The sequence below is a fragment of the Blastomyces gilchristii genome (genome assembly GCF_000003855.2).
Source record: "Blastomyces gilchristii SLH14081 genomic scaffold supercont1.17, whole genome shotgun sequence".
NCBI classification, from domain to species: domain Eukaryota; kingdom Fungi; phylum Ascomycota; class Eurotiomycetes; order Onygenales; family Ajellomycetaceae; genus Blastomyces; species Blastomyces gilchristii.
Window position 1 is genome coordinate 599129 of NW_003101666.1, and position 218798 is coordinate 817926.

Genomic DNA, 218798 nt, shown 5'->3' on the forward strand with positions numbered 1-218798 from the left:
ATTACGCAAGAACTCATTATAAGTAGACTGGCCGCTGAGATTATGAATTTCACATTTGATTCTATTTAATCTGATCTCATACATTTCTTAGCATTAATCTCACTAAGACTAGTCATTAAAAAAACATGTAAAGTAACTATATATAAGATCTTAAAATGAAATCATGACTTGAAAAAAATGAGAAAGTGATCTCATTTAATTCTATTTAGTCTCATTCTTGATATAAAGTTACTATTTTTAGATATTTTAAGGTTTTTTTTAGACTATTTTTAATTTTTTAAAAAGTAACACTTTTTGATAACACTTAAATAAGATTTAAAGTCATTTAAAGCAATAAAAATAATTTAAATTGAGAAGTGAAAATCATGATCTTATTTGAAAAATGTGATAAGAGTAGACAGTAAGTCTCACTGAGACAGTATGAGACTACTATCTAATGTTAAAACCATGTAATGAAATTAGTTGAATTGATAATAAAACTATCAAAAAATCTGATTCTGATCTCAGACACAGTCACACAGTCAGCCTAATTATAAGCTTCACTTATATATAAGTATAATGAAAGAATAATAATAATAATAATCTATATTCAGATAAAAATAATATATTCAATCTTTATATCTATAATATAAGCTATTAAATCAGTAATGAGATTCTTCATTAATCTGACAGAGAATGAAAAAACACTTTTTAATGAGAATAACACTCTTACTAGAGAGAGTGCAAGCTACTAATTAAGTATAACAGATACTATAATCTGTTATAGATAAGCAATTCTTATAATAAAAAAGAAAAAATCTATCATAAGATTAATAAATTTCATTATAAATATTAAGATAATTATATAATATTAAGTTGAAACTCTACACTGAGATGATGAAGAAGAGTTTAAAAGTCAAGAACTTAAGACCTACTATTAGAGTAAAGAAATAGTATATGAAATAACTATATCTGATACATTACAATTAAATGACTCAGTAAAACATATAAATTAAATAGTTACAGAAAAGATATAAAGCCTACTATTTAATAGTAAATTAGAAAAAGAACTTTGAGATGAAGTAATATAAGTTATAATTATAATAATTAACACATTCTCAACATTAACAAAGATATTTAAATATATGAAAGAAACATTACTTATATCTTTTAAAGCTTGAACTGAAGTGTAATCTTCTATTCATTGAATATAGAGATAAGAGTGCAAGATCTATAAGAAGAATTTAAAAGTGTTAAACAAGCTTACAGATAGAACTGATGATAAGAAATAATAACTAATTAAATATCAAGAATTACATTAATATTATATATGAGATTCTGTTATATACTGTCTTAAGATTGTATAAGATGTTATATTTAATAAAGCTCTTAACATAAGTGCAAACACATCTGTAAATATAGTGAGAGAATTCAATGAATTATCTAATGAATTAAATATTCTGAATATCAGAGAGAGATAATAACACTGTCTTCTAAGAAGACTTATAAAGAAAAAGCCAGATATTTTAAAGATAATTATTAATAAGAACTTAGAGAGTGTAATTGATTCAATCTATCTTCTAAATAATAAGACACAGTTTATTATAAATAAAGAGTCTAAAAACTCTGTTAATAAGAATAATTCTATTCTAAGTATTCTAACTGACTGATTAACTACACTGATGAAAGTCAAGAGAAGTTCAGACTGAAACTATTAACATAAGACAATGAAAAAGAAGATTAAGATATTTGAATAGAAGAAGATATATATTATTATTAAGAAGATCTCAGAAATGAATATTTTTACAGATAAATGAGTATATAATCAGAAGTTTAATAATAAGAGAGAAATCATTCATTTTAAAGCTTACTAAGTAATTAGAGAGTTCTTATAACAGCAGAGTATTCATTATATAAGATTATATACTACAGTGATATCAGAGTCTATATTATATAGTCTATTTATTATATTAACTGTTAAAGAATGAAAGATTAAATTAATTAACTATATATTCATATTTTGAAATGATATATTATCTCAAAATGAGATAATCTATATATAACTACTCACAGATATTAAACATAATAGAGAGAGCTTGATGAAATTACTCTATCAGAGTCTATATAAAATGAAGTAAGCTGTGAGAGTATAATATTTTCTAGTAATAGAATATTTCATCACATTAAGATTTAAGATATTATCTTATAACAGTGAATTTCTATAATACTCTATTCATAAGATTTATCTGATATTATATATTAATAATTATCAGATGACAGAATCTCAAGAATAGTAATTAAACTGAGTATTAAAAGAGATTATAAAAAGATTTAAGATAAAGAATATTAAAGAGATTCAGTTATATCTTAAAATAAAGATTAAATATCAGAGAAATAATAATCTAGTAATTACACAGAGTTATTATATTAAGAAAATTCTTGAAGATTTCAGTATAAATAAAATGAATCCCGCAGAGATCTTTATAATAATAAGTATATAACTGAAATTTTCATCTGATAAGAATAATGAATTAAATGATAACTTTACAGCTATAAGATATTATCAAGAATTGAGATTATTACAGTATTTAATCTTAAGCAGCAGATCAGACCTAGTATTTACAGTTAACTATCTCTTATATTTTAACTTATATCTGTCAGGTCACGTGATCTGACTTACTAATTCTTCCATCATATAACTTTCCACAAGCTAGCAACCTTTCAATCACATGAGCTTTACACCTTTCACAGGTTATGAGACCTGTTTTGTGCAAAATCACTGTCAATTCAGAATTCCTTGTCAATATAATTATTATTTAACTACTGCTTCATTCAACCACTCATCAGAAGTTAAAATTGTCTTATTCTATCAGTATTGATGTGTTTGAGATCTTGATGATCAATAATACTACTGCTCACTTAAAAAAGAAGAGGCTTGCAGAAAATGCACTACATTTGTAAAAAAGTAAGAAAAAGAGAACAATATTGACAAGAATTCAATAAATGAATATCAAGATAATGAATTTAATACAATCTCATTCTTATACATATTCACAATCTCATGTTCTTTTCACTGAATCAGTTACAGATGATGATGATTCTTCATACTTATACTCTGTCAGTGAACATTCTTCTAAAGTCTTTGAAAGCTTCATTGATGAACACTCTGAAACACTCTCTCAATTCAAAGCTGATTTGAATACAGCTTCTGACACAGTCAGACCGGCCCTCTGATCTACTTAACAGCTTGATAAAGCTGGTTCTCATGAAGTCAACAGTTCAGATGAGACAATATCAGATCAACAGATAAAGTATCTCAAGATGATATTTGAGATGAAGAAGAAGAAGTGAAGAGTTCTAGAACTTGAACTACAACTGGAAAAACTCTGTCAACAGAGATTCTCTACAGATTGATCACAAAATGTTAACAATTATTCTGTTATCATCTCAACAGCCTGTACAGCCACATGGAATTCTAATCTCAGTGAAAGGTTGAAATTCAATCTTCATGAACTGAATAGCTGTGTTGACAAGGCAATCTCTCAATTCAAGAAAGATGTTAAGAATACTGTGAGATTAAACAGTCTAACTGATACATTCAATTACATCACATGAAGCATCTTCATGAAATCAAAACTGGTTGATGCACAGTGTTGATATATAATAGAGAAATAACAGACTCAGAATTCTCTATAAAGAGATGATAAATGAGCATCATTCTGAGATATCAGAAACTGATGACTCTACACATTCATCTCAAACTTCTTGAGTGCAGAAGTCAGATCACATTTCTTCAAATATGATGAAAATTGAATTACTTATACTCTATGAAATGCAATCAAATAGAAATACTCTGTTCTTAAAACATAGTTACACTGTGAGACAGTTCTGAAATTCATGTCACTTGATAACACACAGATCATCAATCTACACACATTCTTTGATAAGTTCTGATTCATTATTATGAAATTGAAGATGTTGAATGCTTTCTTCTCAGATGTGTGAATATTTAATATCTTCTACTCAGTTCTACTTAACAATTGAAGAAATTATGTTCAGAAGAAGATAGAGAAGATACAGAATTTCAAATTCACAGCTGTGATATTGAATGTTGATCTTCTCATGAAGAAGATCTGTTCACAGCTTAATTCTTCAAAAGATAAAAAGAATCTACAGAATATAGATTCTGCAGTCAACACTACTACAACAGCTATAACAATTACTACATCTATCAATTCTAACAACAATATATTGAATTCAGCCTGTGAAGGCTGTACTGAATGTGTTTGTAGCAGTTTATAAGAGAGCTCTTGAAACTATCAGAGATCAGAAAATTCATCTACATATTCTGAATGTGAGAGATCTCACTTTGACATCTATTAATTGATCAATTCAGACAGTGCTTCAGATAATTGAAGAATAAACAATACTGTGAGAATAAAGAAATTTAAGGAAAAGAAGAAAAAGAACAATAGTGAGAATAGAACTCAACTATTTATTACAGATGAATCAGAGATCTATCAGATGATAAATCTCACAGAGATTATCAATATATCAGTCTATTTCATGAAACCTCACAAGAATTCTCTCACTATATGAGATAGTGATACTGAATGTCACATAGCAAGTGATAAATCATGATTTTCAAAACTTATAGCAATCAATGATTCAACAGTTCAAGTGATCAACATGGTTATTCTGAAGATTCAGAGTGTCAGCACTGCATTCATCTCAGTGAGTGAAAGATTGATAGAATTCAATCATGTATACTATATGTCAGAACTATTCACAAATCTGATCTTCACTGAGCTTATGAAATGTCAGAGCTATATTCACTGTGATATGTAAGTTGATACTGAGAACTACTTTGAGTTTTTATTATCTATCAACAGTGATATCTTCTACATTAATCTGTTTCACAATAATATTTACATTCTATTCAACAGCTCACTGACATTTCATGAGATAATGAATGACTCAATGTATGAAGCAGTGACATATGTGACTGTTCTGAAATCAAGAACAATCTCAATAGATTATAATCTGAATGCAGAATCTTTGAGATCTTTCAGCTGTGAGAAAATTGAACAGTTAATCAACTCTAAGAATTCAGATACTAATTTCTTTATTATCTCATCTTCATCTTGATTATCTGCAGTTCTTTCAAAACAGCTTTCAATAGATGAGTGACATTGTTAACTTGATTATATCAGTGAAAATAGTATATTAAAGATAATCAGAAACTCATGATTTAATATTATCATTATCAGTCTGAAGAAATTATCATTCTGTATCACATATATTAAGACTAAACAGAAATGTGCTTTCTACAAGTATTCCACATCACATCATATCACTCACAAGGCCTTGAAGATTTGAGTGAATATATTCAGTGATGATGAGACTCTTGGAACTGAAAATGATATATTATCTTACACTGGTAAGAAGCTTGCAATAATGATAACAGATGATGTCACTTAAATGAGATGAATATTTCTATTGAAATGCAAGAATGAGACATTGAGATATCTACAGATCTTTAATCAATTCATCAAGAATCTGCTGAGATGTGACATTGCAATCATTCACTTAGACTGTGAAGAATTGAATTTGAATGCAGTCATGACATATATACTCAGTGAAGATATAAAATGAGAGCTGACTCTTCTCTATACTTCACAGTAAGATGAAGTATTCAAATAATTAATCAGTTTGATCATTGAGAAGTTCTGATCACTATTAATAGACTCTTCAGCTCTGAAAAAGATGTGAAATGAGACAGTTATTACAGTTACAAAGCTGCTTAATCTTATGTCAATCTCAATGATATTGTATAAGAGCTCTGAAAATACAAAGCTGATTACACTGTATAAGATCTGGCTTGAAGCTCTATCTTCTGCACAGGGCATTCACTGATGAGGTTGTAAAGCATTCTTGAAGATAGTCTTCAAGCTCATTAATAAGATGACTTCTCATTTCAAAGAGTTGATTTTTGTGAGTTATAATGATTTTATCAATTATAGATTGATGAACTCCTTCAATAGATATTTATACATATTAAAAGACATTATCTTTCAGAAGAATCTTTATCTTACTGATTCATTAATACTGACAATGAACAATCTGAAGATTCTACTTAATACAGTTTGTAAAGCAGCTGTAGTAATTTCTACAGTAATTTCTGATTCATCAATTGATAATCTATTCATTGATGAGAAAATTCAACCTGAGTGTTCATTATTTCTTATACTCACTAATAATTGATGAATTGACTATGATATCTTCATGAGAATATCTATCTTTTTAGTGCAGAATACACTGAACTTCTCAGAACTTACAGTTGAATCAGATAATTCTCTGATATCTACAAGGAAATCTTCAGTGAGAGATAGTCTTAAAGATCTATTTACTGATCCCAAGATCACTACACTTCTGATTCTGAAAAATCTCACACATGTCAAAGCTTTCATGAAATGAAAGTATTATTACAAGACCTGTATTAAAGAGATCAACTGTTTGAAACAGATAGAGATCTGACAACTGATTGAGAGAACATCACAAATGAGTGTTCTTCACAGTTAATGAGTATTTAATAAAAAGTTCAACAATATGAGTGATGTTATCTGCTGTAAGACCTGCTGAGTCATCTGCAGAAATCATCAATAAAAGAGAGTTAATTACTTAAGAATCTTTATATCTGTTATCTCTGCATTCATCTTACAAGCTCTCATGACAATCTCAGTATCTCAGAGATGATATATTCTGCAGATTGATATAATGATCACTTTTTTGAATGCTTAACTATCTGCTGATGAACAGATATATATGAATCAACTTATAAAATTTCACAAAGATTATGATGATCTTGTGTGTGAGTTGATACAGAGACTCTACAGTCTTAAGCAAGCAGCACTCTTATAATATGAGAAGCTGTAAAAGATGCTATTATACTCAGACTTCTGTGTCAGTCTCTATGATACTGAACTATTTATTCATGATGAAAGACAGGTCTATATAATTATCTATATGAATAATGTTCATCTCTACAGCCTGAAAATCAAAGATCTGAACTGAGTCAAAGCTGAAATCACTGCTAATTATAAGATTAAGAATATAGAAGATTTCAACTGCTATCTAGAAATAAAGATTAATAGAGATTCAACTTCATTGATATTGTCTTAATCTCTCTTTGTAAGAAATCTTCTGAAGAAGTTCTCAATGAATGACTGTTATTCTACATTCACTTTTATAAAGAAGAATGTCAATTTCATGAATAATAATGAGAAACTGATTGTATACACAGCAGAATTTATTCTACAGTTCTATCAATTCAGTATCAGATTCCTGCAATATCTGATATTTAATACATATTCTGATATAAGCTTCACTGCAGAATTTCTTGAACAATTCAGCTCCTGGTCTATATCAAAGAACTGAGCTGTATACAAGTGTACACTCTGATATCTACAGAGTTCAATCAATGAGAGTATAACCTATCACAGAGATGCCGAAATTGAACCTATAGCATATGCAGATGCCGATTGAGCTGGTAGAGATTCAGAATCTCATTCAACCACCGGTTATATCATCTACATGACAGGTGGCCCTGTTGTATGACAGAGTTGCCGGCAAACAGAGATCTCCAAGTCATTAACAGAGGCCGAATATATTGCATTCTTCAAGGCTGCATATAAGCTTGTCTGTCTCTGAGAGCTTCTAGAAGACACTGAATTCATTTCATCTCATCTCAACAATCTGAATGCTGATGATCACTTCATTCTCATCACAGTCAATGATCTGACTTATACAATTCATGCTGATAATAAGTCTGTTGTAGAGCTATTCTCTTTCAAAGCAATTTCACATCACTCAAAGTATATAGAGATCTGTTTTCACATTCTTCAAGATCTCATCTGCAAGAATGAGATATCTATCTGATATGTTTCATCTGCTGAGAACACAGTGAATGAGCTTACTAAATCACTTAGAACATTGAAATATACATGTTGAAAAGAGAATATAAAGAAGATAGAGAGATAGAGGGATAAAAAATGATGTATCTCATGACTGATTTTTCATTACTACACATTTTCCAGTCATTTTTTGTATCTGTACTTGATTTGAAGGTGAATTTTGTATATAGCATTGTGTATAGTTACTCTGGTGAGTGAGAATATCAGGTCACATAATCTGGCTTACTAATTCTTTCATCATATAACTTTTCACAAGCTAGTAATCTTTCAATCACACAAGCTTTACATCTTTCACAATATCTGTATAAGATATGTTAAGCAGCATTGAAGCATGTTCTATATTATATCAAGAAGATAAAAAATCATAACATATTATACAGAAAGAAGATTGATAATAAGAGTCTAAGTTCTGTAATATACTACAATTCAAACTGAGCAGAGATGAATTCTCAATACAAATTAACTATTAGCTATATTATATTAATTAATAAGTCACTGATCTCATGATAGTTACAGAGACAGATATCTATTACTAAATTAATTATGAAAGCTGAGTATATTACAGCTAGTGAGACAGCTTATGAGATAATCTGATTGAATAATATGTTATGTAACACTGAGTTAATGAATGATAAAAAAGTGAAAATATGCTCACATCTATAAGTTAATAATAAGAGAGTAATCAATCTAGTAAAGAGAGAATTCTTAACATGAAGATTGCATTATATTAAGATTAAATATCATATTCTTTGTGACGGGCTGCGCCCGATCAATGATATAGACTATTTTATTACACTTCACAGATTTCAATCACTTTATTCTCAAACATGTATGCTTTGATTCTCAGCCATTCTTGATCACTGATTCTCAGCTATTATAAACATATATAGATTCTTCCGCCCTGAAGCTTCACTGCATACATTATTATATACATGTATAAATATTCACTCTAATTGCTGATTCTCACACTTTCTCTTTCTTTTCTTCTCTAACATTTTTCTCTTTATTATATAAGACCTATCAATATAATACTGATCTATTCAGTGTAGGCCTCTTACACTAGAAAAACATTTATCATCTTCTTATTAGAAATGATTATTCATATATCATCTTCTCATTAGAAATGATTATTCATTGAGAGATATTCAAACATATAATAACATATAAGAAAGAGAAACAGTTAAGCAGACACTGAGTTCTCAGATAGAAGCTTGCTCATCAGTCACTCTGACTCTGTAATAAGATTTTATAAGAGAATGTCAGTGAAAGATCTGAGAGTTCTGATACTCAGATATATAAGATATTCATATAATTACACTTCTTCAGATTTCACAGATATTACATATCTGATAAACAATATAATCATATCTAATGATAATATAAGAGAACTCTTGAGTATAAGCATAGATATAATATCACAGTGACTCTGAGCAATGTTGAAACTATAATAATAATAGATAGCTGACATGCATACCACTCAACAGCTTCAATATGAAGAAATTCAATGATTAATTCATACAACTTCAGCATCTATAAAAGTACTGAAAGAATACTTAGATATTTCTGTATATTTTAATACTTCTGATCTCACTCTCTACTTATTATAAAGAATGAAAATGCTCATGAAACTGAGTGTAGATAAAGATGTCATCAGTTCATTAACTAATCAAGATTAATATATTAATGAATAATTGAAGAATTATGTGAAATAGAAGTTTCATTCATGAATGAAAGCATGTGAATCAGTGTTATAAATATCTGATAATATTATGAAACATCTTGATATTCTGTTCTGAGACACTGTCATATAATAGAAGATATTAAATTGATTACAGAGTATCTGATAGAGAAACACTTCTCTTATAATATTCATTTCTGACTTCAATATCAAGATTCTAGAAGCAGATGATCAATCTTGAGAGAATTAAATGAAGATTAACATGCTTAAGAAGACATTAACTTTCAAACTCTTACAGACTCTTATAAGTATAGACAAAGATCAGACTTATAAAGATTTCTGCACACAGCTCTGAATATTAAATAACTGTCTTATCAAGCTCAAGAGTATACAGAACAGTGACAGAAGATATTATATCTCAGTCACTCATACACTCATACTGAAGAATAATAATAATGCAGATATTATGAATTGAGTAGACTTAAATGTCTATATATAAGCAAGAGTCTCTGCTATCTGAACAGGCTTCTGAGTTTCTGAAATCACTTCTGAAGAAGTTGCTGATCAATGTTAATAAGAAGTATGTATCAACTGTAACTTATCAGAGTATATTACTTTTAACTGCTGATCAGCTCATGTACCTTCTCACTTAAGAAATGAATCAGTGTCTGTTCACATCAATCACATTACAGTGAAGAAAGATTCAGAAGATAACTATGAAAATGCTCTGATAAAACAGGAAAAAGATTAGCTTCTGTTCAAATTTACAAACAGAAGCTTGAAGAGATCAAATGATAATAATTTAAAGAGAAAATGACAATGAATATAATTCTTGTATTTACTATGATTAATAACATGTATAATATGAAAGCTATGATAGATAGTAGTCTATATCACTATACAATGATAAAATCTTCAGTTGTAAGATATTATAATCTTCACTGTTCAGTATATTCTCTTATTAAAACTCTAACTTCTCATAGAATTTAATAATTCAAAAGATGTTTACATCTGTTACATAGTGAAACTAAATATAGATATTGAAGAACATCAGTGTGAAGATATCTATGTATATAAAGTTGATAATCTTGATTATATTCTAATATTAGAACTTATCTGACTATCTGAACAAGGCATCTTATTAAACACTTAAAACAGAAGTTTAATATTCTCTAATAATAATAGAATTTATGAAGATGATATTTACAAGACTATGAATCTTACACAGATCTCTGTCAATACTTATGAAATACTCTGAAAAAGAAGTTATTAAAACTACTAACAGAGTTACTGATAAAGTCATTAATAGCAGAATTATATATTAATCTATTTCATCAGTCTGACTGATATCAAGAAAGCTCTAGAAAAGTTATCTTATACTACAATAACAGATTCTTATACAAAACTCTCTTAATAATATCATGAATATCTAGATGTCTTCTGATAAGATAATATTATAAATATATCTTCTTTACAAGACTCAGAAGTGAATCACAGTATCAAGTTAGAAAAGAAGAATGATAAGAACTCTGAGTTACTGTAAGACTCTCTTTATAAGATATCTTGAGATGAACTTCTTCTTCTTTGAAAGATACTCAATAATCTGTTGAATAAAAGATTTATATATATTAGTAGCTCTTTCACTGCAGCTTCTATTCTCTTTGTAAAGAAGTCAGATAAAGAACTCTGATTCTGTGTAAACTACTGAGATCTGAACAGATTGATAAAGAAAGATCATTATCTCTTATCTCTTATCAATAAAACTCTAGCACAGATCAGATAAGCTCAATAATTTATAAAGTTAGATATTATTATCATATTTTATAAGATTCATATCACTGAAGAAGATGAATAACTTACAGTATTCTGAATATATTATAATCTCTTTGAATGAATAGTCACACTCTTTGAACTGACTAACACTCTCAGTATATTTCAGAAGTATATCAACTGAGTACTCTGAGATTTTCTTAATAAGTTTATATCTACTTATCTAGATAATATTCTCATCTTTATTAATGAATTCAGAAAAGAGTATCAAGAGTATATACAAAGAGTATTATAATAACTATGAGAAGTAGAACTATCAATTGATATTAATAAGTGTAATTTCAAAGTTAAGAGTATTAAATACTTAGATTTTATTATAGAAACTGATAAGAGAATTCAAATGAATTCTGAGAAGATCTCTGTTATTCTCAAATAAGAAGCTTTATATACTGTAAAAGATGTATAAAGCTTCATTGAATTCACTAACTTCTATCAGTGATTTATACAAAACTTCTCAGATATTATAAGATCACTTATAGAACTTACTAAGAAAGACTTAGTATTTTAATAATCAGTGAACACTGAAGCTGCATTTACACAGATAAAGAAGATATTTATTAATATCTCTCTACTGATAATATTCAATTCTGACTGTAAGATAGTTGTTGAAGCTGATTTCTCTGACTATGTAATAGAAGAAGTGATATTATAATATAATGATGAAGATATTCTATAATTATATGTCTTTATATCTAAGAAACTGAGTTCTGCTGAATACAATTATGAGATCTATGATAAGAAACTTCTCACAATTATACACTGTTTAGAAGAATGAGACTCTGAACTTTAAAATATCTCTGAATTTGAGATAATTATAGATTATAAGAATCTTAAATACTTTATAACAATCTATAAACTTATTAAATAATAGATATAATAATCAGAGTTTCTAAGCTGCTTTTATTTTACAATACACTATTACTCTGACAGTTAGAACTCAATAGTAGATACTCTCTTATAATAAGAATAAGATATACTATTCAATATAATAGATATATACTGAATAAATCAAGAACACTGACTCTATACTTTGCTGATCAGAACATTCTCTGAATCTACACTGAATAAATTATAATATATAACAGCTTAAACTGATGAACTTCTTCAAGTACTTACTGAAGCAGTATGTTAAGAAGTAATCTGATTTTCTTCAGAACTATGTATAAGAACTGATATCTCAGAATATTCAATTGATAATAATAACACTTTATAATTTCATGAATAATACTGAGTCTCTCACTCTGAATTCTTACATACTCAAATAATATAAGAGATGTATAATTCATGTATAACTAATTATTCAGACTGTGAATAACTGTATAGAATAATCTTCTAAGAGTTCTACTGATCTGAGATATTAAACAGTATCAGACACTTTATCTGAAACTGTAATTATTATTCTTTTATTATCTTATGAAAGAACTGTAGAAAAGATCTGTTAAAATCACTCAATATCTCTGATAGAATTTAATAAGATATGATAATTAACTTTACTATTAATCTCTCTAAAAGTAAAGATTATAGAAACATTCTGATTATTATAAATTAATTAAATAAAGATATAATATTAAAATCTTGTAATAAAATAAATACTGAATAAGTTATTAAAGCTTTTCTATAGAGTCTATTCTACTGAATATATAAATTACTGAGATCTATAGTATCAGATCAGAGCTGTTAATTTATAAACACTCTTTAAACAAGAATCTATCAAGTTCTCAAGATTATATACTATCTATCAACTGTTTATTACTCTGAAATTAATAGTATATTAGAATAGATAATTCAGACTGTAAAGAATTATCTTTATAAGTTCTATAATTATTTATAAGATAACTGATATAATCTTCTTCTATATATAGAGATTACTATTAATAATCAAGATACTATTTTAATAGATATAAGTCTGTTCTTTCTTACACATGATTATTATATAAAGATATTAAATCTTTTAGAGATTATACAATTTATACTGAATCTCTGCAGTTTTATTCAGATTACTGATAATATAGTAATAAAACTCTAAGATACTTATAATTAAGCAGAAGTCTTCATAATGAGTATTAAACAGAATTAAGAAGATTAAATTAATATTTATTAAGACTCTATTAAATAATATAAGATAGAAGATCTGATATGATTAAATCTTAAGAATATATAAATTATATATTTATCTCATACACTAGATTATCATTATATTAGATATAAAGTGATAGAAGTTCTAGATAGTTATAACTACTATTTTAATACATTATCAGAGATTTATAATATCTTTTATACAAGCTTACTCTGTTATACTGTCACTGACTTATTCTCTTCTCAACTGACTTCTGACTAACAGCTGCCAGATATTATAGAAGAAGACAATGAGCTTAAATAAGAGATTAAGAATATTCTTGATAAGAGATCTCACAGCTGTAACTGATAATATCTTATGAAATATATCAGATATAATTATCTGATCTGAACTCTGAGTTTCATATTATTTAAAACAGCAGCTCTTTACTGATGAGAACTGCTTCTGAAAAGAGAGAACTAATGTAGTGAGCTGTACCTGATCAATGATATAGACTATTTCATTATACTTCACAGATTTCAATTACTTCATTCTTGAATATATATACTCTAATTCTCAGCCATTCTTAATCACTGATTCTCAGTTATTATAAACATGTATAGATTCTTCTGCTCTGAAGCTTCACTGCATACATCATCACATACATGTATAAATATTCACTTCAATCACTGATTCTCACACTTTCTCTTTCTTTTCTTCTCTAATGTTTTTCTCTTTGTTATATAAGACCTATCAATATAATACTGATCTATTCAGTGTAGGCCTCTTACATTCTTCATAATTTAATTGAAAAAGAGAAAATTATGATGAAACATGTTAATTCTACAGTGAACATAGCTGACAGGCTCACCAAGCCACTGGCAAAGCCTGTGTTTGAAGATTTTGTCAAAAGAATTGATTTGAAAGAGATCAGAAAGAAATGATTGAATGATAATAATAATACAGTGAATCAGTGGATTTTGCATGTATTTCTTGATTTTTACAGTTATTACTGTACAGACGCCTTTCCTAATGAGGAAATCAGGGTCTGATTGATGTAATTAATTATTATTGTGTTTTTGAAAGATTTGAGGATGGGAGAGGCCCCGGGTGGCGGCTTATAGGCCACGGCGTAGCAAGGGGGGGTGTTGGTGATTACTACACCTACCCTAGTCACGTGCCACCCCAACCTATCCATTTAGTGTAACTCGCGTAGATAGATTACACACACACAACACAACAACGTTATCCTCCAAGAAGAATGGTGAGAAGGATGGGATCGAAACACAATTATTATTGAAAAATGCAACAGCTGTGTTGCTCCAAAACCTTTACCAAGATTAGAAGATGAAAACATCAAAGTCGTATGGTCGATGGCTTTGCGGATCCGTATCCGTACCGCTTGAATCCTTGCTATTCGCCTATCTCCCCTCGGTTTCCTCTCGCTTCAATGGATCTTTCGGCTGTTCTTTCGTATTTTCTGACGCCTTCGGCAGCCGCCTTCCGCCGGCCTGCCTCACTCATAGATCAGAACCCGCGATTCAGTGCTAAAGAATGGAGCTTGCTGCCTGCTGTCGTTGATTTTTCTAAATTTTTTCCCCTTGCAGAGCTTCAATTGCGCTACCGTGTTCCACTCTTAATCCGCCTAGGCACGTTGGAGATTCGGCGACGACGCGGCTCTGAGACTTATTGGATCCTCGAATCCCACCTCCATTATGATTAATCTCCTCCTCTTCCAGCTTCGCATTGCATATTCCCCGCGACTTCTTCCATTTAAGTTTAATGGACAGCCAGTCTCTCTCCCCCTATCACATTTAGGTCGATGCCTAAGGTGGGACAAGCGTACCGTTCTACAGTTACTGGATAAGCAACTTATCTATGTCTTGTGTAGCACGTACAGCTGAGACGTTCCGAACCATTTCGCTAACTTCATATTCAACCAGACCTTCCATTTTCTAGAAAGGGGTCATCAGAGGTTCTATAGGAGGCCAAAAAGTCGCCCCCCCCCCCCCTTCCCCCAACCCCCGATTTAATTATTTCGTTTCCGGATGAAACACAAACTCAACATGATCTACATGCGGAATTTAGCAGACCTCCGGTGGCTCGTTAGAACCTATTCGACTTCGAAACACAGATTGGCTCATTGTGGGATATGCTCTCCCGATGTAGCACTGTATAGTGGTACTCAGAGGGTTTCCCGTTAGAGCACCCCTTGAAACAAATAAAGAATGCTCCGTCAACAACCTATATTGAAAGTATTTGAGACGCCATGAAGGATGCTTCAAGCTGCTTGCCAGATCAAATGATCTATGGTCCATGAACTTGCAGCGGCTACTCAACCCAAAACATCTATCAGCGAAAGACCGCTTCATTATGTGTACAAAATATGGCCAGGGACTGGCCGAGAGCAAGGGATAATTAATGAGACGTCATTCGATTTTCGGCCTTAATGAACGGATAGTGGCTTGAGGGTCCCTTCAATACTAAAAGAGCCGAGACAGGGAAACCAAGGCAAGGGCTTCAGCACCACAAACTTTGAAGGCGGGAAAGATTTTAACATACACAGAATTATAAAAAGAAAATTTCAAATGCGCATCCTGCTGTTATGAAACTACCAGAAAATATTTATGCTAGAATACCACCTGCCAATGTTGAAACCTAAAAGACACTCCTAATCACGCCCCCATGCTGTCTACCAATATCGATCAACCCCTACTAGGCGGAAGGCAATGGGAATTGACATATACCGTTCACAACGGCCCGGTAACAGGAATTATTACTTCCCACGTTATTAGGGGGGGAACAACGCTCTGCTCCTACGATCAATCAGGGAAGGCGGAATCGGACAAAGGACAAGGGATATGTCTAGTTGGGAATTACAGCGCCATGTTTATTTCTGGAGGTTTGATGGCCGTCATGACCGTCAGATAACAACATCCGCATATCAAGAGAACGCCCAGGGCAAGGTATCACTTACGCAATTGCACTGTCCGGAGGGGCACTGGCAAGAAGCACCACAAGCACAGCCACAGTCACCTATTTATCAACGTAGACATTGTTAATATGGTGCTGAATATATGAAAGATGATGCAAAATCTCTCCTGCACTTGGAGACAACAAAACGGAGCCACATGAAACAGGGAAGTTCACATACCCATGATGAAATGCGGGGTAATTGATGGAAAAAAAATCGGTTGATAACTTGGTATATCTGTAGGTATGATGTTGGATTCTGATAAAACCTTGGGGCTGACGAAGGAATAAGGAAGATAAAACAGATTCCCCGAGAAAATCTGGGATCTAGTGGTCTATTTATATGCGCGCACGAAGGAAGGACGGGCGAGCAACCTTACGACCACATGTTGCAAGGCGGGGTACAATCCCGCTAGAATATTTTAGCAATTGGTGGTTGGTTGGTCGATAAATCCCCCCAGATCCATATTAACTTGCTTGCCTTGCCCAACCCACCAAAATGCCAAAACATAATAAATCAACAAACAAATCATGCAATCATCCCATCCCGCATTCCCACACGCTCGGGCTTGCATCGGAGGGGCGCGGGTTATGCTCCTGTGTGCGCCAATCGCTGGAATCCACTTGAGCTGATGATAACTCACATTCCGGCGTTTTTGGGCCCGGAGTAGGTGGAAACTGATCCGACTCGTAGATACGTCGGGTGAGTTCTACGGGATTGGATCATTTCTCTCCCGTGTTTTAGTCGGCCGGCTTTCTACGCTTGGTTTGTTTTTTTCTTTGTGATTATATTTGTGATTATATCGACAAGTAAGATTTGAATGTTGGAGCACGAAACCGGTTACTTGGTTTCTTTCTTGGTTTCTTTCTGACACATTATGGTTTTATTTTTTAGTTTAGATCTTCATGTGGATGTTGGGTATTTAGCCCAGGGCTGACGAGTAAATACAAAGTTCATTAGGGATTCAAGGGCGATTCGTTGCTGTTGGGGACTGGCTGATACAATAGAAATAGTTTATTGTACAGTCAGCCCGATTTAAACTTCTAAAATCATGGTATACTAGAATTATTTCCCCTAGGATGGATAGGATTACCTATCTATCAAACATGGCAATGACACATCATACCGTGCCATCCAAAGTATTTAAGGAAAATCTTCACCTGTTTCATGCATCACATATCCGAAAGTATCCCCGAGGCTACCGCCGTATTCAACACTTCGCACCATCCATATCCAGAGGGCAACATCTACCCTACCGGGGTCCCACCCAACCCCACTGAAGCCCTCCTTTAAGAATCTTACCATGCCCTTATCCAGTGCGTGTTCCTCGAAGCTAATCCGCCCAAGCTCCCAATGTAGCCAATCATCAATCCTTACCCTAGTCTCCGCTCTCAACAGCCCGACACTCACGTCCACCACCTCCGGTCTCTCATCAGAGTGCCAGAAAACAGTAGCGCCACAAACGCCACAGAATTCTCTATAGACTCCGGGAGAGCTTTTATACTTCAGAGTTCCCAAGTCATCGTAGGCTAGGTTCGAGCCGTCTGATGTTTTGAAGATGTTTAACCGTGAAATAAACGCCCAACTTTGGATCGGGAAGCCAGATGCTAGCCGGCAGGAGTTGCAGGCGCAAAGGCCTGCGAGATATTTTGTGCCATTATCGCACAGCCACCATTTCACGTCATTGGGATTGGCAGCCGCCGCAGAGGGGGGTGTGGAGGAGTGGTAGGGAACCAAGACATCAGACCATGGGGACGTGGGGGAACGGGATGTGTGATTGGGGGCGGTCATGAAAAACTTGACGCCCTCGCACTGGCAGCTTGCAGCTAAGGTTTTGGTCGAAGAGGGTGCGGAGTTTGGGGATTCCTGCTGAGATTCGTTTGATTTCTGGTCACTCGTCCAGCTAGTGGGAGTGTAAATATGCTGGAGCAGTGCGGGTAGCTCCTGTGAAACATGTGTTGCGTTCCGTTCCGCTCTGAAGAACCCCTCCAGCTGGCTTGGGCAGACCGAAGATGCCTCCGTCAACTGTACTGGCTAAACACAGATGTGATATGGACTCCGTCTGAGGTCCGCTGTCTTCTATGGTTCTCCGCGCTGCCATGAATTTTGCCTCATACTCTTCGGTTCCCTTGATCTGGAGAAAGACATGGGCGCCGCATGTTCCGCAGAACCAGAGACTCGAAGTGGTATTCGACAAGGCCATTAAGATCGGGTCCTGATTGCTTGCCTTGTTTCAGAGGGACATAGGATGTGCAGAGTAGTCCTGCTGTCCGACGACAGGTATCGCAGTGGCAGAAGGGCAGCACGGATGGGCTACGCATCACTGAATCTGGTGACCAGTCCAGGATCACGGTTTGAGATGAGCGATTGCATAGACATGCAATTCGTGTCGCCATGGTCCCTTGATTCCGCACACTGCAAGTGGAAGAATGATGTGCTGCCAATGCTATTGAATACTGGGGACGAGCACGTTAGCTGTGCATGTAATCGCTTGAATATGGATAAGTTGACGAGAGTGTTTGAATGCGATATCTATTCAGGCGATGGGAGATGCAACATACCCCCTTCAGACCCACGTCATCTAGGTAAGCACGAATACGAGATATTTAGTAGTACTCCGTAGATTGCTGCTAAACATCCTTGATCCTCGAAAACGAGAGCGCTTCAAGGATTGGTAACAAGCGCAGCTTGAAATGCGCCTGCGGTGCTGCTTCACCAACGAGAAGCCAGGCCAGCCAAACGTCAGAAAGATGCTTAAAGGCCAGTGGTTAATGTATCTCCTGCAGCTAGGTGATTGCCTCTCATCCCACTAGTCCGTAAGTGCCCTTAAATAGTGGATGAGTAAATTCAATTCGCCCAAGTTTATGTATTTAGCTTCCCGCTTATGAGAGCAGGAAGATATCATCTCGAGCTGGGGGTCTGTCTTGACAGTTGGCGTTAGTGTTAAATGGCGATGAAAAGGCTTGAAGAGCCTCCAAAAGATTGTATCGATAATCAACCTTGTAATTCTCAGAGCATTATATTGCCTCGATAGTTCCTATTTTGTGTATTGGATACGATATCTTTGGAGCTGATATCAATCCACAATTTGTTTTATTATAGCTTGTTAACAGCCTTTTTCAACTTGAAGCTACTACGTCTTCGGCTATGCTCGATTTGCCTCGGAGAGACTTCGCACGAAGTTCCGGAGCAGTAATGGTGGCCGACTTTGAAACTGGAGAGACCATTCTGAGTATTTTGATAAGAACGTGGAATTAAAATTTTATTCTGGAATAACTAGCTTTCCTCGCAACAAAACAAAATATTCGCTGTCTGACGCTGTCTGATATCCATCTACTCAGTTTTGCCTCCGCTGAACATCTTGGCAAAAAATTGCTCGGCAGTCATTAATGACTTTGGCTCTCCTGGAGCGACCACGTCTTGAACAGATTTCTTAAGCGCCTTCGCCTGCTCTGCATCGAACTCCTGATTCGCGAAATATCGACCATCCGCCCATTGTGTGAATGAATACATGTCCCTAATGCTTTCGAGTGCTCTAATGCCGCCCATCGTAGGGAACTTTTCTATTTCGAGGGGAACATATCGTGATGTTTTGCCGGTAACTATGCAACTCCGAAAATAAGGGCTTCTGGTTAGCCTGTATAATTTGTTGGCATATCGCGAATGGGGCCGCACCTTTGGTAAAATCTTCAATGATCTCCTGAAATGTTGCTAGATGGCCAAATCCTTGGATGGTTTTTCCGCCCCATGTTTCTGGGTGCAGCAAAACACCATGGACAAGATCTCCGAAGTCTTCCTCGATTGCAATGTATGGAACCAATCCCGGGCCACCAACTAGAGGCTGCGAGAGTGTGACATAACCTTCAGAGTCCGTCGCGAGGGGGAATCCGCCGAACACTTCTGCAATGAATGGAGACGTGAAGTTTTCGAAGTACCAACCGGCACACACAGCTGTTACAGTTTTGAAATTAGGACTATTTCGGGCGAGCTGTTCGATTTTATTTTTGTCTGGATAAAGAGTTAGTAGGTAGGCGAAATAGAATACGGAAAATTGATACTAACTGTCCATCATATCTAGTTTGACGGCCCCTTTAGTAATTTCGTAGATATGGCCTGCTGAGCTATACACGAAATGCTCCACGCCAGCTTCGTTTGCAGCATCTACAATGACGCGACCAAGGTCCAGCTCAGTGGGTCCATTGGGATCATCAAAAGCCTTATGATTAACTGTTAGCATCTCGCATCGCCATACTCTCAATTTGAATGGTCCAATGGGCTACAGTCCTCGCAGCTCTTACCGAATCGTCGGAATTAGTATTAGCAAATACTGCCCAGCTGTCTTTAAATGCATTGGCCAAATCGTCTTTCTTAAATCCATCTACTCCCACAACCTCAACGCCAGCCTGAGCCAATTCTTTAGCTTTAGGGGAGTCAGGGTTCCGGGTGAGTCCTCGGACACGGAATGCCGCTTTGTTGCGAAGAAGTGATCTGACAACAGAACCGCCTTGGTTACCTATGGAAAACGAAGATCAGAGTCGGCCCAGTCATGAGGAATGGTAAGATGGTAAATTTCAAAAGTTTACCTGTAGCACCAAAAACAGTGACAAGTTTTGGGGACGCCATTTGATTTTGGGAAGTATAGAAATATATGGAAATAATTAATATGATTGTCGTTTTTTCACTGTAGTAGAGCTGGATCGGTGGATTCAATGGATTGATTCTCTCTTGTTTCTTGCTGATACCATCCCATTTATATATCACAAAATTCGACACCCTTTGGGTGTCTTTCGCTTTACGCACTGTCAAGGTAGGGTAGGGCTTTCTCGAAATTATTCTGCCTGAAAAGCACGACACGTTGTAGACACTGGTTCAACGCTGAATGGATATTAGGAATAGCATTCGAGAGTCTATGGAGACACGCCAAGTTTGCCGAGTGTTGGGAGGGGGGGTGGAAATTCGTATCGTGTACTCCGTATGCTTAACTCTATCTAAATCCCACTTCGCCAAGGCTGACGAAGATATCCATAGGAAAACGACGTCATGCTTCAAAACGCTGGGAATTGGCACAGAATGTAACATCTCGAATGCCTTGAAGAAAGTATGTGTGGAAGGAGGACACTTCTCTCGGTATCGCTCGCTCCGATTACCCAAACGTCCCTTTTTCGGCAAGCCGGAGTCTTGAAAGCATCATCTCGGCGCCGGCATTTTCTCTCCCGGCAAATAGGGATAGAAGATTTGGTGGTCTCGTCTGCCATTCTCCTTGACAAAGTATGAGGTACTTTTTCGCTTCACGGCGACATCATCAGAGGCAAAGGGGACTTATATTGGCACGTTCCACCCGTTGCTAATGCATGTGCCGTTCAATAACTGGCGCCAACCTTCCAACAGGTTCGTATTATTTAGGCACCACATTAATTTCAATTCCTAAAAGACTCCTGATCACGAACATCGTTGTGATGGGTAATGTCTTCGAGAAGTTAATGCAGGCTTCGCGCTTTGTTGATTCTCTGACATCCCCAGGCAACAGCATTAACATTATTTACGGCAGCATATCTGTAGCAAGCATCCCATCCACCATACGGCAAGGAACCCCGCGCTTAGATTCCACTGGCTTTTTTGCGCGGAAACTACTATCCCCAGAACTTTCTACCAAGCCGACTGACATTTGGCAGATATCGGGAAGCAGATCTCAAATACAACTTCCTTATTATATATAACTTTCCGACATCGGTGAAGAACTCAGATCGATTTCTCAGGTAAGCCCAAAACTTGCGGCCCGTGCGATTTAACAGTCGCACCACGGCCCCGCGCGCCAAGAATTTTGACAACCTGTCCAAGTGGGACCAAACCAATGGCAGGAAGAAGTGCAGGGAGTCAAGGGTTTGGAAATAGTGGCGCACAATACAGCCTTATCAATAATAATTATTAAATCTAGCTTGTCTGTTTGGGATGAAGCAAACGAACCCTAGTAGGTGATCAGAAGCTTGGGTTGCTGTGACTTTCCTTGCCAAAAGCCCTCCGGTGACGAGAGAGCCCCTCGAAGCCAAATTTGGTTGGTTGGTACTTGCACAATCTTTCTACCACATCTGCTCCGTCTGAAGGGTCATTATTGCCCTGTTCTTCCACTTCATCTCCTTGCCATCCACTCTGGCTTTTGCCAAGCTGCTACTGGGAAATGCTGGAGCCTGGTAGCGAGATTCTCAGATCAGCCTCAGATTGGGGTCTTCACGGTGAAACCAAATTTGATCATTCCGTTAAGCTAGCCAAGTAGCTGGCTGCCTCTTTAAGTAGCCAGATATACGTCAATTGTCATCGAAACCAGCTTCTCGCCGAAACCTCAAGCAGAATGACAGTGGCGGTTAGGACCGTAGTGGACAAAATGTCATTATAGTTACGTCCATTGGGACGAAATCCTGAACTTTGCATGGTTACTTCAATGGGAAGCTAAAGCGCCGCCAATAACGCTGCACGGAACATCCTTCATCCCGAATGTGGATGGCTCTCTGTGTTCAGGGCGTCGAAATTTGAGAATGTTTTGATTGAAGCGCTGGGCTGAGCCATCAGTCTTGCACAGCATGGAAACTGTTTTTAGAAGTAATTGCACCAGGCTGCAGCCCCCCACTGCAACGGGGAGTCTCTGACAATTTCAACTGCTGTTGAAGCGCGCTGGCTTAGCCAGTTAACCTTGCCTTTGCATGGCCGGATGGGTGTGGAAGTGGAGGAGAGAATCAAAAAGGCTGCTATCTGCTGTGGAAATAATAAATACAAAAGAAAAGAATGAAATTCCAAATTGTCAATAACCATTTTCCCCCAGTACAAGTCAAGGTTCAAGCTTGCTCTGGTCAAGGGATGGTGGTTGGTTGCAAAGATGGAATTTTTGGTGAAGGGGGCAGATATACATTCGACTATCTTCACCGCCTTCCTCTTTGCGAAACTGCCGTCCCCTTTCACACAAAATCCTCTCAACTTCACATCGAAAAGACTCTGTGACATGCAAAAATCCTGCGACAACGCCCTACCCTACCATCGACACGCTGTGTAGTTACACATTCCAAAGGAAATTGGGATATCGCCAGACACAAATAATCTGCCACCATGCCCCCGCAGTTCGAGTTTCGCGGGAACAGGCAGGGGGGAAGACCCCGCCAGCAACCTGAATTCACGTTTCGATCTCGGTTCCCCAAAACTTCGGCGCGACCATTATTGTCAATGTCGCAAAGAGAAACGACACCTGAACTCTTGTGTTGCCCGCAAACCACAGAGCAGAAAGCAAGAAAATTTATGTCTTTAGAAGATTTAACTGATAGCGACGAGGCAGAGATGGAGGTTTCTTCTGCAGATGAAGGGTCCCAACCTCCACGAAAGAAGCAGGTTACCGAGTCTAGCGCAGGTCCCGTTGCAAACGCCCCCAGATGGTCGAATCCGGACCCGTACACCGTTTTGCCGCCGTCTGATGAGAATCCAGTGAAGAGGAAAGACTTTGTGAAGCTGATCCGCAAGGCAAGAATACAGTCGACCCCACAACCTAAACCTGATGAGCACAATGCTGTCGTTTTGAACGATGATTTTATATCCTTTGGCATGGATGATATGGAAATGGATGAGACACCTGAAAATGCGCCCCGGGGGCCAAAAAGCTCGATGAACCAAGATGGTGACCCTGCCCTTGGCAGCAGAAAGCGAACCCATGACGACGAAATAATCGGGCAGTCCAGGCGCCCTGGCGCCGTGGGAAAGTTCTTTAATTCTGATGGATCAATACTTCTCAAGTGGAAGCCGTTCGAAGACCAGAATACGACTCCTTGGATAGATTCCTTAGGCCCTTCTATCGTCCATTTAGGATCCAGGTAAGTTAAACAGTAATTCCCTGGTCGGCATCACCACAGCTAATGCCCATTTCTTCGTCAGGCTGCACAACGAAATTCTCAGTTTTTACCACTGGGTCAAACCCAAACCTTTCGAAAATTCGATTAGGAATGACTTGATCGCGCGGCTCCAGCGTCACTTTGAAAGAAGACATTATAGCTCCCAGCTCAGGGCTTTTGGTTCATTCGCCTCTGGACTCTATCTTCCGACAGCAGATATGGATCTTGTCTTGCTCTCAAGGCAGTTCATTCGACAGGACCGCAAGGTTCTTTGTCAACGGCCACGTGAAATCTACTCGTTTGCCGCATATCTCAAAGATCTCGACATCGCTGTGCCGGGATCCGTTGAAACCATTGCTCATGCTAAAGTCCCTATTATCAAATTCGTAGACAGGCTTACCGGCTTGAAAGTTGATTTGTCATTCGACAACTCCACTGGGATAGCAGCGAACGAAACATTTCAGGTTTGGAAATCTCAATTTCCCGCCATGCCTATCATTGTCTCCGTGATAAAGCAGTTTCTGCTGCTCCGCGGCCTCAATGAGGTACCAACTGGTGGTTTGGGTGGATTCTCGATCATTTGTTTAGTCACTAGCCTCCTCCAGCACCTCCCGTACAGTGGTGCAGAACCTAATCTGGGCGGTGTTCTCATGGACTTCTTCGATTTCTATGGTAATAAGTTTGATTCCAGGAGAGTCGGCATACAGTTCGACCCGCCCGGCTATTTCGATAAGGTATCAACCAATGTCCCCTGTCAAGTCTATGTAAACTAACCGCTCTCTCGCAGAAACTCCTTGGCGTCTATCAAGCAAACAAGCAACAGCGACTTGCAATTATGGACCCTAACAACCCTGATAATGACATCTCTGGAGGAACAAAGGAAATTCCACTAATTTTCAGGGCCTTTGCGGACGCTTATCAAATTCTTAAGCAAGATATGGTGCAAGCGGCTTTCTTCCCGCAGAAACGCATGAATAGCCTTCTAGGCTCGATTATCGGGGCGAACTATGAATCATACGACCGTCAGCGCACACATCTGACTAGTCTATGTGAAACTGATCCTCGATTTGCACACTTCTTCCAGCCTCCTCCCCCGAATAGCCCTCCACCAGAGGCGCCCGCGACACCTCCCCCACCTCCGCCAGAAGAACCGGGGACTGTGGCTGCAAGAGGGACCGAGCACAATAACTCATCACAAAATTCCAAGCTATCTAAAAAGCAGTCCACAGCATTAGATCGTGCCAATCGACTTAGGAAGCTTCGACCTGATTTGAAGAAAGTTCCGAAATTCGTGGCCCTCGACGCTGCTGTGAAACTGGGAGGGTACTCCTCAATTGTAGAAATGGATAGCGACTTATCCCGTAGGGGAAAGGCTCCTTTTCAGCAGTGAATCTATGCTACCGATTAAGCTTGTTGTGGACCAGTTTCATGTTTTGCAGTTTGGCAATCAATCAACGACACGTACCAGGCGTATCAGACATCTTGCCCCCAGCTCTGACTTCGTTAGATGCCCTCGAGTCCTTCTCGGGATTATGTGGGCGGCTTTCGCCTACCTGTGTAGGCTCTCGTGACTTATCGATTCCTTCCTTTCTGTTATTCAAACTCTTTTTCCCCCTTTTTTTCCCCCCCTTGCTTCTCTTTTCCCCCTCAAACGGCGTTTCTGTATGATTATACTGGAATGATACCCATAACTATTAACCACAGGGCAAGTGGTACCGGCAGGATGGAGGATTTTGACTTTATTTTGCTTCTCATTCATGGTTCTGTGCTGTAGCGCACCGGACGGTTTCCTTCCACTGTTATACGCAATTAACATTACATATTCTATTTCATGTTTACCGCCCTCTCTCGCATACCGCATCGCGGTCGATCATTCCTTCCCAACGCTATTATTTTTCTACACCCCAGCTGTTAGCTGGATACCAGGCTCACCCTAGTTTCAATCGACTGAGAATTTTAAGAGGACCTGAAAATACGACAGATGAAGATTTTCAGGAGTAATTGACAATTATAGATCGAGCGCCCGGTTCCGCGGACATCCTATCCGTACCTTGTTCTTCAACTCTCCCGTTCCTCCCTCTATTGAAATTACCACGGCCTCCTCGAATGAATTGGGGCGAACATGCACAATCCACGAATCTCGACGCAATGCGATTAAGGTTAAAGCCACCCATTTTCTCATCGTCTTCCACCCCCTTCTCCAGTTCGCCCCTTAGGACTCGCCAACCCCCTCTTACCTTCCTTCTCACCATATGGTTCGCTATACGCGAGCATATGGAGAGGAGTCCATAATTACTGCCGTTTCAGCCCAATTTCCTATTCGCTTCCTGCTTGCTCTCTTGAAAAACAAAAATCAGCATGATTTTTTTACGAGGAGCGGAGGCATATCATATGTATTGTTGTTCTATTCTTTTCAGATCTTTCACATATCATTGTTTTTCTTCTTTTGTTTTATTCAATTGCCATTATCATTGCATCCTAAGAAGAGAGAGAGAGAGAGAAAAAAAAACCCCCTTTTTGCGTATCTATCTTATACCACAGGGCAAAAAGAGGAAGCCGCACAAAGCCTCAAATTGATTGCCGTATCCCATCACTTCACATATTCCGAATTTGCTTCTGAATCATAGAACCATTCAACAGAAAGATAAAAAACGGAAGAGGGAAAGGCAAAAATAAACACCGCTAAACCGTTAAGCGCTTAGGAATCGGGATACTATCGTCGTTGACTGAACCTCTTTTTTTTTTTTTTTTTTTTTTTTTTTTTCCTTCGCTCTAGCCCTCCCCTTTTACTTGTTTACGCAGATGTTTCTCTATTTTCAGGAGCCATTCATTAGTCCTCGTTTTCTGATCCTGCCCTTTCACCACATTTCCCCTCCACTCCCCCGAAGCGAAGGAAGAAAACGAAAGAAATAACACTCTCAAGCGGAGACCATCAAAAACAAAAGTAACTATTAACTATTACTTACAACAGGATCACAAAAACAACCACCCTCACAATCCTTCGCACTTCCGCATTTGGTCTCTTTGCTCTGGCAGCGGTTATCGAGCGCCATCTATTTTTCACACACATTTAGTCCCGACGTCATCTCTCTCTTGAGCGCCGTACTCTCCCCAGATGTTCGTTCCCTGGGTGGGGATCATTTGAGACGGCTTGATTCAGCATTGCTAAAGAAACAAAAAAGAAGAGACTCACAGCAGTATCCCGTCTAGCCGGGCTCCTCATATCTTCTTCCCCCATGATCGGACTCGCCGTCACAACCCCGACAAAGAGAGCAGCAAGTACCCAGGTGAACTTCATATTCGCGGAAATTCCTCTTGATTCTGGGGCCGGCGGGTATAGTATATAGTCAAAACTAGTTAGGGCACGTCAATTTAATAGCCAGACGGGGGGGGGGGGGTGGCGCTTCCGCCTTCTTGGGGGGAAAACATAAGGGTTAAAAAACAAAACCCCGAGGAGGTAAAAGGCACAGTAACATGTATAAATCATACCTGTTGTCTTCTTGTCTTGTCCCCTCTATTCAGGAGATAGAATAATAGGGTCAAAACCCCAGAGACAATGTAGATAACTAGACTAGGCGCAGCTGATCTTCAGAAACAACGTGGGACTTTTGTGTGTCTGAGGATGGATCCGGGGAACCATCAAGCATATATAAATAGGGGCCGGGAAGGGGGGAGATCTCGCCGCGGGAAAAAAAGGAAAAAAAGGAAAAAAAGGAAAATTTTACCTGGATGGTCATAGACAAGTGAAACTACAGACTATAAATGTCGTCACAGGCAGGGTAAACAGCATATAAACTTATATACGGAGTATACATACATGCATCGAACACGTCCATCTTCTCATCTCATCTCATCTCGCACAAGCGCGGTAAGCCACGCTCAGTTCTCAAACGGACACACAAAACAAAACACAAAACACAAAACACAAAACACAAAAACCAAGAAAAAGAAAAAGAAAAAGAAAAAGAAAACAAAATTGCAAAACGCAAATCAAATCCACAAGCAGCTCCCTCCCACCCACGAGCGAGTGGCGCAGATCTGCACCAAGCGCGAACAAATTCCAAGTTGTCCCAAAACGTCATACTATACTCGTAGCCTCTTTTTTGGCCGTGTGCGCGAACGCGATGTGCTACGTGAGAAAATAATAAGTTAAGTAACTAGTTAGTTAGCAGGCATGATTAATTAACTATTAACTGTCCTCTGTTCTGATGGAGTCTGATTCTCGCTGTTCTTGCTGTTGAGACCCCCCCCCCTTTTTTCGCTGCTCACCGCCGTTGTGATTTTCCATCAACTAATAATTATCCCATTCAATCACTGATGTTTATGTGTACAGCGTATGCGAGCTCAAGCAAGTCAACTGGGGGAAAAGCAAGCTAAATAAGCTAAAGAAATTAGTAGTTGTTTACTTGAAAGTAGTTAGTTATTATTCAGGATTCAACAGCCAGCTTCTTTTAGGAGTGAGTTGTCAGCCAGCCAGATTATTTTATTATTACGCTGTACTAACTACTCACTCGACTTTGCAGCAGCAGATAGAAGGATTTTCTTCTCCTTTTCTTTCCGCAGAAGAGAAGCCTTCTCTTGTTTTATGTTTTATTTAACCCGGGAAACCCAGGTTGTGTTGGGTTGTGTTGGGTTGTGGTGGGTTGTGTTTTGCCCCTTTTCCCACACACCTTGCTTGCTTCGGCGATTTCTTCTTCTCTTCTTTTCTTTTTTCATCACGCCCGTCACACAGCAGATCGAGCTATGGGAATCCGAAACAATTGCAACCGGGGGATGATCGTCCCCGCCCCGCCCAGAAAAGAATATATATATAAAAAAAATACTAATAACAAACACAGCAACGAGGCAAAGCCTAAGACGACCCTGGTATATTTATTTGGACATACCACAGTCCACAACCAGATAAATATCCCACGGACAACGAAGCAGGCATGGAAGTTTGAAACCATGAACGAATCCCAGATTCCCTCCTCCAATCGCCTCAGTTGGCCCAAGATTTCAATATCAACAGGCAACGGGGAGTCACAGTCCTGGTTGGTCGTTGGTTCCGCAGTGGCAGTCTCAACGCGATACATAGCTAACATATCCTGTTTCGCGGTGAAGGGTAGACAGATAGATAGTCTATCGTTTGATCGTGCCCATTCGCTGCCAAGGGATAAAGAAGACTTCATGATTTTTTATTTTATTTTTCCTGCTGAGGAAAAAATATGGAGTCAAGTCCCAAACCTACCTTTCTGGCATCCTTGTTCCAAGCTTGCCTTGCAAATCATGATTACAGACTTCACAGTATTTCCCTTCTACTTCTTCGTCTAGCATATCCATGGATACCGTGGATGTTTCACAACCTCGAAGTTGTACGTTTTGGCCATGGCATAGGTGAATGCTTCGAAACAAAGCGATTAGCTCCAGCTGGTGGCACAAAGACTGCAATTGTTTCTATCTAGTTATTATTATTAACGGCTGTCGCCTCCGTATAAAAGCTACCTAAAAAAGAAATTAAGAAAGAGCAAAAATAATGACAGGCATGCGCAATTTGGGTGTAAAAACCCAGCAGTTCTGCCAAACATGTGGGATAATCTGATAACGAACTGTACGCCCCAATTAAAAACAGAACGAAACCGACTAGCAGGAAACAACGAATGAATGAATAAAAAAAAAGGGGGGGGGAAGGGGGGGGGATATTATAAGCGAAAGAAACACAGCGGGGGAAGAAATCAACCTATTAACAAAAATGAGCGAAAGTGGTAAGACAGCATCTAATATCGCTTTGTTCCAAGGCACTATACACATAGAAGTCGTCAGCTAATGCTTGAGTGGAATAGCAATCAGAAAATGTTCTGGGCTACATACCAGGAATTAAGCCTCGAAAATCGTCTTCGAGAACACGCCACTCAATCGCAATCCCAGAAATATGCTCCCTTATCCGTACCGAACGCCTGATTAACCGGAGTTTCCGATATTATGTGTATACGCACTGTTCGGGTTTGATCCATCCCAGTGAGGAAAGATGCCGGAAATGATCATTGTAGGAAGCGCTCCCGGGAAATCCACGCTTGCGCGTTTTCGTACTACTCCGGTCTCCCCACATCCGCCAACCCCTGAGTCTCCTCCTGCGATCGCCGCATTGACCGAACCGGCGACTGCCCTTGCGGGGGGGAAACACGTCGGCCGTTTCCTTTGGATTTACACTCCGGGCATTTATTGGTGAGGAGGAAACGCCAGGCCATTGTTACGAAAAACCAGAAGCCCCGAGGTGTTTCTGGGTCCCGTTTCTTTAACCAGTAAGCCCACCTGGTTGGTAAAATACTACGGCATTCCTTGCACAAACGATAGGATCTCCCATTCCGAGCTGGATCTAATTCTGGAGCGTTAGCAAGGAAATAGTACCTGCTACTGAACATGCGCGGAGGCGTACCATCGACCATTTCATCCCTAGATGCAGGAGAAGTGCCCCTTGGGGGTGAATAACCAGGCAAAACCTCAGCTGCATCATTGCCTGGTGTGCTAGTGTTATTAGGCGCGGGTGGAGAGGCAACACGGCCATTTGCTGGAGCTGGAGCCGGAGCTGGAGCCGGAGTCGGAGCCGGAGTTGGGGCTGCAGCGGCCGCGTTTTCAGCCATGCTTGCAGCTACAGACAGCTGTGTAGCACGTAGCTATAAGGCTAAGTCCGATATAACGAAATGGACCACTTCCTTGTTTTCTACAGCCAATACCCTCGTCGAGAGCAGTACTGTGTTGAGCCTGTGAGAAAGCGTCATCAGAGAAATGAGCAATAAGGCTCCCTCTATCCCTCTCCAATAACCCAAATATGGGTAGTGGAGGAGCCATGTTTTCATCTGTTTCCAGCATCCAGCTCGCCTCCCATCACGCGTTGCACTGCATCTCTCCGGACTTTTAAGGGGGATATAACTTACTTGGAAATCGTCAAGACGCTACGAATCTCCAAAATCGGGCAACTGGGCGCCGCTGCCGCCGCTGCAGCAGCAGCTCTGTGCAATGGAGGAACAAACAATATGCAGACAACTATATTGCAGTATATAAATGTCAAGATACAGATTTAACGAACGTGCTATACGATACGGCTGTGGGTGTTGTTGTTTTTGTTGCGATTGGGAGTTGGAGAATTGCGGAGATAAACAATCTATTTCCTATGTCTATGCATCGCGCCTTCTTCCGGTTTATCCATGGATTCCTGCGGCAGTTGCGACGGGCATGAAGACCTAGAAAGGTAAATAAGGAAGGCAGCACATCCCTGCTGTGTTTACCGATCGCTCGGTCACGCCTGCCAGATATCGCAAAAAAGAGATTCCTTGGAAGGTGCGGAGATGGCGAAGATAGAAACAGCAAAAGACAATATATGTAACGTGAGGGAGATCATTCAACAATCTGTGAAATTGTATGTTGAACAGAGAAGAGACTCCATATATTGATGGATAAGCGGGTCGTTTCTTTAGTCTGTAAGTCTGGCTCTCCGACAAGGTAAATAATTTATGTAACTGAATTTAAGCAAATTTTCTGTACGGTGTGAGAATTGGGTTGTTGTAGTCGTATCGCACGTCGCTGGACGAATTTCGACGTACATGAAGGTAGTAAATGCATGTCCTACAATGCCACTTAAATAAGACTTGAAGTCATGGGAGAGCAACCAAAAAGCAAGATAAAAAGCGAGTCGTCTACCCATAAAACAACGGAGAGAGAAGAGGATTATCTCAAAAAATAAAATGCGTCGTATGACGCTTGTATACCAGAAATGAGTGGGTGCGCTAAGGATGGCAGCAAGAAGAGAGAATCAAATAACCAAGCATATCATTTATTCATCAATTAGCCGCCCTAAAATAGCCAAGTTAACGGAAAACGCGCTTTCATTTGACAGCTGGCTCCAATGGAGGTGTAAGCAGTCTGCCCTCCAAGTCCTTCATATCAATATCTCCTTCGCCTGCATCCGTCGTAGCGATCCCTTTTCCTGCCAGCTCGTCCATGTCGTCAGGGTGTTCGGGAGGGATATTTACAAAGCCTTCTTCCGGACTCGCCCAAGTATAATTTACCCACTCCGGTCCGAGAATCTCGCGAATTCCCTTGGTGAGCTTTAAAATGCGTTGTCGTCTACCTCGAGACCACTTACGATCGGTAATATCACCGCACGGAGTGAGAATGGCGGGGGGTTTAGAGGTGCCTATAAAAGGTGACGGATCAATGTCGTCGCCGTCGTCCGTTGTCGCATTTGTTCCTTCCGGGAAGTATCCAACCTCTTCGGAGGGGACAGCATCGTCATCATCATCATCATCCCCTTGATCCTCAAGCCCATCGACAATGCTTTGCCACACACGAAGAGTTTCATTCAACTCATCGATATTGCTCACACCTATGACACTAACACCTAGCCGTCGTCCAACACCAACGGTAGCAGCGGAGATGAATCCCGGATCAGCATCTGGGGAAGGTGCAAGTGGCGGCCCAAGAGCACCGACACATGAGCCCTCGCGCAACCATGACTCGAGCGCATATCGTATAGCAACAACTTCGATTTTCTCTCCCTGCTGCTCTACCCATTCGCTTGCCGTATGTATAGCTTTGCGCAGTCCATCGAGCGCAGGATGGAAATCACCCATACTTCCGATAGGGACGCCTTTACGTCTTAAAAGCCCCATTCCTAACGGGGAGGCGTTGGGAACCACATCGACTCCCGCAGCAACAAGACGCGGTAGGCCCTCCAGAGCAAGCTTTGTGTTCTGCAACGTAAAATTGGCGTAAGACATCACAGCGTCCAGCGGCTCACCAGTCCTTTCCAAAATCATTTCTGCCAGCGAGCACAAAACGTCCACAGGGTACCCTGATATTCCGACATAACGGATTGCCCCCTCAGTATCCCGTATTCTGCGCAACTCCACAACCGCACCTACGACTTCTTCTGGCGAAACAAACTCGACATCATGGCAGTATACGACGTCTAGGTAAGAGGTATCAAGGCGGGATAAGCTACGCTTTATGCTTTTTCGTATCCATACCGGTGAATAATCGAAGGATTGCGCTGCGACTCGACCAACCTTGGTAAGCAGGCGGTAGGTGTATCTTGGAAAATTGGAACGAGCGAAGCTAGTGGAGAGAGCACGTCCCAGTAATTCTTCCGCTGGACCGTAGTAAGGAGACGTGTCAAAAGCCCGAATTCCCGCAGACAATGCGCGGTGGACTATCGCGGTCGTGGGAAGTGCATATGGGTCAGCATTGTACTGTGAGGAAAAAGTTGCAGTTCCGAAAACGAGCGGTGGTAGATCCGCAGATAGCGGTACAGAAGGCTTCCCCATAGCCCTTCAGCTTAAAGGGTAATCTGTCTGATAAAAACGAAGAGGCGGTGATGAGGATGCACAATGGGCCGCCTGCAAAAAGAATAAACGAGTGTAAAGCTCAAGCCTGCATGTAAGAATGGACTGAGAATTTTTTGGTCAGAGAGGAGAGGGGTAAGGAGACGCGGAGAGGGCGAGGGGCCAAGTGATAAAGAAAATCTAAACTAACTACCCCTGATCGCCGTGGAGGAAAGAGAGCGAGTGCGAATATCCTAGAGAGTCCATGCTGGAATGTCCTTGTCCGTCCCGCTCTTGACATGGGAGGGGGGAATCGGAGTCACTATTAATAAATCGTTTTCCGCGCGGAGGCGCACCATGGAACGGGGAAAGGGTAGCTAGCCCGAGAGGGCAGGGATAGTTTTTTTGAAAGCCAAAACCAGCTCCAGAGGGGGGCAAAGGTTCTCCGATTAGTTCAGGGGAATAATCATTGATTTATTTGTCGCAATACACCTTCAAACTTCATTTTATCAAATTTCGTTAAAACAGGCGAACACACATATGCTTGTCGTGCTTTGAGGTGATCCCAACGCACCCATCCCTGCGGGCCTGGAGAGAGACATCCTCTATTGTGTAGCTCAATACGGGCCTTTTCCTTTTAGTATTTCCTGTGGCTTGTTATAGGTTTATCGCTGAGGGATTTCACAATTGAGATAGATGTCTGACGACATAGGCGTGGACCAAGATTGGGCTGTTTGGCGCCACCCTCGTCGATTTGGAATCAGAAAAACAAGTCTGGATTGTCCTCAGCTTACACAACAGGCCGATTGCGCTAGGGAAATCAATAATATGGACGCTTGAGTTAGTGAGGGGTGGTACTTCGGGGTTTGAAATGACGACACTTGGATTGGCTCGTTGATATGCCCTTCATCTGCCTGAGATTCCCTGCGACAGGCTATCTCTGGTCAGCGTGGCACTATGAAGCATTCTTGTAATGCGGGGCGAGTAACATAATCAGCCGTGCTGGTGAGATTGATAGCTTTGTGGTCGACTGGTTGCTGAGGGAAGGGTTAACATAAAGGGAGAGATGGAGGGGAGCAATGTGAGAATGGAGGCAGAGCCGCGTCCGGCATTTCAGTTGGATAATCTCGCCCCAAAAGGGTATATTTATATAGTAATGCGCTCTTGTACTGTGGTTTGCATTGGGAATCTCTCATTCATTTAGCAACTCTAACTTCTAACTTCTCCATATCAAGCAGATAGATAGTCCATCAGAGTTTCGTTCTATTCTATAAATCTGATTTCCAATTTTCGCATTCCATCGTCGCTCTCGTAACGTAGACAAGAGCTGACTGACTGGTCGCTTCTCGCGTATTCAAAGGACTCTATCACCCTCCATCCCTTGCATTGACGGTTTCTTCTTCTCTCTTCTCTTCTTCTCCTCTTACACACCCCATCGTCGCCAATACTGCAAAAATTCCAAATAGCTAATATGTATAATACATCGAACGCCAACCCCAGAAGAAAAGTCTTTCAAACAAATAAGAGTGGAGAAAATCCAGCAGGCAACATATGGATGGCAGAGCAACAAGGGAGGAAAATCTCTCCTCTCATGATTCGTCCACAAGATCGCCACGCTGAAGAGCAAAAAGGGATATTGTATACAAAGGTGCGCCATACCTTCCAATACCATCGTGTGGAAACAGTCGTCAAACGTTTCGGCGGTATCCAAGATATAACAGGACCGTCTGTGTCTGTCGTTTCGTCAACGCTTCACAAATGATACCGATAGGACCGGAGGGAAGTAGGCTAGTTGAAATAAAAATGAAATGCGGTATCGTGCGTTGGGAGCAAAACGCTAGACGGAAAAGGGAGGATGAGAGGCACAGAAGCCGAACAATAGGCCTTAAAGGAGGGGGAAAAAAGCCGAAGACGCCTGTGCTATGCAATAAAAACTAGAAACAGTGGCGATATATATCAACAAGAAGTATTTTGTGCGGTGGCTGTAGTCGACACCATAACCGAACTCATATATCCAAGCAGGTCGCTGGGATCTGTCGAAACGTCCGCGGAATGGAGCTGGATACGTCGAAACGGGTGGGGCGAGGCGTTATTGTGTATAAGGTCACCGATCCTTATAAACCTTAGGTTTCCAACCCTCCTTCACTTCTTTGTCCATAGCAGCCTTCCGTTCGGCTTCTCGAACCTCCATCTCAATCCGCTCGCGGGCTCGAAGGATTTTGCTTTGTAAGTAAAAGCTCCCTCCCTTCTTCGGGTCATTTGCATCGAACAGCTTCTTGAAACGTTCCATTGTGTGTTCCAGGTTTGTCTCGCCGCCCATTGGCGGCTTCACATTTAGGATCTTGCAGGCTTCGTCGAGGGTAAGACCAGAGGAGGCGAAATTGTTTGATGCAGTTCCGTCGCTCTTTTGCGCCTGGGCTGCATATTTCGACGCGGCTGAGGCTTGCTTGTATGCTTCCGCAAAGGCTCTTCCAAAGACCCGACCGCCCGTGAGGACTATCTGGGCTACAATCCGGTGCGCCTGGAGATAGACAGACTTGTCAGTAAACTTGAGTTTGGTCGGGAGGCAAGGGAAGCTGGGGTAGAAAAAGAAAAGTGCTGGGAAGAATTAAACATACCATCCCAATTTCTTCCCAGAACTACTCAGTTATGAGAATAGTTCTTCCAACTTCTACTTCCCGAAAGATCACTATTAGCGAGTAAGGGCGCGAGAGCGTGGATAGCGGTGTTCAACAAGATGGAAAATGTCGTTGCCGGTTTGGTGGTGGAAAGATTTCTTGCCAGAGGAAATTTCAAGGCCTAATCCGGTTTAGCTCATTTGCGACAGCCGCTTTGCTGTTTTGAGTTTAGAGCACAAACTTAGCTAGGAGGTAGCCTTGGCATCAAAATAAGCCAACTCCAACAACCAACTCTCGCCTCTTTGTATGGCTATTACCAGCAGTACAATGGGTGATTTGTCCCATTCTCTCCGGAAACAATGTCCTACGTTTATGATTGACGGGGTTTTCTGGAGTGTATACTCCTTGGGAATTTCTCTTTCATGATGAACCCTCGAGTTTCAACTGCCTTGGGTCTTGTGTAGCTACCAATGGTGGCAATTCTCAATGAAACAGTCACCATAAGGAATTGTATATTTTTGATGGATGATGAAGCTCCTTGCAGTGGCATATTTCTTTGTCGGACTATTATCTTATAGAGAAACATAAAATTTAGTTGGTTTATGGGATCCCGTCAGGCAGCCTATTTCTAGGGGTCTCTTACATAACATCTCACACTTTCATTGAAAGGTGATCAGCGCAGGATGCAGGTTCCCATAGGCAGCATGTTTCTATAGGACTCTTTCTATAGATAATGCTAAAGAATTTATGCGTTCCATGAAGGCCCCTAAGGTGGCGTACCCTTTGGGGATGTTCGCACTCGCGAGGATCCCCAAGAGTTTCCCTTCGGCGGCTACTCCTTCCAGTACTACCAGGATATATAAAGGGTATATATAGCCCTTTAATATCATTGAGACTCTTAGCGCTCTTTTGACTTCTCCATCGTCCTCAATTGTGTTTTGCGCGGTTGATCCTTGTTCATTACTTGCAGTCATTTTTTATTATTCGTCCTTCCGTCCTTCGATATCAACTCCGCCTACTGGAATTCACCACAATGTCTTCGTTCTTGTCTAGGACGAACACAGACGGGGGAGAAAAAGTGACCCCCTCAGAGGCTGAAAGCAAAAAGGAGGTCAATCCTGATTGTGAAAGGAATGCTTTTTACACATCTAAATTCAAGTCACTCCCATCCGAATTCTTATGCAAGATCACGAAAGCTCATGTTGAGGTTGTCCAGTGGCGCCTGGGAAGGGCCGACCCGGGGACCCGCCCACCGTGGTGGCCTGAAAGCGTAGATTATGCCGACGTGGATAAGTTGAGTGAAGAGAGTATGAAGTCAACCGATCATTTTTTTTTTTTTTCAATGTCCTCGACTGGCCTCGCATGTATGCTGATTGGCAGCAGGTCGCGTCGTCGTTAACGCCCACATATTTTCCAACCTTAGGATTAAAGGAGAGGAGCTCGAGGGCCCATTTAAACGAATGCCGAAAATACCCAACGAATGCGAAGCCGTAGAAGATCTCAGCAAAATATATGAAAAGAAGAAGTCGGAAAGCTAATCAAAGAGGAAACCTTGGTAAGTGAAATGAATTTTCCCATTCAACATTTTTGATATCACTATATTAATTACTCTCAATTAGATGAGTCCGCCGAAGCGTGAACCAGACAATAAATTCGGTAGTTTGGCAACTGAAGAGATTGATGGGACTGGGATGGTAATCGGATACTTGCAGTCCCCTTTTTCTTTTCCTCCGAAGGAGGATTTCTTTGCAGGATAATATATAATTAATACGAGGCATGCTTATCTCAACTTAGTTGAATATCAATTTCATTTTTCCACCCTGAGCTCTTCTTTGCTTGTATTTTGATAAAAAAGATCGTCAGACGCACATGACAGGAGACGTGAAGGTTTGGTTGGTTTCACGATACTTGGGCGAAGGGCATGAAGGATGAAACAGTTCCACCGGCAGGGTATGTCCGTTCTGTTACGCAAGTCACTGACCGCAGAGTTATTGGGTGGGTAACTGCCATATGTACATTACATGTACATCAATGACAACCATGAGGCTTTGAATTCTATATCAACCTATATACAATGGCCCACCCAAAAAAATTGACCTGTTGCTTCAATAAGATATTCCTTGTCACAGTCCTACTTGTCTTTGAGCTCATCAAAAGGCCCCTTCAGATCACGGAGAGAATCTCGAAGCTGATTTGTAAATTTTGCTAGCTATAGTAAGCAAACGGAAAAAAGATTCATACATGATTGGGCCTTACCATCGAAAGTCCCGTCCAGTGTGATGGTATGAGTAGCTCCAAAGGTATGGAGAGTGGCAGGGCTTGTATTGGCATCAGACTGGCGTGGAAGGTCCTGAGGAATTACAAGCCGAGGATATGGTAACGATTCTAGAAACTTGGGTGTTATTCAGGAAATGCAGAATTGCCCACATGACTTCTTACCATGTGCAAAGTATCGAGAATCATGATAGAAAGTTAGGGGACACTGGTCTGAGTCTCTCGCCAATGAGTGGATGCCTGCTCGGAAAGCATAACCAGTTTCTTTTGGGAGCATTGTGAAAGCCTCGTGGGCATGCCCCAAATCAACATTGACATTCTGTGTCACCAGGGATCCTTTATAGTCAAGGGTGATAAATTCTGCCAGCTTGGTATGTAGAGAGCGATAGATGCAAGCGCGCCTGGTTGTGAAATTAGATAGTTGTTTCAGTATGGAAGTAGGGAACTGCATGATGTCAAAGATTACAGTGAGGAGATGGTTCAAAGTTGGGTTTTTAGATTGGGAGCGCAGGAATATTTATCCACGCGGCGTATTTATTTATTTACGCTGCGTAGACAAAATGTTGATGGTCTTTCTGTAACATTATTTATTATCTCAGTAAACTCAGCCACTCCACTCCGAGCTAACTCAATCCGAACTACTGCTACTTTCTGTCAAGTCCTGCTAACATCTGAGTCAATCAACTGTCACAGGGCTTACACTAAATCTAAATGAGATATTCTCAGCAAACTCTTTACAGAGCATCTGAGAAAAAATGATTTCTGTTTATTAGTAATATAAGAATAATTTACTCTAATTATAATATTTAAGATAGAATTACTGTGTAATATCACTTATAGATCATTTCTCTATTATTTTATAGAATTAATTTTTCAATTTTCTATTAATTGATATAATTTTTATCTGAAAATATATATATTCTGAGTATGAAGTGTTATATTAAAAACTGTTACTATGATTTTAAATACAGGAATAATTTACTAATTTTTTAATCATAATTATATTTAGTTATTCAATATCTTGATCTTGCTATCAAAACATCTATTCAGTTATCAGAGACTATAGTCAAAGTACTGAGTATATTTTTCAGTAATTTCTGACAACTTCTGATAACTTCTGAACTCTTAATAATCTTATATAGTATATTAACTTATGATAACTTCTGATAACTTCTGAAATCTTCTGATAACTTCTGAATTAATTATATAATACTTCTTTTTAACAGCTGAGTTGAACAATATTTCATCAACTGTATTAAATATAATCAAGAGAAATTGAAGAAAATATATAAGTCAGCTATAATAGCAGCTTCAAAAGTCATTATTAAAGTAAATACTTTTAATAAATATTGAAGATATATTATAACTTATTATAAACTATATCAGATCAGATAGTATTAATAAGTAATAGAATATTATTCAGTATTATTTTTAATGAATACTTCAAGATCTGTGTTCAGATTCTGAGTGTACTCTTCAGTTATATATAGACTGACTGCTGAGATCATGAATTTCACGTTTGATCTCATTTAATCTGATCTCATACATTTCTTGGCGTGAATCCCACTGAGACTAGCCATTAAAAAAACATGCAAAGTGACTATATATCAGATCTTAAAATGAAATCATGACTTGAAAAAAATAAGAAAGTGATCTCATTTAATTCTATTTAGTTTCATTCTTGGCATAAAGTTACTATTTTTAGACATTTTAAGGTTTTTTTTAGACTATTTTTAATTTTTTAAAAAGTAACACTTTTTGGTAACACTCAAATGAGATTTAAAGTCATTTAAAGGAATAAAAATAATTTAAATTGAGAAGTGAAAATCATGATCTCATTTGAAAAATGTGACAAGAGTAGACAGTAAGTCTCACTGAGACAGTATGAAACTACTATCTAATGTTAAAACCATGTAATGAGATCAGTCAAATTGATAATGAGACTATTAAAAAATCTGGTCCTGGTCTCAGACACGGTCACACGGTCAGTCTAGTTATATATAGAACAAGTTCATATACTTCAGTGCATGATATATAAATATAATAACACTTTATTCATTATCAGAACTGACTATGAAAAGAGTCTTATTCTTCAATTCTATATAATTCTGATAGAAAAGATAATCATTTAACTGATTTCTTTAAACAAGCTTAGTAATCAGTAAATAAGAGATATAGTATAGTTTTCTGATATTAATTCTTATCTAATCAGTACTGATAATCTTCAGAGATAAAAAGACTTACTTTGTAAGAAATCTCACTCCTCGCGGATTCTTTACCTCTATTTCTATCTCTCACATAATCAATAGAGTTAGCCGCCCTTGGCTATACACAACTATATAGACTGAAGTTCACAAATACTATTCATAACTCAGCTTGAATGCTATTATACATTTGATCTCTACATTTATCTTTCTACTGTGAATACTTCTAGTAGTTAACAGTATATATCATATCAAGCTGCAAACACCTGAATAATCACCTGCAAGCACTTATTCTTATATTTCAAGCTCTGTCAGTCAGTAATCATCTGTTATGACTGAAAGAACTAGAAACTTGCATACTTCAATCTCTGTGAACTCTACTACAGACACTCAGAAGCAGTCACTCAAATCATGAATAACTCTTATAAAAGAAGTCTCAGAGAACTTATCAATTACTCACAGAATATTATTCTCTGCATCTGTGATAGAGAAACTCTCTGAACTGACAAATGAATCAATCTTAGTAAAGAACATTCTTAAGCATCTTCTATAAAATTAAGTTATTTTTCTATAAGAAATACTTACTGTCTGTAAACACTCTTGAACTGAGTCTCTAGACATAATCTTCAGAGATATCTACAAACTGAAAAGAAACTTTCTTAAGCTGTGACTACTTAAGATTACTTACTGAATCACAATCTATAAAAGCTTTTACAAGTTTGTATTTGAAATTGACTTACAAGCTCAGCTGTGTGATATAAAAGATGAAGAAGCTGTTATCTATATAATAACAGATCTCTACTACACTGAAGTCAAGAACTGACTGAATTATCTAGAAAATGATTATAAGAGATCTCACTGATCTATTCTTAAGATCTATCTAGAGAATAAGTTAAGAGACTCTGTAAGTTGAACAGAGAATATCTGAACTGCAATTATCAATATTAGAAAAAGAGATGAGAAATCTGATAAAGACTACTCACAGTACTTTATAGAATTATGATATGAATTAAGATCTATGAAAACAGAGCTCTGAAATAAGATCTGAATGATAATATTTATAAAGAGACTGAATAAAGACATGCAGAACAAGCTTATTAAATAAGACTCTAAGCTCTTAACTCTGAAGAAACTGATGACTCTCATTCACTACTTACAGATTACTGTGAGAGTCACAGATCTGCAGAGAGTGAATTATCAATCAGTCTCATAAGAACTAGAATAACAGAGAACAGATTTATCAGAGAAAGATAATAAGATATAGAGAGATTCATATCTGACTGCTGAGCAGAGAGAGAGAGCTTCATAAGCTCTTATAAATAGAGTGTATAACAGAGAGACTAAGAAAAAGAGTCTCTACTTTATCTGTTCTAAATTAGAATATCTCTGCACAAACTATTCAGACAAATCAAAATAGAAATTTGAGAAATTATGAACAGAGTTGGTAACAGTCTTCTTAAGAGTCTTGAAGCTGACACCTGAATCTGTTACTCTCTCAATAAAAATACTTACTTATAAGAAGAGACTGCATCACAGTGCTGCTATCTCACAAGTATGAAAAGTATTGATGAACTCAGAATCTCAGATCACTGTAGTGTCTCTAAAGCTTATAAAGTGAATAAGCTAAGTGATGAAAACTGAGAATCTGCTCTTATAATAAGCAGAGTATGAGAACTCAGATCTGAGAGCTGAGAAACTTATGAGAGTTATCTTTGAATTACAAGATCTCTTCAGAATCTGAAGAAGATTTATGAAAACTGTGATTATTATAGATATCACAGATGATATATACTTAAGACTTGTATAACTTTAAAGACACAATTCATACATAGCTGTCTGTGAGTCAGGTTTATACTTTCAATCAGTGTTGATAGACTTATTTACAGAGATAGAATCAGTTAATACTGCAGAGTTAATTAGAGAAGATAAGCTCATCTATATAATAACTTTATAAATATCTGAGAACTTTGCAGTCATGGAAACTGAGCTTCAGATATCAGAGAAATACTGAGATCTTACAGAGATATTCAGTTCAGCAAAGACAGCTGAGCTTTCTTCTCACTGTAAGAAGAATCTGATAATAGATTTAATAGAAGAGCAGAAATTCTTCTGAGAATTAATTTATAAGCTCTCTCATTATAAGACAGAGATCTTACAGATCTATATAAAGAAGAATCTGAAGAATGACTTTATCTGATCTTCACAGATCTCTGCAGAAGTCTCTGTGATATTTATAAAAAAGAAGAATAAAGATCTCAGATTATGTGTAGACTACTATAATCTGAACTTCAAGATAATAAAGAGTCACTATTCTCTGTCTCTGATTGAAAATGTAATCAATCATCTTACAGAAGCTGTTATATTCATATAACTGAATATGATTAATATATATACACAGCTGTAAATACAGTCTGAGAATGAATAAAAGACTATCTTTAAAACTGTACTGAAATTATTTGAATATCTAGTAATGTTTTTTAATTTAACTAATACTTCTATGATATTTCAGTCTTTTATTAATAAAACACTTTACACATATCTGAATATCTTTATAATAATATATCTGAATAATGTGATAATGTACTCTGTGAAGAAGAAAGAACATACTGAGCATGTGTGAAGTGTGTTAAAAATCTTAAATAAAACAGAACTGTATATTAAGCTTATAAAGTACAACTTCAGTGTCTGTCAGATTAATTTTCTAGAATATATAATTACTGCAGATGATATTCAGATGAAATCTTTATAAGTTGAGACTATTCTATTATAACTGAAGTTAACTAGTATTTATGAGATTCAGATCTTTCTGAGCTTTATAAATTTCTATAGATGATTTATCTTTATATTTGTAAGAATCTTCTTAACTCTTACAGACATGCTGAAGAATGAAAATAAGAAGAAGTCATTTTATAAATAGAGAATGAAAAGATTGCTGAGAAGAGAGAGCTGTGAGAACTTTCTTATTTCAGAAGCTTACAGAGTCTTTGCAAGATTGAAACAGATATTCACAGACACAGTGATACTGTTTTACTTTAATCTCTTACTCTTAATCAGATTAGAGACAGATATCTTCTTCTTTACAATTTCAGAAATAGTCTTATAACTACAGTTAAATAAGAACTGAGTTTCAATGATCTTTTTCTCATAGAAGATATAATCTGTGAAGATCAACTATAATATTTATAATCAGAAGCTTCTCATAATAGTGAAATTCTTTCATCACTGATATCACTACTTTGAGAGTCTCATAACAGTGATTACTGTTAGAACTGATTATAACAGCTTATAATAGTTTACTTTAATCAAGAAACTCTCACAGCAGCAGATTCACTGAGCTCAGAGACTGAGTGAGTTCTGATTCAAAATAGAATATATCAAGAGAACTAAGAACTCAGCAGATAAACTCTCTCACAGATCAGACTATGTTAAGAAGATCAGAGTGATAGATACAGAGAGACTAGAGAAGACAGAAAAGCTTCACAGAATACTTGAACTGAGTATTATGAAGAGATTGACTGAAGAGTCTCTCAATCTCTTATAAGAGAAGAGAGAAGAGAGAGAAGAGAAGCCTGTATAACTACTCTTTATAACACTGAGAGTCAACACTCTGAGAATCTCTATGAGAATTCTTGAAGAGAGTATCTATAATCTGAAGAGTTTACAGACTTTGAGAAGTACTGCAGAAGATCTGATGTAAGAAGAAACAGAGTATAAGTCTTCATAAGATCTTCTATTCAGATTGTCTGAACTGCAACTGAAGAATAAATATACTTAATATATTTAGAAACTACTTACAGCAGAGATCAACCCTGCAGAAATAAAGAATTGAAGAGACTTAAATAATCTCTTATAAAGAGAGAGCTGAATTTATATATCTATAAATAAGTTTCTATACATAGAACTTATTAAAAGGCATCATGACTCTTCTCTAGCAGGTTATTTTATAGATACTAGAACTCATGAGTTGCTTACAAGAAAATACTTCTAGTCAAAGATGTAAGAACTTGTGAAGAAGATAGTGAATTCTTATGCTGTTTATCAGAATTCATAGATAGTATGATTCAGATTATATAAAGAACTTACTTCTCTACTCATTCTGCAGAAATCTTGAGAATAGCTAGAAATAAACACTCTTATAAATCTCTCTGAAAGTAAGAACATATATGATGTCTGCTTTGACAGTTATTATTATTATTCTTCAATTATAGATATATGCAGTCAGAGACTATGACATCTACCTGAGAACTTTTAGTTCTCAGAGTTTTTCCTATATCTGTAAAGTTAACTATTATACATTCATCAATTTCAGATATACAAAATCAGAAAATTCCAGCTCAGAATACAAAAACTGTTTACAAATTACAGTGTTTTAACATCTTCTGATACTTTGAAATCATTTGACAATATCATGACAAAGGAAAAGAGAACACAGTCTTAAAGATAGACACATTAAATAGATAGATAGAAAGAAATTGAAAGAAAAAGATAAAGTAAAGAGAGACTGTAATAAAACAAATTATTAAAAGATAGTATATAGCTGTTTTAACAGACTATATCTGATTGATTTCCTCCTCTTCATATTCAGATATTTCTGAATTTAGTCATTTTCTTGTAGCTGCTTGAGTTTCTGATAGAAAGTCTATTAAGTATTTAATTCCTGTCTCAGTTGAGAATAAGAATCTCATATTTAATTGATTTAGATCATACTTCTCTTTCAATCTGGCTCTGAGACTATTGTATAATGCACAGTGCATTACAATATGCTCAGAATTCTCATTTGCATTGCAGAATAAGCATTCTATTAAGTCAAATCTATCATTAAATCTTTGTATATAAGATTTGAAATAGTCATATCCTAGTTTCAGCTGTATTATAGATGAGAATATTTTCTTTTTACATTTAATTGAACAAGATTTTCACTTGAGTTTTGTTTCAAATCTTGAATAATGTATACTCTTCTTTTATTTCTGCCAGCTTTTATTCCACTTATCTAAATAAGATTCTTTTATTTTTCTCTTTATAAAAGATCAGAACATAATTTTTTGAATAGATCTGCTTAATTCTGCACTCTTTTTTGCAGCTGAATCAGTCAATTCATTGCCATGAATATTCATATGAGCAGGAACTTAGTGCAGATGAATTATCAGCTTTAATATTCTTCTCTTTTGAATTTTCAAAACAGAGTTTAAGATCAGTTCAAGATTTATTTGATTATTATGAATCTGACTATTTCTAAGTCTTTTTAAAGCAGCTTGACTATCAGAGAATATTCATGTCTCTTTCAAACTATTTTCTCTTTTATGAGATTTTATTTCAATGAGTTTGAAAGCTTTCACTATTATAAATAGTTCAGTATCAAAGACTTCAGATTCACAGTCTAAATTTCAAAAATCTGAGATAAAATTGATATTATCTTCAGTATAAGCAATGCCTGTGTCTAATCTATTCAAATTCTCATTTTTAAAGTCATCTGAATAAATCAGAATAGAGTCTTCTATATTGATTGTAGAAATTCTCTTCAAATGCTGTTCATATTCTTTCTCCTTAGATAGTTCACTTATTTATAAGTCTATAAGAGATTCAAGCTTTTCTCTTCAGAGAGATATCTTCTCATGATCAACTTTTTCAATATTTAAAGAAGAAAATTGATTTTTAATCAGAGAGCATAGTCTGTACAGTTGAGAAGGCATTTTCTTTGAAGAATTATTTTCATTTCAATCAAGAAATCTATTTCAATCCAGTTCATTTTCAGAGTTAATTGATGAAAATGAAGAAGAGACTCTTTCTCTGATTATATAATTTGAGCTCATCTTTATAACTCTCAGAGTATAGTTCATACAGGTCTTTTCAAATCTAATAGTAGAAGAAGAAATTGAAGCTTCAATTTCCATTACTTTAATAGAAGATGATTTGAATACTCTCAGAATTCTTCTCAAAGCTCTGTTTTGCAGACTTTGAAAGAGTTCAGTGAAATTCTCTTGATTATTTCATCAAACTTGAACTTCATAATCAGCTACTGATGTAATACAGGCTATATATAACTGTCTCATAGTCTGGAAGAATAGACCTCTCTCTGTATTTAATAGTCTGATTATGTTGTTCAATAGTCTTTCTGCCTTGACAGTTCTTTGTTGAATATGATATTTAAAATTCAACTTGAAGTTTAATTATACTTCTAATCATTTGACATTTACACTGAGTTTAATCTCTCTATTTAAAAGAGTTAGAGATAGTTCTTTCTCATTGAATCTAGAAAAGAAATGAATTAACTCAGTTTTATTCATATTAAATTGAATTTAATTGATATCTGCTCTAACAAAGATTTTCTTTACAGCTTCTTCAATTACTTTCAAATTCTCTTTGATAGTTTTTAAGCTGTAGACTAGATCAATATCATTCATATAACTCAGAGATCACACTATTCTCATATTTCTATTTTTGAATAGATATGCAGTGTATATTGTAAATAAAATGAATGAGATTGAAGATTCTTACAGTACTTCTATTTTTATCTCAGTCTTATCTTATTTCATTCCATCAAAGAAAAGTTGTATAATTCTTTTAGATATAAAACAGTTAACTCATTTTATTAGAGAAAGTGGCAGTTTTAACATCTTCAAAGTCTGAATTAACTTTGACTTTGAAACATGATTAAATACTTCTTTTATATCAATAAAAACTGCAGTTGAGACCAGATCTTCATACTTTGCTATTTGAATATTATAAACAACTGAGAGAACAGTATCAATTGTAGAACACTGTTTTCTATCTCTCATTTATTCACTGAATAAAAGAGAATTACTGATAGAGCTTATAAAAGATAGTTGAGTAGCTATTATCTTTTCTAAAACCTTTTCTAGACAGTTCAATAGAGATATTACTCTATATGACTTAAGAATTAAAGTTTTTCTATTAGGTTTTACAAGAATCACTTCAGTGGCTTCTCTCCAGCATTCAGAATGATAGCCATTTTTCAAGAGATTGAAAAAGAGCTCAAAATATTCATTCTTTAAGTAGAAGTATGTATTTTGAATAATCAAGTGATTAATTGAATCAGGCCCTGCAGCAGTTTTAACTGAACTTGAGAAGATAGCTAACTCTAATTCATCTTAAGTAAGATCAGGCTATTCTCAGTCATTTTCATCAATATAGTTAAGAAGTAACATATTCTCTTTCTCTGAATCTGAATCTGATGAGTTTTGAAAGAGAGTTCTTATAAAAGCTTGATATTTTTTCTTAAAAGAGTTTACTGTATATGATTCATTCTGAAACTCATATTCTAAGGTTGGAAGTTTTGCTACACTTCTTGTTTTAGTATAGTTAAAAGCTTTAAAAACTTTCTTTTCTTATACTTCTTCAAGAAATTTATTTCAGCAGTCTGTTTTAGCTCTTTTAATATCTGAAAAATATTCATTTCTGACAGCTTTGAACTCTTTATCAGAAATTATATCATTCTTTCAATCTCTTCTAGCAGTAGTCAATTGTTTTCTTTTAGATGTAATATTCTCATTTCATTAAGATTTTGAATACTCAGAAGACTTTCTCTTTGAAATATTGTCTTTAACACTTACTAGAATAATAGATGTAATGAGCTTCACTCTATTCTCAAGCATTTCATTTGAGATATCTTGACCAGGATTTCAATATAGCTCACTCTGTCTTTCAGATTTTAACAGTTTTATGCTTTCTTCAACTGTCTTTCAGTCAGCTTTTTCAAAGTTAAACTGATTAGAGAGAAGAGAGTTTTCACTTATTTATTTCTCACTCAGTTCAATATCAAATTGAATAATTTCATGATCTGATTCTGATGTCTCATTTAAATCAATAAACCAGTTTATAAGTCTTTTTTTCATTAGATTTTATGATATGAAGACTAGATCTATAATAGATTTCTGTTTCATGTCTTTTCTAAAGAATGTTTGTTGATCAGACTTGTTAACTAAATCTATTGAATACTCAAAGATTCATTCAATCAGATTATCAGCTCTTACTGCTCTTCTACATTCTGAATTTCATTAGAAATGATGTGCATTGAAATCTCCTGCAATTATAGAGTTTCTTGATGAAGTTATGTTCAGAAACTCTCTATTAATTGTTCAGATATTATTATTTTTCTTCAATGACTTTTCATTATAGACATTTATAAGCTGTATAGTATCAAACTCATTCTCTTTATCTATAATATCACTCACCAGAATATCAGGGTCAGACATGATATTAAATCTTAGATTAAATTGATATCTTGATCTCTTTCTTTCATAGATCACTACTCTTGACTTTATCTCAGACTTTTGAGATATAAAGCAGTAGTAGCTTAAATGAGAAATGACATATTTTTGCTCAGCATCAAAATTCAGCTCCTGAAGCAGTATAAAATTAACTTTTTATTCAAATGCAATTTGAAGACAAGAATAAATACAATTTGAGTTTCTATTCACATTATTTTGAATAAATGTGATTTTTGAAGAGTTTTTAAACTTTTTTTGTTGTTTTTGTTGTATATTCATACTAAAAGAGAGTAGAGTAGAATCTAATCACTATCATCAGATAGTAGATTATAACTATTCTGAAAAGTAGAAATCTCAACTGCTTGCATTATATCTAGTTTATCATCAGAGTCATTTCTCAATTCTCTAATCTTAACAGAAGTTTGAAGATTCAAATTCTATTTACATTTAGCTGGAGAATTGAAGTTTGAAGATTTAGATAGTTGAGAGTTTCTTCTTTTTAAGCTTGCAGTTGTGAGTTTACTGACTTGACTATTCTCTTCAGTTCTAGATTTACTTTAAGCTTCATCTTTTCTCCAGTTCTTTTGAGTTCTTGAAGTAAATATACATTCTTTTGAGCTAGATGCATGTTTTTCTTTGCAATTAGAGCATTTAAGCAGAGTATATTGACATATTTCATCTCTTTTTAAGCATGTTTCACATTTATGCTCACTAGTTTTGTAATCTCTGACACAGAATGCACATTTTGAGTCTCTAAAACAGAAGATTGCAAAGTGTTCATATCTTTAACAGTTTGAACACTGTGTTTGAGCTTTGAGATTCATTCTTGAGTCTTTGTATTCATGAACTCTCATTTTCAAATCTGCTACTCTTACTTCAGAGATCTTTGACTGTTCAAGTGTCTTTGTATATACTAGAACAGAGGCATTTCTTCTGCTTTGTCTGAACTCAATTGAATTTAGTCATACAGGCTCTTTTCTCAGTTGAATAGAGTTGTATTCTTCTAATTCATTTTTGAGAAGTAGCATTCCTTCTTCACAGTCAAAAATTTCAACTGAAATATCATGAAGAATGAATTTGTTTCACTTTTCATCTCTCTCAGATAGAATTATTGTGTTTAACAAAGATTCTACTGCTGATTTTCAGAGATTCTCATTCTGAATAAGGAATTCTGCACTGAATTCAGGCATTATAGTCAGAATGATGAAGTTTTCAAAGAAGAATGACTCAATTGAAGCTATAACTGATTTTTGAACTTTAATATCAGTTATTAACTGAGAAAAGAACTGCTGATTAATTTCATTTCTGATTCTGAAAATGAGATTTGAGTTTAGCTTGTTTCTTTGTAAGATGTCCTGATTTGAGACTTTGAGAATAAGTCTTCTATTTCTGAAGATTTGAAAGTTTTTCTTCTTTTGCATTTTTTTCTTCACTTTTCTATAAATAGAAGTATGAGCATTATTCTTCTCAGTTTTCTCAGGATTTTAAGCATGTTTTGAGATAGCAGATTTAGAGATAGCAGATTCAGCTGCTTGAGCATATGTTTTCTTCTGATTCAAAGAAGAAGAAGAAGTAGAAAAAGAGAAAGAAGAGTAAGATGAGAAGTCAGTGATTGTACTAGGAATTTTCAATGTTTTTTGAACTGTGTTTGAAATTCCAAGTTTGAACTTGATCATCTTCTGTAGTTATCTAGTCTGAGTATGAAGAATTAACAGAACTTCTTCATTCATCTTACTCAAACACTGCTTTTCAAGAATCTTACTTGCTTTTTCAAGTTTCTGTATTTCAAGAACTTGTTATTTCTCTATTTCTTCTTTCTTTCTTCTCTTCAGAATTTCAATCTCAGAAATAGCATTTGAGAAAGCATCTTTTTTCACATCAACTAAGTGTATTTTTGAACTCATTGTTCTCACTCAATGAAAAGTTGATTAGACTGTTTCAATTGAGATATGTATTGAACTCTTTTGAAAAGTTGATCAGACTGTTTCAATTAAGAGATTTCTAAGTCTGTTTTCAATTGAAAAGTTGGTTAGACTGTTTTAAAAGAAGAATAAAAGACTTTTATAATACACAGTGCATTACAATATGCTCAGAATTCTCATTTGCATTGCAGAATAAGCATTCTATTAAGTCAAATCTATCATCAAATCTTTGTATATAAGATTTGAAATAGTCATATTCTAGTTTCAGCTGTATTATAGATGAGAATATTTTCTTTTTACATTTAATTAAACAAGATTTTCACTTGAGTTTTATTTCAAATCTTGAATAATGTATACTCTTCTTTTATTTCTGCCAGCTTTTATTTCACTTATCTAAACAAGATTCTTTTATTTTTCTCTTTATAAAAGATCAGAATATAATTTTTTGAATAGATCTGCTTAATTCTGCACTCTTTTTTGCAGCTGAATCAGTCAATTCATTGTCATGAATATTCATATGAGCAGGAACTTAGTGTAGATGAATTATCAGCTTTGATGTTCTTCTCTTTTGAATTTTTAAAACAGAGTTTAAGATCAGTTCAAGATTCATTTGATCATTATGAATCTGACTATTTCTAAGTCTTTTTAAAGCAGCTTGACTATCAGAGAATATTCATGTCTCTTTCAAACTATTTCCTCTTTTATAAGACTACAGGTGCTAGCCATCTGCAGGATGCATCTTAAGCTAATTATATTTAACCCTCTATAATTAACCGATCACCGCGTCTGTCCTCTCAGGCCAGCCACTAATTTCCAGGGGTGTTAGTTAGTGACTGTCACCGCCCACTTGGTGGCGTACACACCAAGCTTCCGGTTGCTGATCTCAGCCCCATTAGATGCCCATAGGCCTACCAATCAGCTGTCGTGGCCTCGCCCCGTGTTAGGGACTAACCATAGGCTTGATGACTGCAGTCCTCCCTGCCAGTATTAGGGGTTGGCAGTGAGCTTGCAGGCACTAGCCTATCAGGGTGCCCTGTCTAGGGCCTAGATGCGCGTCTAGGCCTGCTAGTCGGGTGGTTTTCAAAATCATTCCCTGTATTTGGGGGGGAGCTAGGCTCCGATGACAGCCCTAGTTAGGGACTTGCTTAAGTAGTGTATAACCACTACATTAGGCTTGACTCTATATTGTTAGAACCTTGACGGGTGCACAGTAGGATAGTGGGACATTGGCACCCCATGCCGGCCCTGGTGGGTGTTCGCAGGATCTCGCTTAACTAGTGACTTGGCTTGCAGTAGAGAGTTCTACCCCGCACCAAGCCTTACTAATTAGGCTCAGCCCCTATTACATGGGGGCTTTCATGGGTAAGAAGTGGCAGATGCCAGCGGTGGGATTCGAACCCACGCACCCCTAATGTGTGCGGCCTTGGTTACCAGTCTTACCAACTGGGCCACGCTGGCAATACACAGTAAAAAGAGCATAGTAACTTAATGGGATCTTCACTGAGATCTCTACAGCTCTTTCAGCTGCTATTACTGCTACTGAAGCCTCTGCTACTCTAGTTATATCTATTATCAGTGCTTTCACTACTCTGCAGTTCACTTCTTCTTCAAGTCTCTGAGTTTATTCTTCTTCAAGTTCACAAGTTCATATATCTATAACTGCTTAAGTTCACACTTCATTCAAGTGATGAAATAATAATAATAGTATTAATATTCAAATCTCTTACAAATGAACATCATTTAATGAACAGAATGTAAATACAGATATTGTATTCATAAAGATATCTTATTTTAACTATATTTGAACTTCTTCTCACAGAGAAAGAGACAACTTCTCTATAGAAAATAACACTATTAAGTAGTTAGATATCTTCTATAATAAATCTTCTATAAACTTCTTATAATTTTTAATAACTTCTACTAACTTCTGAATCAATTATGAATTGTAGAGTTATAGAAGTAAATAGAAATATACTTATCTAGACATTATTAACTTACTCATATATTGTTTATTTATATTGTAAGTATAAATATGAGCTTCTTACTTCATTTTCTTCATCTTTCTTTCAATCAGTAATAACCTACTTATCAACATGAAAATTCCTCTATCACATTATCTACTGCTGTTTCTACTACTGTCTCTACTGCTTCACTCACTTATCTGTTCTTCAATATAACAAAAGTAAGTTAAATCTTAATTATAGATGATGTATAAATCAATCTCTAACTAAACAGTTTAGTTAAATAATAATATCTACTCATAAGCTTGAGTTTGCTGTTCTCAAAGCTCATTATAACACTTACTATGTAATAAAGTCTGAGAAGATCTGTGTATGCTATCTCTGTGTGACTGAATTTAAGCTGTTGCATAAATGTATTGTTTCTGATGTTAGAAAAATATATAATAATTATCATTTTCATAATTTAATATGCTGTACTGTATATTTACTATATTTCTAGAGAAAGCTTAGATATTAATAGATATTATTATAGATTCTCAGAGAGTCTTATATCATTGTGAAATATTATATTAGAAGATTGTAGAAGATGATGTATTATAAGCAAGAAGATAATAATAATTATTACTATATTATAAAGAAGTTGCAGAGTATGCTGATAATAAATAACTAATTAATCAGATTCTATCATGATTATATACTGAAATCATTTGTTAAAGAAGATTCTCAGATTGTTATCAGTGTAAATCATAATGTTAACTTGTATAATACAAGCTGTTTTTTCAATAAGAAGTTATCAATGAGTTTTTCTTTATACTCGGTGAATTCTGTTAACTGTAAGATTGACAGAGAAATTATTAAGAAGTAGCTTTATATTCTGTTACTATTACTGTTTTTGCTTTTACTTTTACTTTTATTTTTATTTTTATTTTTATTTTTTTTTCTCTTAATATCTTCTTTCTTTTTCTTTTTCTTTTTTTCTTTATTTTAAATGATTAATGAGATACTATTCTTTCAATTCTGCTGTGTAATTATCAAAGATTTTCTTTTAAGCTTAATAAGCTATAAACTGCATCAATGATTAAATTTACTGTTATATATCTAATTGAATGTTACAAAGCAGTTGAAGAGTCAAAACTTAATCTTACTCACACAACTGATAAAGTTCTCAATGACTATGACTTAAAGATTTCTGAGTCTATAATAATTATGAAAGCTTGACTTCTTTCTAATCTGAAACTATCTTTTAAACATAATTAATATGTGAACTCAGATACTGTAAAATAATGAGATTGTTTTCTCACTTGAATCTTGATATCTTAAAGATATGAACTTCACTTCAAAAAGTGAATATAGCTTATATAACTGACTTAATAACTGTCAAAGATTTTCTTCTAAGCTTAATAAGCTTTAAATAGTATCTTGCTCTAGCAGTTCACACACTCAAGACTACAGTCTGAAAGCAGTTCAAGTGTAATTACATTGAATGAGAAAAGAAGTATAGTATTCACAGATGATACAGAATCAATTAAAAAAGCATTATTAAATTTTATAATTGTTATATTCTCTGTCTCTGATAGTAAAATAAGTAATAAGAAGTGATATCTAAGTTGAAATAATAATCATAGCTCACAAATGAATGAAGATATCAGCTATTTAAGTCATTATAATCTTCAAAGTTCTGTGAACTTCTGAGTCAATGAAATATTATATAAATATCTATGAACTTCTTCAAAGTTCTGTGAACTTCTGAATCAATGAGATTAAGAAAAACAGTACATAGCTTAAAGAGTATGAAAAGCTTCTCATTACTAGTAGAGAATGAGAATGAGGAAATACTGATCATTGTGCAGTCATGAGATGATGAGATCTTTAAGAGAAATAATGCTGCAAGATAATGAGATCTTTGAGAGAAATGATGCTGTAAGATAATGAGATTTTTAAGAGAAATGATACTGTAAGACAATGAGATCTTTAAGGAAAATAATGCTGTAAGATGATGAGATCTTTGATCTTTTTTTAACTTCACTAATCTTTTATAAACATCTGTGAATTTCTTTGAAGTTGTATGAACTTCTGAGTCTATCAAATTAGTTAATAAGTGAGAAGATAAATTCACTATATTGAAGAAGAAATAAATAACACTATACTGATATTTTTAAATCTTTTTTTTCTTTCTTTCTCTTCTTCTCTTCTTCTCTTCTTCTTTTCTTCTTCTTCATAATTTAAAAAAATCAATATAATGCTCTCTCACTCTGCAACATTGATATTGTGATTCAAAGATTGCTTGAGTCAGTGTACGATTACAGGTGTACACCGGCTTCTTATATACTGTACATTAAATTAATTGGTGGCTGCTATGACCCCTTTACATTCATAAGCAAGTTCAGAAGTAACTGTGTTATCATTCAGCAGTTGTACATTCTTCTGAATCACATTCTCTTTCACCAGATTTAGTCACACTCATGTGACCATGATGTACACTCTAGCTTCATATGAATTAGCATGTCACTAGTATTCACAATTGTGTAATCTATCTCTGATTCAGCTAGTATCTCATGTACACTCTTATAAAGAAACTTTCACTATATTATATTACTCATTCACTAACTTTTTTCATTCTTCAATCATCTTCTTCATCATCATTATCATCAAATATCATCATTTTATTCAAGATTTCTATCTCTTCTTCTATTCAGCTCTTTCGATCTGTTCATCTATCACATTGTACATATTTCTGGCAATGATCTCTCATTCTCATAACAAGCATCATCATAGTGCTCATATCAGGCAGTTTGTTAGTAGTAAGTGTAATGTGTTATAGAATGTGATCAGGATTTGTTTATCTTCTAACAATTGTCAGAATATATTATCATGAATGATACATCTTCTTCATCTTCTTATACACTCTCAATTATTTTTCTTCTCAGCAGGCTTCTGATTATGTTTTCTGACATGATTTTATATAGATGCAGATGCTGATATTTGTTTTTATTTATATAGAATCTTCATACATTGACAGATTCACATTCACTGATGATAGTGAACATCTCAATATTAAATTATTGATTGAAAACTTAAAGAACATGATAATGAAGAAATTGTCTATATTATGTGTGATCAGGTCTTCTATGTCTCTCTCTGCTCTCTCTGTTTCTTTCTCTGCTACTTTTTCTTAATCTCTTATATCTGTTTCTGTGTCTGATTCTCCCGCTTCTGCTACCTCTGTTTCTGTAACCTCTACTTTCACTACTTCTGCTTTCACTGCTGCCTTCATTACTAGCTCTTCTCATTTCAAGAAGATGTTGTATAGACTCAGTGAATCACATTTCTCAGTGTATATACTTTCACTCTTCTTGCTGATTCCTAGAACAATTTATTGTATAAAGACAGTGTATGACATAACTATCTGAAGCTCAGTCACAGACACTGATTATTATATTCATTTTAAATATTCATGATGAGATAATTATTCATTCATACTAGAGAATCATCTTCTCTCTCAACAGTATCAAGATTGTAAGTCTTCTTCTTTTTCATCTTTTCTTTCTGACACTGATTTTTCTGTTCTTAGAGAAAATCATTATAAGTTTTATTATACATAAAGTTGTGATGTTCACAGATATCAAGAAACTTTTTATAACTGTAAAGTTCAATATCACAGAGATATTTACTCTGACAAATTTCTTCAGAATAATAAATCTGTATCAGTCTATTCTCTGACATCTATCATTTAACTTTATAGTGCAGACAAAAGATATCTGTGTTTTCAGAAACAGAAATACAGATGTCATACTCTTTTACATCTGCAGATGTGAGACTCATATATCTTGTCTAAGATGTCATTGTGAGAATGAGCTGTTTATACACTGTATTCTGCTTTCTGTATTCTCTCATGTCTCTCTCTCTCTTTCTGAGAAGCCTTGTATGTGTTGTAATTGCATGTACAATTCTAAAGTCAGTAGATGTTTATTCAGTAACTGTTCTCATCTCTGATTTTGCAGTTTTTTATACACTAATAATGATTCTTAGTTACTTCAGTATCAGAGATCATTCTAATTGAGAATGATCACACTGCTGAGACTATTCTCTCTCACTCTTAAGCTTCTTTCATCACTTTCTCTTCCTCTTCTGTGAGAAAGGTTGTGTGTATATCAGATTGTAAGCATTCAGTCTCAGATGACTTCTGCTGTTATTTATTCAATTCTGTATTCTCTTCTTCTTTCATTTCTTTCATCTCTACTCTCTCTGTCTTGATTTCTGATTCTGCAGGTTCTGCACTCTTCTTCAATTTTTCTACACACATGTGTATACATTTCTATATTGACATTTCAGTCAATCTTGTGATAAATGACATTAATGTCATACACAGAGTGATAGAGAAATCAGAGATATGTACAGTGTTGTTGTAAGAGTGACTTACAGTTCTTGAATTTCTTACAGATCTTAAGTTTTGAGATTTTCTTTGTTTTTGATGTTTTTCAAGTGATGTGATATTGGAAATAGATTAAATATGTAACATATGAAAATGAATGAAGTGTGTATAATAACATTTGTCTTTTACAGCTAACTCTTACAGTTAATGATTAATTCATTATCTCTTTTCTTTTCTTACACTTTTTCTTTGTCTGCTAGTCACTACTCTTACATAATCTCTATATGATACAGTATTCAGTGACTAGGTTCAGCAGCTTTCATCTTTTGTGATTCTGTCTTATGTATTATACTGTCTCTCTTCACTCACTTAGATTACTACAGTGAACAGTTTATCAAAACTAATCTCATCTGATCTCTGAGTGTTCTCAGAGATTGAGATGACTTAATCTCACATATTCACAGATGTTTCAGATGATTTGTTCTCTGTTATCTCTGCAATTGAACTGATATAAACAGTTAAATTTAACTCTGAATTTCTTTTTCTTCTGCAATCTGATTCATGTGCAAGTCTGCTGCTTTGAGACTGCTCTTTACTGTGTTGTACTCACTATCTGCAGTGTGTTATTGTATGATCAGCTACAGTCTCATCACTTATTGAAGTGTGATGTTTATCTGATTTCTTCATTTCTTCTCATTCTTTTCTTATAATTGTGAAAAGATCAGAATAAGTGAAATCATCTGATTCATAAGCATCTATGATTTCTCTTACTTCACAAGACTTTTCAATTATAAGTCTCTTCTTTTTCAACACTAATAATAGTGCTGTAAATAATCATAATTCACTCAGATCTTACATCTTTGCTTTCACAAGTTATGAATTATTTATTAAGTTATATAAGACTCATTTCTCTGATTTCTTCAATGTGTAAGTTCTCAGAGAATGTGATTTGAGTATTTTATAGAGCTCAAATCATCTAGATTAAAACTTCTCAGAACTCTCATTATGTATGAGAACTCACATTCTCATCTTGAGACTCAATTTCTTAACTAGTGAGTCTTGTATTCTTTTCAATTGAATTGCTCAGTTCAGAAGTAACTTATTAGCTTTTACACATGCATGGCTGATCTCTTTCAATCTTGGTTCTATGTTCACAACTGTTGTGTCTGCAACTGCTGTTTCTGCTGTGTCTGCAACTGATGTGTCTGCAACTGCTGTTTCTGCTGTATCTGCAACTGATGCATCTGCAATCACTGTTTCTACTGCATCTGCAACTGATGCATTCGCAACTGCTGTTTTCTCTCCCACCTTTTTCAAAGCATTCTCTGAGATGTGCGGATGCAATTCATACAACAGGTAGAACAATGAATGCTTGAAGACTGCATGCTGTTGAATCTGTGTGACTAATAGCACCTGTCTGAGATATTCATTTCATAGTCTTATAGACTTGCTCACTAGATATTTCATCAGCATGTTATTCAAGATTTCATTCAAGCATTTCATCTTCTCATTCATCTGTGAATGATATGATGTTATTCTACAATATCTTATCTGTAACTGGCTTATAAAATGCCTTACTGCTTCTTCTACAAGGTTCACACTGTTATCAGTTAGAATCTCACATGATATTTCATAGTTGATATAGATCTCATCATGTAGAAACTTCATCATTATCTTCTCTATCATCTCTGAAACTGCTTTTGCAACTGGTCAGTCAGTAGTGTAATCAATAGTAGTAATTATTCATCAATTTCCATTTAATGTTCATGATAATATGTTTACAAGATTCATCTCTCATCATTCAAACAGTTGTATCATACACTTCATCTGATGTTATACTTTCTCACATTCTAATTCTTTCTTAGATTCTTTTGCAACCTGATAATTCAGACACTTGTAAATATACATCTGAATGTTCTCAGTCATGCTTGATCAGTATACTCTTGATTTGAGTACACTTATGAGTTCAGAGCTTTCTAAGTGACTGAATTCCTTGTGCATGTGAGTCACTAAGTCATGTCTAAATAAATATTCTAGATAGAGAGCTTCTGCATATTCTAGATCACAGTAAAGTATAACATTATTTTTCAATTTTCTCAGCTTGAAGTTTGAAAACATCTCTTCTACTACTTTTATAAGATACTTATCATCTGACATCTTATCATTCTCTAAGTGAGAGATCATTGTATTTACTCATTCTGATTTCTTATATCTTCTCAGTATGTTTAATATGAACTTCTCTTATATCTGATTCACAGAATTCTCTTTCATGAAATCAGGTCTGTAACTGATTGCATCAGACACTACAGTGTCTGATTTCTTTCAGTATTTGATATGAAGATTATACACTTGAAACTCTGAGATTCAACATGCTAAGTGTTTGAAAGGTTTTATTATTAATTATAGATAGACAAGACTTTCATGATCTGTGATCATCATTGTTGTATACTCATTGTCAATATATTTATTTCACAATGTCAGCATATGCTTGATTACTAGCAATTTCTTTTCATATACTGAATAATTGAGCTCAGTGCTTAATAGTTTTCTATCATTATACATCACTGAGTACAGCTTACTGTTCTTGCTCATCTGTAGAAGAGTGTCTTCAATAGCTCATTCAGATACATTCATCTCAATGTAGAAAGATTTATCATGATCTGATTGAATAAGCACTGAGAATATTATTATATATTTTCTCAGTGTGAGAAAAGCCTCTTCACACACAGTATTTCAGATAATTGAATAAAACTTCTTCTTTCACAGATTTGTATTCATTTCTCTTAAGAGATCTGAGAGTGATGTAGATATTTATATGAAATTCTTAATGAATCTGCAGTAATATGCAGCTAACTCAAGAAACTGTTATATATAATGTACATTTCTCAGCCGCGGTTAATTCACTATGACATTCAATTTCTCTGAGATGAGATATATACAGTCATCATCTACTACATATTCTATGAACTTCAACTCTTTCATTTCAAACACACACTTTGTTGATTTAATATAGAGCTTATACTCTGTCAGAGTTGTAAGCACTTCATTGAGATACTTCAGATGTTTATCATATAAGTTTGAAAAGACTAGAATATTATTGAGATATACAAGACATGAGATTCTATTCTATTTATGAAGAATCATATTCATCATCATTTGAAAGATAATGAGTGCATTTATCAGATTGAATGATATTATCAGAAATTCAAACTTCTCTCATTGTATATTAAATGCAGTTCACAGAACTGACAGTTTACTCACACAGATCTGTCAGTATTCTGAGAGAAGATTGATCTTCAATAGATATCAGATGTTTTCAATCATATTCAACTATTGTTGAATCTGTGACAGTGAATATTCATTCTTGATCATAAGCTTGTTGAGTGTGTGATAATCAATACATATCTGCTACTTCTCATCTGCCTTTTTCACAAATAGAACTGAGAAGTCTCACATACTTGATAAGAGTTGTATGAGATCATGTTCTAGAAGGTCTGTGATCTGACACTTCTGTTCTTCAAGATGCATTTGTAACAGAGAATATGCATTTTAATTGACTGATTTCACATCTCTCATGTCAATCTTATGTATGACTTCTCATTTCAGCAGTAATTCTGATGAAAGATCTGTTCAGAAGATCTTTTCATGCTTCTTCAGAAGCTTCTTTATACACTTGTTCTTCTATATATTCTTTATCTTGATTTTCTTCACTTTCAGATCCTGTATAATATACAGAATGCTTTCAGATGAGATCTTGTAAATCATTCTCTTTACTTATTAATATATAAGCAGATTTAATCCTTCTATATCAGAGATGTGAAATGTTCTTCTCATATCAGTTGATAGAATTGTATGAACTGTTTTCTTCTTATCACTTAACTGTATATAATACATACATCATTGAATCTGTGAATTGAATCTTTGAAATTAATCAAGTCTGAGAATAAGATTGTATTTCATATTCTACAGCTCTCATGCTTAAATATAGCAAGATTATTCTTCAAAGTGCAAGAGAACTCTTACTCTTGCTGATAATATTAAATATCAGTTATTAGATAATTTTATACATCAGAAATGCTTCACTCAGCAGATCTCTTTCAGTCTTCAGATTATATAATTATTAATATATTATATAGAAGCTTCTGTGTCTGTTAACACTTTTACAGCTATCTCTCAATTCTTATTCAAGTGCTCTTTATATATTAACATTTCAGATCTCAAGATATTAAGATGAGTGTTCACTTTATCATTCTCATCTACATCTCATTCAGAAGTCTGCTTTCTCTTAGTATTTACAGAATTCAGAGAATCATCTAACACAGACATCTCTTTCACTTTGAAGACTTTTTATAGAATATTAGTAAGTGTCTTTGAGCTCACTGATTCTGCTAGTTTTTTAACTCTCTTACTTCTCTTAACTGTGTATACTGTATGTAATCTTTTATATCATGATTTTGATATCTGTAGTTGAAGTAAGCTCAATACTCATGACATTAAGATTTTCACTTAAAGAATTTCTTTTTCAGAGAATTCAGTGCTTTAGCAATGACATTCAAATCTAGATTCATTATATTCAGATATATGACTTGTGTTATAGAAGTCTGATTACTCATTCTTCACTAAAGTATACTTGATTACAGTATTTTCTATTATAATTGACTCACTTGTTTCTGTATAATGAGAATATTGTATACTTCTTTCACTGTATCTGATTATAAGGTTAAGCATTTTCATTCTACTCTCAACTCAGATATAAGATTATAAATGAAGATCTGTAAATAGAAAGATATTGAAAGCTCTTCATTTAATATAAGATAGTGTAAACTGAAGTGTGTGAAGTATGATATAAGATTACTCATTTATCTATACTCAGTGAAGTATTCATAATACTTATCTTATATATTCACTTTCTCAAAGTTGTGCAAGATTCATTTAGAAAACTTATTTCATATTTATAAGAATGAATATTATTTCAGATCTGTGAGATTTATCTTTTTATCAGTTATTTATAATGACTTCATTTTTCTGCATAGAAACACAGCAGATCTTAAGACTTATTAAAATTCTGTTGACTGTCTGTCTGTAAGTTCATATTCAATTCAATAATATAATCATATCTGACTTAGCCAGCTGATTGCAGCATCATTTTTTCAGTTGTTATTGAAACTTAATGACTCTAACAGATTTTCTGACTTGATGTATTTCATGTTCAGATTCTCATTCTGCACAGTGATCTCTGATAATGTATATACTTCTGAAGAGATTGTGAACAATTGTGATAAGATTTTCAGATTTAGTATAGTTGTCTGTAAATGTTCAATCTCTCACTGCAGGCCTAAGACCTGATTTTCTCTATTCTTATTAATGATGACAATTATGTCAGTGAAGCTCTTCATTGTGAATACTTAATCTGCAGCAAATATCAATTATTGTTTAGCTTCTACCTTGATCTGCTGCTATATATACAAGATCTCAATTTTGTTTAGAATTCTTATACATGTACAGAGCTTTGATTTCAGTTCAGTGATCTCAGCTGCTTTTCTTACTGCTTTGAGTAAACTCTCTGAGAGATTCTACATATCTTTCAGTTCAGATAGCAGAGAAGAGTATTATTCATATTGATTAGAGAAGATATTCATTTCAGTGATTTCTCATTGATTGTATAATATCTATCATTATATCACTATATTGTTATATAATTTCTGTTATTATTATATAACTCTGATGATGATCACTCTCTCTTTTTATTCTTCTTTTAGATAGAGAGTGAACTTCTTTGAATCTCTTTCATCACTTTCATTCTCTTTCTCACACCTCATCTGTTTGTGTACCATACATGGTATTCATCTGAGTGTGGAGTTTTCCCTCAACACATGAAGCAGCATCAATTGAATACTCTTTCACTCACTGCTCTTTGTACACTATCTTTTGAGATGTTCTAGAACCACACTGATATGATAACTACAAATCACTTTGTAGACAGAATTATCACATTCTGAAGAAGTCTGTGCTTCTCATCAGTTTTTAGACATGCTATCAGATGTGATTCAAAGGTTGCTTAAGTCAGTGTACAATTACAGACATATGCTGGCTTCTTATATACTGTACACTAAATTAATTGGTGGCCGCTATGGCCTCTTTACATTCATAAGCAAGTTCAGAAGCGGCTGCGTTATCATCCAGCGGTTGTACATTCTTCCGAATCACAATATGAATGCACTCACTCTACTTTTTCATCAGTAAAAAGAACATACTTGCTGCTACTACAGCTATTTCATGTGAATAACTCTACTCTAATGAAGTTCATTACTCACTGTACATGTCTATTCAGTATGAAAAGTATAATGAGAATAAAATAAAATACTAACTCTGATAATTAGCTCTTCTCTCTGTACTCACATCTGTGCTCACTCTCATCTCTCTGCTCTCACTCTTATTCTTACCCTCACTCTTATCTGTGAGAGTGAGAGTGAGAAAGTGTCTAAGACTTCTCTCTCTTCTTTAAAGAATGAAGATGATGAGCTGAACTTATTCAGATAGATATGAAAAGCTCTCTCTAAATAAGTGTAATATAATAAGAGAATAAGAAGCTAATATTATTATATAGCAGCTCTTACTCTTATTCTTCTTTCTCTTTCTCAGACTTCTTCTCTTCTCTATTCTTTACAGAGAAAGAAGTTCTGTTGAAATCAACTAAGTAAGTAATATGAATATTAATGAGATATATATAATAGAGAAAGAATCAATCACTGATATATTATATTAGCTTTTTCTCTCTCTTTTCAGAGCTATTATAATTCTCTCTGCTCTCTCTGCTCTTCTCACTCTCTGCACTGATAAGCTCATCTTTTTCATTCTCTCAGCTGTTCTCTGTGTTGAGCACTTTCTTTCTCTCACTGTCACTATCACTGTTAATAATGTTATATAGTGTCTCTCTCTCTCTCAACACTCTGTTCATCAGCTATGTCTGTTGAGAGCAGACACAGCTAATAAGTCAGTCAAGACAGAATTGAAATTGAATAATAAGTAAGAGCTCATCATTCTATCAGTCTCAGAAATCAGAGAAATAATGATTAATTTTTCATAAGAAGTTTCAGTGCTTCTCTTTATAGAAGCAGAGAATATAAGACTATATTAACTGAATAATAAAGACAGAGCTGAGTGAGCAGCTGCTAAGAGAGAATAGATATACTGTCTATTAAGAGAATAATGAGAAATATTAAGTGTACTCTGAGAAGAGAAGAGCTCAGATAGTCAAGTCTGAAAATTCTTATTCTTACTACTAAGTTATTATACACAAGAATGAATATAGCATCTTTAAATACAAGCTCAAGAATTTCAGTATATTCTTATTAACACAGTTATATTAATTACTGTTAAAGAGATTATTTTCTTCTTCACTAAGAAGCAATACTCTGACAGTTTAGATTTTTATTTTATTTATACTACTCTATTTTATAAAGAAGATTTCAAGTAGAACTTTAATAAATAAGTAATCTATATAAATGAATATGTTGAAGATTCTATACAGATATTCTTTACAAGTATCAGTTATAAATATAAATTAGTTAATATTAAAAAATAATATCTTAAAAATAAAATTTGTCAGATGTTAATCATATTTATTTTAAATCTTGATATTTAATTAACTTATAAGTTGACAGAATAATACAGAAGTTCTATTATTAATATATTTATCAGTGAAAATATAATATTGTATATTAAATAAAGATAAAGTAAGTAAAGCTTCAGTATATTTATTAATTTTAGTTATTCTTCTTCAGAATTGTTTTCAAAGTATCAGATAGATTATTTACAGTAGATAAAGATAGTATATTTTCAATGAAAATAGAATCTTACTCTATATTATCATTGAATTTCTTAGAATAAGACTCAACTTCAGTATTAATAATTATATTATTTAAATTCAAGTTCATTGCAATCAACTGCTACTGAATTCATACTTGATTAAAGTACTCAATCTTCTTCTTCAGATCTTTTACTTCAATTAAAAGTATATTTAAGAAGTCAAATATATGTTTCTTTAACAGTAAAAGTAAATCTCAAGATGAGATATAATCATTCTTTAATAGACTTCTAGTAGTAGAGAATATCTTAAGCTTAGTAACAGTACTTATATATTTCTCAGTAAGTAAACACTTAAAGATAGACTTTAAAATTCACTGTAGCTGATAAACTCATGTATTTAACAGACAGACTTGATTAAATATAAGATAGATATTCTTTATTAAATTTTTATAGTATTTCATCTCTAACTTATAGCTATTATTAAGATGTTTCATATCTAGATTAATTACTTTAAAGAAGCTGAGTTTTTCAGATCAGTTAATAAGACTCACAGTTATAATTACTTAATACAGAGAAGAAATTTTAACAGATTAAAGTATTTAAAAATAATGAAGTATCTCAGTGACATAATTATATTAATTAGTATTAAGAAAGAAGATAATCAGAGATGAAATAAAATACTTAAGAAGTTTAATATTATCATACTTAATAGTATAGTATATTCAAATGAATAATTCATATTCTCAGAGAAGATAATATATAATACAGAATTTAATATCTTAAGTAAGTTAAGAGATTTAAAAGTTGATTTCATTTCAGATATTAAGAGTAAATACTTTGATATATATATCTTTAATAAACTGAAGATACTGTGAAGAACTAAGCTATTATATAATAGAATTGATATCTTCTAAGTATTTAAGATTACTAACTGAATAATCTTAATATTATATAATAGTATAAAATAGAGTAAGACTTTGAGATATGAAGCTCTGAGAAATCACTGACTTAAGAAAATAATATTTTGAATTAGTAGTAGTCATAGAATTTCAGTTCTAATAAATAAGATCAGACTGAATACAGTAATAAGTCTTCTCAGAGACTTCAGCTTTAAAATGAGTATAAACAATAATAAAGAGTAGATTTATTTAAATATAAAATTATTTAGAAATAGAATAAAGTCAGTTATACTATTTAAAAATATCTGTAGATTTTAATTACTTTATCTTAACTGACTGAATAAGTTTTATAATCAAAGCATCTTTATATACTGAAAAGAGATAAGTTAAAAATACTGTATAATCTTTTAATAAATTAAGAAAATTATTAAATATCTTCTTATAAACTCTTATAGTTCTTATAATAGTGTTCTCATTTTCAAAAATAGTACTCAACTGCTGAAAACATATTCTATATATAGAAAGTATATTAATAACAGATATTTAAAATAATAAATTATTTACAGTACTAAAAATACTTTTAATCTTATTATTATAAATCTTTTAAACAGTATTTGAAATAAGATATAATATTATTTACTTCTGAAGCTTATTATTATTATCTATTATATCAGATATATTAATAATTTCTTACAGTATTAACAGTCTTATAAAATTATATATAATCTAAGTTAGATCAGTTTCTGAAATATTAAAGAAAATAATCATAGCAGTAGTAGTTATAGCAGTTATGAAATTATTATACTCAATTATCTCATCTTATACAGTCTTCTTAAAGTTCATATTATTATAGATTATAATAACTTAAGAATCTTTGACAAGCTGCTGAAGTTTAATCTAATAGTAAGAATTAATTAAATAATTGACTCAGAAGTTAATAGAAGTTTAAAGAATATATCAGAAAATAATAGATATTATCAGAGATTATTAGAAGTTTGAGATATTAAATAGAAATATTAATAAGTTAAGAATATTAAGTTATATCTTCTCTTATTTAATAATTTTTATTATTAATCTATTTCTTATTATATAGCTGTGATAGAGTTCAAAGTTAGAAATAATTTCTATTACTTATTATTTTACTTCTGAGCTATGAAAATATATAGAGAGAATAGAGCTAAAGAAGTTTGAGTTTTTTAAGAAATAAAAGTGATATATAATACTTATAATAATAAACAGCTATTTAATAGCTATTATTTTATCTGAGTCTCATTTATAACTCTTTCAATTAATATATTTATTTTTTAGAATAGAAGTAAGTAGATTAAATCAAATTGATATATTAATCTGAATAATCTTAAAAGTAGTCTGAAAGTTAATAATATTCAGATCAGAATTATGATTAAATTTTATAAAGAAAAAAGTATTAATAAGATATTTCAGCTTCTATTTAAGTAAGATAATATAACATTGATTATCATTGAATATCTCTACTTTAAAAAGTGTTGAATATAGTATATTTCACTGCTTTATAGAAGTACTGTATTATTAATAAGTTAAAATATTAAAACTCTGAATTTAAGTCTCTATAAAGATCTTCATTTCTTAACTGTTTTACTGTAATATTCTGATAATATAAGATAATTTTAACTGTCTTTTCTATCAGTTATAAGATATTATAGACAGATATTATAAGTCATAGTAATTTAATTATAAATAAGCTCACAGAGTATCAGTATCAGTATCAGTAATCTTGAATTCTGAAGAAGTATTAATAGATTCAAGCTCTGTTAAGTCACTGTCTAATATATTATATTTATTATCTATATTATTAAGAGACTGTAGTGATTGTAGAGAGAATTCATCTTTAAGTGATAAAGAATATTAACTGAAGTATATCTAATATTAAGTATCTTGAGATTCAAAAGATATACTGTCTTTTATCAATAATTGTAATATAATAAGAAGAGATAGTAAGTTATAAAATAGCAGAGATAATAGTAGAATGACTGAGAATTTAAAAAATATTGATTTAGTAATAATTAGATAGATATTTAGAATAGATACATGATTCTGAAGTCAATTAAATATTTTATATAAGTGAAGTTGATTTTTATATATAATAAAACTGTTTCTTCTCAGACTCTCTATAAGATATTAGATTGCAAGCATGTGTGAAGTCTCTTATTAGTCCAGAAGTTAGCAGGACTTGGCAGAAGTCTAAAGGAGTTTAGTTGATCACGCTAATCCGAAAATATTGAGAAGAGAGGCTGAGCATGCTGAGATAAGTTATTTAGGTAGACTCGGAGTGATGCACGTGACGGAGCGCCAAGCATTTCCGCCGAGCCAACGAAACAAGGAACAGCGAAGCGGCCGAGGAAGCTTGGACGGCAATACGTAGTTATTATATCTTTATTTTATCCCAAGCCGGCCAGCTCAACTGCCAACTTCTCCACACCTCCACCTCCACCTCCTCGATATCATTCTGCCACGCCCGTCGATACTGAGATAGCGCGTATCACTAGAGCAGCTTGCGCCGCGTGTTGTTCGTGTTGTCCAGAGTGTGGAGTGTGACTTGTGACACCCCCAGAATGACCCTGTCTGGGCCGGTGGTTGACGGGTTCTTGGTTGTATGGCAGCTATCGGTAATCCTCACGCGCGCATCCTTCTACATTTACCTACGCCGGGATATATTTATATATGTACACATACATAGCTCATATTTCTGTTCTAACTATTTGAATATCCAGAGACACCTTGGGTAGATTCTATGTCCCCAACTACCTACCCACACGACGATGGCGCCCTGGCAGTTCCAGCGGCTGCCAGTACCGCAGTCCCGCCCACAGTCGCTGCCTTCTCCCCCACCACTATTTCCGGATCATCCCTAACTTCGAGGCAGCGTTCTACGATAATAGTCCACAGGAAATCACCTCTTCTTGTCGCAACTCCTCCGCCTGTCACCCGTGCACTTGCCTACTCCCATCCCTTCCTACTCCCGCTAAATCGACTGGTGGGTTTGCTTTCATGGACGAGTGGGGATCCCTGGGAGAGCTTCCTTTTGGTTGCTGGTTTCTGGGCCACGGTTCTATACGGAGATATTATCCTGCTCTGGGCGGGCCCTATTCTGGTTGTGCTGGGATTAATTCTGGCTATGTATTCGCGGCGATATTCTCCGCTATCATCAACCGGCCTTACTGGAGAAAAACATGGAGGGCATGGGGAAGGGGATGGTGCCTCCAAGCACCATAAGAGCTTGGATGAAATTGTAGAGACTCTAAGGACATTCACGACAAGATGCAATATCCTGCTTGAACCTTTGCTCGAACTGACTGACTTTCTTTCCACCCAGCGGACAGCTACCTCTGCAACAACTAGACCAGCGTTGATATCTTTGACAATGCGAATAGTTCTAGTAACCCCTATCTGGATCCTACTAACTTTACCGCCCTTCTGCCTCATCACTCCCCGTCGTGTTATACTTTCAGTAGGCACAGTCATCATCACATGGCATTCTAAGCCAGCACGCATATCTCGTGTCATACTCTGGCGCTCATTAACTGTCCGGCGTCTATGCTCCATTATTACAGGCCTCCAATTTTATTCCAACCCTTATCCAAGCGACAAAGGATCGAACGCTGCATCAAAGTCTTCCCTTCTCTCGTTAAACCCTTTCCGCCGCAAATCTGACAAGAACAATTCAGCAGCTAATATTTCAATGAAAAAACGGCGAGCCGATTCATCTGGTGTCCGTTTCACTTTTATCCTCTATGAAAACCAGCGGCGTTGGTTGGGCATTGGTTGGACCTACTCGCTCTTCGCATATGAGCGTGCTGCATGGACTGATGAGCATCTCAACCCTGTTCCTCAAAAGGATGAATTCGAACTACCTGAAGTGGAAAGTGGAAATGCGAGATGGAGATGGGTACCTGGAAGCGAATGGCGGATCGATAACAACCCGTCCGATGTTCCAAACAAAAAGTCCTCGAAATCCGCGCAAGGTACCGGTGGGAATGGTGCCGGTGATGATGAGGGCTGGATATACTACGATAACAAGGTAAGAAACTATTTAGTAATTACCTATCCTCTTATACAGCGACGGGTTTTAATCCATCGGTTCTTCATGCTGGAAGAAGTTAATATCCTTTGCATCGTTACTAAACCCTTGAGCAATAGTGGAACGATGGCCGCCGTGGCCAAGACGGTTGGGGCAGGTATACAAGACGCCGGAAATGGTGCCGGGATGCAGAGCTCGTGGAAATATCTCCCAGTTCTGAGATTACGCCTCCACCCTCCCCTACTCTAGAAAAAGGACCATCACCCTCTCCATCGCAACAAAACAAGCCTAAGGACGACGATATCACCTCAGAAACAGGAATTAAAAACTGCCCACCATGTGACTCCGGCAAGGCCCGCAAACGGCGTTGGTTCGGTAGCAGTGAGCTATCAAGGGCCTTAGCCTCTTCACCAGGCTCAGCCTCCAGTTTACAAAATAGCGAATCAAGCTCAGCCATACCTGCCACGGCCACAGGCACGGGTGCAAGTACAAACGCAAGCGCTGGCACACCCACGACGAACCTCGCATCATCGTCGTGTGGTAATATCCCCAACGTTCGTGCCACCTCCACCTCCAACTCCTACAGCAACTCCCACTCCCATTACGCGAACAGTTTTGACAATGCTGGTGGCACTGGCAGTAGTAGCAGTAGGAACAGTTTGACCTCCCGAAGACGTGGCAGGCCCGGTCCTAGCAGTCTGATCGGAGTCGATACCGACGGCGAGAGCCTTAGCCGGAGCATCCGCGGCCAAGAAATTGAAGAGGCTGAGAATGTTGTAGATCGCTTTGGGAATCGGCCTGGTGGGGCCGCTGAGAGGGCGGAAAGGGGGTGGGGCTTGGGTGATGATGCCCACATGGGGCTAAGCTGAAGACGAAAAGCAGATAAGAAGAAGAGAAGATATTATATGTTGGTTGCTTCTAGGCACCATCCCCTTTATTAACCCCCCCTCCCCCAGAATTTCCTTTTCCTATTTTCCCCCTAAGCGTTTCCCTACATGGCAGCATCTTCTTTTATCAAAGGCGAAACGGAGCGGACTGGCAGACCGGAGGTCAAAATGGAAACAATTGAAGCATGGTTGGGAAGTATGGCGTCACTGTCTATGCATGTTTCGAGATGATGAGCGAACTTTTCTCTACCTTCATCTTTTACCTTTTTATCCTTTTGTGTTTTCTTTTAACTTTACGACTAGGCTGGGACACGTTATGTTTTTTTTAATGAACATTTCTATGGGTGAATGGAGTACCTGCTTTATATATACTTTTCAATGTGATGTGTCTTTATGTATCACTTTCAGATTGGCAGATAGTTTCACATATTGTATTACACAGAAAGATATTTCCCAGGATTCATCAGAGATGCTACAGGGAGGAACAAACACATACCATCCAGCAGTTATAATACAATCAATATTAGCTAGCTATAGTTATACTTATACGACCTCCAATGTAACTATTTATGAGTAGAAAGGCGATCTCAGCACAACGAATTGAGAGATTAAACACAATAGCGTATAGAAAAAACCCAAAGGATCGAAGCACAGAAGAAGGAAAATCCAGTATATAAATAAATAAACCGCGAAACCGAGTGAATCCTGTACCTAAATCGAACGATAAGAAAGGGGAGCGGGGATTTTTTTTTATATCTCACCCTCAAATCCCAACCCCATTTATCCCCAAACTCACAACGTAATCTCCTCACACATCCTATCCACGTCCTCCCCCTCAACCGCATCCACCCGATCCCTCACCACCATCTCAACCGCCTCATCAATCTCATCCTCCCCACCCAACAAATCCAACCAACCCCTCGTATCATCCCGCGCCAACAACCGATCCGCCACAAGAGCCACGTCCTCCCGACTCACATTCGCCGGCACGCCTCCTTCCAAGACAACCTCCGTCGGCTTCCCCAAGTCCACCTTCCACGTCGCAGGCGCATCCATCAACGGGCCGGGCCGCAGTAATATCGCCTGGAACCGCTTCTTCCCCGCCCCGCCGCCCGCGCTCTCCGCTTCATCATCCATCACAGCGCGCTTGCGCGCCATGACGGTGAAGTACTCGTCAGCGGCCAGCTTGGCGTGGTAGTAATCGGGCAGCACGTCGTGATTGATGTGCTCGAAGCGCTCCCAGGTTTCCGGCGAGAGCCAGGGAGGCTGCTTGCGGCGGCTGCCGATGTGGGAGATTAGGAGGAATTTGGTGATGGAGGGGTTTGTGAAGGTTGCGGTGATGAAGTGTTTGGCTGCGTCGCGGTCGATGGTGTAGGTGCGGAGGGGTCCGCCTTTGCCGCCGGCGCCTGTGAGGGGTTTTGTTTTGCGGTTAGTTGGGTGGATGGATGGATGTATATGTGTGTACATAGGGGGAAGGGGAATGGTTATTTTTTATATTTTTATTTATTTATTTATTTATTTATTTTTTTTTGGAAATATTCAGGGGAATATGAACAATGAAACAGTATATATAACATACCGGCCGCCCAAATCACATAATCCGGCTTCGCGCGGTCCACGATCGCCTTCGCATCATCGGCACTCTTCACATCGTCGAGACTGGAGACCAGCACTTCGACCTTGCCCTTCTTATTCCGACCCAGTTTCAAAATGTCGTTGGTATGGTCTGGGTTGCGGATTACGCTGACTACGTCCCAGGAGCGGTTGAGGAGGAGAGGGGTTAGGAAGCGGGCTATCTTGCCGTGCCCGCCGAGGACTAGGACGCGGGGATTCGACATATTGGATTCTTAGACTCTCTGGGGTGTGCTGCTGAGAACGGGAGTATTATGGAGGCGAGGGGAGGATCAAAAGTGGGTTTCTTTTTTAGGATCGAATCGCAGGCGCAGATTGTATAAGAGATCCCTAGCAGGTTTATAGGTATGATAAGATAAGTTAAAGGTAGGACTGATGGGCCAAGATCTTCTTATTTTGCAGTTTACGGGAAATATCTGGGGAATATACAGTGATATAATTTATATAGATAAGTTAAGAGTCATGTTATAATTATTTATTTATATATAATAGTTAAGAGATGCAAATTCAAGGCCAAATCGGCCAGCGACGGCCGGCGGGAAATCTAGATCGGGCGGGTTAGGGCTATGGCGTCATAGCCGGCGCTGTAACCAACGAGAAACCGCGGCCGAGGCAGCCGACAAGCGGGGGGAAGAGAGGGAGAGAATGTCATGGAAATATGAGACACTGGATTTTTATATTCGGTTTTCTGAGATGTATTCGTTCTTGTGTGTAGATGGTTATATCGATTGTTAAGTTACCTGTGGAAAAATGAGAAATGGCTGTGGGGGATACCGGGAATGAGATTTGATGATTCATTCAACTCCTCAATAATTAATCATCCGCATATGCGCGATCTAGTTTATAGGTAACGTTAGCTTCCGTTTCGATGAGCGTCGGTTCCTGAATAAGATTCTGACATATCCTCATCATGCTGATATATCACGCAAGAGCAAGTAATCGATTGGGGTGTGGGAAGTTTGAAGTGCTTTAGTGTCACCAAATGAGCTGCTGCTCGAGGTATAGTTATTATTTCTCATTTGGTATAGGGGGTGCATGTGTCCGCGGTTTAGATGTTCCTGTCATTCGTGTATCTCTCTCATCGGTTTATGTGTATAGAGTTGGAGTGTCGCAACGGGCCTGAATATCATAGGGAAATAGTATTCAACAGGGCTCAAGGCTGTAGATATTAGTTGAGCGATCCCATGCGCGCCTATTTTCCAGATAAACAGCGCTTCAATTTGGTTTCTCAGTTATTTTCCGGTTTCTACATTTTCACCTCTACTTTCTCTGTTTCTTCCTCCTCTTTATTCCATTTTTCGTCCTGTTTACCCCGAATGTGTAGATCAAGTTGGGAACACACAGGTATTGTGTGTTCTGCCATTTTGCTGGGGAATGAAATACAAGAGTATTTTTCCTGGTAGTGGGGTACATGTACAATGAACAGGTAGTGGACAATATCTATCCGCTGATATTGTACGGAGTACCCTGCCTAACACAAGTGAAACTCCAGGCATAATGAAATTGCATACATAGCCTGTGATGTTCATTAATCAATTGCCTTCTCCAAATCTTGAGGCCTTGCTGTAGTGCTGTAGATTGTAAGATTTGAAGGAATAAGACAAGGTGAAATAAATGTATGTGAAGATAACAAAAGATGTTATGCAACATCAGAAGAGGGAAAGGAAGAAAGAGAAGATTTCACACTTGTCAATAGCAGTGACTCTGCATGAATGCAATGCCATGCACACCTGAAGACAATTCATTTCATTTCATACTGAGTGAGCAATTGAGCAATCAAGCAACATGCGGCGCTATACCACATAGTATCGTATCCCCATCTCAAAACAGCCTTGTTGACAGATTATTGGACTTGCAGTGGATTAATGATTCCTCTACATCTCAGGTCCCTTTTTGTAGACTCCTTTCAAATTCATGAAAGCTGCTATCAGCTGAATCAGTTTTATTTTGAGCTGGCTTGAAATTTTGATCCCTGTTCTGGCGAATTTTTCATCCTTCAGCCACGCAGCAGTAAGGAAAAGAGTGGGAGATAGCTCCCCGAGACTTTTCTGCCGTACCTTTGAGGGAACGGCAAATATTTCAACGAATATAGTCATTTAGTCGTGCGGGGAAGAATTCATTTTAGTATCATAGCATTATTTTTTCTTCAGCTGGTGGTTTCAATTATTATTATTTATTAACTATTGTATTGTAAGCAGGCAAAATTCTCTCCCCCCTCTGCACTGCTCCAAATGATAGTCATAATAATAGCAATCAAAAAAAGGAAAAGCTGAGACTAGGCATGCCCCAAGCAGATGGATAAAAAAAACAAGGAAAAATATGTTCGAGGAAGGCAAAACGCGAACTCGACATGACACCATGATGAGATATGATGCATGCATGGGTGCCAGTTCATGCGTTCATGCTGTCTCCTGCAGGCTTTCGAGCTTGGCCTTTTATTTTTTATTTTTGCTTGGACTATCACTGGCCTGCAGTATAGACTAGTCTGCTCATATTAAATATTCTTTCGCTGTGATGAAAATGGTATGCACCTACATGTAGCACAGCTTTGAATGTCACCATCATCACCTCTGGCAATCGGAAGGAAGGAATACGAGGGCGAGATTTGTTTGGATTTTGTCAAGGTCTTTTTTGGATGACTAGCATGCATCAACGTCGGCTAAAGGCTAGCTTGTTATCCGGCAGGCTTTCTGGAAGTTCAGTTCCAAGGCTAATCTGATCGGATCCGTGGCGACGACGGGAAGGAAAAGCTCTTTCACGAGCAAAGGTGTCAATGCTGCCTGCTTTCCTCTGCTTTCATAAAATAATAATTATTAGTTATTATGGAAAGAATGGGGAGCGATGATCCATCATTTGGTTTGCCCGGGAGGTAAGCAAACATTCATCGAAAAGCAGGAACTCAACAAGTCATCATTAATCAATGGACGAAGGACTCTCTTTCTTATCTCGAACGAGACCAGCCAGCCAGTCTGCCAGTGCCAAGCGAGAAAAAAGGCGAAGACCAGGGCCTAGAACAAAGTCTCCAGCCAATTCTGAAGGTTGACACTGGGGGCCCCTGGATGCTGTAACCGCGCCTTGTTAATGGAGTAGGCTGGCACCGCCGCACCACGGCCCTTTTTTTCGTTTTCAGTGGTCGATTTGCGTCGTGTTGTGGAAATTTTCTCCGGAAAAATGAAAACATCTCCGTTTTCACCCAGGTAAAAAAGGCCGACTTTTTTTGAGATCATGCTATCCAAGATTTGTGACTTTTTTTTTTTTTTTTTGCTTCGACCACCCTTGTAACTTACTCTGTAAACAGGCGTGGGTCGAAAACTGGGGGGTGTGGAGCAGAATAAGGCCGCTTTTTCACCACTGGCTGTGCCTGTCCCCCTCTGGTGCGGTGTGGAGGAGCTGACCACCACCGGCTTTAGAGCTAGATAGGCACATGTAGGTGAGATCTTTATCGTGATTTGTACGTTTTGCGTTTCGTCATTATGATCAGGGGGCGAATATTGAGGTGAAGGGGAGGGAAGGTAAGAACTTAAGCAGTCGCCGGCTTGGCTGGTCTGATCTTTTTTGCCTCTGTCCTGAAAATGTTTTGTGGCCTTAGAAAGATAGAAACGCGCCGTAACTATATAAAACGACCATAAAAGAAGGAAATAATTCTAATGATAGGTTAGTGTGTAAATTACAAAAAAGAAAAAAAAAAAAAAAAGGCCATTTGAGTTTCCGTACCTGAAACTAACCCCGGTTATCCAGCGAATACCGCACATTAGCGCAGTTGCTAAACGGCCCGCCTCTCTGGTACCTCCGGCGCTAGTCATTGGCCTTACACTGCAGTACAGCGTACATACTTCCGTACATTGCTAGGCCAGGGGAATCGGAACGCATTCGAACGAACGGAAAACCTTCTTGGTTTCTTCTCCACCGAAAAGATGAGGTGATGAACTGCGAAAATCTCATCCAGGGTAGGGTCCAAGGGATAATAAAATTCAGTTGAGAGGAAACATTTACTCAGTCGATGGCAGAGTCAAGGGCACGGAAAAATTTGTCACATCAGGGGATGTTGTGGGACCCTTTCCCCGTCCATTTTACCCTTTGCTGCGTGGAAACATGTATTAAGGCTATGATTAGTAATTCAGGGCGAAAATCTCGCAGGAATAGATATATTATTGAAGGGTATTTTTCGAACAAAGAATCCACTGAGCCGATTCTCTTGGTTGAAGCCACGAGCGACTGGGCTGCAGAAGTCCTGACTGAAACGTGGCGGCTATCTGAATAAATAGTTTATATGATAGTTAAATGAAACTTCCTCGAGTATCCGCTGCTCGCATAATTTGCATGTTTCAACTTTTGCTGGACTGGAAACATTTGGACCGAAATTCATTGGTTACATTGCAGCTGGTGTAAACCGCGAACTTCCTCCGTTCGCACATATGGATGGATGAAATAAGAGAGATATTGTAAATGTCAGCGCTGGATGCTGCTTGGGGCTTTTGAGAAGAACAAACAAGGCTTTCGTGGGTTTATCTCGTCGCATGATAATAATAGTAAATAGGTTCCAGGATATCCATTTTCCCCCTTAACCACTCAATTGACGAGATGTTTCTTTTTGTTTCGAGTATTGCAGACTTCTTCCAGTTCAACTATCTCAAATCTTGCCCCAAGCCCCGAGTCCCAATGCTGGGGTCCGTCCTTGTAACTGTGTGGAGGATGTTGATCTATATTTGATAGTCAAGGTATAGGGTGGAAATACTGATGGAAAACCTGACCGCCGTGCCCGGGTTTCATGGGAATTCAGGAAATAATATCTATCCTGTGCAATAGGATTCGGATTCATAATCACATACTCCGTACGGAGTAGGTAACTAATAGAGCCGCAAGAAAACAGCGGGGTATTTCGGCTGGTAGCGATCGTATTGCAGCCGCCAGATCATATGCTGCCAGTTTCCTTGCGTGCTGTTATTAGCCTCGAAACGGGGAGAGCAAGCCGTCAGCCCTTTCCACCGTGAATGTCCTTCTTGAATCTTGATTGAACAACAACGGTTTCGCTGTGGAAACTTTGAACGTTTAGCGGTATCTTTCTCGACGGCGTGAAATCGAGTACTTGACCATGATTGTATTGGTCCGTATCCAATATTACACTGGCGTGTGCGGTGGGCTGCAGTAGCCCGGCATCTGGCGGGTAGCAGAACAATGAGAACGGTTTATGTACGCCAGTCCGGCGTGCAGATGGCCCCTGACGGGTCAAATCTTTAGGGACTCATGATGTTCTCCTTCTGGCGGTTTCTCTGAAAATATCTGGTTGATATTGCGTGTACTCCGTACTGTTGTCCACGGGTGTCCGTCCTGCAGTGCTCCCACGCGCCCCCCTCATCCTTATTATCATAATAATAATACTAATAACAACAACAACAACGCGTCGAATATGGCCACCCACCTGTGACGGTGCCTGAAGGTTATCTAAAAGATTTGCTGCTTTTTATCCCTTGATCAATCTGCATTTGATTGGCTGTTATTTAATGGGCTAACTAATCCCAAATAGGCCACATTCTCCCAGAATCTTTCATGAAACAGCGTAATAATGTAATAATAATTGTATGTTCAATGATTTTCAAATGAGGATAGCAACTCAACCCTATCTAATCAATATTTCTGTATCACCTTAGATTATAGAGAAATCAATTATCTTTTGATTGAACTAATTGTTAATTTCATATTCCTATTTTATTTTATTTTATGAAGTACATATCAGATGAAACAGATCAAGATAAGATTATATTTTTTTAAAGATACGAGTCAAACAATACATACCATACCATGTCCCATATATGAGATGGTATGTAAATTACAGAGAGAATGAAATATGATCAGTTTCAATTAACATTTTTCAATATTATTAATTTTTTCAATATATCAATTATACATTTCTATTCTTCTTCTCTTTAGCTATAACCTAAGGTCATACACAAATCTTAAAAATGTATGATTGTTGAGAAATTGAAGCTCAAACTTGTTGTACATACAACGTAAAATCAAAGATTCTGTAAAAATAAGAACTCTTTTTCCACCAGATACGAACCATTCTTATGATTAGGCTCTGGCGAGGTTTGCTCTGAGCAGTGAGCAGTTGAGCAGTGAGCAGTGAGCAGTGAGCAGTGAGCAGTGAGCATTTGACACTTCCTTGCTGGATTTGCTGGATTTGCTGGATTTGCTGGCTGCTTCCAACAGAGTAGAACACAGGGTCTGAGCCTTGCTGAAATCTAGTAGTAATAAGTTATCTCTAATCATCGTTTGTGCCTGGCCATTATTGTCCGGGAATCTCCTGGCGCGGCCGCTAATCTTGCCCCTGAACAAACGGCGGTAAATAATTCACACCCCATGTGGGGAACAAGAGTGTTGGAAATTTCTTCTTCCAGCCGTCTGAAGCCGGAGCAGAGAAGACTCGTCCAAAAAAATAAGGGCCACAACAGAAGACCGAGGCGTCAACTAGGCTGGCCCGTCAGGCAGTGATCGAGGGCGCTATTTTCTTTCCCGAATCGCTGGAAAAACTCATGGGTACCTAGGTAGGTAGGTAGGTAGCAAGCGATCGAATTTGAGAGCGCGATCCAAAGTGGCCGGCAAAGCCTCCATGGTCAAATTGCACTCCTGATTGGGACGACGGAGAGACGTTTTTGTAACAAGTCTGCTGCATCCTGTCCGGTCCATCCTTCATCCTGTTCGTTGTCGTTTTTCCATCATCCTCTTCAGCCGCCGCTCTCCCTTTACTAAACACCCGACGAACGAGTACGATTTGGACATTCTACTTACTCGCTGCCATTCGAGCTTCTTCTCGCCATCCCTCCTCCCTATTCTTCTCTTCAACTTCCAATTTAAATATCGACTGACTTTGTGGACTCTCTTCTTGTCCTACTGGAGGGTGCCCCCGCAGAGACAGACTTCTCTTTCGCTGGCTGATTTTTTGCTTTCGACCCATTCATTCGTTTTCGATACTCTAAAGACTTTTCTTTTGCCATTCAAACCCTTTTTATTGATCCAAAACCCTTCCAAGTTGCGACCGGAATTGTCTTAGACCCGACAGCCAATGCGTAGTTGAAGAAGGCAGGTTGATCATATCTTCTTCAGACGGAGCACGATCTTGAGGATACAGAGGGCGTCAATCAGGCTGCAGGGTGGGACGCCGCAACCACACCGAAAGCATTCTCTCCCCCCTCCCCTCCGCTGCAGCTCACGCTTCATTCTGCGCCTGTTAGATCGGGTCAATCACGGCATGAAGATTGCACTGGTCGCATCTTATTCGAATTGATTCGTTTCGTCTGATCCAAAGGGCAGGTCCTTGTACAAGTACGTACAAATAGATTGCTGTTTATTATTTATTACATATGTTCTACTTTGCTAGACTTCTATTCTGCATGCTATGAAATTGTTACCAGCTTAGAATGCTTCACGTCCAAATTTATCATTTCTGCGTGGCTCTTGAAAGACTAACTCTTCAGCATTCACATCCATGCAGGCTTCACCGAAGTGTTGTTGAATTTTTCGAGTCAGAAACTCTGATTGATTGTCCTTCGCTTCCACATCCCCCTTCGCCTATCACAACCAGGTTACAACACATTAGGGGGGGAAATACTTACAGTACATTCCTTTATACGATTCTGCCCTGCCGCTTCTTTGCTGTTGACTGATCTCGACCGTCACCAATTGTTGCCTTCGACAGGTCCCCTATTTACCAACTAGGAACATACGCTAGATCCCTAAAACAAGATGAATCGATTCAGAACCCGCAAGAAGGGTAAGGAAGCCCAAAATGCCCAGGACGATAAAGAGGGCCAGCCACTACCACTATTCACATCTAAAGCGTTCAAGAGGGCGAAGAAACCGCAAGTAGAGACGACACCAGAGCTGGACCTCTCCTCAGCCCTCCCATCATCGGACGATTTCAGAACCAGTTTACTCATGCCGAATCTCTCCGCGCGGTTTAGCATGTTACGGGAGCAGGACGATCCAAATTCTAAAATCGGGAAGGCCAATGACGACAGCGTACTCTTGCCAAAGAGGGCGTCAAGACTCAATGTTTTTGGCCAAGGCAACAATCCCCTTGGGGACATTGCAGAAGTATCTTCGCTTCATGGCAGCTCAGCTCGGCCATCTTTTGCCATCGGGCGCGGTTCATTCGCCTCTGGAGAAGGCTACGCTACCGATGATGGGGACTTTTCCCCTGGCGGTAGTGTTATGAGCAGATCCAGGCCTGGTGAAGGGAACAACTTGTTTGGTGGGCGACAAAAAGTTTATAAAATACCGGTTGCGTCGACGACGCCTAGAAGTGGGTCGACTTCAGAAGCCTCAGGGACTGGGGGTGGGATGGGAGGGAAAGCTGTGTATGAGAATGATGTTACATTATCTGCTTTCCAGAAGCTGAGAGCGAAAGAAAAAGAGCAGCAGCAGCAGCAGCAGCTTGAGCTTGAGTTGGAAATGCAGCAGAATAGACATGATACGGAAGATGAGGGTTCCTTGACTTCCCGACCGTCAGTTAATCGTACCTCAACTTCGAATACCTCAGTTGACTCCGCCCAGCGCAACTCAGGCCAGGGGACTAATTCCCCAATCGCCTCCAAAGCTGTATTTTCTCCTATAAAGCCTAATCTTACTTCAACTGGAATGGAGCGCAATCCAACAAAACCTCGACGCTACGGTCAAGGCATTGAGCCCAACACCCAACAGCCCTCTGCCATTACGAGACTCGAAAGCCTTAGCCGCCAGCGAGCTGGGGTCAATGACTCTACACAGATAAATCGATCTTTGTCAAAGAGCACGACTAGTTTAAATGAGAGATTCCAGCATCGCCAGCCAGTATATGCTTCTTCAGGTTTCCGCCCTACAAGCCCACCTCCATCTGCTCCTACCACAATTGCCGAGGCAGTTGATGTTGCCAGGAAAGGTGAACCAGAGAAATCTCCCGTTGGAAATCCGGGGTTTGGCGTCTCATCACAGTTAAGTCCCCCCATTAGTGAGTCCGAGGAACAAAGATCATTAAGATCATTAGAGGCCGCGCTTCAGCCTGAGGATCGGGGGAAGGCTACTGCTATGGGCCTTTTCAACAAGCCAGCCACCCAGTATGATGATACAAAATTCTCACAACGGCAGCGTCAAATGTATGAGGGTAGAGATACTCCTCCTTTGGGACGTCGCTCTCCACCACCACCTGCCGTTGATGCGGAACACTCCGCACCTTCGCGCCAAGTTTCCAATTCAACCCACCGACCGAAGGTGGATACGCTGGTCTCACAATACAATAACCCCCAGAACGAAACTCGACTCAGCGGAGGAAAATCCACTACGACAAATAGTAGTCGTAGACCATCGCCGTCCCCATCGAGGTTGAAGCCAATTAACGGCGCCTTCTTGAGTGGAGGTGATAGCGGAAGTGAAGACGAACGAGAACCGACGCTAAAAAACATGCTTACGGCGGTTCAGTCACTCGAAAATATCCATCCCGCTTTCAGATCTAGGAGCAATTCTGGCGACTCGTCGCAGAGTTCTCTCAACAGAGGCTCTCACGCTGATACTCCCGAATTGCGATATTCGGAAACTCGAGACCTCAACACCATACAGGAGAATGAAGGCACTGAGGAACCTGTCGGTGACGCCCCGGATTCGCCTACACTTGGTCCCTTAGGGCTCGGTTTAAGCGGGCTAGTTCGTACACATCTTCGGCACGATAGTGACACTTCGATCTACCCGCCGCCGTCCCCGGGTATTTGTAAAATCAAAGATACCGCTCGAGAGCTTAATCCCGCCGTTAAAGCCGCTAGAGATTCTGACCATGCCGCTAGTGTTCACAGTAACCCATGGGAATATGATGACCTATATAAGCTAGTCAGTCCAGCATCTGATAATAAAGAACCCGCGAAGCAAACTGGACAGCCTGATTTCTCCTCTATGTCAATGAGAGCGAAGCAAATGCTCGGGCAGGCCACTGCTTTACGTATACAGACGCAGGCGCATGTACCATCACCAGCAGGACCGCCGGATAACTCTAATATCTCACCTCCCAACCATATGCGTGACCAGTCATCCAGAGGCCCGACAAGCCACAGTTCACCGTGGCAAGAGGAACACAAACCACGTCATCAAAGGGGTGCAAGTTCAGAAACGCAGAACGAGCGTGAAGAACTTGCGAACGAGCTAGCTGAGCGGCGAAAGAAGGTGCAAGAGAAATTACGAAGCTTCGCTGAGAGCGAAAGCAGATCAGGTAGTCCGTCTTCCGGCCATCGTTTCCACGATTATAGTTCCGGACCAAAACACGGTAATGCCTTTGCAATGCTTAAGAGCAAAACCGGCAGAAGCCCTATGGGCGGTCGAGCTGATGCACCTCAGTCAAAAGCCATGAAAATGCTTGGCATGGACAATTCTTTCAACTCATCCTCGCCAATCCTCCCCACAAGCGATTCATGGCTGGACGATGAGGAGAGAGCCTCCCGTAATCGTGGGAGGGAATCTCGTTCGGGATCACCCCATCTCGGAGCTCGCAATCACAATCGACCATGGCACCCACAAGGCAGCATCAGGGGGAGAGTAAGCCAGGATGGGTCCAGAGAATCATTTACTGGTGATCCTTCTCCACCATCGCACCGGAGCTCTGGCAGAACCCGATCTAGTTCAGACGTGTCAGGCCGGTCAAAAAGCCAACCGCGCTATCGTGATGATCTTGAACCTGTAGGGGAACATACAATCGGCCACGGCGAAGTGCAAAGCGAAGAACTTAAGTCTTCAAAGGCTTCGGCATCTGTTTCATCTTCCTCCCGACCGTCAGAAGAGGTCAGCGACTATAGGTCTTCTGAGCGATCTACATCTGGGGCCTCTGGTAGGTACCGGAGTAATAGCCGCTCAGCTGCACAGGGTTATTACGATCCTAACCCTCCCATCCCACTTCAAACCCATCAATCCGATTTAATCGGCAATCCCCCCCGTCCCTCTCCAGTAACTCCATATTCCGCCAACGCAACACCGCCTCTCAACGAAGCTTCCCCAATCCACGCCTCCACCTCGACTCCCACTCTCGTGCCTCCCATGAATATCAGCAGTAGCCAACGCAACCAAGGGCTTGGGGGCGCACATAAACGCGTAATCGACAAATCCAAGATTTCCGAGCCGACCTTCCTCTCCTCAACCTCCAACGTACCGACAGTCGGTCTCCCGCCAGGCGCCAGCCTCACCAACGGCTCAACCCCGCCAATACCTCCCATGAACCCCCGACGCAGACGGCAAACGACAACGCAGACTTTTATAAACGCCTTCAAGAGCTCTGACAGATACGACCAGCCATCCATGCCTGGTTCAAACCCTACTGGCCTGATGGATGAACAACTACATCAACAACAGTATCATCAGCATCATTCTCATAATAATCATCAGAGTATATTTTCTGAAGAGGAGAAGCGGCCACGACCACGTCAAAAGTTGCGAAAAATATCAAGCGAGGGTGGTAATCTGAATGCGAAGGCTCGTCAACAGCTTATGAATAATAGCTCTCCGGCGCTACCGCAACTTCCGAAGAAGTTGCCCATGGAAGGGGGCATGTTTTGAGAAGATTGCCTATTTTTCTCTTTTTTTTGTCTAAATTTTCATTTTACGTTTAGAGAGCCCCTGAAGGTTAACAAAACTCGTTGAGGGCGTGTGGTTTATACACCTTTCTATATCTTTGTTGCTGTATTGATGTCACATTTTCCTTTTTCTTAGGGGCATGGTTCCCTTTGGATACATCATTCTATTTGCCACCTGTCTTAGCATTTTTCTTGTCTATTTCCAATGTGATTTCTTAGGCCACATTCTGGACTGTACAATATTCCCTTCTTGTTTCTTTCTCATTTTCTTTGCGCAGGAGACAAAAAGACGTTCAAAGCCAGTTGGGTTCATTCAATGTGACATTCAACCCCCCCGCTTCTTTTTGCTTTACATATTCTTTGGCCTTTTTACTCGTTTAAGCCGAGAGGATCATTGTGTGATTCAGTCGGTTGTTGGTTGTTGCATGTATATCTATGTATGTACAAGATTCTGTCTCTCCCTGGCCCCCTTGGATTTCTTTTCCTGCACTTTTTCTTCTTTTCTCTGATATATATCCATGTCTACTTCTCCTCAGCCGCGGAGGGCCCCGGGTGACCAAAAAAATAAAAAATGAACAAAACAAATGCAAAAATTATTCTACTTTCAAAAATTGCGAGGGAAGCGGGAGTGGGAGGAGGTGGTGACTTCAACTTTGGGTGAATGAAACACTCCGATATACCTTCCCACTTTACTTCCTCACTCTGAATGTGTCTGATGAATGGGATGGAGTTGACCACTGTATACTGGTTTTACGTCTGTGACCTGGATGTGTGAGATTAATTCACGGTGGGATTTTTGTGTGTTACCTTGGTTGATTTAACATCAACTAGCCAGTCCCCTTTTTGCCCTTCTTTCGTCCCCTCCTCCCTCCTCCCTTTTCACTCTTCTTCCCCCTTTCATTCGAGTTTATCGATTTAGCCTGTCATCTCCGGGTTTCGCAGCAAGGAATGCTAACGGGCGGACGCAAAAGGAGTTGGACTGCTTTGATAGGGTTGGACCGCGGCGTTCGTTTCGATATACTTATCACTTTCTTCGTGCTATTCATTTCTCATCATATTTATTATCTCCTATCATCATCATTACCATCAGCAGCAGCATCTCAGCAAGAGTCACATCTCAATGCGTTGTGTGGAGGAGGAGGTGGAATATCCGTGTCCCAGGCTTAACACAATCCTCCATCCCAATCGGGCAATCTCCTGGGAAACCTCAACATCCGCCTATTGTGGTCAAGAGACCACGCATTAGTCTCTATCGTTCTCTTCTACACTGTAGTCTGTAGAAGGATATCTCTTTGTTTTCACCTATCTCATTCGTTTACCTGTGCTGGTCTTCTTCTCTCTCCTTGGCTTACTTCTACAGACAGTCTCTACGCGTCTTGCTCCATTTAATTCTCACACTTTCTTCAGGGGGATCCGTTTCCCTTATATTTACCATAGGTATTGCAGCGCAGAAAACGCAACAGAAAGTTGTGGAGGTGGAACCACCTGCTCAACACTTCTCGTTTGGTGTTGTTAGCCCCTCTTTCTGGAAAATATTTCCATCCTTATTGTTATTTATTTACCTTTATCTGGGAGCCTCTGTTGTTTGTCATTGTGTCCTGAGCCTATAAAGGGACATCGAACGCGAGGCAGCCAGGACAATCGGAATATCACAATAACTTTTCTGCTCCATTCATCCAAGTGGTTCCAGAATGGTCCCTGTGCACTGCAATCGAACCCTCACTGAGGTGGTGACTGGGGATCGAGATCAAACGCAGTTGGATACTGAGAAGCCGGTTAGGATATTAGCCGCTAAAAGAAAGCAGAGCAAAAGCAGCAAGAATAGAAATAAAAGAAAGGCTAAGAAGGAAGCGGCAGAGTATCAGAAGTCTATGGAAGAGCTGGCGGCATCTACTGCTACCGCTCTAATTGATCATAGCCACATATCACGGCAAGGATATCGTTACGAGCCTTTTATTGTCGGCAGCACTCAACCTCAACCGGCAAGTCAGTGGCAATTTGGGCAGGGAAGCTTCAACAGCCAGTACACGGCGGATACCGGTATGTTTATAATACTGTTGCGCTTCGCACTCATGCTTTGGTTGCTAACAGTATGCTTCGAATCCCAGAACCTATGTCTCAAGTGAGTGGTTTTGAGGCCTACCATCCAGGTCACCCTTACCACTCCCATAGCACCGCTAGTCATTGTTCTTCCCCAAACGCCTCCATACCACCTGGTGGAATTTTTATGGGAGCGCCGGGTAGATTGGTTCCTCGAGCTACAACACCTGATCCCTACATGATTCAAAGCCATGGGATTTATTTTGGCAGCCGTTCCGATTCCAGTTCCTCGCTCCCTTCTTCTGAGACGTACTCGGGCTACCGGGGATCACAACTGCAGATCCCTCCTTACCCGCCATCCTATCGAGGCTCCCAGTATTGCCATCTCCCTGTTTTGCAAGATCAGACCCAACCTATGCATCCTCCAGGAACATGCTGTGAGAACGGCGATGCACTTTCCCGGCCGTGCATGCGCTATTTTATGTTCCCCAACTATCCATATCACCCACTCATACCACAATATAGACCAACAGCAGAGTGCACTCAATTTGTTCCAGCTATGCCTTTCAATGAGGCCAATGGTGCTCAGACTGGTGACAACGCCATCCGTCGAAATGGTCTACAAGAGAGCATAACAAGGGCAGAAAGAAGCTCCAATGGAGGAAGTCAAAATGTTCTTAATCCGCTGGATTTTGCTCAAGTATGTCAGCAAGGTCCCCAGCCTTGTACCGGACCAATTGTTCGTCGCGACGTTTACAGCTCCCGTTACCATTCTGACGAAGAATTAGAGCCAGTTGCAGTTCATATTCTCGAAACATTTAGATCTGGACAATATGCAGATTTTCGACTAATCCTGAATTCCTCCGCGGAACATTGCCCGCCTGTGTCCTTCCCTGTCCACTCGTTAATTGCTTCAAGAAGTCCGCATCTCAAAAAGTTGATGAAAGCAATGGATGCTGCTACGCGCCCGAGAGAGATACACCTGGGAGCTGCAGCCTCTTTCTCTCACCCCTTTGCATTTGGTATGGCACTGCAACATTTCTATGGTGTTCCATTAATAGCTGAAGAGCAGCTAGACAATGACTTCACGCAAGCTGTTGGAAACACTAATGGGGAGGATCGGGACCAGAATTGTGGAAATGGAAGCCGCTTTCGTGAGCTGGAGAAAATGAGATTTGCTCTATGTTACGCCGCATCAGCTGCTTTCCTTGCAGAGAATAGGATTCTTCGTCGTGCTTCTCGCCTCGTCACAAATGCAATCTGCTGGAATAACTTGGAAGTCATTTTTCACTTCGGTATTTCAGCTTCCAATTTTATGATTACACCAGTTAACAGTATCCTTGGTACTGGTCGGGAAGCGGCCAGTTCTGACAAACTCCATCATAAAGCGACCTCTATACCCAACAGCAGCGAGCAGGATATGGAGAGCGATTTGGCGAATGTGGATGATCCCCGTAAATATCCTTGCACTCTCAACTGGGAGCTCAAGGAAATATGGGGACCACAACTTCTTAATGAAGCGATTGATTTCCTCATTAAAAACTTCCCTCAAAATTTCCAGCTTGATCCTGACGTGAACTCGCGAGAGCTGCCCGACAGACTTTCCGGACAAGCACCGTCTAGGTTCTCGATCAGAGAAATTTCTTCCTCAGTGACGTTTGGAAATTTTGCCGCTGCTAACAACTGCACGTCTAGCAGAGAGGAGAGGATACTGTCAGCTATATTCCTTGCGATCCCGTTCAAAATACTTCAAAAGCTTTTCAATGCTATGAAAGTGAGCGGGATCCTCACACCGGGCCTTGTGGAGGATATTATAATTGAGCGCGAACGGCGTCGGATTCGGGCCGCCCGGACCGTCAAGAATAGGAATGATACTTCTGAATTGACAGTATCCGAGACCGATCCAATTGGCTGGCGAGAGGAGATTATGTCAGTCACTGGTGTTCAGGAGGGCAGCCCATCCATTATCAAGACGTGGGTTGGATTCGTTGTGCCGGAGGTAATTGAGATCAAACCGAAGGAGGCATCTCGGGGGGTTCTCTAATGTGTATTTTTTTTCGACGGTTAATATGCCGTGATGTCGTTTTCTACATTTGAAGATGCCTTCCCTTCATTATTAGCCCCATCCCCCTCTTTTTTTCTCCCTCCCCACGTGGTAAATGTTGAGGTGCTTAACAGGACTGTTAAGCCGCTTGGTTCTGTGCGGGTTCGGCCTTTCAGTGCACGGGAGTTTGCTTGTTTCCTTCTCTCTTTTTCCGAGGTTCTCCTTTATTTTTCCTTTTGGTCTTGACCAGATACGCCCTTCGTCCTCTGCACCCACCGGATTCCCATATATCTTTCTTTCCCGTCCGAATATAAAATTACTACCACACCCACTAATCTTTGTTCCCAAGGGCCAGCTCGTCTCCCGTTTCCTGTCTATGGATTAGATACCCCTTATTTCGCCCTTATTTCGAGATCTTTGATCTAGGTTCTTGGGCCGCACATGCGCATATTTCTTTTCTCAATTTTTCTGGTGTTTTTGGTCCCGTTATTCTTTCTCCCCGTTGTTCACCTTTTTGCACTCACTTCAATTTATGACACGTAGGATGACTAGTATCGATGAACCTGATGTTTTTTCTGTCCGTTTTGTTCATTTGTCTTTGGATTTACCTCGTATTCCGTCTCTCGGGCGGTTTCTTTGGAGTGGGAAAAAAGGGGTTTAGCAGTTTGGCAGGGTTCCTTGTCCTTTTTTATAGAGTTCAAGCGGCGAGGGTTCGATTCAGAGACAGACCAAGTTGTTTCCTCCAAAATTTATGCTCCTTTCCAACTGAAGAAGAAGAACAGAAAATAAAACAACCAACAAGTATCATTATTACACGCGAAGCCCGGCCTCACTAGAACGAGAGTGGTTGAATGAACAGTCGCAATCTTTATACCTGATCCTTGTATATTTATGATCTCAACTACAACGTTATTTGACTGTAGTATAGAATCCCAGTTTCGCTTGCCAACTCGCCTAGCTCCCAGAACAACATCATCAATATCCGACAGCTGAATGCTATGCCATGGTGGCGGGATATCCAAATAACCGACTTCTTCGCCATCGTATAGGCAAAGAACGCTCTCTTTCTTCCGAGGCGTCCACAAGGTTGGTTTAGAGTTGGATAGCCCTGACACATCTGACATCATATCGGGACCACAGGATACGCCGGTGATGTCACGGTGCTTGACGGTTTGGCTATTTGCCTGTGCCATGGCATGCCATACATATTCTTGAGGTATGAGTGGCACTTTACCTAGTTAAACCCGGGAGGAAGGAGAAAATGGCGGTTTAAAAGCTTCTTTTTTCCTTTTCATACATGACTTTCTTCCCCGGATCCCTGGACGACATTCCAGCCATCATCCTGTGATTTACACTGATTGCCTCCACAAAATTGGAGTTTCCAGGTTCCAGTTTAATCATGAAAGCTTGGTGTTAACATAAAGGGCGAGTTCTCGACCTTCAACTCGCTCTCAGTGGTTTATATTCTGTCGGTATAAAGGGGTAGTGATCCGCTTCCAGGAGCGTCATTCTTATCATTTTCTTGAGAATCGTTTGGATTAGTTTATTTTGCTTTCTTCCCGCTTGCGCAGTTAACTTGATTTAAAGGCAACTTGCTTGTATATTTATCCCTTAATACCCATCTGTCATGAGACCACCGAAGGCCATCATCTCTGTTCCCTTGAAACGGAAGGATGGTTTAGCTCTCGAAGAGCTGTCTGACAATATTGATGCAGTCAATGCTCTCAACGCCACTTTGAAGAAAGAAAAGGGGTTATACGATGAGTCCGAATTTGACAAAGAAAAAGACAAATCCCGCTTCCGCCAATACGAACTCGCCTGTGAAAAAGTGAAGCAGTTCTACCTCGAGCAGCATGAGAAGCAGACGGTCGCCTACAACCTCAAGGCCCGCAATAATTTCCGCGCAAAGACCCGTGCTTACATGGGCATATGGGACGCTATCGAAAAACTAAACACCCTCATTGACGACTCTGACCCTGACACCTCCCTCACACAGATTGAGCACCTGCTCCAGGCCGCCGAGGCCATCCGGCGTGATGGCAAGCCGCGCTGGATGCAGCTGACCGGCCTCATCCATGACCTTGGCAAGCTGCTCTATTTCTTCGACGCCCAGGGCCAGTGGGATGTAGTCGGCGACACGTTCCCCGTCGGCTGCGCCTTTGATGATCGCATCATATACACGTCCGAGTCCTTCAAGAAGAACCCAGACTACGGCCATGAAATCTACGGGACAAAATATGGTATATACAGCCCCGGTTGCGGGATGGATAATGTCATCCTGTCCTGGGGCCATGACGAATATCTATACAACGTTGTCAAGGACCAGTCGCTGCTCCCGCCTGAAGCGCTGGCGATTATCCGGTACCATTCCTTTTATGCCTGGCATACCTCGGGCGCGTATATGGAGCTCATGGATGAGCATGATAAGGATATGCTTGAGGCTGTGAGGGCGTTTAATCCGTATGATCTGTATAGCAAGACTGATGATATTCCGAATACAGAGGAATTGAAGGTAAGTAGTAGCATCTATAACCCGTTTTTCGCTTCTGGAAGGCGGTTGCGCGTGGGGTTTTATTTATAGGCTGTTCTAATCTGGGAGATAGCCATATTACCTCGAGCTCATTGACGAGTTCTTCCCCCAGAAAATAATCAGGTGGTAGGGCTAGTTTCCATTTGGTAGCTTTTCCCTTTCTCCATCTGTTTTATGGCTCCGGAGGTGTTAATTTTAGTTTTGTATGAGAATACGTCGTAACGCTGTTTTCATACTCCGTGCCTGAATTCGCATGATGAACGACATGATAAGTTTGCCTGCAGCATTGGAGTGGAACTCTGGGTTGTTTATGGCCCCCGTTGTTTCGTATCTCATTGATATTAGTTAGGCATTTTGTGGGATACACGCACTCTGATCCGCGCTCCATATTTTTCCACGCTATCGTTTGAGATATCTAGGAATTGTCGAGCGCCAGTGCAGGGCTAGCTTTATGTTACTTTTGTATCTGTTGGTCTGGACCGCAAATAGCTAGCTAACAGACACAAAATATCCATCATCTGATCGATATCGATTAAAATTTGCCCCCTCCGCACTTATCCTGGTCCTTTCTGAGGGTCCCTGGTTTATTGTTGTCTGCTTATTTTGGCAATTAGGACAACGAAAAACCTTATATCCCAGCGGTCATATGTGGGGACACCTGAGGCGTAAACAAAAAAATTGCTGATGCACATGATTGAAGGCTGAGAGGTAATCCACGGTGAGAAGAGGATCTGACTCAGTCAAACTTTAACTAATATGATAGATTTATTATGGAATTATGACAGGCCTGCAAACTCTTGTTTCAGCTGGCTTTTGTAACATCTTTGGTCTAGGCTTGTAGGACAGGAGGCAAGGCAAAAGCATAAAATGACCGGCTGTGTTTCATCGACTCTCAAAAATACCCAACATTAGAAAACTCAAAATAGGACCAGCTGACAGAACCAACATACTTTGGCCCACCACTTTGGAAACCCCAGAGCCACCACTAGTAGGACCTTGTTTGGCTTCCGTTTATTTCATGAAACATGACGATATACGAGGAGAGCGTCGTCAATGGTCACTGACCAATGGCCCTCATCCTGAATGCGAGGATTTTGGGAATTTCGGTGACATACCGCAAAGATCTTGGATCAAGCTTCTGGCTGGCGTTGTATTCCGCATCGAAATTCGGTTCCTCAAATGCATCGAGGACTAATCCAGCGCGGAGAAAAGGGGATAAAATCTCGTGCATGGGGCGGTGGAAAGTGTACTTCAGGCATTCGCCGGGTTTTTGCCCATGATTAGCACAGAGATAAATGATAGAAGTATATCCTCATCAGCAGAAGTGATAACTGGTTTTCACTTTACAAAGCCCATAGTAATATAATACGCAATATGTACCTGATAAGAAGGTTGGCCCTTCAGCGCTTCTGCCTTGATGGGCTCCGGGGCATGGAGATATCTGGTTATCTTAAGGCTGATATGCTCCTCCTCCCGTCCTGTTTCCCGGCTATCCGCGTACTCGATCACACGCGTGGATCCGGCCGTTATGAAGGGATGGAGGAGCGTCGCAACAAATCTAGCAGTTGAGTCACACACAAGGCACGCAGAGAGAAAAAGCAAATTCTGGAACAGCGCTCTACTCTTCCCTATAACACCCTCCCACCCTTTCACTCCTGCTCATAAGATCTCCAGTTTCCCGAGAAAAGAAACAGGCTACACCTACCGTCCAGTGTTTTGTTTTAGTAGCTTTGGTAGAGCAGCTGCTAATGGTTCAAGGGTAGGGATATCCATGATGGCCATATTCATTATGACGATATCGAATGGACCCTCCTATCCACGTAGAACGCGAAAACAACATTTCCGTTAGTTCAATATCGCCAGTTCAATCGAAAAGGGACGCGGTTGTTGGGATGGACATAGTAGGACAAATATCAGGAAAGAACATGTCCTACTTCCGCTATCTCCCTCGCTATGAATTTCTCAAAGTCTTCCGTTCTTGTTGCATCCAAAACCTGGTAAGATATTGAGTTGATATTTTCTCCATTAGTATACACGCCTCTGCGTCTCGCATGATCGGTCATGGCCCTGCTGCCGTCTGTCGCAATAACGCGAGCACCCTCGGACGCCAGCCAGCGCGCGACAAGCCCATTTCCTGTCGCAAGGTCCAACGCCCTGTCGCCAGGTTTCACAGCTGCCATGCGCTCGAGGGCGGGGAGCTCTACGACTCTGTAATAATCGTTGCCTTCATCGCCCATTCCCTGGTCCCAGAAGCTGGCATTGTCCTCCCACGCTGCGAGCGCTTCTGCATTGATTGGGTTCGTCATGCTGCACAGTGTGTGGATTCCAGATGCTGGGAAAGTCAGGGCCTTGTAATTTGTAGTCTTATGTTTACCCGGTTTGGAGACGACAGAACGGAGTCGATGCTACACAAGGAGTTGGCATCGGGCTGTGTGAGTCGGCTCGGAAAAATTTCACTAGCTAGGCTAGTTATGATAGTAAACTAGAAGTAACGTTAGTCCGCTCCACGGCAATTGGCGAAGAGCAGCCGAAAAACATACCTTCAAACTCCGCCTTGTAATAATTCCGCCCATTTCTTCGGACCTGTTCTGTTGCTGAAGACGGATTACATTGGTTCGCGATCTCAGAGATACCACGTGATTAATTTGCACTCCCGTTCAGGACTTCATAATTCCCACGATTCAATCCACGCACAGGTAACGGACGTAATTATTAAGGGACATTTTGCAGTATTATTCTCTATGACAAATTATGGACAGTTGCACCGCACGCCTCGCGAACGGCAGGGGGCCAAAGCTTGTACAAACTGCCATAATAAAAAGGTATGACCCAGTTGAGCAATGTATTGATTAAATTGTAGTTAAATGATATACTAGATTCGTTGCGATTTACCGACTGCCAATGGAGCATGTTCGAATTGTCAGAGCCTAAATCAGGAATGCAAGTGGGTATATCCAAATAGTTATTTCTTCTACGAGCCGCTGATAGTGTAGACCACATATTCGAAAGAGGCGACGAAGAGTGGACTCTTCAGAGGGTCGTCGCATTGCACCCCAGAGAGCGCCTGTGGCGTCGTTGGCCTCTATATATCCTGCCAAATCACCCGCTCAAACAATGGAAACTCCATTAGTTGATTCTACCGATTCTTCTACCAAGCCACCCAAGCCAAAGGAATCGCGGGCAGCCAGCTATGCAAGCCCGCCGACGAGTTATCTTGGCAGAAGCGAGTATATTTCCAGCATCGTGCCCATTGATGAGGAAGATGCACGGAAATACCATGTCGAACATGACTCTGCTGCCCCTTCTGAAGCTTATCAAAAGTTCCTCCATGAACTTCGGGCTTTCGATCTTCCACCCCGTTCGGTGCGGGATAGCTTGATTACAAATTTCCTAGAAAGATGTCACCCCTGGATGCCCATAGTGGACAATATAGCTATAGATCGTGATGACACTCCTGAGACATCTCTGCTGCTTTTGCAAGCTATATTCGTTGCTGGAAGCAAAGTTTCTACAGCGCCAAACGCCCAATGTCTCGGGGAGGAGTTTTATCGCCGTGCCAAGGCTCTGTACTACTCTGATTTTGAAAAGGATCCGTTGGTAGTGATTCAAGCCATATGTCTCTTACAGTGGTGGAATCCCAGTGGTGCGGAACATATCTCACGGGATGCGAGCACGTTTTGGCTTCACATGGGTGTTGCTCTAGCTCATCAGATCGGGCTTCATCGTGACCCATCACCAAGTCAGCCGAATGCTGGTTTTCGTCGACGATTATGGTGGACGCTTTTTGTATGGCCTTCATTCAATATTTTGCGCTTGTATGTTGTTTTAGTTACTAATGTATGTTTTAGACCCGAGACTGCATGATATCAGCAAGCCATGGCCGCCCAAGAGCCATTTCAAAAAAGGACTTTGACGTTCGTCCTCCAACGTTGGAAGATTTCCCAGGTGACAAAGAAGATGCACGCCTCTTCATGACATATGTGGAAATATCAGCTATACTTGGGGACCTCACGGAGCACTCCTTCCGTGGGACTCTGGGACGTTCGAGTCGTACGTCTATTGAACATAGACTCTTCTGTTGGATGAGTGAGCTCCCAGCACAGTTTCACTTGCATGATCGAAGAACAGGTCGACTCTGTCCATATAATTTCAAAGCACGACAATTGCATATTCCCTATTTCACGGCGCTTTCAATATTATTTCGACCCACTGTTATGGATACTCCTCCCTCTGTTGCTCCGGTTTTGTCCTCTTCATTTGTCGTGGGAATTTATGAAGAGTTTCTAGCTCGAGGGGAGATACCCCTTCTTGCGCCTGTATTTATATTTCACCTGCTTGCCGCTGCTCTTGCCGAAGTAGCATGCCACAATTATCCTTTGCTTTGGGCCAAAACCGAAAAGGAGTTTAAAGTTATAAACCAAGCGTTGGACGAATTTTCACACAGATTCCCATCAGCACTTGGCGCCCAGAGGGTTGTCAAAGGCGTGACAGCAGCGGTTCAGAAACAGCAGTCTCAACGACCCTCCTTCGAGCTCTCCGTTTCAGAAAAGCAGTTCCAATTTTTTGACTTTTTCGGGCCCGACCTTTGCTCGAAATGGGATCTTGTGTATGGACTCAGATACGATTCCCAGCGGAAGAACGAGATTTCTTACGATATGCTGCGTTATCCATCCGCCCCTGCCCGTATGTCAAACGATGCCAACGAGATCAATTTGAACACAAATGGCTTTACTGCCTCACGATCGTTTAACCTACAAGATCAAAAGAATTCATCTTCCACCATTGCGCCTTCACCACAACCACTAGCCGGGAACGAATCCGGGTTTATAGCGGTCGAAGATTTACGACCATTGTCGACAGACCCGTCGGGCCTTCCGTTCTCAACTAGCAGTTTAATTGATCCAGTGGGGAACTGGATGCTGAACGATTGGATGACAGATTTGACATATTGGGATTCCATACCGAATGACCCGTAGCCGATTTTAATCTATACTTTAGGAAATACGCTCCTTTTTAATCCCACACCGGCCGCTGCGACAGCGAGGAATATACATATGGAAGGGTTCCATATTTGCTCTCGACAATAAATTCGCTCCACCTACCTAGGCCTCTGCCCTTGAGAGGTTGGCTATTTCGACTTAGACATTGGGGTCAATGGCCTCTTGGTTACGGTGCTCTCCACCATATATCGTCCTATGGCGAATGGACGATGATGTAGGATAAGGTGGTAACAGATCCGAAATAAATTTGGTAAGCTAGGCGTCCGTTTGCTCAACCACCTTTCTCCCAGCACCCCGACCCCTAATTTTTGTCCATTACTAACTTTGGCTGTGTTGCCTATATTAATAGATATACCCATAAATTCGCAGAAACCTTGGACAGAATTCTCCACTTTTACATTGACTACGGCTTTTCGCACTTTGTTCGCCAGTCCTTAGCCTGGCTACTGATGCTATCGCAACATGGCAGGAAGCTGGGATGGCAGCCATTTTTATTTCCCTGCCTTAGCAGTACATTTGTTACCGCCAGAAGATCCCAAAAGATCCACTAAGCCGAATGCTAGTATGTTGGCATCACGTAAAGGAGCGAATTTCAGTTGTCGCAGATCCCATCCTGCGCAATGAGGACCATACATATCCCGTGCCGTGTAATTCGCGTGTGGCAATATAAGGTGCTATAGGTTGGATGGATGCGGTTAAATGCCGCTTTCAACTTCCTAGGACTGCTTTGCACTCCTCGGAACGAAGTATATAATGATAATAGGTTCAGCCCCTTGATTATCCGTGCTGCTTATTCTGCAAGAAGGCGCCCGTCGTATTTTGCATAGGCAGATTTCCAACATGTCTGGAACGCCTGAAAATATGAAAGAATATTTCATGGATAAGGCCTGAGTAGAAATATATATCATACGAACCTTACATGACACGGACCTGGGAGGCAAAAGGGATTGCGCTAAAATTTAGTCGTCGATCCAATGTTAGCCCTGACTGACGACGACCAATTCATTTCACAATGTATCTCTATATTATTGATTTAGTGCTCTGTAGAGAATAGATATGTTTGTTGATTTTAGCGCCAAGACTCTCCCAGCTCAGCCGAGGTTATTTAAGCTCACGACCCTCGTCAAACTCCGGATATTTTGCTTGACAGAGCTATCCGGGGATTCCTTGGAAGTTCTCACCAGCAACTGTTAACCCCGTCTGTCTGTCAGCACTTTGGAGGTGTAGCTGGGGGTATGCATCATATACAACCAAACATTCCTGGCACTTAATAATGGCTTCTCCTGCCGAGTCCACGCCTCCGCCAGGCGCTCCGAAAACCGCCCATCCCATCATCCGCAACGCTCTGCGCGTATCCCTATCCGCATCGGAATACAAATCACTGCATGAGAAGGTCATAAGCCGGCTACCTCCTGCTGTCCAGAATCGAACCTTGGACCCTACCTCCTTCAGAGAAATAGTTAAATCCCAGAACAAATACAATGAGGCCGCTATCCGCGCCTCACTGCGCGTCATCCTGGTCACCGGGGCGGGCATGAAACTCTTTGCGTATATATCACAAAAGCTAGCAGAGAGAAAGGCTCCAAACGCCGCGTAAGCCTCTTACTATACTCAATTATAAGGAAGCTATATGAAAGTGAACTAATCCTTTGCCACAAACGACAGCAAACCTCCAAAAGTTCCCTTCCGCCATTCTCCCGTATTTCGACTTTCAGCTGCTCTATCCTTAACTCTCCTCTTACACCGTCTTTTGCGCCGATTTTTTCTCAGATTGCGCGCAAACCTGCGGACGGACGATGCACGTCCATTTCGTGAGCGTAACCCTCGAATTTCTCGCGCCTTGACATCGAAATATGCGCCCGCAATTGGTTCTAGTTTAGCGGGGTTTGCCCTGGGTGCTTTCCCGCAGAGCCAACTTCGTCTCACACTGGCAATTTACATGTCAACCCGGAGCTTGGAATTTTTGTTTAATGAACTAGACGCCCAAGGATGGTTCAAAGACCGGCCGTGGTGGTTTGGGAGCTGGCTGTTGATGCCAGTTTCCTTTGCCCAATTGTTCCATGCATTCATATTTGATCGGGATGCCGAGCCGAAGGTATGTTCCGAGGATTTGGATATCAACGCTCTTCCGATACGTGGACTGCGATAAGGCTGACTGTATTTTTCTAGTGGTTCGGTGACTTTATACTTAAATTTACCCCTGGTCACACCCACCCTCGACCAGGTAGCTACCCAGTGGACCGCCATTGGCCAGACCAATATGAGGCTGTAGACGCGCTAGCTAAAATCTCTGAGTTGAGATGGCCGTGAGTTCCTCCGTACATGCCCGCCAAATTAAAAGAACTTTAACTAACTCACATCCCCCATGATAGCGTCTTTACCTCCCCAATCCTCCACCCCTCAAACCCCAAAACCCTCCCAGACTCGCTCCAATCCATATCCGTCATAACCTCCCCCGCGCATCCCTCCATTGGTTCTCTCTCCTGTGCCCTCCTCCACCCCAAATCCCCCTCCTGCGTGACCGCCTCTCTCCATCAATACCTTCTTTCAATCCCCCTCCTCGCCCGCTTCCTCACAAAGGTATACCTAGCCCTCTCCCTCCTGAAATTCAAAGCCTTCCTCACCAGCCCGATCCTCGCCATAAACGGCCTCTGCACCAAAATCCTCTCTAGGACCGCCATCATCTCCACCTCCCTGGGAGCCGCCTGGGGTAGTGTGTGTCTATTCAATTCCTTCCTGCCCCGCTCACTGTTGCCCACACAGCGCTTTTACCTCAGTGGTGCCCTGGGTGGATTACCATTTGCCTTGGCGGGCCAGGGTAATCGGTCCCTGTTCCTCTATTTCTTCCGTCTAGCGGTTGACTCTGCCTGGAAGGTTGGGAAGAAGCGCGGGGTATGGCGCGGCTGGAAGGGAGGGGATCTATTCGTGTTTGTTGCGTCGTGGGCACTTATTGGGGCATTGTTGGAAAAGAACCCCAGTGCGGTTGATGGGGCGGGTTTGAGGAAGGCTTTTGCATGGTTAAGGGGAGATGGGTTTGTGGACCTTGTTGAGACCGCCGGTACTACGAAAAAGGTGAAGAAGGCTGCTGCTGCTGCTTCGGAGTAAATTGCGCGTATGATAGAAAATGTGGGTTCTGTTATATCATGCGTGACCGTTGTCTGCCAGCCTATGTTTTACTAATTTTCCCCTCCCCCCTCCCCTTTGACATATTAATACTAGCCTTTCTCCATTTTCTCACGATTTGAACCCTCTTTTTGTCTATATCTTTTATTCTTCCCTTTTCTCCCTTTCAAAAATGGAGGTTTGTATCTAATTTAGTTCTCCCTTTCTGTGTCGGCCGGATGCCCTATATGGCCACGTGACCCACACCCTATATCCATGGATAGGTTAGATTAGATGCAATCAACCAACCTTCCACCTCCATCATTTTGTCATTGCTAGTATACCCTTAAAACTTTTGTTTCTACATAACTTTAGGCCCTTCCAACGGCCTGTTTTCCTCGTTTCCCAGAGCTTCGCTGCAAGGGTAATCCCGGAAAGAGAAACGGTACATCTCAACATTCCCACCATGGCTTTCCCTTTGGGTTCCCTTTGGTAGCCTCCGAGCTAGATACAACCAGGATTTGTGAGCCAAAATATGCCGAACTCCTGTAAAATTTGCTGGATTTCATTTGCTGCTGCATGGTCGCTGGATGACGTCATTATGGCCTGCCTGTCAAACACTCCGCACTGGCAAATATTCAACGCATCCCATCCTCACCCATCGGTCTATGGAATTGGAAGAAAAGGGGGTATCATTATCAGGCTAAGTACAGTCAACCATCGAACTCGACTCAATAAAATGGCAAATTGAAACAAATAGGTGATAGATCGCACACAAATCTATGATAAAGAAGCAGATACACATAGATACGCACGCACGTCGTAAGCCGCATTAGAGCAAAAGATCGGAATGTGAAAGGTAAAAAGGAAATTTCCAACCCGATATTACACATGCATCGTACTCACATATCTTGTATTCTAATGAAAAGAAAAGTAGAGAAAATAAAATATCACCAAAAACTACACCACCCAATGTAATGTTGACAGAGATTCTCCACACTCGTAGCTTGGACTAGTAATTTGTCCACCTGGTCTGAAACGTTCAACTCTTCTGTTGACTTGAAATCGCGTCCTGTCAACTTCTCCTTGACTCGCGAGAGGACCTGAAGCGCTCGTGCGTTCTGCACTTCCCGTGCCTCATTGGGCACACCCTGTTGCGCGTCAAGTATGCCGCCTTCAAGAATCGATGGACGTCGACGGGAGAAATTGCTAGGTTGCACGGAATGGTCTACGTTTATTTCGTCGACAATGGATTGGCGGCGGTCTGTGGGGAAGGATGGTCGGGTGGGTGATTCTCGAGCGCCTAGACGCCAGTTTATGAGGGGATCGTGAATGAACTAGAAATGCGCGTTAGCGAATTTAACATTGCTGGATGACTAAAAGTTGGAAGCAACCACAGCTTGCTACTCACCGCTTCCAATACGGCCATCAATGACTCCTTATTCTCTCGGATGACCCGCATTACAGCCTCGCAAGTGATGTGATAACTGCCTTCGATGTTGCTAACCTCCATAGCAAACGTGAGCATTCGGGTAAGACGGAAAGGAACGCGCTCAGGGTATTTTTCACGATGCATCGCGATTTCGAAGCAGTCGCCGAAATCAATATGCACGATCTTGCCGGTAATGCGATCAAGAAGAAGATTCGACGGGTGACGGTCACCTAGGCCGAGGATGTATCCAACCATGGACATAACACCCAGTGACCTAGTGTAGTTCGTTCGTCTCTCCAGCCAAGATTCAGAACTCTTGCTCTTGAGCCATAGGACACGGTATAGGTCTTTCCCGGTAGTGTTATCCATGGCATATCCAAATACCTCAACCTTCTGCATAAGGGTCAAGTTGTCATAGTCTGGAGCCATCTGGAGCATAATGCGATGCTCGATATTAACTAGAATACGTCTGCTCTCACGGTATTCTTTGATCAGAGCATGCAGTGTGTCGGTATTGCAAACCCAGCCAATTAACCCAGAGTTCTGCGACAGTGGAATGGCAGGGAAGCGTTGGATTGTGAGATGGCGTTTGAAACTTTCACTATCATGATCAAGGAGGGTGTTTACGAGTCCGAAAAGTTGCATTACACGCTCATCTTGCCGGATATCCTCGTGACCTTTGAGGACGTACATATATGAATTTCCGTCACTACCTTTCAGCGTCATTTTGCGGGGTCGTTTCTTGGTCTGCATCACAGTCGATACTGGATCGAAGCTCATAATTCTGATCACAGGTTTACCGCTCTGATATGTGCCAGGAACTGCCAAGTCGAGATCAACGGCGTCTTTAAGTTTAGGAGATACGTATTTCAGGTCTAGTGTCGACAGCTGAGGAAGTTGGCGAGCAATTTTCCGGAAGACAGTGTAGTATAGATCCCAGGCTTGGTTGAGATCACCTATAACTCGTGATTCGCGGTAAAGAATGCAAAAGTGCTTGGCTTCTGCAAGGTCACGACCGAATGCTTGAGCAAAGGAGACTTCTCGAAGCGTCTCAGCACCCTTATCAAGCATATCATGCAACGGCGCCAACGTGGCAAACATGCCTTCGACATTGTGATCTCCAAAGTATAATCGAGAAGCTTCCTCCAAACCCTCATGCCAAAGTTCGTGCCACAGGACAGCAACACGAATCAATTCATGACTGACAATCTCTGCTTGTTCAACCAGCCTTGGGCTGTGCTGCCTCATACTATCCATAATATGAGTAGCTGATTGCGATCGCCTAACAACGTTGGATTTCGTCGCCACGGTCAGAGGATAAACCAGGGCCTGTGGGTGGGCTTTTCCAACTTCAGCAAGTAATCGATGGACAGCTCCCCTCACCCGAGCATTCGGCTGATTGATACGTGCGATAAGTTGAGGGGTGACCTCGAGCCACGTATCGACGCTGACTGAAGAGAATCCTTCAGTTACCACGCCGCTAACTTCAGCGTCGCCACCATGGTTAAACCAAAGTGTGAGAAGCCTCAGGGTGTCTTGTAGTGAGCTGGTCGACGACAGTGAAATGGAGCGGAAAAATCCTCGAATGGCCGGTATGACATGCTCAAGGACAATATGATGGGGAACAAATGTTTCTCGGTTCGTCTGAGTACTCAATGCGTTCACAACCTCAAAATTTGTTAGCGCCCAGGCGTGCCAGGCTTTGTAGGAGTCAAGATTGTATTGGGTCGCCGCTGAATACGAGGTCAAGACATCGCGTACACCTTCCGAAGTCCAATCTCCCTTTTGTAGTGCCGTTTGCCACTCGCCCTGCTTCAAATAGCTTTTTGCGAGTAGCCGTCGAAACTTACCCACGTCACCGATATGTTGACGTGCGGTGGCCAGATCAGGATGGTCGGTAATGCCATTAACAAGGCCGGGTTTGTCTGAATTGGCATTTTCGCCATGCGCAATGAGAACAGAACTATACCGTGAAAATTCTTCAGTTAACCCAACGGTGAAGTCCCTTAACATTTGAAGTGCCTCTTTTTGGCGCCCAGCAGCCCAGTCATACTTGAGCCGAGCGTATATAACCTCTGGTGGTGTCGGCTGGTCGGATCCCTCGCCACTTTCCAAGGAGCTTAGAGAACGGTCCGCTAGACCCATGCGATTAGACTTGCGGCATAGGTTCGCAAACTTGATCCACATGTCCAAATTCTCGCGAGGCGATACGACTAAGGCCCTGACTTTAAGCATACGTTGCCATACCTCAACGTTTTGCTGGCAGCCTAGAAGCCGTTTATTCCATGTTTCTTTCATTGCCTCCTGCTTCTCAGGGTCGTTGGCGTTCTGCTTGTATGTGATGATTTCTTCAAGTTCTGCAAGCATTTGGACACGAACAACAACATTATAGGCACGGTTATAAGACTCTCCCAGCAATGCCGAAAGTTCCGTATCTAGGCCATTCCGCGCTTTTTCAATGAACATCGCCGCTTCATCAAATTGGTTGCGATGTATAGCAAGAATGGCGCCAAAGAATGATCGGTCCGGAGTTTGTTCTTTCATCACCCCAATATAGGAATCCATAAGCTCCCACTGGCCACGGCCCCAAGCCGCGCCCGCAGCTAGAGGCGCCATAGCCTTTCGATGCTCATTAGAGGCTTGATTCCATTTTTCCTGAGCAAGATCGGAAAGCATTTTCCATTCACCAAGCGCATGCAAGCACCGCATTTTTCCCATAGTGACATCAAATGAATCCGGATCGATAAGCTCGCGTCGCTTATACGCAGCTAGCGCTTCTTCCCAACGTTGTAGCTTGACGAACCACGTTTCTTTGAGCTCAACATCCCTATACGCCTGGGCTTTACGAAGGATACCAATAGCAGCATCTGATTGCTGAAGTTGATTATTGATGCTGATTAACGCTTCCACTGCGCCGGAATTTTGATCTTGTTCGAATTCCAATTCCTTATAATGAAGTGCTTTAGCAAAGGCATGGCATTTTCCGGCATACTTGCCCAGGGTTCTGATGTCGATATGCAGTGCCTTGTCGTCGTGTTCCATGAATTCTGCAAGGTTGAGAAGGATTTGTAGAATTTCTGGAGGAATATTCTGTGATGTAAGTGCCATGTCTATGGAACGAACAAGCTCTTCTTGGTACTGCCCATAAAGTTCCGTCCAGCAAGAGACAAACGCGGCATTGAAGAGATCTTTCGCAAGGGGCTGGTAAATTCCAGCCAAACTAGCACAGGCACGAAGCGCATGTGATGGGGACTCCTTTAGGAGCTCAACACTAAATCTTCGAATCCACTCTTGCCAGTCCTCCCGCGTCGATTTTTGAGACGCGTCCCATGCATTTTTCAAATGTTGTTGATTAACAAGGATTTTCTTTTGGCCGACATCCGCGAACGTAGAATCGTCACCAAGCGTCCCATAGTGTTCGTCGGGGTTCAGATCTTGAGGAAGCGGATCCCCTTTCTGCAGTTTTGAAACGAGAATTTGGTAATTGTGATGATTTATCTGATGCGTTTGAACAATCTTGTTCATGAGTTGGATGTAGTTATTGAAGTCCTGTCCCAGCTGGAATATAAGTGTGCAGATACAATCCAGTGCGGCCTGACGTAGGGTACGATCGCTACCCGCGACCACCCTTGATAGGGGATGTATCATAAGAGAAGCGAAATCGGATACGTTGACCTGGCGTGAGAGCTTTCCCAGAGTCTCAATAGCAGATTTTCGAATCCCCGGAGGCCCTTGGCTTTTGTCAAATAGACGAACAATGGCCGGAACGATCAAATGCATATACTCCTCCCCACTAGGCCCAAATATCAAAAATGTGTGTAGAATCCTTTCTGATGGTTGTCGTCTTGGTGTAGTATCCTTGTCTAGGGTGTCAAGCATAAGCGGAATCAAGCCAGCCAGGTACTTCTTGAATTCTCCTTCCAGCGACTTTGCGATTGCCTCGACAAGAGACAATATTGTTGCTTGGACCTGGTAAGAGCAATCCCAGAATTCACGAATAACCTCAATGATTTCTGGCAAAAAGGCTCGGATGTGTTGTCTAACAATGGTCACTAGGATTGCTAATTGGTTAAAGTAGGACTCAAGACGACTTGTGGGAGTGCTTCGGATGACGGCGAGGAAAGCAGGGATAATTTGCCCTAAGAATGGTACGCATTTCAAACCCAAGGTCTTGAATATGGTGACAATGGCATCGATGACAGCAGAGTGGTATTGGGAGAGAGAACTTTCGTTGAGAATGTTTTGAAGGAGGGTGTTGATCACCACAGTTGGATAATACTCCTCATTGGAGGGCGTGAGACCTTGCATAATAAGGGAAACGTCTGATACCGCCTGGACTTCATTGACATGATGGATATCAGGTGAAGATTCACTAATTTGCTGATGTTTATATGGATCCAAAGCGCCGAGAATACCAAGCAACTTTATGGTTTCCTTTCTCAGTGACCCGGTTTGCTCGGTTTTTATAATGTTAATTAGAACAGCTAGGAGGTTTGGATATTCAATATAAGGTTCGATGACATATCCTGCGTTACTCGCAAGTTGGCCCAACGTTCGTAACGCTGCTTCTCGCTTAGACTGGGATGATAAATCTTGAAGCGCTTCCAAGATAATAGGCATAAGCTGTGGTAAATATTGCCTCATATCCTCCCCACCCACTGTCGCAAGTTCGCCAATGGCTTTCAATGTCGTCGACGCGACTCCGGCATTTGGATCAGTTGTTTTTGGAAATAGAGCCGTCACCATGGGGTCAACATAGGATCGAACAAGTTTCGTGGCATTCGCAACAAACAAGCTGATCAGCTGTGCGCTTTCCTCCTTTTGGCGGGACGTGGTAGCAAAACTGAGTCCAGTCAACAAATTCACCAGCAGTTTTCGTAACGGCGGGAAAACGTAGGCAGGATTGACGCTAGAAAGTCGTCCGATAATACTAATCGCTGCTTCCCGAACAGCAAATACTTCATCGTTCACTGCAAGGAAGAGGCATCGAACATTCTCAGGTTTGGCCAAATGGCGGTCGAACTTTCGGTCTAGTGACTCCAGGACGATTCGTCGAATTTCCGGGTCTGGATCCCCCACGCCAACAGATAGAAGAGTATCTATAACTTCGCTGACAACTTGGATGGAGTGACTACTGGTTTGATTGATGATTGGATCGTGGACGAATAGTTGGCAACACGTTAACGCAGACGCTTTCCGGATTTCCGGATTGTCATTATTGACAAATGTGATAGCAACGTCGCGAACAAATTCGTTCAAAATATGTCCTATGAAAGTCAGACCAAAGTTAAAAGGAATTAAGGGGTATTGTGGTGGCTAAAACTAACCAGAGAAGTCAAAGCTGCCAAGCGTATGTAATGCAAGGGCTATTTCAGTATCAGTTGGTTCTTGCAGGAAAGTTCCGTAGTCCTTTGCAAACGAAGGCATTGGCGGTGGCCGATTTTCCGGGCAGCCAAGGGGTCGAAACGGGGAACCAGACAGGACTATGCTTAGCATATCAAGCAATTTTTCTTGGATCGTTGCCTTGATGGGAGGTATATAGTGCGCCATGTCCACCAAAGCCTGCGTGAGAGATTCGCTTAGCCCGCACGCGAATATTGGATCCAGTAAGGCCTCCATATATTTGCTAAGGGTTTGTCCAACGGCCAACGATAACATGCTGATGCACTCGAACATCGGACCTTCGTTGACCGCTGCGCGGTTGCGACTATAGGCATATTAGCGCGGAGCAAAACCACAGATGAACTAATTTTCTGGCTTACGCTTTCATTGTTAGGCCTTCCCGTATATAAACTATAATCCCATCAAGAAACTGCCCGATAGAGTTGCCCACCGCATTCGCGATTTTTCCAATGGCAATGAAAGCGGCGTTTCGCTCCTTATCCCGCTTTAACTGCGCTTGTAAGTATATCATAAATCTATGTAGATATACATTGGTAAACTCTAGAGGTGCGTAGGATGCTAGAATCGGGATGGTAAGGACGATCTGTGTTCGAATCTTCGGATCACGGTGATCTTTGAGGCGTAGTACTATTTCGCAGGTATTTCGATAATGCTCGTTCATGAACATGGCCCCTTTCAGGAGGAGCTCTTTCAAGGTGAGGAGCGAGCCATGAATCCAATCCACATTGCTGGACCTTAAGCCCTGCAAAGACTCCTCGTAAATCCGGCCAAACCATTGTTGACGGACCTGCACATCTCTAGCCGCCAGTATTTCGAAACATTCGCTTACTGCTTCGGCAGAGGTCTCCCGAATGAGAACCTTTGGATCTCGCAATGCTACCCAAATGAGCTCAAATATCTGTGGGACAAAGCCGTAAAGTAGGGTCGGGGAACCGTTTGCAAGCTCCCGGATGACTAGGACAGCTGCAAACCGTCTACTCTCTTGTCTTTCAGACTGTAACCATTCCAGGGCAGATTGGATTTCGCTTTCCACCAGCTCCGCAGTCAAAGCACCTCCAGGCTTGGCCAGACGACCCAGGGAGCGTGCTGCATATATTAAAACTGCGTTATCATTGCTACGTAGGGCACTTCGTAAGTAGCTTGCGAACCGGGTGGTTTTTTGAGCAGCATCCACGCCATCGAAATCGATCAACCTGTCGAGGGCGAGAAGCCCACCAATCTTCTCGTTTGCGTCATTTCCGGTAACAACGAGCTGGGCGATACGTTGAGAGACAACGTTGTAGTATTCGATGAATTTATCGGGAGGAAGCTCTAAAACATGGGGGAAATAAATCGTCAGCAAATCCCTCACCTTAGCTCACAGAGTTTGAGATTTAAAGAGTAAAGACGAGTGATATAACCTCTAGAAACAGCGACGACATTATCGTGGAGCTCGTATGATGCGCGGGAGCGGGTGTCTTCGTGCTTGGACTTCAGATCGTGGAAAATGCGCTGGGTCGCGTCAGTCCCCGAAGCTGCCTGCGCCATGATGGGGTATTGATTTGGAAACTGGCATGTGGCATCTGCCTCATGCAAGCAGGCTAAACATAGATACTCATCGAGGTATGCTGATATTTCCGCAGAAGTTGATATCTCTTGCAGTGAGTTGTGGTTGACGCTATTGTGCTAGGCGGTATGTAATGGTGAGGCTCAAATCCCGTGACTGAGGATAAATACTTCCCGGCTCCACATCTGAACAGTGTACGGACTGTACCCTACTTACTGTAGGTCTGGACTGGACTAATTAATCTCTCATATGCAAAGATGCTTTGAAATTACTTTATATTAGGCTACCAAATAAAGTACAGCTTTCGTAGAATATTATCATAGGCCACCCTGCTAGAAGCCGAAGGGCGAAATTCTAGAATTCTATCCTACAAACTTGATCGATAACCAAATAGCGTAAAAGCGTTGTGGTCAGATCTCCCAGCTCATATTTTATAAAAGTAAAGTTTGGCACAGTGCATAAATTCCATGATTCACCTAGATCTACTTTAAATATGCATTTTGAGAAGGCTGTTCAAAGCTCTACAATGGTTTCGGTATACTTTGATATAACTCTGCGTTTATGGTTTACTATGTCAACCGTACGAAAATCTTCATTGGTGTCGAGTCCACTTTTTCCATGACGGTTGGACTGACAACCTTCAACTGTCAGCGGGTTGCGAATGTGCTGAGGACAACAATGGCAGCCAGGCTATCTCCTACGGCGAATTTGTTTCGCAAATCTCGACTATTTGCGCTTCCCCCAACCCTCACTCCTCCAGCCCAAGCCGCATCCTCGAGCCAAATCGCCGAATCCGATACTGCAACCCTTCCTTATCCTATCCGCGCTGCAATTGTTACCCCAGATTCATCACTAGCAAGGGGCGATTGGGGCCTCAAGCGACCATTGCCAGCGAAGTCGACGATACAGAGTTCATCAACACCCGTTGTGCGGATCAATGCACTAGACACGTTTGAGCATGTCACCGATTTCGAATCCGCCGGAGACCATATCAAGACCCTGGCGAAATGGCAGGAACTCTCACTGCCAATATCGCTGCCTAAGAACAATGGAATTGCGATACAGGTCGGTGGGGGAAACCATGAGAGCGTTTTCGAAACCAAAATAGATAATACACACGAAACTCCCAACACACCAGCGCCAGATTCCAAGCGATTTAGGTTTGGTGGCCCGTGGGTAGCTGGTCTAACGGATATTGAATTCGATCGATACCTAGCATCCGTTCGCCGCCGAAAGCCAGAATTTATGAAGAAACTACGACAACTCGTTGCAGAGGGGAAACTGGCCGATGCGAGGCGCAAAGCCCGGGAGGGAGGAGAGAATCTCGACGATTTACAGAAGCCTCCAAGCATCAGCGAGAAGGAGTTCCAGACCGCTCTAAGAACTTTGAGAGCCGACCCTACAGCTTTGGGACCGATAATCTCCAAATTTTTGGACCTGCCTCCGCCTCCCCAGACCCCGAGCCACCGGATCCACCTCAGCAGTTGGAGCGCAGCGCCGTCTGAAGCATCGTCTGCAGAATATGGCCGCCGCGGCCCACCCAAGACTCATCCTTCGGCAGGTTTGTCTTATCTACGCACGGGCGCTCAAATTGTCAACCACCCCGTTGTTGGACCGCAAAAACATCCACGACCCGTTCCGGCACGAATTCTTCGACCAAAGCGCCGGCACAGAGGAAATGCTTACAAAGCTGTAGTTGGAGTGGGAGGTATCGTCACAGAGGACGTCAATGCTCATGCGTTTAGGGAGCACAATGGCCCCGGGGGAATCACTGAATTTGACCCCGATGTTCCTGGCGGTTCCAAGTACTGGGTCCACCCTGTGCGTGCCTCAGTGACATCAGAGGGCAAGATCTCTCTTGCAATCGATAGAGCATCGGACGCCGCCAAAGCGCTTCATGGCGGTCTCCCTGAAGCAGAGCCACTGCCGGACTATGTCCGTGGCACCCAACGAACGTTCGACGACTTGGTCACAAAAAGACCTGTGAATCGGGCCATGGCGGGTGCGGGGACAAATAGTAGCCCACAAGACATACTAAACCTTCTCAAGGAGTCGAAAGAGTCAAACCCGGATTCCTCGTGAGATAACATTCTAGACTGTACAGTACACCCTAAACGTTGGAAGTTGTTATTTAGATTTAGCAACATCTGAAACACATTTTTCAGCCACCTTCTGCAGATTACTTTGCAATCGGAGTTACTTTCTTTCCCTATCTCTACGTATTCCGTATATATTATTTATTTTCATTATTTATCGCATTTACTGTAAACTCTACAAATCTTCTAGGTGTGTGAAGACGTAAGTTTCACATCACGTGATGTAGGGCACACAACGAAGCGAAATCTCCGCCAAAACGACATCACGAAATCCACACCTCCATCAATCTTTCTTTCCTCCTCGTCCCGCCCGCAACTTTCGAATCCCAACCAGCACACCAAAAACCGCCAAAATGGGTCGCGTCCGCACTAAGGTAAGAGAATCACAAAATCCTCCAATTCCTGCTATAACGGAATTCCTAGATTGCTAACTGCAACGCCAACAGACCGTCAAGAAGTCCGCCAAGGTCATCATTGAGCGGTACTATCCCAAGCTCACTCTAGACTTCGAGACCAACAAGCGCATTTGCGATGAGATCGCTATTATTGCCTCCAAGCGTCTGCGCAACAAGGTGCGCTCCAATATTCCGCCACGGACAGGAACTAAGATATGACTTGACGATTGGTGAATTCTAATATTTCGAAATAGATTGCCGGCTACACCACCCACTTGATGAAGCGTATCCAGCGCGGCCCTGTCCGTGGTATCTCCTTCAAGCTGCAGGAGGAGGAGCGTGAGCGCAAGGATCAATACGTCCCCGAGATCTCGGCTTTGGACGTCTCGCAGACCGAGAGCGGACAGCTGGATGTTGATGCTGATACCAAGGACCTGCTCAAGAGCCTCGGTGTAAGTTTTCAATGCGCCTTGAAAAATGAAAATTGCAGGTTGTTCTCTAACTGTTTCCTTCTCTCGTTTCGTTTAGTTTGATGCCCTCAAGGTCAACGTCGTCCCAGTCAGCCAGCAGACGAGCGATAACCGCCCTCGTCGCTATGGCGGTGGCCGTTAAATTCCCTCCGTTTCTATGAAAAAAATTGGTTGTTAAAAAGGTTTTCATCTTAAGGTCGCATGCAATGATGGAATGAAAGGCGTTTTTCCCCCTCGTTTTATTCCCCATTTTTTTAGGGCGGGAACTGGACGGATTGAAAACAGGAAAGAAAAAGGGCCGCTGTGATCGACTGTCCCGCATTGGAGTCATCGTGCGACGCCCTCCTCTTTTTACTTTCAGTTTTTTTATTGCAGGTTAACTCACGACAAACCGGACAAGAATATAAAGGGTATTTATCTCAAGACAAGGTGTCGCTGATTCCTCACGGATGATGCTTGATTGCCAAAATTGTTCTTTTGTTTGCTTTTTCAAGTTTACCTCAACACCTTTTAAGAGGCGAGGCTGCTTGGAGTGACGCTCCTTGAAAATTTAGCCTCACCATTGCCTCAGTGCTCTTGAGGTATGGTATAGATAATATTTATTTTGGAATGGACGAAAAACGGTAGGTCCTAGATCAATTGCTAGTTCGATTGATATATACTTGACTCAAAAACTTGCGGATGTAGATGTTATCATTGTTCGAATAAAAAACCTTGGTAAACTCCTTTTATCCCCTCCTGCAGAACCCGTTATAGTGCACGCCGGATATGGCACCGCCTTTGGACGCACGCCTCAACGCGAAACAACATTAAATACGTTAAATAGTAGGGAGGATATCATCATCTTCGTCGTCGTCGTCGTCGTCGTCGTCGTTTGGCGCATGTTGCCTTGCGGTACCAAGTTGCTTCGTTGGCTCAAAGCCTTCAATCGAGCCACCACATAAATCTTCCGCGTGCAACGATGGAGGTTGAACCATGGCTGCTTTAGTGCTTGTGCCCTGCTGTTTCTCCAAGATATTCACACCAACCCGTCCTGCAGCCAACCCGCGGTGGTTCGTAGCGCTATCTCCTCTTTCAATAGCAAGCGCGGCCTGGCCAGCCTCCCGATCATCACGAACAGCCAACTGCCCCATCCCATCCACAATCGCCTCAGGTTCCAAGCTCTTATCACTAATCACCAGCCGGCGCATAGCCTCTTCGACATCACTCGCCCCCTTTACCTGCTCTTCCTGCACAACCTCCCCCCCGATTTCACCCTCCTTCCCCTTCATCCTATTCCTCTCCTTCCTGGCCCTCCCTTCCTCCAGTAGTAAAATCTGCTCCGCCTGCGCTTGTCCCGTCCCAACAGAGCTCCTCTCCCACGCCGGCTGGTCAATCAGCTGCACACGAATATACATGGCGCGCTCCGCACACTCGTCTGAACACCATTTCTCAATCTGCTCCTTCGGTACAACCTTCATTTCCTTCCCGCGCCCGCCAGGCCCACTCCCTTTCTTCCCCCATACAATCCTGAACTTCGCCCTAGGGTCTTCCTTCCTATGTTCATTGGCGCAGAGTACGTAGCCGCAGCGGCCGTCAATGTTCCTTTCCAGGATTAGATTGTCATAGTCCGATGGCTGGAATGGGATGAGGGCTTCTTTAAAGGCTTGGACGTCTGCGGGAAGAGGGGAAGAGGCTTGGGCAATGGGGGAACTAGGGAAGGAGAGGAGTTCCTCGATGCGGGCGAGGATTAGGGCCTCTGTGTCCTTGCGGGCTTGTATTTGGTGGGCGTGGTGGAGGGCTATGGCTAGATGGCGGGGATCAGGGGCTGGTTTGCGTTGTTTGGTCACAGCTTTTGGTCTGGAGGTGGCGGCGGCGGTAGTTGTGCGGGAGGGGTTTGTGTTTGGGGGCTGGGGCGGGGGCGGGGGCGGGGGCGGGGTTTCTTTGGTGAAAGCTGCATGGATTGCAGGTAGTGAGGATTTCATGGTGGGTGGCCCTTGAGGTGCGGGATTGTTGGACATTCTGGCGGTGTTACTGTAGCGTAAATGCACCTGGGAGGCAGAAGGGGATCACCTGGACGCGAAGCCAGGGGACTTATTTCGTCCCCTTTTCCTCTTCCCTTCCCTCCTCTTCTCGTCTCCTTCTAGACACCCGATGAGACGACAGCGGGAAGGAGAAGACTAATTAATAGAAGCAATTTTTTTACCCGCTGGAAGAGGCTAGAAGTTTAGTTCGGCAGCAACCCGATAGCAGCCAAACAGTAGTTGGATATCAGAAAATATTCGAGTTTCACACTTGGAGGGAGAAGTGAACTGCAGCTGCTGTTTCAGAAGCCTAGGGCCAAATGAATTGGCGTTGAACACGGATAGATATTCTCTTTTAACTCACATCAGCAGAAGAGGAGTGATATCAAACCCAGTCTTTCAATCCAACCAGTGGTTTGGGTCTCATACGTCGCGGTTGATGGTGGAAGTGGCGTAGGCGGCGACATCTAGTTCACACCTAAATGAGCCGCACCAGCCACAGCTTACAAACTGCTTCCTCCACCATCATTCATACCAACGACAAACCATCACGACCAACTATTTGCTATCTGAACCAAGTGGGCTGTTGACACTCCCGCTGTTCTACAAATCAACCTCCATTCCTACGTTCCTTTATATCCTCTAACATTGAATGTTTTTGGCGTAATAAATCTCTCCTGTCCCGTAAATCCTCGGTTCCATATCTCAACTATCCTGGTGAGACTTCCCCACTTGTTCCTGGGCCTATTGAATACTCCGGATCAGGAGTGTTAGCTGCCGGACAACCCCTGTTTTGGCTGCTGACGTGGTTTAGGTCTATGAACTTCTACGGTTTCAGCCTCTACTGGCATATCCTGCGCAACGAAGGAGCCTTAATAAACTAATTTGTCTGCTGCGAAAACTCAATTTGGCGGTCTGTTGTTGTTGCTGTTGTCGCTGTCGTCTTCAGCCCTGGAGTCAGAGAGGGTCACAACCAAAGCCGCAACCCCCGCCAACCCCCTAATTACTCTGCGCATCCAGCGAGAAACCTAACTTAGACCCCGCGTTCTACCCGTTCTATTAATTCGGCTCCAGTATAATTTCTGCGAGGTGAATGCAACCGTCCAACCAAATGTCGGGCGTTCCGTTCACAGTCAGGGCGGTGTTTGAATACACCTCCGAGCACGAGGATGATCTTAACTTTTCGGTCGACCAGATCATCAAGGTAACCGCGGAGGAGGATGATGACTGGTACTTTGGAGAATATGTGGATGAGTCGGGCTCCAAGAAAGAAGGCATTTTCCCTCGGAATTTCGTCGAAAGATACGAACCCCCCGCACCCCCTCGACCGACGAGACCTTCGAGGTCAAGGAAGGAGCCTGAACTTCCTGCTGCTGCTACTGCTCCTCCAGTGGACCCAACTCTCGCCACTGCCCCTGCACCAATGTCTCCGAAGATTGTAAATGAACGCGCTGAACCAGAACATGAGCAAGTACCAGCAATGCCACAGGCAGCAGCAGAACCTCAGCTACCACCAGCGCCACAACCCGTTGAGGCTGCTCAAGCGACCGCTGCAGCGCCAGTTGCACCCCCTTCCCCGAAACCCGTCGAAGCGCAACAACCCGTGCAAAAGCCAGCGTCAAAAGCTCCGCCTCCGGCAGTAGCGGAAAAACCTACGGGCTCCTCATTTAAAGACCGTATCGCGGCATTTAACAAACCTGCAGCCCCTCCAATTACTCCATTCGACCCGAATAAGCCTCCTTCCTCCTCCTCGTTTATCAAGAAACCGTTTATTGCTCCTCCTCCGAGCAGAAATGCTTATGTACCACCGCCTATGGAGCAGCCACAGAAGATATATAGGCGAGAAGAAGACCCCGATATTGTGGAGCGCACCAGCCATGATAGGCCCGTGCCGGAGCGCCCCATTATATCTGCAGATCCTGAGGAGACAGAAGACCAGCCCAAGCCTACGAGTTTGAAAGAGAGAATTGCATTACTACAAAAGCAGCAGCTTGAGCAGGCGGCACGTCATGCAGAAGCTGCTCAGAAGAAGGAGAGGCCCAAGAAGCCTCCAAAGAAGCGCATGGAGTCTCAAGAGCGGACGGAACAAATTGGCGCTGTTCATGGCGCTGAGCTAGAAAGGATCGAAACTTCCGAAACCGCCAAGGATTCCAATGCCGCGGCTTCCATCCATGAAGGTCCCGAATCACCTGGGCGCGCCCGCTCTCCTACGCAGCCCTCCAGGGAGCTCACAAGTGATACCAACGATGCAGACTATTCCGGCGCTGGGGATACTGAAGAGGCTGATGAAGCTTCCACCGGAAGGGAAGACACCGACGACCAACATCGCGAGTTGAGGAAAAAGCAAGCGTCGGATTCTAAACAGGCTTTAGACGGTGAGGATGAGATTGAGGAGGAACCAGATGACGAGGAGGAAGAGGAAATAGACCCCGAAATTCGACGGCGCATGGAAATTCGTGAACGGATGGCTAAAATGAGTGGCGGTATGGGCATGATGGGGATGTTTGGTCCTCCGGGAGGACTCCCACCGGCCGGCGGATTCCGAAAGTCAAAACCGCCTGCAGCTGATTCCGAGCGGAAATCGTCTGAGGACCATCGACATTCTTCATCTGCCATGCATGCACCTCCCGTCCCTTTAATGGGCTTGCCAGGAATGTATGCTAAGAAACCCGCTGAGCCAGCGCCAGAAGTGGGCGAAGACGAGGGCCAGGAGGTTCAGCCAACTCCTGATCCGAGATCTACGGAGCCACCTGTCGAAGAGCCACCCAAACCCCCGACCGAGCTCCCACCAGCGCCTACAGAGCGGGCGGTAGCACCACTTCCACCCCAAGGTATATATAAATATCTCCAGTCTAAGTAGTTTGATAACCTGAAATATCGTCCAATTTTAACCTTTTATGTAGACCAACCCGCGTCCTCACCTCCACCAAAACTCGCAAGGCCCTTTCCACCACCAATTCCGAAGGAGCTTCCGGCTCCCCCTATCCCCACAGATTGTAAGTTATCCGCCTGAGTTCTCCACTACCTCCTAATACTAATACAATTTCTGAAGCTCGCCCATCGACGTTGCCATCGAGACCTATTGCCTCACCAAGCCTTGGTAGTGAATCCGATGACGAACTCTCTGCCCCTCAAGGTCCTGGACAGCAGCCTTCAGATTCCTTGGACCTTTCGGACCGGAATGGGGCGCCGCAGTCGCCCAGACAATCGTTCAGCCCTGAGCCATCCGGTAGTTTAAAGTCGCCTACTATGAGTGCTGAAAAACGTGCCAGCCGTGGCCCCCCACCAATACCCCTTGCCAGTCCTCCTTTACCTTCGCCTAGCCACACTCGTCCGCCACCCCCTCCTCCGCCCATGCCTGGCCGTAGGTCTACCAATGACAGTAAAATGAACGCCTCCACTCCAACCACTATGTCCGGGGGGGACAACAGCGAGGAAGAAGTTACCGAGTATGATGGGGACTATGACACGGACATTGCATCCGGGGTAAAGCACAAAGATGCGTTGAAGGCACATGTGCGTGAGTCAAGTTTTGATGAAGATACCATAACAGATGAGTTCTCTGCGCAGTCTCCCAGGAGCCCACAGGACATGCGGCCTCCTCCTCTTCCCCCCACTGCCGCCCCTCGTGCAGTTCCTCCCCCACCACCCACTCAGCCACCGAAACACGCGCGAAAATCCGCAGACATGCCTAGAGGCCCACCTCCGCCAGTGCCTCCCTTAAAGGATCAAACTGGAAACGCAGCGGATGATAGTGAAGACTACGACCCATTCCGCTATAGTGCCCGTTCACCCGTACCTCCTAGCGGACTCCCCAGCTTACCCTCTAGTGCACCGCGAGTCGAACTAAACCTGCCACTGCGAAACCCCCCTCCTGAGGATGAAGATGATGATCTCTATTCAGCCTCGCTCCCCCGACCGTTTCAACAGCAGCCACAGCCACTCTCTACTGAGAGGGCGGCTCCTGGAGCTCCCCCATCGTGGAACCCACCGAGGCAGTCTATGGATGCTCCCAGGTCTGCGCCAAATGCTCGCAGATCAATGGACGTTTCGCGCCCCACTGGAGACCAAGGATATATCGCAAGCGACGTGGACTTGGGCGCCAGCTCACTCTGGTGGACACAGCCTAACTTACCACCTCCAGCCTTCCAGAAACGGCGCGACGTCCATTTCGAGATAGACCAATCCACCCCGACCAACCGCGGCGGTGACACCACCGTCTCCAAGGCCGTCTATATCCTCTTCATGGATTACTCACAAACCATCGTAACCGTCCAATTCGATTCCAAAAACCCCATCGACGCCATCCTCGAGCAACGTCACGAACCTCCTCCCCAGCGCCTGCGCCAAGACCAGCTCGAAAGCGCCCACGAGCAATTCGGCACTCGCATCTCCGACGCTGTCACTGCAAAGCAAAACAGTATAGTGGGAGACGGCACGCCGCACGGCCTCGTCCTATCACTCCTAACCCCTCTCTCCGACGCGCTACCGCCAATCGGCACGCGCGCCTACGGCTCCCTTGTCTATGCTAATCTAGCCAACGCGTCTGTGCAGCAGGTCGATGAGATTCGCGCGGGCGATATTGTCACGTTCCGGAACGCGCGGTTCCAAGGCCATCGCGGAACGATGCATCAGAAGTACAGTGCTGAAGTGGGTAAGCCGGACCATGTGGGTATTGTTGTCGATTGGGATGGGACGAAGAAGAAGATCCGGGCGTGGGAGCAGGGGAGGGAAAGTAAGAAGGTTAAGATGGAGAGTTTTAAGTTGGGAGATTTGAAGAGTGGGGAGTGTCGGGTTTGGAGGATTATGCCGCGGAGTTGGGTTGGGTGGGACGGCTTGCACTGAGTGGATGAGCTTTTGTGTGTTTGTGTTTTGTGAGTGGGTAAAGGGGTGTGACAAGAACCTTATCAGGGGAAGCAGGAGGGATGGTATAAAGGAACGAACCCTTTTATTGTTTATTGTCTTATGATGAATGCTCCTTCATATTCCCCTATTTTTTTACCCTTTGAAATGTGCATACGCCTTTTTTTTATTTATTTATTTTGTGCTGCTTTCTTCCCCCGTCTTTGCATGAAATATAACGTTCCTAGATGAGCTGGGTTCGGCCGATTAGGCGCTGCTTTAACGTAGTATACATATAGCGACTGCAGTAGTCAAGAATGAGATGTTATCACTTGCCGTCGTTGGAGGTGGATGTGAAGCGGGCGTCGCACCCCCCCCCCTTTTTTTTTTGGCCTGTAATTTATGATTTTGTCCCTTGGATCACTATTCATATTGGCCTGATTAATATTCGGCGTTCAATTTACCATATTTATGGGATATATTTTCTTCTTCTCCATTTTTTCTTTCATTCTTTTTCATTCCTCTTTTTTTCTTTTTCTTTTTTTTTTTTTTTTTCCCGGAGGAATTGCGATGAGTGGACGAATTTTCTATTATACATATATTCGAACCCTCTCCGTCGCTCTGCCTCCCATTTTCACTCATTCTTTTTCTGCTCATCAGCTACGCGAAAGAAAAGAACATGTCGCCCTGCTCCTGATAGTTTTTCGCATATAATTAGGTGGTACCTCCAGCCTTCGATCACCAAATGCTCCCCGCAAAACGGCTCTGCCCACCCCCGCATGACCACGGCGGCCTGGAGTGACATAGGGACGAAAATATCTTTTGACATATTTCCTGGCCGTAACACAGGAGTTGAAATACAGATATCTCAGCTCAGACTTAAAACAGCTGTGATTGTTGCTATGCAAAGAAGCGCACCGACGCCCATTCGTCATGTATAATGCATATAAATATGCATTCGACCCATCGGGCACTACAGACTGCCGTCCGTAGCTTGTCTTTCCATGTTGCGAGTTCGGTCCGAATCATCGCTCTATGTTTTCGCCCCTCATCCTTAAGTCTGTTTAGTCACTCCTGTGCGCTTCTTACGAGTTACTGGATCTGGACCCCGACACCAAGCGCGATGTAGGGGGCCTCGGGCTAATGGCATGTTTTCCGACCTCGCATCTCAGGATGCTCCATTATTATACTCCTGTATGAGCTGCTTGGAGTTTGCCATCCATGACTATGATCCAAGCTAGCCTATGTCTGACCTCGGGGTTAATTTTTAACCCACACACTACAGAATAACCAGAGCCAGAGGGGGAAAGGCCTTCACATTTCCCAACATGCACATGTTTTGAGAAATTTTAGCATTGGTACTATACAACTGATATCCTGCAGTGTTGATGGCCAAGCAAACTCGTTTGAGCGAAGAGAACAAACCGCCCTCTCAGGAGACAGCAGGGCTTGCCATTGATGTTGAGCCGGCACCGAATCTATCCCCTATTTCGGATTCTGAGAAGAGCCATCACCATGATCCAGAGAAGGGCAGAGTCATTACGTACCTGAAAACTCGTAAAGCGGCCCGCCAAGATGCGAAAAAGGTCAATCCCGTTTTGCAAGATACAACAGCGGTAGTAGCAGCAGCAGCAGCAGCAGAAGCTCCCAAAAGACCAAAACTCCGCTTCCCCAATCCCATCAAGTCCCTTATAATCCTCCGCGAAAAGGACACCCTAATCGCCCTCATAGCGAATGCCATAATGTTCGCTGCCTTCTACGCCATGAACGCCGCCATCACCTTCCTCTTCCACGACATCTACGGCTACAACAACTTCCAAATTGGTCTCTGTTACATTCTCATTGGTGCCGGGGTGTGCATAGGCTCCATCGCCAACGGCTTCATCCTCGACTATAACTACCGCCGCATTTCCAAGAAAACTCGGCATCCCCACCGTCCGCAACACGCAGCAAGACCTCCGCTATTTCCCTATCGAGCGTGCACGGCTGTAAATCGTGTTCCCGCTGGTGTTCGTGAGCGCCTGCGCCATTGTGAGCTTTGGATGGGTTCTGCATTTCCTCGTCCCGATTGCTGCGCCGCTAGTGCTTCTTTGCATATCTGGGGCTGCCCTTACGAGTGCTGTAAATACGGTAAGTACGCTCATCGTGGATCTGCACCCGGGTAGGGCAGCTACAGTAACGGCATCGAATAATTTGGTCCGCTGCTTGTTTGGGGCCGGTGCCACGGGGGTTATTTCTCCCATGATTCATGGGCTGGGAGTCAGGTGGTGTTTTACCCTTATTGCTTTTATCATGGCGGCCACATCCCCTGTCATGCTCGTCGTGATACGCTTTGGGCCAAAGTGGAGGGAAGAGGGGCGCCTTAAGGCCGAGGCGCGATCAGAACGATATGATTCAGGTTGCCGAGGGAATGGAGAGTCGGCTAAAAAGGTATTGGTAACGTGTATATGACGTTAGGGGGCTCATCGTTTCAGGATATTGATATATCGGCGCAGCGTGAGTGGGGGCAAATGGTTTCGGACGAGAGAAATCTGTTCCAACGACGAAATGACCAGAACATGAGTAATGTGTAGAATTAGATAATTATGAAAATATCTAGTGACATTGAATAAAGCTATTTCCAAACATATACTGTACATATTCTCATTTAAAGGCAAAATATGCTCGTTCCAAAGGTTGGCGCTCTGTCTCCCATGCTAGCCAGTCTGATCTCGTAGTCCTAAAGGCAAATTCATATTAACGTCTATTCGATACCCACAAAGGTATAAGGGTAGAAAGAAGAATAAGGCATGGGGAAAAAAGAAATAAGATAAGAATAAAAAATAGTAAACTCACGGCAATAACCCCATTGCATTAACCTTCCACACCCCGAGCGCCAGCAAAACACACTGCATCAGCACATACACAGCCTTAACCCCTAGCATCTGCCCCCTAGTACTCTCCGTCTCAAACTTCACAAAAGCGCTGTTCGTATTCAGTAGACCCTGGATGGGCCCCTTGAACAGCATGAACACCATCATGATGCTGAATATCTGCAGGCTGTTGCCGGACATATACATCATGATTGCGTTCATGGGCAGTTGCTTTGTGGGCGCCAGGGCGAGTTCCCAGGCCTTTTTTAATTTTAGCGCGTCGGTTTCGGCGGCTTTGCGGAGGGCGGCGGCGGTGGTGGTGGATTGTTGTTGGTGTTGTGGGGAAGTTCGCTGCTGGGAGGGAGGATGGGGTCAGCTTGTGGGTTTCTTGACGCGGGTTTTTTCCCTTCTTTTTTCCTTCTGGCTTTTGTTTGGCTTGAAAAGAGGGTACATACCTGCTTTGTAATGGGTTTGCTGGCGGAATAGCCCGGTGGATCAGGGATATTGGTTGATTTCGGGGGTCGCGGAGGTGTAGCAGCGTTCATTTCGATGGCCCATCGCGGTGGAGGGGGAGGTGATGGGGTGGCTTCTGGAGCCATTTTTCTGGACAAAATTTATTTCTCTTTCGCTTTTTAAAGTAGCTGAAGGGGATGGCTCTGTGCTGGACGGTGTGCTGGTAAGTTTGGAGGAGGGGTTGCAGTAAATGTTTCGTTGAGTTGTAAGTTGAGAGGTTGGAAGGTCGGAGGTTGTAGCTTGAGGCCGTCGTCGTCGATTCATTTCTCCGAAGCGGAAGGCGGCTCCTTATTCTTCAGAGACACAGCTCAACCTCCAACTTCTGAACAACATCCTAACAACTTCCTGACAACCTCAACCGCACTATACAACACTCCTCTAACCTCACCGTGCGATATTCCTACGTTTACGTGTCCTTCTGCCTCGAATTGGCCCCCTCGATATTCAGATACGGTCATGGTTGGGAAATGGGCACCCTGATCACTGCCCTGCCTACTCCCACCAACAGAAGGCGTTCCATGTGATAGCGTCGCCCAGAAGCCACCCTAGACACCTTTGGACCGGACGAAAAAGCAGGCTTTGGGATTAATAACTAAGTCAAGATGAGTTCGAGCGGGGGAGATGCGAGGCTGTTTGCAAGGGTATGTTCTGCTTGCTGTCTCCTGACTTGTATCACAAGTATCCATTTCTGTGGCCCGCAAATGAATCAATACGTACCTGTATAAACGGGCTATGATCGTCCCTTAACTCAGAGATTCTTGTACCGCTTGTTGAGTGCGCCATCATCGCTTCTGCCCCAAAGTTTGCGTTTGGTCGTCGATACGGCGCCCCGCTCCATCATATACTATTCATAAGCACTGTCTCTTGCACGTTATTCTACCCCCTTTGTTATAGTTCCTTGGAAATCCAATCGCCGGGAGTTTTATCTTACAACTCGCGTCCAAATGGTTGCCTTTCCTCCTCTATATGTATCCTCGGGCTCACTCACCACCCATCGTTTGCAGGGCAAAGTCGCGGAGCTCCGTCAGGAGCTCAACAGCGGCGGCAAGAAGGATCGAAACCACTCTGCGAAGAAGATTACGTTGAAGAAGATCGTCGCCAATATGACTATGAGCAATAATGATATGGTTGCGCTTTTCCCCGACGTGATTGGCTGTATGAATATTCCGAGCTTGGAGATTAAGAAAATGTAGGGCGGATCACCGAAACCTGACGCGGGGGAGGATCTGATGGGACGCAACGAAACTGATATTGTGGAAATAGGTGCTTTTTATTTCTCGTCAACTACGCCAAGTCGAAGCCGGATGTAGCTCTTAATGCTCTACCAATTCTAATCAATGTATGGATACCGAGACTGAGGGTTTATACACCTGTTGGAGATACACACTGACTGGAGCCCTGTAGGACATGGAGGATTCGAATCCCCTCGTGCGGGCGCTTGCCTTGCGGACAGTATCTTATATTCATGTCCCCAAGTTTGTTGAAGCGACGCTCCAGCCGCTTAAATTCCTATTGGGGGACGACGACCCCTATGTTAGAAAGACTGCTGCTTTTTGTGTTGCAAAACTATACGACCATGACCCGAGGCTCGTGGAGAAGTCCGACTTGATCTATCGACTGAATGAAATGCTCAAGGATGATAATCCCACTGTCGTATCGAGTGCTCTAGCTGCACTCACTGACTTGTGGGAACGAAGCGAGTCTATTCAGCTTACGATTGATTATAAGAGTGCATCTAAAATAATTTCCATCTTGCCAGATTGTTCCGAGTATGTACTCTATCACTCTGAGAAGTGAGTTTCTGATACATCAGTGCTAACAACATCAGATGGGGCCAAACATACGTGCTGGAAGCATTAATGTCTTACGTGCCGCAGGAATCAGCAGAAGCGCTTCTCTTGGCCGAACGAATCGCACCCCGTCTATCGCATTCCAATTCAGCCGTTGTACTGACCTCTATCCGGGTTATCCTTTATTTGATGAATTATATATCAGACCAGAAGCAGATTACCTCCCTTTCACGAAAGCTTTCTCCACCCCTGGTAACCCTTTTATCCAAAGGGCCAGAGGTTCAGTATCTCGCACTACGAAATGCCATCTTGATATTACAGCGGCGACCTGAAGTATTGCGGAACGATATCCGCGTGTTCTTTTGTAAATATAATGACCCGATTTATGTCAAAGTGACAAAATTAGAGTTAATCTTCATGCTGGCGACAAAAGATAACATTTCGGTGGTTTTAACTGAGCTGAAAGAGTAAGCAATGCCCCGTCCGAACATTATCGGCTACTTTACACTGCTGACTTCAATAGATATGCCACCGAGATCGATGTCCATTTCGTTCGCAAAGCCGTGCGTGCGATTGGTAAATTGGCAATCAAGATTGAATCAGCCGCGAGGCAATGTATTGAAACGCTAATCGATTTGGTGAATGCTAAAATCCCATATATCGTTCAGGAGGCCACCGTAGTCATCCGAAATATATTTCGAAAATACCCGAATCAGTACGAAGGGATTATTGGCACTGTTATCCAAAACATTGATGAGCTGGACGAGCCAGAAGCCAAAGCTGCAGTTATCTGGATTATTGGCCAATATGCTGACCGTATTGAAAACTCAGACGGCTTCCTCCAGGACTATCTCGCAACTTTCCACGACGAAACCGTCGAGGTCCAACTTGCCCTCCTCACCGCTACTGTCAAACTCTTCATCCAGCGCCCGACAAAAGGCCAACAGCTTGTCCCTCAGGTCCTGAAATGGTGCACAGAAGAAACCGATGACCCAGACCTCCGCGATCGCGGCTACATGTACTGGCGACTCCTCTCCACAGACCCCAATGCTGCACGTGCCATCGTAATGGGCGAGAAACCCCCCATAACCGCCGAGAGCGAAAAGCTGAACCCTGCCACTCTCGAAGAGTTATGTCTCAACGTCGGAACACTCGCAACCGTCTACCTAAAACCCGTCCAACATGTTTTCCGCAACGCGAGACCCAGACGCCTAGCTCCCAGTCCGGCGCTGCAAAGCCCACCACCAGACAAGCCTAGAGGCCTCCCTCTGACCCTCCAAGAGCACCATAATATTCCATCCAACGCCGCCGCCGCCACATCATCAGGTACCGCTGGTAAAGGTGACCTCGCCGCTGCTGTGAACGCCGCGGATGAGTATTTCGCCACGGTTGGACCGCAGCAGATCGCGGCTATGAACCTCAACAACGGCGTTGGTGGGGGCGGTGCGCCACAGACTCAGTATGTGGTCAATCAGAATCAGCAGCAGGCGTATGGACCCGGGGTTCCTGGTGGAGCGGTGACGGGAGAGCTACTTCTCATCTGAGACCGGATAAAAGACCACGAGAGGAGGAAGAACCAATTTGGATTTATTTGGATTGGGATAGACTAGGGAAGGCCTTTGGATGCCATGTGCTTTTTGTTGCGTGCCTTTTGGCCTTACGTCCTTTTGGCCCATGTGGAATGTATCCCGAGAAAGCATTCATTCGCATAATTTTTGTTGGATCGTCCCATATGTAATGTAGAGGCAACCAACCCCCTTTTCCCCCATTTTTTCAAAGATGTACGGTGCTTTTCTGTCTTTTCTTTCGTCTGGTCCTCCCTTACGATTGTAATTTTCTCGTCGTTTATACTTTTTATATTTCTATTTTGGTTTAGTTATGTACGACCATGCTTATTTTATATACTCCGCACTTCTCCAGTCAGTCTTTTTTCGTTCTTAACGCCACGAAGACTTGCCTCAAAAATATCCGCACGCCAACGACTTCAGTGCATATTGATACTCGATAAAAGATGACGAGAACTGTCAATGGGAGGACGCCTAATACCTACCTACTTCCTACTTCTCCCGCTTACCATTCTCCAGCTCCACCTCCTCGCATGCCTTCACAAAAATCTGCACAAAGTTCCACACGTCCACAAAGGTATTATACAACGGTGCCGGTGCAACACGAATCACATTCGGTTTCCGCTCATCCACCACAACCCCACTAGCCATCAGCCGCGAGAAGACACCATCCAGTATATCCCCACGTAGCAGGATGCTTAGCTGCGCACCTCGCTCCATCGGGTTCGAGGGAGTGATTATGGAGAAGAGTTTGGGGCCTGATGATTCTGGTTGCGGACAGGTTTTTAGCAGGAGATATTCCATGTAGGCGGTTAGCTGGAGGGATTTCTGGCGTAGGGCGGGCATCGTGGCGGCGGAGAACATCTCGAGGGAGGCAAGTACGGCGGACAGGTCGAGGGCGGAGGGGTTGGAGAGCTGGAAGCCTGCGGCGCCAGGGCGAGGGACGAACCCTGTATAGTTTTGAGGCACTTATTAGTTTACGGGGACTCATAGTTTTTCAGTTGTGAGGAGCGGAGGTGTAATGGGAGGCTTTATCGTACTGTTATCCATCTCGAACCTAGTCTGCTTATCTCCTCCCCACCATCCTGACAAGCGCGGTCTGTAACCTAGCCCAGACGAACTACTATTATCCACAGCTCCGTATCGCTCATGCACGAATAATCCGGCCATCGAACCAGGGCCGGAGTTCATATACTTGTAGGTACACCATGCAGCAAAATCGACTTTCCAGTCATGCAACTTCAGCTCGACGTTGCCGACGGCATGCGCGCAGTCCCAGCCAATAATTATGTTCTTCGAGTGCGCGTGCGCGGTGATTTTTGCGATGTCGAAGTATTGCCCAGTGTAATACTGGATGCCAGGCAAAAGGATCAGAGCAGTACTCGCGGCATGTTGGTTAATTACAGAGATGATCCTCTCGGTGGACAGGAGTGGATGCGAGGAATCCTCTGGCTCAATTAGGATCATGGCATTGTCGGGATCGAGGTTATGGTGCCGGATTTGGGATTCGACGGCGAACTGCCAGAGAGAGAAAGGGTTAGTTAGTCCTTTTATGTATACGATGCAAAATATACGGATTTCATAATGTTCGTCTTCTCAATGGCCTACATGATCACTAGGAAACGCTTTCCCCTCCAAGATAATCTTATACTTCTCCGCCGTCGGGCGATAGAAGCTCGCCATGAGGAGATGTAGGTTCGTAGTCAGCGTGCCCATGACGGCCACCTCGCTTGGCAAGGCGCCCACCACTGGCGCCATCAGATTTGCTGCCCTTGTATCTATATCGACGAAGGGGGGCATGAGCTCATCTTCATGCGGTGTGAAGTGGCCCAGCACGGCCTTGGTGGCCCAGGTTTGCAGGAAGCGATCCACATACGTGCGGGTGCTCTTGGGCTGGAGGCCCAGAGAGTTGCCGCAGAGATACGTGCATTGCGAAGAAGCTGTTTTATCTTCTTTTGGAGAGTTAGCATTTACTGATTTTCTGATATTTTTTTATGTGTTCTGCATGTAGGAGGGGAGAAAAAGTTGCGCCGGTGGGACGACGGGAATTGATTGGTGAGCTCATACCTTCTGCGCTTGCGATGATCGTCTTCCTAGTCAAGTCTTGCTTAGTTGGGATGATGAACTGCTCTCGAAAATGTGCAAGAGAGTCCTTCGCGTCTAGAGATTCTGCGAATTCTTTCTTCGTGACGTTTGCATCTTCTTTCGATGGAAAGGTGGGGGAGTCTTGCGGGGATGACATTGTGTGCGGCGCGGCGTTTTTGCTTTTTTTTTTTCTCTCTTTTACGGCGTTTTGGCCGGCTTATTTTCCTTATCAAAACTTGACCACTGCGCCGGGGGCCTTGAAGACCATTTGTTTCATACCTCGAATTGCGCCAAAACCTCTGATTGTTGCGCTGTTGTCCATGTAACTCCACAGCCCGAGACGAGACGTGAGGTGAGACGCAGCAATCAACCGATGCCAGCCGGTGGGGGAAAGCTGCGGGGAGGGAGACGATTTTGGAGCGGAAACTAATTAGTAAGGTTTGGAGTCTAGACTATATTTATTATGTGGACCGGAATCTCCTGCCTTTTCTGACCAGATACCAAGTGATATATAACTACGGAGTAGAGGATAACTCGCTGTTATATTTACTGTATACGTGTCTGCTTGAATGAAGTTTTGTAAATAACACATATTTAAAACACCTCATATTTATGCTATAACTACAGCTAAAACCCCAGCTTGAACCCAACAGATGATGGCACCAGGCGACCTGGCATTTCCTTTTCAATTTCATATTTGACTCTCCACCCAGAGCAATGACCAGGCAATAGCACTTTGGGATCTAGCTCTTTGAGACCTTTCACAGTGGCATTCATTTGAGCCTTGTCGCTCATTGCTAGATGGTAGCCACCAAAAATGGCGTACACGGGGTGGTCCTTACCAATCAACTCAATGGCGTGTCTTGTTGCGTTTACAATGCCGGCGTGGCTGCATCCGCTGAATACCACGATTCCCTTTCCTGGAGATATTTAGTAGGTACCATTGGATGCGAGGAGATTCAAGGCAAGTCACAAGAAACGTCGTGGATGGGCAGGGAGAGATAACAACAGACCTTTGATATTACAAGCGAGAAAACGCTCGTCAGCAATCAGTTCATCACTATCCCACTTCCCAGCGGCTTGGTCGAACCGAACTCCATATTTCAGCCCCGTCTCATACTCCGTCTTGCGGGGTATTTCTCCCGAGATAAGAAACATGTTACCCAGAACAGTATGCGTTTCGTCGTGATTCTCTACTTTCGCGCCGGCCTGTTCTATTTCTTGAAAGGTTGGATCGGCTTCCAAAGACACAATCTCTTTGCCCATCTGGATCCCTCTATAGTCTGGTCGAGATGGATGCAAGTCCACGACAAGGTCATCGTTTGGTAATCCTTTGCCCTTCTTTGCTTCATTGATCATCCGGATGGCCTTGAGCATGCCGCCTATGGTTGGGTTGCGCAAATTTTGGGCTTTAGCATGCAGTTTCTTGAATGAAAGCTTCTGTAAAATTGGTAATTAGGTACGAAACAGCAACCCAACAAGCACACTCACCGGAGTGATCACGATGCCAATGAGAGAGCTGGATCCGTTCCACGGAAGATAAATCCAGTCGTAACCTTTCTGCATTCCGCGCCCATGACTCCTCTGTAGGCCCTATGTCAAAAAGGATCGTTCGGCGCTCTTCTCCCTTTACGGCAGTCTAGATATTGAAATTCAAACATGTTCAACTTTGGGAAAAGTAGCTGCCACAGTAAATCATCTGGCTACAAGCGCATGGAAACCGTAAATGCTGAGATAGCTTACAAGAAGAACAGACAATCCGTGAGCAGAACAGCACACATCCTCCAGGCGGAATTCCTTGGTTGCTTCCGCTCGATCATGTATGTGATGCGGCGAGGTGAGGCCGATTTCCCCTATGAGCCGGGAGACTTTGACAGGACCCGGAGCTGGCGGGGACATAAGGTCAAGCTCATTATCGATGACCACGACGGCTTCAAGAGCGTCTATTTCCACGAGTGAGGAGGACATGGTTGGATTTTGCTTAATGAGAGAGAGATAGGTGGCTGTATGCTACTGGTAGGGCATGAATCCTGTTTTCTGTGTGCAGGGCTTATTTTATACTCGAAGGATCTCGGGGAACTTCACGCAGCACATATATATCTTGAGAGGTGACTCACTATATTAAAAGGGACACTAACCTTTATGATGGGACACCTAGCCTAATATGTAAACAGCACGGTCTTCCGTCTCTCACACCCCGTCAGAGCTGACAAGTGAGGCTGATATCAAGCATATAATAATGTTCCGTGGAGTGGAGACATTCATTAACAGAAACCCTGCACTGACAAAAACTTCGAACTGGTATGTTCTCTTATTTGAGTGAGCATTCATGGAGATACTTCCAAGGTTATGTTCAGGTAACTACAGCAGCATTTTTCAGCTCTCACAATTGCTCAACGGTTGGAAAACGCAGAAAGATTGACGATACAGCCAATTTCCAAACGTGGAAATATAAGTTTTTGCCGGTGGCCAGGTTAGATATTGAACTGAAAAGCCTGGCATTCTCTTCAGAAAGTAGTAAGTAAGGATTGCATGGTTGGTGCTTCTTCCAGCTGAGATGCGGAGTTCATGGAGTCTAATCTCGTTTCTGTCACTGTTGTCCACATATATGCCATAGAGGGGATACATTCATTCCTTGTGCTGAGTTGTTCAAGCCGCTGTACCTCGGCTTTGGAGACTTTTTGTCAGTTAACATGGATCCATTACATGACTGTTTCGAGCTGAAATTTCATGTATCTTAGTATGTGTAAGTAGCTAGGTATCATAAGCCTACATAGAACCTAGAAAAATATGATAGTGATAAACAAAGCTAGTCCTATTGTGTGTAGATACAAAATTGTTGCTTCTGCTCAACCCCGCATTCGGCCATTGGTTCTGGAGGTTCGGCGCCAACGGCCGCTAATTATTTTAGCCGAGAAATCATCCATGGACAAGAACAACCGGCCCACCCCCACATCAACATTCCAATCAGTCTGCACAGTTCATGCACTGAATGATAATAACAATGGTGATGACAGAGCGCATGGAGACGTCATACCCGCGCTGGCCCAGGCATGACCTATCTCACGGGGTGGTTGGCTAAGGAATTGGGACTCCAGTCACCAACCGGGCAGGAGGAACAGCCGAACCCGGTATTTACGTAACCTAACTAACAGGGCCAATAGCAGGCTGGGAGTAGAGTACCTTCGCGGATCGCGTGAACAAAAGGCGGATGATCTGCTGGTGTCTATTATTGGCTTTGGGGAAATAACGGGTTACACGTGGTGCCAACCCGGGCCGGAAAAAGAGCTCCGTGGTTCCAACCCAATTCCAACTTGGACCCATGGCAGTAGTTACAGTACCGTACCGTACCCCATTAAAACTACAGACACTAGACTTTTCTTTCATGACCCCATCACTCCCATTATATTAATTTTTTATATTTCTCAAGGCTATAACCCGTTCTAGCTTGTTCTAATTATTTAATTCTCTCTAATCTACATATCTACAATAAGAAACTGGGGTGTTGAGAAGGGAACGAGAACAGCCGGACAGTATTAGTAATCTATAACTAGTGGATTGACTTTTAGATGAGGCACTAAAGCTGAACGTGTGTCCAAAGAGTGGGTCTGCGCCGCAAACAAGACCCACCTGACATAACTCTTATATTTTCTTTCGGCAAACTATTCGGGCTTTTTTGTTTGTCAGAATTCTGCCCTTCAAACGAAGATATATATATACATAGATTATATATGTGTAGATATAAAATTTTCTTGTTTCTCTGCATCTGTTCCATTGAGCAGGGCGCTGTCAGCAACTAATTAAATTCTCATGGAGACTGAGCCGCTGCTCGCTCACCGACGTGGTATCGGCGAGAATGCTTTGGACCCAGAAATAAACACCAAACCTCACGCAGGAGACGCGGGGTCTTTTAGCAAATATGGCTATATCGACCCAGTCATCGAACGGCGGGTCGTGAGGAAGCTCGATCTGAGGATACCAACCCTGCTTGGGTTTTTGTGTAAGGGAGCAGTTATAAACCACATTCGAACATGAAAAAAAATCTTTTGGATTGGAAGGAAATTAATTTAAGCAACTTGAATTAGATCTGCTTAGCTTTTTGGATCGATCGAATATCGGCAATGCACGCATCGCGGGAATGGAAGAGGACTTGCAACTGGACGGCAGCCGATATGAATGGCTTCTGACCATTTTTTATATCTCCTACCTCGCTTTCCAGTTCCAGGGACTGATGTGGAAGATTGTTCCACCACACAAGTGGGCTGCATTTACAGTGTTTGGATGGTTTGTCTCTCCTCAGCGCTTCTGCTGCTTCTGCTCGTTTTAACAGTGACCTTATTTGTGACAATTTCCTGGTGATAATAGGGGCATGATTGCGACCTGCCAGGCTGCAGTTTTCTCATGGGAGGCAGAGATGGTGCTTAGATTTCTGCTTGGTGTCACGGAGGCAGGCTTTGGCCCAGGAGTTCCGTTCCTTCTCTCCTGTTTCTACCGACGTCACGAATTGGGGTTGCGGTGTGGCCTGTTCGTTTCTGCTGCTCCCCTTGCAAGTACCTTCGCGGGGGCATTGGCATATGGAATTACTTCGGTCCATACAAAGCTCGCCAGCTGGAGATTATTGTTCCTCGTTGAGGGAATACCAACTTTATTAATGGCGCCGGTTGTCTTCCGGTTTCTTCCTGATTCTCCGGCCAAGGCTAAATTCCTAAATGAGGAGGAGAAAGAGGTTGCTAGAGCTAGAGCATTGAGACAAGCGGGTCAAGTTGATCGCATCGGTGGAGTAAGCTGGAAAGAAATCGGGGAGACGCTCATGGATGCTAAATCGTGGCTGGTAGCAGTATGTAGCTAGCCGTCTATTAAACGGTGATAAATTGTCCGCGTGTGCTAACTTCACAATGCAGCTCATGTATTTCAGTTGCAATGTTAGCTATTCGTCACTGCCCGTCTTCCTGCCCTCAATCTTGAAAGATATGGGATTCACATCGATCAACGCTCAGGGATTGTCCGCGCCTCCTTATTTTCTCTCGTTCCTTACCAGTGTTATCACTCCATGGATCGCGGATCGCTACCAACAAAGAGGCTTAATGATTGCATTGCTGTCAATTGTGGGACTTACTGGGTATGTTCTGCTTGCTACGTGTACATCTGTTATCCCTCGATATATCGGTGTATGGATGGCCGCCAGTGGTGTCTTTCCGTGCATCGCCAATATCCTGCCCTGGGTTCTTAGTAAGTTACTTCCCTACACTTAATAAAAAAACATAACCACATATGCTAACATAGAATTCGTCTTCACCTCGGTAGACAACCAAGGGTCCGATACTCGCCGTGGTATGGGAATCATAATCCTGAATCTTGTTGGCCAGTGCGGTCCACTCTTAGGAAGTAACATATTTCCTACCTCGGACGGCCCGTTGTATGTTCGAGGCCAGTCCATCTGCGCAGCCTTTATGGGTCTCAATTGCTTCCTCGCACTGCTATTGCGCACGGTACTGGCGAGGCAGAACCGGCAGCTTGATAGGAAATACGGAACACTTGCTCAGCGCGCCCAACAGCGGGTGGAAACAGAACAGTTAGTTGTTGCAGAGGAGAATTATGGACCTGATTATAGATTTGTACTTTGAAGATGTGTATATATATAGTTATATATCGATGCTTGAAGTGAGAATAGACTAAATCTTGTCGGCGTAAGTGGATTCCACTTAAATAAGCTATGCCAAGCTTTCTTATCGCCCCACCGGCAATTCTTTAAATTGACCTCATCCTTTCAGTATCCTATTAAATAAACCTTTCGCTGCCGTGCTGCTTTTCACATCCAGCAACGAGTAATCTCTTGTTGCAAATACTGCTGATATGCAAATGTGATCTCTACCTTTGGTATACCCACTGCCAATACTTGCGAGAGTACTGTATTCAATTTCAGTTCAAACCTTCATCACTCTCAATTTCTTGATTCCCATCTCAACCTCTGGCTGTTAGTCCTTCACTGAACTTAGTCACTACATATTTGAATAACATTTTGGTCACGTATCAGTTTCTCCGTTTCTCAGGTATGGGTGAATGTGCAGCCAGGTCGACGTTGGGCCACTGCTGCAATTCCTTGAAGAGGAGGTTCACTGCCTCAGCATAGCTGTGAAAGCTTTCCACTCTGTTTGGCAGTAACACGGGCAAATTTGGTAGCTCAAAATGTTTTTGACTCGTCAGCAAGGCATTGTAGAAAGAGAATTTCTGAATAGGAATGAGATGTGAGTGGATTGTATTGTATCCTGACGAGATTTTTTTTTATTCCGATAGTGGAATGGGTGATTGACTTGAAGTGAATGGCTTCATTTATCTCTGTTCTTTTCAGCCGGACTTTTTGTCCTACTTACCAGCTACCTCTTTCAAGGGAGCAAAGGATCTTCTGGTTTCTCTGGCTGTCTCTGACTTTCATATAACACCCATCTAGCCATTCTGAGAATCCCTTCTCCTGCCTTCTCCCTCATTCTCTCCTCTTAGTTCTTGGTTTTACCCTGCCTGCTCCCTGCTTCTCTCCTCCTCTCATCTTTTCCCTCCTTCTCCCTCTTGCTTTCGATACTCTCTTTATTCTTCAAGAAGTCCACCACTTTTTCAGCCGGCTGGCTCTGGCCACTGGAACCTTTTTTCTGTGGCCGGCACGTATTCAGGAGACAGATCTTTTCTCCCTCAGTCCTCTGTGCTTGGGATCCACCCAGCCGATCTATTCCTTCGCCAGAATTGAATCTTTCGATCTCTATTCTTTGCCAATTCTCTACAAAAGTGAGAACTGATACCAATTTCATCATCTTCAACCAAATGTCCCTAATCCTCTTCGCCCCGGAAATAGTTTATTTGGTTCGTTTGAAGATTTCATCCACATGAACGCTATGGCCAAGCAGGCGGCCAGTCCCGACGGGAGTACCATAAACAACATGAACGCCCCAAGCACCAACGAGGGCTTAGGTGGTAGTGAGAATACGATTATTGAGATTGCGAAAGATGGGGATCTAGTAGTGAAAGTGATCGAATACGGCCTCGTGCCCAGTTCTGATACAACTACTAAAGCGCGCGGTCACCTGTGGAAACCGACAAAGTCTGCATCGTTCCAAGTGAGCAAGCAGGTCTAAACTGGCCGAGCACAGTGATGTCTTGGAGAAAATGCTCTTTGGTGGGTGGGAGGAGGCAAATCGAAAGATGATCACATTGAAAGAAGATAATATCACAAGGATGGAGTTGTGGTTTCGGATAATGCATGCTATATCTCTTCCGCCCGCCTGGAGAAAATTTAAATCCCTGAGATGTGCCATGTCATTTTTGGCTTGCGACAAGTATGCAATAGAGCGCGATGAAATGGTACCGTGGTTTCAGAAGTGGTGGGATGCACTATCAAGCGATACAATGTCGAATTTAGACCTCTGTGATATACTCTTACCCTGTTATCATTTTCTCTGCGCGCAGGGATTCAAGTGCTGACAAGGAAGCTGGTGTACGAGTCTCGGAACGCTATCTTCGAAACCAACCCAATCAGAGCTCACCAGACGTACCTGTGCCTGCCAAGCAGCATTATCGGTAAGTTTTGTGCCATGTTCACAAGCCATCGGGATTTTGTAGCCATTAAGACCCCTCCTGATATCATGGTCAGAAAATCCCGAACAAAAAGAGAGGACAAATACGAACATTATCCACGACCACATATGTTCCCCCATCGACGAGCTTGCCTCTAGTGTCAATTTCAAGTGCCAAAAGCGAGTAGCATTCAATTACATCAACGAGTTGCGTATGTTCCACGCTTCCCCCCCTTTTACCATCTTTCCGCCGTGGGAGCATCCGCGACATTCTTCAGTGCTTTGAGAAATTTGAAGAGTCATGAGTGAAAGCCGAGAAAGGTTGTGATGCGCACCCTGTTTGTGCCATCTGCTGTTACGACTGTGGAATTACCGTGCAGAGTACATGCGTTGCGCCTGAAAATCACTTCGATGAACTGGAACTTAGCTACAGGCGGATTGAAATAAATGGGGCTGATAGGAGAGAACGAAGCTATGATTATTCGTGCCGGGTCCCTGACATGCGCCATCGAATTCGGAAATGGCAAACAAAACGTAATGTTCCAATACGGGACAGCTTGAGTACAGGGGATAGTTCTACCCTGAAATAGACCCCGTTGCCTATCTGTTTTGTCATCCTCTTTTCTAGTCGCTCGTTGAGAGTTTATCTTTGTCATGGATTTTCTAGAAGCCCTTGATTCAGCTGGATGGTTCTTAATGCGCCGTTTGCCTTCGGTTTCGGCCCTGCTTTGCCTCGTCTTCATTTCCTTTTCTCACTAGTTTTGTTTTCTTCCGGTTGCCAATAGCCAATTCCACCCGTATTCTACGAGTGGATTGGCCAGCAACTGTTTTCTTGTGGATTTGCTGCAAGTTCCTGATGCAGGGTAGGGTGGATCGTGCTTTAATGCCCCTTTTGCTTTCCGCCCTGGCGTTGTTTTTCATATTTTTTATTTTTTATTTTGTACCTCATTTGGTTTTACTCGCACTGGCGATAATCACATACGAACCTCCACGTGGTATACTACCAATGAGGCCAGTAAATATGCTCTTTGAGTTTGATATTGTCCAATTGAGTTGTATTTGTGTCTAGTTAAAACAGCACGCCGCTTGGGGAACGAAAACACGGGCAAGCATCATCATGACGACATTTGTATACCCTCCGCCACCAGCTGATGTATTTTGCCACGATATACTTTCCTGCACTCCCTTTATATCCCTTTCTAGTAGCTTTTAAGGGAGAATCTTTTATTTGCAAAGAACCGTTAAAACACCTTGATTTGGGTAGCGCCTGCATCTACTCTCCCGTTACAAATCCTCTAGCCAAGTTTACGTGTAACACAGTTCAAAATGGTTAGGATTTCCGAGGCTATCAAGGAGGACCACCGGTTGCTGCGGGAATATCATGATAAGATCATCAATGCGGGAGATGAGGAAACGGGAACCCGTTGGGGTAACCAGGTAATTCTGCCAGCTATGCGCAAAGAGCTGAAGTTTCTAATAATATCTCCTTTATGATAACAGTTCACGTGGGAACTCGCCCGTTATACAGTAGCGGAAGAGCTTGTTGTCAATCCAGCTCTTGAAAGCTATATGGACCATGGGAAGATCATGGCGGACAAAGATAGAAGAGAGCAACAGGAGGTCCGTCCTCACTGACCCTACTCACATATCTCTTTGACCTAGCCCAAAGAGGTGCCATCGAAAAAGGGAAATCTTGTGCTTATATCGTTAACTGTTGCCAAAACTCGATGGAACAGATCAAGGAACAATTGTACAAGTTCCAGAACATGTCCGCTCAGGACCCAGAGTTTCGCCCGACGCTGGACGGCATCATGGAACGTTTGAATAAACATATTCACGAAGAAGAGGAGGAGGATCTAGCGTCCTTGGAGTCTGTCATTCAGCTAGATGAGTCTGAATCTTTGGCAAAGAAATTCAAGAGGACCAAAATGTTCGTGCCAACCCGCGCTCACCCGCATGCTCCTAAAATTACGACGTTTGCGTCCGTTGTGAGCTTTTTGGAAGCTCCTCTCGACAAGCTTGAGGATATGCTGAGGCGCTTTCCCGAGGAGGAGGATGAGTAGTAGTTTCAGTGGCCTTGAGAGGGTGCAAATGGCTCCTTCTGACTCTTGGTTTCGTTTTTGTGGAACGCATTGTTGCATAATTTTTATCATTTTTTCTCTTCATTTTGAAACGCAGATCAATCAACGAAAAGAAAAGAGAAAGAAAAAAAATCTGCCTTTGCTATGGGAAGGGTGGGATAATAGTTGTACATGCTCAGCTATTCGTTAATTATCGAAAACATTTAATGCTAAATTTGCACCGATTGTACTCAACATCTGTAACGTTACGTACTGGTATAACATATTTATTCTTTCACTTTATGCAATGTGGGGCTGGGTTCATATGTGCTTTCCACTCCGCCGTTGTTAAATGACAAAAGCAGCTGGGACTCCATCAGCAACCTATTTAGTAAATATATCGTCTGTACGCAGCGGAGAGTGGGAGAATTAGTCATCTTGCCTACCGGAAGGCGGTGTGAATACATAGCCAATAGGAAATAAGGTAATCAAGGGGAGTATTTTGCCACGTTAGTAATCTTTTGGCTTTGTTGAAGAATAAATGCAATCTTTCCATTCGCAATCAGCTTCTTCCTGTTTCTCGCCAAATGGATACTTTTTAATGGAATACCCTGCGCAGTTTTACCATTCAACATATACATCGCTGTCATGAATCAGCAGCTGCTTGCCTGCGCGGGCTGCCGGCTTGCGCAGGCTCAATCACCCGCCGCAACCGTCGTCCGCCAATCCCGCCGAGCACTCTCTATAGCCATCGCTTCCTCTGTATCCTCCCAATACTATGCCTCACATTCAATCCTCCCAAAACTCCCGTTTCTGCACCCATATGTATATCGCCCGAATACTCGATGTAACCAAGCATCTCGAAAATCCAGTCTGTTCCCGGCTCCTAAGCAACTCTCTGCGTTCTCAACGACACACCCTAAACAGGCGACGAGGGTGGTATTGAATCCGCGGACTGATGACGAGGGAAAGCCTCAGATGATTGATATCTCTCCCCGTGCAGCGCAGGTATGGAGCTTTCTCTTTTTTATCTTTTCTTTTTTCTTCGTGTTGTGAACCATAAACCCGCGATAGACTGGAACGTAGGTTCCTGGCTCAACCCACTGCGCTCCTTTTTTGTTAGCATGGGAGCGAATGCGATAGGCCCACCGGTATTTAATATGTGGTGAAGAGGAAACAAGCACATACGACCATAGGGAGTGGAAAGCAGGGCTTCCCGTCCGCTCAGCCGTACTTAAGCCACTCGCCGGCCGGTTAGTAGTTGGGTGGGTGACCACCAGCGAATCCCGGCTGTTGTATGTTTTTTGACGCTTTTCTTTTTTCTTTCTTTTTTCTTTTTTCTTTCTTTTTTCTTTTTTCTTTCTTTTTTCTTTTTTCTTTCTTTCTTTTTTTTTTTTTTTTAAAAAAAAAAAAAAAATACTTGCTTAGACGCGTTTCGGTAGATACCTTTCTTACCTTTGTATAAAATTGCTAACGTACTTTAATCCACCAGCGTTTACGGGAAATTACCGATCCTTCGTCAAAAAAACCCACTCTCCCAGTGGTCCCGGAAGGGGTTGTACAAGATCATCTCCGCGTCACTGTATCGAGTGGGGGGTGTCATGGTTTCCAGTACCTGATGACCCTCGATTCCGCATCCAACATCGACCCCGAGGAGGATACAATTTTTGAAGCGGAGTCAGAGGCTTCAGGAGAATCATCACCGGATGGAAAGGCTCTTGGTGAAGCCAAAGTTGTTATGGATTCGGCAACATTGGAGCTTCTAAGTGGCAGCACGGTTGACTATACAATGGAACTGATAGGAAGCCAGTTTAAAATTACCAACAACCCCAGGGCGACCAGTAGCTGCGGTTGTGGAACCAGTTTCGACGTACCAGCGTAACCCTCTGACGCTGAGATCTTTAGATATATAAAGAACATATGTTGCCCGTCGAAGGGCGCCGGAGTCCGTTTTACATATGTTGCACGGTTATCTCCGCTCATTTGTTTGCTTTGGAGTCCCTAGAGCGGCGTTCCCCCATCAGTATTTACGGTGATATTTTGGCGATTTACGTTCAAATAACTAAGAGATAATATCTTTGGTCCCTTACCGCATTTCTGTCGTCATTCACCCAATCATGCAATTTTGATATTCCCTGCCTTTACCTGTCCTCCGATTCCACTATTTCACCTACCCAATCTAGCTGACTGGCAATATGGTAATTTCTACTTCCATATTCAATTTCCGCTAGGCAGCTAAATGCACTGCTTGAGTTAATATTCCCCGACATATTCATGGAGATAAGAAGTGCCCTGGTCTTCTCCGCCACTTGGCTTCACTGCCCCTTATTCCTCTATCCCCATTCATAGTAGCGGCACCCATGCGTGTGCATATCAAGATCGTATATATATCTATCCTTATCTTCTTCTACTTCGGTCTCCATCTCTTTCCCCTTTATCCAAGTCAGAATCCTTTGCCTTCTGTATCGTCCTATTTTATATTTTATATTATCTACTATCTCATTTTTATATGTGGCTGTACTACCTTTCGACTTCCAGCGTCGAATACTTACGAACTATCTTTATTACATATCATCTTCTCTAGCAGGAATGCGCCTTATCACGGTATATTTCGAATCTTTCCCTTAACGCTCGTGTACCAGTTTTCGCGAGGGACAAATGACATCATTGTCTATACTGTTCTCACTGTCAACAGAAAAGTTGGAGAATAATTATGTCTGGCTAAAAAGCTTAGTCGACATACGGCGGAGAGGGTAGTTCTCGCTATTCTCACCATTTCTCGCCATTCTTGTCACTGAAAGCTAATATTACAATCCTCCTCCAAGGGCGTGACCAGGAGCATGGGCAAAAGATTTCGCTTTCCCCGACGAACTCCAATAAGAAATGATTAGGCTCCGAATTTACTACCCCCCGACGAATATATGAGGTAATGTTAGTTTCGCAGTGCCATCTGTATGTACTCTTTCGTACATTCTCTAGGGTGAAGAATGCTTGACCGAGTCCATCAAATTCTTCTAGAGAACATGAACTTGCTCTCTAGTACACTTGATACATCATTGGAGACCCAGCTAACTTTACCTAGGCTACCTAAATATCTTCTATGTTTGATGCTTAACTCCCTCCTCAATGTTGTTAGATAGCTTAACTGCTTCACGGAATGCGAAAATGTCATCTCCTCTCGCGTCTGGGGACAACGATCTCCCGTTAGCGTTAACCAACAGGGTAGAGGAATGGGGGTTGACTACCTTGTTGGAATCTGTCCGCCAACGTAGCTTCCGCGCCTGAGGAGCTGTCCTAGCGTCTACGTTGCCTTCTAGCTAGCGAACACGCAAAACCCCCTATCCACAAATAACATCCGCTCCATTGGCTCTACCAGGAGCTCGATGATGAGAACTATTCATGGCACGCCTTTGATATCCTCTTCGCGCCTTGCTTCACGATACGCCAACACAGCTTTCGGACCAGCGGTGGCGACCCTAGTCTCAAAGTTACTATCATTCTTGACGGGACAAAAAGTTCCTTTCACTTCCGTTGGTCTCTTAGGAACGCACCCTTATATATGTACTGTCTCCATATGGGACTTATTTATACTGCTGATGGACCCATCTTTTCGCGTTTGGTGGCGAAGAGCATGTGAGGCTCCGAATGGCCACATCTCTAGGATTCTTCTAACTCCGCATGGAACGCTTGCTCTCTCAGTAGCTTGCTATTTATTCCATAAAAGCGTCCTCTCCTAGTCCCCGGCTTCAACGTTATATGAATTTTTCTTATGTTCAATAGGACAAGTTTCCACGATAAAAAAAAAAATCCCCTACGAAGTTTCTCGCAGAACAAAGCAATCAAGGCAATGAAAATCTACTTCGGCGAAAGGGAATTTCGAGATAGATCATCTTCTGGCAGGGCCATCCGTACAATTGGTGAGCTAAGGCGGTTCACCACGCAATCAGCCCAGTCAATTCTCAAGGATGAGCTACCTCAGCGCAAACTGTCACCCTTGCATAAGCTGTACCCTAACAGATATTGACTTATGAAATTGCTACTCTACTCTCATTCCGATCTACCTGATGGAAGTTTTATTTCAGATACCAAGGCATGGAGGGAATGTTAGGGGCCTAAGATGCCATAAAGGTAGTATGTCTCCCGCTTCTTTATGAGGCCCCGGAGAGAGTACAACCCAATATTGATCTATGAAAAGTTACTTTACGCTGGATACCAAGACCGCGAGGCTCGCTTCTGGACAAGGGAAATTAAGCCAACTGTCTAAAAAGATACATCCAGCACATCGATAATTAGTCATCTCAGGTTTGAAGATGAACGGGTGCGATGTACGATACATAAGCTGGACAAGGAAGATAATTGGCATCCCATCCTGTTCCAATCCCGCCGCCTGAAGTCACCGGGGCCACAAAATAGATTTGGATAGCCATCAGAGATATCTCCATTCGATATCGCAAACTATACCCTGCAAGTAGTGAGGAATCAACTCCAACTCACGAGGTTAAGAACTAGGAACTTCGGAATCTGGTGTTCAAGTTCAGAACCAAGTGTCAACAATATTGGACCACCGAACTGGAATGCCTCGGCCTGGTGAGGGCCTCAATCCACTGTCCTCAATACTTTGATAACAACCCTTTCACTGTGATCACAGATCGTTGTTTCTTGATCAATGGCGTGGAATCAAAAGGGACCACTCACAGGAATAATTGATTAAATAACTGGGGCTTATTCCTTGGGCAACTCGTGGGCCGTATGATCATTAATTACAAGAAGGGTACGCAACACATCAATGCCGACACCCTATCCAGGCTTGAAATGGCGTCCGCGGTGACCTACCCTATGTCCGACTTCTAGCTAGTTAACAAATACCACACTCGTCTGGTGGCTGAGTCACTGCTTCTCGTGCCGCAGCCGTTTTTGGCTGCGGTGCCTGATTCTAGTGGCTCTACAAGCATACTTCAACAGGAGCAGACTGTCTATATCTTCATCGTTTGTGTTCAGATAACGGTGTCGATACCTCATCAGTATTTCGGCTCCCTACCTCACGGCGCCGATTTTAACACCACAAGCTCCTATCAGGGAAAAATGCGAGCCCCAAATAACAATTGCGAAAATTGATTTGTATCATACTTCTCCTACCCCTAATTTCAAACAGCGGCACACTGACTATCAATAACCTCTCTCACTCTTTAACGACAACTTTTTCCTCGAGTTCATGAAAGCCCTGAACCATTCTCGGAACGTATCAATGAAAAGATATTTCAAGGTTCCAAAACTTGGAAGAATCCGGCTTTGCGTGTCTATTTTATAGGCTCAGACCAATTGGCCAGACTGCGGAAACCGTTATTCAAGCGCCTGTGGTGAACAAGACGTGTTTTCCCAATGACACAATGTCTGTAAGATAGTACATGCCGACGGCCTTTACATCCTCGCCGCAGAAAAAGAAAACCGCCATTCCAATCTTACTCCGGTTTCTCTTGTTATTTGGAGCCTCTAATGTTAGAGCTCATTACCCACTAAATCACCATTTATTTCAGACACTTAATATCCGTTACTGGAAGGGTCGTCCTTACAGGGATGTCTATCGAGTCCACAAACCTTTTTTAGCTTCAATTTTAGTCATTTAGAACTAATAAAATATTGATCACAGCCGACAAGATACCCCCATCCTTGAACTTGGACATTCGAGAAGAAATTTGCATACATTCCCTTGGGGAATGAACGAGCAAATCCTACCCAAAATGGCCCTATTCTCCTATTCATCTAGTCAGAGATCTCTATTACACTGATTGTTTAGCATTCATCTGTCACTGCTTCTTTTACAAATCAATTCTCTTCTCCCATTGTGTCAATTGCTTGGAGATGCCTTTCGGAGTGGGTGGCTTTGATGCGCGCCTGGCCGCGCCACAACATACCATACCTCACACCTCCCACAGTCAAAGGCCTAAGAGCAAATGCTAGTACCTTTGAGATCACAGGCTTAGTTTAATCTAACTTGTCAATCCTGGAAGGTCTCCTGCGATTATTGCCCCTGAAGATCCTGAAGGTACACGTAAGGCGAAGAGGGGTGGCCACTCATCGTGTCATCTGGAAAAATTTGAGTTTGACCTTTAGTGGTCATTGAATGTTACTGGCAATCGACCGATTAACTAACGACTCTCTTCACTGAAGACCTGTATACTACGGGAGAGCCCTCAAAATGGATGATAGGGAACTTCCGCAAAGGTCATGTTCTTTGCTTCACAGCCGTCAGGAGAGTTCGAAGCGTTGAAATCCGCACAGTGGCCACCGCAGCTATCACCAAGGACGCAAAGTGCAGGAGTCACTGGGCAATCAAGCACCCGAAAGTACGTACTTGGACACCACTTTTCCTTTGTTAACGCGCATAATATTATTTCCTCCATTATTAAATTCCCTAACTTCCTAAGAGAATTCATAGCCTATGTGGATGGTAGTAAAGAATGTATGGGAGCTGCAATTCATCAGAAGGATCATCCAGGAAAAGAACGCCCTGTTGTTTTTCTTTCCCTCACTCTAAAAGGTGGTGTAAAAAAAAAAAAAAAAAAAAAGGATCAACTGAATTAAAGACAGCAGCCTTAGTCTGTGGAGTGCGATAGACATGAAAACAGGCGAAGTCTGGATCAGGTATAATATTATGCGCGTTTACAAAGGAGAAGTGGTGTCCGAGATCGGCTACTCGTTTTTTGAATCGGAGAATTCCTCCGAGTTTGCTATCACCTCTAACCTATCACCACTGAAGGAATTTTGATGGAATTAAGTTTTTTATGTTCTATATATCTCCGTCACTCCATCCAAAGACTTCATCAGTGATACGTGAGAAGAGCAGGTCTAAAAACGCATCATTTCAAGTCTATACAACTCCCGACACTCGTGAACGGCAATTCAATGACAGATGACGCACTTTTGAAGAATTATCTGCATATTCCACTCTTTCAAAACTAGGAGTTGCGAACTTGTGCGGAATGTGATCGGATGCTACATACACGGATACGTTGCTAATCTGAAAGAAATGGAAGCTAGACAATCTAGCAGCCCTGGAGGACCCAAACCAAACATGAAGCTAAGAAGCTTCGTATTTTGCACAGTTCTAATAAAATTATGCAGAAAACTTTCAACTCTGACAGGACACTCTGGTTAACAAGGAATATATTCAGCAGTGTCTCACCCAGATGATATCATCAAAGGATGATGTGAATCCCTCACACTCAGCTTTACAGTCTGTTAACTCGTTGCTCATGAAGATACCTTGATCCAGAAGCTGGCCCTTCGACTGAATCCTGGAAAGAGGCCTGAATATACTCCCACAGGGTGCCTAGGGGGAGTAGCAAGCCAATCCTTTGTGACAAACCTGGTTGAAAGGTTCAGAAACAGGTATCCCAAGCTTTTTTGGCGACAATATACGCTCAATATTATTTCTTCTTCAAGGCGTCCACCAATTTATATGTTCAAATAAATGCCATAATGATATCTTCATCAAAGAGGGGAAAAGAGGAGTGAGTTTGAAAGAAGGAACCCGAAGGTTTTCCAATATGCACCCATGAATACCAAGATAACGGAATTATGAAAGACTGGAAACCCCAAATCAAAGGACCAGTACGGAATACCCAGGGAGATCTTAAGTGCAATAATGGTGACAAGCATTTTGCATGCTCGCGCTAGGTGGCCAAAAACCTGCAATGTTATCGAAGATAAACTCGGAGAAGTACCCTGGGCTGAGTTACTCTGATTATAGAATCCGTCAAGACAGCTGTGTCCAGACAAGCAGGAGAAAGTCTCGGATGTCATAGATACATCAGAGAGATTTGCTAATGAGGTGATGATGATCACTGCTCGGTCCCAGTTCCATCGCATGAAAGATTTTTGTTTTCCTCGTCTGTAGGACACCGGGGCAAAAGAGCTCAATCACCACCAGACTAACTGGTAGGTAGGGGCTCGACATCATCAAGAATATATGATGATTTACGTCCACTACGCAGAGAGCCGATCCATTTTGTTGACAATTGTAATTGATGGCCAAAGAGAGATAGATGGGCAGCATACACAATACAAAACAACGCTTTACTTATGGTGGCCGGTGCAATTCCACGACTCCCCCAACAGCAGAGCCGCTGGACTCTACTCTTGACACCTAGTTACCTCCCGCGAATGACGATTCGTTATCGGAACGGGACATGCCACAACATCAGGGACGCCCTTTCGTGCTTGCACAACCTAGAGGATGATTCGGAGGAGATTCCCTCAGACAAGCGAGGGAATGTATCTCAAGTCCCCATCCAAGTTGGCAGGCAATCGGATAAGAAGACTGGCGTATTTGTAACATCTGCTTCTGATATTGGCATAGCACTTTCGGACGAAATCAAAAACCAGTTGTGCTCGGAGCTGCCGCCGGACCCCGCCGTACGGAAGATCTTCCTAAGGTTGCTCAGGGCCGGTGAAGACTATCTGTTTAAAATAAAGGATGGTCTTTTTTTATTTCGCGGGCAGTCGACTCTGCGTTACGAGGGCGTTAGACAAGGACAATGATGTCACCACACACCCTGGCCTCCACTGGACGGAGGACAGCGCGTCCTGTCTGTCTTCTCTATTTAGGGATGTAACGCAAGCTCTCCAAAATATGTGTAATATCAGTCATATCTAGCATATTGTGCAAAATTGGTCGTCTGAGAGCAGTAAATGATAAACAGGATAAGGAGATCAAGGCTTTGGAGATAGGGAACAGGGATCTGATAGATTCTTTCTGTGAAGAATAGATGATTATACAATTATTATGACCTGCCAGTGACAGGGCGTCTTATGAGACTCTTCTGAGGTGTTTGCAATCTCAATGAATTAAGATACATGAACCTGCGCTAGGAAGAGAAATAAATAGCCACCGTTATTCAGGCTCAGGGGCACCTGGAGATGCCTTCAAAGCTATCGAAGCCAATAGAATTTCATCCTCGTTCAATTTTCACTCCGATCACCAAGGCCTCAACATCACATTCTTCCTCACTTCTATCATCAGTGTGTGAACAAACTAGAATTCTACTCTTCCCCCACTCCTTCAGCCTTCAATTTTAGAACCAACACCAACGCATGACCATCACCCACCCTCTGACAACCTCTCATCATGTTGCAAACGAGGTTTTTTCGTCAGCTTATGTTCGAGCAATTTGAAGCTCTAATGGGAATGCTTGGGTAATTCCGCGAACATATTCTCTTCCGAGCCCTTTGGAAGTAAAGTATTTCACTGAAATGGGTCAGAAGCCTTAATAAGGTAATGAGGATCAAACTCATAGAGATTTCAGATGAGCTGTCTACACTCACAGCTGTAAATATTGAGAAGGCTGAGCTGAAACTCAAGAAGAACATAAATAACAGACTAGAGAAAGAGAGAAGGAAGATATGATGTAGTCTGACCACAGAAGTACTTCTTTGAACAGACTCTTGACATGAATTGTTTATCAGAATTTAAGACACTCTATACCAAGCAAGTTCCAGGAATTAGAAGAGAAGAAGCCGGAAATTGAGAGATAAATAGCAAAACACTGCAAAAAAAATCAAAATCAAAATCAAAAACAAAAAAACAAAATATCCACATTTCTCTAGAATCATTCAATGATCATCAAACGCTCGCTTACGCTCGCTTTCCTGCTTGCGCAGCCCCCTCTACCACCACCACCACCACCTCTCCCTCTATCACTCTCTTCCACTCTGTATCACCTCTATCACCATTATCAGATTAATCAGAGCTGTACAGGCTGCAGAGCCAGATGTTCAATCCCATCCATGAATTCAAAGAGATGCACATGACATCACATGAGATCATGGTACAGAGCATTTAGCAGTGCATGAACACAGAGAAGAGTATAAGAAATGTAAATACTGTAGAGAATGTATGAAAAGAGCAGAATGAAAAAAAGAATGAAGATTTGAAGATGAAGATTGATCTGAGCTGTATGAGCTGGAGAGCAGAGCTGAGCATTCAAATATTTTGTGGGATGGTTAATCTTCTATTCATTATCAGAGGAGCTAGCTACATTATATTACATATGAGAGATCATGTGTAACTAGATGGAGCAATTGCTAGGACAATGCCACTGGTCGGGCTGGTTTTTCTATAATAAATAGAGAGAAGAGATAGTTGACTTTGAAAGCTGAAATAAACTTTATAATCTTATGCATCTGTTTCTCAGTAATTGACTAGAATAATCAGTATGCTTTTTAGAAGTAGTCATTTAAAGTTCACAGATGTATTGAATTTCTTAATAGATTATCTCAAAATAATTTGAATATCTTTTTATAGATTCATTCAAGACTGAAGAAGAAGAAGAATATCTTGATATTAATCACAGATTAATTGTTTTGAAGATATAGTAGAAGTTTTCAGAGATGCAAATAGAAGTTTCAAGAGTAGTAAGTAAATTCATCTTGATAGTAATAGAATGATAATGAGTATAGACATTTGTGTACAGGTATGAAGGGAATAAGAATGAGAAGCTTTCTATTTATATGGGGGGATGTTTGAGGACACACCCCCCCTGAAATGAAGGTTAGTATGCCACTAAAATATTAGGGGGTCCCTCATGAAAATAAAGGGGTATACCACAGTATACCACAGTATATCCTGATTCTTGTCTAATTGTCGATTTGGTAGTGAGCTTATTCCCCAGTTGGGCTGGATAATGGTTGACATAATGACTGTACCGGGCCATTTATTCAGTCAATCAACCAATTTCTGACCGAGTACGGGGGAGCTCTATCCTCAACATCCAGATCAGGACATGCGATGGCCGAATGGATATGTCTACTACCGCCAAGCGGGATGGCAGCCAAAGCTGCGGAACCCCAGGATAGCCAACTCCCGGCTGCATTTGACTATTCACTTGTGGAAGCGATGTGGATGCCGGAGGGAACTCCACGGAGCGAGCTCGTGATGGCAATGCGGGCAAGGGCCGTTTGCAAGTCCTGGTTCATGGCAATAATACACAACCACGCGAGGTCAAATTCCTTAAGCGTACAGGGAGTTCGAAATTTAAATATTGAGGATTGCCCCAGTTCCCCACGGCTTTGCTATTTCTGATATTCTGTCAAGCCACCCAGTTCCATTGTCTCGTCAGCGTTGGTATCAAAAATGCGGTCACTTCGTCCCTTCGCGGCCCTGACACTGGCCCTAGCCTTGACTGCTGTTGCCATTCCTTACAACACCTTCGATGGCTCCCCCGCTTGCAATGATGTCGTCGCAGTTCACAATCCCACCTGCGTCGACGAAATTCAACAACATGTACGGGATGCTATCAAAGCCGGACGAAAGGTCCGTGCTTCAGGTAAAGGACATATGTGGTATGATACTATGTGCTCTGATGACCCGGACACCGAAATTATCCGCACGGAGAATGTCAACAAAATCTACGACTTTGACTTGGAGGCTGGCACCGTCATCATAGAGGCCGGCGTGACCTTTGTCCAACTTGCAGAGTACCTTCATGGAAGAGGCGCATCGCCGGGATACACTCTTGTCAACTGGAATATCACTCTGACCGGCTGCGTCGCGATGGGTGCCCACCGTTCCTCTCTTAAGGAGGACTCCATGGTGGCTGCTGGTGTACTGTCTTTGGACATAATCGACGGAAACGGCGAGTTGCGACATATCGAGCGCGACGAAAACGACGATACCTGGCTGGCAGCATCTACTTCTCTGGGAGTGTTAGGCGTCATCGTCAGAATGAAGTTCAAGATTTACCCGGATTTCAAAGTATACGCTGATCAGAAGACGTAAGTTTTCCTACCATTGGCATTACTTAGGCAAACAATGACTCTAACGCACCAAAAGCTTGGATGAAGCTGAAGTTTTGAATGGAGACATTTATGGCATGATAAGCCCCTATCCAACAGCGAATTTCTGGGTAAGCCATCAATCAACCGTCGATGCCATACTCTCCATGCTGATATAGAGATATTTGCTAATTATGACTATGAGGAATACAGTGGTGGCCATACAAAAGGAAATTCCACTGGCGATACTACGATGTGGTGCCAACAGAAACCAGCCCACAGGAAGGTTTCCAGAACACTTTCTCTGTCACAAAATTCGAAGCAGATGCAGTTAGAGACCTGTGGGAGAACGGGAGGGTGCTACCCCTATCCAACAAGATCGCCGAGGAAATTCTTTTCGGCATCTGGTCCAAACCCAACTTCCGCGAAAAGACTACCAACAAAGACATCACGAAGTGGCCCGTCTACGGCTGGAACTACGACGTCTTGATCGGTGGACTGTACCCGGATCAGAAGCCAGCATGGGAATATGGCCTTCGCGGACATATCCTCGAACTCGCGTTCCCTATGACATATGCCAACGCCATGCTCAGGCGCGTTCGCGAGCTTTTCGACGCAGAGGCGGAGGACGGCGAACCGATGACTACCACATACCGCAGCGGCATCAATATCAAGTTCGGACGACCCTATTTTGATCTTCTCGGACAAGTCACGTATAACACGAGCGATGGTGCCGATTGGTCCAAGGGCGCTATCATGTTTGAATTCCCAAGCTACCGTCCCCAGGGTAACGGGAAGAGATACAACGAGCCATTTTGTAAGTTGATTCATAGATAGGCCTTTTTTGAAAAGCTTCATTTTAGGTTGATTTTGGCAGCTAACGCGGACATACTATCAATCTGCAGATGATTACCTTGCACACGTTCTCATTGAGGAATTCCCCTGCCGCCCGCACTGGACCAAGAATACAAGGGAGGTATTCAGGATGGCAGCGAGAAATATTGACCCCGACGTAAGTTTATCGGTCCATTTAAAAAAAAAAAAAAAAAAAAAAAAAAAAAAAAAAAAAGACATGAAAGCATTTTCGAAAACTAACAGTGGTATTAGCACATCGCGCGGTTCAAAGCCGTCAGGGAAAAATTTGATCCGAAGGGGATATTCCGCAGCGTTGTTGGAGAGTCGATTGGTGTTTATTAAATATTTCGGCATGTACATAAACTGATTTTTTTCTATGTTCATTTCGTGGCGAACACTTCTTCTATTTCTTTTTATACAGGATGGCCCTCGACAATTTACTAGTGACATCTAGTTAATGGCATGGCCTTCCTTATTCGAGTCATATAAATCTAATGAGATAATGTATAACTTACCAAAATAGAAACTAAGTTGGCTTACAAGCCGAGTAGATGTTACAGAGCACAGATATTGGACATATATCCAACCAAGCCAATGTGTAACATTTACTAGGGTAGGAAACGGGCATCCCATTCAGGGGGGAAAGAAAGCATATTTCCCCATCCTGCCCATTCGGCGAGAGAGATATTCGTGCTTGCTGATAAACCAAATATTACCGCACATTGATTGACGCAATGAAACAAGACAGAAGATTGATGGAGCAAAAGTAAAGGGATTTCTCTAAATTCGTTTTTTGGCGGTAATTAAGCGCCACTGGAGGAGAGAAGATGAAACGAAGTATGAAAAGAATAACATATCAGCCGAGAAGGAAAAGAGGAATAAGACGCGGGGAAATTTGCGCAAGGAAAACATTTAACTATGCGCCTGTGGGAGAGTAACAGCGGAAAAGGAAAAATAATAGTTAAGTTAACCCAATACCACCAAAGTAAAGTCAAGAAAGAGAATAAAAATAAAATAAGAAAAAATGAACACAAAATTTTATAACCCATTTCAGTTATGTTCGGTTTGGCCCTAAACCTTTCTTTTTTGTTTTCACCCTAGTAGAGGAGACAGAACAAGCAAGGAGAACAAGCGCACTGATATCAAGACACCCCTTACCGCTTGTCTATGCATCCATTTTTCAAACGATCACTTTTTCCATCGAGATTTCGTAACAACAACAACAGGATAGGGGTAAACAATTAGATAGATAGATATCTTGAAAAGACGTAAGTGAAAAATAGGAACAAGATAACCGTCACTCCATCAATCGTAGTTATCATTTCCCACCCACGCACACACTCACACGCCCATCCGCACAAGACAACGAAAAACTATGTTTATTTAAAGAAATAAACCCCTCCCAATGACAAAGAGGAAAATTAACATAAAAAAGGAATTCTCCGGATTTGCTCAACAACCACTACTGCTACCAAAGCCCTCTTTAATTAGTACGTGCGTGCCAGATTTCGCAAGTACCAATCTACCAGTCTCCTCCCCGCCTTTGCCTCACTAATGTGAATCAAGTTGCCCTCAATGGCATAGTCCAGGTCATTCGCATTGACAACCTCACCTTCCAACAACCCGCCATCCGACCACCGGATCTGTCGGCTGCGCTGCTTATTAACAAGCAACCACGAGCGCAGCTGCTGCGGCTCCACGTCCAAGAAGCCCGCTAGTTTCTTCAGATCCATCGTCGTGTAGAGTTTGAGATAGGACTTGACGGTGGGGTTATAAAGGGTGTTGCGGACCTCGTCCATGAAGATGGCCGTTTGGTGGTCGACTGGGTCAATGTTCATGCCTGGGTTGTCGAAGTCGGGTGGGGTGGGGCTGATGAATTTGGGGCAGGCGGAGCGGAAGAGCTCTTCGAAGAGCGGGAGCGCTTCGGGCCCGCCGTGCTGGAGGCGGATGAATTTCTCGCCGTATTTCTCGCGGAGGGCGGAGTGGATGGTGTCGTCGAGACGGGTGGGGTGGAAGGCGACGCAGATGGCGATCAGCGCGTACATCTGGTCGTTCTTCTTGGCAATGGCGTCGTAGCTGTTGCTGCCCTTCTGGAAGTTCTTGGTACGCGACACGTAGACGAGGATGTGGCTGAACATGCGGATGGCGTCGGCGTAACGGCGCATCATCATGTACGAGAAGCCGACGTAGTAGTATGTTGTGAAGTGGGCGGCCATGACGCGGGCAAACATGGCCTTTTTGTTCATCTCGATGTCATCAAGTGTCTTGAGCGCGAGGCTAAAGTCGCCAAGCAAGCAGTGGACGCGGAGCAGCCCGATGATGGAGAAATATCCCAACATTCTGTAGAGGGGCCGGTTCCCATACTCTCCAGCAACGGCTGTGGGGTCTTCGTTACGTTTGATAGCTGCAAGCTGTTCGTTGATTTGGGATCTTTGGATCAGTGAGTAGAGAACATTGAGAACAGAGTAGCATCCCCATGTGTTCGGGTTCTCCTTCAGGAGCTGTGCTTCTTCTTCACTTGATCCAGTGCGAGCAACGCGGTTTCGGTAGCGGCAAAACGACTCGAATTGATAGATGAATTCGTCAATCACATCCCACGCCCAGAAATACTATCCCATCACACCGGTCATATTAGCTTCAGCAAGCCAAAATGGAAATAAAAAAAAGAATTCGCGAAGGCCACACAAGTCCCGCAACGCAAACTCATAATCCAATCCACCCTTTCATTCCAACAAATAAGCTCCAAAAAAAAAAAGTCAAAACCTACAGTAGGAACATCCAAATCAACCGGCCCATCCGAATTCAATATATAATGAAACAGGCTACAATAGCTATCATAGCTCGCAAACTTCGTCTCCAGCGTCGCCTGGAATTCCAGCGGTGTGGCCGCCGCTACTAGCTGTGCCTGTATATCCTGCGTTTGCGATCCGGCACCCAGCGACGTCGTCCGGTCCAGCTCACTCATGCTATCGTCAAAATGCACCTGCTCGCGGTAGTCGTTGACAAGAGCTTCCTCTTCGACATCGGATTCATCGTGCAGGTTGGCGGTCCGCCCGGTTGTGCGGTTGCTGTCGTACGCCATGGCTTGGTGTGGACCCGTGGGCAAGGGAGTGGGGATCGGGGGGGTGTGCGGGCCGGTTAAAGAGCTCAAGAAGATGTTGGCGGTTAAGGTGGATGGTTGTGTGCTAAGCGGTCAGTGCCGGTTCTGTTGGTCGTCGGACGTTGAAATTGACGAATTTCGAGGTTTTTCACTTTTTCGCTTGCGGCTGCTTGGTGGTTTGTGCTTATCTTATCTTAGCGCAGATCTCGCATCTTGGTCACGTGTTAGTCGCAAGCGCGCGGCTGGAGAATGAGAACTCTTGGAACAACGTCAATTAAGTTTACGGATTGGACATGGTACAGCTTAAGGGCATTGGCAGTTTAGTATTAGTTGGGATAAGCCTCTTTCGATACGGTAGGGCCTAACTGTGTGCATTCAGTCGTTCGTCCGCCTCCACAAACACGAACAAAGGGCGAGGGAAACAAAGGCACAGATGCCTGAAGACATATCTTCAATGCTAAAATCGAATGAGATAGGAAAATACAAAGGCTCCAAAATTAGGGGAGTAAAATGCTACCATCGTGCTCCGACCTGATCCATTGACAAAGCAAAACACTGAAGCAGCCGAAAGATGGAGGAAAGGATGCAGGGTATCAATGGAGGGCTTGAACAAATACGGATTTGTAAAACGAATTTCAGCGAACATGCTATCCGTGAACTGTCTTAAAAATGCACAGCATTTATCAAATGCACTGTAGGGGTCAAATGTAAATAGAAGACGAATGAGAAAAAGAAAGAAAGAAAAATAATAATCATAATAAAGGAGCAAATAATCATAAACCCATGCCTTGGGGTGTACCATTCCACGAACCGAAAGATGTGATTGTCGAATTAATGCGAATAGTATCGATGAGGACAACTGTCGACCGATTGTTCGTTTTCCAGCCATAAAGCTAGTAAATAGCGTTTTCGTTGGATAAGAAGAGAAGTAACTAAACTGCAATGCTGGAGTTGGCCCAGCTTAGGTTGCCACCGAGAGAGGTACTACTCGTCAGTTCATCTTCGCCCTCGGAGTCGTTAGCCCCGTCCATGTTCAGCATCTGAAAACGGTTGGTCATTGGAGCTGGTTTCCTAGCTGGAGGTTGTGGCGCAACTTTCTTCGGCACATACTGCACCTTCGGCAACGGGTCAGCACATTCATCCGGGTAGTACTCAATTTTCATGCCCTTGTACGCCAAACGAGACATCATGCAAGTTCGTGCAAACAAGGCATTGTGTACTGAGTTAGTCGAGATATATGCATTCCCCTTATCAAAAGTGATATCGATCACTACCAGGTTATGGATATGTTCCAAGTCATCACGAATCTTGGATTCTGTCAGATTGGGGTGCACTGAACGGATTATCAGGTTACGTGAAGCTCCATTCGCCAGCTTGCCGGCAACAAGGCCAGGAAGGTAAAATTGGCGTTCATTCCAAGTGACCTCAATCTATTAGTTGAGCAGTCAGTACGCATCTAGAGAGACTATCTATAGTGTACCGGTGGGTCTCACCAGCTTATCAAGAATATAAAGGTCCTGGCGTTTAGTAAAGGCCAAAAATTCTTGGGCAGATTTACCCTCAGCAAAAGAGACGCTTGCCTGACGCTCTCTGGGTCGTAGGAAAACATCAACCAGCGCGCCACCCCGAATCGCGGCAACAATATCGCGGTGAGTTGCACGCTCGGGGAGACCTTTCAGAAGGAGAGTACGGTTTTCCGTACAATTTGAAGGCTGCTGGCGGTCTTGCCTAGACTGGATGTTGCCAAGATGTACTCCATCATCCCTTTCGTCGCTCGGGAAGGATGTCACATCATTTTCGAGGCTCGATCGACGTCCATTGCTGTTAGTATGAACCCTTAGAGCCCTGTCCGCAGAATTCCGAGGCCAACTGTCATTAGGGGTAGTATTCTTGCTAATCGGATCATTCGAGATGGAGTGTAAAGGATGGCGTGGGAGATGTCCAATCTCAGTTGGGGCTTTGCTGCCCATGGTACTGTCGAATGACTCCCCTTGGTCCTCCAAATTTCCAGGGCCGCTTATCAAAGTCTAATAACTCAGTAAGCGGTATGACCTTGCGCAGTGGCACTCAAGTTCCTCACTTCAAGAGCTTCCTCGGTTACACCTCCTTCGTACAGAGCCTGCTTCAAATTATCTAACAATAGGAAGCTGGTTAGATGCGGTTATGCGGAGAATGCGCAGAATACGCAAGGTGCAAGTTCGAAAGAGTTTGAGATAGGCACAGGGGAGATACCATATTCGCGGGATCTACGAAGCTTCAACATGCGTTAGCAATATATAATCACAAGGTTGAGAAGCAAACAAACTCACAAGAAGGTCGTGCTCCGATTTCGGGATGGTAACCGTCATAACGTTCGAAGAAGCATCAAAATCGGTAGACGAGCTATGCTATAGATCCACGAAGCACGAGTTCCTGTCAGGTCCTCTCCTCACATGGCACTGGACGAACTACATCAATGTCGTGAATACGGATACTTACCAACTCCGCCCTGGAATTCAGTTATAGCTCCATTAGCGTTCCGTATATTTAATCACCAACAAGCACATAAAAAAAAGGAAGGTTCTGAATCTGGAAAGCGTATGGACGGCGCCTGTGATGAAGACACTCCGGAGGCTTGACCAGGGGGAATCGAGGCGCAATTGAGCAGCATTCGAGGGGAAATTAGGCGCAATATATCAGCGAAAATCGTACCTGCGAAGGAGCGTGTCCAGATGTGATTTTTTGATTGAAACATGAGGGTCCATCTTCCCCGGCGACGAATGGAGGATCTAAACAGGTTGCACAATGGCGGGGTGGTCAGCAACGAAGCTTAAAATATAGGACAGAACTCAAATTTTTTAAGCTATTGAGGTCGGGAGTTTAAATGAAAGGTGTAACTTGAGAGGGCAGCAACATCAACGGAGGAGGGGCTGGAGGGCGTTGGTGTGGCAGCTAAATGAGGAGGATATGGGCAACACAGCACGCCGCGGGAAGGGGAACCCGAGACAGCAAAGACAAATGGGAATGATGCTTTGCAAATGTATGTACTGTACTGTACTTACATATCTCACAAGAGCACAAATATTTGCTCTTGGTGGCAGGGCGACGATGTCTAATATCCGGGGACAAAGAGTGAGAAGGGGGAGGGAGGTGTATAAGAGGAGGAGCAGACGCAGCAACAGATGATAACTCTGCTGAGGCCCTGAGGCTGGGCCAAGCGCCAACAACCATCAACCAAGCGCGTCTGGGGAAGCTAAAGTTAACTAACTTACCGGCGACGTTAGTTCTCCTGACGGACTGACTGCTGACTGCGGGCATCAACTACGGCCGATGATGATTTCCACACAGCGGCTGATGGATCCAGATAGGTTGGGATAAACGGTAGTTAGCAGTGAGTAGATGAGTAAATACATCCTAACTCCGCTTAAAACTCAACTTAACCAGGGTTTTCATCATATATTTGCTTCGCTTCGCTCCGCAAATGAATATGCTCATCAACTATGTTCAGGTCTAATATTTCTACACGGGAACTCGATATCCCCTTTCATCCCCCCGTCATTCAGCCAATTCCTCATCTCAATAGCAATCGAGCAAATCGACTCTTGGCCGCTAGTTATTTAACTCGACCATCTCAAGGTAGGATGGAGCCGCCCGCTAGCTAGCAGCGCTACGTTTAACCCTGTGCGTTCACCCATCATCAACGACCCAGATACCACCATCAATCGCCTCCATCAATCACCCATTTCCCTACTCAGACGCATGATTGACCGTCGCCCGGTACTTCTAACGAGTCTGTTTGATGGCCCGGTTAAAAGAAATCGGCATCGAGCCGCCCATTCTCTCTGAGAGGACAGCAATTGCTGCGCGGAAGTCCCTGTGCTGTGATTCTCTACTCTCATATCATTGGGTAACTATCCCAGACAATCCAGCCGCATTGCGCGTGCGGAGTAGTTGCTGTCTTTTCATCAAGGTTCATAAGAGGGCAGGGTGCGCGACGACACGCACACTCGCCTAATTCCTAACTTCGATCTGCACACCGTTGTGGCCTCACAGCAGTTGTGTTCAATGTGAACGTGCCGCCATTCTTCAGCGGTGTTTTAGCGACGCTAGGGTCGGTGAGTCCCTGCGAACTGCTGGTGGCGGGGCTAAAAGTTTAGCGCCGGCGCCTCTACACAACCTCACCCCCAATCTCAAGGACACCTGGAAAACATCTTGCTCACTGGCCACATCCAACTCTTCACGCTGGTCGCATGATGATGCTGGACGACCACTAAAAGAGAGGCGCTTAAGAAGTTTCCCCCCCCCCACCAAAAAAAAAGGGAAAAAAAAAAAAAAAAAGGAAAGGAAAGGGGTGGGGAAACTAGTAGAAATCCAAAATGGATCTGTCGTACAGCTTCAGCTCAAAAGAAATAGTTTTTCATGAAATACGTAACTCAAGGTTTTATTTAGCTGGCTTCCGTACGAATTATCCCAGACCTAAAACGCACTGCTTCCATCTATCCGGTCCCATCCCATCCGTAGAAGTCTTGGATGCAGAAATTGAGCCGGCAAGGCGAGGAGAGAAAACAACATTCCAGTCAAAGATAAAACCAGCGATAATGTATTAAAAAACAGAAGGCGCCCGCATGTATCGTAGGTGAAGGGGAGGTAGGGTGGAAGTAAACCAAGGGTTGCCACGGGGGAAGATTAAAATGAGAAAAGGAAGAAAAAAACGACGAAAAAGATAAGCAGATGGACGCCATTGAGCAAGACAGAACCATGGAATTAAATAAAATAAATAGGGCTTTTCCGCCCTTGGCATCCCATATCCATTATCTCATTCATTCCCTCCTCCTTTCATCCATCGCCTTCGCATCATCGTTCCCATCAAAGAACGACTCATCAGATCGTAACCGCTGTTTCTTCTTCTTCTCCAACGTACCCCACGTCGAAATACCCGCATACGCCACACCAATGATTCCTGCAATGATTGCATAGACAATAACGCCCGCCACGGGCACCGTTTCCTTCCCGATACCGCTAAACTTAAAGCCCAGGCCGCCATTGATGATGCCGAGCGCGAGCATGCACCGCCCTACCCAGCGATGTACCCGTCCCACCGCGCTGGGCCCGTGGGTCTTTACGTAGTTGAGATGATGCAGGTAGCCGAGCAGTGGTTGGCAGAGTACTAGCCAGCCGATGACCACGTAGCCGATGATGGGGTGGTACATGGCTGCTTTCCCCAGGTCGCGGGCCAGGGAGACGCCGACGCCGAACCCGGCGACGGCGGCGCAGAGGGTCAGGATCTGCAAGGGTGCGTGAATGCGCGTTGCGGTCTTTGAGTAGGGGATCAAAAAGAGGCCCAGCGCGAAGGTTGGGAAGAGAACCACGAAGATGACGGACATGATGATGCCGTGTGTGACGCGCTTGACTTTTATGGTCCGTTGCGAGACGCCGGTCGCGGACCCGCCGCCGCTGCCGCGGCCTCCTCCTGTAGCACTCAGGTCCAGCGTAAACGTGCCCTGGTTGTCATGGAAGATGATTGACTCCGTGACATCAGCAGAGTTGAGGGGGCTGCCGCTCTTCATCGCCCAGATCCAGGGGCTTTGCGGATCATTGGGATCCATGGAGCCGCCGTCCCAACTCAGGCAGTTTTCGCAGAGTACGTTTGCCGTCATTTTGCCGTTGGAGATTCCCGAGCCGTCCAGCAGGCGGAGGCGCACGGCTGGGTTGTGATCAGGAAGCATGTGGCCGATTCCTCGGCGTGGCGAGATGGTGACGTTCCTCCCGTCAGACGAGGCGTAGGCAACGAAGATATTGGCGCCTGCCATTCCCGTTCCCTGCCCCAGGGCGAACCATTCAGTGCTATCGCTGGGGGCTTCCATTTGGAAGTATATGGGGCCATGGCCATTGGAAGCCGTGGAAGGGGGAATGTTGACGCTGTAGAAGATGCCTTTTGCATCACTGGGGCTAAATTTAGTTGTTTGGCTGTAAGCCATTGGCACTGTAGGAGGAATTGTTAGAACCTGGTTCCTTTTGCTTTTTTTTCTTCCTTTTACTGGTGTGGATGAGTGAGGGGGTCAAAGAATGCTTTTACCAGTGGCCAGCGTCGCTGCTGCGACAGCTGTAAAGGACAGTCTCATGACGAGAGTGTTTCGGAGATATTTGGCAGAGAAATATATACCCTGTTCACGGGAAGCTGATTGTTGATTATGGACAGGCTTAAATGGACAGATTCAAGGCATTGATTGACATCTGGGAATGATATGAAGGATGGTTTTATGGGCCAGGTTGAGAAGGTGAACGGGTGAATGGATTGCAGTGAATAGAAGTGTTGCGGAGGAAGGATTCCAATACATGTACATGTAACATGTAGTTACATACGTCGTTAGGGCAAGCAATAATATATGATAACTACGCACCGTACAAAATATAGACAATAGGAGGAGGTGAGTTAACGTCACGACAACACAAACAGGATATTGAACACCCAAACAAACAGTCATATATATATATATATATATATATATATATATCCAGGACAGGATATCCAGGATATCACAACAAATCTTATAGTTTTTTTTATTTCTCCCGTGCGACTCGTCATCCTGGTTGATTTATTTACCGCATTGATTCAGCTGCTGGCCCAGCCCGGCCAACCGCAGCCACCTAAGAAACCAACCGCCAGCATTTGGAATCCTGCAGGGAGGAGGAGGAGGAGGAGGTAGACGCAAACATGGCAGATTCTCGGAAGATCTGCGACACCTGTTCCCGGATGAGATTTTTTTTTTCTTTTTTCTTTTTTCTTTCTTTTTCGTGTGTAATTTGAGGATAACATAACCCGTTTGATGTATTATTATTGATTTATTCTTGGTATTTATATTAAGGGTTGCTTGGGACAGTTATACGCAGTAAGTTTATTATTTCGCTTGCAGCCCAACGATTAGTTAGTTAACCGACTATTTAGTTAACTCACTCTCACAGTTTGGCGCGACTAAATAAGTTGATCCTCTCCAGGGATAAGTTACTGCGTAGAAACGCAGCTAAATAAAAGCCCCGGAGGGGAAGCATGCTCGAGGAAGCTTAAGAAAAAGCCTCCGGAATTACCAGTGTGTCAGGCCCTGGAAGATGCAAAAACGACCTTGCTTGTCTCGTAATAATAATAATCGAAACCTCTACAGGGCAAGGTGAAACCACACACGCAACAGCCGTGGCGCAGGAATGGCTATAACTATGTGATACAATAATAATGGAAGATCCCCCCCGGAACTACCGAAAACAAAAGGGTTTACCAGCGTGAAGTTCTTCAGCCGCTCGTTGGTAGTTAGTTATCTGATATGCTGGTCGTCACCATCGAGCCTCCAATAAATATTGAGGAGATATGGTATGTATGTAACTACTATATCCATTTTCTCCATGGAGATCGATGACGGGTGGATAACAAGGTGGTTGGGCGACGACGGAATCATCCATATAAGAACTAGCCACAGAAATGGCGAATATCCCCCTCCAGCATACAAATAGAGACGCAGCCGGCTTCCTACTACACATCCTGTGTACGCAATAATATTACTGCCTCTCATTCTATTAACTACTGTCAAGATGGTGGAATCACTTGCTGCTTGCTGCTGCTCCGCCTGCTACTACTGCTCCAGAAGCCTCCTATTACACCTCCTCCCACAAAGCAATTAACCCGCGATCAACATCAAGATATCCCTGCTTCTTCACAGTCTTGAACAGACATATGAGAGGATATCCAATCACCTTGAGATAACCTATCAAGGAGTTCAATACACCCGTGAACTTGAAGTAGCTACTTCTAAAAAGCATGCCGGCCGATTCCCCTGATCTGTATGGAATCCTATAGGAGAATCATGAGAATGAGGAGAATCTTTCTTATGATGCACTTCAAGAGATGATTAGGAATGCCTGGGACTCTAACAGAGGAGCAGTTTACAGGAGCTTATAATGGTTAGTTAGTATGCCACTAAAATATTAGGGCCCCCCTTAATGAAAATACCGGGGGGTAGTTATAGTTACCAGCGTAGAAGCACGGCGTACAGGCACAGTATTAGTTATTAATATTGTGCAACATCAAACATCGCAAAAACCCTGGCGGTGCTTGCCGTAGATCTGTCCTTCCCTGGACTCTGATGTTTAAGTTAAATACTGCTCGTGTACGAATTTCCCATCTTCATTCAAATCGGAAAATTCATCCATACTGATCAGATACCCAGAACGCCAATTACGCATGTTAATTTAATTGCCTGAATGGTGTTGACTTTCCTCTTCTGTTTCACAGAAACCAGTCGACTTCAGTCATTGAGAGAGAGGCGCCAATGAACAACTGGGTCATAGTAAAAGCTTCCGCTTCACCGAGTGAACGTTCACCCGGTCGGTCCTTGTCGATATATAGGCAGGCCTCCGCCCATGCATAACATGACTACACAGGGATCTATAACTTTTGGACAAGCAAAGGAATTTAATATAGCTTGGCCAGTCAGTCAGTGCGTGTCCATCTGGGGATATCACCCTGTCCGGGAAAACCTGGGGAAAACCTGGGGAATAGATAACTAACTATGCCCTACTGCGTAGTTATCTGTGCATAGTTCCTTCGTGCTCTCGAAAATTATTCAGCATGTGTGCGACCTTTTGAAACCTCCCTGTGATCCCAAACAGAGCATGGTTCCTCAGCTGCCGGCATTACCACTAATAACCAATCCCGCGAAGTGTACGGTGCGAGAATGGTGGAGGGCTGAGACCTGGCGGGCTCTCCCCTTCTCGCACTACTTTCAAGTCTTGTGTTCCGGTTGCGCATTGATCGTACATGTACATGTACATATAAGTACCCTGCATCGTAATTTGGATGTAGGGCACAGACTACGACACTCCACCCACCAGCATCTACAGGAGCAAGCCATACCACTGTTAATAGGTGTATTGGGTCTTTGCATAGCCACTGCTGGCTCCTAGTGCTGTGTTTATATGTCCATAGGCCGGAACATTCCGAGCCACGCACCGTTTTTTGTAACGATATTGTCGTGGCTGAATGCCGAAGACGGTGGAGCGACAGAGCGGACGCAGATATCCTGCCTACAATGTGGAGGAACATTTTTTTCAAAACAAACGAGGTGAGGAAGGATTCTCACCATGTATATTTAAGGGAGGTCGGTTGAAACATGGAGGAGCCATTTCAGATGTGTCCATTAGGCCTTAACTAAGCATGGTAGGCCTTTTAACACCCAAACTGTGATTAACAGAGAGCTAATGTTTTTGGATAGATGCCCAAAAACCAATTCATCGGGTCAGAGGATGATGACAGTGGCTTCTGGAGGCCCTCAACTCCAGGCATAGTATTCGTTTGTGGTAAACAACAACCTCACTGGTCTTATCCTCATTTCCTCCTCCCCACCTCACTGAAGGAACATTGCTATTTACCCGCTCCTCATTTATCACATCCACACCAAACTGTTCCTGCACAAAATCTATGACGTGGTGCAGTTCCGCCGTTGGGTTCCATATGACCAACTTATGCAACTTCCACTTCTGAGCCTCGTCCAAGGCAGCCAATAGAAGGCTGGCTAATGCCAACGTCACTATTTGCTGGCCCTCGTCTTCCTTATCCTCTGTGGCCTGGGCCGCCGTGACGACCCTTTGGATAGTCAACTCGCGATCTGGAAAGTCATGATGCCAGTACACCCACGTCTTTCCATATTCGTTGATAGCGCCTCTGAATGGTGGGACTTCGCCGTTAGTCTTCCTGCTGATGAACGCAGCTCCGGTCTTGTAGCCAGCCGATGATGTTTGCGGAGGGAAGAACGGTCATGAGGATTTTATCAGCTGCAGGTTTATCCTTGGAAAACTTGGCTTTGATGTTTTCGATATCACGGGCGCAGAGTGCTGGGATGTCCTCCGGCATCAGCGGCTGCGTCGGTGGGAGGCCTGATCGATTCGGCGATATCAAACAAAGGCTGACTGACTAACGGAAAAAATAGATTGGAATGCAGGGAGCATTTTCCACCCTTTATTGATATAATACTATTTGAATATGTCAGCAGAGGAACTACACTATCTCCTGCTTTGTTCCATACCTTCCCAATGCTCGAATACAACATACTCGCCTCCGCCTCTCCAGCTCCATCCATCCACCGCGCGACAGCCCTCAATAGAAATTCAGCAAGACCTAATCGCCGATATCGTTTATCAGTGGCGACCGCCCCAATGCAATAACCCTGTCCTTCTCGGGTCCCCCCAGCAGCAGTTCGGATGAGCAAATCCCTATTCAGCGTTTTGCAAGTCGCGACGACACGCCCGCTGCCATCACCACCTTGAACTTGAAGGCACCACCAGCGTATTCCCACACCATTGCTGTGCGTGAGCGGTCGCTGCATGAGGAACTTCTCCCTCTCTATATAGTCCGCTTCTGGGAGCGGCCAGCCGAAACTCGCTCCTACAATCTTGAAGCATTTGACTTGCAGTTCTGTTGTTGTTGCTTCGTTGAAAATTAGGACTTCAGAGCCTTCCGGGCCATCGATTATGGTCGACAGCGGTTCAACCGTTTCTGGTTTGTCCATATCTTCTTAAGTAATAGGAATGGAGACCTGGAAAAATAAATTTACCTGAAATTTGTATAAGTTGATTTCCGGCAACAATCAGGAGATACAGCTAATTTGAACAAGGGCTAGGACTTGGCGACGCCTCTCAGACGTCAAGCTCTCGATCCTGAAAATGTGAGTTAAAATGTGAGTTAAAATGTGAGTTAAAATGTGAGTTAACCACCCATTAGTTGTCGTGAGTTGAAGTACTTGGAAAGAAAGGCGCCCGTCCACTTTGGGACTGCCATGAGGAATGTCGAGATCATGTCAGTGTGGAGCCCCTTTTCCGCGATCATGAGTCCCACCCACTCACCCCACCATGCGCAAATCATCAAAGCCGAGCCAGCACGACAATTCTATTATTGGCTATTCGGCAGGGGTCAGGGGTTGGACCGTATTCCTAGCGTCGGTTGAAGGATATCAACTCTCTCCGTTCAAGCTCGTTGACATTGAAACTTGTCCAGACTCACGTCCATACTCCGCATTGTCCATTCAAGATCAATTAATGATACAGGGGTATTATATGTCTTTCCTCTACAAACTTAGCTAAGTATATGCCATACGTGCTCCGTCCATGCTCTCTCTACCTTGAATGTTTTTGGAATCATCCGCACCAATCAAAGCTGCAACCTGCGGGGGGTGTCTCTTGGTAACTAACGCAGTCAATTCTTGAGGGCATCCCCAGCATTCAGGCATCGCCACCATTTACGATCTCGTCAAATGCCACAATTTTATATCTGAACTGTCTTCAAGAATCAATCCGAAGCGCAGCGAGTTTGCTGTGACCTTCACACCTCTACGGTGGAGTGAGAATTGGATCTCTCGGCTGATATTCTTCTCGCAGGTATCACTAATGTGAGTAGAATGGTACTACCGTTCCTCCGTGCCGCGTATTCCAGAGGAAATGTCGGGCAATGTTTCCATTAAAGTTGTTGTCTCTCAGGCCTGCAATACAAGTGCCTATTATCCATTTTCTCTCCAGCGTACCTACCCGCCCGCCGACAACGCTCTGTATGTTCCCTGACAGCGGCAGGCAGGTTTTCCCGCATGCATTCATTTTACACGAAAGGATGCTCGTAGACGATACTGCTGAGTACGGGTGGGAGATCTTATGAATCGTCAAACGAGGATTTCTCCGGTGAACCCCTTCTTAAGGCTTTGGAGCATCAGCAAGGCCATCTAGTAGACAAATCACCTCCGTCCGTTTACTACATGACGTCGAAAGACTGTGTACAAGCTTTGGGAAACTTAGTTTGAATTTCCCTCTGATATCACTTCCTAGTGTATATGGAAAGGAAGTATGATGAGCAGAGAAAGAGAAAGGAATCAGTTTGAACCTGACAGAAGGCCGTATTTAGGAACTGAGCAAGCAACCAGAAGTGTACGCAGTATTATATCCAACAGCAATAACGCTTGTGACTGGCTTACTCACTTCTACCATTGCATGTATTCTCCGGCACCTATAATGACGTGATTGTCGAAATCCGCCGGTTCCTGCAGCCGGGGGTTCTTTCCAGGTTTGCGAGTCCCTGCTCGTTCCAAGTGATATATCTGGGAAGTTGTGCGGGGAAAAAAAGGGCGCTTGCAAACCAACAGTACAACCGTGACACTTTCTATATGTACCCCCAGTAAAACGTTCATCTCGGCGAGCAAGGAAATGCTCATCCATATCGCCTTGTGTTTGGCAGGGTTCGCGGGGCAACGGAGTGTTTTGCGGGGGTGGGAACAGGCGTTAAATTGTCTGGGGTACATGTACATGTACATGTACATACAGCCTTAACTGCTGGGGTTTTTCATGGTGTGGGTTGATGTTTCAACACCAAGCAATGTACTCCGTATACAAGCAGGGCGTCCCAGACATGAATGAGGGTTTGAGGGTTTCGGGTTTCGAGCGGGTGAGGCACGAGATGAAAATGTTATGTGCAGGGGAGGGGCTCTTGTTGGGTAGTTACTTACACCATGGCCGAACTATATGTTAAGAAAGGGTACATTGTTTACCTTACCCCCAATGAAAAGTAATGGGCTATGAGAAGAATATCATCCTGCTACCGAAAGAGTATCGGTTAAATATGAGGAAATTGCCTTTGTATGAGCAAACTCCCCCTGGTTCTTTTGGAAGGTAGTTGTTACACAAAACTTCTACTAAACCGTGAGACAAGGGGTGATATGAAGCGTGGACTATAGGTACTGGTGATGCAAAAATTCGAACGAGATCCAATTCGCTGTGCTATTGATAGTTAATGCATTAATCCGCTGCGTTTCATGGAGTACTAATATGAAACCCTTCTTCACTAAAAGAGAGGTGCTTAAGAAGTTTCCCGGAAAAAAAAAAAATCTTTGCAAAAAGCGAAACCAACTTGATGCAGAGCCCGAAAAACCCAGAACGATTCGTCAATGACGATAATAGTCTTTGGAAGAAAACGCATAATAGATCAAAATATAAAAAAACAACTCCATCACTCAACCCCCAACCCGGAGAACGGCACGACGGTAGAGCGGGACATCGCTCACTGCATTTTATCTTCTATCACATTCGCATTTCCTCTATCAAAAGTGCTCAAGGTCGAACCGTCCGGCTCCTTGTATAATCATGTCATAATCTCATCTCATCTCATCTCTTTTAGGCGGGAGTCGTGGGACTAGCCGTTGGAGTGCTGCTGTCTGTAGCGGCTGTTTTCTCCAAAATAGTCTTCATCATCTCATTACCTAGTCTGACTGCTTCTGGGAAACGGGGGGAGAAGTACGATTGAATCTTCTCGAAGCGATCGCGGTATGAAGCGAAGTTGCCAAACGAGACACATTCGGACCAGGCCTGTTCGGTATCATCCAGGAGGGGGTTTAAAGTTAGACAGAGCGCAAATAACGGAAGTGGAGTAGTAGGTGTAATGATATTAGACATAGCCAGTGGAAAGCCCTGGAAGGAGCGCGTTGGAGGGCTAGAACTTTATCTCCTGCCACATGTACGGAGTAGATTGGAGGTTTTCAAGGGGACGGAATGAACATAGGAAAAGTGAGGGCAAAGTGAAGGCATTATGTTATCAGTGCCTATAAAACCAAATTGATGTTGTGGCAGGACGCGCGGAAACGGGAGAACAACGCATTGTATAGACGACCGATATGCACTTACCCGTGCAGCAAATGTGAACTCAAGGTCATCGGAGCGGAACGTGTTGTCATCAATAGCGATGTCCAGGACCTCATCGAGGAGGTCTTCATTTCTGAAAAGGTATTCCGTCACTCCAAGCCATAGTCGGAAGAGCTGTAAAGGAGGCGAAAATCCTGAGGTCAGCTCTCCTTTTCAATAACAAAATCTGATTTTACTTGGGGTTACTCACAGGTGTCGAGCAGATCATATGGTCGTACGGAACAATCCCCAACTTCCACCAGCAATCTACAATGGCCAGCAAGCTCAAGTGGTTATTAGGCATCCTTCCTGAATTTCCCTTGGACAGCGAGAACCGATCAAGTACATCATCCCGCAACAGAAGATCATGCTGCGTCGTACCAGACTTAAACACCGCCGCTCCGGCCGTCTTCACTCTAGTTTTAAGTTCCTCTCGGTGCCCGCCCAGCATCAGCTTGAACAGTTCTGTCACTGACTGCGCGTACTGACGGATTTGCTTCTTCGCAGCTGGATTGAGTATGGCCAATCCCGCATAGACGTGCCACTTGTTCGCATATATGCGAAGTGTTATGTTGATTTTCACGTTCTCGATGCCGCCCACGTAACGGGGTACTTCCCAGGGGAACTGGCTGTTCGCGTGCCATGCCGTGCCCATGCTAAGGAAAGCGGCGTGCGTCACCGCCTGGGTATCTGCTGTGATCCGATCGTGCATTTCGCCGCTGAGATAGACATATTTGGACTGGAAGGAGGAGAAGATGCTCTCAACGAATCTTAAGCTCTCGTCTGACGCTCTATGCTGGATCAAGACCTGGAATAACGGGTGTTATTTATTCCGTTGTGAACATGATTTGTGGGATATCTTAGGTTGAATACCAGAGGGTGACCTTTGGGGTTGACATTGGGGCCATGGAGGGAATGGCATGAGATGATTTCTACGTCGCTGGGCAGGTATTTATCAAACGCAGCAAGCTCAGGGGCCTTGCAAGATGTCTGGCCACCCACGATGGCGCCGACCTTGGTTGCTTTCAGTTCAATGGCTTGTCAGACGGGTCTGATTGATCCACAAACGGGAAGAGAAAAAAGATGGCGAATACGAATTCAAGTGTTCAAACGGCAAACATACATGGTCCGTACTCCGCGACGATCTTGTCAATGGCTTCCGCCTCTACGCTGTAGATAATGTAGTCGCTAATTCTGGAGACTAAGTGCCCATTCGGGAGTACATTGATATTTTGCTTTAAAAAATCCATAAAATAAGCCCTGATTCCGAGGGTGATTTATAGTAATCCACATACATCAGATGCGAACTCCTGCTTTAACGCATCATAGTTTGCAGGCCTATCGCAGGCATTGACTCTACATCTTTTGTCAGCCATGGGTCCGATCAACGTAGATTGGTGATATATGTTCGTAAATGAGAGCTGTGATAACTGAACGTTAGCACACCGTAAAAGCAACCATTGTAACTAATAAACAAGTTTGCAGGTATATAAAAACATTTTCAGACACAGAAAAAGTAAGGTAGCGAGGAGTTTACATCATTGACAACCTGGAAGCCGCTGCACACGCCAGAATGGCGGGCAGTTAAGGCCTCCAGGCCATACTCGAGCCAAATGCACTCAAGTCATCATATAAAAAGACGTGATAGGGAGGAACAAATCAAGAGGAGAGCTTACCATATACTGAATAGCCAAGGCAGAACACTGCAAAAAGAAAGTTTTGTCCAAGGATGGTGGTATATTTACCTCCAACCGGCTTGACTCAGCCGCTGAGCATACATCTTTCCCATGTCGCCCATGCCGATGATCCCAATGGATCTTGTGTCCGTTGTGGTCGCCATAATTACAGGACAGGAAGCAGAATATCTCTTCCGCTGTTAGTTAACAAACAGTTACGCGTGGGCCTTGTGACAATATTTCAGTTTGTGAGGTAACTCTATCAGATCAGCTGAAAGGGATTGAGTTGACGTTCAGTAAAAAAAACACCATCTGCATGGAGATCCTAGAGAAGGCAGACAGACTGCTTGACTGATTCGATGCCTTTTATCTCTGCTGGACGAGCTCCTCACCACCGCGTTGCAAAGGACGAAAGGAAGAAATGAAAAAAAATTAAGAGCAGAAGAAAACAATTTAAGCTCGAGAGCAGGGTTGACGCTAGTCCTAACACGGAAATCGCTTAACAAGGCCGGGACAGCTGAGTCATCTCATCTACGTCTTCCAGAATGTAACTAGTTAGGGCAAGGGTATTTAAACCCTAAGCCCGACCTAAATAAACCAGCCTCATCCAAATTAGGAATTTAGGGCACACTTCTCTCTTTTCCGTATTTGGAATCTCGAACTTCGGCTTTGGATTTCTCTTCTTTGACTCTCCTCACCATCCACCACATCCGCCAATCCATCACGCCCAAAATGGCTCCCAAGAAGAAGGTTGAACGTCCCGCGAACGAGAACATCTCTCTCGGCCCCCTGGCCGGAGATGGTACGTTCAATTCGCCCTTCTCTAGCCCAGATTTTGCGCGAAATATGGAAGCGCATCACCGTGCTAACTTCAGTCGCAGGCAAGCTCGTTTTCGGTGTCGCCCGTATCTTTGCCTCGTTCAACGATACCTTCGTCCACGTCACCGATCTCAGGTTCGTGCCATTGTTCACCTTTAACTGATACCTTGTCCATTTCGAAATTCCTTTGACTCGACATGGAATTGCGTTGCGTTTGCCTAGAGAAAGGGAAATTCTAGACGCACGACAAGGTTCAATTTTTGGATAGAGGGCTAATATTCTGGGTGATTCCAGTGGTCGCGAAACCATCTGCCGTGTCACCGGTGGTATGAAGGTCAAGGCTGACCGTGACGAGTCCTCTCCCTACGCTGCTATGTTGGCTGCCCAAGACGTTGCTGCTCGCTGCAAGGAGTTGGGAATCAACGCCCTGCACATCAAAATCCGTGCTACCGGAGGTATGTTTACATCATTATAGGAATGAAGCGAAGTCGGGCGAGAAGAATTGATAATCTGACACCAACCATAGGTAACGGAACCAAGACCCCCGGCCCCGGTGCCCAGTCTGCTCTCCGTGCTCTTGCCCGCTCCGGCATGCGCATTGGCAGAATCGAGGATGTGACCCCTACCCCCTCCGACTCTACTCGCCGGAAGGGTGGCCGCCGTGGTCGTCGTCTGTAAGCGCTGGGACGGTCGTCTCTTTATACTTTCTCCAGGTTGTGCACAATTTGCAAGAAGCTTGCGATTGCACGTGGACCAAGGATGGATTGCGCGGGTATCTTCTGGGTATCTGTTAGCATATGTGGATGGAATAAACGCGAAGAACGGCAGTATTCTCGCCTGGTCTTCTTTTCTTTGTGGAGTTTGTTCATATCAAAGCATTTTCCATTTGAGCTGGGCATGGCTGCTGCGGCCTCCGTTTATGCGGGCTGTTGACTACAGTGTTTGCCAGCTTGTATAATGGGGATCTCTTGACAATCTATTAATACAATGGAGATTCTTAACCTACTACTGACCTTCGCCTACAAAATGCGCTGTTACCCGTTTCGTAGCGTAATTGTTACTACACTCCATATTTGAAATTTCGATCGTAGTTTTTGAAGAACCAAACCTAGCCCCGCTTATAAAGTTCCCCGTCCAATGATGTAAGAAAAGGCGAATATTCAACGACTTGCAACCATCAAAAAACGCTCAAAACATACTATACTGCCTATTTACTTAAAACAAGTCTCACATATTGGATTATCCATAGCTCAAAATCTTCATAAATATATCTTCTACATATATAAAAATAACCCGCCCCCCATCTATACTTCACCCGCCTCGCAAGAAAAAGCAGACATAACCGTCCCGCAAATGCCTCTACCCTTTTAAACCTATCTCTTCCAATCCCTCCCGACAATTCTCTCTCGCCATGTCTTCTCAGTCGCCTACCCCAACAGTCCTCCTAACCTCTGTCCCTCCCAAAACGCTGCTCGGCATCGACCTCCTCTGCTTTGCCACAACCCCAAACTTCCATGGCATAAAAAACCTCCCGCCCGGCCCTCACTTCCTATACACAGGTACGACTGAGAGCTTTTCGTTACGTAACGGGGAGTGGTTTTTTATACATGACGACCGCACCAGCGGTAACATTGGCGGTGGCGGTGGTGGTGCAACAATAGCGGCAGGGGGGGTGGACATACGCCTGCGCAGATGGGATGGGGCGGTTGAAGCTCTGATCCCGATCGATGAAGGTAGTGAGGAGGGGAAAAGAGATGCTATGAGGTTGCGGGCGAATCTGGGGCGGATATGGGCGAACGGGCAGTTATTGGCATATGATACGGCGAGGGCAGAACAGCGGGAGCGACAGGGTGATATTCAAAGGCACGAACAATCGGAACAGGGGGAACCAGACCTAGAGTCGGAATCAAGACAGGAACCATCAAACGACTGGCCACAGCTCACAAACCACATAACGCCCGCCCTCCTCTCTAGAATTCTCGGCTCAACTCCAACCACCACCACCTCCATTATCCCTGCAAACCAAAATACCACACCGCCCCAACCCCGCTGGACCGTGACCTCTGGCAGCTCTGCCGCGCGTGATCGAGACGATATCCCCGGCCTCTCCGCCGCAGATGTAGCAAGGGCCTGCGACACCGGCACGGCCAGCGAGCAGGAGAAGGAGTTGCGTTTTCTGCCTGTGGATCTGAAGCGGACGTGGAGGGTTGGTGCGGTGGGGCGCGAGAGGACGGAGGCGGCGCAGGATCGGTCATGGGCGCTGGGGGATTTGGTGGGGAGATTTGGGAAGGGGGAAATGGGGGTGGGTGGTGCAGAGGGGCCTACGGCTGCGCCTGCGTCTGCGCCTGCGCCTGCGACTGCGACGGAGGCAGGGGCGGCCACGACTACCATTGACGATGATGATGATAATGAAGGGCAGGAGGCTGGCGAAGCGCATATCCTCGGCGAGCTACAATTTACGTTCCTGATGGTTCTTACGCTGATGAATTACTCGTGTCTGGAACAGTGGAAGCGGCTGCTCGGGTTGATACTGACATGCCGCGCGGCAGTGCTCAGGCGGGAAAAGTTCTTCGTGCAGGTGCTGCATCTACTCCGTTTGCAGCTGCGGCACTTTGATGATGTTGAGGGGGGTTTGTTTGAGATGGATGGGGACGATGGAGGCGCGCTGTTGAGGAAGTTGCTTACGCGGTTTTCGCGCACTGTGCAGGAATTTGAGCAGGGAGAGGGTCGGATGGTTAGGAGAGAGTTGGGAATTTTGGAGAATTGGGTTAAAGGGCAATATGGGTGGGAGCTTAGGTCGGGGGCGACGGTTAAGAGGGGCATGGTGGAGTTGGAGGATGGGGAGCGGGTGGAAATGGAGGTGATTGGGGCGCATGAGGAGGATGAGATGGGGGAGTATGCTCCGGTTGTTGTTGATCTGGGGGAAGGAACCAGTCTTGGAAAGGGTTTGGTGGAAGAAGTAGAAGAGGACGAAGAGGCGGGCGAGTCCGTGTCAGACGTAGACATGTCCGAGTTCAATGCGTGATGAGGACCAATTTCCGCGCCTCCACAGCATAGGCCTAATCCCGGTGCCCTTTTAGCGCGGTCATTTTTTGGTGCGAAATTCGTATTCTGTCCGTAATCACATCACATCACAAGCACGGTAACTCATAGGAGCTTTTTAACACACAGCATTAGTTTGAACAAAACAGAAAGAAAAATTGAATTGCAAGCGGGGGGTGAAAAAAAAAAAGGGGCCCTAATCTATCGTTCCCCTAGCATGTTTCGTTTAGAATAATAAAAACGCTAGGCATGCCATCGTTTGGCAAAAACCACCGAAATCCCAACCCATAGTTAGACATCATGAAAAGAATTCCATCATCTTCCATACTCCCACCGGCCCCAATATCTTCCTCAATTTCCCTCCCCCCCGCATAGCAACCCAACAAAAACCCAACGCAACGCAACACAACCCAACATCGCTTTAACGGTAAGACTTTTGGAAACGAGCACGAGCACCAGGGCCGCCGAACTTCTTGGGCTCAGCGCGTCTGTTATCCGCGACGAGGAGGGTTCTGTCGAACTGGACGAGGGCCTGCTTGAGCTGGTTCTTCGAGTGCTCGTCGACGTATTTCTGGTAGTAGGCGACTATCGACTTGGCGATGGCTTGTCTGATGGCGTAGATCTGGGAGGTGTGACCACCGCCGGTGACGCGGACGCGGATGTCGACGCCGGCGAATTTGTCAAGGCCGACGATGAGGAGGGGTTCGTAGACCTATAGGTTTTTTTTGACCGAGGGTATTTTCGTTTAGTGGCTCTGATTCTTATTCTTATGCGAAAGGGTTTTCCTCGTCTCTTTTAAGGCTTTCCCTGAGTGTCCGACGATTGTGGGGAGAGAGAGAACGGCGAGGCTCACCTTGAATCTGAGGATTTCTGGCTGGGTGAGAGCCAGAGGACGGCCGTTAACCTTGATGAGACCCTTTCCTGCCTATATATTTCCCCAAATTTCAATCCAGTCAGTCATGTATCCTGTTATGATATCGTATGTATTCCTCCCAAGAATAAGTTCCATTCCAATCCAATCCGCTCTCCAACCTCCAATCTCCAATCTTGAAATTCCCAGCTCCCACTTTTTTTTCTTCTCATTCTAACCCAGCACTCCCCCCGAGGATATGAACGGATATAAGATATCGTACCTTGCAGTGGGCGACAGCAGTAGCTATAGCAAAGATTTTACAAATGTCAGTGACAAAAAAATAACATAAATAAAACAGACATGAACCGTCGCAAGTTCAAATAGACCCTCCATACCTGTCTTCTTCTTGCCGAAGCATTGCACACTCTGGGTAGTAGCCATATTTGCTAGAGATGTAGAGGCGGGACGAATGGCTCCAGGGGGTGGGCGCGAGAGAGTCCAAGGGTAGCAGAGTGTCGTCGGTTGTCGTTGATATCGTCGTCGTCGCTCTCTCTCTCTCTCGATCGTTTCTTGTTGGCGCTGGAGAATTGCCAATCTGGGATGTGCGAGTTCGCTTAGTCCGCGCTAGGGCATGTGATCACGTGATGGCGGTCTGAACCTCGAGGGAAGAAAAATACTGTTGGCGGAACGGATGTCGGGAATCCGAGCTTGATATAAGAGCTATATGCGACAGACTTATAATTTACAGTTCAATTGGTGGTTGTTGCGTCTCTCTAGCTGTTATTCCGGGGGATATTCGATTTGTCTGTCATTGCATTTTTAAGGAGCAACCGCCGTCTGGTCTCCCGCTGCTCCCATTACATCCCCATCCCATACGCATAACCCTACCTCCGCCCGGCCCATGAATCGATAGCCGCAATCCCGCAATAATGTCGCAGACCGTCGGACGGGTAAGCCATCCATTCCATATATATACATAGGAACCCCCTCCACAAGAAAAAAAACACAATATCTCTCTAACACATGACTACCACCCCAGACCCGCCTCGCCTACTCGCGAACATGGCACTACATAGACGTAAGCCGCGACCCGCGCAGCCTGGGCCGCCTCGCCTCCTCCATCGCCATCTTCCTCATGGGCAAGCACAAGCCCATCTGGGACCCCTCGACCGACTGCGGCGACTACGTGGTCGCCGTCGGCTGCCACGACCTGTATACGACGGGGAAAAAACGGTTCAAGAAGCTGTATTACACGCACAACACCCGCCCGGGCAGCCTGAAGTCGATGACGATGGATAAGATGTTTGAGAAGTGGGGTGGCGGCGAGGTGCTTAGGAAGGCGGTTAGTGGGATGTTGCCCAAGAATCGGTTGAGGGAGAAGCGGTTGGCGCGGTTGAAGGGTTTGTGCTTTTGCTCTTCTCGTCTTCTCTCCGCGCTTGCTGTGTATAAGGAAGGGACCCTGCGGCGGCGTGCGAAGAGCACACGGGATACTGTCCGACGGCAGTGCAGGCGCTAACTAACTACGTTTTTCACTATCATAGTATTCGAAGGCCACGCCCATCCGTACAAGAAGAATATCCTGAAAATAGGCGGGAAGAGCGTCCTGGGACCCACGAGCTCGATTGCGGATTCACCGCTGGTGAAAGAGGCGTTTGCGAAGGAGAAGGCGGCAGAGATGGGGGCGGAGAAAGCGACGGCTTGATTTGTTTGATTGAGAAATTCTTGCCCTTTATTAGTTTTGGGGAGCCCCTGCTTTCTTCACTATTTGCTTTTACTGATGCCTGCCCATTTTCCTTTTTTTCTATTCCACTACTCCTTTCTTATTTTTTGTTTTTTATTGTTTTGCATACAGGGAGTATATACAATCGGGTTGAACAAATTTCTCTTTGTTCTTTCATGTACACTAAACTAAGACTTGATATCAACAAAATCGGTGTAACTTTCAAAAATCTCTACTATCTCTCCACTGCCTAAGCCCTGTTTTGTTGAATGGTCGCGGGTTCGCCGGAGGGCACAAGTCATGTATGCACTGCACATGTATTTATATAGATAGTGTAAAATAACTCGCAAAGAGACCATAAATATAAAAAGAAAAATAACAGGAAACCTAGAAAAGTATCCTGATTACATATCATCTTCTCTCACTCATTTGCTTCTTCTCTCCCTCCACCGCTAACTTCCCAAAATCCGCCTCCCCCCCACCTCTCCCCCTTGATCTAACATTTCTATAACTTCGGTGTTTCCCGACCGTCCACTCCGGGCCGACCCACAGTGCATTTGATAAGACCGTTCGGCCCCGACTGCGGTGCGTAGACCTCCGCATCTTTACCCGTGTTCTTCAGGCCCTTGTGCCAGCTCAGATCTATAAGGAATTTGGTTTCGGATCAGCAACTGCTTGCTTCAAAGTATCCCAAGTCTGTGTCCCAAGAAAAAAAAAAAAAAAAAAAAAAAAAAGAGAAAAAAGAGAAAAAAATGAAAATGAAAATGAAAAAGAAAAAGGTAAGAACCCACCAATCTCAAAATAATGCTTATTCGGCAACGCATACTCCACCGTCTCCAGCAACGGCTGCACGGCCAAGATCTGCTCCGCCATCTTGTACATGGAATTCTGCACGCTGGCGCTATTATCGTGCGCAAAGGTCCGCATCGTGATGTCCCGGACGGCGCGCCAGGTTTCGTCGAATTGCGGCGCGGCGCGCTTCACGGCGTCCACGGAGGCGAAGGGCTGCCAGGTCCAGCTTGCGTCGACGTCTGTGCTGAGGATCCGGTCCCAGGTTTCGGGCAGGGTGGTGTACTCGTCGCGGATGAAGTTGTGGAATTGGGAGTTTGTACTTTTGAGGACGGAGAGGGCGGCGATGGAGGAGGTGAGTTTTATGGTTGGTGTGCCGTGTTTGGTGGTGGTGCCATCGGTGACGGTGGCGGAGACGTTGCGGGTATCTGTGCCGTCGCGGAAAAAGGAGTGTGGATGCGGTTTACCGTCGATGGTCATGCGGGTCCAGCGGATGGCAGTGATGTCGACGTGTGCGGTGTGGATGTGCGGGTATGTGGTTGTGAAGTGGGAGCCGAGGATGGACGCAAAGAGCTCAGGCGGGGTGACTGGGTGTAGCTTGGCCATGATGTAGATAGTGTTTTTCATGGAGTCTGTAGCGACGACGACGCTGTTGTCGGCTTTGGTGTAGCTGTTTTGTTGTTTTAATAGAAGGGGATGCGCATTAGCAAAGTTGGCTCTATTTCCTCCTTCCCCCCTGGAGGAGACATTGATATTGGAACGAGAAAGAAGAGAAAAAAAAAAAAAGGAGAGCTTACGATGTCTCAATATCCCCCTCGAGTAAGACGCATACTGTCATCTCGACGACGGTGTGGACGCCCGTCTTCTCGTTGCGATGCACCTTGCAGACGCGGACATTGTCCTTGCCATAGCGAGCAGCGGCCAATCTCGACGTCATTGTTTCCCTTTTTTCTTCCTTTTTCGGTCTTTCGATATGGGTTGGTGGTAGGCGATTAAACCCGCAGGAATTAGCCAAGAGGGATGGATATATAGATTAGAAAGAAAGAAAGAAAGAAGAGACGGAGAGGTATAGATTAAAGAGAAGAGAAGAAGAGCGGGTGTACGTAACTCTGCAGAATAATCTATAGATGTGTCCGGAAGAAAGAAGCTTCACGAAACAAACGATGGAGGCAGCAAGCGGGAAGTTAAAGCTTTCCAAAAGTGAATAAAAGCAACGAATGTATTTGGCAAGTAAGTTATCTATCTGTCCACACCTAGTTCCCTGGAGCTTGGGTTGAGCTGTTTCCAGGCACAGCGCAACAAGCGCAACAAGCAGAACAAGGTTGGAACAAGGTTGGAACAGGGCATCGTGCAGCTTCGGCCAGCGCCGACAGCCGGGGATCGATCGGGGATCTTTAACCCAAGTTACCCAAGTTAAATAACTAATAATTCTTAATAAATACAAATGTAAAATAAAATAAATATATGATAAACGAGGCGGGCTATTTTATTTATAGGCAATCATGGATGGAGATCTGCTTGTGAGGATGGAAATAGTTATGGCAGCACTCCGTACTCCGTAGTGATATCCATGATAGTTCATTTCTATATGTGACATAAGAATAAAAATATAAATAAATAAATAAATAAATAAAAATAAACAAAGAGGAAAATCTCCTAAAAATAGTACTAAAAACATATATTTTTCCGAACTGTACATAGTATAGTAGTTTCTGGATAGCTCTCCTTTCATCGCAAAAGCGGCCAAGCCAGCTTCAACCAGCTTCAACAGTTCCATTATTGTCTAATATTAATATTAAATAACCAACCATCATCACATTGTAGCTTCCTCTCAGTGATATCAGCGCGGTAAGCCTGGCCTGCTCAACTACTAGGACACTAACTACTCACTCACTGCTCACTGCTCACTCACTGGCAACTTGCTGCCAGGAAGAAGAACCTTGGAAGCATGAGAGATTCATACAGGGCGACACACGTGACTCAGGATCTACTTCACGTGGCCGTCCGTCCTTGGCGCGATGCTGATCCGGAGAACTCTCTCGATCAATTAATTAATTGATGCTCCAACGGCGTCAGGAACAGGCGGATATTTCTGCTCTAACTTACTCCTTACTTAACTACCCATCATTTCTTTGATCAGTATTGCAGCCCCGAGCTGTTGGGCCCTGCTCGCCGCCGCGCCCTGTATTCTTGCGAAGTTTAGGGGAGCATCTGTGGCGTGCTATTGGTCCCCGTAACTACTAGCCTAGCTTGCGGAAGTCCCCTCAACCACCGCCTAATCTCGACACCGCGGGTGAACATTTGACGACCCTTATAGCGCTTGCTGAAGTATATCCTGCCGATCTACACTGATCAGCTACTACTCTAAACAACCGGGCAATTCCAAATGCAACCATCTACCACCTGTGCTTCTCAAGGGCGATCCGGGGACCTGGTAAGCTACTGCTCCTCCTCCTAGGAAGCGCGGTAGATGGAGACCCATGGCGTCAAAGTATGATCTGGCTTCCTCTGCGACGCCAACCCAGCATCGCGTGCTGAACGATGGCTCCTCACTCTCAAGCCAGGAGGATGCCTCCACCTCCACCTCCACCGATGGAAGCTGGCACGATGTCGCTTCCAAATCCTCGAGAAATGGCACCGGCAAGAAACCTGCCTCCACCTCCAGCAGCAGCAGTATCAACAACCATATAAATTTCGGGCCGCGGGGTGCCTCCCTGGCTCCCTCTGGCCATCCGCCAGGTAGTTTCAGCTCAGATTTAAGAAGCATCGGCACGATACGCCGTCCTACAACGCCGTCGACATCTACGTCTACGTCCCGCCCAGAACTTCCATTCTCTTCCCGCATAAATCTTCTTGATGGAGTCGACCTTCCGTCTCGTGCGGAGCAGCGCCAGGCTGTGCTGCGCGGCAAGATCGCCAAGGAGTTGAAGATTAAGAGCGGGACGGAAAATATGCTGGAGGCCCTGTTGGCGAAAAATCTTAAGCAGACCAAGGAGCAACGGTTGAGGGTGGAGTCGGAACTTAGTTCGTCCAATATGAAACTCGCCCAGCTGCGACATGAACTTGAGGAGGAGATTTTACGGGCCCAGGCGCAAAATTCGCCCACTTCGGGCCGTTTATCAGTGCTGTTCCGTGGGAGTCCCCTGCGATCACCTTCTCGGGCGTCACAGGGCCCGGACGAAGGAATGGGGAACGGCGATGCGGAGACTGAGTCGCCAACTTATGTCCTGGCGGAGACTTTGCAGGAACTGGAGACCAAAGATATGCCGTCGGATTACTATGTGGAACGAGCGAATAACCTTGTGGAGCTGTTCAAGCGGCATCCAACGTTAAAATATGACCTGGCTTGGCATGTCTTTGGCTTGCGGGTTCAGGCAATGCTGCTCAGTGATAGCAGAGACGTTGTCGCTGCTGGATACCGATTGACACGATATGCAATTGCCGATCGACGGTCTATCCAAATCATCAGGTCGTTACACACGGATGAATTGGTCATGATGTCGCTCGCGAAGGAAACTAAAGCTACCATGGAACGCGAGCAGGCGCTGAAGTTTGTCAGGGCCTTTCTTGATGTTAAAGATGGAGTTCGAGAGATGTCACGCGGGGTAGTCAGGACACTTGTCTCCATTGCCGAACATCGCGACGATCGCCTGAGAAACATTTGCATCATGACTCTCGCGGAGATCCTGGTCAAAGACCCAGGCGTTCTCTTCTCTGCCGGCGGGATTGGTATCTTGAACGATGCTCTTGGAGACGGGGCTTTTGGCGCTTCGGAGAGCCTGGCCGCAGGGTTTATACACATTCTAGACACCCCTCGCAACAGGAAATATCTCCGGGCCGGCATTGAACTAGAAGGAGTTTTCGCCGCTTTCACAGATCCGCTCGGGGATAGCAATCGCCATGCAAGGCTAAAATCTTCAGCTAAAGCCATTTCCTCCATGCTCAAAACCTGGCCTGGCCTATTAACGCTGTTACATAACAGAGCAAAACCGCTTAAATCGTTGCTGGATTCCCTGCAATATCCTGAGCCCCTGGCAAGGGATTTGATCCTAGAACTTCTTTTTGATGCTCTCCGTATCAAGCCTCCGTCATGGTCATCCTCATTTCTTGCCGGTAGGAGGCTTACGACCTACGGCAGGGTGACTAATCTGAGATCGGAACCTGATACTAAACAATTACGCGCATTCTATGAACATGAAAATAACAATTTTGACCTCACGACTCATTTTTCTGCCCTGATCCTCGCTGTGTTGATAGAAGCAGGACTGATTACGGTATTAATTTATTATATCCTTTACTTCGTTTTTTAGTTAATTTGGATACTGATATGCCTTCTAGGCTCTATCGAACTTAATAGAAGACGAACCCGACCTATCCCTGAAGAGGAAAGCCACACTACTTCTCACAGAGGTGCTGAAGCTGGCTCATCATTCTCTGCCGCAATCCATCAGTGCCAAGCTTCAGGTCCTCCCGCAATTACTTCCGTCCTCTAAGGATGCTGAGAATCAGCATATATCGACATCGACTGTCTACCAAATGGAGAGCATTAACCGGACCTTGACCCGGTCAGACGGGATGCACTCGTCACCGGGCAAGTATACAGTGCAAGCGGACATATCCGCTTCGTTGCTGACCGCCGAACAGGGGAAAACCAAACTAAGCCCCAGTATGGACGAGGGCCACTTTCGCACGGCCATTCTAGATACCCACGTCCTAAGTTCTGTGAACTTCATGAAATGGAAATGGGACTTGATCTACAACATTATTGAGGGTCCGTTGACGAACCCCAAACGCCTGGATGAGGCGATTCGGGGCTCCAAATTCATGAAGCGTTTGATGGGGTTTTATCGGCCGTTTAAGTCTAGGTTTTCTATGATTAGGAATACGAAGCCGAACCAGCGATATGTCCGGACGGGCTGTGCACTCATGCGGACCCTCCTGCAGACTCCCGAGGGAACGAAATACCTAGCGGAGAATAAACTACTGCGGCAGATTGCTGAATGTCTTGCCCAAGTCGACCGTATGAGTGGCCTCACGTCGTCATCACCCTTATTCTCCCGGAACAATATGAGCGAAACGTTAAGTGGGGGCTATTTTGCGTTACTTGGTGTATTAAGTAGTGAGCCAAGCGGGCTTCACATGATGGAGAGATGGCATATGCATAACATGTTTTACCATATAATAGAACTCAAGGATCGAAATGATCTCATCCAAGCGTTGCTGGGGAACATGGATTTCTCCCTCGAGAGCCATCTGCGGATTATTCTTTCCAAGGCCCTAACCACAGGCTCGAAGGATATTCGCATATTCGCAACGAAGCTACTGCGGAAGTACGTCGTGGGTAGTACGATGGCTGGGATGGACAGTGGGGAGTGGGTTGTCAAACTGCTGGTCACACAGCTATACGACCCGGACGTGGCCGTTTGCCAAGTTGCCGTGAAAATCCTCGAGGAGGCCTGCAACCAACGCAACTGTCTCGAGTACGTGGTCAAATGCCGCCCATCGCTAGACCACCTAGGCGAAATCGGCGCCCCGCTGCTCCTCCGCTTCCTCTCAACCTCCGTCGGATACCACTACCTCGACGGCCTAGATTACATCACGCAGGAAATGGACGACTGGTTCCTCGGCCGCAACGACGCCTACGTCGGCCTCGTCGAAGCATCCCTGACGCGCGCCTACGTCGACCAACCGCGCCGCAACAGCTTTGCCTTCGACGACATCGTCGAGATGCAAGACATCGGCCTCGTCCCGCCGCACTTCTACCGCGAGCTGGCGCGCACGCACGAAGGGTGCAAGCTGCTGGAGCAGTCGGGCCATTTCAACGAGTTTGCGCATACGATTCGGGATTTTCGGCTAGACGAGGAGGATCCGGAGGTGCAGTTGAAAGTAAAAGGGTGTCTGTGGGCGGTGGGGAATGTGGGGTCCATGGACCTGAGTGCACCGTTTCTGGAGGAGACGGAGATCGTGGAGGCCATTGTGAAGATTGCAGAGAATGCGGGGGTGATGACGATGCGGGGGACGGCATTTTTTGTCCTGGGGCTTATTTCGAGGAGTCTACATGGGATGGAGATGCTTACGGAAGCTGGGTGGGATGCGGCTGTGGATCAGAAGGGGCGGTCGCTCGGCTTGTGTATTCCCGTTGATTTGTGGAAGCTTTATTCGGTATGCTTTGTTATACCCCTTTTTTGCGGTCATGGTTACGTTGTTTTATCCTACTAATTACACTGCCTTGCGTGATGATAGATTTCATTCCCTGCTTATGAACCCAACGATGACGAAGAACGTGCCGAGAAGGAAAGATTCAAAACTGCCGCTACAGACTCTGATCCCGTCCGCCAGAAGATACTGAATCTGATCATCGACATGGGCAATACAGTCTTGTCGAAGAGGGCGGCGTCGGATCTTCACAGGTAAGCCATACATATATACGTTATGCGCCGTGTAGCCAACTAGAAGCATCCTTAAAAAAAGGGGCTTTCTTTCCTTCGTATTTTCCCTTCTGCCTATATAAGACAAATTATTCCTACTAACCCATATCAAAAAAAACTCCAGCCTCAAAACCAAAAAACCCGAATACTTCCTCCGAATCCCTCTCTTCCAAAAAACCCTCATCCTCCTCGAAAGCCATCACTTCCGCCTGCCCGCACGCCGCTTTGCCCTTGACCTTTTTGACAAGAGTGTCCTGCGGCGTGTCGTACGCGGGGACGGTGACGCTGACGGCACTAATGTCGATGTCGACGTCGACGGCGATGGCGATGCTGATGTTGATCGCGTCGATGTTACTGATTCGGATATACACGTTGATACCGCTACGGCGATGATGGGGAACTGAAACTTAGCTGGTTCACACCTAACAAACACACTCTGTGTATTTGCCGTATTGGGTGGGGTAGTCCGCTATTGTTGTTCCTCACATCTCCTCCCCCACACCACCTTATCTACCTCCACCTACTGGCTAGGTTTACGATTTCATCACCTCTTTCCCTCTTTCTATCACAATCCCTCTCTCGATCTTTGTAACATCTCTCTCTCCGGCTTGGTGGTAATTTGCATCTTTGTATTTCTGTTTTCCTTTTCGACTGATTTTTCTTCTTAGCGAACAAACCGGGCGTGGGAGTTTCATTTCTATTTTTTCATTGCTTTCTTCTCAACAGGCTTTGTTGTTCATTTCCCTTTTATTTACAAACCCGCCCCTTTTTATTGGGACCCCCGCGTTTTTAACCCCCCTAGCCTGTCTAGCGAGCGGAGCGGATAGCAGCGTTATAGGTTATGGGATGTATGTACGGACCTGGCAGTTCGGTTCGGTTGGGTGCGTGATCAAATGGATGTTTGGTTGGTCTGATTTGGTTTTCTCTTTTTCTCCTTTTTCTCCTTTTTCTCCTTTTTCTCCTTTTTCTCCTTTTTCTCTCTCTTGGTTTTTTTTTTTTTTTTTTTTTTTTTTTTTTTTTTTTTTTTTTGTGCTTTTTTCTCATCCCCCCCCTTCCCCCCCCCTTCTTCTGTTATTCTCTCGCCATTTCTCCAGGAAATAAGGAATAACAGCAGCAACAAGAGAATAAAGATTTTTTTGAAAGCGTCAGCCCATGGCAAACGTCCAATGAACGGTGAACGATATCTTTCAAACTCTACTTCTTCTCGTTGTTCGGTGGGTGGGATTCGCATCCTGGGCTTGCTGCTCCCTTCCGTCCCGGCCGTACCCCTACTTTGTGCTTGTTAGTTAGTTATCCTTTTCCTTTTGGCCTGCTGCTGGCGTAAGTTTTTTTGAGTGTATGATAGATTTTGTTTGGTCCGTCTTCTTTTCCCTCCAAGTATTTGAGATATTTTTTTTTTTGTATATGTAACTTAAAATGTATATATACCCTTGAAAAAATGATTCTGTATTCTATTTCATTATTTCCCTTCTCCAGTTATAAGAATAGATGAATTACGTCCCTCCCTAGATCGATTGGGAGGCCGGCTGCGGCCAGCTTTAGGTATGTTCATCATCCCTCTGCCCCTTTGGCCATCGATCTAACTATCGCTCCCACCTAATAAATTCCCCTGCCGTCCATTTATGCCTACCGTCTAATATCATCGCTACCAACTCAGCGTGAGCTCGACACCACAGATGGAGGGGGATCGAAGCGAGAAAATTTGAACATTCGCAAATGTCATGCTATTTCTGGCTTTTAACGGTACGCTCGCGCTCCTTACTCGAGTACCACCCTACTGTCAGCTGGCTGGATATGTGCGAAAACGCCTGGTGGCGCTCGCCAAAATGAGCGGTTTAGTGATATGGATGGTGATATACCCGGAGCTACGTACCTCCTGTCTTGTGGTGGCGTTGCTGGCTGAGAGGTGAGGAGTTTATACAGCAGACTGCTGGCGGCTGGTATGTAAGTAGTGTTCGTCTTGTTGTTGAGATGCGAGTGTATCCAGCGATGGGTTTACGAACCGCCAATATACTCGAACAACTATATTTATTGGCGTCGGATAACTTGTTGGAAGAAGTGGATATGCGGATGTCCTGTTTGGAATCAAGGAGGTCTTGGAAATTATGCATTGGGTATCATTTGGACACGGTAGGTAAGCTAGCAATGGTGGTTAGGTTGGTTCCCTGCTTCGAAATGACAATAGAGGGTGCCAAGTTAAAGGAACTTCTCCTGTAATACCATCGCTGGCTGTGTGTAAATATTTTCGCCTAGATAATAGTACATGTACATCTCCGTTCTGAAATGCCAATAGGGGCAAACAACGAAGGGGTGGCTACAAAGAAGAGGGAAGAAGAGATCGGAACAGCAGAAGGGAAAATAAATGTAGTATAAAATTATCATTTCCATTTATCCAAATGTCAAACACACCCCAATCCTAATTCCTACCCCCCTATCACGAGTCAACCATCTCTTCATCCTCATCAACACTGCCTCGCCTCCTCTCCCCATCTGTTTCCTCATCAACCCCCGCATCATTCTCATCCCGGCCTTCCTCCCTTCTCCCACCCGCCACCCCCTCCGCGAGCACTTCATCCTTGCCTGCCTCATCCACATCCTGCTCGCTGGCACCCTCCTCCTCAGGTGGCGGCGGGGGCGCGGCCAGCGTCTTCGCAAATCTAGAATCCACCTGTGCCCGATGCGACGCCCGCTTATACTCCTCCGCCTCATCTGGATCCCGCACAACGACCTGAATCTGATGCACCTGCTCCTCCTTGGCCTTCGGTCGTGTGGGCGCCAAGCCCGCCTGCGCGATTGTCCGGGCACGCTCGGGCTTCAGACGCGTTTTGCCTAGGATGGGATAGTAGTAGGCGGCTTTCTGCTTGAGGCGGTGGGGTATGGTAGTGGTGGAGGAGGATTTGCGAGTTGATTCTTCTGCTGCCGCTTCGGCCGGGTCAAAGAGCACGAGAGCAACGTCCTTGTATTTCTGTTCGGGGTTTAGCTGTTGCAAGCTGGTGGCGTATGTACGGATGCGGTCGTAGCGGTGGTATTTTAGCGGCGTCTCGTCGGAGCCGGTAGCTTCGTGCGTGTAGTTCTCCGCGTCGTCGCGGTGAGAGTTGCAGACGTTCAGGCTGTTTTTTATTTGAGGAGCTGTGCCTTGCCTCTCTGGAAGGAAGAGATCGTAATCCCAGGGTATCGGGCCTGGATCTGGATATAGGGATGGATTGGCTTTGTGTAGAGCGGTTTTACTGGCATGTTCTTGGCAGACACGCTCTTCTGGAGCAGAGGGTACAAGGATTCCGACATCCATGCGTTCATCACGTCGTCCCTGTGCTGCTTGGATGGGTGCTTTGTCGAATTTGAATTGTACGAAGCCGCCTGGGTCAGGGAAACCGCCTAGATCTGGGATTATGGGGAAAAATCCGACAGGTTTTAGTTTTGGATTGTCTGGATGTGTTGGGTTCGCCCAGGCGTCGATTTCTGCTTTGGTAGCTGGTAACCCCTTAATTCTACTAGGCGTGTCTTCGCCTTTATGTTTGCTTTCTGGATACGCGATATCAAACCCTTTCTGAATGTATTTCTTGACATGTATCGGGTCGTCACGGGAGAGTTTAGCAGCCTTCGCTGCAGCGGGTGAAGATTTCACAGAACTAGGAGCCATCAGCGGCGCTGCCTTGAGGTTTCCATCAACCCCTCGCGCAGCAACACCAGCAGCAATGTACTGAGTGCGCCGCAAGAAACTCACGTTTGAGTTTTTTGGGGCGGGGTTTCTTAGTTGGTCGAGAGTCATAAGGAGTGGGAGATCGGCGGGGTCGACTGGAAGGGGATTCTCAGGCGCCATGATAGCTAATCATCACGAACCGGAATATATTAGTCGACTTGTTCAAGCTATATTCCAATTGATTGTAACGCAGGAAATAGGACATCCGTACCGCTCTCATCTCCTAGATGCAGGCCCGGAATGCCGACCAAGTCAATTGGCATACCACCCTCCGCATCCACATCGATATTTGGCTCTTCACGGCGCGCCATGTTCGACGCAAACCCCGGTGTCAGAAACCGCTCTAGACCTTCGTGTGGGATTTCTAGAAATTTGGGCGGCATTTCGGGCGGTGGCAGATCATTCCGATACCGCAGGGAGGCGATGTACTCCTGGTGATAGCTCTCACCGGAGTGGCCATCCTTAGTTTTTGACATTGCTGCCACCGGGCAACAGCCACCAAGGCCGGGGAATATAGTAACTCTGGCAAAAGGAAGTTAGATGTGTGCCTTACTCTCGGGTCAGGAACCTTGCGACAAAGGAGATGTGGAGCTCCAACTCTACGCCTTGGAGGACTGAAACCACTTACCTGACGGGTTATGGGTCTTTATGACAGCTTCGATGCTGCTGACTAAAACTAGGAACACAATGGTGCTTTGGAGAGCAGCAGCGATGTAAAAAGATATATGTTGGGCAAACACAATGTCCTGCGGGCGACGGAGGTGATGAAGTCTTGATGCGGCGCGATATCAGTTCTGCCTCCGCTGACCGCCATCCGGAAAGGGATTAGCTTATTTTTCGACATGTTCCCGATCTCATAACTACCCTAATTCGCCCTTGGCACATATGTGGATATCGAGGGGGGTGGAAGGAAGCCCTATAGCAGCACATAGTAATAGTCTCAAGGATACTGCTGGAAGTTGTAAAGATGTACTATATCATAACAAAAAAGTTCTAATCTTTGTCTTTCAAAAATCAAGAAAGCTCTGAAGTCCACTCGTCGCGCACGGGAGGAAACAAAAAGGTGTAAAAAAGACCTCTCCCGGGCCATCAAAATATACTCATAACACGCCTTTCACCAAGCCCACATACATTTATAAGTCATAACCCGGCTCCCCAAGCGATCATACTCCAGCCTGCTAATCCAGCTATCATTCGTCGCATCCAACTTCGCAAATACACTAGCCCCCTTCCACACTACGACCTGCGGATCCAACTCGCGTGGCGGCGAACCAACCATAACATACGAAGCAAACTCCGGCCGCCGTAACTGTATCCGCTCTTCAAGAAACGAATGGAAACCAGACGTCAAACTCCCACCACCAATTACCAACACGCCTCCTAGAAAATCAGTGAATTTCCGTTCATCGACACGGGCAAAGCCGCTGATGGCCGTGAAGATGGCATTGTCGAGTGGGAATATAGGGAGGACGTCATCACGTTCTTCGACCGTGGGTCGACGAGGGCTGGAGGCTGCCGCTGGCGCCTGCGACGCTGGGGCTGGTGTTCCTGAACCACCCTGCTGCGGGGTGCTGACTGCGTCCGGCGCAGGGGAGCTCGCAACGGAGGACCGAGGGGTTGCTTCCAGGTCTTGTAACCGACTAATGGCGTTGATTGCTTGAGAGCGACTTGGTGTGGATTGGACTTCAGCAAAGTTTGTCTGCGAGGTGCCAGTGTTATTAGCTGGTAGGGGAGGCGCAATTGCCGCTAGAAGGTCAGACTGCGCGGCTGAGGCGGGGTCGTTGGGTTGTCCATCGTACAAGTCGTATGAGCGGCTGATCAGCTTTCTCCGACCTTTTAGTTTCTGGGAGACGTCGAAAATTTCGGGCTGGAACAAACCCATAGGGGCAAGTATGACCTCGTCATAGGCTTTGAATGTGTATTTGCGCGTATCCTGGCCGGAGGCTCGGAGATGGAAATCAAACACATGGACGGAAACGTTGGATTCATTCAGGGTACAGACGTTCCTCTTCAGCTCTTCAGCCAACAGGAAGTCATAGCGTCGATTTAGGTTGATCTCATCGTACGGGAAGTGATCGAAGAGCATCATTTTGATGAAAGTCTCCGTCACATCTGCACCGCCATATTTGAGATTCACGCGGGAATTCTCAATGCACATGCCTTCTTCAACGCAACATATGGAGGTTTTCTGAGCGCCGATGTCTACCACGCAGGCTGAAGTATACCCGGCCCCAAACGTTCCTGAGAGACTCTCCTGCACAAAACATACTCGCGCAAACCCAAACTCTCGCATCAGCATCTCCAAAATCTGAGTAACGTACGCTCGTTCGTAGAGGTCGGGAATTACGAACACGCACGAGTACTGACTCCAATCCTTTTTGCCGGTCAAGTTCAGCTGGGTTTTCATGGCATCCTCGAGGATGAGTGCGATATCGAGGAACAATAAAGTCTTATTATCATAATCTCTTTCGTTAAGCCACCCATGTCTGATCGGCCAAAAAAGCTTATATCGAGGTTTGGAATAGTCGGGTATTCTGAGGGCAGCTTCCCCAGTCAGGTACTCAGGAGCTTCCTCCGGGTCAGAGGGGATTTCCGTCCATTCGATACGCATTGGGTCATTATGCTCGGAAATGGTTTCAGGAACGGTTCGGCGATTATAATTGACCACCATTTCTTTCGAGTTCGGGAGTGTTCTCCTTTTGTTTGCGCGCATATGCGCTTTGAGTTCCGCGGACATCGTGGTGTATTGTGACGCAAACTGTTTGTAGAAAGTTTTGTCAGTGACAGCCTAGAAATTCTAATGGACATACATATAACAGACTTCTGGACCAAACATCTTCTCCGGCTCCATAAACTGTCCACCATCAAGCTTCAACCGTTTCGGCTTAGGCTCACCACCACCCTCTTCGGCTTCGTTTTCATGGGACTTCCGCGCGATGACCATAGGCGTGGTTTTGGGCAACGCATCGCTTGCGAGACCGATTCGTAGGTTCTGGCTTCCCACATGCATAACGATAGTTTTGGAGCCCACCAGCTCCTCAGCGGACTCCCCATTTGCGCCTTCCCCGGTGTCTCCGTCTGCGTCTAGCTCGGGTTCTGGTAAGGGAAGCTCGGTTTTCGCCATTGCAAGTGCTCTATCTCTATCCTTGGCGCTTTTAGTCATGCGATTGCGGTTCTCTTCATTTTGAAGTCGGTAGGCGAGGATTTGATCGTCTCGCTTTAGGTACTCTCTAAATTATGCGATTCAGCATTGCGGCATAAATTATTAGCACAAGCCCAATTTCTCCGGTTTCTGATGGTATTATTATAGAACTTTGAATGGAATTATATAGGTCATGCTTACGTGTAGTAATTCTTCTGATTAATAGGAGGAACTTGTGGCCAGCTCGTAAGGCCCATGTTGTTGTTGAATCTCGCCAGTCCTATACCACCCAGCATGTGAGAGTCAGCACCATAGCAGTCGATATAGTCTTCCCGTTTGCCTCGAAGAGACGAGAACATACCCTCTTTCCTTAGCATTTCCCCGCTGGCCCCTGATTTCTTGCCCACCATCTTGATATGATATGTTGTAGTCCGCGCAAGGCAGGTCGAACTTCAAATAGGGCGAAGGATAGGCGGGTTGACGAATGAAAGTGCAACTGCGAATGAGATCACTATAGACAGCGGTGCAGATGGTAGTAGTCTCGCGAAATATCTTTAGGACGCGGAGATGAATTTCGTAATGGAAGTGGCGGTGCTAATTCAGATAGTTCGCCTCGTAGGAATCCCGCAAGTGGATAAACGAGTATAGACGTAGCGCAGGCCGTGGAAATTGAGAGATGACAAGCAGCCCGGGAGGTTCCAATGAAGCCTGAATTAATAAGGCGTTCTCTTCAGATCTGTCAGATCTGCCGCCCGTTCTGGTGTTGCGGGGTGGTCCAGTTGGCGGAGGGTGGTTGTTGCATGAAGGCAATGAAGGCAATCGGCGCATCAAAGGAATAAATATGATCCTCGTTGGGCCAAGACCAGCAACAGCGTCCATGCGCGGCTAAAACGCCCACCACGGACCAAGCTCCGGCCATTTGTTAAATAACAACCTGGAGCAAACTTTAGCTTTTATAAATATGCGCTCAACAGCTCTAACATCCGCGCTCACGACAACAACAACAACAGCCCTTCTTTTTCACCTATGCTTCATGCTATTCGCCTGCATTGCGTATTGATTTAATCCTCCTTATTTAATACCCGCTTTCCCTCTGAAACATCCGCTCGAAGCCAGCTCTTCCGGTTCTCACACAACGTCATTCAATACGCTCTCTCCGGATTTTGAGCCTACGCCTCCTATTTGCACACGAACACAACAATCAGATTGAGATAAACAGACTGCCTTGCTTTGGCTTTAAAGACTACTCTTTTCTCCGGGTCTGTCACTTGGTTGACCTAGTGAAACCTGCGTCTCTGGAAGACGACAGATATCCCTCTCTTCCGCCTCCTCTCGGCTTCCGTTTCGTTTCCTAGTAGTTTTATATACTCTTTTTTACGCCTCAAGCAATCATGGGCGGATCGATATCAAGATTACTGTCAGGCTTGTTTTGGACAAAGAAGGAAATCCGGATCTTGATTTTGGGGCTTGTGAGTATTGGAGAATCCCGTTTGACGGGGAATATACCGGATATTTTCTTAGATGAAGGGTTAACAGTCCCGGGTTTTTTTGGTTTTATTTAGGATAATGCTGGCAAGACAACGTTACTCTATAGATTAAAGGTATGGGTCCATATCTCCTTGTAGGTGTAATGTTGTATTGACAACATCTCTAATCTCCATCTAGATCGGCGAAGTCGTCACAACCATCCCAACAATCGGCTTCAATGTTGAATCTGTCACATACAAAAACCTCAATTTCAACGTCTGGGTATGTTTCTGGGCCTCTACTCCCCCCTCCATGCTTTTCTCCGTCTCCTTGCTTTTCTCCGTCTCCTTTTCTTCGCAATGCTTTCCACCCACCCCCTAAAATATATCTAACGCAAACGAAAATAGGACCTGGGCGGACAAACCTCCATCCGCCCTTACTGGAGATGTTACTATGCCAATACTGCCGCTGTGATCTTCGTCATTGACTCCACCGACATCGAACGGCTCGGGACGGCCTCAGATGAACTAGCCGCAATGCTGAACGAGGAGGAACTCCGCGATGCCGCGCTGCTCGTCTTCGCGAATAAGCAGGACCAGCCGGGCGCAAAGGGTGCTGGGGAGATTTCCGAGGCGTTGAAGTTGGGTGAGCTGCGGGATCGTAACTGGAGTATTGTAGCGTGTTCTGCTATTGATGGGAAGGGAATTGAGGAAGGGATGGATTGGTTGGTGGTAAGTATCATGGCCGATTCGTGAAACGGATTCCGAATGACTACTCTTACCCGGATAACTAATAATACTTTGTTTTCGTCATCTAGCAAACGGTTCAATCGGAAAATTCATAAGCAGGCAAAGAATTGGCGTAGAAACGGAACATCCTCATGGCGTTTCGGATTTCGGATTCTTTCTCTTTTTTTGTCCATTCGCTATTACATCCCTCTTCCCTTTTCTTACCTCATTCCTCTCTCTTTACCTCACAGCCTATTTTTCCATTCCCTTTGATACCTATTTGATAGAACTGAATACGAACATATTAGTCGCAACGACCCAACCCAACCCTGTCACCTATAATCTCCCGTTCGGCTAAGGTATGAGGATGAACTGCTCCGGGCGGTCGCTGTTCTACTTTTGATGGGTAGATATCAGTTTCTTCTAACGTCCTCTGGCTAAATCTAGCGGGGAATGAACGCTATTTCGTGAAGCCGAGGTGGGGTGGGAGAGGAGAGCTTTTGGATAGTTCCATGAGACGAAGAGTAATAGGTATATGGAGTAGTTATACAAAAAGTAAAAATGAAATAAGAGCGGAAAACTTCATAGGTAGTAACTTGATTCCTGCTTTTAAACAATAAAGGGACGAAAAGAATAACATATAACGTTACTAATTATTAAAGCTATGGGCGAGGTACGTTGACAAAAATATACATATACATGCAGGACAAGAAGACCCTTTCCACCATAAGGATTATTGAGGAACCAAATCGCATATAACCTCAAGGAGCACCATTAAGTATTAGATTAGCCCTTAGACAAAAAATAAAGGAGAAAATGTCAAAATTAACCGAGAACATTTTCGAGTAATACCATTCAAACTTTTTGTAAACGATTTTCAAGTTATTTCCCATTTTTTTTTTTTCTTTTTGCTCCTTGTTCACTTCTAGTAAAGCACTTTTGTCTCTTTTCTTTTCTTCGCTCTTCCGCTCTTTTCTGTTTTCTTTCGACTTGCTCGGTTCGGTATCATATCTTCTCTATGTCACCGCAGGGAAAGTAATTTAAAATTGGGAATATGGAAGTCCGAGAGTGTGTAACAGGAGGATGAGGAAAGTAGCTCTCGAAGTCAGGTTTTCGGAGGTAGGTAACGAAGCAGGGATAACTTAGAGGAAATGAAAAAAAATAAAATTAAGTTAATTGGGTACAGACGCCTTGCAGGTAAAATAAAACTATTAAGACTGGCGGAAAAAAAAAAAAATTAATTAAGTCATGGAGAGATTAAGAGAGAATAGAAAAGAGAAAATATTAATGTGTCCCAAAGCGAGGTGAGTGTTAAAATGAAATAAAGGGGGGAATAGCGAACACCAGGTCACACACGAAAAGGACATACTTGAAAAGTTTGTTCTGTGGTTGGCGTCGGTTGTGCATTTGTTGGACGGAATATAAAACAATACTACTGCTATGCAATGTATATAAATGATGAGCAAACTGGGCAAATCAGCAATGGCGATTGCATGATTATCTAGGTACTGCGACTGGACCCAGACGCGGTACGCTCTGTGGGGTTAAAGTTGACCTTGCTGGTCAGGTTGGCGGCACCGGCACCGGAGCCAGCCCCGGTCCTCGCTGGGACGTCTTGCATAGCAATATTTGCGTGTATCCTGGTACGCTCAGAAAATGTATGCTTGGCCTCGACATCGCCCCGTTCAGCTGCGATGGTTTCCTTTGTGGTAACGCGTGTTTTCCATGCTGGAGTGCTTGTGTTGAAGATATCTTCGACGGCTTCGAGGGATTTTCCTGCTGTTTCTGGGAAGGCGAAGAAAACGTGGATGGTCATTGCAGCACAGAAGGCGCCAAAGACTGGTTGTGCGTTAGTCTTTACGTATTTTAAAGGGGAGAGGCGAGAAAAAGAAAAAGATGGGGGGTGGGATTTTCTAGACTTACTCATATATGCCTTCCACTGGATATTTTCAAAGGCTGGCGGGACGAAGTAGGACAGGGCAAAGTTGAATATCCAGTTGGAGGACGTGCAAAGTGCGACAGCCTTTCCGCGGAAGCGGAGAGGGAACAGCTCCGGTGGATAGATCCAGGAAACGGGGCCCCAGGTCGGAGCGAAGGAGGCCACAAAGAGGAAGGTACAGGCCACGACAGCTTTGGCGGGGGCACCCTGGTTGACAGCCCATGATACTGCTTTGACTCCGTTGATACCCCCGGGCACATAGTGGCCGTTGGCTCCCATGATGCCGCCTGTAGCAAACATCCAAACACACATGAGGATTCCTCCAGCTAGGAGAGTGGGACGCCGGCCCCATCTGTCCACCCAGATAAGAGCGGGAACGGTCATAGCGACGTCTGAAAAGAATGGTTAGCTGAGAGTACCTTTGAGGGATATCTATCCTTTTTGGGGGCCATACTAATGATGAATTGAATCGAGGATGATACAAGCAAGGTGTTGCCTCTCAATCCAGCCATTGCGAATACGTAGGTAATCTAGGGCGAAATTAGTATGTTAACGAAGGGTGATTTTATTTTGAAATTAACGAGCCGCGAATATAGCTCGCCAATATAAACTGAATGGATTGTTTGCCTACATAATACATCATCACGTTCATACCGGTCAACTGGCTCCAAATCTGAGTGAAGACACCAACGTGAGTTCGGAAAATCATGTTCCGTTTGAGGAGATCGAAATAACTGCGCAGGTTAGAATCATATTTTGCTCTAAGTTATAGTGGGAAGGGAAGTCAAAATAAAGTATAGGGGTGCATACGTGGTCTCGTTAGTTGACTCCAGTTTTACGAAGTCGCCGATTTCTTGCAGTTCGGCTCTGACGAAGGGATGGTTAGCATCACCTTTGCCATGGATGCCGGCTATAATTCTTTCAGTTTCATTCCACTGGTTCTTTTTGGCAAGCCAGCGAGGAGATTCAGGCATGAAGAAAAGCGCAAAGAGGAGAAAGATGCCGGGAATCATTTGGAGGGCCCAAGGGAGTCTGAAGGCCGTTGTTCCGTTTGCTGGCCCGATGAATGTACACCCATATGACATATAGAACATAATCAAGATGCCTTTTGTTGGTTGGCATGTGTTAGTAGTCAATAAGGAATCCGGGAACTGAAAAGCGGCTAGACTTACCCCATGTGATAGCCCACTGTTGTGCGCCCACTAATCTGCCTCTTCGCGAGGGAGGAGCCAGTTCAGAAATGTAGACGGGGACTTGAGCAGAGCAAATACCAACAGCGAAGCCGTTGATAAAACGTCCAGCTACGAGCATACCAATATTTTGAGCCGCAGCGGAGATTATACTTCCGATAATCCTATGAGAGGAGGTAAGTAAAAACTCCCGTAGATTCTGTTTCAGGGATTCCACAAACCAAAATAAAGAGCCGACTTGGATCGATTTCTTTCGGCCAAGGATATCTGACAGGTATCCGGAAACAAGAGCGCCAACCCAGGAACCACCGGGCATGGCAGCGGTGATACCGCCTTGGGTAGAGGGTCTAGGGCCGCTACAGCGGGTACCATCCGGGTTGTCTGGGGTTATCACCCCGTAATAGTCTGGACCTTGGTTAAAGTAGCAAAGGTACTGTGAGGTCGAGATGCTGAACGGAGAGAGCGGTCAGCATCAAGGATGCACCGCAAAACTGGGCACTGTAACTAACATAGCAGACATAGAGCTGATATCAAAACCGAACAAGCCACCGCCGATCACGGCAACAGCCGCGATGGCATATATGTTCGTAAACTCTTTCATTTTGTAGAGTGCTGCCCAGGTGTCTGGTAGCTCAGTTTGTGAATTATTAGCAGCTAAAGTAGAGCTCTCGATGAGTGGGATTAGCAGAGAGAGCAAAGTTGAGGGCTACAAGCAGCGAAGTAGAAATTTGCGGCGGACTGAGGTATAGCAAATGATAGAGTAGTTTTGAAGTGCATGGAATATTCTGGTCATAGATGAGATATCAAGAGAAGTAGGTGAAGTAGAAGTTGTGAGAAGGAATCATTCTCGCGATCAGGTAGAGCTCTATGCATGTAACCTAGCGGCAAGCTGCAAGATCTCAGGCTCCATAAATGGGCGGACAACTAGATGTCAAAAGCTTAGCGGAGTTCCGCGGGGCCCCCATTCAGCGGACGTGGAGAAGCTATAACGCAAGGAAGGTTTGGGTGATCCCAAGTTAGAGGGTCATTCATCCCTTGCTAACTCGGGGACTTAACCAGAAGCTAATGTTGAAACCAAGGAATCGGCGTACCGAGATTCGTTCGATAAAGGTATATAAACCCTAAAACATTGTGATCTGGTAATTATTTTATAGTCCGGCGAATGTCCATATTGATGCATTCTAACGTTGAATCTGCGTGTCATTAGACGTGCCCTTAACTTGTTTTCGAAATACAAGCAAGGATAAATGCATTGTAAAAGTTCCAAAATAGTATGGAAAGGCTATTCGCTTGTTTTGGCCCCAGAGATGTAGTTAGTTTAGCACATTTCAAGTATGAATGGGGGGAAACTCCAGAAACGGATCGGGCAGCAATGATGGCGGATATCCCGCACAACTACAAATGCCATCCATTAACAGCCAATTCAAAGCCTCTCCCACACCTCTTGACTCCCATTTCAGCTTGATAAGTTCGAGGTGACTCTGGGTGACTACGTGATTCGTTAGGAGCGAAGTGGAACAAATCCCACCCTCTAGGTACTGAATAAGGAGGGAAGTCTGTGGGTCAATTTTAAGTGACAGGGATTCGTTAACTCTATGCACTAGGCGGCTGTCAGTTGAAAGTATCTTGCCAGCTGTTGCCGAATTTGAGGAAACAAGAGTTTAAAGTGCTGTTGATAAAAAGCTGAGGATGACAATGCCTGTGCACTTGAGGCTTACAACAAACTTTGGACTAACTGAATACATAACAAGCGATCGGCAACTAACTAAGCTAGTTAAGTTACTTAACTAGCCCTCAATAAGCCTCCATGCCAAGACTTCCCGAGTCGGCAAGCCGAACGGCCCCGGAGCTTTTATTTCGTCAACTTCCCCACACAATGCGTTTACGTCGCATAGGACCCTGTGAAGAATATAATCCGGCGGCGGCATTTGACTGCTGTTTTTGTCATACTACCATGAAATTACATTAAAAGGGGGGCATATTTTATCCACACGAAAACGAGGCCACCACAGAACTAAAAAACGTCAAAAAAGAAAAACCTTGTCCATAGACCATAGAAATCTCCTTGAACGGGGGTTATCATCCATCAAGCTGCTGATAGAAGCCTATACTCTCGTCTACACAATTAGTTATTGGACACCTTTTGCTGGTTCTGAACTTAAACGTCAAACCTTTCTCAAAAGCTTCTAATTTCATCAACCAATATTGGAGGGAGCCAACTTTTTTGGACGGCTGGAGGCCGATTTAGGCTATTGGAGCAGACGATACATAGCTATCCATGGATTTCAGTTAAACTGTGCCAATCAACTGTAGCTCTGATGCCTCTACAGATTGGTGGAACGGCTCTCACGGCCAGTCACAGAGACAAGACGGGTGATTCTTGTATTAATGAAAAGCTGCTGAATTTTAATTTAATTTAATTAATTAATTAATTTTTATTAAAAATTACTCGCGAAGTGCATTCATGCCTCCAGTATTCACCATCTCCAGCCAGACTGCAAGACAGATTCATTTCCTCAAGTCTGACAGAACTGGTTGCCAATAAGTAGAATTGAAAGAAGATGGGGTAAGGACTCTGCTATTTTCTGAGTATTTGACTATGCAAAAATTCCAGTATTTCCCTCCTCAAAGTGAAAGGAAAAGGGGATGGCTGAAACAGTAAACCAAGAGGGAATCAAACAGTTTAGTCCCAGCTCTCCTATTCCCAGGAAGAAGGAAAATTCCCCCTTCCCTCCTATGTGTCCCCTCCATCAAAACGTTCCCATCTGATCTCAGTGTCCTGTCCTTCTTGCGCTCGCACCGGGTGTACATCAGCAGTAGCATGATCCTGATTGGAATAAGTAGTGTCACCTCTTGAAAAGTGTCACGGGGTTAAATCTAGTATCTCATTAAGATACCTCTAATCCCATCCTAGATGCCCAAGGGTAATACAATGATTTTAAATGATTTCAAACCCTCTCTCTATACAATTATACAATCGTGCTCTTCAAAAAGGATTCCTGCAGCTCGGTAGTATGATGCAAAAGGTCGAGAATTTCAACGACCAGATCTCTCAGTCGCGTGAGAGACTTTTTGCTTAATTTGTAAAGCTTCATAGACAGAGAAGGCCAACAAGAAACAACAGTGAGCCATGGTCATAACCAGCCTAAGATCTGATTCTCACATGGTTCATAACCATACATGTAGCACAGGACCTATCCGATTGTGGATTATTAATATTGAGCATCATCCAGGCTGAATGACCCTTTATCGCCACCTGAGGACCCACTGCCGCTGGGGAGGGAAGAGCAATGCATCTGAGGTATCCATTTCTTCAACACAATCAAAACGCGTTTAGTTTTCTCTTGCCTCAAAGCAAACTGGGAGGCATCCAGGATAATTATGAAAGCTAGGGCTGGGCGGGCGGTAGGATGAGATAGCTCCATTAGGATCCATCGCTTAGACCGTATAGACAGGTTTTAATAATGCGATGACGGCGCCCTTGTGGGAAAAAGTAAGGAAGTTGTCCCTCTGGAAAGCGCAGAGCATTTTTGAACATACTGGAGGCTTTTTCTTTCTTGGCCCACATTCCTCAGAGAAGAGTTAGATCCAATGTTTTTGATCTGTAACGGTGAATATCTCAGTGTCGGGCGGTCACATCCTATCCTCGAGGTAATAATATGCTTGTTGATCTTGTAGATGGGCCCGCCCCACAGTGCCTGGAGATAGAAAGCTGATCTGCTTCGTGTTGGGCGGCGTATATCGCGCACATCCGGAGTAACTACTCATGCGCTGATTACCCGCGCTATCAGGGGGTGCTCAGCCCCATCTACTAAATAACTACCTGTGAAAAGTAACAGCCTTTTTGCTGTCCTAGCCATGGAGCGGGATTTTAATCCTACTGCTATCGGTTGATTGTATATAGCGTAATGATCAGTTTAACTGTACTGGCTTTGTCCATGAGAGAGTATAGATGTAATGAAACTTTTCTATCTCGACAAAACAACCTTGCAATTTGATTACAGCAGTCTATAGACCCCTCTCAGGGGATAGAGGCCCCAGGTATAGAAATCCCAAAGTATAGAGACTCTCTGGATATAGAGAACCCCCCCTGAATAGAGGCGGCCTGGATAGAGACCCGCTGAACCAGGTATGGTTCATTAAAAATAAGTTTAGACACTTCCGGGTCTAGAACTCCCCTGATGTGGGTCATTATTTCATCCAACTTCCAATGAGAAGATCTCAATTACTACGCATAGTAATACAATCAGTATCATCAATAATAATGTGTGCTCATCGTAATTAATGCTAATAATGTAGTATGAAATACCCATTTGACCCAAATGTCACTATGCTGCCGTATTGATGCAATCGGACCGGGATGCCGTATGGGGCAAATAAGGCCGCAAGCGTAGAGTCCCCATTCTCCCTGTATCAAACCCAACGGAAGTCCGCCGGAAAATGCAATAAATTCCTATATCCTGGCCACAAAGACCAATAGCTCTATCTAGCCATGGCAAATTCCCGCCCGTTGGCTGGAAGTTTTCTAGAATGTCCATGGCTAAAGTTAGCTCGCTTCCGAGGTAAGATTGATTCAACCACTGGCAAAGAGCGCTATTTTCCAGATGGGATGGCCTGAGATATCCAGGGTACTGACTCCGTGTTACCGATATCTCTATCTTAGCTAATTTTCGAATATTGTTGCTCCCTCCAACCAACCCTGGGCATATGGTCCATATGATAGAACAGCAGTGGAAGCTGTGGCAGCAAGGGGGCCGGTAGGTAAGCAGCCGTGAAGAAAAAAGTAGGTAGTAGTAGCAGTTAAGCAATCCTACATAAAAGTAAGTGGGAGTTCAGGGACAAGCAATCCTTGGAACATTTTCTTCTGACCTATAAGTTAACTAGGACTGCCGTGATTGGCAGGGTGTTGATGGCCCGTCAGCATTAGCCGACTGCGCTATGGGTCAATGCCAGGTGCGGGGTGAACGGGATGAATTACCCACCTAGGTATGCTCCTGAAGTTAACTAGAAACGAGAAGATGTTCTATTTTTGTATATCTGTAAACGTGGCAAGTAGGGTGCTGTGGCAAGAAAGCACAGGTATTTTACCAGATCTATGCTGAAGTATAGTATATAGAAACTTGGGGCGATTCCAACGGCTAAACGGAGGTACCTCCAGTGTTCAACCAAAATGCTAGGCGGCGCATGTAACTAACTACCTGTCTCAGGCTGTCTGTGATGCGAAGTTTTCCCCCGCAGCGCCAGCACACGACTCGACTGCCTGCTTGACTACCGGTACCCCACTCCCGGCGATCCCCAACAAACGCGGCTCTCGGCGATATGTCTGGAGGATGTTATGTGTGTTGGAGTATAGTATATAAAGACTCCCCCTTTCCCCTCCTTTCCGCACCGCCCGATCGTTCCTCTTCCCAATGTCTCGCTGCCCAAGGTTTGTATAGGTATCTATTTCCTGGCCTTTCGTGGCATCACATCTCGTCATCCCATCCTGTGACTTCCCATCCCCTTCCACCAATATAAGAGGCAATCTACTGTAACTATCAAAGCTTCTCTACTGTCTCATTATCAATCCTGTAGACATCTAGTGTCACCAACACCGCCATCATGGGTGCTGACGATAAATTCAGTATGTACTCTCTACATCCCTAGCATGGCCCCCTATTTAGCCCCTATACGCTTGGGCCTAGACATACATACATATATCTATGTGCTTGTGTAAAAGGACCAGCAATGAGTGCAGGATCAGGGGCTAACCGATATTCTTACCTACCATATAGACACCTACCGCTACAATGAAACTCCCACCTACACCACCTCCAACGGCTGTCCGGTATATCTTCCCATCTGATATCATGAGCTAACCGTCTATATCCCACCGGAGAGAAGAACTTATAGAGACGTACAATAGAACCGTGGTAGTTAGCTTGATGCTGACTATTGAACGATATATAGGTCATGGACCCTGAGTCCTCCCAGCGCGTTGGACCGAATGGACCCTTGCTCCTCCAAGACTTCCACCTGATCGATCTCCTCGCGCATTTCGACCGCGAGCGGATCCCGGAAAGAGTAGTCCATGCCAAGGGGGCAGGAGCCTATGGTGAATTCGAGGTGTTGGATGATATCAGTGATATCGTAAGTCTAAACTACTCCTATGCTCAACAGTCAGCTGCAACGTTGCGGAGATATTGTGCATTACAAAATAAAGGTCTAACGATTCCCTTTAGACCACCATTGATATGCTGAGGGGTGTCGGAAAGAAGACGAAACTTGTTACCCGCTTCTCTACTGTCGGTGGAGAGAAGGGATCCGCGGACAGCGCTCGTGATCCTAGAGGGTTTTCCACCAAATTCTATACTGAGGAGGGTAACTGGGACTGGGTCTTCAACAACACCCCAGTCTTCTTCTTGCGTGATCCCTCCAAGTTCCCGCTCTTCATCCATACGCAGAAGAGGAACCCACAGACCAACCTGAAGGATGCCACGATGTTCTGGGACTACCTTTCCACCCACCAGGAAGCCGCCCACCAGGTCATGCATCTCTTCAGCGATCGTGGCACTCCTTACTCCTACCGCCACATGAATGGCTACTCCGGACACACTTACAAATGGATCAAGCCTGATGGAACCTTCAACTATGTCCAGATCCACTGCAAGACGGACCAGGGCAACAAGACCCTCACCAACGAGGAAGCTACCAAGCTTTCCGCCGATAACCCCGACTGGCACACCGAAGATCTCTTCCGCGCCATCGAGCGCGGCGAATACCCATCCTGGACCTGCTACGTTCAGGTCCTCAGCCCCGAACAGGCCGAGAAATTCCGCTGGAACATCTTCGACCTGACCAAAGTCTGGCCGCAGGGCGATGTGCCCCTCCGCCGCTTCGGCCGCTTCACCCTAAACAAGAACCCGCAAAACTACTTCGCCGAGATCGAACAAGCCGCCTTCTCGCCCTCCCACCTCGTCCCCGGCGTCGAGCCCTCCGCAGACCCAGTCCTCCAATCCCGCCTCTTCTCCTACCCAGACACCCACCGCCACCGCCTCGGCGTCAACTACCAGCAGATCCCTGTCAACTGCCCGCTCCGCGCCTTCAGCCCATACCAGCGCGACGGCGCCATGGCCGTCAACGGTAACTACGGCGCCAACCCCAACTACCCCTCCACCTTCCGCCCGCTCGCCTTCTCGCCCGTCAAGGCCAGCCAAGAGCACGAGCAGTGGGCGGGAGCGGCCGTGTCGAAACAGTTCCCCGTCACCGACGAGGACTTCGTTCAGCCAAACGGCCTCTGGCAGGTCCTGGGCCGCCAGCCGGGCCAGCAAGACAACTTTGTGAAGAACGTCGCGGTCCACTTGTGCAATGCGCAGCAGCGGGTGCGCAAGGCTACATATGGCATGTTCACGCGCATCAATGTGGATCTGGGTAATCGCATTGAGAAGGCTACGGAGGCGTTGGTGGCGGCGCAGGGGCAGGCGCAGTCGCGCCTGTAAATGTGGGATGTTTCTGTCATTTGCCTGGGCCGTGGGGTATGGGGATTGAGAAGAACGTAACTGGTTAAAGTAGAAAAAGGGTCTGGTTGTTACATTTGCAAATTTTTATATATATTTTCTTTGTTTTTTCTCTTTCAAATGCCTGATACCTGCTAGGATGAAGTGAAATTTTTTTAATATGAGAGAATACACCATGAAGCTAGAGGATTAGCTGAGTTAAAAATTGACTGTGATAAAGTGTTTCACTAATTCATTTTCCGCTGTTCTGGTCAGTTGAACTTACAGCAGCATGGTGGTGAGCTAACTAGTTACCTGGTAAGAAAAAAAACTTTGCCGGTGTGGCTGGCTGACCCAGGGTTCTGGGTGGGACTTCCGTCATGCAACTGCGGGCCGGTGGAGGAATGTTGTTCTCACTGTGATGTCATAGAAAGCTGCAATGGCCTGTATAAGTAGTCACCACTCATTAAGCAGGCAATTACAGCTTCAATTGCTGCAATACAACAAAACACTCCTTCATGTAAAAATATAACATAATTTATCTCTCTCTGCAAAGATTCAGTTCTTTTTTATTTACAATTCACATTCACTATAAATATGCAGTTCTGCAAATCTTCTGTTTTCTTTTATATGAACACTTACATAGCTATAGACTTTTATAGTTCTTATAGTCAAAGAATTGATTGTAAATATTTACAAATCTTCTACTTTCTTTCATATGAATGTAACTACAAACTCTTACAGTTTTTACAGTCAAAGACTAAACTGTGAACATTTGAAAATTTTTCTATTTTTTTCTGTATGAATAAAGTTACAGACTCGCCTCGGTAGCTGAATGGTTAATGCAGCCACCCGGTAGTGCCTTGGCGTGGGAAACCAAGGTGTGCAGGTTTGAAACCTGCAGGGGATATATTAAATCTGGAACTCAAGCACCTCAGGTTTCTAATAAATACAGAGGTGTACAAATCACTTTAATAAATCACTTCATGTTTCTGAGCTGAGAAGTTATTATCATATGTATTTAATTATCACTTCTTTGTATTTTTCTATGTTCTTGTTATCTTGACATGATCTTAATATCTGTATTTTCTCCTGTATAATGAACACTTAACCTGTATTTAACATCACACAAGAACTCATTATAAGCTTCACTTGTATATAAGTATAATGAAAGAATAATAATAATAATAATAATAAGTTACAGACTCATACAGTTCTTACAGTTAAAGAATTAACTGTAAATATTTATAAATCTTCTATTATCTTTTATATAAATATGACTACAGACTTATACTGTAGAGAGTCTATACTGAATAGATCAGTATTAAGATATAAATCTTATATAATAAAAGTGGAAAATGTTAGAGAAGAGAAAAAAGAGAAAGTACAGAAATTAGTAATTAAAGTAAATATTTATATGCATATGAGATGAAGCTTTAAGATGAAAGAATAGAAATTTCATGAGTTCTTTAACTGAGAATCAGTGACTGAGAATTGAAGCTTTCAGTAGAAATCTATGAAGTGTAATGAAATAGTTTATATAATTGATTAAGTATAGCCTATTACATTAGTTCTGTAGCGTACGCCGCTACGTAGAGTCAGATATAAGTGTAAAAACATGTCTGATTCTTTAAAAGATAAGAGATGAATGTACGCCTCTATATATACAGTGATTATTTATAGAGATTAACTCTCATAGAAGAAGTGATTGCATATAAAGAGAAGAACAGAAACTCTGTAGAGAAGATAGAAGTGAAAGCTTCAGAAAATAGTAAGAAAAGAACAGAGACTCTGTAGAGAAGAAGTAAAAGCTCTCTGTAGAGAAGATAGAAGTAAAAGCTCTGAAAAACAATAAGAAGTGAAAGCTCTGAGAAACAGTAAGAGATGAAGCAGAAGCTAGAGTTGAATAGAGAATTAACTTAAATAGAAGATGTAAGTATGTTACAGTCTCTCTATTCAAAAGAATGCATTTGTGAAGAAGAAAAAATAACATTGAAAGAAGATGATAAGTATCACAGACACTAGACTCAAAGAGATAAACAGTGTTAAAGTACTAGTTCATTTACATACACTGTAAATATCATAGAAAGAAGAGACTGAGTAATAGAATTAATTTATTTATACAAAGAGTGAAAAATGTAAGAATGAATTGAAAAGAAATGATAAAGAAGAGATAGAAGCTCTTCAATCTAAAAATAACTGTAGAGTAAATAAGAAAAGAAAGAAATTGTAAAGAAATTGTAAGAAGCTTGAATAAGAGAGAGTTCTTTAATAAGATAGATAAGAGTAAAAGTTTCATTGTAACAGAGAAAAAATTCTTTGAATAATAAAGATTAAAAGACTGAGATTGTGTAGATGAATAATTATATTAATATATATATTACAATCACTTTCCTCTCACTCTTCTTCTTATTTCTTATATCATTTTGCTATCACATACATTGATTCATGAATGCAGAAGTGTTAGATGAAAATTTTGATAAGAATATAGTAAAACTAGTGAAAAACTCTACTATATGTTTTTTCTTATAAAAAGTCTATTACAATATACAGAAGATTATACTGCAGAATAATAAGTCTTAAGAAGAAGTTAACAGCTGTAAAGACAGAAGCAGTAAGTATAGTGAAAAAGACCTTGATCTTAGAGAAATTATTTCAGTTATTAAGCTAGAAGAAGTATAATATTCTTCTTTATATAAGTGATAGAAAAGAGGAAATGAGTGAGATAACAGATAAGAAGATAGATAAGAAGACAGATAAGAAGACTGATAAAGAGAAGATAGATAAGAATGAGATAAAAGAAGATAATAAAAGTAAAAAGTTAGAATTCTGAACAGAGCTCAGTAACTTCAGATTATATATTTATTCAGAGATGAATAAGCTTCTGATACTATTATCTTATCTTTTCACATACAAAGCAGTTAAAACTTAAGATAAGAGAAAGACAGTGATATCTTATTATCAATTAACTAGATTATATAGTACTGCTGCAGAAGAGTTAACAGATAAATTATATAATAAAAGCTTAAAGAATTAGAAAGAGTCTAAGATTATAATATAAAAGCTTATAACACTGTTTACTTATTTGAAAAAGTTGTAACTGTTAATACACTGATTTTCAGAAGAAGATGTTGAGATAAATAAGAAAAAAGAGACTTAGAAGACTGTAGTAAGAGTGACAGATAATAAAGAGCTATAAGTAAAACTGAAAGTGAGAGCTGAATAGATAGATACAGATATGTAAGAGGCCTACACTGAATAGATTGATATAATATTTATAGATCTTATATAACAAAGTGAAAAATGTTAAAGAAGAAAAGAAAAGAGAAAGTGTAAGAATCAGTGATCAGAGTGAATATTTATACATATACACAGTGATGTACACAGTGAAGCTTTGAGATGACAGAATAGAAATTTCATGAGTTTTTTCAGCTGAGAATCAGTGATAGAGAATGACTAAGAATCAGAGCTTTTGAAAAAATCTATGAAGTGTAATGAAATAGTCAATATAATTGATCAGATGTAGCCTGTCACATTAGTCTCTTCTTTTCAGAAGTGATATAGAGTCGCGGGTATGTAGTTTTCATTAATCAAGAGCTGCTGTCTCAGATAACATAGAGCTCAGAGTTCAGATCAGATAATTATAGCTGACTCATTTCACAAGATATTATCAGCTGCAGCTGCAGAATCTCTTATTAAGAATATCTTTAATCTCTCATTCAAGTTCATTATCTTCTTCTATAATCTCTCAACAATTATCAGAATATATTCACACAGATCTTCACACAAGACAACTGCTTCACCACGAACTCACTCAATTTTTCGAATAAGAACCCGCCGATAGATTCATTGAAAAGCCCTCGATCATACAAGCATTTTGACCCCATCGCCAACTGCATACCCCGTGTAGTAGTAGAATTATCCAGTCAAATGTGAACCAGATGTTATTCAAAACTCCTGTGTAGGATTATCCCCTGTTTTCCCCTATCACATCACAACCCCGGGCCAAATTGCCATACAAATTGTAAGGTGAAGAGACCTAGTCATATGCATCAATCTTCTTGATTTTGAAAGATTCTCAATCTGTAATTGTGAAGATATCTGAGAAGCAATCTCTGTGAAAACTCTGTCCATCTTTGATGTTTCAAAACATCAACAGACTCTCACTCTTGTACTGTCCTTCTCAATCTGGCTCATCCTCAGCAGAAAAATATAAAAAGATACCTTGGCAACAGTATTCAATACATAATCAGTGAACAATGAGTTAATAGAACAAGTCAACAGCATATCAACAACTATAAATTCAGTATACTTCAAGATCTGACTGAGTCTTTGATCTCTGCACAGTGAGATATATTAAATCTAGTTTTAATATCTCAATATTCAATAGATTCTGTAAGGAATTGAGAACAGCAATACTAGATTTCTATTAAATTTGAGAATTAACTCTGTATTAATATAATCATTGATAAAGTCTTCTATTTTAAGATATAAATAATCAGTTCCTCTACATCTCACTGACAATATTTATATTATTATATAGAAATAGACTTATATTCTCTATAATATCAAGACTCTGAAGAGAGAAAGTCTTGATAGAAGATATATAGTAGTATATATCTTAGCAGTTTCTATTTCATTCTTCTGCAGCAGTTATTGCAAAAAAAAGATCTTAGAAATAGTTTTTTACTTCTCTTGAAAAAGTAAGATGTTTTTCTCTGAATTTTATACAATATTCTTATAAAGAATTAAAAACAGAGTTATTTTCTGTCATAATTTCATATTCTTTTAAGTAAGAATTACTTTTTCAGCGACTGTAAGAATAAGTGCTCACAGGCGATTATTCAGGTATTTACAGCTTGGTGTGATATGTACTGTTAACTACTAGAAGTATTCACAGTAGAAAGATAAAATGTAGAGATCAAATGTATAATAGTATTCAAGCTGAGTTATAAATAGTATTTGTGAACTTCAGTCTATATAGTTGTATATAGCCAAGAGCTGCTAACTCTATTGATTACATAAGAGATAGAAATAGAAGTAAAGAATCTGTAAGAAGTGAGATTTCTTATATATCTCTCTCTCTCTAAGACTTCATCTGTAAAGTCTTTCACTGAGTGACTTCATAGAATCAGCTCAGCACTGCAGTGATACTCACTAAAAACTCTTCACATCTATAAAAAATCTCAGTGAGGAAAAATCTCTTGTTACTATGAAGAAAAAAGAGTCTGTTACTCAGTTTCTTATTCTGTGAGATTCTTTGTAGTCTATAGATTCTTCTCTGACTATTATATAGATTCATCTCATATCTTTTATACAGAAGAGTTTCAGTTGACTCTTAATTATTTTCATGAGATTCTTGTGTAATCATTACACAGATTTATCTCACAGATGAATTACTCTCTATGAGATCATTCTTATCAAAGAGAAGTATTTGTAAGTTAATCTTTCACTTATTCTTATAAATCATTATTCTTTGATACTGTAGAATTGTGAGAAATTTTTCATTCTTTTATCAACTCTGTAGAATTGTAGAATTAAGATGTTCACAGTCTGTAATCACTCTTTATAGTTATATAGAAAGATTCAGATCTGCAATTCATAATCACTTTTTATTTACTAGAGTGATCTGACTGTTTCATGAGATTACTCACAGTGTAAGTAAATCTCTCTAAAGTAGTATAAATATCTCAGATCTGTCTGTGAAATCTTATCTTCTTTTTTCTTTTTCTATAACAGCTCTCATTCTCACAAACTGTGAGTATCTTTATTTATTCATGAAGTGTTTTCACTCAGATGACAGAGAGAGAGTGTTTCTGATAATATTCATATATTAATTCAAGAACTTCTCAAGAATAAAAAATTTTTACAATTTCAATATCTTATAAATAATATCTGATTATCACTGAGCTTTTTATGAGTGTCTCTGCAACTTCTCTGATTACTTTTTATCAGCTAGTAAAGCAGAGATGTTACTGCTTATAATAGCATCTTCATCTCTCTCAGCTCTGTCACTACATCTAATCTTCAGATCAGTAGTCAATCTCATATCTTTCTCAGATCAGTTTCTGACTCTAAGCAGTACAGTCTCTTTCTTTGCTATAAGTCTTCTTATAAGTAATTTCTTACAGACTCTAGCTGATAGTTTTTATAAAGCTTCTGGTTTTATCAGTGTCTTCTGCAGTCTCACAGGCCTATGATCACTCTTTCTCTGCTCACATAATTTCTGACCAGGTATATGCAAATATGTCTAGATTCTCTATCAATGATTCTCACACTGCGGCGCATTTCTGCAATTTCATTGTCAATGAGAGATGAGTCTCTGAGTATCTGTAAAATCTGAGTAATTAAGACAATATAAATGTCATGAATTTGTGACAGAAGTTGATCTGAGCAGATGAGTCTTCTCTTCATATCTTAATTATTTCCAGACTGAATACTTCAGCACAATTGAGAGAGTGAACACAGCTTTGTAAGAGATATCTAGTCACATGTATAGATGACCAGTCTTCAAGACTCTGCTGTAACTGTATATACTCTGATATTCAGCTTCTCTGAAGTCTGTGCATTTCTAACAGTCTTTATATTAAATATAACAATTGTCTGTACTGTGAGTATGATACTCTCTACTTCTTTGAAGAGAGAAATTGATAGTTATGAGAGAATTAAGTGTCATAAGTATTAAGAATGTGAATATGAATTTTCTTTATTTTTTCTTTATTAGTCTTTAAATTATGTTTGTAATCCTGTTTTTATTTTCTTATTTTTTTTTTTTTTAGCTTTAATAAGAGTATGATTTCTTCTTCTCTTTGCATACACTGCAGACTATTCATTTCAGTAGAAACTCATTATCTTATAGACTAGAGTTTATAAATAACAGTGTTAATATCTTTGTTATAATCAGATTCTTAGCAAAGATTATATCATTCTGACTTATCAGAATTTACAGTATAAAAGTCATGTCTCAGCTTCTGCAGATATCTTATCTACTTAGATGATTTTCTGTAAGAAATCCCGCTTCTCACGGATTCTTTACCTCTATTCCTATCTCTCGCGTAATCAATAGGGCTAGCGGCCCTTGACTACACACAACTATATAGACTGGAGTTCGCGAATACTATTCATAACTCAGCTTGAATGCTATTATACATTTGATCTCTACATTTTATCTTTCTATTATGAATACTTCTAGTAGTTAACAGTATATATCATATCAAGCTGCAAACACCTGAATAATTGTCTGTGAGTACTTATTCTTACATTTCAAGCTCAGTCAGTCAGCAACTGTCTGTTATAACTGAAAGAACTAGAAACTTATATACTTCAATCTCTGTAAACTCTACTGCAGACACTCAGAAGCAGTCATCTAAATCATGAATAACTCTTATGAAAGAAGTCTCAGAGAACTTATTAATTATTTATAAGATATCATTCTCTGCATCTGTGACAGAGAAACTCTTTAAACTCATAAATAAATCAATCTTAGTGAAGAACATTCTTGAGCATCTCTCACAGAATCAAGCTATTTTTCTACAAGAAATACTTACTATCTGTAAACACTCTTAAACTGAGTCTCTAGACATGATCTTCAGAAACACTTATAAACTGAAAAGAAACTTTCTTAAGCTGTAATCACTTAAGATTACTTATTAAATTACAATCTATAAAAGCTTTTATAAGTTTATATTTAAAATTAACTCACAAGTTCAGCTGTGTGATATGAAAGATGAAGAAGCTGTTATTTATATAATGACAGATCTCTATTACACTGAAGTTAAGAACTAGCTGAATTATTTAGAGAATAATTATAAGAGATTCTGCTGATCTGTTCTTAAGACCTATCTAGAGAATAAGTTAAGAGACTTCATAAGTCAGACAGAGAATACCTGAACTGTGATCACTAATATTAGAAAAAGAGATAAGAAATCTGATAAAGACTACTCACAGTACTTTATAAAATTGTGATATAAATTAAGACCTGTGAAAACAGAGCTCTGAAACAAGACCTGAATAATGATATTTATAAAGAGACTGAATAAAGATATATAAAATAAGCTCATTAAGTAAGACTTTAAGTTCTTAACTCTGAAGAAACTGATGACTCTTATTCACTGCTTACAGATCACTGTGAGAGTCACAGATTCACAGAGAGTGAATCACTGATCAGCTCTGTGAGAGTCAGAATAACAGAGAACAGATTTATCAGAAAAAGATGATAAGATATAGAGAGATTTATGTCTGACTGCTAAGCAGAGAGAGAGAGCTTCATAAGCTTCTGTGAATAGAGTATATAACAGAGAGATTAAGAAAAAGAGACTCTACTTTATCTATTCTAAATCAGAATATCTCTGTGTAAACTGTCTGAATAAATTAAAATAGAAATTTGAGAAATTATAGACAGAGTTAGCAACAGTCTTCTTAAGAGTCTTGAAGCTAACATCTGAATCTGTTACTTCTCTGATGAAAATACTTGCTTATGAGAAGAGACTCTACTGCAGTACTACTATCTTATAAGTATGAAAAGTATTGATAAACTCAGGATTTCAGGTCACTGTAATGTCTCTAAAGCTTGCAGAGTAAATAAGCTGAAAGATAAAGACTGAGAATCTACTCTTACAATAAGCAGAGTATGAGAACTCAGATCTGAGAGCTGAGAGACTTATAAGAATTATCTTTAAATTACAAGATCTCTCTGAAATCTGAAGAAGATTTATAGAAACTGTGATTATCACAGATATCACAGATGATATATACTTGAAACTTGTATAACTTCAAAGACATAATTCATACATAGCTGTATGTAAGTTAGATTTATACTTCTGATCAGTGTTGACAGACTCACTCACAGAGATAGAATCAGTTAATACTGTAGAGTTGATTAGAGAAGATAAGCTCATCTATATAATAACTTTGTAAGTATCTGAGAATCTCACAGTTATGAAAACTGAGCTTCAGATATTAGAGAAATATCAAGATCTTAGAGAGATATTCAGCTCAGTAAAGACAGCTGAGTTTTTCTCTCACTGTGAGAAGAATCTGATAATAGATTTAATAGAAGAGCAGAAATCCTTCTAAGAATCAATCTATAAGCTCTCTTATTATAAGACAGAGATCTTACAGATCTATATAAAGAAGAATCTGAAGAATGACTTCATCTGATCTTCACAGGTCTTTATAAAAGCCTCTGTGATATTCATGAAGAAGAAGAATAAAGATCTCAGATTATATATAGATTACTGTAATCTGAACTTTAAGATAATAAAGAGCTGCTATCTTCTATCTCTGATTAAGAATGTAATCAACTGTCTCATAGAAACTGTTATATTCACACAACTGAATGTGATTAATATATATACATAACTGTGAATATAATCTGAGAATGAATGAAAGACTGTCTTTAGAACTGCACTGAGATTATTTGAATATCTAGTAATGTCTTTTGATCTGACTAATATCTCTGTGATATTTCAGTCTTTTATTAATAAAATACTTCATGTATATCTGAATATCTTTATAATAATATATCTAAATAATGTGATGATATACTCTGTGAAGAAGAAAGAATACACTGAGTATATGCAAAGTGTATTGAAGGTCTTAAATAAGACAGAACTGTATATTAAGCTTATAAAGTGCAACTTCAGTGTCTGTCAGATTAATTTTCTAGAATATGTAATTATTATAGATAGTATTCAGATGAAATCTTTATAAGTTAAGACTATTCTATCATGACTGAAGTTAACTAATATTCATGAGATTCAGATCTTTCTAAGCTTTGTGAATTTCTATAGACAGTTTATCTTTGTATTTATAAGAATCTTCTTAATTCTTACAGATATGCTGAAGAGTGAAAACAAGAAGAAGTTATTCTATGAATAGAGAATGATAAGATTATTAAGAAGAGAGAACTGTGAGAATCTTCTTATCTCAGAAGCTCACAGAGTTTTTATAAGATTGAAACAGATATTCATAGATATAGTGATACTATTTCACTTTAATTTCTTACTCTTAATCAGATTGAAGACAGATGTCTTCTTTTTTATAATTTCAGAAATAGTCTTATAACTACAGTTAAATGAGAACTGAGTTTCAGTGATCTTTTTCTTATAGAAGATATAATCTGTAAAGATCAACTATGATATTTATAATCAGAAGCTTCTTACAATAGTGAAATTCTTCTGTCATTGATATTACTACTTTGAGAGTCTTATAACAGTGATTACTATTAGAACTGATTATAATAGCTTATAACAGTTTACTTCAATTAAGAAACTCTTGTGATAGTAGATTTACTGAGCTCAGAGACTGAGTGAGTTCTGATTCAAGATAGAATATATTAAGAGAACTAAGAACTCAGCAGACAGACTCTCTTACAGATCAGAATATGTTAAGAAGGCTAGAACAACAGACATAGAGAGATTAGAGAAGATAGAAAAGCTTTACAGAATGCTTAGACTGAGTGTTGTGAAGAGATTAACTAAAGAGTCTCTTAATTCTCTATAAGAGAAGAGAAAAGAGAAAGAAAAGAAGTCTGTGCAACTACTTTCTACAACACTGAGAGTCAATACTCTGAGAATCTCTGTGAGAATTCTTGAAGAGAGTATCTATAATCTGAAGAGTTTGCAGGCTTTGAGAAGCACTGTGAAAGACCTGATGTAAGAAGAAACAGAGTATAAGTCTTTATAAGATCTTCTATTCAGATTGTCTGAACTGCAACTGAAGAATAAATATACTCAGTATATTCAGAAACTACTTATGACAGGAATTAACTCTGTAGAAATAAAGAATTGAAGAGACTTAAATAATCTCTTATAAAGAGAGAACTGAATTTATATGCCTGTGAATAAGTTTCTATACATAGAACTTATTAAAAGACATCATGACTCTTCTTCTAGCAGTCATTTTACAGATCCTAGAACTCATGAGTTACTCATAAGAAAATACTTCTGACTAAAGATGTGAGAACTGGTGAAGAAGATAGTGAATTCTTATACTATTTATCAGAGTTCACAGGTATCGTGATTCAGGCTATATAAAGAACTTACTTCTCTACTCATTTCACAGAAACCTTGGGAACAGCTAGAAATGAATGCTCTTATAAGTCTCTCTGAAAGTAAGAATATATATGATGCCTGCTTTGACAGTGTACTAATGATAGTGAATCACTTTATCAAGATAATACACTTTATATTCATCTGTAAGAACTTGAAGTCAAAGAATTTAACTCACATCTTCATTCATAATATAATCTGATTATATGAATTGTCTGTAAACATTGTCTCAGATAGAAAATCAATCTTTATAGAAGAGTTCTGATCTGATCTGATAACTATACTGAAGATCTTATGAGATTTAAGCATGACTTTTCATCAATAGACAGATAATCAGATAGAACATCTGATAAATATATTGAAACAGTATCTGTGATGCTTTATCAATTATAATCAGAATGACTGAGTGCATTGATTATTACTTACAGAGTTTGTATATAACAACTTAAAGCATGTCAGTACAGATAAAACCCTCTTTAAGATGCTCACTGAGACTTATTCACAGATGATCTTGATAAACCTGTGAAAGTATACTATAGAGTATAATGATGTCTGTAAACAGGCTGAGAGAATTCAGAAGATTTGAGAGAAAGTCTGTGAATTCTTGAGAAAGACTCAAGAGTATTAGAAGAGATACTATGACTTCAAGCATATTATAAAGAGTTTTAAGAAAGATAATAGAGTCTAACTAAGTCTAGAAAATATTATTATACAGAGATCTAGTAAGAAGCTGAATCTCTTATAAACAGAGTCTTACAAGATTATGAAGAAAGTTAGCTTGTAGTTCTATAGATTAAAACTATCATCTGAGTTGCAGATATATAATGTTTTTCATGTCTCTTTACTCTGTGAATATAAGGAATTCTCAGAAGAGAATTCTGTGACTCATTACTCTGTCTGTGAAGTACTAGAGATTGAAAGAGAATATCAGATCAAAGAAATTATTGACTCAGAGAAGTGAGATTATAAGCTCTGATTCAAGGTTCAGTGATAAGAGTATTCTGATAAGATGAATAAGTTCACTTGAGAATTATCTGAGTAGATAAGATATCTGCAGAAGCTGAGACATGACTTTCATACTATAAATTCTGATAAGTCAGAATAATACAGTCTTCACTAAGAATCTGATTGTGATAAAGATATTAACACTGTCATTTATAAATTCTAGTCTATAAGATGATGAGTTTCTACTGAGATGAACAGTCTGTGATGTATGCAAGGAAAGAAGAAATCATGTTCTTATTAAAGCTAAAAAAAACAAGAAAATAAACAGAGTTATGAACACAATTTGAAGACTAATAAAGAAAAAATAAAGAAAACTCAAACTCACACTCTCAATATCTGTGACACTCAATTCTCTCACAACTATCAATTTCTCTCTTCAAAGAAGCAGAGAGTATTATATCTGCAGTACAGACAATTGTTACATTTGATATGAAGACTGCTAGAAATGCACAGACTTCAGAGAAGCTGAACATCAGAGTATATACAGTTGCAGCAGAATCTTGAAGACTGACTGTCTGTGTATATGATCAGATACTTCTTATGAAGCTGTGTCTGCTTTCTCAGTTGTACTGAAGTATTCAGTCTGAAAATAATTGAGACACAGAGAGAGAGCTCATCTGTTCAGATCAACTCTCATCATGAATTTATAACATTCACATTGCCTTGATTATCTGGATTTTACAGGTACTCAGAGACTTATCTCTCATTGATAATGAGATTGTGAAAATACACCACAGTGTGAGAACCATTGATAGAGAATCTAGACATATTTACATATATCTGATCAGAGATTGTGCAGGTAGAAAGAAGGTGATTGTAGACTCACAGAGCTGTAGAAGACACTGACAACATCAGAAGCTTTGCAAGAACTGTTAACTAGAATCTGTAAGAAATTACTTATGAAAAGACTTACAGCAAAGAAAGAGACTGCACTGCTTAAAGTCAGAAGCTGATCTGAGAGAGACATAGAATGAGCTGCTGGCCTGAAGATCAGGTGCAGTGATAAGACTGAGAAGAATGAAGGCACAGTTGTGAGTGACAGTATTCCTGCTTCATCAGTCAGTAAAAAGTGATCAGAGAAGTTGCAGAGACACTCATGAGAAGCTCAGCAACAGTCAGACATTATTGCAAAGATATTGAAATTGAAAAATTTTTATTCTTGAGAAGTTCTTGAATTAATACACAGACATTGTCAGAAACACTCTCTCTCTATTATCTGAGTGAAAACACTTCATGAATGAATGAGAATACTCACAGTTTATAAAGATGAGAGCTGTTATAGAAAAAGAGAAGAGAAGATGAGGTTTTACAGACAGATCTGAAATATTTATACTACTCTAGAGAGATTTGCTTACACTGTGAGTGATTCTGTGAAACAGTCAGATTACTCTAGTAAATAAGAGTGATTATGAATTACAGGTCTGAATCTTTCTATATGACTATAAAGAGTGATTACAGACTGTGAACATCTTAATTCTATAATTCTACAGAGTTGATAAAAGAATGGAAAATTCCTCACAACTCTATAGTGTTATTATTATTATTCTTCAATTATAGATGTATGCAGTCAGAGACTATGATATCTACCTGAGAACTTTTAGTTCTCAGGGTTTTTCCTATATCTGTAAAGTTAACTATTATACATTCATCAATTTCAGATATGCAAAATCAGAAAATTTCAGCTCAGAATACAAAAACTGTTTACAAATTGCAGTGTTTTAACATCATCTCATACTTTGAAATCATTTGACAATATCATGACAAAGGAAAAGAGAACACAGTCTTAAAGATAGACACATTAAATAGATAGACAGAAAGAAATTGAAAGGAAAAGATAAAATAAAGAAAGACTGTAATAAAACAAATTATTAAAAGATAGTATATATAGCTGTTTTAACAGACTATATCTGGTTGATTTCCTCCTCTTCATATTCAGATAATTCTGAATTTAGCCATTTTCTTGTAGCTGCTTGAGTTTCTGATAGAAAGTCTATTAAGTATTTAATTCCTGTCTCAGTTGAGAATAAGAATCTTATATTTAATTGATTTAGATCATACTTCTCTTTCAATCTGGCTCTGAGACTATTATATAATGCACAGTGCATTACAATATACTCAGGATTCTCATTTGTATTGCAGAATGAGCATTCTATTGAGTCAAATCTATCATCAAATCTTTGTATATAAGATTTGAAATAGCCATGTCCTAGTTTCAGCTGTATTATAGATGAGAATATTTTCTTTTTACATTTAATTGAACAAGATTTCCACTTGGGTTTTGTTTCAAATCTTGAATAATGTATACTCTTCTTTTGTTTCTGTCAGCTTTCATTTCACTTGTCTAAATAAGATTCTTTTATTTTTCTCTTTATAAAAGACCAGGACATAATTTTTTGAATAGATCTGCTTAATTCTGCACCCTTTTTTACAGCTGAATCAGCCAATTCATTGTCATGAATATTCATATGAGCAGGAACTCAGTACAGATGAATTATCAGCTTTGATATTCTTCTCTTTTGAATTTTCAAAATAGAGTTTAAGATCAGTTCAAGATTCATTTGATCATTATGAATCTGACTATTTCTAAGTCTTTTTAAAGCAGCTTGACTATCAGAGAATATTCATACCTCTTTCAAACAATTTCCTCTTTTATAAGATTTTATTTCAATGAGTTTGAAAGCTTTCACTATTATAAATAGTTCAGCATCAAAGACTTCACATTCAGAGCCTAGATTTCAGAAATCTGAGATAAAATTGATATTATCTTCAGTATAAGCAATGCCTGCACCTAATCTATTCAAGTTCTCATTTTTTAAGTCATCTGAATAAATCAGAATAGAGTTCTTTATATTGATTGTAGAAATTCTCTTCAAATACTGTTCATATTCTTTCTCTTTTAATAGTTCACTTATTTGTAAGTCTATAAGAGATTCAAGCTTTTCTCTCCAGAGAGATAACTTCTCATAATCAACTTTTTCAATATTTAAAGAAGAAAATTGATTTTTAATCAGAGAGCATAGTCTGTACAGTTGAGAAGATATTTTCTTTGAAGAATTATTTTCATTTCAATCAAGAAATCTATTTCAATTCAGTTCATTTCCAGAGTTAATTAATGAAAATGAAGAAGAGACTCTTTCTCTGATTATATGATTTAAGCTCAACTTTACAACTCTCAGAGCATAGTTCATACAGGCCTTTTCAAATCTAATAGCAGAAGAAGAAATTGAAGCTTCAATTTTCATTGCTTTAAAAGAAGATGATTTAAATGCTCTCAGAATTCTTCTCAAGACTCTGTTTTACAGGCTTTGAAAGAGTTCAGTGAAATTCTCTTGATTATTTCATCAAACTTGAACTTCATAATCAGCTACTGATGTAATACAGGCTATATATAACTGTCTCATAGCCTGGAAGAATAGACCTCTCTCTGTATTTAATAGTCTGATTATGTTGTTCAATAGTCTTTCTGCCTTGACAGTTCTTTGTTGAATGTGATATTTAAAATTCAACTTGGAGTTTAATCATACTTCTAATTATTTAATATTTACACTGGGTTTAATCTCTCTATTTAAAAGAGTTAGAGATAGTTCTTTCTCATTGAATTTTGAAAAGAAGTAAATTAACTCAGTTTTATTCATATCAAATTAAATTTGATTGATATCTGCTCTAACAAAGATTTTCTTTACAGCTTCTTCAATTACTTTCAAATTCTCTTTGATAGTTTTTGAGCTGTAGACTAGATCAATATCATTCACATAACTTGAAGATCACACTATTCTCATATTTCTATTTTTAAATAGATATGCAGTGTATATTGTAAATAAAATAAGTGAGATTGAAGATCTCTGTGATACTTCTATTTTTATCTCATTCTTGTCTTATTTCATTCCATCAAAGAAGAGTTATATACTTCTTTTAGACATAAAACAGTTAACCTATTTTATTAAAGAAAGTGATAGTTTTAATATCTTCAATGTCTGAATTAACTTTGACTTTGAAACATAATTAAATGCTTCTTTTATATTAATAAAAACTGCAATTGAGACCAGACTCTCATGCTTTGCTATTTAAATATCATGAACAACTGAGAGAACAGTGTCAATTGCAGAACACTGTTTTCTATCTCTTATTTATTCACTGAATAAAAGAGAATCATCTATAGAGCTTATAAAAGATAGTTGAGTAGCTATTATCTTTTCTAAAATCTTTCCTAGGCAGTTCAATAGAGATATTACTCTATATGACTTAGAAATTGAAGTTTTTTTATTAGGTTTTGCAAGAATCACTTCAGTGACTTCTCTTCAGTATTCAGAATAATATCTATTTTTCAAGAGATTGAAAAAGAGCTCAAAATATTCATTCTTTAGGTAGGAATATATATTCTGAATAATCAAGTGATTAATTGAATCAGGACCTGCAGCAGTTTTAACAGAACTTGAGAAGATAGCTGACTCTAATTCATCTTATGTAAGATCAGATCATTCTCAGTCATTTTCATCAATGTAGTTGAGAAGTGATATATTCTCTTCCTCTGAATCTGAATCTGAATCTGGTGAGTTCTGAAAGAGAATTCTCATAAAAGCTTAACATTTTTCCTCAAAAGAGTTTGCTGTATATGATTCATTCTGAAACTCATATTCTAAGACTGGAAGTTTTGCTACACTTCTTGTTTTAGTATAGTTAAAAGCTTTAAAAACTTTCTTTTCTTGTGCTTCTTCAAGAAATTTATTTCAGCAGTCTGTTTTAACTCTTTTAATATCTGAAAAATATTCATTTCTGACAGCTTTGAACTCTTCATCAGATATTACATCATTCTTTCAATTTCTTCTAGCAGTAGCTAATTCTTTTCTTTTAGATGAGATATTCTCATTTCATCAAGGTTTTGAATACTCAGAAGATTTTCTCTTTGAAATATTATCTCTAACACTTGTTAGAATAATAGATGTAATAAGCTTCACTCTATTCTCAAGCATTTCATTTGAGATATCTTGATCAGAATTTCAATATAGCTTATTCTGTCTTTCAGATTTTAACAGTTTTATGCTTTCTTCAACTGCTTTTCAATCAGCTTTTTCAAAGTTATACTGATTAGAGAGAAGAGGATTTTCACTCATTTATTTTTCACTCAGTTCAATATCAAATTGAATAATCTCATGATCTGATTCTGATGTCTTATTTGAATCAATAAACCAGTTTACAAGTCTTCTTTTCATTAGATTTTATGACATGAAGATTAGATCTATAATAGACTTCTGTTTCATATCTTTTCTAAAGAATGTTTGTTAATCAGACTTATTAATCAAATCTATTGAATGCTCAAAGATTTATTCAATCAGATTATCAGCTCTTACTACTCTCTTGCATTCTGAATTTCATCAGAGATGATGTGCATTGAAGTCTTCTACAATTATAGAGTTTCTTGATAAAGTTATATTCAGAAATACTCTATCAATTGTTCAGATATTGTTATATTTCTTCAATGACTTTTCATTATAGATATTTATGAGCTGTATAGTATCAAACTCATTTTCTTTATCTATAATATCACTCACCAGAATATCAGAGTCAGACATGATATCAAATCTTAGATTAAATTGATATCTTGATCTCTTTCTTTCATAGATCACTACTCTTGACTTTATCTCAGACTTTTGAGGTAAAAAGCAGTAGTAGCTTGAATGAGAAATGACATATTTTTACTCAGCATCAAAATTCAGCTCCTGAAGCAGTATAAAATCAACTTTTTATTTAAATGCAATTTAAAGACAAGAATAAATGCAATTTGAGTTTCTATTCACATTATTTTAAATAAATGTAATTTTTGAAGAGTTTTTAAACTTTTTTTGTTATTTTTATTATATATTCATACTAAAAGAGAGTAGAGTAGAATCTAATCACTATCATTAGATAGTAGATTATAACTGTTCTGAAAAGTAGAAATCTCAACTGCTTGTATTATATCTAGTTTATCATCAGAGTTATTTCTCAATTCTCTAATCTTAACAGAAGTTTGAGGATTCAAATTCTGTTTATATTTAGCTGAGTGGGAGAAATGACATATTTTTACTCAGCATCAAATTCGGCTCCTGAAGTAGTATAAATCACTTTTATTCAAATACAATTTGAAGACAAGAATAAATACAATTTGAGTTTCTATTCACATTATTTTGAATAAATATGATTTTTGAAGAGTTTTTAAACTTTTTTTATTGTTTTTATTGTATATTCATACTAAAAGAGAGTAGAGTAGAATCTAATCACTATCATCAGATAGTAGATTATAACTGTTCTGAAAAGTAGGAATCTCAACTGCTTGCATTATATCTAGTTTATTATCAGAGTTATTTCTCAATTCTCTAATCTTAATAGAAGTTTGAGGATTCAATTTCTGTTTATATTTAGCTGAAGAATTGAAGTTTGAAGACTTAGATAGTTAAGAGTTTCTTCTTTTTAAGCTTGCAGTTGTGAGTTTACTGACTTGACTATTCTCTTCAGTTCTAGATTTACTCTGAGCTTCATCTTTTCTTCAGTTCTTTTGAGTTCTTGAAGTAAACATATATTCTTTTGAGCTAGATGTATATTTTTCTTTACAATTAGAGCATTTAAGCAGAGTATATTGACATATTTCATCTCTTTTTGAGCATGTTTCACATTTATGCTCACTAGTTTTATGATCTCTGGCACAGAATACACATTTTGAGTCTCTGAAATAGAAGATTGTAAAGTGTTCATATCTTTGACAGTTTGAACACTGTGTTTGAGCTTTGAGATTCATTCTTGAGTCTTTGTATTCATGAACTCTCATTTTTAAATCTGCTACTCTTACTTCAGAGATCTTTGACTGTTCAATTATCTTTATATATACTAGAACAGAGACATTTCTTCTGTTTTATCTGAACTTAATTGAATTTAGCTATAGAGACTCTTTTCTCAGTTGAATAGAG

At 42.3% G+C, this 218798-nt stretch overlaps 51 protein-coding genes, 1 non-coding gene and 1 pseudogene across 59 annotated transcripts; 26 read left to right on the plus strand and 27 right to left on the minus strand.

The window, feature by feature from the left end:
* Window positions 1-15102: 15102 nt before the first annotated feature.
* Window positions 15103-15468, minus strand: BDBG_07052 (uncharacterized protein; the record flags this gene model as incomplete). Its single annotated transcript, XM_031722917.1, has 2 exons — window positions 15103-15321; window positions 15415-15468. The coding sequence occupies 2 exons, from the start codon at window positions 15466-15468 to the stop codon at window positions 15103-15105; spliced, it is 273 nt and encodes a 90-aa protein (XP_031579949.1).
* A 58-nt stretch (window positions 15469-15526) lies between these two features.
* Window positions 15527-19092, minus strand: BDBG_07053 (DUF636 domain-containing protein). Its single transcript, XM_031722918.1, has 4 exons — window positions 18608-19092; window positions 16671-18515; window positions 16494-16552; window positions 15527-16412 (listed from the first exon to the last, which is right to left on the minus strand). Exons 1-2 carry the CDS (start codon window positions 18884-18886, stop codon window positions 17634-17636), a joined length of 1161 nt encoding a protein of 386 aa, XP_031579950.1. The 5' UTR covers window positions 18887-19092; the 3' UTR covers window positions 15527-16412; window positions 16494-16552; window positions 16671-17633.
* A 521-nt stretch (window positions 19093-19613) lies between these two features.
* On the minus strand, window positions 19614-23342 carry BDBG_07054 (uncharacterized protein). Its single transcript, XM_002622497.2, has 5 exons — window positions 21074-23342; window positions 20789-21003; window positions 20553-20706; window positions 20166-20498; window positions 19614-20092 (listed from the first exon to the last, which is right to left on the minus strand). Exons 1-5 carry the CDS (start codon window positions 21111-21113, stop codon window positions 19824-19826), a joined length of 1011 nt encoding a protein of 336 aa, XP_002622543.1. The 5' UTR covers window positions 21114-23342; the 3' UTR covers window positions 19614-19823.
* Window positions 22947-26600, plus strand: BDBG_07056 (DNA polymerase sigma subunit). Its single transcript, XM_002622499.2, has 3 exons — window positions 22947-24337; window positions 24399-25089; window positions 25143-26600. The coding sequence occupies exons 1-3, from the start codon at window positions 23586-23588 to the stop codon at window positions 25743-25745; spliced, it is 2046 nt and encodes a 681-aa protein (XP_002622545.1). The 5' UTR covers window positions 22947-23585; the 3' UTR covers window positions 25746-26600.
* Window positions 26601-28662: 2062 nt separating this feature from the next.
* BDBG_07057 (uncharacterized protein) lies at window positions 28663-29439 on the minus strand (the record flags this gene model as incomplete). The annotated part of the gene is made up of 2 exons (XM_002622500.2): window positions 28663-28728; window positions 29242-29439. 2 exons carry the CDS (start codon window positions 29437-29439, stop codon window positions 28663-28665), a joined length of 264 nt encoding a protein of 87 aa, XP_002622546.2.
* Window positions 29440-30423: 984 nt separating this feature from the next.
* On the minus strand, window positions 30424-30975 carry BDBG_07058 (uncharacterized protein; the record flags this gene model as incomplete). Its single annotated transcript, XM_031722919.1, has 2 exons — window positions 30424-30716; window positions 30771-30975. The coding sequence occupies 2 exons, from the start codon at window positions 30973-30975 to the stop codon at window positions 30424-30426; spliced, it is 498 nt and encodes a 165-aa protein (XP_031579951.1).
* A 1242-nt stretch (window positions 30976-32217) lies between these two features.
* On the minus strand, window positions 32218-33657 carry BDBG_07059 (alcohol dehydrogenase; the record flags this gene model as incomplete). Its single annotated transcript, XM_002622502.2, has 1 exon — window positions 32218-33657. The coding sequence occupies one exon, from the start codon at window positions 33655-33657 to the stop codon at window positions 32218-32220; it is 1440 nt and encodes a 479-aa protein (XP_002622548.1).
* An 881-nt stretch (window positions 33658-34538) lies between these two features.
* Window positions 34539-36426, minus strand: BDBG_07060 (mitochondrial import inner membrane translocase subunit tim16). Its single transcript, XM_002622503.2, has 2 exons — window positions 36273-36426; window positions 34539-36175 (listed from the first exon to the last, which is right to left on the minus strand). Exons 1-2 carry the CDS (start codon window positions 36273-36275, stop codon window positions 35759-35761), a joined length of 420 nt encoding a protein of 139 aa, XP_002622549.1. The 5' UTR covers window positions 36276-36426; the 3' UTR covers window positions 34539-35758.
* Window positions 36427-36536: 110 nt separating this feature from the next.
* BDBG_07061 (uncharacterized protein) lies at window positions 36537-38437 on the plus strand. Its single transcript, XM_002622504.2, has 3 exons — window positions 36537-37579; window positions 37656-37827; window positions 37892-38437. The coding sequence occupies exons 1-2, from the start codon at window positions 37306-37308 to the stop codon at window positions 37808-37810; spliced, it is 429 nt and encodes a 142-aa protein (XP_002622550.1). The 5' UTR covers window positions 36537-37305; the 3' UTR covers window positions 37811-37827; window positions 37892-38437.
* On the minus strand, window positions 37844-39124 carry BDBG_07062. Of its 2 annotated transcripts, none has more exons than XM_002622505.2 (3): window positions 38712-39124; window positions 38529-38657; window positions 37844-38477 (listed from the first exon to the last, which is right to left on the minus strand). In XM_002622505.2, the coding sequence occupies exons 1-3, from the start codon at window positions 38995-38997 to the stop codon at window positions 38404-38406; spliced, it is 489 nt and encodes a 162-aa protein (XP_002622551.1). In that variant the 5' UTR covers window positions 38998-39124; the 3' UTR covers window positions 37844-38403. The 2 variants fall into 2 exon arrangements, with proteins under 2 accessions (XP_002622551.1, XP_031579952.1); XM_031722920.1 differs by having other exon boundaries at window positions 37844-38460; window positions 38712-39094.
* Window positions 39125-52277: 13153 nt separating this feature from the next.
* BDBG_17543 lies at window positions 52278-52358 on the minus strand (annotated as a pseudogene). Its single transcript has one exon. The product of its transcript is annotated as a tRNA-OTHER (tRNA).
* A 15946-nt stretch (window positions 52359-68304) lies between these two features.
* Window positions 68305-71476, plus strand: BDBG_07063. 2 transcript variants are annotated; one of them, XM_031722921.1, is made up of 4 exons: window positions 68352-68586; window positions 68692-69998; window positions 70118-70552; window positions 70639-71464. In XM_031722921.1, the coding sequence occupies exons 1-4, from the start codon at window positions 68574-68576 to the stop codon at window positions 70639-70641; spliced, it is 1758 nt and encodes a 585-aa protein (XP_031579953.1). In that variant the 5' UTR covers window positions 68352-68573; the 3' UTR covers window positions 70642-71464. The 2 variants fall into 2 exon arrangements, with proteins under 2 accessions (XP_002622552.2, XP_031579953.1); XM_002622506.2 differs by having other exon boundaries at window positions 68305-68586; window positions 70118-71476.
* On the minus strand, window positions 71384-73758 carry BDBG_07064 (NAD dependent epimerase/dehydratase). Its single transcript, XM_002622507.2, has 2 exons — window positions 72465-73758; window positions 71384-72291 (listed from the first exon to the last, which is right to left on the minus strand). The coding sequence occupies exons 1-2, from the start codon at window positions 72721-72723 to the stop codon at window positions 71678-71680; spliced, it is 873 nt and encodes a 290-aa protein (XP_002622553.1). The 5' UTR covers window positions 72724-73758; the 3' UTR covers window positions 71384-71677.
* A 1767-nt stretch (window positions 73759-75525) lies between these two features.
* Window positions 75526-76360, minus strand: BDBG_07065 (uncharacterized protein; the record flags this gene model as incomplete). Its single annotated transcript, XM_031722922.1, has 3 exons — window positions 75526-75762; window positions 75805-76127; window positions 76351-76360. The coding sequence occupies 3 exons, from the start codon at window positions 76358-76360 to the stop codon at window positions 75526-75528; spliced, it is 570 nt and encodes a 189-aa protein (XP_031579954.1).
* Window positions 76361-79640: 3280 nt separating this feature from the next.
* BDBG_07066 (uncharacterized protein) lies at window positions 79641-85264 on the plus strand. The gene is made up of 3 exons (XM_002622509.2): window positions 79641-79840; window positions 80010-84929; window positions 85071-85264. The coding sequence occupies exon 2, from the start codon at window positions 80261-80263 to the stop codon at window positions 84080-84082; it is 3822 nt and encodes a 1273-aa protein (XP_002622555.1). The 5' UTR covers window positions 79641-79840; window positions 80010-80260; the 3' UTR covers window positions 84083-84929; window positions 85071-85264.
* Window positions 84460-89376, minus strand: BDBG_07069 (uncharacterized protein; the record flags this gene model as incomplete). Its single annotated transcript, XM_031722923.1, has 2 exons — window positions 84460-85594; window positions 85662-89376. The coding sequence occupies one exon, from the start codon at window positions 89374-89376 to the stop codon at window positions 88933-88935; it is 444 nt and encodes a 147-aa protein (XP_031579956.1). The 3' UTR covers window positions 84460-85594; window positions 85662-88932.
* Window positions 85636-89052, plus strand: BDBG_17544 (uncharacterized protein). The gene is made up of 2 exons (XM_031725241.1): window positions 85636-86139; window positions 86208-89052. The coding sequence occupies exons 1-2, from the start codon at window positions 85791-85793 to the stop codon at window positions 88181-88183; spliced, it is 2325 nt and encodes a 774-aa protein (XP_031579955.1). The 5' UTR covers window positions 85636-85790; the 3' UTR covers window positions 88184-89052.
* Window positions 89258-93138, plus strand: BDBG_07070 (inositol oxygenase). Its single transcript, XM_002622513.2, has 2 exons — window positions 89258-90695; window positions 90787-93138. Exons 1-2 carry the CDS (start codon window positions 89811-89813, stop codon window positions 90841-90843), a joined length of 942 nt encoding a protein of 313 aa, XP_002622559.1. The 5' UTR covers window positions 89258-89810; the 3' UTR covers window positions 90844-93138.
* On the minus strand, window positions 91363-93193 carry BDBG_07071 (methyltransferase type 11). Its single transcript, XM_031722924.1, has 4 exons — window positions 92648-93193; window positions 92419-92525; window positions 92094-92271; window positions 91363-91962 (listed from the first exon to the last, which is right to left on the minus strand). The coding sequence occupies exons 1-4, from the start codon at window positions 93017-93019 to the stop codon at window positions 91771-91773; spliced, it is 849 nt and encodes a 282-aa protein (XP_031579957.1). The 5' UTR covers window positions 93020-93193; the 3' UTR covers window positions 91363-91770.
* A 634-nt stretch (window positions 93194-93827) lies between these two features.
* On the plus strand, window positions 93828-95689 carry BDBG_07072 (C6 transcription factor; the record flags this gene model as incomplete). The annotated part of the gene is made up of 2 exons (XM_002622515.2): window positions 93828-94499; window positions 94562-95689. The coding sequence occupies 2 exons, from the start codon at window positions 93828-93830 to the stop codon at window positions 95687-95689; spliced, it is 1800 nt and encodes a 599-aa protein (XP_002622561.1).
* Window positions 95690-96986: 1297 nt separating this feature from the next.
* On the plus strand, window positions 96987-98818 carry BDBG_07073 (uncharacterized protein; the record flags this gene model as incomplete). The annotated part of the gene is made up of 4 exons (XM_002622516.2): window positions 96987-97306; window positions 97379-97808; window positions 97883-98019; window positions 98086-98818. The coding sequence occupies 4 exons, from the start codon at window positions 96987-96989 to the stop codon at window positions 98816-98818; spliced, it is 1620 nt and encodes a 539-aa protein (XP_002622562.1).
* On the minus strand, window positions 97117-107405 carry BDBG_07074 (FKBP12-rapamycin complex-associated protein). The gene is made up of 5 exons (XM_031722925.1): window positions 107051-107405; window positions 106010-106961; window positions 105575-105954; window positions 100227-105514; window positions 97117-100152 (listed from the first exon to the last, which is right to left on the minus strand). Exons 1-5 carry the CDS (start codon window positions 107175-107177, stop codon window positions 99766-99768), a joined length of 7134 nt encoding a protein of 2377 aa, XP_031579958.1. The 5' UTR covers window positions 107178-107405; the 3' UTR covers window positions 97117-99765.
* Window positions 107406-107608: 203 nt separating this feature from the next.
* On the plus strand, window positions 107609-109408 carry BDBG_07075 (uncharacterized protein). Its single transcript, XM_002622518.2, has one exon. The coding sequence runs from the start codon at window positions 107758-107760 to the stop codon at window positions 109276-109278; it is 1521 nt and encodes a 506-aa protein (XP_002622564.2). The 5' UTR covers window positions 107609-107757; the 3' UTR covers window positions 109279-109408.
* BDBG_07077 (DUF408 domain-containing protein) lies at window positions 109400-112637 on the minus strand. Its single transcript, XM_002622520.2, has one exon. The coding sequence runs from the start codon at window positions 112155-112157 to the stop codon at window positions 110976-110978; it is 1182 nt and encodes a 393-aa protein (XP_002622566.2). The 5' UTR covers window positions 112158-112637; the 3' UTR covers window positions 109400-110975.
* Window positions 109438-111417, plus strand: BDBG_07076 (40S ribosomal protein S17). The gene is made up of 4 exons (XM_002622519.2): window positions 109438-109666; window positions 109739-109864; window positions 109942-110139; window positions 110216-111417. The coding sequence occupies exons 1-4, from the start codon at window positions 109646-109648 to the stop codon at window positions 110297-110299; spliced, it is 429 nt and encodes a 142-aa protein (XP_002622565.1). The 5' UTR covers window positions 109438-109645; the 3' UTR covers window positions 110300-111417.
* Window positions 112057-117513, plus strand: BDBG_07078 (uncharacterized protein). Its single transcript, XM_002622521.2, has 4 exons — window positions 112057-112877; window positions 112975-114991; window positions 115064-115156; window positions 115213-117513. Exons 2-4 carry the CDS (start codon window positions 113254-113256, stop codon window positions 117003-117005), a joined length of 3624 nt encoding a protein of 1207 aa, XP_002622567.2. The 5' UTR covers window positions 112057-112877; window positions 112975-113253; the 3' UTR covers window positions 117006-117513.
* A 726-nt stretch (window positions 117514-118239) lies between these two features.
* BDBG_07079 (MFS multidrug transporter) lies at window positions 118240-119627 on the plus strand. Its single transcript, XM_031722926.1, has 3 exons — window positions 118240-119132; window positions 119173-119432; window positions 119477-119627. The coding sequence occupies exons 1-3, from the start codon at window positions 118391-118393 to the stop codon at window positions 119573-119575; spliced, it is 1101 nt and encodes a 366-aa protein (XP_031579959.1). The 5' UTR covers window positions 118240-118390; the 3' UTR covers window positions 119576-119627.
* On the minus strand, window positions 119511-120453 carry BDBG_07080 (ER membrane DUF1077 domain-containing protein; the record flags this gene model as incomplete). The annotated part of the gene is made up of 4 exons (XM_031722927.1): window positions 119511-119533; window positions 119640-119721; window positions 119838-120208; window positions 120310-120453. 3 exons carry the CDS (start codon window positions 120451-120453, stop codon window positions 119646-119648), a joined length of 591 nt encoding a protein of 196 aa, XP_031579960.1. The 3' UTR covers window positions 119511-119533; window positions 119640-119645.
* A 57-nt stretch (window positions 120454-120510) lies between these two features.
* On the plus strand, window positions 120511-127067 carry BDBG_07081 (AP-2 adaptor complex subunit beta). The gene is made up of 6 exons (XM_002622524.2): window positions 120511-121008; window positions 121372-121556; window positions 121631-121706; window positions 121772-122136; window positions 122196-122624; window positions 122681-127067. Exons 1-6 carry the CDS (start codon window positions 120970-120972, stop codon window positions 123699-123701), a joined length of 2115 nt encoding a protein of 704 aa, XP_002622570.2. The 5' UTR covers window positions 120511-120969; the 3' UTR covers window positions 123702-127067.
* Window positions 123679-126238, minus strand: BDBG_07082 (kynureninase). Its single transcript, XM_002622525.2, has 4 exons — window positions 125790-126238; window positions 125331-125674; window positions 124763-125240; window positions 123679-124672 (listed from the first exon to the last, which is right to left on the minus strand). Exons 1-4 carry the CDS (start codon window positions 125962-125964, stop codon window positions 124215-124217), a joined length of 1455 nt encoding a protein of 484 aa, XP_002622571.1. The 5' UTR covers window positions 125965-126238; the 3' UTR covers window positions 123679-124214.
* On the minus strand, window positions 126361-127925 carry BDBG_07083 (metallo-beta-lactamase superfamily protein). The gene is made up of 4 exons (XM_031722928.1): window positions 127551-127925; window positions 127299-127446; window positions 126821-127189; window positions 126361-126727 (listed from the first exon to the last, which is right to left on the minus strand). Exons 1-4 carry the CDS (start codon window positions 127773-127775, stop codon window positions 126435-126437), a joined length of 1035 nt encoding a protein of 344 aa, XP_031579961.1. The 5' UTR covers window positions 127776-127925; the 3' UTR covers window positions 126361-126434.
* A 1566-nt stretch (window positions 127926-129491) lies between these two features.
* Window positions 129492-131602, plus strand: BDBG_07084 (retrograde regulation protein 2). Its single transcript, XM_002622527.2, has 5 exons — window positions 129492-129807; window positions 129893-130091; window positions 130173-130644; window positions 130709-131036; window positions 131112-131602. The coding sequence occupies exons 1-5, from the start codon at window positions 129618-129620 to the stop codon at window positions 131429-131431; spliced, it is 1509 nt and encodes a 502-aa protein (XP_002622573.1). The 5' UTR covers window positions 129492-129617; the 3' UTR covers window positions 131432-131602.
* Window positions 131603-132691: 1089 nt separating this feature from the next.
* Window positions 132692-132931, plus strand: BDBG_07085 (uncharacterized protein; the record flags this gene model as incomplete). The annotated part of the gene is made up of 1 exon (XM_031722929.1): window positions 132692-132931. The coding sequence occupies one exon, from the start codon at window positions 132692-132694 to the stop codon at window positions 132929-132931; it is 240 nt and encodes a 79-aa protein (XP_031579962.1).
* Window positions 132932-134695: 1764 nt separating this feature from the next.
* Window positions 134696-135432, plus strand: BDBG_07086 (HHE domain-containing protein; the record flags this gene model as incomplete). The annotated part of the gene is made up of 3 exons (XM_002622529.1): window positions 134696-134806; window positions 134870-134989; window positions 135106-135432. 3 exons carry the CDS (start codon window positions 134696-134698, stop codon window positions 135430-135432), a joined length of 558 nt encoding a protein of 185 aa, XP_002622575.1.
* Window positions 135433-135853: 421 nt separating this feature from the next.
* On the plus strand, window positions 135854-139317 carry BDBG_07087 (iron-sulfur protein Isa2). Its single transcript, XM_002622530.2, has 3 exons — window positions 135854-136437; window positions 136922-138182; window positions 138255-139317. Exons 1-2 carry the CDS (start codon window positions 136078-136080, stop codon window positions 137309-137311), a joined length of 750 nt encoding a protein of 249 aa, XP_002622576.1. The 5' UTR covers window positions 135854-136077; the 3' UTR covers window positions 137312-138182; window positions 138255-139317.
* On the plus strand, window positions 136616-136731 carry BDBG_17545. The gene has a single exon (XR_004198602.1). It is a non-coding gene; the product is annotated as a 5S ribosomal RNA (ribosomal RNA).
* A 6-nt stretch (window positions 139318-139323) lies between the features above and the next one.
* BDBG_07088 lies at window positions 139324-143970 on the plus strand (the record flags this gene model as incomplete). Of its 2 annotated transcripts, XM_031722931.1 has the most annotated exons (2): window positions 139324-139560; window positions 139625-143970. In XM_031722931.1, exon 2 carries the CDS (start codon window positions 143512-143514, stop codon window positions 143968-143970), a length of 459 nt encoding a protein of 152 aa, XP_031579964.1. In that variant the 5' UTR covers window positions 139324-139560; window positions 139625-143511. The 2 variants fall into 2 exon arrangements, with proteins under 2 accessions (XP_031579964.1, XP_031579963.1); XM_031722930.1 differs by having other exon boundaries at window positions 139324-143970.
* Window positions 143971-145949: 1979 nt separating this feature from the next.
* On the plus strand, window positions 145950-148823 carry BDBG_07089 (FAD/FMN-containing dehydrogenase). The gene is made up of 5 exons (XM_031722932.1): window positions 145950-147201; window positions 147260-147332; window positions 147415-148018; window positions 148107-148213; window positions 148309-148823. Exons 1-5 carry the CDS (start codon window positions 146561-146563, stop codon window positions 148396-148398), a joined length of 1515 nt encoding a protein of 504 aa, XP_031579965.1. The 5' UTR covers window positions 145950-146560; the 3' UTR covers window positions 148399-148823.
* Window positions 148824-149543: 720 nt separating this feature from the next.
* BDBG_07090 (eukaryotic translation initiation factor 3 subunit L) lies at window positions 149544-151138 on the minus strand (the record flags this gene model as incomplete). The annotated part of the gene is made up of 2 exons (XM_002622533.2): window positions 149544-150665; window positions 150824-151138. 2 exons carry the CDS (start codon window positions 151136-151138, stop codon window positions 149544-149546), a joined length of 1437 nt encoding a protein of 478 aa, XP_002622579.1.
* A 950-nt stretch (window positions 151139-152088) lies between these two features.
* On the minus strand, window positions 152089-153900 carry BDBG_07091 (uncharacterized protein; the record flags this gene model as incomplete). The annotated part of the gene is made up of 7 exons (XM_031722933.1): window positions 152089-152586; window positions 152650-153183; window positions 153237-153289; window positions 153389-153410; window positions 153466-153543; window positions 153635-153644; window positions 153848-153900. The coding sequence occupies 7 exons, from the start codon at window positions 153898-153900 to the stop codon at window positions 152089-152091; spliced, it is 1248 nt and encodes a 415-aa protein (XP_031579966.1).
* A 609-nt stretch (window positions 153901-154509) lies between these two features.
* BDBG_07093 (cellobiose dehydrogenase) lies at window positions 154510-158007 on the minus strand. The gene is made up of 2 exons (XM_002622536.2): window positions 157212-158007; window positions 154510-157118 (listed from the first exon to the last, which is right to left on the minus strand). Exons 1-2 carry the CDS (start codon window positions 157255-157257, stop codon window positions 155956-155958), a joined length of 1209 nt encoding a protein of 402 aa, XP_002622582.1. The 5' UTR covers window positions 157258-158007; the 3' UTR covers window positions 154510-155955.
* A 2273-nt stretch (window positions 158008-160280) lies between these two features.
* On the minus strand, window positions 160281-161688 carry BDBG_07094 (uncharacterized protein; the record flags this gene model as incomplete). The annotated part of the gene is made up of 3 exons (XM_031722934.1): window positions 160281-160897; window positions 160935-161089; window positions 161232-161688. 3 exons carry the CDS (start codon window positions 161686-161688, stop codon window positions 160412-160414), a joined length of 1098 nt encoding a protein of 365 aa, XP_031579967.1. The 3' UTR covers window positions 160281-160411.
* A 1305-nt stretch (window positions 161689-162993) lies between these two features.
* Window positions 162994-166951, minus strand: BDBG_07095 (prephenate dehydrogenase (NADP+)). Of its 3 annotated transcripts, none has more exons than XM_031722935.1 (7): window positions 166579-166951; window positions 166129-166189; window positions 165957-166068; window positions 165707-165855; window positions 165045-165641; window positions 164837-164968; window positions 163352-164521 (listed from the first exon to the last, which is right to left on the minus strand). In XM_031722935.1, exons 1-7 carry the CDS (start codon window positions 166671-166673, stop codon window positions 164330-164332), a joined length of 1338 nt encoding a protein of 445 aa, XP_031579968.1. In that variant the 5' UTR covers window positions 166674-166951; the 3' UTR covers window positions 163352-164329. The 3 variants fall into 3 exon arrangements, with proteins under 3 accessions (XP_031579970.1, XP_031579968.1, XP_031579969.1); XM_031722936.1 differs by having other exon boundaries at window positions 163803-164521; window positions 166129-166254; window positions 166510-166951; XM_031722937.1 differs by having other exon boundaries at window positions 162994-164521; window positions 165957-166254; window positions 166510-166951.
* Window positions 166952-167127: 176 nt separating this feature from the next.
* On the plus strand, window positions 167128-168435 carry BDBG_07096 (40S ribosomal protein S14). Its single transcript, XM_002622539.2, has 4 exons — window positions 167128-167311; window positions 167391-167463; window positions 167623-167783; window positions 167855-168435. The coding sequence occupies exons 1-4, from the start codon at window positions 167242-167244 to the stop codon at window positions 168004-168006; spliced, it is 456 nt and encodes a 151-aa protein (XP_002622585.1). The 5' UTR covers window positions 167128-167241; the 3' UTR covers window positions 168007-168435.
* A 71-nt stretch (window positions 168436-168506) lies between these two features.
* Window positions 168507-170707, plus strand: BDBG_07097 (AAR2 domain-containing protein). Its single transcript, XM_002622540.2, has one exon. The coding sequence runs from the start codon at window positions 168740-168742 to the stop codon at window positions 170351-170353; it is 1614 nt and encodes a 537-aa protein (XP_002622586.1). The 5' UTR covers window positions 168507-168739; the 3' UTR covers window positions 170354-170707.
* Window positions 170708-170791: 84 nt separating this feature from the next.
* On the minus strand, window positions 170792-171664 carry BDBG_07098 (40S ribosomal protein S16; the record flags this gene model as incomplete). Its single annotated transcript, XM_002622541.2, has 4 exons — window positions 170792-171082; window positions 171224-171295; window positions 171504-171526; window positions 171619-171664. The coding sequence occupies 4 exons, from the start codon at window positions 171662-171664 to the stop codon at window positions 170792-170794; spliced, it is 432 nt and encodes a 143-aa protein (XP_002622587.1).
* A 187-nt stretch (window positions 171665-171851) lies between these two features.
* BDBG_07099 (mitochondrial 54S ribosomal protein YmL23) lies at window positions 171852-173357 on the plus strand. The gene is made up of 3 exons (XM_002622542.2): window positions 171852-172173; window positions 172263-172623; window positions 172765-173357. The coding sequence occupies exons 1-3, from the start codon at window positions 172153-172155 to the stop codon at window positions 172923-172925; spliced, it is 543 nt and encodes a 180-aa protein (XP_002622588.1). The 5' UTR covers window positions 171852-172152; the 3' UTR covers window positions 172926-173357.
* A 91-nt stretch (window positions 173358-173448) lies between these two features.
* Window positions 173449-174669, minus strand: BDBG_07100 (uricase; the record flags this gene model as incomplete). The annotated part of the gene is made up of 3 exons (XM_002622543.2): window positions 173449-173585; window positions 173735-174402; window positions 174530-174669. The coding sequence occupies 3 exons, from the start codon at window positions 174667-174669 to the stop codon at window positions 173449-173451; spliced, it is 945 nt and encodes a 314-aa protein (XP_002622589.1).
* A 1104-nt stretch (window positions 174670-175773) lies between these two features.
* Window positions 175774-181110, plus strand: BDBG_07101 (cytosolic regulator Pianissimo). The gene is made up of 4 exons (XM_002622544.2): window positions 175774-178006; window positions 178071-179894; window positions 179976-180142; window positions 180285-181110. Exons 1-4 carry the CDS (start codon window positions 176213-176215, stop codon window positions 180562-180564), a joined length of 4065 nt encoding a protein of 1354 aa, XP_002622590.1. The 5' UTR covers window positions 175774-176212; the 3' UTR covers window positions 180565-181110.
* A 1484-nt stretch (window positions 181111-182594) lies between these two features.
* BDBG_17546 (uncharacterized protein) lies at window positions 182595-187412 on the minus strand (the record flags this gene model as incomplete). Its single annotated transcript, XM_002622547.2, has 6 exons — window positions 182595-183985; window positions 184072-184382; window positions 185030-186618; window positions 186682-187090; window positions 187204-187282; window positions 187364-187412. The coding sequence occupies 6 exons, from the start codon at window positions 187410-187412 to the stop codon at window positions 182595-182597; spliced, it is 3828 nt and encodes a 1275-aa protein (XP_002622593.2).
* A 229-nt stretch (window positions 187413-187641) lies between these two features.
* On the plus strand, window positions 187642-190081 carry BDBG_07105 (ADP-ribosylation factor-like protein 1). The gene is made up of 5 exons (XM_002622548.2): window positions 187642-188471; window positions 188565-188603; window positions 188668-188751; window positions 188877-189200; window positions 189287-190081. The coding sequence occupies exons 1-5, from the start codon at window positions 188394-188396 to the stop codon at window positions 189311-189313; spliced, it is 552 nt and encodes a 183-aa protein (XP_002622594.1). The 5' UTR covers window positions 187642-188393; the 3' UTR covers window positions 189314-190081.
* On the minus strand, window positions 189770-194008 carry BDBG_07106. Of its 2 annotated transcripts, XM_031722939.1 has the most exons (9): window positions 193723-194008; window positions 192836-193608; window positions 192548-192775; window positions 192309-192490; window positions 191947-192241; window positions 191768-191870; window positions 191591-191666; window positions 191121-191528; window positions 189795-191036 (listed from the first exon to the last, which is right to left on the minus strand). In XM_031722939.1, the coding sequence occupies exons 2-9, from the start codon at window positions 192925-192927 to the stop codon at window positions 190699-190701; spliced, it is 1722 nt and encodes a 573-aa protein (XP_031579972.1). In that variant the 5' UTR covers window positions 192928-193608; window positions 193723-194008; the 3' UTR covers window positions 189795-190698. The 2 variants fall into 2 exon arrangements, with proteins under 2 accessions (XP_031579971.1, XP_031579972.1); XM_031722938.1 differs by having other exon boundaries at window positions 189770-191036; window positions 192836-194008.
* A 3523-nt stretch (window positions 194009-197531) lies between these two features.
* BDBG_07107 (catalase) lies at window positions 197532-200416 on the plus strand. Its single transcript, XM_002622550.2, has 4 exons — window positions 197532-197949; window positions 198101-198153; window positions 198276-198455; window positions 198548-200416. Exons 1-4 carry the CDS (start codon window positions 197928-197930, stop codon window positions 199802-199804), a joined length of 1512 nt encoding a protein of 503 aa, XP_002622596.1. The 5' UTR covers window positions 197532-197927; the 3' UTR covers window positions 199805-200416.
* Window positions 200417-218798: the final 18382 nt, after the last annotated feature.

Excerpts from the sequence above, each read along its gene's own strand:
- BDBG_07053 (XM_031722918.1), bottom strand. The coding sequence starts at position 18,886 with ATGGCGACACGAATTGCATGTCTATGCAATCGCTCATCTCAAACCGTG. Across the intron at positions 18,516-18,607 it reads CAGATCAAGGGAACCGAAGA|TTGACGGAGGCATCTTCGGT; the intron begins GTATGAGGCAAA and ends TAGCCAGTACAG.
- BDBG_07054 (XM_002622497.2), bottom strand. The coding sequence starts at position 21,113 with ATGGCGTCCCCAAAACTTGTCACTGTTTTTGGTGCTACAG. Across the intron at positions 20,707-20,788 it reads ATACTAATTCCGACGATTCG|GCTTTTGATGATCCCAATGG; the intron begins GTAAGAGCTGCG and ends GTTAATCATAAG. Across the intron at positions 20,499-20,552 it reads CAAACTAGATATGATGGACA|ACAAAAATAAAATCGAACAG; the intron begins GTTAGTATCAAT and ends CTCTTTATCCAG.
- BDBG_07056 (XM_002622499.2), top strand. The coding sequence starts at position 23,586 with ATGCCCCCGCAGTTCGAGTTTCGCGGGAACAGGCAGGGGGGAAGACCC. Across the intron at positions 24,338-24,398 it reads ATCGTCCATTTAGGATCCAG|GCTGCACAACGAAATTCTCA; the intron begins GTAAGTTAAACA and ends TTTCTTCGTCAG. Across the intron at positions 25,090-25,142 it reads CGCCCGGCTATTTCGATAAG|AAACTCCTTGGCGTCTATCA; the intron begins GTATCAACCAAT and ends GCTCTCTCGCAG.
- BDBG_07061 (XM_002622504.2), top strand. The coding sequence starts at position 37,306 with ATGTCTTCGTTCTTGTCTAGGACGAACACAGACGGGGGAGAAAAAGTG. Across the intron at positions 37,580-37,655 it reads GGATAAGTTGAGTGAAGAGA|GTCGCGTCGTCGTTAACGCC; the intron begins GTATGAAGTCAA and ends GATTGGCAGCAG.
- BDBG_07062 (XM_002622505.2), bottom strand. The coding sequence starts at position 38,997 with ATGCAGTTCCCTACTTCCATACTGAAACAACTATCTAATTTCACAACC. Across the intron at positions 38,658-38,711 it reads TTCTCGATACTTTGCACATG|AATCGTTACCATATCCTCGG; the intron begins GTAAGAAGTCAT and ends CCAAGTTTCTAG. Across the intron at positions 38,478-38,528 it reads ACTGGACGGGACTTTCGATG|CAAAATTTACAAATCAGCTT; the intron begins GTAAGGCCCAAT and ends TACTATAGCTAG.
- BDBG_07063 (XM_002622506.2), top strand. Across the intron at positions 69,999-70,117 it reads GGATATACTACGATAACAAG|TGGAACGATGGCCGCCGTGG; the intron begins GTAAGAAACTAT and ends CTTGAGCAATAG.
- BDBG_07064 (XM_002622507.2), bottom strand. The coding sequence starts at position 72,723 with ATGTCGAATCCCCGCGTCCTAGTCCTCGGCGGGCACGGCAAGATAGCC. Across the intron at positions 72,292-72,464 it reads TTATGTGATTTGGGCGGCCG|GCGCCGGCGGCAAAGGCGGA; the intron begins GTATGTTATATA and ends AACCCCTCACAG.
- BDBG_07066 (XM_002622509.2), top strand. The coding sequence starts at position 80,261 with ATGAATCGATTCAGAACCCGCAAGAAGGGTAAGGAAGCCCAAAATGCC.
- BDBG_17544 (XM_031725241.1), top strand. The coding sequence starts at position 85,791 with ATGGTCCCTGTGCACTGCAATCGAACCCTCACTGAGGTGGTGACTGGG. Across the intron at positions 86,140-86,207 it reads CCAGTACACGGCGGATACCG|AACCTATGTCTCAAGTGAGT; the intron begins GTATGTTTATAA and ends TTCGAATCCCAG.
- BDBG_07070 (XM_002622513.2), top strand. The coding sequence starts at position 89,811 with ATGAGACCACCGAAGGCCATCATCTCTGTTCCCTTGAAACGGAAGGAT. Across the intron at positions 90,696-90,786 it reads CGAATACAGAGGAATTGAAG|CCATATTACCTCGAGCTCAT; the intron begins GTAAGTAGTAGC and ends TCTGGGAGATAG.
- BDBG_07071 (XM_031722924.1), bottom strand. The coding sequence starts at position 93,019 with ATGACGAACCCAATCAATGCAGAAGCGCTCGCAGCGTGGGAGGACAAT. Across the intron at positions 92,526-92,647 it reads TAGCGAGGGAGATAGCGGAA|GAGGGTCCATTCGATATCGT; the intron begins GTAGGACATGTT and ends CTACGTGGATAG. Across the intron at positions 92,272-92,418 it reads CTAAAACAAAACACTGGACG|ATTTGTTGCGACGCTCCTCC; the intron begins GTAGGTGTAGCC and ends CTCAACTGCTAG.
- BDBG_07074 (XM_031722925.1), bottom strand. The coding sequence starts at position 107,177 with ATGGCGCAGGCAGCTTCGGGGACTGACGCGACCCAGCGCATTTTCCAC. Across the intron at positions 106,962-107,050 it reads TGTCGTCGCTGTTTCTAGAG|AGCTTCCTCCCGATAAATTC; the intron begins GTTATATCACTC and ends CCCATGTTTTAG. Across the intron at positions 105,955-106,009 it reads GAAGGCCTAACAATGAAAGC|TCGCAACCGCGCAGCGGTCA; the intron begins GTAAGCCAGAAA and ends ATATGCCTATAG.
- BDBG_07075 (XM_002622518.2), top strand. The coding sequence starts at position 107,758 with ATGGTTTACTATGTCAACCGTACGAAAATCTTCATTGGTGTCGAGTCC.
- BDBG_07076 (XM_002622519.2), top strand. The coding sequence starts at position 109,646 with ATGGGTCGCGTCCGCACTAAG. Across the intron at positions 109,667-109,738 it reads TGGGTCGCGTCCGCACTAAG|ACCGTCAAGAAGTCCGCCAA; the intron begins GTAAGAGAATCA and ends CAACGCCAACAG. Across the intron at positions 109,865-109,941 it reads CCAAGCGTCTGCGCAACAAG|ATTGCCGGCTACACCACCCA; the intron begins GTGCGCTCCAAT and ends ATTTCGAAATAG.
- BDBG_07077 (XM_002622520.2), bottom strand. The coding sequence starts at position 112,157 with ATGTCCAACAATCCCGCACCTCAAGGGCCACCCACCATGAAATCCTCA.
- BDBG_07078 (XM_002622521.2), top strand. The coding sequence starts at position 113,254 with ATGCAACCGTCCAACCAAATGTCGGGCGTTCCGTTCACAGTCAGGGCG. Across the intron at positions 114,992-115,063 it reads AGCACCACTTCCACCCCAAG|ACCAACCCGCGTCCTCACCT; the intron begins GTATATATAAAT and ends CCTTTTATGTAG. Across the intron at positions 115,157-115,212 it reads TCCCCCTATCCCCACAGATT|CTCGCCCATCGACGTTGCCA; the intron begins GTAAGTTATCCG and ends CAATTTCTGAAG.
- BDBG_07079 (XM_031722926.1), top strand. The coding sequence starts at position 118,391 with ATGGCCAAGCAAACTCGTTTGAGCGAAGAGAACAAACCGCCCTCTCAG. Across the intron at positions 119,133-119,172 it reads TTACGAGTGCTGTAAATACG|CTACAGTAACGGCATCGAAT; the intron begins GTAAGTACGCTC and ends CGGGTAGGGCAG. Across the intron at positions 119,433-119,476 it reads ATGGAGAGTCGGCTAAAAAG|GATATTGATATATCGGCGCA; the intron begins GTATTGGTAACG and ends TCATCGTTTCAG.
- BDBG_07081 (XM_002622524.2), top strand. The coding sequence starts at position 120,970 with ATGAGTTCGAGCGGGGGAGATGCGAGGCTGTTTGCAAGG. Across the intron at positions 121,009-121,371 it reads ATGCGAGGCTGTTTGCAAGG|GGCAAAGTCGCGGAGCTCCG; the intron begins GTATGTTCTGCT and ends CATCGTTTGCAG. Across the intron at positions 121,707-121,771 it reads CTCTACCAATTCTAATCAAT|GACATGGAGGATTCGAATCC; the intron begins GTATGGATACCG and ends GGAGCCCTGTAG.
- BDBG_07082 (XM_002622525.2), bottom strand. The coding sequence starts at position 125,964 with ATGTCATCCCCGCAAGACTCCCCCACCTTTCCATCGAAAGAAGATGCA. Across the intron at positions 125,675-125,789 it reads GATCATCGCAAGCGCAGAAG|AAGATAAAACAGCTTCTTCG; the intron begins GTATGAGCTCAC and ends ACTCTCCAAAAG. Across the intron at positions 124,673-124,762 it reads TAGGTTCGAGATGGATAACA|GGTTCGTCCCTCGCCCTGGC; the intron begins GTACGATAAAGC and ends AAAACTATACAG.
- BDBG_07083 (XM_031722928.1), bottom strand. The coding sequence starts at position 127,775 with ATGTCCTCCTCACTCGTGGAAATAGACGCTCTTGAAGCCGTCGTGGTC. Across the intron at positions 127,447-127,550 it reads ACGGATTGTCTGTTCTTCTT|ACTGCCGTAAAGGGAGAAGA; the intron begins GTAAGCTATCTC and ends TTCAATATCTAG. Across the intron at positions 127,190-127,298 it reads TTGGCATCGTGATCACTCCG|GCGGCATGCTCAAGGCCATC; the intron begins GTGAGTGTGCTT and ends ACCCAACCATAG.
- BDBG_07084 (XM_002622527.2), top strand. The coding sequence starts at position 129,618 with ATGGAGACTGAGCCGCTGCTCGCTCACCGACGTGGTATCGGCGAGAAT. Across the intron at positions 130,645-130,708 it reads CTAAATCGTGGCTGGTAGCA|CTCATGTATTTCAGTTGCAA; the intron begins GTATGTAGCTAG and ends TTCACAATGCAG. Across the intron at positions 131,037-131,111 it reads TATCCTGCCCTGGGTTCTTA|ACAACCAAGGGTCCGATACT; the intron begins GTAAGTTACTTC and ends TCACCTCGGTAG.
- BDBG_07087 (XM_002622530.2), top strand. The coding sequence starts at position 136,078 with ATGAATCAGCAGCTGCTTGCCTGCGCGGGCTGCCGGCTTGCGCAGGCT. Across the intron at positions 136,438-136,921 it reads TCTCTCCCCGTGCAGCGCAG|CGTTTACGGGAAATTACCGA; the intron begins GTATGGAGCTTT and ends TTAATCCACCAG.
- BDBG_07089 (XM_031722932.1), top strand. The coding sequence starts at position 146,561 with ATGCGGTCACTTCGTCCCTTCGCGGCCCTGACACTGGCCCTAGCCTTG. Across the intron at positions 147,333-147,414 it reads ATCCAACAGCGAATTTCTGG|TGGTGGCCATACAAAAGGAA; the intron begins GTAAGCCATCAA and ends TGAGGAATACAG. Across the intron at positions 148,019-148,106 it reads GAGATACAACGAGCCATTTT|ATGATTACCTTGCACACGTT; the intron begins GTAAGTTGATTC and ends ATCAATCTGCAG.
- BDBG_07093 (XM_002622536.2), bottom strand. The coding sequence starts at position 157,257 with ATGAGACTGTCCTTTACAGCTGTCGCAGCAGCGACGCTGGCCACTG. Across the intron at positions 157,119-157,211 it reads AGCAGCGACGCTGGCCACTG|TGCCAATGGCTTACAGCCAA; the intron begins GTAAAAGCATTC and ends TTCCTCCTACAG.
- BDBG_07095 (XM_031722935.1), bottom strand. The coding sequence starts at position 166,673 with ATGGCGACCACAACGGACACAAGATCCATTGGGATCATCGGCATGGGC. Across the intron at positions 166,190-166,578 it reads CTGAGTCAAGCCGGTTGGAG|AGTCAATGCCTGCGATAGGC; the intron begins GTAAATATACCA and ends CAAAAGATGTAG. Across the intron at positions 165,642-165,706 it reads ACCCCAAAGGTCACCCTCTG|GTCTTGATCCAGCATAGAGC; the intron begins GTATTCAACCTA and ends CCGTTATTCCAG.
- BDBG_07096 (XM_002622539.2), top strand. The coding sequence starts at position 167,242 with ATGGCTCCCAAGAAGAAGGTTGAACGTCCCGCGAACGAGAACATCTCT. Across the intron at positions 167,312-167,390 it reads CGGCCCCCTGGCCGGAGATG|GCAAGCTCGTTTTCGGTGTC; the intron begins GTACGTTCAATT and ends CTTCAGTCGCAG. Across the intron at positions 167,784-167,854 it reads CAAAATCCGTGCTACCGGAG|GTAACGGAACCAAGACCCCC; the intron begins GTATGTTTACAT and ends CACCAACCATAG.
- BDBG_07097 (XM_002622540.2), top strand. The coding sequence starts at position 168,740 with ATGTCTTCTCAGTCGCCTACCCCAACAGTCCTCCTAACCTCTGTCCCT.
- BDBG_07099 (XM_002622542.2), top strand. The coding sequence starts at position 172,153 with ATGTCGCAGACCGTCGGACGG. Across the intron at positions 172,174-172,262 it reads TGTCGCAGACCGTCGGACGG|ACCCGCCTCGCCTACTCGCG; the intron begins GTAAGCCATCCA and ends CTACCACCCCAG. Across the intron at positions 172,624-172,764 it reads GCGGTTGGCGCGGTTGAAGG|TATTCGAAGGCCACGCCCAT; the intron begins GTTTGTGCTTTT and ends TCACTATCATAG.
- BDBG_07101 (XM_002622544.2), top strand. The coding sequence starts at position 176,213 with ATGGCGTCAAAGTATGATCTGGCTTCCTCTGCGACGCCAACCCAGCAT. Across the intron at positions 178,007-178,070 it reads TAGAAGCAGGACTGATTACG|GCTCTATCGAACTTAATAGA; the intron begins GTATTAATTTAT and ends TATGCCTTCTAG. Across the intron at positions 179,895-179,975 it reads ATTTGTGGAAGCTTTATTCG|ATTTCATTCCCTGCTTATGA; the intron begins GTATGCTTTGTT and ends GCGTGATGATAG.
- BDBG_07105 (XM_002622548.2), top strand. The coding sequence starts at position 188,394 with ATGGGCGGATCGATATCAAGATTACTGTCAGGCTTGTTTTGGACAAAG. Across the intron at positions 188,472-188,564 it reads GGATCTTGATTTTGGGGCTT|GATAATGCTGGCAAGACAAC; the intron begins GTGAGTATTGGA and ends GGTTTTATTTAG. Across the intron at positions 188,752-188,876 it reads ACCTCAATTTCAACGTCTGG|GACCTGGGCGGACAAACCTC; the intron begins GTATGTTTCTGG and ends AAACGAAAATAG.
- BDBG_07106 (XM_031722938.1), bottom strand. The coding sequence starts at position 192,927 with ATGAAAGAGTTTACGAACATATATGCCATCGCGGCTGTTGCCGTGATC. Across the intron at positions 192,491-192,547 it reads CAAGTCGGCTCTTTATTTTG|GATTATCGGAAGTATAATCT; the intron begins GTTTGTGGAATC and ends CTCCTCTCATAG. Across the intron at positions 191,037-191,120 it reads CCAGTGGAAGGCATATATGA|TCTTTGGCGCCTTCTGTGCT; the intron begins GTAAGTCTAGAA and ends ACGCACAACCAG.
- BDBG_07107 (XM_002622550.2), top strand. The coding sequence starts at position 197,928 with ATGGGTGCTGACGATAAATTCA. Across the intron at positions 197,950-198,100 it reads GGGTGCTGACGATAAATTCA|ACACCTACCGCTACAATGAA; the intron begins GTATGTACTCTC and ends CCTACCATATAG. Across the intron at positions 198,456-198,547 it reads TGGATGATATCAGTGATATC|ACCACCATTGATATGCTGAG; the intron begins GTAAGTCTAAAC and ends GATTCCCTTTAG.